The following is a 224,588-nucleotide window of genomic DNA, read 5'->3' as shown; positions in this document are numbered from 1 at the left end:
TTTTCCAATAGTTATTGCACTGGTCGGGGGCTATTTTTGACTGCAGATTTGGTGCACTAACAGGACCATGTATATGGGATAGACTCTGGGATAGTGCTCTCCTACTTTAATGCGCAATGACTGAAGAAAGTGGGGCTGGAATAACTCTTGCCATCCATCCCTTCCATTACACCGCAAGCTGTAGAAACTTGTGTAATTGTTATGTAAAGTGTTCCCGGATATTCCTAAGGACACGAGGGGGGGGGTCCTTGACACAAAAAAAAGAAAATTGACCTATGTGACACTGCGCCTGAGGAGCACCGCAATTTTATCACCGATTTCCTACCTGACAGCAGTTCAGCAAGAGTCTCTGTCCAATTCAAGCGAAGACTTTCCTCCAGAGGCCAAAAGCCTGTTTCATGGAAACCATGAAAGAGCTCTGGTGGAAAGAGAAATTAGGTTAGGTTAGGTTAGGTAAGAGTTTTTATTTTTTTTTAAAGAGATCCGGAGGCAAGTTTTTCTATTAGTGTTTTATGAGTTGATTTTCTTCCACTCATCACATATGACTGCCATCCTGGATCTCGTCTATAACCATTGACAGGTGTGGAAAGGCGCTGTGACTGTTTTTACTCCAGACCAGTGGTGGGTAATAGAAGTCAGCTGGCCTGTATACCCCGACATTACGATGGATATTAGAAGTTCAGTGTCTGCAGGAAATTGGAGGATTTTCCTGCAGACAGGCAGTGTCAATGTAACTAGCATCCCTATACCATATGCATATGAATCATCTTTAGTTAATAGAGCAGTCACATGAATGAGCAACAGTTGGTTGTGCAAGCAGTGATTTATTCTACTGACTGTGGCTGTAATTTCTGAGATTAGTAAAAACACCAAAAGAAGAATCCCTGAAGGGATATGATCATTTTATGTTATCCCTCTCTCGTTTCTATTTTTACAACAGGCCGCAAAATATGAACTTTGAAAATAGCACATGTATCCTGTCATGTCATGCTCTAGAGATCGAAATTCTTGTGTGATAAACACAGAGTCTTTTGTTTTACTCTCATGTCTTGGGGAATTGGGGCCAGCTGAATGCAGGAACCTTTGTCCAGGCACAGCTGGATCCAATAAGTGCATGCCCTGGTGCTGTGTTTACCCATTCCATACATTACAACAGGAAATTTAGAGAAAAGTTCTATTCATCCTTGTTAGGTAAGTCCAAATTAGTGATACTAGTTTCTCTCTGTTTCTAATATGTTGCCGCCTCAGGATGGAACCGTATAAGTTCTAATTAGGGCAATGTTTTGAATAGGTTTAATGGTTACACAACAGTTACTGATCTCAATTGACAAACCATGAGATCAAATGAATAAACACATTTGAGCTGAAACAGTAGTCAATTAAAATGAATAGAAAATGAATAGAAAATTAAGTGACAAATATTAACTGGTGCCAGGTTCTTTGTTTTCAGTGATTTAAAACTAAATATAAAGGGGATTTGGACTGTCGATTTGGATGCACAACATATATCAGGTAGGCCTTATGTTCAATGAAATTATTGGCTATCAGTGTCGACTGAAAAAAAACATACAAACATCCCTACTTCGGACAAAACAAGCAATTTACATATGTGAACTTTGGGACTCATTAGGGTCATTTTGGGTTGAGTTTGGTTCTTAAAGAGGTCACTATTTTCTGATGTTTAGAGGCCAAACAATTAATAAAGCAAATAATTGGGAGACTAATCAATAATCAAAATAATCATTAGTTCTTACCCGAAAATAAAGACAATATATGGAAAGTTAGTTAGTCAGTAAGTTAGTTAGTTTTTGTTTTAGGGAAATGTAGGATGTTGTTTGTCACATTTGCCCAAAAATAAATATATTACAAAATAAAATTAGTGTTGTAAACAAAAACAAAAACACTTGCAGTATTGCATACAGGAAATTTCTTCTTTAAAGCTTAGAAGACATTTACAAATAAATTGACTTACAAATGATATAATGTATAATGTGAAAGTGGTTGCTACTAATGACACAAACAGAATTATCACTTAACTCTACATTTGTCCTCTGTGTAGCATCTTAGCATCTAAAAGCTCATTGGTTTGGTTTTTGGCCCACATTTTTTTTTACAGTTTTGGTTCAGTCTCACCGCTCCCACCTTTATGAACACCTGCCCAACACCAAACACCAGGCTCACAAAGGTAGCAACTAGCTATTAACACAGTGGAGCATTTAACTGCTAAAAATCTAGATTTTTCCCTCAGGAGATGGTAGATATGAAAAAAGAGAGTGACTATTGAAATAAAATTCTTTGAGTTAACCAAAACATGACCCAAAATGAATCATAATGTCACCCTGTGTTTGCTCAATGTGTGAGTAGGCAAACACATTCCTGTATCAGCTTTACAAGGTGATGTCAGATCTGTGTTTACAGCTTATTCTGCTACCCCACATGTCCAACAAATCAATTAATGCTGGTGTTAAGACTTAAAATAAAAAAAATCTTATTTACATTATCTTCTACCAGGTCAGAGTCAGCCTTTACAGCACAAAGAGATAGCTTTTTACAGAAAAAGGAAAAGAGTGCTGCTTTGAAACTTCAAGTTTTACAGCTCAAATCAAGGTTTCACAAAGGGTTTTGTCCATACAAATAATGCATGATGAAATATCAGGAGCATTTAGGTTTTCATGAATGGCAGGTTGTTATTAAGGACATGTTTTGCTGTTTGGGTTAAGGTCAAGTTGTATTTAAATTAATGCATTTCCATGGCCACAGGTCTGTTACATCCATCTGAGGCACTATGTTAGACTGCAGCAGTTCACACATTTAATGCATTAGGCATCTTTACAGCTAAGAAGACATCATAAGTCAGACCATGGAGCACAATATTGCAGTGATGTGGTAAGCCAAGATTCTCATTTTCTTTCCTTACTTCTCAATAAAATGGTAATGATAATAATGAAAAGCAAAAGCGCTTGAACACAAAGTCTGAATCTTTCCGAAGGCCACATTAGATGTGGTAATTATTGCCAATTCCTTACCCCGCAGAGCTGCAGAAAGACAGACGCTGCTGCCAAGTTGGAGGCATTGTTGTGGTGACATTTGAGTGGAGGATCAAACCGCTGATGAATAATCCATATTGAAAAGCTGCTCTTTCTGCCAAATGTCAAACAGCAGCAGGAGCCATTGTTTGAGGAGCGGACTCTAAAACTTTTATTCACCATTGTCACAATGCTGTGTCACTTACTGTAGAGAATGTGGCATTGCAGGGCGCACTGAACATACAGTTATTTATAATCTGAAGACTTTAAGGACTGTTGGATTAGACCCACATATTGCTACTAATGTAATTCACTGTTATTTTTCCTTCGTAGATTGTTTAATTTTAATCATTTTTGGAAGCCTAGAGGGACAAAACAACCAAGTATCTCTCAAGAAAATAGCAATGTTTTAGAAAAATAAACATCATTTTATTCTTGACCTCTCAGTTTTATCTTGCCCTCGGCACCACTATGAGAATACAATTGTATTGTGTCTTTGCATGCATCATCATCATAGCAGTCTATAAATTCCCCTCCTGTTCTGGACAATGAAAGGGGGATCTGTAATGGAGAGGCCCCACTAAGAGATCTCACTGCAGTGCCTCATCTCACGAATCTAGAAACCTTCACTCTCATCCTCAGCCAGGCCTTTCCACATTCATCCTCTGCTAGTATGAGCCAACATCAACTTCCTGCTCCTTTCTGACTGTTTACTGCAACAGGTTAGAAAGATAGAGACAAAGATCTTAATGCTGCTGTTAATAAAGAACACATTATAGTATTTTGTGCGCGCTGTAACATACCTGATTAACTTTCCATCCACACATAAACTAGCAGAGTGATTCTATTTAGCAAGCCACAAAGCCAGGCCATGTTTCGGGGCTTGCAGCAAGTCTCCATGTGAAAAAATATTTTTGCATTAACCACAGACGGCCTTCAATTGGTCAAGCTGTACAAGTAACATCTGATTTGGACAGACTAGACAAAACAAATTAGTGAGTGCCTGCAGTCAGTACAGAGCGGACTTCAATGGATCCAACAGAGGGTGCGCTGTTCCGACAGAGGTCCACCGCCCCCAGGGCTTCCGTAAACACAAACACAGCACCTGGCTTTCTACATGCAGGCTGAAAACAGGCCCACTGTACACAAATATACACCCCTGCCCATCCATTTCCTCACGTCATACACTGACTCATGGCACAGATGCTGCAAGTGGATCCAGTCAGTCCCAGCAGGCTTTGGTGTTAATTTTGGTGGTGACGGAAATTAAGCAGGGTTTCAATGGACTGTGTTCTTGTCTACACTGTCTGACTAAAGGCTATTTTTTCCCAGATACCTTTTAGAGGTAGTTTTTTATTTTACATTTCATTCACGTATACAGATGTAACAAGACTGAAGCTGCTGTATGCATCTAGAAAGTGCTTGTCGGATGGTCAAAAAATCAAGTGACAGCACGAGATGAGAAGTCAGGACATCACCATAGTTATTCAAATTCATCCTTTTGGGACGTCTGTACAAAATGTATGGCAAGCCATCCAATAGTTGTTGATAATATCAATACATATAATAAAATGGTGAACCAACCTGACATCGCCATCCCTAGAGACACACTTTGAAGTTGAAAATGTTTTGCTTATCTGTGTGTATCCAGAGGTGCTCTTTTACAAAGACATCAAAAGTGAATGCCCTGCAAACTGCAAAGACACTGACCCTTCATATGCTGTAAGTGGAAATAAATTGCATCACCCTGCCCAGGAAACTTAAAGGAAGTCTGAATCACTGAACTTCCCTTGAGTAAGCATTGTTCACTTCATTTGTTTTGTTTTTCCCCTAAGTCACAGTCAAGAAACTCAATTCCCAAGACTTTCCACTCTCCAATTCCCCACAGCACTGGTTGTCTGAAACTAAACCCTTGTATACCATAGAAGATGTATATGCAACTTCCCAGCTGTAATTCACCTATTAGTCTTATAGATCAGTTCTTATCAACAAAATGTTGATGAATGATGTGTTTAGCCTGATTATTTCTGGGCTGTACAACAGTGGACACTTCACTAGCCAGGCCTCACGTGACTGTACAGCTAAAGCACCAAGAGATATGATACAGTAACCTACAAAGGCCTGAAAGGGGAAAACTGTTTCTCAAGCAAACCTGTAAATTCCTAACAGATTGAGCTTCTATGATTGAAGGCCTTGTTTTTGGAAGAGCGGTTGAAAGAAGCTTGTAACACTGCAGGATTTGTTTCAGGTGAAATACAGATAACATTAGCAGATGAACAATGGGGTCACTGATCTGAGATTTACTTGTAACGGAGAAGCACGAAGGCCTTATCGAAGGAGTCTGTGAATTACAGTGCGGCTCTTGTTTTCCAGCTTATGCTCAGCCAGGCATGATGGTGTAACACTTAGTTTTGTGCTCAATCTACAACAAATGTGGCTGTTGAGATCTTAGAAGATCTACAGTCAAAAAGAAAAGAAACTTGGGCTCTTTATAGTGCTGATAGCAAAATCTTACCTGGCTTATCTGTAAGACTTTAGATACCAACAATTGACCTTACAAAATAAGACACCCAGAACCAGACATCTTGTCTACAGAGTTTTAAATGTACACCACCACAACACAACAAATAAAGGCATTTTCAGTCTGATACGGCAGAGCAGAATGACTTTTGCAGATGTAATCTTCAGGTGCGCCAGTCTAATTTATCTGTCATCCTCTGGGGCTTCGGAGAGCGTCTTTATCGGGGTTCCGCAGAAAGGAATTCGCAAAGACTGCAGATGAAATATGGAGGGATTGGTTTCAGCAGAATCACTACTGGCAGCCCTGAGAGGAGGAGATAATTACCACTTTGACAAGCTTTGATCATAGGTTCAGTTATTCTCAGAACGTCAGTGTTGATAGAACAATGAGTTGACGGCCTCAAAATGCAGATGAATTTGCCCTAGTTTTTCTTCCCCCCCATCATACATTCTGAATAGTAGCTCTGTCTAGCACATGAAGAGACAAGAATGACAAAATGAGGGTAGTTGACGTGGCATAGATTAGCTGTCCATAACTCTCTTTTGATTTGTAGAAGTGGAGAAAGGAGATTGGCTACTGAAATGTTCTGAAGGTCCATGACCTGTAAATACCGTGGGTGGAATGAATCACTGTGGTTTTCGTCAGGAGGCAGCAAATTATTCAATAAAATGACAGAGGGATCAGTGAGCCTTGTGCTGGAGTCAGTTTTAGCAAAGTAGGAGGTACACAGTCATGAGGGGTAATGGTGGTGGGAAGAAGAAGAAAAAAAACTCAAGGTGAAGATGTAACCTCACCACAAAGAAGAAAAGTTCCGTTTATTGAGATCTCTTTGAAAACGCATCCAGACCACAGCGCAGCCCTAAAGCAAACATGCCTCCTACACTACCTGCCTGAGCTAAACTCAGATGCAGCATTTGTTAGCAGGGCCACCCAGTTATAGGAAGGAAGAGATCTGTGAGTGTGTGTGTGTGTGTGTGTGTGTGTGTGTGTGTGTGTGTGTGTGTGTGTGTGTGTGTGTGTGTGTTTGTGTGTTTGAAGATCAACCAAGCCAAATGAGTCAGGTTTTTTCCTCTCGAAACCTCAAAATGTAAACAAAGAATCTTATGAGTTCTCAAGTCAGTGCTGTGTATGCTATGTAGGTTCTCATGGTTTGGAATTGGGATCTCTCAGTCCTGCAGGATTCATTTACATTTAACCTGCTCCTGTATTCTACTCATTAGCCCTGCACTTATGATGTTCTCCTGAAGGCTCAGATGCCTCATCGGGAACTGCGTCCTGCATAACAAGGCCCCCATGATGTCGTTTCCACCCACATCACTGATGCCGTTTCTGTCCAGATCCACCTGCTGCAGACTCATGTTCTCTTTCAGCATATCGGCCAGCAGTCTGACCCCTGGGTCCCCCAAGTTGTTCTCGTCTAGGATGATCTGACTCAGCGAGCTGTTTCCTTTGAGGCTGTCGAAGAGTTCCTTCCATGCCGCCAGGTCGGCACCGCTGGTCTGCGCCAGCCCTAAATACTGAAGGTACGAGTGGTGCCTCATATATGATGCTATCACCTTTATCCCGTCGCTGCTCAAGCCATTTCCCCCAATATCCAGTTCTAAAAGCGCAAAACCCCTGAAAGAGCTCCATCCGGTGGGCAGCTGCAGAAGCGTGTTCTGCTCAGATGGGAAAAGCATGGCCTGTTGGATGGCAGCAGCAGCTCTCGCTGTTTGCTCCTGCAGCTCAGCTATTCCATTCAACAGGGTCAGCACTCCATGGTCACGCAGTTTGTTTCCAAACAAGCTGTAGAGAGAGAGAGAGAGAGAGAGAGAGAGAGAGAGAGAGAGAGAGAGAGAGAGAGAGAGAGAGAAAAAGTGGTAACCATGGAGATTCTGAATCCTCTGTGAAGTGCTCATTTCAAACCCTGATATTAAGTTTCCCCTTATTAAGCTACAAAAGGCTTTTTTCTTTCACCTTGTTTGACAGTGTCACATGAATGTTTTGTATCTGCTTGTTCTGCAGCTTCAAGACCATTATATCTAATATAAAAGTTCTGCATGTCTTATGGCTGATTTCACATTTCCCTGTTTTATTATTATTTGGAATTTTTATTCAAAAGAAGATCTAAGGATTTGTTTGAAATTATGCATCCAGGGCTACTGTCGAAATCTATGCATCTAAACATCATTTAGTTAAGACTTTAACTCTTACAGGGGCATTCTGCACTGTTCTGCACAATAAAGGAATAGTTCAACATTTATGGTTTGTTTAATTAATACAAAAACCAGTAGTAGTATAAAAGCGGAAATTCACAATTTTACAACTGGTATGTGAATGTTTCTTGGCTGACACCAGTAACTTCCTGTAGCCTCCGTTGGTTGCCTGACAACTGCTCAGAGCAGTTGGGCTGAGCTAAGCTAACCAGCTGCTGGCTGTAGCCTTATATGTAATGGAAAGAGATTGGTATCAATCTTCTCAAGTAACTCTCCGCCAGGAAGCAAAGAAATGTCAGACTATTCCTTTAAGCCCCACACTTCTTTTGAAATGTATGTGGTGAAGAGCTGCGCTTTCTCTGCATCTCGCATATGTCAGCATGCACTGTGAGTCTCTACATCCATCAGTACATCTCTGGAAAAATGGCACAAAGACAAGCTCTTGCACATTAACTGTATTTTGTGGGGGGGAAAAGGTGAGGCACTGGAGGCATTTCTTGTTCACATAAAAGAGATTAATTGTGTAATTCAACAGTGAAAGGCTAGGATTTTATGCAGCAATGACAAGGCTGTCCTTGGATTAGCTGCGTCTTTTTACTGTCTCTTTTATTATGTTCTTTTCTAAAGTCACACTTTTAAAAGGCCAGTGTTCCCAGATCTGCTTGTGATTCAGTGTTTTTTTTCCAAATTAAATTGTTCTTTATCTCAGATTTTGTCGTAATGCAGGCCAGTGGTGCCTGGGACTTACTGTAAGCCTTTGACCTGAGGCTTCACTCTCAGAACGTCCAGCAGGATGTGAGCACCATATGGGCCAATGAGGTTCAGGTTGAGGTTGAGCAGTGTGACCTCGGACAAGCTGCTCTTTAGGGATCCCGCCAGGCTCAGTAGAAGGTCGTCTGTTAGTTCCGTGTTCCTCAGAACCAGCTGCTCCACCTCATCGGATGTGCTCAGCACTGTCATCATGGCATCAAGCTACACTTACAAACCAAGAGAAAGTCATACTTTTGGATTTGTTTGGCTTAGTGTAAGAGATCAGAACAAATTTCAATTCCAAAAGTTAAGACATATCTCCAAAAGGTTTGTCACTAAAGAGATGAAAGAAATGATGGATATGGATTTTAGAGTTTACCCACTTGGCTTCGGAGAGATTTCTTAAGGCCAAGGATTGTAGAACAATGAAAACATGTTGCTGAAAGATTTTACAACAACAACAATATATTTATATGTTTTTTTTCTGTTCTATAATCCTGGTGGGAAATAGTCTCTCGCCGTACAAATAAATGATACTGATAGAAATATCTTATACAACTTCCAGTTCACTTCAATCACCAGACAGCAGGTTTTTGTGAAATACAGAAATCCCATTTTGTAGCACAGATAGATTAATTATTTCGCTCATGCAGAAACACATAAATTTACAATACAATACATTTTGCATCACTGCCCTGAGAGAAGAGTATTGTTAACGTTAAGTAGTCACTGTTTGTGTGCGAGAGCAGCATAGCTGGGCCGGGAATGAGACGTGAGCAGGACAGGTGCTGGAGGTTTTCTAAACACAGAGACGGGGTGAGAGTCCAGAAAGACATATGGTCTGGCTGTCGGCCACTTTGCTAGACCTTGAGGAATCTTTCGGGCACTGTTGGAGGCTCTTTCATCATTACGGGTACGACCAAGCCAAACGCCTGCCTGTCCCAGATAAAACTCAGTGACCATTTGTTACAACCGTTTGTGTATTAACCTCACGATAGTCCTTTAAGGAAGAAGAATTGATTTGTGAATTATTTGACTTTTTATCAAACAAATCGTACATACTGATAACATAATGCCCTTTTCCTGTTGTTGAAGTAGATTTTATGTTTTTGAGTTGTGTGAAATAGATACACACTGACACTGAAATATATTTTCACCCCTGCATCATCTTATTTAAATGCTAATGTCTGAACGGATGACAATTGCTTCTTGAATTTTCAAGATCGGGGGGGAAGGCTGAAAACTATTGCCTGGGTCCGAACCTTTGAATCTGCCCACTCGTGGAGTTGACTGATTCTGGTCTGGTACCATGACATGAAACAGCAATTTCTCAGTTTAAAAAGTATCCATCCAGTGAGGACTAACACATAGCCAATCAGAGCCACTGGCAGGACTAAGACCATTTTCAAGCTGTTATAAAGCATTGCCTAGCTCGGCTGAGGAGTAATAACAAAAATGGCGAACGCTATAGACAAGGTATGCATTGCTATAGAGCGTGTCTCCTCATTATTGCCAGATGTTGTAGTTTGCTTTTACATAGCACCACTCCTAAAACCCCTGTAAAACCAGTGTGTAGTATGGCTACGCACCAGTGTCAACTCAAAATAACTTCAGATTTAAGCAGATATGTTGTTCTCTAGTGATTGGTTAGGGAAAATCAAATACCTCTCACCCGCAAATTGGTTATAGTGGAGGTAATGTAAGAATGAAGATGGAAATTTGACAATCCGATATCAGGCAATAAAAACTACTTAACATTAATGGGTTATAAACCCCTTAAAGGACAAATTGTTTTTATATTAACACTTTATTATATTATTTGGCAATTCAATTCTATCACATAATGCAGGGATGTCGGTATTTCAAGGGCTTTTGGCAGGGATTTAATGCCAAGAGTGTTTCTGGCAGAAACACAGATTCACCACAGTAATTTGTGTTAGTACACACACCTGCGCCTGCAGGTCTTGTTCTTTAACCGGCTCTTCTTTGCCAGCACCCTGGCTGTCTGCGTCCTCTTCTTCCTCTGGCTCTCCATCAGGCTGTGGGACGGTGTCACTTTCTGCACTACGCTCCACATCTGAGCCTGGGGCTTGGGGTGGGCACGATGAGAGTTTCTTCTGGAGCCGGCACCTCTCCAATACTTGGCATACAAAGGGAAAAAAACAACAATTCAGGCGCAATAAAACTGTCTCTCCTAAAGCCAAGTGCACACAGTGATATTAATACCCACTGTTGATGTGAGAATGCAAGTAATGAAATCTAATATTCAGTCTGAGCATTCATGGTCAATAGACAAACAGAGCTGCCGCAGTGAGATGTATGCATGCATGTGTGTGTCTGTGCGAACAATGTCTGCATAACCTCTCTCACACGTCATCCATTTTCCTTCAAGCAGACACTGTTCGATGTATCACTTTATTGCAAATTCAACATTTTTTGCTAATGTGTATTATGTAAATCAGTTACAGCACTCCAGGGGGATTCCAGTTCGTTCCTACTGTGCTGCGGTTTCTTTACTCACTGTTTGCCTTGAACCAGTTGTGTTTGTTTGGGCCCTGCTCCAACGCAGCACTTATTTCCACACATTCTTCATAGAAGTCCTTCAGTCTTTCCCCATCTCTGTTTTTCTCATTTGATCCCAGGTCCTTCTGTTTCTCTCCATTCTGCTTAGTCAGAGCTTCCTCATCCTGCAATGAATCTTTAAAAAGAAACACTCTTGTTGTTTCCCATTTTTTTCTTCCACAAGGAATATTAAATGGAAATACCGCATGTAGATGGACTGAAGGTCATCTGTAGCTTCACTGGAAGATTTCATTCTGTTTTTCCGGCATCTCTTACAGGACTGAAACCAGCAAGGATGAGTAACAGTGCTCACCGAGAACTTTGCTTGTCTTGTTCGATCGCGGCTGCTCAGTCTGCAGCGCTGTGACACTTCTGGTTTCTTTCTGCTTTGGTCTGGCAGACGGTGCTTGGTCTTTATATTTTTCTGTCACTGTTGACCTCCGCGAGACCTCCGAGCCCTTACTGTCTCGTCCCTCTTCGCTCTTATTTCTGGCTGTCTTTCCTTTGCTCTCTCTCTGATTAGTTTGACCCTTGCGTCGTTTCTTCTTGGAGGTCTCTTTAATCCCTGCTACAGTGGGGTCTTCGCTGTCTGTAGATCCTCCGCCGCCTTCCTTGATGTGTTTTCTTGTCCTCCTCACTGACTTCCTCTCTGGTTTGGCTGGGATAAACAGAGGGGATGATGGACATGACTCGATGGTGCCTACATTGGAGACATTAGAGGCTAAATGAAAGACAGAATAAATGCTTTGTGGGACATTTTGTCTTTAAACTAGTCCATTAAAATCAAGGACTGGGCCTAATGTCAAAAAAATGTTGATGAATAAGCTTTAGGAAGAAATGGAAAATTGAGACACTCACTTCCAGGCTTTGTACCATTGCCAGGGCTCTGCTCTAGAGGGAGAATTAAGTTCTCCTTTGTGCCGTTGTTCAGCTGCTGGCAGGAGCTGTATTTGTTTCGGAGACTTGTACATCTGAAAAAATGAAAAATGTTCTTTTATCATGACTCATATTTCCTCCCCTGTACCACCACCAACATCATTCCCGATCATGTCATGCAATATGCATCCTTTTTCCTCCTCTGTCAATACAACAATACATTATATTTACAGAGCAATGGGTTTACCCAATCTGTTTTGACTGGAACTAATTTCTAATTTTCTACCAATGCTATGCTGTCCTTCTCCCAGAGGAAGAAATCTGACCTGTAACAGGGTATCCCACCAGCCAGCCAAGACAACCTGAAGCAGCTCTTCCTGCCCTGCTGGAAGCCGGGAGCATATCGGTACTCACAGCAGGAACTGATTCTGGCCACCATGATGCCATTAATGTACAAGGTAACACTGAAGGGGTAACCTCTGTGTCTCTGAGAGACAAACTGAAACTGCTCTGAAAGATACAAAGAGAAAACATTGCTTGAATATTGAAGATGATCATGTTTGACCTTTCTAACAGATTCAGCATGGTCATCTGCTGTCTTGTTTGGCTTATGTTGCTGTGAATGTCAGCAGGTTCAGGGATGGTTTCCCTTGGGTTAATATGCTCATGGTGCAAGAAGCATCCAGAAAATAGCATACAGCATTCCTAATGTATTTCACCTTGACCTTTGATAGCCTGTAGGGGTGGAATTATGTTCAGTTCACAACAAAATTATTAAGTTATCATTATCATTTTGACGAGGCATCAACATAGGCTACTGGATTTATCTGTTAAGCTGACAATGGCAATTATCACCAGTGAGGGGAGCTCCAATGCCAAAAGCTCAGTGACAATGATGATTCAGAATTGTCAGTTCAGCTTGTGGATCTCATATTATGCAAGAATTTTAACTTAAAACATTCAAAAATGAACTAAAATGATCACTTCTATGTATTTTGTTGCAGAGATATCTAATGAAGTTAGCATGCTAACCAGCCTGCTTCGGCCCATCCTGTCTTGTAATACCACTTTGCACCTCAAGAGCCAATAGTCAGTGTAGCGCTGCCCCAAAAACCATGTTTGGCTGCAAAGAAAGATGTGATAGAAACAGAAGGTCGCAGCATTTCTTCTACACTGGTAAGTAAATAGCTGTTAATGCTAACATAGCAATAGCTTATAAAGGTAGCTAATTGTATAATGTTACTGACAATTTTTATATGTTCCCTAAATTATAGTTTGTTGAAAGAAAGAAAGACCTATGGGAGGGAGTGTCCTTGTTTCTTATACTGTCAATGGTTTCTTATGGTGTGATATGCTGCCCCCAACTGGTCTGGAGTATGAATTTGACAGGTGCCAATTATTTTGTATAACTCCTTTAAAGATACGTTCATACTTGTACTGAAAACCTGTATTGCGTAATGTCTGGGAGCTATAAGCTTTTCAATCAAAGAGCGATGTCCTAGTTCTATTTCAATAGACAGCAGTCTGTAATTATGTGAGGTTTTATTTTTCTTGCAAGCCCCCAGTTGGGAAAAGTATGTCACACTAATTTAAAAATTAAACACCAAAATCAGACTTTATCAAGTCCCATTTAGGAACAATTGAGTGGAGTAAGACTGAAAGGAAGAGCAACATCTGAGATGTCCAATTCAAGAGGACTGTTATGTCGCTCTGACATCATGCTCAGTCTTTTGTAAACCACTATCAGACAGTCATTGTTATTGTCTAGAGAAGCTCTAAGAGAAAAATGAAAAAGAAACTAAAAAAAATCTGATATGCTTAGAGTTTAAAGGTCTCATTCACCTAAATTACTAAAGAAATATATTGCTTGTAGTGCTACTGTATCAATCTATACAGATAAGTTTGGTTTATTTCCCCAGGTTTTGAGATATCTATCTGCGTTCTGTTTCCACCCCAATACAATAAAGGTAAATTATATTTTGTTTTTTGGTGCTCGCAACATTGAGAAATTACATTTAAAAAATTCAATAGCAACAATTCTTTCCAGTGACCCTGTAATTCTGGGCAATCCCAGTGAGCCCACTGTCGAAATCTTTCAGACTATTTCTTCATTAAAGATTAATTCCAATAAAAACTGTTCACACCAAAGTCACATACCAGTGTAACCAATATATGTACATGGAATACAGTATACTGCATGTTTAACGTATATTAAAAGGTAAACATTTCCAAATTCTATATAGACTGTTTGGAATCGAGTTATGTGCATTGTCTTCTCCTTTGTTTTATTCCTTCATCTTACAGAAGATTTTGTAAACATATCACACACACAGTTCCAAGCAGAAATCCATATCTTCTTTCTTCGCCTGACATTGCGATTCCCTCCGTGCAGTGACGGCTGTACAGTGTGTATCAACATGTACCAGCTGAAAAGATGAAATAACTTGTCTTGTCCACTGACTTTTTTATGTGATGGTAGTCTATCAGGTCACACATCATCTTTCCATTCCTGCTTAGCTCAAATACTGCTTCAGGCCAACATCCTCATCATCATCTTTTTTACAATGTTGCTTTGAGGGCAGAAGAGTAATTAAATGTGTGAAAAGACGGGGAAACTAACACCTCTAATTTCACTCAATTATTCTGGGCTCGTTTTATGCGGGAGAACAACCTAAGGTCGCCTATAGATGGTTGAAAATTACTCTAATAACAAAGACATTTTGAAGACTTTAGATTTTTTTTCAATTGTATTTTTAAATTCTCTTTTGTGCACATTCTTGGCCATACTTAGCAACTGCTTTACATTTCACAGCTCCTACCTCCTGGAGTCAGCAGGCCTTTGAAGACACAGATATTCTCCCCTCCATTGACTTGCTGGAGGACCTTCAGTTCATCCTGAGTTGACCCCAACACTGAGCCCCGATGACCTTGTCCAAGGTAGATCATTGTCACAGTGACGTTGGATTTCTTTGCCTCTTTTTGTGCCCTTAGGTTACTCTGGTGTGGAGAGAGAGGAAAAGGTTTGCCTTCGAAAAGAAGCTTCTTGTGTGCATTTTTATGTCAGATTACCTGTTTTTGAGGGTGGCCTCCAGTTCTCTGAGAGGCTACTGAGGAGAAAGATCCTCTTCTTTTGTCGTACAGGTAAGGGCAGGACTGAGTTAGAGCCCCTTTGATGGAGTTTAGACTTGACGCCTTCGTTGTGATGGCTGGGAGGTAGACACCGTCCTTACCAGTTTTGCTAGAACGGGCTGTTGAATCATCCAGCTACATTGGGTACAATGCAAAAATTAAAGGGGTGAATTCATCTTACAACAGCATAAAAAGCCTACTTTTCCTCATTTGCACCTAACTGACCAAAAAACATAAGCAACGTCATTATGTAAGATAACATACTGTATATTTCTTTCTCTGTTAGTGACTTTTTGACAAAGGAATCAATATATGTAATGGGTAGCCTATATAAAATATCAACATGATGTATTTATTATTTGGAAGTCTTCAAACTCAATGTGTTGCAACAGGAAGGGTTACCCCTTCAATACTACAATACTACACCATATTGTGTTTTAGGTGAGGAAAAGTTTTTTATTATGATTTTTTACAAAACACAAACACACTGAGGCCGTGGCACAAACAGCATTGAAGAATTACATTTAAAAAATTCAATAGCAACTTTTCTTTCCAGTGACCCTGCTACTCTGGACAATCCTTCTTTAAAAATGTATTCCAATAAAAACTGATCCCAACTGTTCTTGTTGGCATTATGCTGATTTCTAACAATATTAAAAATATTGAAATTAAGATTAGTTAGTTACGTATTTTGAGTACCACATGTACAGAAAAAAAACGCAAAATCTGCTCCATCAGCCTCTCCATTATTCCTCATCATTTCTTTGTGTTTTAGTTTCAGTTAGAGCTCTCAACCTGTAACAAAGTGAAAGTGTCATAATAGTAATACGCTGTTCAAAAAGCCTGATGCTGACCTTGTAGATCTCCACAGTGTCAGGATTCTCGAGGAGGAGGAGTTTGCTCTTCGCTCTGATCAGACTGGCAATGGAGTGGATCATTTTAGCATCTCTACCAGGCTGAGCTGGAATCTGTAAAACATTGAAAAACCCCTTTCTTACTCTTTTAATCCATTAAAAAGGATGTTCTGTTACGTAACCAATAATAGTCACAGTAATATTATTACTTAGAAGAGTTAAACAATCATTAATAAAGCTGTGGAGTTGACAGTCAGGATTATGGATCAGACACAGACACTTACAGGAGTATCTCTGTCTCCTCCATGGACTCCTCGATAAAAGAGATCCTGAAGCAGAGTCTTGCTGTTTCTCCTGTTTCTTCTCATTGATTCTAACACAGGACAGGATACAGATACAACTGCCCATCGGCACAGACAGAAACAGCAACATACAGACTTTAACATGAAATATATTTTTATTTTAGAGTGAAAACAATGCTTCAATTTACATACTTATGTGGAACTAGAGGCAGTTGTGAGTGTTCTGCTGATATTTTTGTAACCATGATGATTAGCACCTTGCATTACACAAAGTAATAATGGGCTAATATCTTGTTAATAACATTTAATATAGGCATTGTATTGTGGTATTTACAGAGGTAATAACCAGGTATAATCCGAAGGAATAGATATTGCACTTATTCACTCTTTTAGCAAGGGTTAGCTTGGTTCTGACCAAAGTTTAAAAACACACCTACCAACACCTCTGAAACTCACTAATTAACACTTTGTATCCCAGTTGTTTAATACCCATTGAATTACGCTGAACTATTTTGGCCAAGCTTGCTGTTATCCGATGCATCTAGTCCTTATGCTAAGCTAGGCTAATTATCTCCTGCCTCTAAGCTTCGTTCTTAATGCACAGAAATCTTCTCACTTGCATTTACAAGCAGCTGGGCTTTGGCCCAGCCATCTTAATTATAACAATAAAAAAAGAGCAAAACAACATCAACATTCATGGTATATGAAGCAAAAACTAAAAAAATAGCAATATTATCCCTTGGATAATAATAATAATAATTGGGTAACAACAGGCTAACATATTGAAAATCATTCTATTGAAGAAATGCTTTTACATCTTTAATTTACAAAACAATACCTGCTGATTAGGAAAGAATCAGAGGTGTGGACTGTGATTCAGAGGTGGGAAATCAGATTAATATTACCCCATTATTAACTTATAACTGAGAATATGTAAATCTACCCATCAGAGTGAGTAGAGCATGTGGAATATAATTCAATCTGGTGAGAATGATAAAAAAAAAAGTAGTGAGATGACAGTTTACAGGTCACTGTGCTCAGTGAATAGAGTCAGGAACAAAATCTTCCCACCTGGGCCTCATGTGCAAAAAACAAGATAAATCGTCCTTGGGGAAGATGAATTAAGATGACATTGATCTTTTTTACTGTACGCCAACAAGTCTCCATTGTTTCCTTCACAGCCTGTCAGTGACTGTACAATATTTGTAACCTAATCGCTTCATCTGCGGCCATGTCATCTGCTGGGCTGAGTGCTTCTGGGACCAGAGGCAGCAGGCAGACAGCCATGTCCTGAGATTAGCAGCCTCTGTATGCATGAGTGCACCTCAGCTTCAGATGATTAGTAGCAAGAAAAAAAGCTTCTGTATTTCCAATGCAGCTCATTTTGAAGGTGGTCATAGCTCCTCAAAATTTTAATTTTAAGCACTTTAGAGCAGTTACCGTACCCTTTCTAGCACCCTTTAACATCTGGAATTGAACCAACTTTTGCAGCTGTAATCTAGTCTCTCTTCAGTTTTGAGGCTATTTAATAATTTAAATGTCTGTGTAGGAGTAACTAATGTCATTCCTCTGTGATCAGAATATAATGCGTCATTTATTCCCTGCCTTTTAAAATATCGATATATCACTGAAAAAAATCTCCAGTACAAGTAAACATCCAGCAATTAGGATGTGACTGAAGTAAAAAAAAATGTATCAAGGGTAAAAGTATTGATAAAGTACGGAGCATTTTGATGCTTTGATGCTTTTTATCTAGTTTAACAATGCATCTTATTTTATGAATGGCTTCCATGTTTCATTAGTACAATCTCAGTCTGCAGTAACTATAGCTTTCAAAGTAGCAGAAAATGAAAATACTCAAGTAAAGTAGAGTACAGTACAGTTACTACTGTACTAGTGTACAGTAGTAAATATACTTAATTACTTTCCACCACTGTGTAAAAATGTGTTGAATAAGTTACTTAACTATTCAATCTACCTAATAGAAAAGATATACGAAGGTATATCACGTTTACAGACATTTGTTCCTTGCTGCTTGTTATGCCTTGTCGATAATAACAGTGCTTTGTAATTATTTCTAATGACCATCTGTAATAAGGAGTTTAAACTCTTCTTTCGTTCTTCCTTGCTCGCTAATTTTCCATCAAAGTACATCACAGGAAAGAGATCTTACCTGTTGTCTCGTCCAGGTACGGAGCTGAATGTCTCTTTCCACCAGGTGATCTGATACATCCACAGCTGTTGATCTCCTGTTCTCTGCTCTCTCTTCACACAGCCAGCTAGTGACACCTGAGCAGTCAACACCTTTGGCACTGGGCCCCTGCCGCCTGACACTGGTTCCTCATCCATCTTTAATCCTCCCTGACCTTTGCTCTATATGCTCTGGCCACATGTAATGTCATTTATAAAGTCATTGCCCATCTTAAGAAACACTTTTGTCAACACCTCATTAGGAATTCATCTGCTGATTGATAGCTTGGAATATTTTTATGTCAGTACTTCGATTTCAGCTTTGTACATGCTGTCCTAAGTAGGGTTTGGCTGCTTTTTTCTTTTTTCTTTTTTTCGTTGACTGATGCTGATGCCGATATTTTAAATGGCTGAACTATCATTAAGTTGCCAAAAGTTGATACACTGTGGCAATTTTCTGCTGTTTAATGTTTGACCACTTCCATGCCAAAAACTTGGCATGACAGGAAAAGCCTGTCAGACAGAATTCAGACCACCATGGGATAATAACTCATTCCTTTTTGGACTTTTTCTGGTGTCTATCTATTAAGCAACTCCACTATAACAATGTGGAATTCATGAAATATATATATTTAAATCAATAATTTACAAAAAAAAAAGAAAATGTACAAAAAAAGGTTATAAAGCTATCTCAACTCAAGGTTTACCTACTAGCTTTTTTTGTGGAGCTTTCAATCATATCACATCCTCAGCAGATTTGATGGAGAGAGATCTGTTGACATGCAAGTTTAATAGCTAATATATAGCAATATTCTGACGTCTCAACCATGTTGGCTTAAGATTATGCATGAGTGCTATAAGCAAACTCCAGCCACTGATAATACAGTTGAAAAATCTAGTAAAGGGGCCTTAAATAAGAAATTGTTTTATCAAACTACTACTTCTAAGGTCAAGAATTAAATTTGATGCTTGAAAAAGGGTATTGCTGCAGTCAATAAAGGAACCTCGACCACCTTAGTGGTTAATGTAATTGACTGGCTAAAATCTGTATTTAACAGGCAGGTTCACCTTTAAATAAAACCTTTTTCAATCTTCATACGTGCATCTGGCTAGAAAAATGGTGAATCCTATCCTTTAAACAGTGAATTTGTAAAAAGCAAGCTCAAGGTCGACTCACTAGCTTTTCAGAGCTTTCAGCCATAGCACATATGGCATAGCACATGCTTAACCTTCAAACCAAAAAATTGCTATGGATAAAATCGTAAGAGATACAGAGCTTTCATGTCAACAGATCTATGATGGTGTTGACATGTCAACTACATCCACTGATGAAGACTGTGTGATGCAGATGATGCAGATGAAAACAGTAGTGTGACTGCTGTCACACTACTGTTTGACAAAACAACTATATCCAAGGTCAAAATTGAACTTTCATGGCAAAAAAAGAGGTTATATTGCTGCAGTCAGAAAGGACCTCAGTCATGTGGCTAAAATCTGATTCTTAGTCAGTCACATTGGCAAATTATTTCTATAATAAGTGCCATGATAGTTGAGACTGTACACAGCTGGTTGACAGACATACCGAGGAAAAATATATGAGAAGGAATCATCTCATTCATCTGAGGGATAAAGAAAAGTCGGACATGTTATTGCCATCATTTGTATCTCCACCAGTGGATATAAAACACATGAAAACAATTAGAATTGCATTATTTAAAAAAAAAAGAAGCTCATTTAAATGGAGACCATCAACATGTATCATGATCAGTTACCCAAGACTGTGCAGCCCTTGCCATCATGTGGTGTTATTGTTACATAACAGACGTTTTCCTGCTGTTGCCCCATAAAGACCTGCTCACTCTCTCTCCTCTGTGAGCTGTCTGAATGGTTGTACTGTGTGCACGCCTCAGTTCTCTCAAAAAGCCTGACCCTCCGTGCATGCACACATTGGCTCCATGCAGCTTCTTATGTGCCGTGGCACATCCAAAGGGCCAGTGGAGGCCAACGGGCTCCGTCTGCCTGCTGGATCCATTACATCTATAAACTGATAGGGGGTCTTTGGCTTGGCAGTCCAACATTTGCTTCCTGCCATGTTCACTAAAGCAATGTGTCAGTTTATTATGGGCTCGCCACACACCTCCACCCTCTGGTGTCCATGACGTGATGCATTATGTGAGACGTGCAATGCAGGAGGGGTGATTCGTCATTTTCCTCTGCTCAGCATCTTTTGAGGGCTCAGATTTGTAAAAGTAATCAATGGTCAATGTGGAACTACAAGTCACAGCAGTGAATATTTGGAAGTGAGGCCAAATTGATTGTTGACGCTGGAGTTTATAAGCTGTGTTAAAGCTATAGATCATTGTGTTTTATAGACAGATTATGTAATATCCTGCTCTGAGGGGACAGTTTAGATTACTGGCCATTCATCCTGCCATTGTGAGAACCAAAGACGCAGAATATATTTCATTTCCTCCTATTCTTCCTGTTGTATTTAATTTGTTACCAATATAAAGCAGCAGTGGCCTAAAGCGGTGACTCCCAAACTTTCCGGCAAATTAATCAGATGAGCTCAAGTCCTCCTTTATCCTCCCCCCCTCATTAGTTCGGGTTCATGGATGTGGTGGATTCATGTCTACACGTGTGAATACATGATCCAGTGATCCCGGAACATTAAAGCTTGGTCTTTTTTTCAATTTTTTGGGTGGCAGAAGCTGAACCTTTCAACCATTTCCATTACTTTTAGCTTTTTATTTAAAATTTTCTGCTAGATCGGGTGGATCAGGTTGGTGTCCTGAGCAGTCAGCCTAGAGCTGGTAGCTTAATGGTTATTGCAAAAATCAACCGACCAAAGATCACACCAATTTGTTATTCCTTTTATATGTTGATTTTCCTCCTAAACATGAAAATGTAAATATATATTCATCTTTATTTTTTAAACAAAACAAAATTTCTCTCTTTTTTCCATTTAGGTGAGCTACCCCACACTCTTTCCAGTATGCAATATATACAAGTGTGATGTAGAAACCTAAAGCCACCAGTGCACATATACTGAGAATGTACTTGAAGTGAAGTAGGAGACATCTTGTGTCCAGCAGGAAAACTACAGAAATGAACAAAATTTGCATATTCATAGATTCATAAATAGAATGTTTAATGAGGTAGAAAGAGTAGAACAGTGCCTTTTTTAAGGATTTTAATGTGGATTTTTTTTTTCAGAAACAACATATTAGACACACATTCTGTGTCTCGAGAGGATCTTTAATTAGTATTTACTAAAATTTCTCCAGTATTCCAAAGAAATCTTTTCCCAGTGAGTCATGAACATTGTTATTAACAATGAAGGTCTGAGGATTTGATTGTGAAAGTTAAACGAGTCAGATTTCTTTCGTAGTATTGTTTAAAATTTGCATACAACTCTTTTGATCTGGCTTATGTGAGGTTGTGGTGTCTTGTAAGCCAATGGACCAAGCTGCATAACTCACTCACTAATAAAAATTTAATTCATTCATTTAACGTAATGCTTTCTTGTGATCCAAAATCCTCTTGAAAACATTGCAGTCGAAGAATTTCTATTGGAGAATGCATTCATTAATCAGAATTAATAAGGCATTCAGTGATTATGGAGGATGTTCATCTTGATGCAGCTCTCAAATGTTTCTCATGCCATGTGGTGTTGGACATTGCACAATTTATTTTCCAAAAGTGAATCTCAATGTGTTATACTTAGGATATATCACAAGATACTGAACACACAGTGAATGCATAGCAGAGCCCTGCCATAATGAGCCAACATCAGCTGCCATGTCTTCTCTCACCCTGTCATGTCAGTGTAGCACCACTTGAGGGTGCAAGAAGACCAATCAGACCATCACATCATCTGACTCTGTCATCTAATTTCATTGCATATATGAGAGTGGGCTGGCAACTCTTGTCGAAGCTCTCCCGGTGGTCTGTTTTTCCTCTGTGGCTAATTACCTCTCTGTCTGAAGTGCTGCATCATCTGTTCCTGCTGTCAGAAACACTAACTCAAGGCTGCTTATTGTGGCCACTCAGACTTGTAACTGGCAGGTATAGTTAAGTTTCCACAAAATACTGGACCTGCAGCACACACTGCTGTTGTTGCCAGACAGTCTGGAAAGGAACAGTTTGATGCCTGGTTGCACCACTGTATTAAATTTCGCGTTATGGTTAAATTAATTTAATAACAAAACATCACCCTGGGGAACGATACTTTCTGAGACCTGGGAATTGGCCAATGGGAGAAGCAGTGCTTATTGCACACTGATTTCACACATTAGGAATTAATCTTAGCATGCCAGCACACACAAATACACACGTACAAATATGCTCTCTTAGCAACTTTTGCACTTTGTTAGGTTTAATTGTTTTATATTAGGAATCGTTGGTTAACAGTTGACCTTTACCCTGCTGCTGCAGCCTTTTATTTCCTTGTAGGACATGAATATGTAGTTGTAAGGTTGATATCAATGCATGAATGAGTTTATAAGGACTTGATTGTGCTGCTTTAGTATCAAAAAGGTTGGATTACTGACCAGGCAAAGTAGCTTAACTCTGGCCCAAGATGCCATTTTAACCACCATTTGGAAATACATGTTTATATTCTGGAAAATGCTGTATTCGATTAGTGGAAATTATTCTATTAATATATATAACCTACGTCTTATATTTAACACCAGGACATATCCGAATAAAACAAATAGTTTGCATAATTGCTGTAGTGTTGTAATTAGTAAAAAAAATCTATTTAGGGGCATCTTCAGCATTTAGTTTTGCTTGTAGAAGAAGACAGACGGTCTCTTCTCTAGGAGCATATTTTTCACATTTCTACTAATAACAATAGGGTTTGGGCCCACCATGCATTTGGTTTAACAATGGGACCTCATGTGATACCACCCATCTGGTATCTTAAGTTAACACAATATCCATGTACTGTGTCAGTGGATGGCCCTAGTGGCCTGTCCCATCTGCGCGGAGCAGCAGGGGTGCCGGAGCTGGTCCCAGCTGGAGACTGGCAGAGCCATGTGGCAAGTTGGCACCTCCTTGACCGGGACATAGTACAGACTGCATGTGAGACACCAGCTAAAAAAGGAAATAATGGAGCCTGAATGTTGCCCCGAAAATGATCTTCCATTGTTCATTAGACATAAGAAATGAAAGAAAACTTGAATAGGTGTGTATGTAGTAGTATGTATGTGAAGATAGTGTTTGAGAGCCTGCTATGATGGATACAGAAAACTTCATGTACCTACCTGCTGCCACTAATAATTGGGAGCAGGTAGAGATTTGAGGGTATTTCATATTGCAGACTGTATTTATTCAATGTAAAATATTGCCTTTCCATTTATTTTCAGTTTGACATTTTCCAACTGCCTCTTGATGACCTGCTGCTAGTATATACAAGGGGCAGCGCTCAGGGGTTAGCACTGCTGTCTCAATGCAATATTCTGGGTTTGAACCTGACTGTGTGGGTGAAATGTTGCATGTACTTTGCATGTTCTCCTTGTGCTTGGTTTGTTCTGATTTACTTTCACAGTTCAGGTGAATAATGATTTTCCTATATGTGAATGTGTCTGTCTGACTATGTACTAGCCCCACACAGACAACTGGTACAGTGTGTTTGTGTGGTTTTTGATTCTCACATGTAGGGATAGGCTCCTGTCCCGCAATGAGCCTGAACAAGAAACAAATATTTATATGATTATAATTTTATATGGATTAAATAAAACATCCTGTGTGGTCTCAAAAGCTCTGACTCAGGAGGTTGCGTTGTTCGCCTGGGGGTTGCTGGTCCAATCCTCAGCTCTTCCTGTCCACATGGCAAAGTGTCCTTGAACAAGACACTGACACTGAACCCCAACTGTCATTGATGGCCATGCCAGTGCCTCACAGTGTGTTCAATTGCACTTTTATTATAGTTTTACCATGTATTATTATGCTCAGACCTGTCTGCACGGTTGACATAATTACGTTTGTGATTTCAACATATTAGATTCTAAATCCGGGCTGGGGTTTGTAACACTATACTGTACAGTGCTGCTGAGAGAGAATGATTGATGTCCAAGCTGCGAGTAGAATAGAAGGGTGATTATGTTACCACTGTAACTTTGACCTTAGTTTCCAAGACACCTGAGAAACCACTATGGTAATAGTGTAGCTTACCATTCACTGGCCTATTAGACAACAGGACAACAATAAGAGTGCTAATTACAAGAGTTCAAAGAGGGACTACAAGTTGAATGATAAAATCAGCATTTCATGCCATTAAGTATCAGTGGGCAATTGTTACTCTCAACCCGTTTAACTTGGGCTATTAAAACAATGACATGAGGCTTTAGTCTATATACATTCTCTCTTTAAAAATATGCCTTTCCAAAAGATAAATAGCAACCCTTCACTGAAATCAAGATTCAAATCCTCTGTGAGCACTGAAATCGCAAATAAGATGGAAAAAATGGAGTAAGCCACAAAATAGGTAAAACCAGCACGGACACCCTCAGACTGTTTCCAGCTCTCAAATGATTTCTGCCTGATGGAAGGTGAAGTGGAGTCATCGGTAAATCCCTGCCAGGGTGTAACAGACAGGAGATTAGAGTGTCTGACATGAAGGGGTGCCTCCCCGGGTCTGTATCTCGATTTATCACACAGCAGTGTCCTTACCGAACAAATATCTTCCTTCTTTTCCCAAACAGGCTGAGTGGAAGGATCTGGTTATCATGGACACAAAAATCTACTCTAATAATGATAATAAATATGTGTAAAAGAAAAAAGCTACCAGCTTTTAAGTAGTTTAAGTAGCATTTCACTTTATTTTTGTGGCTTAAGCCTGCCTAGAAGTCCAGGTCACACATATCGAGGCCATAGCTGTGCAGTCAACATTAATATTTTCATCTTTTGACACATGATACCACAGTGTGACATACAGGATGAAACCCATCATACCATCTATGACGCAGAAATTCCAATTTCTCCACTGACAGCAGCTCTCATGCACCAGAATATTGAATTAGAAAATTGCAATGACTTTTCTGAACAGTAAAAACCCATTTATTCAAGATGTTATCTGTAGGAAAGCAAAAGTAATTTTAGTAATTGTAGGGAAATGCTTACTGAAGCATAAATAGGCTAAGGCTAAAACTTCATCATGCATTCAAAATAATATTTTCTTAAAAACAGTGTAAAAAAGTGTCAACAAGATACTTTTTTGTTCAATCTCTCATTATACTCCTAATGTAAGCTGATGGTAACACTTACACAGAGCCTTGTGTAGGCTTATAGTGGCGTGTGGGTTGCATAAAAAGGCTCTTCTGAGACTGTATAGGAAGTCAATTAAGATATGAATCTGATTACTAAGCCCCTGTGTTTCAGGACCACACTAATGGACTCCTGATCAGTATTAGGGCTGCCTACACTCGGCTGAAAACAGACTGTCTGTAATGGTTTTCCTTGGTGATTGGAGCAATGATGGGATTATAACCATAATAATAATTCCTCAGTGTTAATAATAGCAATCCATATCCACATGTAGAAAACAGCATTCAGGGTATTTATGGTCAGGTTTGGGGGTTGATAATATTTGCCTTCAAAATCCTGTATGATTTTGTGTGGTTAGTATCTTGATGGTCAAACTGTCCTTATTGCTGTTTTGTAGTTGCTCAGGCGAACAATGGACTGCTGTCAGTTATTTACTGTGACTGTCGTGTGACTTGGGAGGAAGGTTGGAGGTTATAATCTCCCTGCTAGCTGGAGATAATGCGACAACTACTGTCAAAACATTGTCAGAGCAAAATCTTGGATCTTAGATCTTTAGGGAAACATTGCACCACTCGTCTTTCGATTTTTTTAGTTTGTGAAAATGAAGGAAGAACTTCATCTGCAACTAATTCCCAAAGGCAACATATCATTAATCAAACAATGTATGAATGTGTTTTCTGCAATCAAATCCGACTTTGCTAGAAATAACAATAAACCATGTAATTTGTTATTAATGAAAGCGGGAAAGCAAGATACTATGGTGGCCATAAAAACAAGAATGTGATGCTAGAATATCTAGGCTTATGAACAATTTTAATTTTTGATGAAGCTATCTACAAATCTTTTTTGAGATTCTGTATTCCCTTTACTCCAACCCCCTAAAATATCCACATCATACCAGCTCAAAAGTATCACCAAGTGAAGCCTGACAGCTGTTAGCATTATAGTGTCCGGGGTCCTCTTCCTGCAGTCCATTTCAAAACCTCTATATCACTTTCCTCCCAACTGGTTTTTGTGTCAACTGCAGCACTTTTATTTTACAACTGCTTAAAACACGTGACATCTCCACCGCGTTTAAAGGTCATATAAGATCATATTTAACGCGACTGAGGACAAGTTACTGCTCATTTCAAAGAAAGACGCACAGAAACATGATAACTAAAAACATTTAATATTCCATAGCAACAAGAGGGAGGAATTTATATGGGATGATGATACATGATATTTCTGACTACCCTAGACTGACTTTTTGCATTTTCAGTGCAGGATAGCTTTTGTCTGCCTCTCCAACCACTTAAAATGGGAGGTTACATCAAGGAAGATATTTTTAGTACTCAAACGCTGACTTTATCTTAGTCAGCACTTACCCTACTTTTCAATATGTGCAGTTCATGGTGTGAGGCTTTCAGTCAAGGTGATCCAATGCTGCAACTGAATTTATACAAAACCTCGCTACACATGACTGAGACCTTACTGACTGAATGCTGATAGAGTGTAGTAATAATAATCTTTAAAATATAATAACTAATGACCATTCGAAACATTGCACACTACCTGGCCTGTAAACTGAATGTCTAGGATGCAAGATCCAGTTGTCAGATAACAGATGAAGTATGACAGAGGAAAAAATCACTTTAAGTTACCATAATTCATGTCCATAGTGGTCATGATAACAGTCAAATGTTTTTTTAGCTGTGCTATAGACTTAAATCAAAGCCTACTCCCTTTCTCTGCTTCCTCAACCCTTCCATTTTCTATTCAAAATCACCAAAACCTTACCTTGCAACACAAATACCCAATCAGCGTTCCAATGCCACCACCTCAGACACATTCCAGAGTATATCTTCTCACACTGTGAGGGGGGTGACGTGTTAAGGTCAAGGATCGCTTACACACCTTATTGTTATGACATGTGATTGGCAGGATGTCTCCAGAGACAGCTGCAGGCGGGCTAGTGTGTCATCGGGCGGCACACAAGCTCTCTGGCATGTGAGAAGGCCAAAGACTCAGGAGACACTCAGGACAGTCAGCTGCCTGGGGTCTTCCCTCACGCATGACCACCATACTGTACTGTAAACTACGTCATGTCTGACTGAAATGATGCAGGGTCACCTTCCTCAATGCCACATTCATATGATTCATCATTTACACACATTTTCTGAACTTTTCAGAGGTCTTTCGTGTGAATAAACCGACCTAATATGTCACTGTCATCAGATCCAGGATAAAAAAATCTCCCTTTTTATCCCCTCAACCAATAAACTGATGGTGAATACATTTGTTGCATTAACACCGATAAAAAAAGGTCCCAGGCTTATGATTAAATGGCAGGTCATCTTCCATTTATACATGTGCATTGGCAAACTTTCCAAGGTTGACTTAAAGGAACAGTCCGACATTCTGGGAATAATGCATGTTTGCCATCAAACCCACAATCAAATGAGAACGTTTGTGTTAATGTCGTCTGTCTGCATTTATCATAGTCGAGATGCGTTTGCATAGGAAAGTTGACAGTCGAGTGTTGTCACCAAAGCATTCAAGAGTCACCTGGCCTTTGTTCAGATTTATGAGTGCGAGTACAGGACTTTTGAAATGCTGCATGAATTGAGACCCAGCTGTTAGTCATGTGCATAAGCTACATAACTGCTTTACATCTTCTGTTTCTATGTGTTAAATATCCAAAGAAACAGATACAAATGAAAAAGACAAGCTGTTTTTCAAGTGGTGAGTGAGTCTAATTGTTTCCCTGGATATAGATGCTCTTATTACAATCTACATGTTGCGGTTTTCCTTAAAAGAGCATGTGTAGCCTGGGGCTTCATCTCATCAATACGGTGACACTGAAAAGACTGTGGAAAAATAATTCTGGCTCACCACCTGTTCCTCTGTAAATTGTCCATCAGTCACTTTCCACTGGCTCCTGTGCATAATAAACAGTTTAGTTTCCCCTCCATACTTTAGATGGCTTGCTCTCAGAATTAGCTATTATTCTTTATTTCGGTTCCTCATTTTAAATGTCATCCGCACCTGACCATGACAGCTCCCATTGCTTTTTTGTGTTTCTGAGTCAAGACCATTTAACTGAAAAAGGTAGAATTTTACATTTGAGGTTTTAAAACAAAAGGATATTGGACTTTGATTAACTATCAGATGTCAGCTGGTCATTGAAGTCCACCATAGATCATCATAATTTCTCTCTGAGAAAGCCTGTAACAGGCTTTGAAAAGAAATGTTTTATTCAGTAACCCACGTCCACTAATATTTCTCACTTTTTATTTTTCTGTGTTGATGCAGGTCAAGGAAGAAATGCAGACACTTAACATGAAGGAGCTTTTTATGGTCCAGAAGGTAGCCTGTCAGCAGTTTTTTTTATCCTCACAGACCCAAATAAACCCTTGACCTCCTGAAAAGTTTGGATTTTACAGCCGAATGGCTCAAGCCCCCGTAGACGGGCGGGTGTGACCAAGCTGCCAAGGTTACAAATGACAGCCAAGTGATTGGGTCTCACTGTGGATTCTGGATAGGTATAGTCAGGACCTTTCAGAGGATGAAAGTTTAAATCATCTCAGTAGGACCCTTGGGGAAGTCTCAGCTACTCATATCTGGATATTTAGAAGGATCTATTGTCTTTATACCTCAAGACCTCGGACTCATCTCTTGTTGGATTAACTCTGAAGGCCTTGTCGACAGGAGCACAGCAGCTGTCTCGCCTGGTGCGTCTATCTATCTATCTATCTATCTATCTATCTATCTATCTATCTATCTATCTATCTATCTATCTATCTATCTATCATCTATATCTATCTATCTATCTATCTATCTATCTATCTATCTATCTATCTATCTATCTAGTATCATGCAGAAAAAGTGAAATATGTTCATTACAGTTCAGCACCTCACAATTATGAGGAATGTTCTTTAAAAACCACACTTGTAAAGGGTGAAAAGGAGAAAAAATATAGGCACCACGAAAAAAAAAAGGTCCAGTCAAAAATTCCAATTCTTATTTGTGACTTTAAAACAGCTTTAACCAGTGGACAATTACTTATTAGGATCATTTATTTGATTTAAAGTAGCAATACCACACTGTTGAAGTACTCATTACATTATTCATGATTTACATTATTTATTATTCATTATATCATATACATTATGGTGCATTACCGTAATGCAGTTGGTTGAAGCGGAGATAATTTCAACTGCTCCATACACTGTTGAGCAGTATTTGTATATCTGAGTCATCTGTAGAATGCGACTGCGTCAAACACGATTTGTTAATCAGCCCGGTGGAAGCCATGTACTGACAGCAGAACAGCAGTGCATAGAATTTGCATTTTGACCTATCTTCCTTGACCTACATGAGATGAATCATTACACCATCTGAGGTGTTTCCACTGGACACAAATAAGCATTCAGGAGCATAGGTAGTCACGCAGACTTCAGAGAAACAAAAGATGTGATGGAGCGGGTGAGAGACGTGCAGGAGGGAGCTGACAGGAGGGAGGTCAGACAGTGACAGATATCTGGACCCCTGTGGTGAAAATGTGAAAGACTAATGTTGGTGCCAACGCCTACAGTGCATTCACATAAAAATGGAGGTGAAAACCTGCACAACATTAGTGCTGGTTAGGAAAACCTCAATCTTTTGACCCTCCACAACACATGGTTGCCTGTCTCTGGTCTAAATGAAACAGTAACTTACAGGACAGTGATGGACTCTCATCTGAACCTATAATTAAGATCATGTCAACAATTCCTTTGGCATGACAGTTGTTAAAAGGAAGCTCAAACCAGGGTGTGTAGAGGAGTCTTGGGTTTCAGGCTGCAGGGATGTGGGATGAATCACTTGGGGAAGTTGTGTGGGGGGTTGCTAAGGGGAGGAGGTTCTACTCCTTGGATCGGTCAAGTCCAATGTCCTTAAGAGCAGAAGGATGTGACAGCCAGTAGTTTAAGACCGCAGGGAACAGAACGGTGTGTTCTGATAGAGCACAGGAGGCCAGAGACCTGATTGACACGAAGGCTGCTTTGAGGCAGAAGCACTAATCTTGACTGCAGACTACTGAGGAGATAAACCATGGGAGTGTACAATGAACAAGGGTAAGGTTATTATTCCTTATTCAGAGCCTTTGCACTGGTAGATGTAAGAGGTCTAAAGTTAACTTTGAAGAGTGTTTTGCATCACTTAAATAAATTTATCATCCTTGTTGTTGTTGCAATGCAATTAGCACTTAGGGGAAACAATGCAAGGTGATGACAGTGCATCACATATTTTTACGGTAATCAATGAAATAAATTGTGGAAATCCTAGTTAGTTCTAAATCAGATGTGGTACCTTGTGAATACTGATAGGAACCTAAAAGTTTGTTTATAATGACAATTAAAAGAAAAAAACCTCTAAATTTGCTTAATTAATAAAATTTGCTTAAAGGTTACCCTTAAGAGAAAGTTCTGACCGTATAATAATGTTTACCTTGTCACTGTATGTTTTAGGGCTGTCCTGGACGAACCAGAGCCCCGCCATATGCTGGTCAAAGCGAACAAAGGAGGGTCCCACCGCAGTCGACGCATGGCAACCCCACTCTCCCTATGCAGACAGCTCAGCAAACTTCCCCCCAAAGATATCTTCAATAACATGATGGTTATGGGTCAGTTGCCACTGACTGTTTCTTATTTTGAACCTTTACTTTTCAAGTGCAGTGAGCTTTCCTAGAGCTGTGCTCAGAATGATGATATGACAGATAAAGTACAACATGTCAGCTAGAGTATCATGAGAACTTCAGATGAGATGAAAGACATTTAAAAACATTTTAAAGAATGATTTTAAAGGAGCACTGCACAAATTCTACACAAGAAGTTCAGTTTACTTGTGATAGGGGGTACTATTCAGCCTTTGCAGCTGTATAATGTCTTCTATGACGTGCAAGGTGTTTTCTACGGTGGCCGACAAGGGCAAACGCGCTGCAAACGGCAAAACGCTTCAAACACAGGAATGATGCAAATCCAAAAACACACCAACACATAAAAACAAATGCAACAGAAAAACGCAGCAACAGAAAAATCCTGCAATCACAGAAACGAAGCAGAAGCACAAACTTACAAACCCACAAAACAATGCAACAGAAAAATGCTGCAAATTTCAAAAACACACAAAACCCCAAAACAACTGCAAGATATAAACGCTGCAAATTCGCTCGACAAAACGGAAGTGCGCCAGGCCACTAGGGAGACCCGACCTGAGGGATGGACCAGTCCTCTGGGACCAGACCCGAAAGACATGAAGAAGTAGAGTAGTACTACAGACTGTGGGTCAGCCATGTTGAACCACCATGATCATTTAGTAGCCCAGAGGGGAAAAACCAAACACTGGCACTAGATAGGGGCAACTACACCACTAGATGCCACCAAATCCTGCACACTGGACCTTTAAATGTAGTTAAATGTAGGCGGGGTTGTTACCGGGGCTTCCGGGCAAACCAACTTCCCTTTCCAGTAGCTGGGAAACTATATAGTGTACATTTACTTCTAGACTGATAACTTACTGCTAAGCTTTTTCTCTGCTCTGCTTACATTCATCTTAAATCGCTAAAGCACTGGTGTTACTGATAGCATTAACAATGGCTCTGTTCAAGGGTCCCAGTAATCCAGGAAAGTAGAAATTTGATCTAGTTTTCCTTAAGCAACAATGGAGCTTTAAAAGAAGTATGCAATGCTCACTAAATAAATGCATCTGTTTCACCTTCTTACATCATGGTCTTAAAAGACCCATTTATACAGGATCTAATGGTCTCTGTATCGACAGCATCCTGTCACTAGAGACTACTGTGGTCACTTGTATTGTAATTGCTCCAGTCAGTTCTGGAGGGCTAAAGAGGATCTTCTGTTAATATTTAATGGAAAGCCAGTGGTGAAACTAACTATTTCTATTTTACGCAACTTTATACTTCTACTTCACGACATCCCAGAGGCAAATATTGTACTTTTCCATACAAACTGAAGGATTAAACATTTCTCTATGGGTAGAAAGAAACTTTGCCTCATTCTTAAGCTAAATAAGCTATTTCAAACCCCACTTGGATTAGCTGGAAAATGCTGGAAACACGGCTGTTTTTTCAACTCTTGAAAAGTCAACTTTTTAGAGATACAAAGTTCAACGACGTTACAAACATATGATGATCTTAGAATATGATGCATTTCTGTAGATTAAACTATACAACAGTATAAAGTAGTAGTAGTTAGAATTAGTTCAACTATAGCAGGAAAGTGCAACATACAAATTAATGCAAAAGTAATATTGATCTATAAACATCATCAACATCACCTTAATTTGTTACCATTCTTCATTTGCAGTCTTATAAATTACTCATAAATTTGCATTCACTATGGCGATTTTTTGACTTTGCTGGAGCACACCTCCTTTTGCCAAGGATCACCATGGTAACCAGTCAAAACAGCTCAATACTATTGGATTCCACGCCTAAATTTGTCTTGTTTACTTCTTCTACTTCTACTAAAAAGTGGGATATGATTAAAAAAAAGACGCTAGATAAGGAAGTTCTGTAAAAAACATATTTATTTTTACATGATACAATGTAAAAAAATAAATCCTGCTACTGTCTGTTGTGGGTTGATATTTATAACATTTATATTTGTAGTTTAAATATTCTGTTTTACTGAATGAGTACATTTTTATTCTAGGAGAAAAAATTCAGGTGCAAAAGAACACATTTATTTTCCTTTAATGGTAGCACAAGACAGAAGATATATTTTGCTTGAGAATTGCAATTAAATAATTAGTGCCTTGTTTTGATTTGGTAGTCGGGGGATGGACCCGGGACGACCCATCCTGTCTGGTAGAACAGTTCTGTCCTGAATACAACGAGTGGAGGACAGCAGCACGCATGGTCAACAATCGTGGCAATGTGGCTGTGGGCACAGTGGATGGCAACATCTACACAGTGGGTGGGGAAGATCACATCCGATGTTACAGCAGTGTGGAGAGGTGAGAGACAGTACAATTTCAAAATGTATTTGCTCTTTTAGTCAAATGATTTCTCACTGTAAGAAACTCTCGTCATCCTTTGAGCAGATTTAGTTTGTTTTGTCACACGCTCTGGTGAAGTTCATGTTCCAGTTGAATGCAAATATCAAACTGCTGACTTCATGTGAGGCTGTAATTGAACTTGTTTCTTTTGGTTTGCGTTGATTTACTGGTATAAGATGATTCAAACCGACATTTCACTACCTCACACCAGTTTTCACAGAGTGAGAAAGTGAAAGCAAGCATGATGGAGCTGATGAGGACAGTTTGAAATGACCAGTCATCTCTAAATGAGAGCTGCTAGTCCCTGGCTGATCTGTGGAGGATGAAGTCCTAAATGTGCTTTTGCATGAGATCATGTAGAGCAAGAGATGACCTAAGGTTATGGTCCAAACTAAGGAACTACTGTACATTAAAGGTCTCTGTCCTGACTGATTATATAACTTTTTTTTAACCGGGAAAGGGGCCTCACTGAGATTAAAAATCAATTTTTTATGAGAGTCCTGACCAAAATAGCAGCAGCACTGCAAAACATACAACACAGGGTGTACAAAACACAGATGTATGGCCATAAAGACTTGTGTGAAGCTTGGCTAAGTTCAAACATATTACTGAAAAGGAATACCCACATGTAAGATGTGGGTATTTTCCATGTTCCTGGCAGTGACGAATGATAGATGTGTCATTCAACCCAAAATGTGTCATGTAAAACATATTCTAATATGCAAATATGTTGCATAGGAGGAAAATAGGCTACTTTAAGTCTTAAGTTGTTTTTTTTTTTTTTTTTGTCATAATCAACCCTAATGCCAGCTTTAATCTTAACCCTCAATATGATGCATGTGATTAACCCCTTACCCCACTCATTTTAAAAGGGCTCTCTCGTTAAAAAAAAAAAAGAACTTGCATAACCATTGTGAAATGACGCATAAAGACTTGGTAAAGACTCACTATTCTCTTGAATTACTCTTTAATAACAATTCTGAACTCAATACTCGTGTACTTCCTCTCGAGATGTGGTGAGGGAAAGAAAGCTCTACATGTATTTGTTGTTGTTTACATCACTGAACAGTAGAGGTCAGCATTAAGGCAGAAATTAGATGTGGACCATTTCACATTAAACACAAACTGTAACCCAATCTAAATCCTCACTTTACATGTTAGGGTTTCCTCATCTTCTCATGTTGCCAGGGTATCTATTCCTCTTAGACAGAAAAACTCAAAAATAAACTCTCACTCCACACACACACACACACACACACACACACACTTACACATACTCCGCTTTTTGCTGTAGCGCATTTTCTCCCATTTCCTCTCCTCCTATTCCATCAGATGTGTCGGAGGAGCTGGCTCTGTTCCCAATTCCCACAGACAGCCACTCCTTAACTGAATGCCAGCTAGCTGACCCCATAATTATTCTCCCTGACTGGCTTCATACCAGTAGGGGAAAGACCTGCTCTAAATTGATCAGCTTTTAATGGCCAGAACCAGGGAGCTCGCATTTTGGCTACCTGATCTCTGAGGGGCAGTTATGATGCTGTTGTGACATTTCAAAGGGATTGATGACATCCCACTTGAGCAAAGATTCAAAAATTAGATTGAAGTAATGTTTTGGGGATGTGGGTTTTCATCTAATGGCCTTGAATGGAGAGAAAAAAAAAACATTTTTAATAGGCTTCTAGTGGAGAGGAAACACAGATATTTACATGGTTGCCCACACGACTCAAATACTGTCTCTCAGTGTGAATTTGTGTTCCTCAAAAGCACACAATTGCAAGCATACAAAAATGAGAGCTTGTGCCTGTGTTTGTTCTACCAGAACCTTATTTTATTTTCATACTTTGACATGCCCGTTGGTGACCTCCATCATGGCAGGTACAATCCAGACACAGACAGCTGGAGCACAGATGTAGCACCCTTGAGCAGCCCCCGCAGCGGAGTGTGTCTGGTGGCGATGGACGGATACCTGTACGCTATTGGAGGACACGACGGCATTGCTGCCATAAATACTGTGGAGAGGTACTGCAGCACGAGTGGTACAGAAGATCAATATCTTACAAAATGAACTGTGAATCCTCTTAATAAATATTGTAAACAAATAAGACCATGTTCGAGGCATCTCATCGACATTAAGTGGCTCTGCTGTTTATTATTTCCTGGGGAAGTTTTATAGGGGCATAAAATCCTCTTTGGCTTTTCAGAAAATAATGATGTTTAACGCATATTTTAGCTACCACCATTTGGTACAGCAGCAAAGCTTTAGCTAAGTTCTGTTCAAAGAAACATAGACATGCCTCTTTTTAAAAATTAACATTAAATGAAAGTGGAATGAGTAGGCTGTGCCTTATCACACAGAATGAAAGTACTAATGATCTTACTTACCTGACATCTCACATTACTTTGAAAGGAAAATCTGAAGAGTCTGACTCAGAGAAAGGAACAGAGAAATGATAAACTGAATTATGCAAAAACATCAGTGATTGACAGACCATTTGTTAAATTGGTCTTGCTTACCTTTGTTTCTTCGTTCTAGGTATGATCCAAATATGAACATGTGGAGCAAGCAGGCACCGATGCTGACCAGACGCACCAGAGCAGTGGCTGCTGTGCTGGAGGGTCACTTGTATGTGATCGGAGGGAATGATGGTGATATGGCTCTGAGCTCAGGTGAGGCCGTCTTTGACATCAAACCTCAGTCACTCACATATTTCAGCCAATGTTTCCTGGAAGGCTGTGACTAAAGATTATTTTTATTATCAATTAATCTGTCAATTTAATTTTAACTCTACTAATGTAAGAATAAAAATAAAAGTTTCCAGAGCCCAATTTAAGGCCTCAATTTGATTGTTTTGTTTGACTGACAGCAAATAACCAAAGGTTATTCGAAACATACTTTGTGCTTGGAGGCATTTTGTGAATTGACTTGTTCCCACCACTATTAAAAAAAAAAAAAAAAAGTTTGACAGCTTTTTGACGTGTGGCAGGACTTCAGCCACACATAACGACTAGCTTGACCTTTCATTTTCAGCAAGTAGCCCATATTCACACAACCACACACACACACACACACACACACACACACACACACACACACACACACACACACACAAAATTCTTAAGCCCCCTGACCTTGCCAAAGATAAACAAGGGTTATGTTGTGCTGCCACTTGTCACAGTCTATTTCAGTCTGTGAGAAGTGCACGTCAGTAAAATTCCCACAACTTATTTTGGTTCCCATCAAGTTCAGGGTCCTTTCTTTTAGAAAAAAGGTTGAAAATTAAATTATTTTTTAATAAATTATTTAAAAATAAAAAATGAAATCTTTAAAATATATTACATCTAATACATATATTATATTTATATAAAAATATATATATAATAAAATATATAGTACATCTAAAATTGCAATAGATCAATATAACCTATAGACATTTTTGTATATAAATATAGATATAAACATAACACTGCCACTAAACACTGCCTGTGTGTACTTGTACAGTGTGTGTGTGTGTGTGTGTGTGTGTGTGTGTGTGTGTGTGTGTGTGTGTGTGTGTGTGTGTGCATTATATGGTATATACAGCCTCTCCTGACTTCTGTTATCTTCTAACTGTCCCCCAGTGGAGCGATACAACCCTGTAGATGGTACTTGGTCGATATGCGCCCACATGCTGAGTCCCAGAGAGAATGCCGGCTGTGCTGTGTACCTAGGACACATCTATGTGGCTGGGGGCAAAGATGAGTTAAACCTGGAGCTCTGTGCTGCTGAGAGATTTAACCCAGTTACCATGAAGTGGACTCCTGTCAAACGCATGAGAAGCAAGAGGGACAACGTGAGTAATGGATCACCATGACACATCAGATGTTAGGCCTCCCCGCTGATTTAAGGTCCAGTTTATTTTTATGTCCAAATGCTAAGAAAAGAAAAGATGGAGAGAAGTAATACGACTGGCATGACTGAAGGTAGGACATATAATGTTTCTTATCAGATTACCCAAAATATTCAGTATAGGTTAAGGGTCTAAGTACTATTTTTGGATCCCTAGTCTAAATGTTTTTTTTTGCTTTTCACTTATTTCTCTTCACAAGAATATAATAGTGGAGGAAACACTGCTTGTAACTTCCTTTTTTTTAGATGAGGAAAGTTATTTATAGGTTTTTATATATATAGTTATAGGTATTCGGTCATAAATCCATTATTGTGGGGGTGGTCCTAGACCATTTGGTGCCCTAGGCGAGCTTTACGGATAGCGCCCCATCCCCATGAGAAAAGAACTCATGTCCAAAGAATTGCACATTTATTTAAACAATGATACTTATCTCTGTTCATCAGTATGTAACATCTGCTCATCTTTTGCACCTCTGTCTATAAAGTCCACATGTTGATATCCTCATCTGCATATGAGCCACTGACTCACTCAGCACTTTACTAGTTTGCACTCTGGTTCGATGTAAAACTGTATTTCAAGGTGCTTGAACTTGACAGTAAAGTTAAAACTAATCCAAAACTGAATCTAATCTAATTTTGCTATATGGACAGTAATAATAGACTTTTCACATCCACTCAATCTTTAATTTCGTAGCACACAATGAGATGCAAAGTGCTATATACTGTAGCTAGCATCACACAGCCGACTGACCAACTGCGCATCAGTGTGCGCGCTACCATGTTGTGACCGTGACGTGTAACAGCTAAAGGTCCCGTCAGAATTGTCATTTCTTTTACTTAAGTTTAATTCATTTTTTTATGTCAAAGTATTGTTGTAGATAGAGGGATGGCAAAAACTGTTGAAAAAATAAATAGACATTATAATTTTAATTATAATTTTTTTCTCGCCGCATATTTGGCGCCCTTCACTAGGTGGCGCCCTAGGCAAGCGCCTATGTCGCCTATAGGAAGGACCGCCACTGCATTATTGGACCATTCAATTATTGAACCATTCAAATTTCATTTCAATCCGTCCTACAGTTATCGAGACATTTCACTCCAACCTAGTGGTGGTGCTAGAGAACAGGTCAGGGGATAAGCAAAATCATGGTCTAGCCACCATGAATGTACTAAATCCATCTAGATTTTTCAGAGATGAATTGAAAACTTTGAGCTGCTGGTGGCATTATATTCAAAGTCAGGGGATCAAAATCATGAGGATTTGTCCTCTGGGTACCATCAATATCTGTACAACGTTTTATTTCAAACCGTCCAGTAGTTGTTGAGATCTTTCACTTTGGACCAAAATGGCGGACGATGGATGATAATGTAATTTGTGCATTGATACTAAAACTATTAAATTTATGTTACAAAAGTATATCATGGTGCAGCGTTGTTTTACTCTAAGGAAACCTCCCCGGGCGGGTTTGCCAGATTGGAAAAACACTCAAGAGACATGTCAGATCTAGTTCATTTAAACTAATTTGTTGATGTAATTTTATTTTATGTAATTTTCTCATATCCACTCTTGTTTATTGTGCCTCAGATGTCCCTTGTAGTGTTCAATGGTGCCTTGCTGGCTGTGGGAGGCTCTGATGGTGTCACCAATCTGAAAACAATAGAAGTTTACTGTCATAACACCAACACGTGGAGGTAAGAGGAAAACCAATGTTGTGACATCCTTGATGCTGTTAAGTGCTCATTGCTGTGGCTTTTAAAAAAAACTGGGCTTCCCAGAGGTTACTCATCATTCAAATAATTCCCAAAGCTCTAACATGTTTTTCCCCCACTCCCTGTTGATGTGATTTGCAGGAAACATAAAAGTCGTAATGTCTCTATGCTTTAAGAAACAGGCTATAAATTGAATCACCATTGTGCCATATCAATTATCAGTACTAGAAATTACATGGAAACAGTTGGTAGTTTAAATAGTGACACAACATGGTGCAGTGATAACCAAGACAAGCATACACTACATTGTATTCTCTTAAGGATAATACAATATATAACATAAGTAATTGTATATAACAGTGTGTGCAGCGCGGTGCAGACACTGTAAAAGGGAAAAAATGTCTCCCATGACTTTGGTCAAATTTCTAAAAAGTGATAGATGAATAAGAAAAAAGAGAATAGCCTTATCACCCAAAGTAATTACTTCCACTCATTGAAATTCAAATGTGCTCATTAAAATTTAAATGTATCATTACATTAATTAATGTTACAGATTGCTATCTGTCCATTATGATACAGTTGTCAAATTAATTCCAAGTTTTGAACAAAAATACTTTACATCTAGAAAGTCTGCCGCTTAAATCCAGACAAATACATAGAGTCACTTTGTGATTCATAGGCTTCTATATATTATATATGCCTCCAGGCTGCTTACTGAATCTGAGTGCTCCACTGTCTGAGTCTTTCCCTCTCCATCTGTTTTTAGACACTTTGGAAGCATGAAGTGCAAGCATCCAGGAGGGAGAGTGGCTGTGTTGTGCTGAGACTCGACAGCGCTCGCATTATATGAACAGGACAGAGGTGTTAGAGAGAACTAGCCTAATGGATGTACGTCAGCCTCCAGGACGCATTGTGATGTGGTTCAAGTAAGGCAGCATAATGACTGAATAATTGAAGAGTTCACTCCAAAATGAGACATTGCTGCATTAGTCAAAGCTGGCAACTGCTGTTATAAAATGACTGTGAGCATTAAATTAAAGCACATTATAGGCTACTGGGTTACCATTAGAGTTATGGGTCTTTTTATGTCTTACAAAACAGACCGATTTTATAGAGATGACTCAGCGGCAAATATATTTCAGATTGTATTTTTCCCCCAAAAGAGATGTACTGGATTTTGATACAATCTTAATACAATATGTTGAACAATGCTGATACGGCAACGGATTAGAAGAATTGGGACATATCTGCAATAAACAGATATTGGCTGATATATCCGCTCTAACCATAATATATTAGACAAAACCATTACAATGTCAAACATGATAAAGTGATCTAGTGTTAAAATAGTTCAAAAATCCCACTTGGAAATATTGTGATTATTGTACTGATTAATTATTGATGTGGAGTAACAGGTATGAGGCAAAAAGATGGAGGTAAACATGGAAATAATGCAGGTGTTGGGTTAAAGAGTGTGCAGGATTAGTAGGTGAATCTTTCTTTTTCTAAGTCAATCTTTTGTCACTTACTATTTTAAGATGAGAGTAATAACTTTAACCTTGACGTATTGTAAGGATGCTTTGAAGGGAAGAAACTCAGGTGGCTGTTGGAAGTGGAGAGAGTGTACTGAATGTTCACAGTAACATAGTAATATGGCTGGTAAAATAGCATAATGACATAGAGAAATAATGTGTTATATGTTCTGAGCCTTTCTGAAAGTCTTTAAATAGTTTTCTTTGAAATGTTAATCATACTAATCATAATCAAATGTTCATCATACGTATGTGTTTCTCATCATCAACGTCTGTGATCATGTTGTAAATGACTCATCGTTTTTGACTGTAAACACTGATTCGTCATATTTCAGAAATTGTTGTTCAAAATCCCCCTCCCCCCCCCCCAAAAAAAGAATAAAAATCGGTTGGATCAAGTTAGGGAAAAGAAATCTGTGGGAATCAAGATCCTGAGATAAGCGAGAGATTGAGTTCTGACTGCTGGCATGGGAAAGCATAAGAGGCTGTGTGGGCTTTAAAATGATGACGCTCAGAGCTCTTCCCCCTGGAGAATAATGGTCTGAAATGTGGAGAGGCTGAGCACACAGGAACGCACACAGAGCAACACGTCTTTTCCGGAGACACAAGCCAGCGGTGTCTCCCTGCCGTCCCTCTGTGCACACAGAATGAATATTTTTTTCAATTTGAGGGGGACCATGGTGAGGCAAATAGCAGAGGACAGACCTGTACCAGGTATGTTTTAACAGAAGAAATAACATTTGCAGTGTAGTAAGATGTTGTGAATTTCTAGAAGTTGCCAAGACTTTGCATGTACTGTGTATGCTCCATCACTGATGTTGGATATTGGGAAATTATGCATTAAAAAAAATAAGAATAAATAACTAATTTGAGGACTTGTGGTCTAATTCCAATGCAGTGTTGTTTGTTTGTTTGCCAAATGTCTATGCCGACCATTTAAAGCCCTGGTCTGACAAATGTACTTGTGTTTTTACTGTCTGATACGTAGGTTGTTATAGCTACACTGCTTCATTTCTTCATTCACAATCACAACAATACAGTAGCAAAGTTGCACTTTCCACCTTTTACCAGCAGATGACTCTAACTGATGAGGACACAGTGTGCATACACTGGATCAACACCAGCATTTCACACCATTACATTGCTTGTTAAACAGAAGAATCATATTTGTACTAGAGGTAAATCCACTGTCTTGTAGGCTATCTTCAAAACACAAGCATGACACGACTACTATCGTGACGACGCAGAATTACAGTTGCGTTATTACATTATTGTAAGGTTTATTCAATTCACTAAAAGCTTTTTTTTTTAATGAGAAGTTTCCTGCCAGCATCAAATGTATTAGTTTCCTCAGTAATCATTTTAAAGTTGTCCGGCAGATGGCGAGGCACCCGGAGGTGACTCCAGGTTGGAAAATGAGCGCCCTCCTCCTGCTGCTCTGTCCTGGGAGGAAAGGATGCTGATGCTGACAGGAAAGCATGGAAACCAGCAGAGATTAAGACGCGCTTCCAAGATGTCCTTATTATAGTTGCGTTTGCCAGCGTTATGTGGCAGAAGACAGACAGTCGTGAGAAGCGGTGCTTACAGTGGTTTTTTAGACCAGGGGTTGTGATGTAAGAGCATCTGAAAACCGTTAGGGGATTTGGCGCTAATTAGAAAGATGAAGGCACGAGGAAAATCAAGTTTACACTCGACAGCCTCGGACTAAAAATAACAATTCATCCTTCTTCCGCCAAGTAATGTAGTTCTTTCAGACTAGCAAAACAAAGTTGTTGCTAAGCGACAACGAAGTATCCCAGCATGGGTGCCGGTTCGGGGCTCGCGCATTGATATTTAAATTAACTGTCAGGTGTGCGAAAAATGACAACGGTTTCAAAGGCGTGTCAGCCAATCAGCGCTGAGGACCGGGACTCGTTTTTTTCTCATAAACCTAAATAACCCACCACGCGAGTGTACAGATGGCGAAGTAGTGGTAGAAAGCTAGCTTGTCCAGCTGCTGTGTTTGTAGCCAAGAGGAGCTACAGTGGATTGATTTGATTTACCTGAACGCTTAAGATAACTCTTGTTTTACCCCCTGGCCGCTGGAGTCCCCCCCCCCACCTTTTATATTATAAGTGCCATTTTTCAACGATGACAGAGTTTTCGCAGGGGCGCGTTGATGGGAAACATCCGCTGTCACACAGACAATGCTGTATGGGCAGTGTATGGAGGTTATCTAAAGCCAGCCTATGTTTACGATGATGGGACCTCGGTCAGACACGGGAAAACAGCCAGGTAAACGAAGTTAACAAGTTAACCTTTGTAGCCTATGTATGTTTCTGTAGGAAGTCTGACTTTACTCACAGTGACTGTGGTGCTCATTTGTAAGTTAATTTATCTTGTTGTTGTCTGTCTGTTACTGTATCTCTGTGCCATAATATTGCAGTTCAAGGTGTTCTAAAGGGAACTGTATTTGTGAAACTCTTCCTTGACTTAATGTTGTGAAACTTCAATGATACTAATAAGCTTATGGTACAATTGTGTCTTGTATAATATGTTTTATACAATATGATATTAGCTTACAATATGGGAGGAATTGTGTCCTTCCTATCCCTTAGCTAGCTATTTGTAGTGTAGTGTAATCTGTGGTGGACTTCGTGGCAGATATTTGGTTGAAACTCTCTCGACCATTGACGTTTTTGAATTTAATCTGAAATATTCTTTCTTAATATATCTTTAACTTTTTACATATAGAAGTAGTTTTTTAGGCTTTTTGTTGTCACTAACAAACTTTTTTTTTTTTATTGTGACCGTGTTTTAGAGATGAACCTTGTCCAAATGACACATTTCCTTTTCTGTAACCATAAGGAAAACTTACTGTTCAGATTAAAAGTTTAATATTCAGAATGTACATAAGGTTTAGATACGGCTGATAATCTTTGTATCTCATCTAGTAAGTGTGACATCTAACTTGAGTCTTTCGTAATAGATAGTTTTGAAGAAGATTGCGGATTGTCACAGACCTCATATGCCCGTTAGTTAGTTTTTTGTATTCTAACTCTGGGTCCTCTCATATGTTTTTTCTTGGGACCATTTTATCTCTGCCCTGCATGGATTTTTCCTCGGCCCATCTGCTTTCTTTGGTGGGAATCTGCAGTATTCTCTCCATTAAATGCAGACAGTCTCTTACCAGGAGCAACTCTTTTCCATTATTATTGTGGTCACTTTGCCTCATCCATTAAGTCGGCTCTCAATGGTTGCAGATTTCTTTAATAGAGGACAAGGAGCGTTTTACTCACATGGTTGACTTACAGCCATCATCTTTTTCATCCGGTTCTCCTTAATTTCTCCTTTCCCCTAAAGTAAAGTACACAATGAGGACAATGTGTTCTTTACTCTTCTTCTCCTCTCCTTTCCTCACTAGCACACACATTTTTTAAATTTCCCCACTCTCTCTCTCTCTCTCTCTCTCTCTCTCTCTCCTCTGTCTGTGCTTCTGAGGGTCGTTGCTTTCACTGTTAATCAGGGAGAGCATGTCTCTGGGTGCTATTAGCCCACTCAAGGCTGCCCACACTGTACTATGATGACCACACACACACACACACAAATACACAGCTCTGTATTACCCACTTATTTTTCCCTCTGTAGAAGCTCAAGAGGGAAATCAAAGCAATCTCAACATGATAGATAAACCATGTTTTTGAACATGTAAGCCATCTATGAAATAAGCTGAGCATTGATTCACTCAAGTAAAAACACACACACATGAATGGAGCCCACCATGTACAGCCAGGAAGAACATGCATTCATGTATTGTACATCCATTGGGTGCAGAAGGAAAATGTCAGTGTTCTATTTCTGAAATAATTTTCCTATCCCTTTGTTGCTTTCTGAGCAGAAAATGGGTTTAACACCACCTTGATAAGGGGTATCCCTCCTCAGCATGGCTGCACACATTAAAACCCGTACTAGAGGGTGCCTTCAATAAACACAGAGGTAGGTAATAGCTGACTGACCTGAAATGCTACTTAACACTTTATGAGAATATATGCTATGAATAATAAAACACACAAACATCAATTGGGTATGTGTGAGCACATTAATAATGAACTGCACACTTGCATTAAAGTGTGTCGGTGTAATCCCGTTCTGTTTTTAAAGAGCTGCGCATTTTAGGGGTCTTGCTGAACTGAGCAGAGTTAAGCTGCGACACAGGAAGCGAATGTAATCACATTACATCCTCGTTGAGTTTTAAAGAGGTGAATTTTAATAAGTTGCTCTTAAACTCTCCTGGTCTTTCTTCTGCCTCCCTCTGCCCTCACCTTTCTTTCTCTCGCTCTCTCATTCGTCACTCAAATCCCCCACAAGAGGCAGCCATGAGCCATCCACGCCGATCATCGAGTTCCCATGGTGACAGGTAATCTCCTGAAGCACTTCATTCCCCTACATGTGACATTGAGTGACACAGTGGGAACACAAATACACAGGCGCGCCAGTATGTAGCTAATACTGTATGCACAAGAAACACACATGCACACTGTTATGTTGAAGTAGCTGGGTTGTATTTTCATATTTGTTTCTACAGTAAACTATTCGTTTAGTGAAATGTCAGTTTTTCTCTTTGAATAATGCACGAGAATATGTTCATTTTATTTTGTTTCATAATACATGATGCGTGTAAAATAGGACAGTTGCATCAAATCATCTGGTTCAGACTTTAATGCATGACTTGATTTGACTCAGAATCAGGTCCACGTTTAGAATTCCCTTCCACAAATCAAATCATTTATGTTAAACCTAATGTAAATGTTTGCTCAGCAGTGTTTGACACTGTAGACAGAACAGCTTAGGAGTTAGGCTAGAATGTTCATTCAAGTGTTTGTAGTGCTGAGATATGACCCACAGTGGAAATTATCGTTTGCTCTCACTACATCATCCTCAGTAAAGGCATGCCATGTTTACTTGGAATCCGTATTCATAGAACAGATTTTAAAAATGGGCCTTTTTTTCCTTGCTGTAGTTTTACTGTTTTTCAATTTAGTCCCAAATGAATAAATTGGCATCTGTGGAACATACAGTCCCTCTGAACATTGATTGTTTTGATTGCGAACAGACTGTTTTTATAATACAGCACTGTTTCTTCCTACTGATTTCCCATAACAATAAATCTCCTCCCCAGTACTGGACTTCTCAATCACTGCCTTATGTTCACCGTACGCCTTATTGTATCTGTTAATGTGCACTGAAATGTCCCCACTGTAATGTGACAGGCTTTCTTAGCAGAATTGTGCTAAACCTTGATGAATGAATGCTGCTCTCCTACTTGCCCTGCAGGTCATCCACCGAGACCCTTCAGAAGAACAACAGCAGCAACTCTGGCGTTATTCTGGACATCTCGGCTCTCAAGATGGCGGAGGTGGATACGGAGGTGCCCCCTCTTCCACCTCGCTATCGCTTCAGGGATTTGCTGCTGGGGGACCAGACATTTCAGAATGATGACAGGTAGCATGAAAAACACTGGTAGTATATCTACCAAAGTATATAATAGGCTGCCCAGGGATATTCCTGGAGGGGTTTGTGTGTGTATGTGTGTGTGCCTACATCTACTTTATGTTCAAAATTACACTGTTTTTGACAGTTTGGTATTACACACATTTCAGGAGTTAGTTTGTGCTGAGTGTATATTGCTGTACCCTCTTTACCTCGAGCCACCTCATCTACTTCTGCTTCAGTTACTGTTTTCCTACATTTCCCAGCATGATTCCTCACGACAACCCCCTAGAGATGTGGCGGAACTTGTATTGGCTGCTGTTGGTTTTATGTGTAGGTGGATACAGAATTGAAATAGAAACAGTGGAGTGAGAGGTTTTGTAGTGAAAAAGTAAAGAGTCTTGCCACTTGCTCAGACCTTGTGGCTGCATGGCACTGGGCTATTTCAGTGACTGTCAGCAGAGAAATAATTGGTTTGTCTGCCTCTTTTAATGATGAATTTGACCTTGTTTAATTGTGACATAGGTGCAATTTAGAAAAAAAAGCCCCTGCACACACAATTTTAAGGGGTTGGCACCAGAACAGGTGCTGTATGTGGCCAGTTATCCACAGAAATAAGAAAAACACACAGAAGTATTAGAAAGTAGTTTAGAAATGCTTTGTTGCTTTATTAGATTTATTTTTTAATCAGATTATAGTTGGCTTGAGATAACTGAGCATGAAATAGCACGTCCCTTGGCCCTTGACTGGTGCCACAGTCACTAGAGCGCTGGAGTGTTTTGGAGTCTCCTAAGAGTTCAATTATTGCTGCGGTTGGAGAGGCAGACCAACAGATGCTGTTTGCTGCCCAAGAGGGGAGGAATTAGTCAAGCATCAGCCATGGCTGAGTACTGTGGCGCTCTCCATGGTCCTGAAATGAAGCCGTCTCACTAAAGTATCAGCAGTCACTTCACTATGGGCTTGCAAAGGGCAAATGGAAAGCTCTGCTTTATAGTTTTCCTGTGGCTTTGTCAGTAACTTCAAATCCAAAGTTAACATTAGGGCTTCAACTAACGATTATTTTCCTTATCGGTTAACCTGGCGATCATTTTCTCGATTCATCAATTAGTTGTTTGGTCCAAAAATGTCAGAACATGGTGAAAATTGTTAATCACTGTTTCCAAAAGCCAAATATGACATCTTCAAGTGTCTTGTTTTGTCCTCCACCCAAGGATATTTAGTATACTGTCACAGAGGACTAAAGAAACCAGAAAATATTCACATTTGAAAACTAAACTCCTTTTTTAAAAATGGCTCAAAATAATGAATCAGTTAGGAAAAAGGCTGGAGGGTTTTTTTTCATATCAGACACAATTTATTTATAATCAGACTGTTGTTCATTAACCAAGACAGTCGCCTCTAGGAGCGATGTTAGTTAGTTTCTTTTGAAAGAAACTGAAGAAAGATAAAGGGAAAGGCAGTGGTCTTGCCTCAACTGAAAGGGTCAGTTCACTCCCAAAAAAAGCTACAGTTGCCTCTAGTTTTATCTAACCATGCAGATACTGTAGTTGTTTCCATCCGGGAAACGTCCACCTCCCAAGCCGTCCTATTGTTTTCTTTGTATTGTTGAGAACCCTGATTCATGTAACACAGCCGTGATCCGACAGTATTACTACCCCTGTCTTTCGAACCTAGCTCAGTGTCTTACTCAGAAAATGAGGGTTACATTACTGAATAAATATTTTATTTCATTGTTTGTTTGCATAGTTGTTCCGGCCTATAACCGTATCGTTGATTTATAATTCGATCGATGATTGAATCTGACAGACGGCACATTGTCTGCATTATCTCTGGACACCAGGCTCTTGGTTGTCCTGAGCAACAGCCATGTTTCAGCAATGAGTCAATAACCTTCTGTGAATGGCTTTTGTGTTTTGCAATTAGCTCCCTTGATCTATATCTTGTACAAATGGACAGTAAATGTACCACTTGTGAAATTTTATTTTATTTTCAACACGAGTTTTCTATGAGAGTAAATGTATGACATTCAGTTTTACCACCATCCTCTCTTTAGCTACCTCTGTATTTCTGTTCACTCTCACTGTCTCTGGGGTCCCCTGCTGTATATTGCTGTCATTATGTTTTATATCAATGCAAGACCTTTTGTCCACACATAACATTTAGAACAGAGATCCAGTATTTGACCATCCCCCCAACACACTGGTCTCTGTGCTTTCCCAACGGATGCAGTGATTTCTCAGTATTTGATTACAAAGGTTTATGGCTTTGTGTTTTTTTTTAGCTGAATGCCACTTCAACTATGAGTATTATTGACATAAAAGATCATGAATGGTTTGAGCTGATTAAGACAAATAAAGCAACACTGGCTTATAGTATAGATTACACTAAATATTAATTACATGGAAATAACAGTCAACATGCAGTAACATGAAGTTTATCTTTTAACAGACTATTATGACTGAGAGGCTTTAATACAGCTCTCAGCTTGCTTGATAATGCCTTGCATGTATGTGTGCATGTAGTTGTGTGTGTTTGTGTGCATGTTTCATCCAGAATTTCCCCTGTGAATTGTTCTGCTGATCACTATTCAATTGCAAAGGGTAATTAGGGTTTGTTGCTGGGCTACCGACGTGTGCGTGCAAATGCTAGGTCTTGTCACAAACTCACAGATCCTAGCATTTAAAACACACCAGCTTTTGTTTCTTCAAAATAAATAACAGCTGTAAACGTCAGCTTCTCACACACCTCTGCACATTGTGCGTTAGGCAGTGAATGAAGATGCACAAGAAGAAAACGCCATTATTGTTAGCATTTTATGGCGCTGCTCTGTAATTGCTAGTTTCCGAGCTCTGGAGTGGAAACAGGAGCAGACTCTGTCACTGGGCTTCGGGGATGCTCCATTTCTCGGTTGATGATCTTGTATATGCTTATGGATTGTAATGTTCATTATTCCCTGTGCTTATGCCTTGTCAAGTGTAAAGCCTCTAAACAAATTAACCCCCTAGAGGGAGAGTCAAACCCCCCCCCCCTTCTACCCTGATGGCCTTTTGCATCTATTCTATCTGTCACAGTGGGCTATGAGAGTAAAAGGCAGTAGGGTTGAAGGACTCAGGCTGTGTTATCTCAGTCAATATCATACCATCACTAGAAGGGAGTCTTGTAAGGCAGCGACAAGATGCTGTGACAGGTTGTAACAAAGACAGTTTTATCAGGTTGACTAAAGCAAATTTACAATGGAGTGGCGTGTGCCCTGTTACCACTGTACACAAATTTGTTTGGAACGGAAAAGTCACATTTGAACTAGGAAGGAGCTCATTTACAGCAGCGCATCCTGACATCTTTTTTTTGTTTTCACTTCCACAAAGGAGTGGGTGATATGGATATCTAATTGTATATTGTAGTTTTGTAATATATTGGATTTAAAAAAAAAAAACAATTGATAAACTGTGTATAGATCAAACACATTGAGGTATTTCATGACCCTTATTTCCATTAAGTTGTCCTGCTCATTGACTTGCAACATCGCCCACAATGATCTATTACAGTGTCTCACAACTTTTTTACTTGTTTTCTGCTTGAGATAGTCCCACATCACAGGATGCAAGCAGTTTGATTGAAGGGTAATGTTCCGCTTTCTTGAGAGTTGTTCCGATACCGATACTAATACCTGTCTCAGAAAGCACTCTGATACTGCCTAAAATGTCTTTATCTAAGACCCTGTATTTTATTAACCACAAAACGGGACCCTGCAACTACCCAGCAGCATCCATTTCTGACTGTTCTTATGCCTGCATACTGGAATTAGGTTTTTGGGTTCTCCGTCTTATCCGTCCAATTCTTGACAAACAAGTTTTTGGTCATAACTCAAGAAATTAATGTGGTAATTATAACACAATTTCACACAGATGTTTAATGGGATAGAACAATTAAATTCTGATTGTTTACCCAAAAGGTCAAAGGTTAACGTCACTGTGACATCCTGATGTCCTGGAAAAACACTTTTTTGTCCATTCAACACCATAACTCAGGAACAGAAGGGGGGGTTGGGCCATATTTCACAGTTGGTTGGACACTGAATTGGTGACACTTGACTCAAAGGTCCCCATGACCTAAAAAATAGCTTTTTAGCCATAGTTTAAGAATGAATTGGGCGATTCCAGATTTCACACATATTTTGACTGGAATGACACAATGAGTAAACAACAAGTAGCACATTACAGGCTTTCATCTTTCCATCTTATCTATTCTTGCCATTCTGAATTTCAAGTGTCATCAGAATCACATGACTGCAAACAGCGTATTGCACCTATCTAATGCTGATCCTGTAAGTGAGTGAGTGAGTTTCACCAACAGTTCACAGAGAGCCTAAAAAAAGAGATCTAAAAATGCCAGGAGAAAATAAAAGCACCACAGTTTATATAGCTATTAACTATAAGAATCCATTTTTACATAGTAATCAAGTACATGTGTGATGTTTATTCACGGGAATCATACGTATCTATAGTGATAACTTCAATTTTGCTAAAAAATACACTTCTTTTTTAGTTCCTTCCAAGTATTCACCATCACCACATAGACCAGAGGACTTTAAATTTTGCAGTATTTCACAAGAAAGAAGCACAGATTAAAGTTCCTGCCATAGCAATGATCCGCTTTGAAGGGGAACTTGGCAACTCTAGCCATTTCTTCGCTGGTTTTCACTTTTGTCGTTGCATGTTTTCTCAACGAGCTCCCCTACAGCTCTGGGACGTATCTTTCAAAACACTGTCATAAAAAAACCACTTGCGGCACCCTCCTCTCCCTTTCTACCGCTGCTGATGTGCATTTGTTGCCGGGCAACTATTTCGTGTGGAGCAATGTCTACCGAGGTGGGTAATACATTCATCGTTGCTCATTCTCGCTTCTTACGATACTTCCTATTTCCAACTTAACGGGACGGTAGTCCCAAAGTTGCAAGGTTGGTTTTCTGCCTGGGGACGCTAGGGGGAGCGGGGAAAGTCACCATTTTCACCGGAACAGGCCATTTAACCATCCAAATGATTTCTAAACGGGTTTATCAAGTTGAAATAGTATATATTAAATATATATTCCCCTTTAATGAATGACAAACAGAGTTGGAAAATCTGTGCCAATTGACATATCTATAAAGTCTCACAGGATATGTTATATGTCATTATCACCCAATCCTACTTCCAGTTGGCTAAACTGAATTTGCTAGAAGTTAACCCTCCCTCGTGAAGTGATGTCTTAAGGTCTCCAAAACTCGATAAGTCCACGAAAATAAGATCCAGGTCATAAAAAGCACACACAAACAAATGCACCCATTCAAACAAATGCACCCATTCAGTGTGAAGGAGTGCGTGTCCCTGTGAATGTTCCTTGATGTGTTTTGATGTCTCTCAGCAAATGCACGATTCTCAATGTGTGTCACTCCAACAGTATTAAGGCAACAAGCCCTTCTGTGCTGTTGTGCTGAGTATGTGTGTCCTTGTATTTCCATTCCTCTCTTTGTGTCTATGGTGTGGATGTGGGTGTACTGTGTGGATGGGGGGGGGGGGGTCTCCCTCTTGAGCTGTCATTATCTCCAGGGTTGGGTGTCAGAGGGCTATAATGACTGCTTGGCTGTGTGGGTGCTGAAGAGGAGCAATCACACTGAAGTCATTGGTCTGACAAGCATTTGGTCTGTGTGTGAGTGGTTTGAGTATTGTCTGTGCAGTTGGGTGTGTGTGTGTGTTTGTGTGTGGGTGTGTGTGTGTGCACCTGTGAGTGTCTGATTATACATCCGAATGTGTGTACGTGGGTTTATTTCTCAGTCTGTCAACCAGCAGAGGGAGGGAGGGGGGGGGCAGCCTCAGTCAACGTCAGAAATAGAAACAAGCCAGCAAACACTTTTATACATGCCGGCATGCAGGGCTGAAAGCAGAAAGAGCAGCAGGGAGAAAATTGCTTTCATCTATCTTTTCCTCTGCGTGTCTAATCTTGTTGGGGGGGGTTTTCTCTTCCAATCAAGACAGGATGCTGATGGAAGTAATGGCGACGGAGTGAGGAGTGTTAATTAGTTCAACTGAATCAACTCTTAACTCTACTCATGAGTCAAGTAGTGCCTCTTGGAATGGAGACCTAACAGTGACGCATGTTCTGCTGTCAAGAAACAGCTAGCCTCAGACATTGATCATTCACCCGTGCTTTGCTGTGAAAATCTCAAATATGACAGCTTTATAGCAGCACAGAAGCCTTGTTTTTAAACTTAGTAATCTGCTATTTCTGAGTTGATCTCATATCAGGAGTTTTTTTTTTTTTTTTTTAGATCTTTTTTTTTTCTGTCCAGAATAGACATTACAGACCCAAACTCTAGGTGGAATAAAGCGTCCTGAGACGATAATTGTGCAGTGATATTGGCAGCAGCTGTTTGTTTGCACTGATTCTGTGGCAGAAGTAGTGACTGCTGGGATTTGATGCCTGGATGATTTCCATCTGAGCAAATTTTGGAGGCTGATGATAAGATAGGGCAGAGCAGAAGGAACACAGAAACCCGGAGGAAAAGGGATAGAGTAGGATGGAGTGGATGACAGATTGGAGAAAAGAAGAAGGGGGAGAGAGTGAAGGCAGACGGGTGATGGTTGACACTAATATGAAGACGATGAGGATGATTAGGTCCAATAAGTCACGGAGGACAAGCAGTCGGAGTGCTCTAAGGGTATGTTCCCACTGCAAGCTTAAGTCCAACTCCATTTAGGATGGCAATTCATATTTATCAGATACCTGTATAAATAGAGAGCAGCGTCACACATACACAGTTGATTTGGTTGCAGTGGTATGAGATTTATATCTATATATATATATATATATATATATACATATCAGTCATATATAAAACATTGTTGTAGTTTTTACTGTACAGTACCTTTTTTTTTTTTTTTAACACTAACATAGTAGAATTCAATACTATAAAACATACAAATTAAGGTGGTATGACTGCAACAGTTGTGCATGCAGGGATGTTGAGATTTTAACAGTACTGGTACACTGATACCGCTTAGTGATCTGGTACTTTTTGTTATTTTTTAAGAGAAAAAGTTAAGTGTGTGTATGTGCATAATATGTATTTCCTAACGTCATCTCACCTGAAAGTGTGACATGCTTGAAAGACTGAGTGTGGTTACTGGTGACATGCACAGTTTTGCTTAGCAACCAGAGCTTGCAATTTAGACCATAGGTGGCATTAGTCATCACCATCAGCATAGAGTGGGTGGGCGACACTTAAGGGCCGCTAGACTTGTTCCCATCAGCAGCAGAGAGGCTGTGTGTCTTTGACGTGCTGTCGGTTTAAAGATTATTGTTATCGTCACAATGAAGCAGAGGCCCCAAACATGTTGTCCACACTGTCTGTTTTGTCACATTCTATGTGGGCAAGTTTCTGTACGGATTTGTGCAGCCAGTGAGCAGAAACTGGAATGTGAACAAATAAAGGGTGAAAGTGATGGGAGAGCTGAAGCATTGCATTCCTGAAAAGCTCAATTTGGACAGGGCTCCATTTCAGCAATTTGCTCTCAGAATTATTTCCCCATAACGCCGTGGAGGTATTAGTGAAAGTGGCACAACATGCTTAAGCTGGAAAGAATGAGAGTGCAGCCCTCCTAGAGCGCTTTTATTGGTCTTCATATGAAATCATTTGGAACATTTCAGTAGCTGAACGCACAGCCTCAGAGAGATAGCTCAAATGGGACAGACATTTAAAGCTAGGCAGCATGGGAGAATTATCGAGGGGGGGGATTTCTTCTGAAGTATAAAAGTTTTATTTTACCCTTCAGAATTAGTTTTTCTCCCAGGCCGTTGCATTTTTGTGGCTAGAAATCTCTGGTGTATTTGCCATTTAGCCCCTATGCTCTGTCTTGCCAACTTAATTAGCATCGGTGGAGTTGGCTTGTCAGACTAATAAGCAGCTGTGATGATGGAGGCATTTGGATGAGCTTGTCAGCACTGAAGAGGGGGTTCCAGTGTTGTGGGTGTGTATGAGACATACAGCGTCACATAGAGGATTATTCAGGCATCCCTGAACAGACGTCCTCCCTCTATAAAAGATTCAATCAAATATGCAAGACCTAAATACCGAAGCTACATTTGAATAGTAAAATATTCACTTGGTGTTTTTGCCTTGATTATAATCAATTTAAATACTATTTAAGCTGATTTATAAATAGCAACTAATTATCACTCTCTCATGTCTCATTTGTATGGTCGTAAAAGCTGTGAGATGGTTTTGTATGTAGTGCTGCACTTGTTTGTCTGTTTGATCTTTTGCCTGGCCAAGGTAATCAGTAAATGTTTCATAATCAGTATAGCCGCTGTGGTTCACTAATCACGGATTTGCAGCATTATTTTAGTAAAGAGCCCAGCGGCAGCCTTTCACAATACTACAACTGACAGCCTCTCAAAGGATAGGTTGTTTTTTTTGTCACCTACTGTCTGTTTACTTTACAATGTAAACAGATTACCTTTATCAAAACATTACAGCTCTTGCGTTTTGCACTTGGCCATATTGCCAATTTCGTGAATAATTGTGCAGTTATTAACACACAAGAAAAGTTTGAGAAAAATCATTAGTAATGTGCTGGTTATAATGACCTTCATTCAACTCCAACAACTTGATAAGCTTTTGTACAGTGTTATACAGTTCATAAGACCAAGAAAAGCTAAAGAAGGATACCATAAGCAAAATCTCATGTCTTATGTCACAACATCGATATAACGTTACATCACAAACACTATACTGTATATAGCCCAGATCTACTTTTAAAAGGAATTTCAGGATTTGTAGAACTACACAAGAGCTATACTGTGTATATATACTGTACACCAATGTCTTAAAATTCATATATTACTCATATATACACATATATAATTTTAAGACATCTTTAGCTTAAAATTGTGTTTTCTTGGTCTTATGAACTGTATAACATACTGTACAAAAGCTTATCAAGTTGTTGGAGTTGAATGAAGGTCATTATAACCAGCACATTACTAATGATTTTTCTCAAACTTTTCTTGTGTGTTAATAACTGCACAATTATTCTAAATATTAGCGAAATTGGCAATATGGCCAAGTGCAAAACGCAAGAGCTGTAATGTTTTGATAAAGGTAAACTGTGTGACAAAACGGCATTATAATGAAGTACTGTAGTGCTGCAGAGGTGCCCTGGTCTACAAATCTTGTTTTTCCACATTTGAGAAAAGATGTTTGTTTGGTACAGACCCCCAAAAATTTCAATTCAATCAAAATTCAAATTTGAATAGTTTTTCTTTGGTGAATATTCAGTTTGGTCATGATCATTCCCACTTAATCGTGAATCGCAATCTCACTATCTGTCAGAATAATCACAAAAGTGCAGCCCTAGTGTTAATACTGTATCGAAGGCCCCAAATATATATTAAAGAAAAGGGTGCATGACCTTGAATCTTGATTTTTAATTAAAATGTAACACTGAAATTCAATACCCTGATTTACCTTCTTGTCAATACAAGACTGTGAGTCGAATCATAAAATATAGTGGCAAAGAAAATTGTATTTGATCCAAGGAAGCACTCCTTGATTTATTTAAGATAACCTCACCTTAGCTTTTTGGGAGATAGTGAATAAGGAGGCCATTATTTAAAATGTTCAGGTACAAGGATCAATACTGTACAGATTAGACTGAGTTATCACTGAAGATATGAAAAGTTCCTGCAGCCTACATAGTTTAAAAAAAAATACCAGCTGATTGTCCTATTTTTATGCAAATGAGGACAATAACACAACTGCTTTCTGGCACAGCATCACGCTGAGAGCAGTTGTTTTATTCATGAAACTGAACTTGGCTTGTTTGTCTTTAATGTGGCCTGTTAAAAGTGCCTGCATATTTTCAGACAAGTTTCAAAGGGACATGGAAGTTGTAACTGAAAACCCCAAAAAAGGCACATTCAGCCATTTGTTTGTAGGCATAGTGCATGAGTAAATGCTGCATATGTTTCTGCACAAGTAGTGTTTCATTATATTTCCTCACGCTTTAAGAGAGACTCTCTGATCTTTTCAGGGCACACATAAGAGATTGAAAGAAAGGATTTAATGGTCCCACAGACAATTTGAAGACTAGATGGTATTTTTTTTTAATTTTGAATGAACCATTGGCTCTGCCAAACTCACTTTACACAAGTGAACATTCCCCCAGACATTTTCAATTTTTGAAGAGAACATAAGGTTATGACCAGTAAATGGGTGGTTGAACCTTTTTACACGAAACAGCCTTTGGCAAAAAAGGAGTCGGCGAGCAAAAAGCATCCCTGTGTGTGTGTGTACGGCACTCTGGTGCGTGTGTACACTCCTGTGTGTAAGCCTGCCAGTGGCATTGGCTAGACTTCTTCCCCCTCTCTGGCTATGCTGCGCACAGACAGACAGCTCGCCCACAGCAGAGCCAACTCACTGCCTTAATATGTTTTGACAGAGGAAGTGTTATCACAGCTCTCGACGCCCATCTGCAGCATGGAACATGAAGCTGAGGCGCGCCCAATGATTGTGGAGCTTTAGAGGGGAAGCCTGGTTGCTCACCAAGGCTTTCTTAAATTATCTGACCCATCAACAGCTTTAGTTCATTCTCACAGGCAGAATGTAGCTTACATATTAATGACATAAATAAGTCCACTGTAAGTATATGTTGTCTCCTCTTATGTAACAACATATTTATCCAGCAATATGATCACATGTTTGTTAGCAAGCCCTCAAACACTGCATTTTTCTGCAACATTAAATGTAACAGCAGGGGCACTATGACACAGCCTGGTGTTGCATTTATCAGCTTTGTCCCCAAAACTCAGTTTCCTTTTTTTTTCTCTATTACATCTCAGAGGCTGGAAGTTTCTCATCTTGCAGAATCTGGAATTAATTTCATTTCAAGTTAATGTGCCAAGCATTTCTTGGAAGTCTTTACCAGCTATACCCAGTACTCTGCTAATGGACTTCACTGCAGCTCTCTGTGTTTTATATCCCTGGGTTTTTGCTGCCCCCTCAAACTCCAGCTTGAACCTAAAATAATGTATGTAAATATATGCAGTGTGAATCTAAAGTATCTCAGTTGGCTAATCATGCTGAAATAATTTAGAGCTCTGGCTACAGTAGAAATATACTGCATCCTGTAAGCGCATGACTCTGAGCAGGCCTGTAAGATCATCATAATTAACTGGAGATAAGAAATATCAACTAATCATTTTATAGATTAATGTATTCTGAATTCATGTCTGGCACAAACTACCACTCATTTTAAAATCATATGAATCCTTGATTTGGTCTTGTTTTTTATTTTTTTCAAGGGAAAAATTGGCATAAACAGATAATCGCCTAGGCTTTAGATTTGTTTTTCTACACTTATTATTTGCTTCATTAGAGCATAATCTTATTTTTCCTCTGGTTAGGGGGCAGGTTCCTCCCAGCTTTTGTGATGTACCAGGAGCATGTAATGGGTCTGAGCAGCTTGTTCAAGGCTGCTGTATTAGTATGACCTCACAGGAGATAAAACCCAGGGCTGTACTACCATCTGTGTCATTAGATTGACAGTACATTAGGTTGGCACTGGATGGTGTCTGTTTCTTGTAGCACACTGTGTTTTTGCCCTGCTGCTGTTGTCAGATCAGAGTCTGCAGTTCTCTACTTCTCCACAAAGTGTCTCTGTGCTCAAATCTGTGCGTCTACACCTGTTTCTGCGACTGATGAACCTGTCTGCATCCCGTTCTCTGTCATTCTCTTGCATTTTTTTTTCTTTTTTATACCTCCACGCTGGCAAAACACGTGACATGCCATAACTCGGGTACAGACAGGGGAGATTGTGACCTTAATTCACATTTGGTTGGATACTGAATTGGTGACACTATCTGTGCCCACCTTAAATTTGTGGTGATTGTATAGTTCTTCTGTGCTGCTGGGTTGAGGATGTGTGTGAAGCATCCACGTTTTAGTATTTGCTGCAGTAACGTCTGTATTTTAAGCTTTGTTTACTGTCATGGCATCAGAATCAGCTTTATTGGCTGAGCATATGCATAACATATACAAGGAATTTGATTCTGTGTTTTTTTTGTTTCTCTCAATGAACTTTCACACTAATGGAGAAAACAGAACACAGCTTAATAAAGTCAAGTCAAATAAATGCTTTTTATATATCCCCATACCCCTTAGAAAATGTCCCTTAATGGCATTCCATATCGGTACAGCAAACGACATCCTCTACCCTTAGACCCTCGACTTGGATGAGGAACAACTCCCGTTAATGGAGCGAAGCCTGCGAGCTAGTTCAGGCAGTCAACTTGAGCTGCGCTGCTATACACACATGACATGCCTCACCCTTCATAATCACTAACCAAGCGCTCCCTTTCAATCTGGCGGCCTATTTAAGCTGCAAAATTTCCCAGCCCTCCCTCTGCTCTGTCAATGCCGCTGCTGCCCTGCATCAGTATTGCTGCCTGCTGCGCTGTAAGACCCACCACCACCCCAGCATCCACCTGTAGGCTCCGGTTAGGGGGTTTTACTTCCCAATATCTCTATGTAAACATATCTGCGGGGATTGATGAGGTCGGAGCCTAGATGCCAAAATCTAACTATGCTATACTGCTTTAATAAAGATTTCAGATGTGAGTTGTCTGACTGAAATGGAAAAATGGAAGAAACCTCAGGAAAAGCAACAGAGGCAATACATGTTGCATGTACACAGTAGACCAGCATTATGGTATACAACCACATGGTACAATTACAGATTGTAAATATATGAATGAGGAATGAATGAGCCTCTACTCCACCATAAAAAACCTGGAAGAGGACAGACCACAAAGACTCACACGAGCAAAGTACATCATTCACATATAGTAAAACAGAATGCACAGAAGGAGAAAGAGACAAAGACAATATAGACACAAGGAGAACGAAGAGAACGAAACTGAAACTTGTTCACGGAAGCATACAACCACAGGGCTGTAATTTAAAGGTTTTTTTTACTTTGATTTCCTTGCACTCAACTGAAACTAGTCACACCCACAATCACTCACAGGGCAGACACAGTCTCCTCAAGAGGAGATTTGTTTGTTTTTTCACGTGATTAAATATCATGTTCATTGATCAGCATTTTTTCATTTCCCGTTAAAATGAATTACATTTTTAACTACTGAATAATGCTGTTTGGCAATTAGGATTGGAGTGGAGGTACAGAATAATCTCATTTATACAGAGGAAGTTGATTTGGTACAAACACTTAACCTTGTTGCCGATGCTTTTACAGTCCTACAGTAGTTCCACACACACACACTGACAACTTGGGGTCAACCAGAGTCTGTTTCATAAAATGTATAAAAATTATACATTTATATCAGCTTTTTTTTTTCTCTCTCTCTCACCTCCCACATTTTCCTGTCCAGTTTGGGGATTAAATATGCGACCATCTCTGCAAGTCCACCTCTCTCTCTAATCCCAAGGTTACTATCATCATAATTTAATGTGTTTCCTGAAGGCTGAACTCAAAATGCCATGTGCAATGAATGTAGATTGTATTATGTGTTCCCTAAATGCATTACTAATGAGAGCTCAACTCATGTGGCTGCTCTGGCTACATTAGAAATCAACCACACCCTGTAAGCACATGGCACAGAGGGCCCATAGATCATGATCTTGAACAGGAGATGAGGAATATGAATATTTACAAATAGCTGCTCTGAATTCATGTCTGGCACAGATTGATGTAAATTGGTAATTCATACTAACTGGAAAACAGAGGGAAACGTCTGTGTCACCCACGCAGTGTCTCCTGTCTTGTACACCTGACCCCGTGTCCCATGGCTAATGAATGACGAGTTAGCTGTAGACTGGCATCCTGTACAGGGCATCTTACAGCCCTCTGACACAGTGAATCAGCAAATCCCCAAAAAGCACTTTGTATGGCTTTAAAATGTAAAATTTAGAGAAGATTTTGTGTTTGAAAGAAGGATTGTCTGCATGTTTCGTTGTGTATCTTTGCCTTTACAGTTTTCATTCACTTTATAGTTATAAAGTCTACCAGTTGGTTTTGAAAACTGCAGCTCAGTACGGGTTGACCTACTGATAATATTTCTGTTGGGTTTATCAGTGTTTCCCAGGATTCTCCATAAAAGCCTATGAGTAGAGATGTCACCTGTCTCTAACTTTCTGAATGATTTCATTAGCCTATGTCTCATGTAGGTTGTACTCCAGGTGTCACGTGTGTTTTTCATGCAAACCAGTATGATCGTTGCCCTGGAGTGTTTGCCCAAGCCACCTGCTCATTTGTCTGTCTCATTATTCTGATGATTCGTGCTTGTGGTCGAATAATGGTTGAACAGAGCCGAATAGTGAGGACGGCTTGATTGACACACATACAATAAATATCTTCCATCCCCCCCCTTTTGAATTATCTACAAGAGATATGCGCTCTGAAGAAAATTGCAGAAACTTGAGATAATGAAGCCCAGGTGATGAGAAGATCAACAGGAAATCGCGGATCATTACGTTTGACCGTTTTGGTTATGTAACCGGTCGGGGAGCCCGTTGGGTTGGCCGAGCGGTTGACGTTACATCGTGACGACGCGTGAATCTCATAGACGCACGGGGACCACATCTCCATCAGGGATGGAGGAGCGCTCCACAACCGGGAGACAAGCTGGTGCTCGCCTCAGTGTGATGCGGCAGGGAGGAAGACTGTCCCCCTCCGCCTTCGTGCAAGCGCCAGTGAAAGGATGCGGTTTTCACTGAGTGAGCTGAGCCCGTTCTGACACCAGCAGGAGGAAACATATTGGCCGCTCTCTGCTGGAGGTAGCACTCGGGGAGGCAGAAGAGCCATGGCGGGCGCTAAGCTGACGCCGTCGCCCTCGGAGATCGACCCAGACGTCAAGACCGAGGTGCAGAAAACCCCAGAGCCCACCTGGGTCAACACCTCCAACCCTCTCCGGACCATGGGCTCTTTCGGGAGCGATGCCGGCCAAAGGTAGCTGCCGCAGATCCGCACCAAAAGTCGCATGTTTCCGAACGCAGCTCGCTTGCAACACATGCAGCATCCGCGACATGACGCGATGAGCGCAAGGTGCATAAAGTCTTCAAGATAACTTAGCTCGTTAATTATCCTTTGGCAAAAGTTGCGCTGCGATCAAGATTATCCACCCGCGAATGGGGACATTATCGTTAAAAACACGGGGTGGCACAGGCTGTATTTTGTCCATTGGGGTTAAACATAAACACAGCCTCTGTTATGAGTCAGTTTCATGTCAAATAGGTGAATGATTGCAATACGCTTCTGCCGTCAATCATTTGTCTCTCTGTGCATCACTGGATTTCATTTAATGGCTGCAGTGTATAGTGATTACATAATTCAGTGGATGCTGCATTCCCATTACAGTTTTATGAATCCTGATGTTTTTTTATAGGATAGGGAAATCTTATTATAGCTAACCACTGCATTCAAAGCTGAAAGCTGAAGTTATTTCTGACACGATACAACCAGATTGATGGGTGAAATAAAAATGCAAACCATGGGGGATTATGCTGACATGCCTTTCTTATATTTACATACAAAGACTACATGTTATATGTCAGCACATGTCTGAAATGTGCCCTGCAGATCTCCACCGCCAGGGCACTCTCCTACCATTTGGTAGACAAATTAGATTGTGGTTGGTGTGAGATGGGCTAAACCTGTAACAACTGAGGGAGACTAAATGCATTATTTTTTTCCTTTGAGGGAGACAAAAGAACTTGAGATCTGCAGGTTATATGAGGTTGGTTGGGCTGAAAACAGTTTGGCAGTGTTTCAGAGAACACTGCACAGCCAATGTGCCGCAGTGTTTTCTCACTCTCAGTATTTACAGCACACATTTTTCTTGTCAACATTTGTTTGAGTGCATTGGCATTTTTGGTATGATCAGAAATCTGACATCTGTTCACTGAAATATGGAGCATTTTCTGAAGATTTTTTTGTGTAATACATCTGTTTTTTTTGTTTGTTTGTTTGTTTATTTTCACATTTGATAACAAAAGCAAGAAGAGTGACCTGGGACAAATATTTAAACGCATTTATTGCATGAAGAATTTCACTGCTGTCAAAAATGGTAAACAACATTGAATTTTTGGCAAAAATGCTGTGAAATAATCTGGCAAATTATAAGGGGTTATCACTTAAACTATAACCACAAGGCTCTCGAAGTCTCTTTAAATATTAATTCAATGGTTGCTCTCCCTCTTTCACTAGGAATTTCCCCTACTCATTGAGAAATTTGCAAGGTTGCAAGTCCACCTCTGCAAATCTTTCCTCTGGGGCAAAATGTCTCTACTTTAGCTGCTATATTTTGGATGACAGACCTGGAAGGATGTTGATGATGTGTTACAGAGTCGGCAGAGTTATCCCATACTCAGAGAGTGGATATTTATTGGCCTTAAAGATGGGCAGGATTACTTACGGCTTGAGATGACACCAATTGAAGTCCCCTCCTTCTATTCATCTACTTGTTTTATATTCACCTCATGTAGCAAATACATTGCAGGCATGTTAATGGTCCAGTTTGAAAGACAGCTTTACACTTTTACCTTTATTAGCTTTCACCTAATTTAAACAATATATTTATTCTCCCACAGCTTAAGTATACAAAGTTGTCACTTCTTAAATGTTAATGTTAAACTTTCTGATGTTTTTTAGATTATAAAGATCACAGGTAGGTTCGAGATGACAGCATAGCTCACAGCGATCTCCTCTGTGTTTTTATAACACTAATAAGAACTGCGTATATTGTAGTGGTTAGGCTAAGGATGCAAAAAATGATGATGACTACAGTAAAGACGATATTGAGTTACATGTACTTGACTGCTGACTTTGATGTTTATGTCAACGCTAACGATGAATGTAGGTTTGAGCTTTAGATGACTGATTTCTAATATCAGCTGTCAACTAGTAAGATGTATAATACAGCAGATAACAAAACACTCAAGTCTATGAATAGTCTGAATAAGACAGGTTTAAAGGTTGACATGTTTTGAATGGGGCAGCTAGTCATTAATGCTGTACAGTATTAGCAAGAATTTAGACAGTTGTGAAAACAGTCCATAGGGATGCTACTGACATTAATGTAAGTGATAATGAGGATGACATTGGCAAATACAGCAGTGACATGTAGCCGCAGCTGCAATCATATTAAAAATGAGTAATAATGAGAATGAACTGTTATATATGCTGATGATGGAGGTGATGAAGCTTGTGGTGTTGCTGTAGGTGGTTGTAGTGATGACTAGGGATTTGTTAGAGCTTTATCAGCCCACAAATGTGGCCTGAGAACAGCTTGGCTGCCAATCAGTTTTGAGAGAGTTGAACAATATTGACTGTGGCTATATTGCAATGCCAGACTGTTTGTATGGGGATCTAATACACAATATCTGCAAATGACTGAGGCTGTAAAACCCTAATGCGTTAGTTGGCCAGTTGCCCTGGGCAACCAGATTTTGACCGCTGTCAACCATTTAGAAGGGTTAGGTTGCCACTCTTGGCAATAAGTTCTTATATCTATATGAATGAATAAACGCTAACCTTGGATCATCCTCCTGTCAGATTACTTTAAGTTCAGAAATGCTATAACCCTTTTATTTTATTTCTAGTCCATACACAGAGCCCGTACAATGTCCCCTGAAGGCTGACAGGATCTTGTCAGAAATCAGAGAGCCTTTTATGTTGTGAAATGTGATCAGCGTGGGATCTGTGTCCAGCTGGCTCAAGAATGAGAGGATGTGGTGGGAGGAGACCTAATCAATAATTTGGCCCATTATACGACAGCCTAGAATTTATCTATTTCTACATAATGTAGAAACGCCTGGGAATCCCTTTTTATGTGTGTGTGTATATGAGATTCGCTATACAGTATTGGCATCAAAATAATGTAGGCAGTAAAGAGACAAAATGAGACTTGGAGGATCTTCAAGAACAGAGGGATTGACCATCTTTTTAACACAGGATGTGGTCAAAACAGACTCACGCAGATATATGTTGGCTTCATCCAGCCTCGCCACCACATTGCCTCTCTGTGAAAAATCTGTTAGGAAAATGGGCATTTGGTTTGGCCTGTTGGTCTTTAATACATCTGAATATTAGAGCCCAGTGAGAACTGTTAGTCGTATTCTCATTAAGGCTAGTATATCACATAGGATGAGTTGAGTTGTTTGTTAGATATAGGTCAACAGAGTAGCAACTTAATACAACTTTGGACCTTTGATTGACTGATATGCAGCATAGACTTTATACAATTTGCTGACATTTCTGCATCACTCAGCCTTCTACAGAGCTTACATGTCTGTCAGTCTAAAGCACTTTTGCTTTTTATCAAGTCGCCATACTACTTACATTTTCAGTTTTTTATTATATAGTCTTGTGCAGTCAGCAACAATTAAACAACAATTCTCAATGTCAAAGCTACATGGGAGACTGTTATCGGCCATTTTGGGAACATTGACTGATTAATGATTTCATTCATTCATTTTTAAAGATTTTTCCATTTATCATTTAATTGACAGTTAAATGGATTAGGAAAATCTGGGACACAGAGAGGACATATCATCAAAGGCCTTCTGAAGGATATGAAGCCGAGCTATGATGGGTATATGATATGTGCTTAAGACAGTTAGCCACTAGATCAGGCAGGAGAATGGCTTAATGTCGGTTTTTAGGAGGAATCAGGAGCAATCTCAGCAATTTTGTCTGCTGAAAAATTGTCATATTTAAAAGCATATGTTGTCAGAACAGAATATCAGTTACTGGTACTTAAACCTCAATCATAGAAGAAGTTTGATTATCTTTTTAGTCAATACTGATTTATAGCCTGTGAACTGTGCAGATATGGGAACAATAACTGCAGTCCACTGAAACTTCTTTCGTTAATGTTAAAGACCTTTGGTATGAATTTCTCTTTTATTAAGTTGAGCTTCCAGACATATTTAATAAAAAACTCTCAACTCAGTTCCTTTGTGAATTCTTCTGTGCACCAAAGCCGTCTTACTTAGTTTCTACACCCACACACCTTTTGTTATCCCACTGCAGACACTTTGATGCAGTAATTCTCTAAAGGTGCAGTATATTATGCATCGTATACAATAATTTAGATGCACGTAAAGATGAAAAATTAACAAACATTGTAAAGCTGTACAAGCTGCCTTGAGTAATAGATCTTCATTCATCTGCGACAACTAAATGAGAATTCCTTTTGGCGTAAGCAGTAGTTGGCTTGGAAATAGCAGAAAGGTGAAGATGAATGTAGATGCAGTAAAAGAAAAGCTACTATTTCACCTTCTCCTCTAGTTGGATGTCGGCCTTATTGTGGTTGCTTGCTTAATGCACCATTTTTTATGTTTTATTGTTTTATCATTAGTACTTTATCATAAGATGTTTTATCTGTCTTCTTGCTGATTTCTTCTTCACATTATTTTCAGATTCATTGTTTCTTAATTATACCGTGGTTGTAAATGTACAGCATTTCAACAACTGCTAAAGTAAGTATCCTCCTCGCTTTTGTCTTATGTTTATTTATAGTGCCCCGCTTTCACGGAACAATTACGCTTTCATTTTGACTTGAGTACCCCGAGGATTAATGAGGGGTTTTAATGTGGTCCTTGGGGTAAATTACATGTTGTCCATCATTATTGTTCATTAAAACAGGAGTATGAAATCTCTCAGCAGTTGACTTGAGAGTTGAAATTCAAATATAACGAGTGGCCTGGTTGCCATGCATGCCCTTAAACAAAATTAACTTTTAAAAGATACCTTGGATATCAGAAGGATGCATCTACACAAATGCTAGTGGCTTTTAATTAACTCTCTGTAACCATGAGATACCGTGTGTGCCTGGCTGTGTGTCGTACATAACAAGTACGTTCACTCGCCTTCCCCTGCTTCTTGAGAGCATTAGTTAGAAGAGAATGAATTAGAAGGCCTGAAGAATGTGAGAATGAGGGATAATTTGAGCGAAAGCTGCGGAACTCGAAACCTCACACAGTCAGCTATCAGCGGGAGGAGCAGGGGATCAAACCACCAACCAAACTAATTCCATCAGTAACCTGCACATTGTTAGAAAATCAGCAGTATCATGAGCACCATTTCTGTTAGTATCATTTTTTGCTAATTCTTTTAAGTAACTGGATAACAATAAAAAAAATATAATCTTTTCAATGTAGAGAAGTAAAAGAAAGATAAATAAATGCATAAAATTCTCAAATGCAGGCACTAATAACCAGACAGGGAATGTGTTTTCTGCCCATCCAGTGAATTACATACCTGACAAATTGAGGTACATAATAACATTGATGCAAAAATCATTATAGGAGGTCCATGTTCAAATCATGATGCATATTTTTCCAATTCTTTTTCCATCCTTCCATTTTTTTCTTCATAGTCATTTTAACACCTGGTTAGGTCAAAAGTAGTTACTGACTGTAGCTGGTAGCGTAGCTCAAAGTTAGAGAGGTACTGTTGCTATGGTTACCTGCAGTTTCATATACCTGCTGACTGATTTAGAACTAGACAAGTTTAGCTGTTGACCAGAACTATGTGCAAGGTGTTCATTACAAGGTCTTCATATACACTTACCAGCCAGTCAGAAACAGGTATTTGCTGTGAGAATGGCACGACAGAGTCTGTCGGTGTTGATGATGTGTCCAGCAGTAACATAAGTTAACATATAGGTTATGGCCAGGAGAATTTAACCTCCATGGCAGCATCATGTTGTTGTGTTGTATTCTTGTTGTTGTACGTTAATGTTGTCACTTAGGAATGCTGCTGTTCCTTTACCAGGTATTAAGTTACTTTTCTAGAACCGACTAGTTATATTTTTGGAGAGGAGAACCCGAGCTGCCTCAGTGGCATGTGAGGAATTGTATGGGAACTGTAATATATAAGGAAATGTTGGCAAGCTTCCTGATGCAGGTTAACAGATTGAAAACTACAAATCCCATTTGTCCTTGAAATTGCTGCATCGAAGTATGGTAGGCCCTCCCACTTCACATCAGTCAGTCCTTGGGGCAGTTCTCAGTGAATGTAATTGAAAGCATACTTTGGAAGTGCTCGGCATTTTGCACTTGTTGTCTCAATAGCTTAGCTCATGCTTGTCTTTTGAGATTTGCTGCAAAGAGGTGAGATTCTATTTGCTTCTTCGTTGTATGTGTTATATCATCATATATTGAAGTGAGACGTGAAGGGCAGCATGGTGCTACCTGCATAAATATTTAGATTTTGATAATAGATTTTTGTGATGTAAAAGAAAGGAAGAGACAGTGTCAGTGTGTTGAGTATATCAGTTGTAAGCTAAGGGAGGCAGAAGGAGACTCTGTTTATTCTAGCCACTATAGTGCTAAAGCTCTTAGCAGCCAGATAGCATCTTTATTGCTCATTAAAGCTCTGTCAGATAGCCACCAAAGGGACAGTGAGATCACAACAGAGGAGTTGGTTTTGTTGTTATGTGCAGTATCCATGATAAGCAGACTAATCATCTCCTAATTGTTTTATTTTACCTCTCAACTAACTTTTTAAGGTACAGTTGGCACTTAGTCTAGTCTTTTGTATAGTATTGCCAATATTTGTACAATATCGCCAGTCAAGTAGTTGGAGTATTGCTCTGCCACATACAGTCACATTCAGTCTGTTGCATATCCTTCAGTGCAGTTCAACTTTGCTGTTATCAATACATTTCTAAAATGCCCAGAAGTACATCTTTTTTGTGTCTTATATCTCTCTATTATATGCACTACAGGTCTAATAAAGTAACATTGAATTAATAAGACTAATAACTAAAAACCTAATATGAAGTCAATTCAAGGGAAGAATGTCAATCAGGTAATGATTGTTGTCCTAACATTGTGCGTTTTGAAATCATCTTCACACTAGCATTACTAGAAGCTGAATGAACATTTGTCAGAAAGCTATTTGACCCCACAGCGGATCATTTCATTGGGTCATGACGACCATAATAATCGACTATGCTCTGTTGTTGAAGTGGCAAAAGGTTTTTGATTAATTACCGGAATTGTCCAGGTCCTCTCTTGTGTACTAGCTATTTCCTGGGTTTAATGGACACTCCATTAGTCCATTTAGAAAGGAGTAAATGGGATGACGATATTCAGTATCTGTCTTTTCAGCTACGCCTGAACTACCAAATAATGACCTTTTTACAACACATATATATATTATATTATATTTTTATCCTCCTACTTTTGTTGAAATTTATATTTTTAGATGTGCTTTGACATTGAAGGCATCTTACTGACCACACTTCACTCACACATATTTATAAATTAAAAGAATACAAAAATATACAGACATAATGCTTAATGAATTAATTATTCAGTTTACAACGGTTTTAAGTTAGACGTTACTGTAGCTTATTGAAAGTGAAATGCTCAATTTATGCATCTTTCAGTTATATTGCACAGCTACAGTACAATGTATTTTTTTCATTACTCAGACTAACTGGACTGTATAGGTGTGTAGATCATAGATGAAATAGACAACGTGAGTCGGGGCTGTCGGACAATATGGTATTCAGTCATATCAATATACATTTGAATGAATGGAGTTTCTCTTGTTAGTGATGCCAGACATACAGTTGATGGCAACTAATTATAAAACCCTGTTGTGAGGGCATTTACATTTTCAAATCTCAAACAAACCAGCCACATTTTCTGAGTGGCACAAGGTGATATTTGCAATCAAATGGGCTATAAATGACACTGGTCTAAATGTAAAATAAAATATATTCAAATATTTAAAATTAATGTGTGTACATTAATTTGATTTGACTATTTGATTATTTGTCACAGAACAAATTGCTCTGTGTTTTAGCCTCAGTAATTGGTCTCCAAAGGAAGCCATAGAGTGCACAAGTCAATTTGTGCTGCATCAAATCAAACTGTGTCTAACCTTTGACCTCTACGTCCATTTGTCAGTCATTAAAATCAATATCTGGGTATGTCTCTCTGTCTGTCAGTTCCCTCAGTGTTACACACTTCCCTTTTCTCCACAGTCATCCCAATATGGCAACCAATGAGATTGACCAAGAGGGTGTCTACTGATCTCCTGTGGTTTGCATTAAGTGTCCCATCTTTTCTTCAGTCAGCTGAAGTATTGTTTTTAAATTTACTAATGTGTGTTTTCCTTGCATGTGCCCTGTGAAATAATAGCTCAGAAATACATTTGTACATTCAATACATTGTATTTCCTATCAAGCTCCAATACGATCAATTTCCACTGTAAATGTATTATATTATATTTACTTGTATCAAGAGCCAATGAAACTTTGGTGGAAAACTCTAGACAGTAGGCCTTGACTGTGCAGTAAGAAGCAGCTGCTCATACATGGGATCTGATGCAACTTTTGGAAACATCCAAAATGGATTTAAGCAACATAACCGAGTATTTTGCATGTTCTTGGTTTTACTGATATTCCAAAAGAAATATCATCTAGCTAACATAGTGTCAGATCCCGTCATGGACCTTCTTGTTGCACAAACTATGTTGAGATTCTCCCTCAAAGTTAGAAAATGGATGAATTCTAACTCAAGATGCAAGCAGGTGGGGGGGAAATGCAGTGGCATCTTGAGTGGCATCCTTTTCTTACTCTTTCCCCTCTCCTTCCCTTTCCTGCTTTCTAAACCCCTCTCTCTCCTAACCTGTGCCTATCTGTGTCTATGTGTGCTGCGTCCAGGTATCAAGAGGAGTACAGTATGGATTCAACCAATGCCCAGTAAGTCCCTGGCAGCATCATGCTTGCATGGCATGGAATTTTTTTTTGCGAGCACCAAAGCACATAGGTAGCAGTGTTCACTTTGGATTTTGCATAGACTGGATGTGGAGATAATGCCTCGACAGTATTTAGAGGTTATATTACCATTACATGTGTCTATAAAGTGGGCAATGATTGTTGTGGTAATGGTGCTTAGGATAATCATTCATTGTGGCTACCTTTTCAACAATTGTTGTGGTAAAGACTCACGGGAAACATTTAGCTCAACACAGATTTTTCTCATATTCGATCACACCACAGGAAATGGTGAAAAGGCAGCTTGTGTGTTTTTTTTCATCAACTTGTTCCAGGTGTATTTTCTGTCCCCTGACTGAATGTCCACACCAGTTTCCCCTCTGTCAGTACTGTGTCAGGGCTTTAAGCATTAGTCATGTGGGGAGAGATGAGACACCAACTAAAATCTGCGCAGTTATATTGGTGAAAAAGGTGATAAAAACACCCACATGTAAATTGTTTGTGCTGTACTTAGTGTGTATTGTGCACGCTGCTGAGTCACTGACCATATGAATGTTTATAATGGAGTTTTGGCTGTTGTGATATGGATGGAGCATCAGGTTTTTATTACATTCATTGTGTGAGAATCCACTACAATACCCAAGCTGCACAGATGTGGTGATAAAAGGGGTGAATCAGTAAATCACAGTAAAATTTGTATATGTTTTGTTTGGAATTTGTCAAGATAATTCTTTAAAATTTAGTTTTGTTACCTTGTTGTCGCCTTTGCGTTAAATGTTTTGCCCAGCTACATGCAAGTGTGTATTTTATCTTGTTGGTGTTCCGCAATATGTTACTTGATTTGTGAAAGAAAATAAAAGGCACAGAAGGGGGTTTTTTGCTTTCAGTACCAAACATTTATATATTTATGACTTACAAATGAATTAATGACAGAATTGGGTATCCCCTTGGTGCTGTTGAGGTGAATTTGAGTTGTTGTTGAATGAGTTATTGTTTTGGGTTCATGGCTTGTAATGATTTGGTTTGTTAATAAACCCACAAAATCCCAAATGTGTGTTTAGCCAGCATGAGAAGTACAAACAGCCACAACCACAGTTGACTGCGATAGGCTGAAACACCTGTCAATCAAGCAAATCTAAAAATACTATTGAATCTGGGATAGAATAAAACATTAATCCTCAGAACTTATAAGAAGCTTTAAGATCCTTCTTTTTTCTAAACTGACATTCAGGTTATGCTGGTTGGTACCTTTTTATAGTCTACTACTTTTATACTGTATATGATTTTTTTTCAACCAGCATGTAGTCAATACATGCTGGTTGAAAAAAAATGTAGTCAATACATGCTGGAAGTTCTTTTATGTCAAAAGCTGGCCTGCTGCCGAGGTTTCAGCTTGAGTGTGATGTTTGCCGGGACTGGGCTGCTGTTAGAAAATGGATTGTGATCCTTTGGGATATGCGGGGTGTGGAGGGCTATAAACCATTGTTGGCATGCAAGTGTTCCCTGTTCAACTGTTGTCTTCTTTTGTATTGAATCTATAAGAAGAAATTCAGGCTGACAGACCACATTGTCTTTTGTGTTATATGCATAATGTAAATCCTGCGCGCACACACACACACACACACACACACACACACACACACACACACACACACACACACAACACACAACACACAACACACAAAAGCCGAGGGCCCTGCATCTCAACATAATGTTAAAGGAAATAAGGATCATAAACATTGTAATGCATATTTACCTACAAGTGATTGACCTTGTTTTTTTGGTACAGTCGTTTGCCCACAGCAGCCAAACACGCAGTGTCTGACATAACACTGAGGTGTTTCCTGTGGGTGCAAAAAAAAGTTAAAGCGAGCTTGTAATATCACAGGAAATGTGAAAAAAAACTTTTTTTTGGTTTCAGCTCATCAAAGAGCAACTTCATCATTGCACCTTCAGAAAACCACAACGATTGGTTTCAGCACATCAGCACGGTAAAGGGTGCTCGAGGGTGCTTTCTTAGTCGGTGCTTAAACCACTGTAGCTGGTTCCTCTAAATATGGAGAAGCTTAATGGTGAGACGTCCCTTAGTAGCTGCACTCGGTAGGTAGCAGGTTTTATAACAAAATAATTCCTGGAATGAATTGAACATCTGAACAATGTGACACAGCATGATCTTCATTTATAATCCTTGCTACCTGCTGTTCCTTTTCAAATGAGGCTAGTGTGATATGAGCACTTAACTTTTTCTGAAAGTGATACTGTGTGAAACAGTATTCTTAACTGTTTATGGAAAAGTAAAGTCAATTGAGCAGTTGTAGAACATTTCACATTCAAGTGTGCTCATTCATATTTTTGCTTTATCTTAATCGTCATGTTTCTCTACAGAGGTTTCTATTTATACAATTCTTCTAAAGCATCCAAATGACAAAACATTCCTCTGCATTCTATCTTTCTTACTTGTCTTTCCCAATTATTATTGACATTATACAGTTGTGCTTTACTTTTATATTGTTGAAGGTTTGGGGATAAAATACTGATAAAAGCTGATTCAGCTGTAGTAAAAATACGCCCGCAATATTAGAGTTGTAGCTTAGTTATATTAAAAATACCCTTTCTGTTAGTTTGTTAATGAAACATTCAAATTTCACTTTTAAGGGCAGAATCATGTCATAGTCATTTAGCTGCAAAGCAGAAGACTGCACTGTATGGAAAGGAGTAGTGAAATTCACAGGCGTCTATCCGTGTTATTACGTTGAGTTCCTATTAAGTTCTCTTAATGTCCTTGCTCATCTAAAGATTTTAGAGTCCTCTTACTTTTTTTTTTCTCAGCAAATTGCTGCATCTTAAAAAGCCAGACCATGTCCTGGAGCAGGAGCTTTCAGTTGACACTTTGTCATTTTTACTCTAGGAAAGGCCCTCTTGGGCATTATGAAGTTTCTTTCTTAGATATTATTTCTTTTCTTACTCAGTGTAATGTCCCATTTCTCAGACAGTTTATGTTTAACATCATTCTGTCATTCTCTGAGCTTTACTATTTATAGTTTGATGCCCGGTATGTTGCAAGTTTTCTTGAATAGAAGTTTCTGAGAAAGACAAATGCTAAGCAAGCAGATCTTATACAGAACCCTTAGTGGCCGTTTTACATGGCCCAAAGATGCCATCATCCAATCTGGCAGCATTGTCCTTTCAGGCCCCATTAAGGCACTGAGGTATCAGTACTGTTTACTGTGCTGAGCTTTAGCCACAACAAGACTCTATACATGATTTGGATCTGTTAAACAGTTTCTAATAGAAATTCTGATTCTTTCACAGAAAAAAAAAAAATAATAACTGCCCAACAATCCTGTGTAGAGTAGAGTTACTGAGGTTTCATACCAATCAACCAGGATCTTCCCGAAGCATCCAAGTTTTCAAGAGTTATCTGAGCCGGACATGTTGTTGGTTTTGTATCTGTTACGACCTCAGATGTAAAATCCAGGGGTGAGAGGAGCAACAATTAAAGAATAACCCGGGATAAAAGAGAGACAGAAAAACAGAATTATATGTACCAACAAAACTATTTTATTAAACATCTTAATCACAAATTAAAAGTTCCAACAAAAATCTACTTTGAAAATAACTCTATTATAACAAAAACATGAATTAAGTAAATAAACACTAATGTCCCCCTCCCTCCACTGAGAGAGTAATGGAATAAGACACGCACAAACGACGTACAGCACAACACTACTATTTTGCGGTTTGGCCCACTGGCCTCGTCTGCTTCTGTTGTCCTTGTTTTAAGGCCATTTGGACTGATTGATGAACTATTGCAGGTGCACCTGACCACAGAACAGGGCAGAGGCAAAACAAAACACCACACTATGCTTGTAACAGTATCTTTGGCATTTTGAGGAACAAGTTTTCTGGGTTGAACATGTGGGTTTGTCTTTGGCGTTTTGAGGAACGAGAACCATCTCCTTTATGTGAATTTGCCTTTCTCAGGTACTGCCTAGTATGTTATCCAACTGTTCAGCAATTTCATTTGGGTGCTCTTGAAATCTTCACAACAGAAACATGATTTTTTTTTGTACAAACAGTGTAGTCAACAATAAAGTGAGCAGCACTCTTATTATATTTGATATTATTGTGTCAGGGTTCTTTGACAGACCTTGAAAGACATCTGACAACTGCTTTGAATCAACGTCTTTGAGATGCTCATTTGAGGCTAAAGTATGGTAAATTCTGCTGCAGTGCTCTTATGCTAGCTGATAAAAGTGTTGCTTCAGGGTTTTCTAGGTCCTTGAACACATCATGTGCACAGACAGAAGTTAGGACCCTATCCACAAAGCAGCTTATAAAGTGTATAGATGCCTCAGAGGAGCAGAAATGACCTATACAATGACCACGTAAATCTTGTCAGTTCATAGGCCATCCAGCTCCATTACGGTGATTTTCCTCTTGCCGCCTGATAATAACTGAAACAGTTTAATTTCCCTGGTGAGGTTCATGCCTTCAGTATTCATTTGACAGAGTACTTTTACAGTTGCCATAGCCCCATCTCTGTGCTGAAGCTCTTTCAACATTTTTTGCAATGTAATGAGGCTATTAGACTAGAACCTTCACTATGAGAAGTTGTAAATGCAGCTTGGTGGAAGGGAAGCAGAGGATAACGAAGATGCCACAGCTTTTGCATATTCATGTCAAAGTAAAATATTTTTAGAATCCGTGCAGCTTTTATATCAGGCACATGGCTGAGGGTGGTGCATGGGAAAGGTTCTATTTTCATCTGTTTGCTTTGTCAGAGAGGGGGACAGAGCAAACCTGGGATCAGAAAATGCATGTGATGGGAAAGACTGCTGCCGTACTGTTTTTAAGACAATATATTATATTATTGGTGTGCTGATTCTATGCCCCAAAGCTTTGATCTTGTTGTAAACCACAAATACAACAAGTCTTTGAGCTCAAGCAACCTGATTGGTCAAAGATAACTGGGCTGTTAATTTCCACATCCGTTGCCATGGTAACTCTTGTGGTAATTTAGTTCTTTAGGCATGGGTACCATATCTTGATTTGGTTGTTGCCAAATGTACACTATATAATGGGTACTACACGTTTCTACAGGAAATGATTGCTGCTTTGATCAACATCTGCAGCAGCAGAGCATGCAGAAGCATCAGTGTACTATCTGTTGATTGACTTTTATTGCAACTTCCTCCCAGAGTTCCCATGATCATTTTATCCCCCAGGTGATATTGCACTTGGCTAACTGATACTGCTGTTCACGTATGCCTGCTGCAACATTCTAATATTCCATATGGCGCAGAGCATCTGGCAGTTGTTTGACAATATTTCTTTTTTTTACATCACTAGAATGAACGCAGGCGTTTGAACAGCTCTGTTCTGTCAACCAGATATCCCGAGGTCAACAAGCTGTTTGATGTTTATTTACAGAGTCTACAAAGCAGTTGTTCTCTCTCTGTGTTTCAGGCAAGGGTTCATCAAATCCTAATCCAATCACTGGCAATGGTCACGGTGTACTCTTTTTTTTTGTGTGTGTGTGTGTGTGTGTGTGTGTGTGTGTGTGTGTGTGTGTGTGTGTGTGTGTGTGTGTGTGTGTGTGTGTGTGTGTGTGTGTGTGTGTGTGTGTGTGTGTGTGTCTGTGTCTTTGTCTGTGTGTGTGTGCCACTTTAGCACTGCAAGCTTTATCAGAGGTCATTCCCACCAGACTCAATCGTTACACATTTAGTCTTCATCACTTTCATTATGATCACAAACTTGTTAATCACTCTCTTGTCACTTATTCTGAAGGGCTGTAATATATACAAAAGGTTCTAAATACCATGTAGACTTGTTAGTTGGGGACACAGAGTCATGTTCTATCTATTGTGACTATGTGCAAACATTCCTGGCTTATGCCTTGCTTACCATCTTTAAATATTAGGGAAGTAAAGGGTTAACCTAAGGCTGAGAAGTACCAACATGTGGTAGATTCTGTCTGGCTTCTTGGATATGCACACTGCTCATGTTTATATTTGACAGTCTGGCCAATGTCCATAGGTCGGTGGTGATGGTTTGCAGACTACAAAGATGGCAAAGAAGAGTAAGCGTAAGAACTTAAAAGGTATTGCTGTGGGTCTGGAGTTATTGGCAGTCGCCATGTGTCGAAGAAGCGCTATTTGTAGCCTTCGTCGGAGCTACTTAGGGACTTGTTGCGCCCGGCAGAGATTTTTATCCATGTTTATGTTGTGGTGCTTTTTAATTACCTGAACATAAATAAAAGGGATGCTAGTACAGTAAGAGTGCAACCTTACCTAGGTGGTTAAATAAACACTAATACTGTGGTCCATAGGTGTGGGACAGACACTTTGGCTCTGTACTTAAACTGGGAAAACTTGAAATCAACAACTATGAAATTATAGCACAGACTTACAGGTGTTTGAGTCTACGCACATATATACAAACAAAAATTTTAACCTGATGATGCAGTTAGATGGAAAGTCAAGCATCATCAGAGGTTTCATAAGGAGGACGGGAACATGAATCTTTATACCAGATTCCATGGCAGTCAAGAAAGTTTCAGTCAAATATGGTCAGGATCACCAAAGTTTTAAAGATTCATCCTCTGGGGATATCTGCTGGAAAACGGTCACATTGAAATATTATTAGACGCTATTGCATGGTTGTCACCCCTACCCATATAAACATGCATTGGGCTCAGCAGGCTTTTTTGTCTGGGTTGTTAAGCAAATGCCAATGCAATTCTCATGTAAAATAATACAGTACGAATCGTTTCACTGAGTTTATTTTGGAGTCACATTTCAGGTTTTGATGTGCTCGTGTTTCCAATTATAGACAAGCTGGGCAAACATGGAGCCTATATGCCTTTTATGACAGCTGTGTCAATGGACACCGTCTGAAGACTGACCTGCTGATTTGCTGCTATTAGTCTTTATGACAGTCTTTTACTGCTTCTCAGGTGATAGAGCAATCGATGCACTTGGTTTACTTGGTATAGTGTATTGTTTTTGGGTTGGATAGAGTGGGAGTGTGTGGTTGGGGCCTACAGACAAGAAAATGTCATTGTGTGTAAATGGGGCTTGTACTGGAAACCCATAACACACAGACACGTGAGTGAACATTTCCTGCCTTGGAAGCAGTCTCCATGGCGATACAGCTGGAAGACGGAGATAGGGGAATAGCTGGAAGATGGTGCATATCTTATGTTCTTTCCTCCACCTACACTCTTTATCTACACATATCTCCCTTAGGACTGGACTGCTGTAAGCTGTAATTGCCCCCCTGCTCTTTTCTCCTCTGTCTTTTTGCACCCTGTACTCATCTTGTCAGACAAGGTAGAAGGCTCTAAGGTTCCTTCCTGGAACCACAAGGCCATTATTCCTCCCCCGCCATGCTCATTAGTGGCAACATGCCCTCTACATTACAGAAACTGTTAATAGACTTGTCTCGCTACCTGCATTTATCCAACCTGGCTACAGTAGCTAGATCATCATTCGTTCTTAAACGATCGTTCGGTCAAGACCCCAAGCCTATTATGGTCCATTATGTCTGCTCAAACCTTTTATAGCTTCAATTATGTCATAAGTGAGAAAACATGGCTGTTTGATTTGAAGTAGTGTCATTTTTAAAAGGACATGCTTGTCAATTATTAATGGACGCTTTTGTGTTTTGTACACAATATAAACCAAGCTGTCTGTTCATGTCCTTATTTATTTATGTGCAGAAAATAGTCTATACCCAAGTGATACAGCCTGTCACACTAATTGTAAACAATTCTGCAAACTGTATGTATAATATTAAGAGGGAATATAATTTATTAAACCCTCCTGAGTGCTTGTTTCACGCATATATTGATCAATTCGGATTCTTGTCTCAGTAGAGCAATAAACCCTTACCTTAGATTAAACTCTGTATGTGTCATTTCTGCATATGCATCACAGCAACTGCACAGAATGTCTGTGTAGGAAAAGAAAGAGGGCTTTATTTATTTAATAATCTGCATTACAGCAAGTACCAGTGCTGCACTAGGATATAAGCTCATATGTATATGTGGTTGATTTTGTTGCATTGTGAGGGGGGACTGTATATAATGACTCATAGTAAATGGATGGTGTTGGAATTAGGGAGACTTAAACTGCTTTGTCGTCATTTTTACTGGAAAGCTTCAGAAAACACGATTTATTATAATGGTCTTTTGAAATCGCCACGATTTGCCATTGCAAAGAATAGCTGTACAATAACAGGATGCAAACTATAACTAGAAGTTAATACTTGTTGGATGCTGACCGACTTCTTTGGTGAGATATTTTCTGGTTTCTACTGAAGACGTTATTTTTTGGGAAATCTAAATAATTTCCTGAAACAGCTGGGGATGCTACTTTTTAGCAAATAATACTCAAACTGTAGTAAATGGGTTGGAGAATGCTTTCAGGTAAGCAGTAGTAGACATGTACTGAGGATGAACTCAAATAAACTGCAGTGCACATTTTCTTTCTTAAGGTAAACAAATGGCAGATGTTTTTTTTACACAGATCTATCTGGGATTTCATCATTGGAAACTGTTTGGAAAAGGGCAGGCACTTTCAAAAAACACTCGGCAGGTGATTGGATGGACCAACTGTCTATCACAGTCTATCACAAACAAACTTCAACCAATTAGATCAATGAACCACATAACTCATACCAAAGCCAGTTGGGAAAAGAGAAAAAAACATCCTTTCCATTGAGAAATCCCTTCAGTGCCATTCTTGCGTGAACTTGTGATTTTGCGAGTCCAGTTGCCTCGCAAGGTTAAAAAAACAGTGTGGCTGTGTGTTTTTAGTAGTTTTTCTAACAATGGAGTTCACAGCTAACTTAATTGTTGCTTTTTTTCAATGAATATCGCCAAAATATGCCCAGCCTCTCAGTCCTTTAGTATTCAATGGAAAGTACCTTTAACATATTATGTTGAAGGTAAAAAATGTTTCATTTTTGTATCAGTACTGAAACTCCAATATTGTCTTGGGACCTATAGTCTGAATGCAAACATGTATGAATGTGTCGTGACCTGTAGTTTTATTTACTGTAAGTGATGCAAATCCACTGCTTTGTGTCCCACCTGATTACATAGTACAGAGAAAAGATTGACATGGTTTGTTCAGATGTTTTTTGGTCATTTATGTGTGTATGTATGTTAGCTGGGGGTGCTGTATGCATGCCTACCTGTCAACATTATTACTGACATCATGTCACTGTTCCCCACAGGGTGCAGGTGGAGTTCTATGTGAATGAGAACACCTTCAAGGAGAGGCTGAAGCTTTTCTTCATCAAAAACCAAAGGTCAAGTAAGTACAGCCAACGGGGAGCATCACACCATTCTCCTCTGTTCCCATAATGCAAATTGTAACCGGGTTGCTGCCGATAGATATGTTCAGAGCTAAATGAGCATATAAAACCGTAAAGTAGGAAATTGCAGTCAGTGATGACGCATATCCAATTTCTATCTCAGTTGGGGTCTCATTATTACATTAGCTGCCTCATTGTAAAACATATTTGTGAGCAAGGATGGACGACTGTGGCTCATTTGCTGAGAAATGAGGTCGGGCTGCAGTATTTTTCTCAAAAGGAGATAAGATTGCCAATGCCACAACATCCCTAAAAGAGACATTGGTGCTGCTTAATGGATACACTGTGTATAGAAGCCATTCATTTGTAGCTAGTTGTTAAAAAAAAAAAAAAGTATACTATGGGAACTCTGTATCTCTGGTTGAACATGTTATTGACACATCCTCGGCACTGACACAGCTCTGCTGTCTTTCCCTCAACTTGTCATTGTCACTAAGCCACCACAGTCTTTGACATAAGACAACAGAGTCTAATGAAAATGTCACACTTGACTGCAGGGGCCTCTTGCTCTATCCAATTGCAGCACTGTTTGTGTGTCCAGTTTCAAATCATTTTAACATTGACGCTGGCTTCATGTGAAGAGGTTGTGTCACAAGAGATTAGGTAGCTACAAACTAAGGCTGATTGGAAATGTGAAATACATCTGGCACCACCCTCTGGCTAGCAAGCATGCCTGCAGCCAAGTTCCTGTTTTGCACATTTGATGGTGCGGGTCGTTAATGTGCTTATCGGCATATGCCTGCACTTATTCAAACAGCAAACTGTGATTCCACAAATATTATTATGCCCTATGGCTACTCCTGTGCAGTCCCACCAGTCGTGTATCTTGCAGTGTAGTCCTCCGTCATATTAGGAGCCCATAAAAGTGCTGGTGCTATTTTGTGTTATTCTTGGAGGATTTGAAAGTAATGCGTCAGAGGAAATAAGTTGTGACAGGGAGCCAGAGCAGCATGGAACTGCATCAGTCACGCTTCAGGGCTTCGACAGATAAAGTCACTTTAGGCCTTTTGTGAAAGACATTTTATAATGCACCTGAACCGCTGGTGCCCAAGCAGTTTCAACTTTCTAATAAGGAGCTTGGTATACAGACGTGGTCACAACACTGGAACATAAGAAAGGGTAGATAAGTGTGAAAAAGTGTGATAATAATCAGAAAGGGTGCAGAGCTTTTAAAGTAAAGCGTTTGACCAAGTTTCCAGAGACCTAAACAAACAAACAAAATTTCAGGGGATTATCACCAGTGAAGCCAGCCAACTAATTTTGAGTCAATTAGTCAAATGATATGAGTTTGTTGGTCCGCAGGCCTGAGAATCCGCCTGTTCAACTTCTCACTGAAGATCCTCACCTGTGCCCTCTACATACTGAGAGTCAGCCTGGATAACCCCCAGGTGGTCAACGGCAACTCATGGTGAGTCACACTCAGCAGTTGCCACCCCACTCATCAATTATTCTATTCCAGATAATTGCTTTTTATTACATGATTTATTGCAGTCTTTTGTTTAGTATTTTGGCAACATCTTTGATGTTAAGTAATGCCAATGTGACTTCTTTTGTTTCAGAAAAAGATGTTATTGTCTTTTTTTGTAGATGCAGCTTTTTGCTGTCTTCTGATCAATTTTAATGCCATCTATCATTTTCTCCTTCTACTGATTCCAAACAGACCAGATGATTTGCTTTAGGCCAGAGGATTGTTCCAGGAATATTTTCCCGTTGCCATGTGCAAAGAACAACAAATATGAAAGATATCATAAGAGGAGAGAGCAATAATTAAAAGGAAACTGATGATTTTTGATTTCTTTTGAGTGTGTCTAAGGGTTTTTTCTAATTGAGAATTACTCCTTAAACTAGACTTAAAATGTACACCCAATATTTAAGTCAAGACATTTTGTGCTTTTGATAACATTAAGATTGTCTGAGGATGAGGTTTTCTTTTATTTATTTTGAGGTAATTAAGTGTTTTTATTCATTTTGTGTGTGTTTTTTTTGTGTGTGTCTAAAATACATACATAAGTGCTTACTGCCAGCAGCTTTTAGAGGCACGTCAGGTTTGTTCTCTATGGCAAAATACCAGCTGATGGAAATGTTTCTCAGTGGGTATGTTTCCACTCATGCACACACATTGGCACACACCTTCATGCTCTTTTTGTGTTTCCTGTGTTACTGTTTTTCTCCACAGTGCAACATGTCGGAACAACAGTGGGACAAATACAACAGAGTCAGCAGAAATCAACTGGTATGTTTCAATCAAAATGGCACTTAATTGCGAACTGAGTCATGTTCAAATTTTCCGTGTTGCAATTATATGGTGATGCAGTAAAGGAAAACTTTCTCATGTTTCTTGACAGGGAGTTGATTTTCTGGGTTAACAGACCAGTTCCTTTATGGGCGATACAGGTGAGAGTAATAACATTGCAGTGAAAAGTGCACATAAATCAAATTCCACTGCGTGAACTGAATCTCAATGCACGAGTCAACCCAAACACACTAGCATCCATTTATTAGATAAAAGCATTTCGGAGAACAGTACTTCCTCAGTGAAGGTTGAGCAGCCAGAAGAGATGAGTTTGCAGTTACCAGGTTAATTTATCTCCCTCTCTCCCTCCGCTCCAGGTGACAGTGGCCTTAATCAGTTTTTTGGAGACCATGCTTATCACATATCTCAGCTACAAGGTAAGAGACTGGTCCACAGTGCACAGTTTCTCTATTTAATCCATGCTGATGTCTAACAGCTGTCTGATCAAAGTCCAGCACTGCACATTTGTTCTCTCTTGTGGGCCAACAGCTTTCAGTGTCTAGTCCAAGTGGCAGTGCCAAAGCACCTATCAAAGGAAACGGGGGCCTTTGACACTAATTTTAGACTCAGACATCACACACTGTGCCCCAGAAATAAGTTGCATATACAGGTTGCATGGCTGTCTGATTTTGTTTCTTCTATAAGAGCTGTCTAAAGTTCTTAGCTCATATGCACTTAAAGGGAGGATTATGTAAGTAGTGAGTGAAGATACCAGCTTTATGTATTCTATGAAAATTACTCAAGTAGAGAGGTTCAGCCTTTGTTTGAGCTTCCTGCACTGCTAATGAGAAAGGATAAGCAGAGGGATTTTATATATACAGTATGTAAAAGAGATGGGCAACATATTAAAAAACCTTACAATGTAATGCATTCCAGGTGTTTCTGTTTTCTGAATACTTACTCTATTTAAACATTAAAGAAAAGCCCAGTTTTATATGAAATATAATAAGGCAGTAATATGCAGAAGACACCTGTCGTATTTACACCACCCACAGCTTTTAAAGATCAATGCTGAAACTTGCAGGGGTCCAGGGTCCTTGAAGTACTACTAGTCTCAAAAGAAGCTTGTTTGGAATTATTAGTTTTAGGTTTAATAATTCCTGTCCCTTAGACATTTCACTTTCCTGTAGCGATCCTCTAAAGTTTGTTTTTTGTTGATCCTTTTATGTCTTGCCATATCTTTTTTTTTTCTTTTCTTTTCTTTGAATGTTGTTTAGGGACTACAACATTTATTGAGAGGAGGAGCAAATGCCCACATTTTATTACATTCTGTTTCTGATGACTCTAATCTCGTAAAATGTTTCTCTGTTTTCTTTATTAAGCTTTTTAATAGTTCCATCATAGATAGAATCCACCAACAAACTGTACCTTGTAAACTCTGCTGCACTCTATGTGTGAATAATAGTCTACTCTGTGATTGTGCAATTAGCTGCAAACATACTTTTACTGCATGTTTATACTGTATTATCTGGCCTTGAGGAGATACAGTCTAATACAGTAGCTTAGTTTTCCTTCATTCAAGGCCTTGTTGAATACATAATTCACCATGTTATATTGCAATTAAACTTCAACTTAATTTACAAAACACATTTCTTGTGCAGGAGCAAATAATGCAGTTTACAGTAGTTTACAAAGTTCAGGATGACGTAATATCTGGAAGATTATAGTTGTGATGAAGAGAGGTTGTGAGAAAGGGTTAGGGTTATAATAGTTATAATTCTTTGTCCGTATATAAAGTGTTACACAGTAACTAAGCATCATTAACAGGCTCCATAAACAAGGACATGCTGTGAATGCCTTAAGAACAAAAACAGGTCAATGTTCTGTTTCTTGATTCAACATAAATGACTGCACCACTCCATTCCAGCTTTGATAACCTCAGATCAATACCAAACAATTCTATACCAAAGAAAGACGCATTTTTAATTTTATTTAATTCATTCATTCATTTAAGTGTAACAAGGTCTTGCAACTCACAATACACAAAACTGCTGTTATGTTGCCTCTTATTCAGTAATGTTTTCTTGTTACAGCTGATATCCTTCAGTGCACATTATTACTAGAATTACACTTCTCTGTAAAAGCATCCATACTCTCACTGGTTTATTCAATAATTTCCTTTGTAGGGGAACATTTGGGAGCAGATATTCCAGATATCCTTTATATTGGAGATGATCAACACAGTGCCATTTATAATCACAGTGAGTAATTGACTTAATCAACTGATCAGTTTTTTTTTCTCTGTATTGAGGATAATGATTTCATGCCTCAGGTATGTGAACTGTTTAGTATTTGACTGATATGTTTCACCCTTTCTCTCTTCCGTCTTTCTTTCCTTTCTTAAGATCTTCTGGGATCCATTGAGAAACATATTTGTCCCTGTATTTCTTAACTGCTGGCTAGCCAAAGGTGCCCTGGAGAACATGATTGTAAGTATTTTTAATGATGTATTTATTGTACTGCACTAGCTGTATTGCATAAAAGAGTGCACACAAACAAACAAACGTGTGTTCACATGTTTGGTTGCTTTTTTTTACCACCGAGGGCTGTGAAGGTACATTATCCATCCTGTGGCAGCCATATTGGAGGTCCTCAGTTCATGAGTAACACTGGCAATGAGGCCAGACTGGCTTTATACAATTTAGTCTGAACAGAATTCAATTGAGCCAACCTATTTACTTATTTCTGATTAACTGATGCTGTGTTTTTGCAAATACATCTGATTTGTGCACTAGCTAATGTATCTTTGTGAAGCTATTGTTATTAGCTACATTAGTTTGTTGAACAGCACTAACGCTGGTTACTTTGATAAAGAAGCCTGCTGGCTAATTTGTTGAATGTCAAAGCTAACAGCAAGCACTTGACTTTTGCTTGGAGAAAAGATAGGAGGGGCTACATTTTTTGTATTTTAATTGCCTAAGAATTAAATTAATCCAACTCTGGCAAGACTCAGACTTGTATAGATGGTTACAGAGAAAAATAGCTATTACTTGCACTCATTCTGATGTCATTATTGCACTAGCTGCTGCTGGTTAACGATGAAGTGAAATTGATAAATTACATTTATTTGGGAAATGCAGCAAGGCAAGAGCAGACAAAACCAAACAGGACGAAAGCACAGCAGTGCAAAATATAAAGGATAAAAACGCTGCAGGACAGCATTCTGGTGTTGTAGTATCAATATTGTCCAGGATTTGCCATAGGTGCAAAATGAGTGGAACATGGAATTGAAAGCAATTAGAAGATATCCAGCTGGTATAGTGTTTGTGCTCGAGCTGTGATTCAGAGAAGACCATGACAGAGTCAGAGCCTCATGCCAAGGCGGTAGTTGGGCAGATGGTAGAATCTGAGGCCAGGCAGACCAGCACATGGAGAGAAATCAGTGACAGTTCGGAGAGGCGGTGAAGAGAGTCGGTGGCAGGCAGAACATGCTAACAAGGTGCTACTGAAAATGAGTCGTGAGCTCCTACATTTCAAGACTGCATGCTAATGTAGGAGAAAGTACTGTACAATATTATACTAAACTTTTCCACTAAAGAGGAGAGGACAGTGGAATTGGACATAGGGTTGATTTGTATCAAGACCATCCTTGTTTTCTCTACAAATATATGTACTAAGAAATAATCTATACAGGTAAAGACAACCAACAAAGTCAATACATATAAATACAGTAACTGACTTTTTCCTATTGTTTCACAAAGACAGTTTTTTATTGAGAACTACAAATGTTGTATTTAGTAATTCAGACTGGAAAGTGTATTTCAGTTTGAATTCAGTGGGAAGGACGTGGCAATAGAAACACAGTAGGCAAATAGATCCATCGCATGCCTGTCTCTAATAATCTCTTTCCCTGTGTTCAGAATGACTTCCATCGAGCCATCCAGAGGACCCACTCTGCCATGTTCAACCAGGTGTTCATCCTCATCTGCACCTTACTGTGTCTGGTTTTCACCGGGTGAGAGAACCTCTGTTCTTGTCAGACATGCATGTCTGGCCATTAAGGCTGTCATGCCTCTTTACTGAGCCTCGTTGCAAAATCTGTTTCTTGAACTGTGTACCTCACAACCCAGAAAAAAACACAGTTGGTAATGTGCATGTCTTGGACAAGGCGGATTATTTGGAATTAAGTTATTAAAACATTTCTTGTAAGTGGACGCAGTGAGCTGTGGGGCCAAAGGTGCACAAAGGTGTGCAAGTTAAATTTTGGCTGAAAGAGAGAGAAGCAACAAAATGTAAGAGTAGGAGTGAGCTAATATTATGAAGCCAGTTAGCTGCTAAAGCAGGGAACATTAACATGCAAAAGCACTTGGTGGATATCAGATCACATGCACCTGCTAAAATGCAGGTAATATGTGAAAACATGTTAAAATAACCATTCTTATTCACCCATTTCCTCTTGTCTCATTAATTTCCTCTTTTATAACACCAGTGCATTTTAATCAAAGCTGTCACTTTTTAAACACAAACTCTTTGGAAGCCTTTGTGTGCCTTGGCCACGACCCAGCACCAACCTCTTTCACTCCACTCTGTCCAGTCAGACATTTCTTCATTCCCTTCTGCCTCGGAGCTTCATTAAATCTCCAACTTACCAATAAAAAACTCAAATGAATTAGCACAAGCAGTGAGGTGAAACAGACAGAACAATCAATAGTGTCACTTTTAATGATATACTGAGCAGGACCCTAAGCTGTATTGACTCTAAGGCCCTTTGATCTTTGGCAAATTGTATTTGATATCCAGTCCCACCAGGCTCACATAACGCATAATACTGAAGCATCACCCTAGCAAATTATCTCTTCACATGTTCACATTTTAATTATCTTTACCCGTAGGAGAAGTGTGATGTAACACCATCAAGTCAACGTAGAATTCTTTTTGCAGAGCTTGTGGGATCCAGCATCTAGAGAGAGCCGGGAAGCACCTGTCTCTGTTCGACTCGTTCTATTTCTGCATCGTCACCTTCTCCACTGTGGGCTATGGCGACGTTACGCCACAAATCTGGCCCTCCAAGCTGCTGGTAGTCATTCTCATCTGTGTCGCCCTGGTAGTGCTTCCATTGCAGGTAATGACTACAGAGTAAACAAGTGTGTTTTTTGTGCAATGAGGCATTGCACACTTTAGTAAACCTTGTACAAGCTCTTGCCTTATTATTGAGAATTCTTTCATGTGCTGCATCTAGTGCTGGCCTCCATGGTGTTATCATTAAATATTAAATTACATTTTCTTGCAGCTATTGCAGGCCCGACAGCAAGTACAAATTTAATATGGTGCTCAGTTCCCTGACATACTTAGCTGCAGAAGAAGCTTGCAAATCTCACTCAAAATTCAGGCCAAGTCATGCTGGCTCACAATTGCTGCATGATAAATCCACCTATTCACAAACATGTTTATCACTACAATTGTTCTGATGTGTTACTGTCCTTGCAGAGCAAATTGGGTGAGAAATAGACGAACTCCTGCTGCTTGCAAACTAGTGTATCAGCAGTTTTCACTCCAGTACTTTCACCGTCTGTATTCAGAGAGAAAATCTATCTCTCTTCCATTATTTATGTCATTCTTGTTGCATTTGACATCAACGCCGATGTTGTTATCATTGTCAGTTTGAAGAACTAGCCTACCTGTGGATGGAGAGCCAGAAGTTAGGAGGAAACTACAGTCGTCACCGGGCGCAGACAGAGAAGCATGTGGTGTTGTGTGTCAGCTCACTGAAGATTGACCTGCTGATGGATTTCCTCAACGAGTTCTACGCTCATCCCAGACTACAGGTACCAAAGCAAAACACAAAACGTTTTTGATGTTCATCACAAAGTCAAGTATGTAGTTAGTATAAATACCCCACTATTAACTACATGCTTTGAATGTCTGCTGTCATTTTTACTGCTTTTTTCCAGCTGGATGACAATAAGTATACATGTGTTTCAGCGTTCACATTTTCTTCCAATTTATAACATTTAAGAGAGTATTTTGTGTAGTATTCCTGTGGAATAAATGTAGAATATGCAGTATAGATGCATGAAGGGGATTTTTTAAAGCTAATTTTATACATACAAGTAACATACTTAACCCACGTGTTATGTAAGACTTGTAGAATGATTTGGATAAAAGCATTCATATCCCTTGTTGTTTTACAGGACTACTATGTGGTGATCCTGTGTCCAACTGAAATAGACATTCAGGTTCGCCGTATCCTCCAAATCCCGCTGTGGTCGCAGAGGGTCATCTACCTTCAAGGATCTGCCCTCAAAGACCAGGACCTGATGAGGGCCAAGTGAGTGAAAGCATGGCATGCATTCGTTGGTTGATGTAGCCTGATTCTAGACCTCTGCATTGCTGCCCACATTTGTGAATTTTAATGAAGGAAATGAAACTAAATAGCAATTAAATCTGATTATCAGGCTTGTGCTAATGTCTGAGTGTTAATATTTGAGTCTCAGTGTAGCACATCATTTATATTTTATTCATTTTACAAAGTGGATAAGGATCTAGACATTATTTGAAATGTAACTGTAAAGTTGAAGTCCTCCACTGGCAAATCAGAGTCCTTGAAGTGCGGTTAGAGGATGAGATACTTACAAGTCCCCTTGGCTGCCCTCCGCTTGCACATCAGTGTAATGCGATTTCACTCTATAGTACATTGATCATCTACTCACATCAAAGGCCACATACATAGGCAGCAGTATAAACTGTGATGTATCCCATTGGAATGTGTTAATTTTGTCTCTGTTCCTACAAAATATATCCGCTCTGGTGTGTTCATTCATGGTCTTACTGCCTTCAGGGGATCTTGCTTCTTTTTAATGCTTGTCGTGTTATGATGAAATGGAAATGGAGTCTAACTACTTCTCAGTAGCACATGATGTATGAAATCAAAGTCATACATTTGTTCAGGAGCCCATTCCCTTTTTTTCCAAGTGCTCCTCTTTAGTGTACGAAGTGGTGCAGGTAGATGCTGTGACAATTTCACACACTAATATGTAATGGATAAAATCACCCAGCCAGGTAAGCCTTTTGCCTCTCTCTTTCAGCCCTGCTATGCTGAACGATTTTCTTTCATATTGTAGCTGTCTTCAAGTTCACAGAGTTTTCTGTCACAAGTGAACGATCTCTGCCCCTGATGTGACACCAGCACTGCGCTCTAATGTCAAACAACAGCAGATTATTTTCATGCTAGAATGCAGCTTTTAACATTTTCAGCCATTGTCACGGGACATTAGCACTCGTCCATGCCAACCTTTTTTTTAAAGCATTGATCTCCTTTAAATAATTTTACGTTTGGTTGAATGTCCTATTTGCAGTCATCACCCTGTGAACCTACTTTTCTGTGTTTCTTTCCTTCTCCTCAGGATGGACGACGCTGAGGCCTGCTTCATCCTCAGCAGCCGGAACGAGGTCGACCGAACCGCTGCTGTGAGTCACATCAGAGGGCATTTGACGAAGCATTGTAAAAATTCTGTTTCATTTCCAGTATAAACACTTAACAATAAGAATAATTTTAGTGGGGCAATTCCCCCTTCACAGTCTACTTCCTTTATAAATTAGAAGGGAGAGTCTGAGGTATTTAAATGATATCATGATTCAGTTGGAACTGCCTGTATTGAGAGCACTTTGAGTCGCTGAGGCCAACTTTATGGTCCATAAAATTCAGATTGCATTTACAAATGAGTAAAATAGAACAATTTCTCCCCCACAGGATCACCAGACTATTTTGAGGGCTTGGGCTGCGAAAGACTTTGCTCCAAATTGCCCTCTCTACGTCCAGATTCTCAAACCAGAAAATAAATTCCATGTTAAGTTTGCAGGTAAATGTGGGAAGACTACCCATCTACAGTTAGTTCGTCTTTGTTTTCTTACACATATACTTCTACGTCTAACATCCTGTGTTATTGCAATCTATCCATTTCAATCAGATCACGTAGTATGTGAAGAGGAGTTTAAATATGCCATGTTGGCGCTGAACTGTGTTTGTCCAGCCACGTCTACCTTAGTCACACTCCTGGTTCACACCTCCAGAGGACAGTGAGTACAGTCTACTATTTCATTATAATTAATATTAGCATTTATGGATTTACAGTGATTTCCACTGTCAGTATGTCCTTGTATCATTGTGTGTGATTTTGTCATTATGGTCCTGCACCTTTCTCACCAAAGTCATTGAAATGTATCAATTAGAGAAGCACATTTCCCAAAATGTCAAACTCTTCTTTTAAGGTTTTTCAGGCTGCTAATCAGTTACCAGTCAAACCCAACTGGAATTTACAGTGTTCTTAAAATGTCAGCTAAGCTATGTAGTGATCTAGTATATCTTCGGTCGGTCTAATACATATTTAAACAGTAGCAAGAGAACTTGACATCATCCTTCTCTTTTAACTTTCTCCTTCTCCATCTCAGTGATTATTATCTAAAATCGATGTCGCTGTCTGGTTCAGTTGAGATTTAACTGAACCAGAGACATTATTTGTGTTTCCAGAACAGCTCAACCTCCAAGAACTGTTTTTATTAAGTCAGCTTTCAGTCTTTCTAACTTTGAGTGCTCTGCTAATGTTAAATATCCCTTTTTCTCATTATTCATGTGGACAGATTCAATCCCATCTGATTAATATTAGAGTAAGATGACTGATTCTCCTGCCGCAGAGTTTTTACAGTTACACAGACTGTACCTGTTTTTTGTCTGCAGAGCCTGACTACTGTACTACTGCAGAAACTTGTCACTGTCAAGTCAGTAAACATTACCCAGCTTCTTGTTAGGCAATAAATCTCGCTGTGTTTCATACTTTGTGCAAGGTGACCACCATATATATCTTAACTGCTGTCCACAGCCGAGACACAGCACATCCATTTTAATATCCATTATGGGAACTTGTACTGGCCTGGGGCTGTGAAGGTGAAAGGAATGGGAATAGATTTCTTTGTGGAAGGTGTTAATTTAAACATCATCACATTGATTAAAAGTGATGAGAAGTACATGAACTGCTTAAATAAAGTGACCTCATAGCCTTTTCTCGTTTGTTTATAATCTTGTGACCAGAATTTAGATAGCTGCAGAATATAGGGTCGTGAAAGGTCATGAAAGGGTCAGACAGATTTATCAGCCTGGGGGAAAATGGGGGCCGTTCAGTTGCAAATAAAGTCAAATTATATTTCAAATTGTATTCTTCTATGAATTGAAATGACTCATGGCAACCTAGATATACTCTGACCCTAACCTTTTCATTCAACCAAACATTGCAAACTGATATTTGCCAGCAGTCCAGCAGTCCATTGTGGATCTGAAATGTCAATACTGGAATTTAAAGTGTATATTCTGACAATGCTGTTTCAGAGAGGGTCAGTTGTCACCAGAGCAGTGGCAGAGGACATATGGACGCTGCTCTGGAAACGAGGTCTACCACATCCGCTTGTGTGACAGCAAGTTTTTTGGGGAGTATGACGGAAAGAGTTTCACCTATGCCTCCTTCCACGCCCATAAGAAGTTAGTACACCTTCAACTAGCTCAATCTTGACACACTATGTTTTATCTCACTAGAGTAATTGTTAATGTCTCTTGGAGTTAAACATTTGCAGCTGAGACCCATTTTGAACTTTGCAGGTATGGTGTGTGTTTGATCGGAGTGAAGAAGGAGGACAACAAGAGCATCCTCCTGAACCCCGGCCCCCGCCACATCATGGCCGCCCCTGACACCTGCTACTACATCAACATCACCAAGGAGGAGAACTCGGCCTTTATCTTCAAACAGGAAGAGAAGCACAACAAGGGCCTGCCCGTCACTGGCCTTTACGACGCCCCCTCCAGGTTGCCCGTGCACAGCATCATCGCCAGCATGGGTGAGACTTGAGAGCCAGAGGCAGAAAAAAAAGATTGTTTGGAAGTTGGTAAAGAAAGAATGAGTGTAAAGATTCAAGTCCAGACAGCCTCACAAAGGTTGTTTGGCTGAAAGCGTTTCCATGTAAGAAGAGAAAATGGATGCTTTGATATTTATTTACTCTAAAAATTGCTCTCACACTGATCATTTCTGAATGGTGGCTGCCTTGGTGACGCTGGATGCTTTCGCTGACTGTTACGCATGTTTTTTTTCTTACATGCCTTTTTTCTTTCTTGGCTGACATCATTGTGTTGTGCTTTTTCTTTGACCTGTGAAAGTTGATCAGGCCACTGCATATGGTAAGTTTGTGCATGATACACTTATTTACTAGTCCTGTAATTTCAGTACAATTTTTACAAATGATAGTATGATATATATTGTACAACACACAGTGATATTGTATTATAAAACTAATGCTTGTATAATTCTATTGTGATTTAAAAAAAAATTAGAATTTCTGTTTCAGCAACTTCAGATTAATTTTGCTTAAAAGATGATATATGTATTGTACATACAGTATATCATGTTTCTGATACGTCTGATATATGTATAGTGCATATATCACATACATCATATTACATACGGCTAATATGATGTATGTTAGGGACATATTTATTGACAAACACACAGTGTCAATACTGTTTGCATGTTTGTTGTAGCTTGAGAAAGCCATACATTTTCTCCCCAAGGTCAAACTAAGCTGAACTAAAGAAGGTGGTAGGACTGTTGGTGGCTCAGATGCTGAACAAGCTAAACATGGACCTTATTACTGTATGTCCAGTATGAAAAAGTGTTCTCCAGTGTTTCCTGAGATAATGGCATTTTTGTTCAAACATGCATTGTTGACTTGACAACACATTACAGTAAAAGTGCTGCGCATGCTATTTCTAAATAGCACATAGTTTGCTGTTCAAACAGTAAACTCATGTAATTTCCAGGTACTGTAGCGATAGATCTCCAGAACCCTGATCCTCCCGAAGAAAGCAGCAAACTGACCTTGCCGACAGAGAACGGCGCGGGCAGCCGCAGGCCAAGCATCGCACCTGTCCTTGAGATTGCCGACTCCTCCGCCATTCTGCCCTGCGACCTCCTCAGCGACCAATCAGAGGATGAGACCAACCAATCGGATGAGGAGGGCTCTGTAGGATCTGAGTAAGTGGCTCAGTTGTGGTTAAAACATGAGAAAAAAGGGCCTTAATTCACCCGAATAGTAGTGTGCAGTATGTCTTGTCTTGCGGCAGTAAAAAAGTGAAATGTCCTCACATTGTGGGCGTCCAGTGCGCTATACTTGATTGATCTCACTTGTCCTCCTCTGCTTCATGTGTCAGTGGTTGTAGGAGGAGATGGATGGGTTTGGAATAGGCGTGTAATCTGTATGTCATAATGCAGTAAGACGCGGACATGGCAGTGATAGATGTGTATGTCATGACAGGAAGGTCAGCACTTTTCCTCTTGAGTGAAGCTCATGTCATGTGTCCTTACCTCGATCCTCTCCCCTCAAGACCATCTATCAGTTGTCCAGACAGATAGATGCCATGACAGCAGCTCAGCACATCAGAGGAATCAGTTTATCTCAGCATTTTGTTCTTCTCCTTTCTCTGTCTGTATGTGGTTTCATTAGAGATAGAGGTATCTCAGCACCACACAAGTCTTTTTTGAACATCAACTGTGAGACCCAGACATCAGTGGTTCTCATAAAGATGGCCATAACATAGGTCCTCCTAACCTCTGAGCCTCTATTACTGCGCCCCATGACACTTGGGTAGTTTTTCTTCTTTAACAGTTGTCGTGGCACAGTAGTCAGGGAGATGGAGTCTGCAGGAAACACACAGAGTAGCTCAAGGTCCCACAGTGCCATCATGTGGTGATCAGGTTGTAAATCTTAACAAAATCAGAATCTTTTTTAGGGGCAAACTAGAGGGCACCAAGAAACGGATTAGGGTAATTGCAGCTGACACATTACAAATCAGGGGGCACAGAACCAAATTGACAAAATGAAAACAGGCTATGAAAACGTTGTAATTATTCATGTAGCTGGTATTGAACAGGAATGAGTCTTTCAGGCTAATAAACGTCAGTAATTTGAGCAGCTGCAGAATATAATAATGCATTGAAAAGTAGAAACATTTTGGCAGTCATTCATGGTGATGATAACAACATGATGATAACATAATAATGAGAATAAATGACTCCCGTAGACCGTGATACTCCCATAACTCTTTGTGAGGTGAAAACATTTATACAGTTGTGTATCAGTACATTTTTCACACTATTTGCGGGTTCCTTCAGAGAAAATATGAAAAGAAAACATGTTTAACAGTTTAATACTTTTTAAGTAACTGAAGAGGAAGTAAATCTCCCTGTTCAGAGATGGACATCATTACTGGTAGATATCTGATAATTAATAAAAAAAAACAATGTTTGCATAATATGTCCCTCAAGGTTTTTACTCCAAACAATGGCAGTGTAATGGCATTTTTTCTTCAGAGACATTTCTTGTTTCTTTTCCATCAGTTTTGTGAAGGGCTATCCTCCAAACTCACCGTACATTGGCAGCTCTCCAACTCTGTGCCATCTCCTACCACAGAAAGCTCCATTCTGCTGCCTTCGCCTCGACAAGGTGAGTTCACATGCAGGAAAAGACTGAAACAGCACAGAACTAAACCACAAAAAACACTTAAACGTACACCATGTTTGTTTTTTTTTTTGCTGTCTTTTTTATATTAAGATAAAAAAAACAACTGTTATGTGATGCATCTCCTAAGTACACAGTACAACTACAACCTGACTGACTTCCTGTCTCCATCCAGGGCTGCACACATAGCAGCTTTGAGGATGCCAAGGCATACGGCTTCAAGAATAAGCTGATTATAGTGTCCGCAGAGACAGCGGGAAATGGTCTGTACAACTTCATTGTCCCTCTCCGTGCTTACTATCGACCCAGGAAGGAGCTCAACCCCATAGTGCTGCTGCTGGACAACCCGTAAGATTTCCTACCATCCTTTTCAACCCACTGTTTGTTTATTTTTACTACTACAGTGATGTTAAACTACTTCGAAACCTAAAAAATAAAAGAGTAATGTCTTTATATTTTATATAGAGGCATTTAGTACATGTCTGCCTACACCCATAATTATGTTCATACAATATTACACTGTGAAGATGTGATAGTATGATAAATCACTACCTGGTTACCATAGGCGTTGGCATAGCAACTAATAAATCTTTTATCTGGACTTCCTTTGTTGCTGTGGATGTCAACACTGCTGTACATTAATGTTGGTAAAGGTTTAGTAGTTTTTAACAGTTATCTGTTAGTTATTTATTCAAATAATTTCAATAGTTTGCCAAAGATGAAAATCACCTGGTACTTTAATAACAGCACATTTTCAGAGAGCAGTAACTTAATTATAGTATATGTGGTGACCTCAAGGTATAGAAGAAGAATAGTTTTACATTGTTAATAAAAAGCAGTTTTCCATGCAGAAAATCAAATTCAAGTTCAGAAGATGTAAAGAAATACATGTTTACCCGTTTGTGTGTATATTTGCATTCATTTGTGGGTGCATGTGAGCTTGAAATAGATTTTTAAAAATGCACCAGAGTTTTATATGTTCGCAATTTGAAATAGCCAAATTGCTTTCAGTATAGATTTGATAATGACTGCTGGAGCTGTGGGTTAGTTTTGCTTCAATATAAAGAGAAAAAATTGCTTTTGCATTATTCATAAACAACACTTTTAGGCAAGAAGAAAGCCTATTTGTGTGTGTGTGTGTGTGTGTGTGTGTGTGTGTGTGTGTGTGTGTGTGTGTGTGTGTGTGTGTGTGTTGCAGTGATCCACAAATTTTTCTGCTCTAACTCACTAGGGGTTTCATTAACTTCGGCCAGATCTCTGCAGTTGCTGAAACAGACACTACGCAGGCAGACAGCCAAAAAAAAAAAAAAAAACACTCACTGGCTAACCACTGGGGGGTTTCCATAGCAACCAGTTAATTCCTCCCATTGCATTGAGGAATTAAATATCTATTTCCCTCTGGTTGCTGAGTTCAAACTGTGTCTCCCCAGCCCCAACAAGCACATTTCAGGAAGTTACAATAACAATGTCATAATCTGTCACTGGGGTTTTACAAAGATAATTAGTCTGGGATGCTCATGCATGATTTTCCTTGTTTCCCGCAGGCCAGACAACCACTTCTTAGAGGCCATTTGCTGCTTTCCAATGGTTTACTTCATGGCTGGCACTATTGATAAGTATGCCTTTGGATTATTAAAAACCTGCTCATTCGATTTACTTATTTAATGATCTTGTTTATCTCAGTGGTAGTTTTATCAATTTTTAATACAGCTACCAACAATACAACAACACATGTATCATGAATAAAACACAATGTAATCCTTTGTGGGTGATGGCAATTTCAGGCTCCGATAAAGGAAACATTTACCATAAAACACCATTAAACAATACATTATAGACTTTATTGTGGTCAGTCTCAATACTGTCAAGAATATATAAGGCTTCTTTCTCGACCAAGGTTTGCAGTTATGTTCAAAAATCATACAGCATGAAAGCCACTGCCAACCACAGAGACACTAATTTCCACAGATTGTTTTGATTGAATGTAATGAGTGCACACCTGGATTAGGTTGCACCAGCTGTTCTAAAATCCATCACTGAATGTGTGACCTTCCTAAGGCGCACCTTCAAATCTTAAGAGAGCTTAATTATTGAAAACGTAATGTGCTGTGTAATTCGGTTGCAAGGAAACATTGGTTATGCTGTCCCATCAAAAGTAATTGGCTATGTAAACAGGAAGTTGCTGTAACATACTGTATATAACTGTCAAAGAATAAGGGGGGAAATTATGTATTGTCAATTTTCTGCAAATGTTGGTATGATGTTTTTAGAGTTAATAGTGTTAATGTAATCTAAATGAATGGAAATTCAGAGCAGCTTTAGGAAATGTTGGAAAGTATATAAAGTACGAATGATCCGGTTTTGTGGGACGTATGTACACTTGAATAATTGATGGAATGCATTGGAAATTACAGATTGATGTACGATTGTTTTGATATTTCCCGACATGTCATGTAATAGTAAGTAATAAACTCTGTTGTTTTGTGAATGGACCAGCCTGGACAACCTGCTACAGTGTGGCATAATCTACGCCGACAACTTGGTGGTTGTGGACAAGGAGAGCACCATGAGCGCTGAGGAGGACTACATGGCAGACGCCAAGACCATCGTCAATGTCCAGACTATGTTCAGGTGACACATAGAGAGTATTTCATTGTGTAGAAACATGCAGTATATTGTTGCCACTGTCAGGGGTTGTTTATGTATGAGCTGGACTTGGATCAAAAGTGCCCCAGACTCCATTTGATTAACTTCTGCATCTGTTCTTAGTCAGATGCTGGAGAGTAAATTTGTTTTTTTAAGTTTTCCAGAATGGTGGATGAGTTCATCTCAAAGATGAACTCCAGTTGCCAAAGCTCTGACTACCACCATTCTTTTATATAACAACCAAAATTAAAAGCATTTATCACTGCCACACTGAGTCGCGCAAAGCATTTCATCTCTCTAACATCGGTCTCTGTTATCCCCCGCCCCCGCTCAGGTTGTTCCCCAGCCTCAGCATCATCACAGAGCTCACACACCCGTCCAACATGAGGTTCATGCAGTTCAGAGCCAAGGACTGCTACTCACTCGCACTCTCCAAACTGGAAAAGGTGAGCTGTTGAGAAGGGAGAACCATGTAGAGACTCCCTGACTTTGACTTTGATGTTGTCTTCTTTTCTGTCTTAAGTGCCTGAACTCTGTGAGCCTTCCATGATTTACGAAGACAGATCATAGCTCGATTATTGAACGCAATCTGCAATATTTTGATGTTTAAAATGAAGCTAATCTTTGTGCAAAACATCCAAATACTTTTGATTTGTCTTCGTCAGTTGCTCTTGTGGTCTGTGGGTGGGGATGGAGGGAATACTGGTGTATTCTTCCTCCAACACCTGAGTCTCATTGCAATGTTGATCATTATGTTTTACATATTTAGTGTTCAACCTACTAGCTTTAACCTTTCAAATTGAAAGTCTTTTCAGTGGTGAAAACCAATAGGGAATAGAGAGCAATAGTTCAGCAAACATACAGGAGAAAGTGAGGTTTTAATATCTTGTTGCTCTATTCTTCAGATCTTTTTTTTTGTGATTCCCTCTGCAGATAGAGCGTGATAAGGGCTCCAACTTGGCCTTCATGTTCCGGCTGCCTTTTGCTGCAGGCAGGGTGTTCAGTATCAGCATGTTGGATACACTGCTTTACCAGGTGGGGTAGCAAACAATAGACATGTCAAGATTAATACAGCTATACATCATACATCAAGTGATAATTTCATCAATCTACTTCAAAGAAAGTTATGGAATAAACTGAAAAGTTATTCGATTGCAACTAAGTCAGTATTTTCTAGTAATGTTCAGTATCTTTAAATTGTATTGAAAGTTTCATGTCAGTAAAAGCAGTTGTTTCACCTAAAAGTGAATCATAGATGAAAGAACATTAACACTCACTGCAACATTAGAAGTTTCTACAGACCCATTAACTGGTGAAAGAGAAAAATCTTCAAAATAGGTACGCATTAAAAAGAAATTGGGGTTGTCACAAAGTAATTCCTAACTTACAATGAACAATGCAGATTTATGTAATAAAGCAGTGTGGGAACATCTGATTGTTTTTTAAATAATTAATTAAGATTGATTTGCCCAATATGTAGGAAAGTGCATTTATATAACTGTCTAACCCTAATTTTAAAGTTGTAGTTTAAAATGTGCACATCTCAGTATATATGTTCATTTTACAACCTGTTTATCCATCACCGTATACAGATATCTACTTATGTCTATCACCTGTCTGCCACAGCACTACATTATATTTTATTTTATATTATCTTTCATTCCTATATTTTAGCTCTGTGATTCAAATTAGATTTTAGTTACATAACTGTTTTATACATATTTGTATTGTTTTGACAGTCGTTTGTTAAGGACTATATGATCGCTATTGCGAGGCTTCTTCTTGGTCTGGACACCACGCCTGGCTCTGGATACCTGTGTGCTGTAAGTATGAATGTTCATACCACTAAGAATGATGATGATGAGTGATTTGTCAGTTTCAGTACCTGACTGTCAGTCTCCCTCCTCAGATGAAGATCACAGAGGAGGACTTGTGGATCAGGACTTACGGCAGACTCTTCCAGAAGCTTTGTTCCTCCAGCGCTGAGATCCCCATAGGGATCTACCGCACGGAGTCGCACATGTTCTCAACATCAGAGGCAAGTTCACTTTGATCAGATACCTAATATCTGAGACCTCTCTTTGGGTTCGTTTCCAGCTTTGGCTTCTGGTTTGGCTTCTGGTTTGGCTTCAACTGAGGCACTACTGCGGCTTTCACTTCCTTCCATTATTCATTCCCCTTTTTTGTGTTTTTGTCATTCCTCCTCTTTCCTCACTTACCTTCTTCAAATTTCCATGATGTCCCTCCTTGCTTTGCTTTTTCTTCTGCTTTCATTTATCTCCTCCTAAAATGTCTTTCCTTTGTCCATCTTTCATCTTCCCATTTTTCTCAATTTTTCTTCATTCTCTCGTCCTCCTTTCATTTTTTAATCCTATTAACTATATCAAGGTCAAATTTATTTATATAGCACATTTAAAACAACCACAGTTGACCAATGTGCCAAATAGGATTAAAATACCAAAAAAAAAGCAAATAACAAGCTGCTTCCAATGCAGAGCACTCTATCTTTCTTGTTCTTTTAATTATTTTTTTGCTCCTTTATACATTTCTCTCCTATTTGTTTCATGCCAAGCAGGAAAAGGAGAATATTAACCATCTTCCCCTGAGTGTGTTTCCGGTTTGTGATGATTCCCAACAAAAAGTCCCCAATTACCTTTACTATTTTATTAGCCAGGCTGATTATTAAAATAGAATTCAGGCAAGTTATGTAAGATAAACGTACGATTGCTAGCTCGTGCTAATTTCCCTGCAATTAAACAGTGAATGATAAAATAGTAAATATGCCATATTTACTATTTCATGTGCTGACTTTTGAGGCTTTGGATGATTTTTGGTTTGCTTTGGATGCCCCCATCTTTCATTGCATCTCTTTTTGTTTGGATGTCTGTTTGTCCTTCTCTTGTTTCAGTGCAAGGACAGTTACGCACAGGTAAGATCCAAATGTGCAAGTTTTTAATTTGGATATTTCACGCGGCTGCCGCCTTTTTGCTGAAAAATAAGATGAAAAGTCATTTATCAATATGTATCAATACATTCATAACCATCACAGCTTGGTGATGTAGCTTTTCTGGAAATAGCATTTAGTAAGGCATTATAGATTTGCTTTCATTTTCACAGACAGGTATTTCTGAAAGATATTGAACAAAAATAGTGTACAAACACACACACACACACACATACACACACACAGTATCCAGCGTTAACACTGCCACCCTGCTCTCCCAGTCTCAGGTGTCCATCAACGTCGAGCAGGGCATGGAGCATCGCGAGCGCGGAGAGTCCTGGAAGGAGAAGACGGCCCACAGAAACTCCACAACGAGTGACCAATCAGAGCACCCGCTGCTGAGGAAGAAGAGCATGCAGTGGGCACGGCGGCTGAGCAGGAAGGCCAACAAACCGTCTAGCAGAGCGGAGCGTATCTCGCAGCAGAGACTCAACCTGTACCGGCGGTCTGAGCGTCAGGAGTTGTCTGAGCTGGTCAAGAATCGCATGAAGCACCTGGGTCTGCCCACCGTGGGATATGGTGAGTGACACAGCTGATGATATATAGAGAAGTGAGAGACAGTCCATGTATTTGCTTTGTTATGTTAAGTGCAGTAGTTTTCAATATATTACTTATTGTATATCAAGACAAGACCAGATTAACAATGATTTAATTTAGGATGTTTCATGTAGTTTATAATTATTTAATCATAATTAGTCTTAATTTACCTGAAAATAATAATAATGCAAATTATAATGTTTGTTGCAGATTGGATTCTCACTTCTATAAACATTTCTTTAAGGTCACAACAGCTCTGAAGGCAGAAATAATGTAATTGGTTGAGTTAAACTTCAGTGGGTGGAGCCGGGAATCTCCAAGAAAAACTAAAATAAAAATCGTGGTGGCTTTTTTTAATTCATGATCACAGTCTTCCTTAACTGGTCAGCGTTACCTGTGTGGCTGTGGGCTTGTATATCTAGCTAGAATCTAGCTCAGCTCAGATAAAACTAACATAAAACTTGAATTAAAATCACGTTCCCAGTCAGACGCAGGTCCCATTTATTAGCCTGGCGCGGCTACATGTTTTGACAAATAAACTCAGTTCAGTGATTGAAGCAAATAAAAGCCCAGGCTATTAATTGCAGTTTTACGGATAACATAACTAATCTACAGTTATTAAGTTAATTTAAGTTATTCTGGCTTGATTTGAATTTTCTCTTTGAGTCCTCTTAGTTGAAGCCAGAAGTAAAAGCTGAATGGAATCGTAGAGTTGAAACTATTTGTTGGTTAATCAATTTGTTAATAGAACATTTCTGAGAAACCATTTGAATAATCAGTTCATCATTGAAGTATGAAAAGCCAAACAAATAACTGCTTTACAAATATGAATACTTGCTTGTTTTATGTTTTTGTCTTTTGTAAACAGATATTTAAATGTGTCAGCTTAGGCTTTTTCTGATATTTTATAGACCAAACCATTTATTAATGAAGATAATAATAATAATAATAATAATAATAATAAACTGTAACTGAAGCTGTTGACAAAATGAAATCACAGAAGTAAGAATGCATTAAAATCGAGAATAGAAAAAAGCATGAAGTTCAGGTGATTCTTTTTCTCCACCCACTCTCAACCAATGAAATTATTTCCGCCATGATAAAAGCTGCCTTTAAAAAAACTGTGTTCCAGTCATTTTATCTCATCTCATTACCTATTAAGACGTGGCGCTGTGGGTCCTAATAGTGCCGACCATTAACATCACACCACATCATCATTAACCTTCAGAAAACCTCAGTTATCACCCATCAAACTCTTCCTCCATGTACCACACGCACACGCTCCACTACATAGTCATGATCATACCAACATGTGGATGTGAACACCTCATGCATGAAGATGGAGGAGCACCAAACCTCAATTGCCTGCATATCTGCTCACTTCTCTACTTTTTGTTACTTAGTTCTTTCTCTCCTCCCAGCTTCACGCTTCAAAACAAAAGCAGAATCATGCTCCAGATGTGTTGCACTTGCTAAATATTATGTAACGTGTCGATTGAATACGTTTCAGGAAGAACCCCAAAAGCTCAAGATCTTCTTAAGAACCATGAAAGTCAGTGAGGATTACTGCAGCAGGATCATAACATGTGACAGATGAAATATTTGGAAGTGATTCTGTGCACACACTAATGCATGGCTTCTTTGCATTGCTCTCACCTTTTTTTTAAAAAAAAAGTTATTTTTGAAACTGCAAATGCATTCGCTGCCTGCCTGATTTTTTTCTTTTTTCTTGTTCCCCCCCCTCCCCTCTCCTCCTCTGGTCCTCTCCTCTTCTTTCTCTCTCTGACTCTTCTGTCTTCCTTCCTTTTGGCTTGTAGAGGATGTTTCTAATCTCACTGCGAGCGATGTCATGAATCGAGTAAATCTAGGATATTTGCAAGGTAAATTGTGTGCCGTTTATAACTCATCTACAAATGTGAGTGGTTACGTTCCATCTTGTAGAGAAAGGAATTTGTCCTTTCACCAGCATCCATTGAAGATTAGTGCACTGAATTTATCCACAGAGATAAATACATCCATTTTTAGTTTTTTTTTTCTCCACTCTTTGTTTGATCCTTTTTTTTTTTTTTTGGTTAATATAAAATTTGTAGTTAATTATAAATGAACAAATTAGGCCATTAACAGTGAATGCCGTTCCTTAGAGTTGCAGGACATTTCAGAGCATCCGTATACAGAGGGGACCAGGCCGTCAGGTTAGCTGGTTGATCACAGTACTGCAACTTTACTGCATGAATGTGTGTGTGTGTGTGTGTGTGTGTGTGTGTGTGTGTGTGTGTGTGTGTAAGTGTGCGCGTGTGTGTATCCTGCCAGAATGAGTGGTAGATCAGCAGCCAATCTCTCACTATCTCGCTCTACTATCTCACTCTATCTATCCGGTCTTTTTCTGCATTGTGTTCCCGTGAGGTGACGTCCCAAATGGCTAGAGTACTGCAGGGCATCAGAGTATGGCTTTGAGAGTGGAGCGGAACGCATTATGTCTGTGGATGGAAGGTTAGATGTAGAATTAAAATGTTACACCTTTTTTAGATCTATAAAGAATATTTTGTATCAGAGTTGGTGTAAAAAAAAAAACACAACAAAAAAAACAACCCAGTGGAGGAAATGTGTTCGCCTCCGCTTTGTCTGTTCTTTCCAAATATCAGGACACCTCAAAGTGTTTTTTGATACTTATACCATGGCCACTTAACCACAGGCAAAAAGAGAAGCAGTGTTTAAACTGTCATTCTGATTTAAAGGGGTGTCCGTAAATTAATAAGACGACATTGACGCCATTGTTACGTTTAATTTCAAATCCAGTATGCTGGAGTAAAGAGCTGAAGTGCTGACTTTCAGATTGAAAATTAAAGATTGAAGATTTTGCTGACCTCCAGTGGTTTGACTTACTTAGCTGCTATGATAGAACAGTGCACTCTAGGACAGGAATCCCCCACCAGGAGCACTTATACAAGGGCTATGTATTGGCAAGAATCTGGCAACGGACAACTGTCATAGTATAAAGAAAACGCTACAAGCCCTCAAAAGAATCAATAGTCTAGACCATATTTCTTGCTTGTTTGGGGTTTTTTTTAGCCTTCAGTCTGATCTTCAGCAAGTGATGCAGTGATGCAAGTCTGGAAAAGACAACTGACCTCCATCCAACTGTGTAATTAGGATCAACAGTCCGTAAAAAGCACCCTCAAACACTCAAAGTTGACTCAAAGTTGCTGTTGCATTGTCGTGGACTACAAAGCCACAACAATAAAAAACACCACTGACACAATACTGCTGGTGTCACTGCACTGTAAATATGAGGTTTCTTCTTTTTCCGACTGCTAATCAGAAATTAGTTTCTATGACTTTTCTGTGGCCATGGTATAATCCATATTTCATATTTCTACAACAGTTTGAATTAGAGGGGGAAACAAATTGGTACGGTCCTTAACATCACTCATATAAGTCCTACATCTTTTCTCTCCACTTACAAGGGACTTCTTTTACTATTATAGAGTAAATCTAACTTCCAGCAGCAGCATCAGGTTGACCTCTTCCACTCTCACACTCCCAATGCGTTCTGCTTCACTCTATGTTTGGTTTGAGTCGCTCTGCGTTTGGTCCAGTCTGACGGATGCTGGAGCATGTCCCCGTGTGTCTGTGGGGTGTGTCACACGTCACTCTTGGTGGGTTGTGTGTGTGTGTGTGTGTGTGTGTGTGTGGGAGGGGGGGCTGAGTGTTGTACGTTGGCATGGCAACCTGCCGCCTTACCAAGCCTGCTGGTCCGGTGTGGAATGCGCAGGAGAAAAAAAAAAAGGAATGCGATGGAGATCGATTTGCTGCGTAGCCGCGGACGCTGTCTGCATGCTGGCTCCGTTCTGAAGCTGCGCATGGGGGGTCGCTGTTTCAGTCAGCAGGCAGCATGGGCCTCCCCTTGTTCCACAAAGTGCCCTGTCAGTAACAGTTAGCCCTTCTCTCTCTTCCACCCCGCCTGGCTTTATAAAGGGCCACAAGCAGGTGGGTTATCATGGAGACACATGTGCCCTCCTTTCCCTTCCTCTGTCCATCACGCAAGTAGGAGCCACCACCAGAGAGCACTCAACACACACACACAAACACACACACACACACACACACACACACATATACACACACACATACATACATACAGATGTAAATAACACACACACACTCACTCACTCACTCACTCACTCACTCACTCACTCACAGTGATATGACTATGACTCTAATAATATAAATCAAATATAAGACCTCCATATTGCAAAACTGTTTCCATGGTTATCTTAATTGTATTGTGGACGCAGCAAAAGAGTATTGTTACAACTGTTAATGTTTACTGTTTATATAATAACTTTTTATGTGGAAATTATTTACAGCTAAATGTGTATAGAAGGCCAAAATAGTCACATTAAGTAAATTAATTATGTATTTTGTATTAAATAATAATAAAAAATAAATCAATTTGGTGTATATGTCTGATTATAAGTAAGACATTTCAGTACAGAAATGCCAAACTAGGTTGGAGGTAATGTAGAAACTGTTGCCATCACATAGTCTGTCCAGCAGAGAGCGCTGGCTGTACAAGGTCCTGCTTAGTATGTATCTTGGTAACAATTTATAAAAAGAAAGAAAATATATATATATTACAGTGATCTGTGTCAGGGTTTGTTGTTCATGTTTAAAAAATCTGATAACACATCAGCAGATAGTAGTGTTTGTTTTTTAACTAACAAATATTGATGTCAATATTGGGCTGTAGTCAAATTATGTACATTCAGCTGTTTACTTGCCACTAAAACTGTATTGGCAGCTTGATTTATAAATTCCTCTACTAATATAGGTTAATGTAATTTTTAAGAATGTTAAATTGTTGTTAACAGTTGTAACAAGCAGTGGTAAAAGAGCGTCCCCACAACTATTTGTCTCAGATTTTCCCACCGCTTGCTCTGATACTGTACGTGGGTTACTTTGCCTTTGTCCTCACTGAAAGGTTGAAAACGAGGGAGGCTCATATTTTCAGTGGTTAGAGGGCTCATTTCGTGGCTGATGTACTGTATAATGGGGGAGGACGAGGGAGGGCTCCAGAGCAGCTCTGAAGGTCTCTTCTGTCTCTTTTTCCAGACGAGATGAACGACCACCAGAACACACTGTCCTACGTCCTCATCAATCCTCCTCCTGACACCATGCTGGAGCTCAACGACATTGTGTAAGGATCAGAGGATACATCCCGCTTTTTCTTTTCCTCTTACGTCCAGGATACTTTGGTAACAGCAGGTGCATGGTGCCATAGGTGTCAGTGTGTAGCCTGATAATGAGAACATTTAACCATTTTGTTTCACTTCATTTTGCACTATTTTATTACATTTTTGGAAGCAGAGTGTACAAAACAAAGGCACATTTTTTACAGTTCAATCGTTATTTATAGACCAAAATCCAGAATATTGTTTATGAGCACTATTAATTTCTCTCTACATATATATCTGAAACTTATATATATATATCTGATGGTATTATAGATCCTTCTATAAGGAAATATATTTGATTAACTAGGGATGCACGATATGGCTTTAATTTTTTTTTTACAGATATAGATAACCGATAATTTTGCATATTTGAATTTGAGAAATAAGTTCATAACCTGTAGTTAATACAGCAAAGATGGATGATTTATTATCCAATAGCTCTGTTCTAACCACATCTAACTGACATCACATTTGTTAACATAACAAAAAACAACAACAGTTCTGACCTTTCAAATGTTCATTTATTCATTTTTTTTGTAAAGTTAATAAAAAAAACTTCACAAACGTACTTTGGTTTTCATTGAACATAGTCTATCAATCATTTTGCATAAGAATTTCAAATGAATGATTAATGATAACAACCAATAAATTATCGGTCGATAAGTATCTATCTCGATAATTATCGTGCATCCCTGTTATTTTGCAGTAAAATAATAGCGTAACTACAGATGTGAAGATGAAATGAAAAATGTAAAGTGTTCAATTCCATCCATTTTTGTCTTGACCATGAGGAGTTATTCAACGCAACTATCACACTTGGTTGCCTTCAGTAATACAGAAGAAGAGCACAGTAGCCAAAATGTTCCAAATCAGGGCTGTAAACGGACAAATATTCCTGAATTATTGATACACAGTGACGCTAGGAAATGAAGTATTCTGACGCCACGATGCATATCGCAAGTAAGATGACTGAAATCTCGTAGTTTCGTGTGTGTGTGTGTGTGTGTGTGTGTGTGTGTGTGTGTGTGTGTGTGTGTGTGTGTGTGTGTGTGTGTGAGTGTGAGTATGTGTGTGAGTGAGATCAGGCTGGAACTAACACCCAAAATCACATTGTCGTCACACGTTAAAACTGAGAGCAACTAATTATCCTGTGATTTCGGGGGAGAACACTTCTTTTTCCTTTTTGTTGTATTTTTATGCAATATCGTAGTACTACTGTCCTTATTACTGCCCTTCACAGCCTGCTGCTTTCTCTATTCAAAGTACTATTTGAACACTACTCACACTAACTGTAACTACTACACTATAGTACTGTTAAAGAAGTGACTTGGTGAGTAGTTGCTACTAGCAATTACAGTAACGTTGATTTTGTGTTTGCAGATACATTATCCGGTCCGATCCGCTGGCACACATGCCAGAGGACTCGCAGGGGGGTCAGGCCCGCCCCACCACCAAGAACCAGCAGGAGTTTGGCACAGAGACGAGGGACGAGACTCACCTCTGAACCCCCCCTCGACACCCTGACCCTTAACGTCTAAGCCCCACCTGGGCCGACAGAGCTCGTTTGTCTCACAAAGATGAAGGCTTGTCTCGGGCCAAGAACAGCAGTCCATAGTGAATGTGCATTATGTGTCTCTCAGCGTCCGACCAGAATTAGTCAACATTTAAACAGACAGCCCTGAGAGAGAGCTGCTGATCCCCATTGAGCTGCTACAGGAGGACGCATGAAGAGTGCCTCGTCATCGACTCCGACTCCGACTCCTCTCACGCGTCTACTGTACCCTAACACACCTCAACCCTCAAAACCTTCTGAAACCAAGAACCCGGCACTGGAAACGGCTCCCTCCCTCCAACCAAAGGACTGAGAGATTTGATCAATGTGAGAGGTCAGCGACGGCCAGGAGAGGGGTTTTTTCGTGCACATACTGTACAGGATATCACATCACCATTTCACTCAGGAGTGAAGTTGCCCTCGTGCCACGACTCAGACCGACTTCCTCTATGCCTGTTTCTACCTAAACCCACGAAAAAAAAAAGAATCTTGGGGCAACTACACCATCCTTCGCTACGAATCTCAAGCAATCAAAGCATTTACCACGAAATTCCAGTACATGTGCACTTTTCTTAATTTATTACAAATGTTGTCTCTTTCTAATCAGACAGGAGTTTAAGTTTCTTTATGAGCACAAACTTTTTTACGACATCTGTGAATATGCACACCGTAGTGGCACTTTTATCAGCCGTATTAGAATAATCCGCATTTCTCTCTCAATTATGTTGTGTCGAAAACTGATTTTCGTTGTGTTTATATTTAAAGGTTGAATATTTTTTATTTATTTCTCCATTTTAAGTGTACCAAATAATGTCTGCTACAATGTGTGCCATTCTTTTGTTTACTCTCTTGCTTTGTAAATACCTTTGAAAATTATTTGTGCATCATGTGCCATTTTGCATCTATTTTATGATATCAGTGTTATTTTTATTTTATTATGTTATTTTAGAGCCTGACAGGGACATTGGCTGGGCCAACATTATCATTAGCTCATCAAAGATGTGTCAGCCAATATGTAACAAGACATTTTCGTTCGCTCACTAAAAAAAAGAGTGTCAGTAAATGAAGACTACATTAATCATCGTCAAAGTATCAAAAATGAATTTAGTTTAAGTAATGTCTTATAATTCAGTATAGTTTACAGTATTTCTCAAGTGTTATAACATTTTTATGGAAACAGGAGCAAACGGCTAGTAATTAACATCGTTTGCTTAATCCATACAAAAACCTGTAAATCACAGAATGACGTGTTTGTATCAGTGGATTAAATAAACTATAAAGTGTTGCTTAGTGACCGTCAGAGGGGCTCCTCGCTGCGGCTTCATTTGACAGAAATGAGAGCGGTATCGATCATCTCATCTAACTTTTAGGAAGTAGAAGTGTTTATTCCAAATTGTCAAACTATTACTTTGAGGTATCCTTATCAGGAATATTGTTTTCACTCAAATATCCGTATTGGCCCCAAAAGTCAGGCTCTAGTAACTTTAATTCCTTTGAAGCTGATGGTAAATATTTATTGTGACGCTCCACTTTCATAACTCTTTTAGGAGTTGCAGTATTACTGGTTACAGAACCGTTTTGCACAGGCTGCCACCGTACAGTCAATTTCTAAATCAATTTGGAACGTACTTGAGCTGAAGACGAAGTGCTCTCCTCTTTAAATTGTACCGGCCACACCTTGTGTATAAGGCAGAGTCAGAGTGCAGTATTATTTCCTCTTGGTTTATCATTCCTCAGCAGCGTGTTCAGTTCAATCACTGTAAATAGTAACTTCTCTTTGTTCTTTTGTTTCGGTCTCTTCTGTGTGAAGAAAGAGGACTTGAACTATTTTTGCACTAAGCTCTGCGAGGATGACGAGAGCATAACAGCATGACCCTTTAATCTGAATCTGTACAACGCGGTGGACAGAATTCAGCTATTCTTGTGAAGCAAATACAGTCAAATGTGCAGTAACATGTCATGCATTTTGTCGTTTTGATTTATTCAGGTGTCTGAAAAGCTTATTTTGGTGAGTGCCATTCTTGTTAAAGAAATATGAAGTGATAGTAACGATGATGTAATCTCAGATGGATTGTTTCCTGTTTGAGATCTTTTGTTTTTTTGTTATAAAGAATCAGCATAAGCTTTTTTTTTTTTGCACAGATTCCCATTTGAAATGTACTGTTGATCTTTGCTCAGCGGGCCCCTCAGAGGTGTCAGTTTACAGGGCAGGAGAGCCGAGGAGGGAAAGTGTGAGCGACCACAATGAGGGTACGATCGGTGTTCAGATCCATTCATTTAACATCGTCCTCACTTTCTGACCAATCACACTCCGAGGAGTTCACTTCAAACCTCCTACTGTCCATACTTACAATAACACAAGGGGCATGTAAACACTAAACAGCATGTTTTGATATACAAGCTTGCCAAGAATGATAATTTTGTACATTTAGCAGGACATTTTAGTGACACTTAGTCCCGTGGCTAGAGAACCCATAATCAAGTCAACTGCTTGCAAGTTGGAGCCATTATTTGATACTGTGTATTTATATGAATGGAACATGCATGTTGTCTAGGTGTTATCAACAGCCTACGTATTCTGTTTACCTCCACTTTATGTTTTTAAGGCATTGTCTCAAAAGGGTTGATCCATTTTGTACTATTTCTTATGAGATGCGAGTGTACTTCTCGACATAAAAAATATGAACAAATAAATGCTGCATGCAGCCAGATAAAACGACTTGGAAGACCTTTTTTTATTTGATCTCAGATCTTCAAATGATGACTTGATGAATATGGCGACAATCACGTATAGATAAATATGTAATTGAACTATTTAATCACAGTTTTCATTTCATTAGAGTGGCATTATTATATCATAGTGAAGTATCTCACAATTACAGTGTTATTACGTTTAAAAAATCATTTTCTTGAGGATATAGTTTCAGGAAATACTTATTTACTTTCTTGCTGAGAGACGGGAAACATAGATACCAGTCTTATCTGTATGCTGTATATGTGTGAACAGACGTGTAGCATAAAGAGCCAGCCTGGCACTACAGTATGTTACCATGGAATAAAAACAAGTTGAACCATCTTAAAATTCAACAATGGAATGAATTAATGTGTTTGGAGCTTGACCAAAACTAGAGAAGAGGTCAGGATATCTCGACAGGTTTTGACCATCTTTTTGTCATCTGTCTTTTGTGAGTCTCCCAACTTAATGGAAGTGTCATGGACAAAAAAGTGAATAAGTGTATTTCCCAAAATGTCAAACAGTTCCTTTTAGTGTTGACTTTATCTTACACAAACACCTTTAACTGCAGCAGCAGCAGGTCAAACACATCAGACAGAATGAAACTACAGTGTTGTTAGTGCCTCTTTAAACTCTCCGTCCTAACGGCGCTGCTTGTTGATGTGTATCTGCCTCCACCTGTCTCTGGTCCAGCGGCCGTTGTTCTGTGAGACTTCATGCAGCAGGTCCATGAAGGCGTACTCGTTGCCAGACAGCAGTGTTTCGTCATCAGGCGAGGCCCCACCGGAAGGAGCCTTTGAGACGGCGCTTCTGTCCTCTGCCCTCTGTCTGATGGTCACAGCTCGCTGTGGTTCGTTCTTCTGCTCCGCCTTGCTGCTGCTCTTGTTGGAGTTCTTTTCTGTGGGTTTCAGGTCTTGGTTCCGACCAGGTTTTTCCTGATGCTGATTGTGGGTTTCACCGATTGTCTGTCTCGCAGTGGCGGGGTCCTGGATCAGCTCTTCTGCGTGGGCTCGAGCCTCACTGAAAGAAGTGATCTTTGCATTTGGTTCTGAGGACTGAGAGTGTTTCATGTGAGCTACATTCCTTTTTAGGGGATCATCTATTGAATTTTTCTCTCTGTCCTCGTCCTGTTTGTCACGGTCAGAACCAGATGGTTGCTCCACTTTCTTTACCTCACTTGCAAACTTTGGTTTCCAAACAGTAAAGACATCAGACCCCTCATACTCTTTCTCCTCCTCCTTCATCATTTTACATCTTGCCAGCCATTGAACTGCAGTCGGAGGCCAGCTGGAGATCCTCCCCATAACTTTTACTGTCTGTGACCTTTGACCTGGGCCGTCAGTGGACTGTTTGTTTAAATCATCAGGATTATTCTGGTTTGTACCAATGCTCAGATAAGGTACAGTGTCAGTGTTGGCAGAAACACCGTGGGGCTCTTCATGTAGATTTCTACCAGAAGCAGCCTGTTTAACATTTACATCGGTGGTGTTTGTTAGATTTTCTGTCCCAAAAGCTCCTTCCTCTTCACTTTCATTCCCCAGTTTCTGCTTTCCTTCAGCTTGGTCTTTTGATTGAGCCTCCGTCTCACTTTGTAAAGTCACTGGAGGTGCACAAACAGGAGACGTAAAGAGAATGGCGTTAGCTGACTTAGCTCTGACTCCAGTAAAGGATCTCCTCCATCCCATCTCTGAGTCCCAGTCATCGTCTTCTCTTTTCTCAGAGTGTCCTGAACACTGATCATGATTCAACCTGCTGCCGTCTCCTTTCACCTCCTCTCTGTTTTCTTTTGGACATCCAGGCTTCACAATCTTGTTGCTGCGTTTCCTCCTGTGCAGCACCACCAGCAAACACACCACGAACAGGAGGAAAGACAGGATCACTGCAGACAGAAAGTTGTCAGAGAGAATTATCTTTAAGTATCTTTTTTCTTCAGTACAATCAAACAGAAAGCTGCAAAAGAGAAACTGAACGTACCTATCACAACGACGAGAGTGCACACAAGAGTGTCTGACGATGGTTGAGACGTCACACTGGTTTCTGGAATGAACAACAGACATGTAAAGCACAAGTTATATAAGGTTTAAATATGAAAGGATGAGAAGAACCAGGCATACCATTCAGTCCAGTAGGTGCAGAGATAGTTATGGACAGGTCGGAGGGTGTGGGATGGAAAGAGATCTCTGTTACTGACGGAGGTGATGTCACATAAGTTTCTGAAGGAAGGAAAGCTGCTGAGGCTCAGCATCAACATACATTCAGTTAGTGAGAGCTTTGAACATGGATGAATTGTATAACATTTCACAGAGTTAGACCACTGGGCTATTGTTAATTATGTTGTGGCGCCATCTGCAGGTGAAATACAATCAAACTTTTAGGGGGTGACTGTGTGTACCAGTCATCTATATTATTTATTTATATATATATATATATATATATATATATATATATATATAGTGTTAAGGAGTTATGGTAGCTTATCTCAGAAATGCTGGGCCTGCAAAAACATGGCCACCAGTCATAGGAAAACAGTCTGGCATAAAAATAAAGGTGTAATTTCTATTAAAAAAAGAAGAAATTGAACCAAATATTGTGAGAACAAGGACTGCTTAGCTTTACAAGGTAAAAAAAAGTTTGATGAGAAAGAAAGTCATAGTATTAAGAGAAGAAAGCTGCAATTTTATGGGAAAAGTAATATGACAAGAAAATAACATTAAATATTGTTTATGAAATAAGAATATTAAAAATGACATTTTACTACTGTACAGTTTAAATTTTGTACCAACTTCGGTGAAGACTGGATGGAATTTAGGAGAGTTCAAAATAAATATAATAGAGAGTACAAATAAATAGTGTTTTGCATAAAATTCTAAATGGTGGACAACTGTGGAGAATGTTGAGTAAGAAATGGGCAGACACTGTACGAACAGATTTGTCTTCAATAAATGGATAATAATCATAAATGAATCCAAAATAAACACAATTTGCTCTCTGAATATAACAGCTGAGCTCTATAAATGTTGGGTACTTTTTGTAATGTCATGCAGTATATTGTAGGAACACACGATTCATTAAAAATACATGTATGTAATAAATTATCAGTATTCTAGTATTAAATCACAGAAAATACAAAATGGAGATTTCAAGAATACAGTTGAAATAGTTTGAGAAGAAAGAAGATTTCATGAATTTTACTATTATATTGTAATGAACAGTTGAGATTTGTACGTCAAATGGGGACATGGGTGACCTGAATAAGCTCTTCATTATCAGAAGTTTAATGATATTAAAATGTGTGAGAACGCAACTGGACATGTTATGAAGCAGCAGGGAATCCTCTAGATAACCAAAGGAGTGCAGAGGTCAACATACAAGTTTTTTTATCTCTTAATTTGTCCCTAATAATCGATAAATAAATCAAAATATAAACAAAACTGAGACAAGCAACACCCAGTGTACCAGTTTCTGAAGTAGGTGTAGTGACGGTTGTGAGGCTATCGGTGGGTTTGGGTTGGACTGAGGTTTCTGTCTCTGATGTTGGTCCTGCAGGAGGTGTTGCTAGAGAAAAAGATGAATGTACTAAACACAGACTGAATATAACTAACGGTGAAGAACATCAGACATGTAGAAGTCAAACCACATGTACCCATGTGTGAAGAGTTTACAAAAGGTGCTGCAGTGGGTTTGGGTTGGATGGAGGATTCTGCCTCTGAAGTCAGTCCTGATGGAGGTGTTGTTGTTGCAACTTTTGCGAGAAGGAACAACAGATATTAAACACAAATTACACACAAGGAGTGGAAGATATCCTGATGGTAATGGTGAAGAAACTGAAAATAGGAGAACCAGATGTACCATGTCTCGGTGGAGGAGACGTCACACACACCGACACGTTCCACACAGGTCGACCCCTCAGAGATGGAGGACTCTCACAGGTCACCTCCGTCTGTCTGTCTAGCAGAGATCTGCTCTGTAGATCTGAGAAGAGAAAAGGCATTAAAGTTTCTAAAAGTTCTTCAAATTAAAATAAGAATTGTTGAATTCATTCCATTTTTATGTTTGGAAACGCAGGGTAAAACAAGTTAGTTGTAATCTGCAACTACACCACTAGATGCCACTAAATCCCACATACACACTGGTCCTTTAAGAACTGTTTCACTCCAATGCAAAGTATGAGAGATATATGCAGGAAGGTTCTATGTTGGTTTTGTTGTTACAACATGATCAATACAAATGTTTACCAAAAACACATTTAAACTTTATAAAAGTAACGTCAAGTTCAATAATCCAATCAATTCAAGACCTGTCAAAATCAAATTTAAGACATTATAAATTCTAAACCTCAGATTACTGGGTTTTAGACTGTTTAAAAGTCCTGTATTTTCTTATATTCCACAAACCTTTTACAGAGTCAATAAAGTCTTCAGCTCCACAGGAACAGTCCCAGGGGTTCCCATGTAGTCTGATCCTGGTGGACCTGAGAGACCTAAAGACCTGAGGTGACACCCGAGTCAGCCTGTTCTCAGACAGGTCCAACTCCGCCAAGAGGGCCTGGGAGCTGAAAGTATTTGGATCAATTGCCCCGATCCTGTTCTTATTCAGCCTGAGACTCGTGAGGTTGGCAAGCCCACTGAGCGTGAACTCATTCAGAGCTTCAATCTGGTTTTCTGTGAGGCTGAGCTCACTGAGGGTCCCGGGCCAGCTGAACCACTTTGGGTTAATCTCTCTGAGCAAGTTCTGGTTTAAACTGAGATTTGTGAGGTCTTGGAAAGAACTGAAGGCCCCTCCAGCAATCCCTGTGACACCAGCACTGTCGATCCTGAGCCTGGTTACAGAGGCAAGGCTGTCGCTGCGTAACACAGTGGAGTTTATCTCCCCGACATCCTTCAGAATCATCACCAGAGATGAGTAACCAGGCCTAAAAGCTAAGAGAACAGTATTACAATTACATTCAGGTGTTATTGGATATGTAACCTGAAACAGAAAAAGTCAGCTGCAACACAAGTCTTACATGAACTGTTCTGGTGTTTGTAGACCCTTTCTTAAAAAGCATTTTGGTTTTATTTTGGTAAAATGTCAGCAGTAATGCAGCTGATGTAAGATGAGGACATTAAAGGGGACATCAGTGTCTCAACCTATTGTATATGAGCAGGTTTCTGAAATCAAAAACATACATAGGTATTGTGTTTATGTGGCAATTCATTTTTTCATTCATTCAGTCCTTTTTGCACTGCCATCTAGTGGTAGTGTTGTGCAACGTAACATCACCAGACTGTAACAACAAATTAATTTGAGGATGAGAGTTAATTCACATTTTTTATTAGTACCTGACAGATACGAGATTTGAGACAAATTCCAATTTTAGAGGGGAATTCACAGATTTTTCCCCTTTAAATACTGTGAATCTTTGAGCTGGAATGGAAAATAGACATTTTCTAAGTGGATTGTGCACCAATATGACTCTGCAAAGGGACTCGGACGGCAGCTTTCTCAAACAGTAACTTTATTGAAGAATAATTAAACATATTCATTGTCAATCAACACATTACTTAGAGCTGCTTCTTCTCTCTCACTCTGGATTACACTGCATATGACACTCTGCATCATCTACTGGAAAAACACTTCATATCAATATCAATAAGTGATAGGCCAATATCGGCCGATAATAGACTGATATATCGATCGGGCTCCAATTTTTCAAAAGGAAGACATTTATTTCAGAAGACATTAAATTGTCTTTGAAATTCTACTTTAAAGTGGATCATTAAACATTTTCCATCAAACTTTAAGTCCTCACCTGTTGGTATGTTCAGGCAGAATAAAATGTGTCCCTCACCATAACAAGAATAGCTCAAATGCACATTTACCAGCAACAAAGCGAGACCAGCAACAACTGTGGAGATACAGAGGAATCAGATTAGCTTCAACATTTCATCTCTTCCTACGGTTGAGCATTTAAGACGAGAACTTACCCTTCATGGTGACCGAGCCGATCGACGCAGGATGCAGGTTTACAGCCTGGACTCTAACCTGGGGTGAGTTTGAAGGTCCGGCGATCCCCTGAACTAGCAGGTGTGAAAGAGAAACATGGTTGCCATGGCAGACCAGAGTTTGCCATGGTTATGAGCTCTGGCGTTAAAGGCACTGGAGCCGCTGTTCCAGTTGGGTGGTAGAGTGTGAGGCAGTTAGCGCCAGGGGAGGCTGAAGATGTTTTGACTACTTAGATTGCTCAAATTAGAAACACCAGTGTCATGTTGGATGACACATTCGCTTCTTTGCTTTGAGAAGATTCACCCAACCCTGTAATTTTATCTCATAAATGAAAAGAAAATATTACATTCCAGTGAAAAGATGCAGCATCTTGGTTAAAAATGAAAAAAACTGAAAACTACATTAGTGACTAGCTGTTAGAGATTAAAATCAGTGTGGCGTCTAAAACCGTCAAAGGAAAACAAACAGTGAGTCTCACAAATGGACAAATTCAAGCCATGAGAAAAGAATAAAAATGAAAAATGTGACTTTTATTCACTTGAAAATTTATTCAGTTTCAGTGCTTCCATTTTCAAAATAAATAGATGGCATGGGATTGAAGATAAAATCAACAAGGATGAAAAGTACACTAGTGTAACAAAAATGGTGACCAAATGCCAGTACAATCTTTTAGTTAACATAAAAATACACTCGCATACAATTTAAAGGTCCGCCACCTCCCCCGCCCCCAATGCCCCAAAAACAAATCAAAATGCAGCAAATGAGGAATCAAGTATTCTGTTGTTTTTGGAGACAGCAGTAGTATCATATCAGCGGAGGCCCTTCAGCTTTACATGTCAGTATTAAATCTTAGTGTTTGGTTTAGTTCTCACAATTTACAACACCAGTGTCATTAATTAGTTCTTAGTTTTTTATGCCCATTCGGAAGGTAAAATTCCCCAACAAACAGAAAGTAAAGTGCTCGTGCAACACTTCTGGTTGTTCTTGAGGCCAACAAACGGTTTCTAGAAAAGCACTTTTGATGATTTTTGAAAAGACAGAGAGAAGAGAGAGAGACGATGTGGCAGTGTTTGTCAACACTTTGGAGGAATGTTCTTTAATGTTGGTACATAACTGAACCACAGTCCCCTACCCGCCCACACACAGAAACCCCTTTGTGAATATATCAAATACTGTCATTCGAACTGGTTACAGAGCAGCACAAAAACACTCTTCACAAGAGTGTGTGTGTGTGTGTGTGTGTGTGTGTGTGTGTGTGTGTGTGTGTGAGAGAGAGAGTGTGTGTGAGTGTGTGTGTGCCGCTCTCGTGCGTTAAAGATGGGACAGGCCGACAAACACACTCAGGGAGGGGAGGAGGGGGGAGTTACATTGCATGAAAGAAGCCGTCGACAAGTGTTCATGAGTGCACCTTTATACAGGACAATTCAAGAGTGCCCAGTGGAGAGAGAAAACACAACTAAGCTCTAAACATCAGAGAATTCCCGTTATGATGAAAACACATAACATCAGCTCAAACTCTATACCACGTTGCTTTAATCATTAAAAAAAGCTAAAAACAAAACAGAGCGTCATTTTCTGTACCAAAACCTACCGTTCACCCTCGAGAAAAAGGATGTTTAGACAAATAAAAGTATTTAAAATGACAGTCATTAACTTTTTTTTTCTTTTTCTTTTTTGCTATACACGTATCCAGTGCTACACGATCAGCGTCTAGTTTAAAAAGCGGTTGAATAAATAGACGATAGTACCACTATGCGTGAAAGGCCAACGGATGTCTGAGGGAGACCCGAGGAACTCCCCCGTGACAAAAGAAGAAGACAGTTCAGAGCAGCAGGTTTTTTTTGGAGATCCCTGGTGAGGCAAAATCGGCAATGCCAGCCTGATTTGACAGATTCGACAGTCCACACAGGAAGAGACTGTTGCTTTTGTTGGGACAGGAGAGTAAGTCCAAAGTCCTAAAGGGTTGTAGAAAGGTCCTTTGCTTTGGAGTTTCTGAAAAGAGAGACAGAAATCCCCCAAAGTCCCCCTTCCTGTTGCCTGAAATCGTCCAAAAGGAAGAGGCGTTTCCAGACAGAAGGAAGGACTGTAGTGCTGCAGCTGAGCTCTCGACCATGACAGTGCTGACCTAACAAATAAATACATCCACCACATATGAGAGAGACAGAGAAACAAAAGATGCCACATGCTTGAGTCGTGGCCGTCGTAGAAAAACGGAACCGGACCAAAAGAAACCTGAACAGATCGCACTGAGATCACAGGTAGAAGAAGCAAATTCAGCCGGCATTCCTCTTTACGTTGCAAGCACCGGTTCCTCAGACTACCTGTGACACACACACGGACACACACATCCACGCACACATCCCCTTTTCACTCGTTTTTTTTTTAAACTGTGGTCCACCTACAGGCGACCAACATGTCCATAAATGCAGGTGGATTCTCCCGAGCAGGTTTCCAGACCAGGCATGGCGGTGAGCTTGGCTGTGGGCGTCAATGCAGTCTATTCAGGAAACAAGCAAGATGGGGATACGATGATTTGGGTGATAGAGGGTTTAAAACAGGCCCGCTATTTTCCGCTTTTCTTTGGCACAGCACCTCTCTTGGCCTGCCACAGGTGGTTGTGGATGGTCAGTGCATCCACGCTGACTGACACAGTCTTGGCAGGGATGACGGTGAACTGCTTTCGGTCCGAGCTGTACTTGTACAGCTTGTCGATCATCTTCTTGCTGATGCTCTTAGGTCCTGTGCCCGTCAGCTTCTGTATCTCCTCTGTGTCAGGGAAGTACGTGTAGAGCGCCCGGAACTGGCAGCCGCCATCGCGAAACAGGATCATCATGTGGTTGGACTCGCACTTCTCCAACTCCTAATGGGGAAGGATGTTAGAAAGTTAAAAATGTTTTATTAATATGGCACTGATATTACATTGAGGTATATTACAGTAAAACACTGCTGGTTTAAAACCCTAGAAAGGCTCTTTTTGGCCTGAAAGAGAGACCTTTTTACATCAAAAATTAAGTTATTTGTTTTTAGTCTTGATGCTGAGAATTTCTCCCTCTCTGTCAATATTCTGTTAGTCAATCCCAAAAGTATCCAGTAAGCCTAGTCTAACCGAGGCTCACGTTACAGGTTTTGCTGTTAGGGAGGTAATGAAAGTGTTCCCCACATCTGTACTACAGAAATGGACCAGAGAAAATAATCTGCCAAGCTGCAGAGATAGCAGTGTCACAGAACTTCATGTTAGAAGATGGTCAAAATCTGGAAAAATCCAGACAAATATCTATCTTTAATTTACAGCAGGGTTTTTTTTTTTTTTCATAAAGCAGATTGGTGCATGTCTGGCAGAGAAATGACCTCTAGGATCTGGTTCTTCTGTGGCTCGTTGACTTTGCCAGCCAGGCAGCAGTGGGAGATTGCATTGTGGATGATTGGCTTATTCGACTTGGCGCTGGGCTCCTTGAATAGTTTGGGTCCTAAAAGGAGAAAAAAAGACCAAGTCAGATTAGATAGAAATTATTATAACTACATAAAACAGTGACATTGACTGACCATGTTTATTGTGTCACGTTTAAAGCAGGCCTGACACATTGACATCACTGATCAATGAAAACACAACCACAGGTCTGATATCATAGTAATATATCTGATAGCTGTGCACTTACCAGTATATTCAGCCATGGAAGTGATGGAAGAGGCAGTGGAGCCGTTGTCCCAGTCTCTTTCTGCTGTCCGACTGTTGTTACGACTGCCTGGAAATGACTCCACAGAGTCACAGCTAGATGACATAATGAAAGGAGGCGCACATGTTGAAGGAGGACATTTTTGTCAACAAAAATTCTGAAAAATAAATACTGTAAATCCTAAACATTAACAATGGACAGAATGTTTTTAAGCACAAGCTGACAAGAAAATAATAAAAAAAAGCATTGAGTACCGCTGGGAACCAGCCCCTCCAGAGTTGACGCTGTCAGCTTCGTTGGTCGCAGCAGAGGCCAGAGACAGACTGGAGCCTGATTGGGCGTTGCTCAGGTTGTCAGCTATGTGAAACACAGAAGACCCATTTTTTGTAAAAATGTCATGTACAGTGTCACTTAAGAAGCAACTCTTACATTCACAGTTAAGAATTTACCCACTGGACCTAAACATGCAACAGCCTGAACAAACAATTAAACACATGGCATTTGCTGTGTGAAATACTGTCTCTTCTTTCTCTACAAGTTTGTTTTATTTCATATAATTATTTTTTTTCATGCATTTATATGATATCAGACGAGGTTGCCCACCTTTACTATAAAACAATGCAGGAAACCCTGAATCAAATCTTCAACAACCAATAATATTACTCAATGAGTGCACCAAGCTGAGACATGTAACGAATAAAGTGACAGCTAAATGTCAAATTAGTGATGTAACAATCTTACGTGTGGAAGAGCCCTTGGAGAAATTATCGCTGGAGGATTCCTCTCTGAAGACGGACTTGGGTCTGTGTTTCTGCTTCGGTTTGGGGGTTTTGGGCTTGACGAGGCCTTGTTCCTCAAACATCTCCTGCTGCTTCCTCCGCAGATACTCCTGCTTAATCAGCTCCCGCCGTGTCTTCTCCTCTTCTTTACGCAAGCGGTCCTCCTCGGCCTTCCGTCTAAAACAAACCAAACACCTGAATTTTTAGCTTTTTTTTTTTTTTTTGGAAGAACAACATCTAAATCTAATGCTAATGTAGAATAAATTACCTGGCTTCATCTCGTTTGAGCTCGGAATCTGCTTCTAGTTGTTGTTTACGGAGTCGAGCCTCCTCAGCTTTCTTCTGTTGCTTCAGCAAGAATGCTGCTCTCTTCTTAGCAAGCTCATCTTCGGCCTTCTGCTCGTCCTAGGACATGCAAAAACAAATAACGGAACATTATTTGTGTATTAAAGAATTTAATCAATATTTAATTTAGTGCTGAAATTAATAATTAAATAGGTGAATCAGAAAACAGATCAGAAAACATAATCAATTAAGATTTTTCAAAGGTGGCTTTTGTTGTATTTAGTTAGTTCGCCAGACAACAAAAGGCAATTTCAATACATAGGCCAATATTTATTTGTTTCTTAATTTTTTAATTTGAAATTTTAAATAGTAGAAGCACTAACTAGTGTTCCATCAGATAATTACTAGACGATGGACCACAGAATTTCATATAATAATCACCAGTGTAATAAAAATTAAAATTGAATAAATCAATATTTGCATTTTCATGACAATGCATTACCTTGAAGAAGAAACCCATGACTGATTTCTGCTCTCCGTCACCTTCTTCTGTTGTTCTGTCCACAGAAGCCTCTTCCTCAGGGTCTTTCAGCTCTGACAGATCGACCTCAATCAGGTGGGCTTTGCTGCGCTGCACCTCCTCTGATGGTATGTTCTCTTTCCCTGAACCATCTGAAGAATTGAGCTCAGACTCACTCATGGTGCTGGTCAGGCACCCGTCAAAGGACACTTCTGGGGCAGGCAGCGCTGTCAGGTCCACTCGGGTAGGGAGGCGCAGGTTCGCCTCGTCGCGAAGCCGGAAGGTGGCGCTCCGAACGTGGCCAGAGCCTGGCCTGTCGATTGTCTCTCCCGCTGTGGGGTTTCTGGGGCTGTCGGGCTGCTCGGCCCTGGGGGACCTGCCCCCAGCAAACTGCCTTGGGTGTGGTAATGTCTCTGACCCACTCTGTGTGGGGGTGAGTGTCCTAGAGGCCTGTCGGCTCTGTTCCTTGGCTATCTTCAGCTCTGACGGCTTTGACCTGGAGCTCCGGCCTGAGCTCAGCTTGGGGGGTTTCCTGGTGGGGGCGGTGCCGGTGCCGGTGGCAGCGCCAGAGAGGTGCTCCACAAAGTGAAAGCTCACCCCTGCCTTAGGGTCACCGTTTTTGTCGCTGGTGACAGGAGGAGGTGGAGCTGCAGTAGGGGGAGACTGTACATTCTGTTTCATCAGCATCTCCTGCTGCAGTGACAGCTGCATCATCTGCTGCTGGATGCTGCCGATGGCGTCGTTCAACAGCTCGATGGAGCGGCTGCACTCATTCAGGTCCAACTCTTCGTCTAGATAGAAGCTTCCGCTGTTACCTTTCTTGTCTGCATCTAAGGCACCTGGTGGGGTGGTTCCCTCCAGCTCTTTGTCCCCCCTCAGGGCATCCACACACATATCATCTTTACTTGATTGTACTTTCTCCCCACTGAGCTCGTCTTTAGAGATGTCAGTTTTAGGAGGGTTGGGTAATGTGTCACTCTTGCCTCCCCCTTTCTTTACAATGTGCAGGAAGGCTGCCTTTCCCAGCTTCTGCCTCTGCCTTGCCGACAGCACTTCCATCTTCTTCTTCTGGTGCTCAATGGCACGTCGCTTCTCCTCCAGCTGCATTCGGAGCTGGACGATTTCAGAAGCCAGTACATTAGCACCACCACTACCGTCGCCTATACGAGAGCATCCTCCCAAGGGTGAGGAGGGGCTCTGGTCTCTTTTAAGCCTCCAGGAGGAAGCCAGGGGCCCGCTGCTCTCTGACCCATCTGGAGTGGTCCTTTGGGAGCTGGAGGCACTGGAGCGTAGGTCATGGTTGCTGCCAAAGCGCTGCTGCTGGGCTTTGCGCTCTGCAAAGGAGGTCATGCGCACACTGCCACTGGCCATGCTGCTGGCCTGGGAGTGAGCGCTGAGACAGGGGCTGGAGCGACCGCTGCCACCGTTCATGTCTTTGTCGTCATGCTCTTTCACATTCATGTCCTCTTGTAGTTTGGCTGATTCTTCTTCTTCATCTTCCTCAATAAAGGCTTTACTGGACCATTTGGGCTCTTTAGTGGCAAGAGCTTCCTCCAGATCCTCTTCCTCTTCATCCAGGTCTTCCAGCTCAGCGTCCACGACCTGGCCAGACTTTAGTTCTTCAGCATCTGAATGCAGGTAAAAACCCCCGGCTGGCTCTCTGGACGAGGGGTCCATGCTGCTGGTAACGATGGGCTTAAAACCTGCCTGAGCCTGTGGAGGCTCCTCTGACAAGTCTTCCTCCTCACCCGGAGGGGTAAAGGTTTGGTTCAGGCTGCAGGGAGCTTTCCTACGAACAGCTGATGTCGAGTCATCTCCTCGACGTAGAGATCCCCTTCCTGAAGAGCGGGGGCCCTCACCACTCTCCTCCTCCTTGTTTAGGCATACAGACTTCTCTTTAGCCGTTTTGAGCATGGCAGGCATCAGTGGTTCTAGGTAAAAGCTATCTGGTTCAGGTTTGGACTCAGTAGAAGGTTTGGGTGCCGCTGTGGCAGTTGCTTGGGTCCCGTCAACCTGGAGAGGGATGACGGAACCATCAGTCCTGGCAACTGCCGCCAGAGTTTCTTCCTCATCCTCAATGTTGACATTACCCAGGAGGCTGTGGCCGTTGACCCTGCGCATTCCCGCCTGTGACGGCTGGAGGGCAGAAGTCTGGTGTTTGGGCGTGATGACATTGGACGCCAGGCTGTCCTTGCTTATGGAGCGAGCCAGACTCACACTGTCACCAGAAGCAATGTCTGCATCACTGTCTGTGGCTGAATGGAACATGTATGGGCTCAGTGTTGACAGTGGTCTGCGGAGGGAGAGCATGGGAAGGGAAGTCAGTACGATATACAGCTTACAATAAATGTAATTCTTAAACCAAATTTACTGCATATGATATCTGGTCAGAAACTGCCACATAAAAATAAAGCATGAAGCAAAGAAGGTGTAAAGTGTGCACATCCAAGCCAAGTTGGATACAGATGCAGGACAAAACCAACATACAAAAATAAGAGTAATCCGTGTATTATTCGTTCTTTTCATATTCAATTGAGATTCCAAAATCAGAAAATGAAAAAACGGTTTGTTATTTCCTTATTCGTTTATGAATCTGATACCAAAAAACAAATAACGGTTCATTTTTTGTACTTTCGATTTATTGCTCAGATCAAAAATAGGAAATGAAATAACGGGCCAGGGATCAATTTTGATTTTGATATTTAATTTCTCCGATTTGTGTCTTCGTGTGTTGCACTTGGAAGTTTGCCACAATTTCGCAAAGCCTGAAAAAACTAAATCATGCAGTGATTGTACTTTTTGAGTAAATTTGTATTGACACCATGGCCGCACTGGAACCACATGCTGATTTAATAAAAAACTTATTTGAAACTGGCAAGACACATGTAGAGATTTCTACTACGCTGCAGCAGATGGGTATCCAGCGATGTTCTGAAATGAGTATGAGAAGATTCTGTGTTCAGCATGACCTTAAGCGAAAAGACGTGTATCTGACACAGAACTAGAGAGGGCTGTGTCACCCGTTTAGTTCCTCTGAACAAGATGAAACTCTCCATGATTATTGATCCTCAGTTTTGAAGGCTAACGTTAGTTAAACTGAAGATGTGAACCAAGCTAACGAGACAATAACTTCCAGTTCATAGATAGCGAAAAATTTAAATATCAAAATCGATCCATGGCCCGTTATTTCATTTCCTATTTTTGATCTGAGCAATAAATCGAAAGTACAAAAAATGAACCGTTATTTGTTTTTTGGTATCAGATTCATAAACGAATAAGGAAAGAAAAAAAACGTTTTTTCATTTTCCAATTTTGGAATTGAATTGAATTGCAATTGAATATGAAAAGAACGAATGATACATGGATTAAAAGTAATTTCGTTATTCATACATCAAATGTTAAGAATGTTGAAAAATGACTAAAATATTAACATCTTTATCAATTAACATACCAGTTGCCAATTAACCTGCAACCCCCATAATAAAAGTCCTCTGATCTGTAAAAATATGTCATCTTCTCATCTTCACAGCACTATATGGACTGCAATATAGGGAAAAAAGAAAGTTTTCCAAATCAACCACACTAGTACAAAAATTGTTTTTTCATGAGAACCCATTTGGAAAGTGTCATTTGTGTAAGTTTTTTACAACGTTACGTACCTCTGCCTCTTGTCAGGCCATGCGACCACAGAGCCACGGGGTTGTCCGTCCATCTGAGTCAGGGAGTTGGAGCGGTTTCTGAGACCTAACCAGAAACACACACAAACAATGTATAAGTACAAAGGCAGCTGCTGGTCACAGACATACAATGACAAGCTGAACATTCAGGGGTGTAAGCTTCTTACATGCACCATCTTCTCCTTGCTGCTTTTGTTGCCTCTGTCGCAGTGGAAGGAGTGGGTGGGAAGGGCTGAAGGTTGGTCCCCCTTTACTAAAAGTCACAAAAAAACAAAACATTAATACATTTTTTTAGCAGGGATGCAAAAAGTTTACAAAAAGTCTTCACTGGATGAAACAGGTCCAAAACAATACAACAAAAATATTTTTTTCCCCAACCAAATACATTCAGTTATCTTTTGACACAGACAGAGTAAAAGCCAAATATTTCACCAGACAAGTGACATGAAAAACAAGACAACTGACAGCTCTGTACCCTTTAAGAATTTTTGTTTCCCACACAAGCACTTACAATGCATACAGAGACAAAGAGAAAATTCAATAATTAGCTTATCTTTGTGAAACTCATTATTAAATTTAGTGATGGAGACGACAAAGGGTTAGAGGTGGAAGGCACATGAGAATGAAGACACCGCTGCATAACTACCCATCCTTGTAGGGTTACTGTAACTGGTTAGGAGACAGGATCATGATGACGTGGAATGAGAAGGAAAGCGAGAGAAGACTTACAGGGGGTCAGAGTCTTCAGGGTGCAGGAAGTACCTGTTACAGACTTCTGGGCTGCTCTGGTTATCGGCCGCACCAGGGCTGACTAGGAAGCTGCGCTTGGTGGCGTTGGAGATAGGCACTGATGGGCGGGCACTCTTGGGCTGAGCTATGGCTCGAGCTGAGGAGAGAGGGAAGAGAGAGGTGTTGATCATCTTAATACTTAGTGTCTATTGCAATTTAAAATCGGACATTTTAAATACAACTTCCAATGCAAAACATGTTTCTCCCTTAGTAACAACACCAAAAGAAATTCTCAATGAATGGTAAACCTAATAAGTACAGTAAAGTGTGACTTAAAGCTACTTCTCTGTATCTACAGAGTAGGTTATTAGATCCATGTTGAAGGACTGGGCAAAAACAAAAAGTTATACTTATTTGCAGTTATGAGTATTACTTAAGTTGACTGGTGAGTTTATGTTTTGGGTAACTTTCATAATGCTAAAACAATGAGGTTTAATTTTATTACGTATTGTGTAACATTAAAAGCAGCTAAGTTGGCAGTCTTTTACCAATGTGATATTTTAATTTTGCATTGATAGTGTAATAATCACGACATAGTAATCAATACTTACCATCTTTGAACTCTTGAAGATCTCTAGGCTGGACAAAGTCTGGCTTGACAGTCTCAAACCACCAGAAGAGTTCAGCAATAAACACCATCACATTGTGCTACACAGAGAGTACAGGAAACACATTATAAAGACTTGAAGACAGATTCTTGATCATCATAAAGCTTAGAAATAGCCCCACAGTGTCTGTTGCTGCCAAATATAATGGCTTCAATACAAGGTTAAATGTACATTTTATTGCAAATGTGTATGAAAACACAGTATGTCAGTGTTTGTACCTTGAGCACGAGTGGTGAGTAGAGCATGTCCTCCGTCGTCAGATAGAAACTTTTATTCAGATACTCGTTGGCGAACTCTCTCAGTAGCTGTATGTTGTACAGGCTATCAGCGATGGATGGTACTTCCTTCAGGCAAATATCTGATCAGACAGAGAGCGGGTCACCCTGGGACACAACTCAATGACCTGATGGCTATAAATGTCATACTGACTGGACTGGGACAGTAAGCCATGTGTAAGTGCCAAAAATAGTATCACACATGGATATCAAATTCAATATGTTAGCAGAGAAAAATTCTTTGAGGGTAACTGATAAACCCATGTTCAATAGCTTCATTTAATTGTGTGAAAGGTCATGTATGCACAACATACCCTCCAGCTTCATGAGGTCTGGGCAGTAGCAGTGGACCACGGTGAGCAGTGCAGCTCCGTCGCTAACATCCCTCATCAGGTCTTCCAGCAGTGGGAAGAAGGGCAGCTGTCGGCCTGAAGCATGCTCCCGACGATACCGTACCTAACCACCAGGGGGAGAGGATGAGGGTTTTATGAGAAGCCATAGTAACAGCTCCCACCACCATGGGAACAACAAAGGATGCATCATAAAACATCCTAAATGCAATGACTAAGTACAAATCTCTTTTGTGGTGAGATTCATGTCTGAACTAGTCAAGGCATATATTAAGTACAGATGTTTTTGGAAGCAGTTAATGTTCTACACTATCCATTTAAGCATCATATCAAGGTTCTCCCCAGCAGTTTTAAATCCGTAGGTAACTTCTATTTGTTTTTGTTGTTTTTTTTTGTTTTTTTTTATTATTTAAGCTGATACTCCTCTTGTACTGATCAACAGTAGGTTTTGTGTAATTTCCAAAAGAAAGTTGACGCTGAATGACAAAATCTTGCAGCACCATGATCACGCAGTTTAGGGAGAACCCTGAAGACCTATGAGGAGGATGGAGGTGGAGGTGTTAGAGCAGTGATATGAATAACACAGAGTGGATGGTCAGCCTTCCTCAGGCCTTAGTGGGAAGGCAACTAGCGGAGGAGCCCAGTCGAACTAGGCTACGTGAGCCAGCTGACTGGGAGGGAAACTGGGGTAATCACTGGCCCACTTATGGGAAATGAGCGTGTTAGTACAGAAACTCACTCACCCCAGGTGCATTAGTTTTGGATAAATACTCTATAAAGCTGGTAAGAATTAGTATTTTCAGTTTATATTTCAGTTTGCAGAATTAATAAAAAAGCACAAATTATCTAAATACAACAGACATGCACACCCATTATAGAAACTGAAAATGGATATTAGAGACCTACATATGATTTGGAGCAACATAAATATAGCCCACACAGGATGCCAACACAGACTATACCGACTGGTGCTGTTGCTTCTAACTCCAAATGCTTCTGCATGACTTACAAATATTCACCTAACACTGGGAACACCACTCCCTATGTAATGACTAATCAATCTTACATTCTCTGTGTCACTTGTGAATAAGGCATTAAGAAAAGTTATTTGGAAATGCAGACTGGCCGGCTTGCAGTCTCTCCGCAAGACGCACAAGGTATTTGCGTCACATGATGCAGAAGTGGGAATGACTCCAATAGAGCCTATTAGCTTGCTGCAGATATATAATTATCTACATATATATTGGTCAGTAAGCCGTAGAGAAATACCAAACCAGGTTTGAGGTCATTTAGAAACCGTGTCAGCTATACATAGTCTGTCCAACAGATAGTACTGACAAGTTCAACTGTAAATGTCATCAGTTCTTAAAAAAAAAAAAAAAATCCATATTGTTTGTTTATACAATGTTTCTATATATATATATATATATATATATATATATATATATATATATATATATATATATATATATATATATACACACTATCCGACACCATGCAATACCAGCTACTGCATTGATTTTAACTGAGCTACTCACAGTGCTGACACACTGGTCTGCAGTCTCCACACACGGCCGTGTGACTCTGACTCGACTGCAGACATAATGGCAGACATTCACAAGAGCATGTACATCTCTGTTATCTAATTTAGCCATGCAGGTATAGCAGTCCTAATAGCTAACACTTCCCAGACTGAGAGCTCAAGGAGCACCAAGGGAGTGTTGGTATCGCTAGCACAATCATTATACAGGAAACCTAACACACTGTTTGCACCAGGAACCAATAAGTAAATTTTTTTATGGGAACCCGATTCTTGGCATTTTGGATTTGGTTCTAACTTGGAACTGCATTTTGGTTCCCAATCCTACAGCTGACATATCGTTAATATTTTAAACTCTCAAATATTAATATGAGTATCTGCCACAAAATATATGCAGGCTATTGACCAAGAAGCCAATGTGTTTTTCAGTAATAACTAAACCCTTATAAAATAATAACTGATCAAACATGGCAACAGGGCTGGTGACGACCATGCACGATTTAAAACTATCACAAACAGCACAACACAACTGAGCAGCTAGAGTATATTTATCTAAATACAACATTTGCTCTGATGCATCTATAGTGTTGGGAGATCATTCCACAAAATTATACCAACTGTACTGAGGCAGCTTCTGTCACAAGCTACAGGTGAAACTACCAACCCAACTTAAGGAGCTCTACTACAAAATTAGTTCTACATAAGTGAGTCTACTCCTAACTGAGAGGCAACATTGTACCGCTTCAGAGAAGTCCCCTGGCTCCAGCATGCAGTGGGCCAGGTCGTGCATGACATCAGGCTGACACACACACAAGAGAGAAGAAATACTGTCAGAGGAGACCGTGGACACAGAGGAAACAGCGTGTGAGAGCATAAGAGAGGGACTGGAGAGGGAATGACAAAGCAGATCAGTGAGTGGAGGTAGCCAGGGATGGGACTGCAAAGCAAAGGAGAGGTGTAGGCATGGATTTGCTCTTTTTTTCACTGGGCAAGCAAATACCACACACACGCACAGCCAATCCACATGGCCTTCTTGAGCTTGAAATGAGGTAGCACACATTGCGTAGCTAAAAGAATATCTTTTGAACACTTCAAAAAGGTCAGAATAACTTTACACCTGTGTGGTATATTTGCCACAAGGTTAAAAAAAAAAAAATAGAAACCAAAAAAAAAAAAAAAAAAAAATGTCAGCTTTCTCCCCCTTGCTAACACACATTGGCTACAAGCAGCACAGAATGAGCTTGAATGAGCCGTGGTGGAGTGTGCGCGCACATCAACACAGAACTATGCGTGCAAGGGGGAGAGGGCGAAGAAAATGGGGTTATGGGAGGGGACTGGCATCCAACTTACAGGGACTAGCTTCCAATACCATTTGGAGGGAGACTATCCAGTTTGCAGGGACAAGAGAGGGGAGGGAGGCACAGATGAGGAACAGGAGCAAAAAGATTAACAGGTCAGAGGTCACAGACAAAGGATTGGATCTGCTTCCGGTTTAAACAGAGAAAAGGAAAGCAGGGTCAGAACAACTCCAAAACGCCATCTGGGTTTTCTTGAGCCAAGTTTTTGCTTGATAAAGATTTTGTGGTGATGAAGTGAGGAAATGTCTTTAATAAAAAGGAGTTACTTCTAATAGTTCCCAAAAGCCAGAAATATGGAGCTACTGGCAGAAACTTATTGGACATTTTGGTTCTGGTATTTAGATTTTTTCCTGGTATACTATTTTTGGGATTTCTCTCCTGTAAAAGAAGTAACTGGTAGACGCTATGAGTGGCTTTACCTTTTGGTGGCTCGGGGACTCCAGGGGGTGGTGCTTGACTTTGTGCTCCCTTTCTGTAATTTCCCTCATCTTCATGTTCACCTGCAGAAGAAATAATGATATATTTAGTACATTTACATGCACAAAAAAAAAATCTGCTTACTAGGGTTAGGTACCAAACTTTGTACTTTTTAAGGGTACTGACCAAATTACGTCAGTACTACAGAGTACCGATTCAGGTTAAATTAATCTGTGGCAAAAGTTGGTACCTTTTAAGTCAGGCCTGGACAACTTTTTCGAAATCTTCAGGTAATTAATTAGCTAGCTGGGTAACTTGTTGCTGGAGATAATGGGGCTTTTATTTAATAATTTAAAATACCCTGGTTAGGTCTGCGCTCTTGATTTATGCTCTGATGTCTGGAGGCTGGAAAGTGTGCTAATAAACTTAACATGAATTTTAATGATTATTATGGAGCATTATGTGAGAAATAGTAAATATTACAGTATACAAGCACTGCAGTAGTAAGAGGAGAGTGGACTAAATTATATTTTTGTTATTACAGAGAGTTTAAAGTACCAAAAAAAAGGTACAGTTGGGTGGCAGTACCAGTATCAACCTACAGGTTACCCAGACAAACCTGGTTATGCAGAGAATTGAATAATGCGTCTGTAGTACCCTCACCTTGTTACTGTAAATCTGCATATACCTGCAGAGTGCTCAGTGAGAGGACAGTCAGAGAAATTGTCTTTCTACAGGAGAACTCTACCTGGGGAAATAATTTTTGTCTAATGTCCTAGCCTGATTACAGTAACAAGGGTTTTTTTCTTTGCATGAAATGTAAGAAACCTTCAGCTCAAATGACAGAAAATGAAACTAAAATTCTGATAACATTTACTGATTCCATCTTCTGAATTCCGAGGATTTATGGCTTTTCTCAGCTCTACATTAGAGTAAATAGAATATAACTCTCCTCGGTGGGCATAGGGTCACAGCACCCACAGGAATACCACCTCAATATATCATCTCAAGCTTCGCAGCACTGCATTAGCTGGTTCACCCTCCTCTGCCTGTTACCCCCCTCTCTCCCTTTCCTCATCCTCTGTTCAATTTTTAGTCTTATCCGTATACTCCGGCTCAAATAAATACGGGCGGGCATCACATTCAAAAGCCTCATCAATATAAGCTAAATATTTATCCATGACATTGAAAATCTTTTACATAACACTAAATTACGCTTTCTGCTCTCACGGAGTAACCTCACAACTCCCGAGATTTCAGAACAAGACTTTTCCTTGAGCGAGGCTTGGTTAGAAACACAGCGCAACAAGCTAAAGAAACAGAAAACGTTTAATTCATCTGTAGGATTGTGTTAAATACCGTCTAACATCAAGAAACACTTTCCATTTCGACCCAGACAGTGGTGGTGTGATCTTTGTTGTAATTTTAATGGACACACTGAGTCATGCTTTCGCTGCCTCAGGCCTTCAACCTATTGAAAGATGAGTACAACTTGAGCCTAAGCCGCTTGTGTGTGCACCAGATTCACATTTCCTATCTGCTCTCCCGTCTCTGAGCACCATACAGGCCTCAAGAAAATAAGTCACCTATAATGCAAGTGTGAAAATTATAGGAAGCCTAGACATTAAGGGAATAAATGCTGCACTTCTTTTATTGTATCTGCACTGCTTATGTCTGTGCTGGGTGTTCAACCTTGTTGATCCAGAAGACCATAGCGTCCTCCAGGTCAAAGGGCAGCTCCTTGGAGGCACTGAAGGTGGAGAAGCGCTTGACCGAAGCCACCACTTTCTCGATGCTGATCATCTCCACTGTGTAGGCCATCATCAGGGCATCGATCATAGGCATGTGAGCACTCTGGGTGAGGGAGAAAGAGAAACACAGGACAATTGAATTTCATTGGATTTTCCCCACAGTTTCCAGTGCAATTAAGATCAAAGCTGGAGGCGAAAAATCTGAGATAAATCATCTAATGCAGATTTACCCAAACAACATAAAACGCTGTGGAGCTTATTAGTGTGCAATATGATCTCAAGTATGTGTTTACACTGTAATTTTAACTAGCAATGTGAACTATGCTAAATAAGTTTATTTAAAGTGAATTTTATGTGTTTGAAGTATACCATTCCTGATAAATCTACCCAGTAAAAAATTACCACAAACTGGAGACATCACTTAAAGCAGTTTATCAGATTTTGTGTAGCTTAGCTCCCTCCAGAGCCACAAAAGGCTTCATACAACTTTCTTTACATATGCATATATACTCCCCAAGACAAAGTAAAATTGGTAGGTGTTTGTTATAAACATCCTTCAGAAATGTTTGGACGACACTTTGTAAGAACTAGTTTGTTCAAAGCATATATCGCAGTCATTACTTTTGCAGGTAATGGACCATCATTTATGGACGGACGTGGATTCTGGGACAATCTGCCCCTCTGGTGTGTGGATAAATGGATAAGATTAATGGATGAGGGGACTGTCTAATTCAGAACTCTAATAGGACAATCCTGAGGTTCCTTAACAAGTGGATAACTTTAAATAACCTACCAAGGTTTAATCAAAAAGTGAAACCTCTCATTCAGCACAATGGGTGTCCACTTTTAAACCCGCTCTCTACATCATCATGCAATCAAGAAGCCCAGCAGGGGTATCCCTACTCCAAGTGTCCCAACACCTGGTGCCTACCAGTAAAAATATTGCTTCTTGATCGCCAGAGTGGGAATTGACAGCAACCAAATACTAATAAATCTGCTGGCAACACTCCAGCTGGCAATATCCAAATTTGGTTGCCAACCTCTTTTTCTAAATCTCATTCTATGTAAAAGTCTGTTACTAAAGGTTATTTCCTGTCCACAACATCAGAGTCAATAATGCAGCACTTGAATCCATTACAGAACAAATATGGATGTGCCATTGTTTCAGTCCGTGCTTTGTGTAACATGCTGCTAGCTTAATCCAATTGGTGATGGAAATAAACAGAGATTAGGCTCGTTAACATAACGAATGAGAGCTATGCAGAGCTTTCACAACAGCACAACCTACATGGACACAGACAATAATAACGATGAGAATCTACTTTCCAGTCAAACATAAGACGGGGGACAAGTTAGTACATGAAGAAAGGATGAAAAAGGTGCGTAGAGGAAGCTAACATGGTGACGCTGTTTGTACAAAAGGGCAAGAAACAGACTATCAAAAGGGTCATAACAACCCAGAACTTAAACCTAATACTAACAGACAGTAATAACTGTATCATTCATTTAGTTTTCTCTTCCAAATAAGTTTATTAGCAATATTTTGGTCAAATATTGTAATAACTTAGACATATTGGATAAGGACCGCTCAGATTGATTTTGTTTTTTGAAAGCAGCAATTGAAAATAATGAATGACTCAACAAAAGCTACACTGCATTTACCACCTCAGTGTCAATAAGCAGTGCTCAATAAATAAACAAAGGGGCAAATATAACAGCATGATATGCTGTTCAATCTTTTTGTTTCTCAAACATCCACTCTGCCCTTCATCAGCTCAGTATGGAGCCCCACGGGGAGCAGTTGCCCTGAGCTGTGTGTGTGCACGCTGACAGATACACAGCGTGCACACACACATACAAAAGTTTAAGTGGACTCAAGAGGACGGCTAGCTTCTCGAGGCTTTACAAGCTCCAGCTGTTGCCCCAACAAGAGTCAGACAAGGTGCAGAGGAACTGTCTGCAAGTGCAGGTTTCATTCACACACACATGCAGAAAAATGCAGGTTTCTATGGAAACGCCTTGTCAAGTCAGCAAACTGGGAGGCAGGGGGTTCCAACAGTCAATCAGAGATAAGCGATGTCCTACTCAGGATTTTCCATCTCCTCACAGGGCTTTGTGTCTGGTTGCTTACACACAGGCCTGCGTATATTATTTTGTCAGGCTGCTAGCAGGAAAAGAAAAAGCAGACATCCCTGACTAGCCAGCCTGCAGAGAGGAAGCTCAGCACTATTGCTGGTTTCCATGGTAACAAAAGGGTAGGAAGATGGCTGAGAGCAAGTGAGGTAGTTGGTGTTCATTCTATCCTGTGTGAAGGATGTCATTGCCACAGAGGGCCGCGGCTGCTCCGGACTTCATTCATTGTGCTGTGATGTGGTGCTGTTGATTCAGGTGATGACCCAGCGGATGTTGGTTACACACCGAGGACATTTAACCTGTTTAGGAGCTGATCTATGAAAATATTATAAACATTACACTGGTATGATGACCACACAAAGGGTCAGTAGGGCTAAGCCACCAGTTTTCTGCATAGACAGACAGAACTTTCCCCCTGAAACAAACTTATGAATGGCAAGGCAGGATAAAAGGCATTTAAGCCAGGCATTCGAGGACAAAAGGGGAAGATTTTGCCAGCATTCAGTAAATGCTCTTAACAGATTTGCAAAAATGTAGGTGAGAAAAATATCACAGACAATAAAATCCATTTTAGTATTAGCACAAGAGTAACCCTCTTAACACTGATGTAACCGATTAAACCGCCTAAGAGGGCACAAGCTTTCATTTCTTTTATTAGGATTTGTGCATTATTTTTTCTTTATAAATTAGATAAGAAGGTGATATCTTTGACAAATTGATAGGGTATCAGTTAGTTCCAACTGGGAAAACTGCAGCAGAGAAGATTTGTATTGACACAGGGGTTAAAGCCATATCATCCGATTAAAATGGAATCAATACAGCTGTGTGTTATAGGCAAAATTAATGAATAGAAAATAATTATACTATGCAAAATCTATGCAGAAATTGTACAATATAAATACGTAGGTAGTCCTATTTTATTAGACTTAAAAGTGCCTTTTCTCATTTATTCAGTCAAGGATTCAAAGTTATTGTATTTTCATTTACAAAGCAGGATCTTTTTTTTTAATCCGTTTTCAGCAAAAACATCAGATGGTTTTTCAGACCAAACAATCAATAATACAAATAATAGCAGATTAATCAATAACAAAAACAACCGTTAGTTGCAGCTCTAAATGAAATGCAATAATCAGTAATACATTGTGGTCCACCCCAACCTCCTGCCCACGGTGCAGTAATAATGAGATACTGTCTTTTAACTTAGGACAAAATGGTTCATTGCAAATGTTAACTGATAACATTACAAAAGACCAGCTTTACTATAAAACTGCCAATAGAAAATGAGAACAGGCTCTAATATTTGGCTAACGACAAGAGAAAGAACAGATGTGGAAAACCTTAAGTGTTTTAAGAATGAAAATAAGTCTGGCCAAAAACCAACATTGCCATAGCACTTTTACAAACACAACACAATCACAGCCCTATCTTGCATTAAAGTCCTCACACAACTAGCATGAGTAACAGTCAAATTCCACCTCTTAATTTGAATGAAACATGATAAGGGTGCAGCCTAATCATCTGGAGACTGTTACACTAAGTCAGGCAGCAAAACATGTCTGAAAATCACTTCTACGCAGTCTAAGATGGGAAACAACTGCAAACAACTTTTATGCCTATTCACACAGTTTTAAAGTTACTGTACACAGTAGATAGAAGCTTCCCAGTGTCTCAAATGCCTGTGACTGAGATTGATTGTCCTACTGAAAAAGAATAAAAGCACAGACTCTCCCACTGATTTAACTGCGGTAAGATAACACATCAGAAGCAGGAAGAGCTGCAGATGCTACATGTAATGTGCAAAGTTGTTATAGCTGCTGACCTAGTTTCCTTCTTCTCTGATAGGCAATCAGGGCTACAAGTTATATTTTGCAAAAGCTACTGCTACATCAAGGCCTGCCCAAGAGCAACAGCTAAGTGGAAAACATTCAATTTGTGTACACTGAGATTGTACATTTTCAAATTACAACTCAAGATATCATTTGGGATACCCACCATTTTTTTTAGGTGATTACCAATATGTCCGTTCCAACCAGGCTATTTGTGATGCTGTTGGAATTGTATTGTGTTGTATTGAGAAGTGTTATAGAAATACATCATATATGTCCAGTGTGTAGAATTTAGTGGCATCCAGTGGTGAAGTTGCAGATTGCTATAAACTGAATACTACTCGCCTTCTGAGTGTATAGTGGCGGTGGCCAGAAAATTCAAAAAAGGCCCCAACTACAGCCAGTGTTTGGTTTATCCGTTCTGGGCTACAATAGAAAATGGCAGTTTAATATGGCGGACTCCACGGAAGAGGACCCGCTCCCTTTGTGGATAGAAACATCTCCTTCCAATTCTAAGTTTCAGGTGATTATAAACTATTGAAAACATGCCTGGTAATGCTTTATTCCATTTCTGCCAACAGATCCTCCTAAATGTTACACACCAGACCTTTAAGTCCAACCACTCACCATTTTGATGGGCATACAGGCCAGGTCCCCATCTGTGACAGGTGTATCATCACTTTCCACAACATATATGCCCTTCCTGGACAGAGCCTGGATAACGGACAGGTGGGACTGAAGAGACGCTGCCTGCTCCGTCTTGAGGATGAGGGCACAGACACGACAGTAAAGCTCGCAGGAAAGCAGCAAGTGGATGACAGGCGGCTTGATGTGTTCCTGGTCATACTGGTCTGTGTAGAACGGGTCCCTTAAGTCCTCTGGAATATGGTCTGCAATGGAGAGAATGGTCAGGTGAACCATGTGGCATTGCTATGTGCTCCTATGTGTGGTTCAGCTTTCAAGACAGACATAAAGGTTAGCTGATAACAATATAATAGGATACTGTAAGATGAAGCATCTTTAACGCCAACATCTCTGCCTGCTTCAGCCTACACCCATCAAACTTCTACAGCGTCAACAAGCTACAGGAATGTGACAAAGCGAAATGCTTCCCATGTAATATTTGCTCTATGCTGGCTTCAGTTTACTTGGAGCAAACATGGCCATTTGTAATTTTAAGTCACAGCGTATTGCCTCAGGAGTACATTGGGAAATAGATCCTTGCTAAGCCGACTCCTCAGTGAGAACAGGCTTCTCAGGTGACACGGTGGGCTTTGCCAGCACTAATTTAACAATACCGGAGCCATCAAAAACAAAAAGAAAACAATGACCTACAAAAGAGATTCTGCTGCTTTGGATGTGAAGTCACCCTCAAAACCAGAAACCACAACCATATAAGGGAAAGGGATGAAGCACTTGACTTCAGGCATGCACAAACCAAATATATACTGCAAGTTAAAACACACATTGAGGCTTAAAATAGGTCTAAAATGATGCACAAAACCTATCCGAAATCCTGCACTGCACAAAACGGTGCAGCAATAGAAAATAACTCTGTTCCGTTACATCTGCTCTGAACTCTGCCTGAGCTCCAGTAACACAGCATAAGCCGCACGTGTGTATGTGATGAGTTCTTAGTGTCTTCTCTGACTGACGGGATAAAGGGAGCCACTCATCAGCAATCTCCTGCTCACAAAAACAGGAAGGGAGGCAGCTTCTTCTTCCAGCAGCTGCTTTTGTGGCTGATAATACAATAAGCACAAATGTTGAACTGCACAAGTGAGGAGGGCAACGGACTAGGTTTTGAGAAATATCTTTGTGATTTCTTTTGATATAGATTTGTGTTGCTCTCTGCCTGTGCACAGTTCATCACATGGTGTATCAGTGTTGTTGTATGCTGAGGCAACATGACAGTAGGGATGTCCCGATCAAATTTATTGGCCCTGCAGATACAGAGTCGAATACTTATATATACCTTGATGTTGATAAAAATATGTATCCAACACATTAAAATGAACAACTGTAAACTACTAAATATTTTCACAAGCTACTACTACTAATACTACTACTAAAATACAAGAAGATGCCCTGTCATCAATCACTAATCACTTATGGAATTAATGTTAATTAGCATCAGCTGGTATGACCTACCACCTGCAATGGCTGTTTTGTTACACATTTTACTTTTATCAAAAAAATTGCAGCTTCTGCGATTTGGATATTGCAATATTACACAGCCCTAGTGCTTTGCTAATTATAAATACAGTCAGAGGTTAGTAAATCCCTTCATTTTTGGCTGACTGGAGTCTATCATACCGGTGTGCCCAAACAATTTTTCATGTTCACATATGCATTGAAATGCTGAATTGCAGAGCCGAGTTGTGGTAAAAGCAAGCAGCAAAGCAATACTAGCAGGCTAAAGTGGACAAAACACAGTAAAGTTCAGCAAAGACAGGATCAGACTTTGAAAGGCTTTACTTTAGCCAATATTGATCCATTTAAAGGAGGTAATTAGGAAGAAATTAGGAGCCTTTGTGTGGTTGCATCAAATCTCCAAAATGCATCTTAGATTTACTGAACTGAAAATGGTGATTTTAACATGAATGACCATGTAGCCCTTATGTCAGTAGCTGCGTTGATCCTGTTTACTGCATTCCACATGCATTACAACACAGGCCTCACCGATACGCTGTCTGCCACCGTACATATGGTGCAAATAAGGATGTAATTGTACTACAGCATTAATCTATTTTACATAACACTCAGCAGTGTGGGTCATTCCTGGAGAGCTGCATCTGAGTATATAAACACATTAGAACAGTGGGAATGATTGTGTATAAAAACAAAAGGGGTTGGCTGGGGCGAGACTTCACGTTTGACTTCATTCCACAGACGCTGATGTCGCGTGGCAGCTTCCCCCCATCCTCCTGCCACTAGGAACCAGGCTAAAACACTTACTAACTAGGAAGGGGTGGAGCACGAGGACAGAGTCTATCAACAAGACCCAGGATGTGCTACAGCAGAGTCAGCCAACCATGATCAGCACCACATCATGATCGACACAAGCAGGGAAGAGCCTGGTAAGGACCAGTAATGGGCCTGCGACCATGACAGGTGCTCACTCTTGCTGGTGTTGTGTCTAGCTGTCGGTCGCGCAGGGTGGGAGCAGCTGTGGCGCATGCACAGGGGCGGTAGCATGAGAAAGCATGTACACAAACATAGACAGACATTCACGATCAAAGCCATAACAGGGAACCTGATGAATAACAGGGAACCTGATGAATACACACCAGAACCACCACATCACGACACTGCTGCACGTATTTTAAAATGGAATCACCTCAACTGCCTACAAGTGTCTGTCAGTTATCGTCCGAGCCAAGCAAACAACTGAGCAGCATTAGCAATGCAGCAGACACCATATGAGCCAAAAGGTGAAAATACAAACGGGCCTAGTATATTCGGTTCCCATGGGAGGAAGATAACTGCGGCTGCACCTGAGAGTCGCCTCCCTCTGGGCCACCAAAGCTCTGGGGCTAATTTATGCTTTCTATTCTAACTGAACAGCATCTCCACCCAAGCTCATCTGTGATGTATCATTTTTGTTTGTTTAGAGATGTTGTTATGCTCCATATTTCGGCCTGCATCGTTATCCAGGGCCCATGATGACAGACTGAATTGAGCAAGAAAATACCTACAAGCATTGGTATGAACTCTATAGGTAATTAACCTTAGAGCAAATAAGGTTTAGAGCAAAGCCCTGGGCTAAAAAAGAAAAAAAAACAGACAAAAGAGACAATAGCTTTCTATCCTCATACTCAGTGGCATTAGGAAATCTTTGTAATGACCACAGATATATAAGGTACTATAGAATACAAAGGAAAGCTTGTATGAGGCCTTGAAATAATGATGGATGATTTGACCAGAGACCTCACTGACATGCAAAGCTATTGGACTTGTGCATCAGATAGCTCAGCCTCACACTGACTAAGCTTAACTGCTGGTACGATAAGGAAACACCGTGTAGTAAATCAAAAGTGAAATAGCAGCACTGTAGTAAAACAATAGCAGTATGCTGTGATGTTAATCTTGTAACATTTTTTTCAGCCAAACAGTCAGTTTCTGTTGCCATCTCTGAGTTTACAGGTAACAAAAATGTATTCTGTAAGCAAAGGCTCTCTGAGACAAATCAGGCCAACATTCTCACACATGGTTAATATATAGGTGTGCACAAAGAAACACTGGACTACAGGGCCTATAATAATTCATAGTGTATCTGAGAACATGCCAACACTTTACTGCCTGATGATATGAAGGGTCTCTCAACTGGATTTTCACCAACCACAATCACTATTTCACCAATGAATTTGTTTTCACTGGAGCTCCTAATGATAACTGGGCTACCTGCAAGTGGAAAAATCGCCCACATTTGACTGTTAACCTTTAACTGATTAATAAAGTAACAACCAACCACGAGTCCACGACTAGTTTCAAAACCTATCCATCTAGGTCAGAACCATCAATTACAGTGGTGTTAATATTTCTATAACACTTTTCACTATAATGTAGCTAAATGTACCTAATAAACTGGTGACTGAGCAGAACTGGCTTTGATTATTCCTTAACACAACAGATTTATGACCTTACAAGGCAGCTGGACTCAAAATCACGCAAGAATCCATCTTTCCAGACTCCAATCTATGAGTTTGTGGCTGGTGCAGTGGTACCAATCAGCACCCTCTGAGGATGTACGGGCAGCTAACAATGCTGGTTAGCGTAGATGCTACCAGCATCTAAACTTTCATTATAAGGACGTCAAGGCGTTCTGATGGAGAAATGTTTCGCCTCTCGACTGGCTTTGGTATGAGTTTGACTATGTTATATGGTTCATTGATCTGAGTGGTTTAAGTTCACCCATGATGATAGATGATTCATCCAAACACCTGCCGAGTATTTTTAATTGCCTGCCTCTTTTCCAAACAGACAACTTCCCAGATGGTTCTGTGTAACAAGCCATTTAGCAAAGTCAGGTTAGTAAATTCATCTACACAAAAAAAAGGTAAATGGCCCTCTCCATCAAGCACTTGACCAGCTGTGCCCAATGAAAGAAAGTGGACTTGTATCGACCATCAGTTCTACAGCCACAAGGAAACACATCATGCAACTCAACCCAACCCTAAAATGTATTCAAATCTTGACTGTTGCAACCATATAAAAAACAGGAAAATCTGGCCTAAAGGCCCAGTTACTAATCTGATACCATCTTAACAGGGGGTGAATGACTGGCAGTGCAGATCAGTATTTTCCATGCTCTGAGTAGTCTAACAAATATAGCCTAATCCTCAGTGCCTGTCACTCAGCCTGATTTGGGTTCAATCTCACTGGCCACCCTACAAGAATGGAAGGATCTGGTGAGTCAGTGAGGGAGGCTTCGGTTGCCAAGTGTCATGGGGGAATTAGTGCTGGCTAGAGTGCACGTAACATACACAAATATTTCTCCCTCTTTCTCTTTCCTGTCAGTGTTTTGCCACTGACTCTCCACACAATCTGCTGACAAGAGTTAACACATCCTTGTAACAATAACATCTGAAATAACTATGAGAATATGAGGAAAATATGCTGCAGATAGCGCAAACGCAGGTTCTAAACTGTGCTCACCAATGTGCTGCCTATTAGGTCCATAACAGTAGATAAATAGATATTATTTATCAAGTAAGTCATATAGCCAACTGGAAATCTAAAAAAAGATACCTACAAAGCATTTGTGAAATGTGAATGTAAATTAAATTACTCACCAATGCCATAGGCTTTGGCAAACAGCCACCGCAGGTTGGCAGCTATTTTTGCTCTGGCGGAGTCGTACATCTCCAGTGGTACGACATCCATTGTGCCTTCTGCAACCCCAGTCAAATCCACTTTTCTCCTGGTACTGTCCCCGCCAGCACGCAAATCAACATCCATCCTTAAAAAAATAGAAATAAACATGTTGCAGTCACAATTATACTGAACATACTGCTGTGCTGAGTAAGGGACACAACCAAATAACAGGACATTAGCCATCCACAGTCTGCCAAGTGGCAACTCTCACAGAGATGGCTTGTGTGAGTGGCTGAATGTTCTATTAAGACTGATTCTTCAATAAATAATGGAATAAAATCCTCATCTGGAGTTATTTGATTATTAAGGAAAATATTGTTTTGGGTGGTGCTGTTAATCATCCCTTTAGTGGTCGATTAGGCATAAATCTGGTGGTTGAGACATAAGCACCAAAGTAGCATCCTCACAGGCATGATCACATTCATTATGTCAAATGCTTGATAACAGAGTGGAGACAGTGTCTTTGCAGTATCTAGTACTTAAATTAACCTACAGTAAGGCCATGGTGACTGAAAACAGTGTTCAATACAAGAAAAAAAACTTCCTGGTCATTATTATGTACATTGTGGCAAGCACATTAGGTACTCTACTAGTCCACTACTGCAGAGCGATACATATCTGATGTTGGTCAATGACTTTTTCCTACTCCCAATAAATTATCACATAAGTCGCTTAAACCAAAACAGCTTGCAGATAGTCGTTTTGACTCTAGTAGCACTAGCACTAGTTGATAAAGATAACTACTCACACGGCCCATTGATAGAAAGACCTCACATTCTGCAACAAAAAAAAGCTTCCCAGTCTAGACTCACAACTAAAGAAGATTGCATTTTATTTCTCTGCTGTCTCAGTGAGTCCTGTGCCCTGTCTCTTCCAACTCTTTTGATGAATTTAGGTCATTTATTGTTCTTTATCAGTTCTCTTCTGAACCCTTTTGTAACTTTGTTTTGAAAAAGTGCTAGGAAATTAAAAACGATTATTACTACTTAGGGCCGTCTCCACTGAGCTAAGCAGACTTATGTTTCTAATCAGTGACCACATCAAATCCATAGCACTTTCACTTTCAATGGCCCATTCAGCCCGAGGTCTTGCTTACAAGTTTCCATTTCTGTGGCCACTCTCTTTTTTTTTTGTTGCTATAATTCAACACTGGACATACATTTTCTACTGAAATTTACAATAACCAAAGGACTAATAACATTTCTAATTTAAAGATAGGATGGCGATTTTGAGCAACAACAACAAAAAAACAAGTGCTAACACCTGCTTACACATACTATCATACCAAAGCCCTAAGGAATGTAAACGTTGCCTTTATTTCACCAGACAACTAAAGTTAACCTCGCTCGGTAAAGTTAATGGTTACCTGTGGCATGAACTCAACGTTACATTATCTTACGGTTAACGGCCCAATGCTGGCTTATCGAACAAGCTAGGTAATTGCTAATTAACTAGGTAAACTCTAATTATAATGCAAGTATGCTGACGTTATAATAACCCGGTTAACGAGCGAAAATCCCGTTAGATTACACGGTACACATTTGCCTAACATTATGTTAAATTAGCTAGCGGTTAAGTGGCCATGCATGTAAATGTAAAGCAGCTAAGCGTTAGCCTGCTAGTGTGTACTGTAACGTTACAGGAGCAGTACGGCCCCGTGAATGACGTTAGCTAGCTGGCAACACATTACCTTGAAAGGTGTGGTGTGTTTCCAAGTCACCCAGCAGTTCCGTCGGCTTAAACAATTAACCAAGGACCTGCCTCGCTTTACAGTGGCCTGCTGTATAGAAAATACACCAGCAGCAGCGACGCATCGTAGCCAGCTAATAATGCTAGCAGGGAGGCGAGTTTGAATGGTCTCCTCCCAGCAACAAGACCCGATTCGCGGCCTGTGTGCCAACAGCTCCACGGCAGTCTTTCAGCTGAAACAAACAGCCAGGGGGAAAAGGGAGGGCTCTCCAAAGGAAGAAACACGACGTACAGACGCTCTTCTGTTTTAAAAATCTATCTCTGTACTAAACGCCTCATGTTAGTTGACAGACACACACATATCTTGGCGGCTCGGGCTATGCAGCGAGAACCGGTGGTGTGTTCGCGCTCTGCCCATAGAAATGTAATTATCGTCCCAGTCTTCGTCTAAGCAACGACTGCGCATGCGTGATTACCTTCCAGACTGTTACTAGCAATACTGGTAATGATCTGTCACGTCGATAATAAACCAACAGTAACGCACTCTCCTACTTGAATTTAATTCATTTTTTAAGCTCAAACACAGACCTGGCTCAGTTTCTGTAATCTTCTGAATCTGCTTAGTTTTGATTTACCTCCACTTGTTTTAACCACTAGGCTCTGGCCAAGATAATTAGTTTGACAAGTTGTCTGAAACCACGATGCCCAGCTGTTACTTCCTAAATGATTTCAATATTAACTTATCACAATACATGCAGTGCACGTTTTAATTATGATAGTCCTGTTCTCCTTATGACATTGAACAATGATGACATCTAGTGGTGAAATGTGGTATCAGAATTTGAACCATTTCTGTGGTTTCGCAAAGCAATATTAATTTCTATGCAATCAACAAACAAAATAGCTGTTAATAACTTTAATAATGGTGTTGAATGACCACTGATAAAAGTCTGTGACTGAAATAAAATTACAATACTCAGAATGTAAATTATAATGTGGTCTGCCAATCTGAAGACATTGAGTTGCTATAGTCATATAGACATAACAGCAATAGAATAATAATATCAATAAAAATAACAACAACAACAATAATAATACTTGTGATAATAATAATAATAATAATAATAATAATAATAAAATAATAATAATAATAAAATATACATCAGAAAATCAAGCCACAGATGGGAATACTTCTACTATCCAATGTGCAGTTGGCACTTGACATGAGGTCCCTAAGTTTGGTTGGATTTGTAAGATGACAACAAGCTGATCTTGTTACTGCTTTCATGTGGCTATTAAGATTAAGATCAGAGTAAAATATAACGCCAAGGGGATCACCACAGGTCATAGGAGTCCAATTCATTTTTGGGAAGTTTAATTTAGGTAATTTTTTTTAAATATAACATGCATACAGATAAAGAAATCCATTTATCACATAAAGCAGTATATACATTTTCATCAAGTGCAACGGCCACATTGTGTAATATATTGTATAATGTATTTTGTATAATAAATTATTACAAAAGACGGGGAAATGTATTACATATTGCACTCATGCTGTTTATTACTAAATGTGGCAGATTGTTACAAAATGTAGGTGTAATTACATAATGAAGTCAAAATTGTTTTTGTCGAGTAATGTGGTATTATATATTTATTACATTGTGTTGAGTTATTACATATTCACACACCTGATTTTGGTATCTAGTCATTTAGGATTTTATGTAACCAGCCAAATAACAACAAAACTATACGCATGGCCATATTAAACAACGAGGAGAGGTAAAGAATACTTTTTTATTATTTGGGTGAAATGGCCTTTTGAGGTGGAATGTAGAGGGCACCCAGATAGCTCACCTGGTAGAGCTGCAGCAGCCCAGACACCTGTCGCCCTTTGCTGCGTGTCATCCCCTCTCTTTCTCCCCCTTTCCTGTCACTCTTCAGCTGTCGCTATCAATTCAAGGCAATACAATCCCCAAAAAATGGAATGTAGAACGTGTCAACAGAATGCCCTTATTATAATGTCACTCCATTGTCCTGCACACTACTTGTTAGATACACACAGACACTATTGGTACACTTATCCAAGCTACATTGAAGCCAAACTACCAGGAAGGTGCAGTCACTTCTTCAGGACAATAAAATGGACAAAGACAGATCACCTTTCTCCATGCCTGTCCTGGAATCTGTGTGGTCCCAAAGGATTCGTGTTGTTGAGAACCTTTCTGATGAAGAGGAGATTGATGATATTAAAGAGGAGATTGAGGAGATTGAAGAGAAAATTGAGGAGGTTGAAGAGAAAATTGAGGAGGACACCTTGGATGAGGTTCAGGACCTTGAAGAGCAACCTCAGGAGAGCATCATTGAGGAAGTTCAGAAGAACTCCTCTAGCAGAGTAGAAGACTGCAACAGTCCCCACGAAGAGGTACGGCATAAACACATGCTTACGCACACATCGGTGCAGATTTTTATTTTATTTTAATGCTGTGCTGAAATAAATGTAAACCAAAGGCACACTGAAGGTTGTAAAAATGCAGACTGATAGAGAGTGTTACCCAATCTAGACTTGTTGATGAAACAGATTTAATGCATTGGATCTTTGGTGATGTTCACCATATATTATTGAACACAATTTAATTTCATGATTATTATCCCATAATTTTGCTAATTTTGTACAGCTGCACAAGCATCTGAGTAAAATAAACATGATATAAACATAGTGGATAACCTCCTGATCATCTTCTTGTTACACACATTGTTCAGTTACTGCACATGGACAACAAACTAATAATGTTTTATGTTTCACAGACAGAGGAATCTGAGAGATCTGAGAAATCTGCTGGTCTTCAGGAAGCTCTAAATGAGGTGAGAAGAGATAAAGCTGCTCTAGAAGAGGCCTTGAAAAAGGAAAAAAGAGCTAAATCTGCCCTTGAAGAGGCCTTGAAGAAGAAGGAAAGAGCTAAAGCTGCTCTTGCAGAGGCCTTAAAAAAGGAAAAAGGAGTTAAAGCTCAAAAGAAAGAGGCTCTTGAGCTGGAACAAAAAGAAAAAGACGCTCTTGCAAAGACTCTGCAGAAGGAGCAAGCTGAAAAGGACATCCTGAGTGTTGAAATGAAGCTCATGAAGGTACAAGTGGCTGATCTCAAGAAGTCACAGAAGGAGCTCCAGCGGGAAAAAGCAAAGCTCAAAGCCACAATCGATAAAATGACAGCTGAGCTTGAAGAGAACAAGAAGCTGTGTGGGAAGTTCCAAAATGATCTGGAGGCATCCTCTCGTCAACATGAAGAGCATGAGAGGGTGACTTGTGCTGAAATAAATGCACTGAAGGAACGTTTAACTGAGCAGCTGGAAGAAAATGTAAAGAAAGACAGCAAAATTCAATCCCTGCACTTAAATATTCAGGATCGTCTCAGTGATATTGAAGACAAGGACAACACTGTTTCCTCACTGCAGGAGACAGTTAACCAGTGGACCTCAGACCTTGAAGAAGAGAGAAAAAAAACCTGTAAACTCCGGAGGGACTATGAGGCAGATGTCTCCCAGCAGCAAAAGGAAGCAGACCGCCTGACTCAACAAAACCAGCAACTGGATTTGGAGAGCAAAAGTCTGCAACGTGAATTGGATGTTGCCCTAAACAAGTGGCAGCTTGATCAAAAAAAGTTTCTGGAAAACAGGGAAGCTAACTGCAGACTTGAAAAAGCCATTAAGATAGAGAAGGCTCGGTTGTCGAGGGCTTGTAAAAAGATACAATTGCAAAAGGAAGAGCTTTCTGAGAGGACACTGGCTTTAGAAAAGAGTCTGACCACAGAGAAATATCTAAGGTCATCTCTCAAAAATGAGAAGAGGCACTTCGAGCAGATGGTTTTCCAAAAGCAGGCTGCAGTCGATCCTCTAACAATACTCAGTAACCAGCTGAGAGAAGCATCTGCGTCCTCAGAGCGGCTGATGTACGACATGCAGACATTGAGGATGGCGAACGCAGACATCACAGTTAAATTCAAGGCCATGGAGACAGAAAATGACAGAATGAAATCCAAACACCGCTCCCTCTCTGAGCGCCATGAAGAGACAATGTCAAAGAAAAATGAAACCATCTCTGAGAATAAATGTACCATTGCTCAGCTCCAGTGCATGGTAGAAGGACTCAAAGCACAACAGTCAGAGAGCAGGAGAACACAGCCAGAACTGGAAGACAGCCTAAAACAGGAAAAGACAAAGAACTCTGAGTTGCAGCAGAGAGTGGATCAAATTTCCTCTGCTCTTGAAAAACTAAGGGCAACGTGTGAGAATCAGTGTGTCGAGCTCAAAGAAGCTTTGACCAAACAGATTGAAACTCTGGAGGAAAGGCAGAAACTTGCCGTGGTTCTACAGAAAGCAGAGGACAGCTACTCCAGGCTTCAGGGACAACAGCTGGCAGAGTCAAACTTTCAACTGAGACACATCAGTGACACTGAGATCAGGCTCAATGAGCAGAAAACTGCCCTGCATGTGAGCACAAAGGCTCTACACCACCTGCAACAGGAATACACTGATCTCGGCAAGAGACACGGTAACATAAATTCTGAGTATCGCGAGCTGCTTAAAAGTCACACTGCCCTCCAGGTCAGATATGAGAGGCTCAGCTATGCACAAGGAAAACCCCGACCTGAGTTCAGTCCACCTCAGTTCAATGCAACTAATTTCTAAAGATCCTCTATCGTCAAGTGACAGGACCGTGGAGTCCAAGTAAATTTAACGTGGCGAGGAAGCTACCCTTCGAATGCCCCATTTTGTTTGTTTGTTATTGTGTGTAATACTTGTGTGTGGCAATGTGTGTGGCAGTGTCAAAATAGAATATGCATACATAAACAAATATGTATTTATTATGCTCATTGGACACAGTGGCACCATACAGGGCAGCAAGAAAATTGTGAAAACAAGAAAGGTGTAGTTGAGAGAAACTTCTGAGTGCAAGGTCTTTTTATAGCATATCACATGAGAAGTAAGATGATGATAAGTAAGAAGAGCTGGAGAAGATGGGAAAAATCAATCAATTAATTAGTATGAATGGGGCTGAAAAGTTGAATAAATCACATATGTATAAAATTAAGTTGCTTTCTGAAAGTATGAATGAGCAGATACGACTTGAAACTTCAAACTGCTCTAATAACCAGCTGTATGGCCCAGTCAGAGGTTGCCACGGTGATGTTAACTGCTATTTCAGCTGGCTCAGAGAGTGAAAATAGTGAAGAGTCTACAATAATATAATAAATAACAGACAAATAACAGATAAATAATACATATTGAAGATTTAAACACTGCCTTTCAAGGATATGGAACATAAAATATAATATTTTCAGCAAACATTCATGCATAGTTATGTTTTATGTCATAAACTGAAAATAAATAAATACATCACTGTGGCAAAAGTGGGCGCCCTACACTGTCAGTACACTCTCTGTCATAGCTTGTAAATGCTGTTTGTAGCCAGTCTATCAATTCTTGTATTTGGGATTTATTTCCTTGCAAAATACTTTTAGCTCTGCAAAATTCTTGGGCCATCTTGTATGCACAGCTCTTTTAAGATCCACTCACAGATTTTGAAAGATATTTAAGTCAGGGGACTGTAAGGGTCATTCCAAAACCTCCAGCTTGCATCTGTGGTGGATTTCAGGGTGTCAACAATCCTCTTTTCAGCTTCAGCTTTTTTCAAGATGGTGCAATGTTAGCTTCCAGAATTTGATGGTATTTAGTTTTTCTTTCCACACAACCCCACAGCCTCATAGCTCCACACCTAGCAGTTGTAAAGGTGTTTTTTTCATGAAATGGTGCACCTTTTTTTGTCAAAATCTAACTTTGCTGATCGAGTTCTATTTTACCTTCATCAGTTCACAGAACTTTTCCCAAAACGCATCAGGGTCCTGTAAATGTAGTAATGCATACTTCTGATGTTGAATTTTCTGATGCAAGTAAGGTTTTCTTCTACTGACTCTTCCATGAAGGTCTTGTTTGTGCAAGCATTGCTGGGTAGTAAAACTCTGCAGTCTGCTAAATCTTCCTGCAGGTTTTCTGCTGCATTGTGGCCATCAATAACTTTATAATTTACAGTCTTACACAGCTGCTCAGAGGAACCCATGGTTGCTGAGTGCTCGCTCAAGATTTAAAAATAAAGAAAGTATTTGTAAAGCTATGCACATGTGCAAACACACACACACACACATTTTGACACTGTAGGAAATGTAAGGTGCTGAAAATGAAGCAGCTATGCAGAATTCCACCATTATTCATTTTGTAATTTACACCTAAGCTATGTGACATGTCGAAATGTCTCCTGGGAGTCTTTGTGGGCTTCAAAATGACCTCCCTCTAAACGTGGAACCTGTCCTTGCTGATAGTTTACCCATCATTCATTTAAAGAAAAACACAGAATCCAGAGAATACAGCCACAAAAAATAACTTTAATGCAATAGTGATTTAGATGCCAGTCGACATGAGGCTGTTTGAGTGAACAGACTGTGAGAGTATATTGCATAGGTTGTTAATCTGGGACAGTCCTGCATGAAAGCTGAGTGAAAATAATAACCTGTGACTCCAACAATTCTTCAGTGTCCCTAAGCAATATAGTTCATTTTGTTCTTTTCAGTTCCTGTTGACCATTTGCAAAGACAAGATGTCTGCATTTTCTGTGGACCTATTTTCTTTACATGTACATGTATCTCCCAATGTTTGTTTCGAGATGTAACAGGACAGCTTTGTATGTGTGCCAATGCAAAGCATGGAGGTGGTGGGACAGCTGGTCACCGTGGCCATGATGAAGGTCCACTGCAGTGCAGAAAGTGTGCTGAGAGGTTTCCAGAGACATGTAGAAATCCTCCTTCATTCAAGCATGTTGCACTACTTTAAACCACACTGTGACCTACCAGTCCATGAGCACATTTCTATAATGGTTTGTAAAAACAACATTTGAATCATTTTTTTTTTTTTCACATTTGTAGATTAGCTTTGAGGTTTGCTAAAAATGTTATAAATAAAAACAAGTTACTAGTTTGGCTTTGATATAAATAATGTAATAATACAGAGTTCAAACAGACACTTCTCTCTAAAAACATTTAAATATTTTCAAATATTGCATTTACGAAACCATGTCTTGTGGTGCTCTATTCATAAGTAAAGTTCTAGACAGATTAGTTAAAGCCATTTTCAAATGCCAGACTAGAAGGGGGTGAGCAGAGGTTTGCCATGACGACAGGTTTAGAAAAACAATCTCAGCCTCCCTGAGCAGAAAGTCACATCAATACCACATTTTTAAAATATTGAATAAAAACACTCAAAAGCTTGGCAAAACACACCACCCTCCATTTTAACTCTCGGCACAACCGGGAGAGGCTACGCTCACCTTCTTGTAGCTGGAGAATTTAAGTACTCAATGCAAAGGCTAATATTGTGTAACACACTACCCATTGCAGTTCACACATCTCTAACACTCAAACCAAATATAATTCTTTACAGGTCAACAGAAGTCCTTGCTATTGCACAGAAATACGGGGTATTTTTTCAATGGGTACATCTAAAGACAAGGCAGGTTATATAGTGACATTTTGGTTTGGTTTGACAGCATAAATGTTCATTGCTCTCAAAAGAAAAAAGTAAACCAAAAGACCAACACTGGTTGCATCTCAAATTCCATTATCTCTTAAAATGTATGAAGATGCTTGCACCTTCGCAGCAAGAAGTGAGCTTGCATCTTCATCACTCAAATTAAAGGGTTCAAAGGAAACCCCTTTTGATTAGGCTCAGCTTCATTTAACATCCCAGTACAGCCTTTTGAGACAAAACAAGAACCCTTTTAACTTCCTCAGTGCTGCAGTGAGTGATATTCATAGGAGGTGAACAAGTGCTAAATGAGCGCAACATGACATTCAATAGCACATTGACAAGTAACACACAGGCCTAATATATAATTTTCTTGTAAAAACATAACTTAGACAAACAGTTTAGTGTACAGCTTTCGTCTAAAAGGCAAGAAAGTCAAATAAATATTCTTGAAGACACTCAAGGACAAATGTTCTCCTCTTTAAACTGAGAGGCGGGTGACTTACAGTGACCTCACAGGCATGAATGAGAGAGAGGTAATGTGTCTGAAAGCCGAATTTTCAATTAGCTAAACACTCAACTTTGACCACCAGCCTCTCAATTACAAGCAGTTTTTTTTGATAAAGACAAGACAAAGGGAAAAGAAAAACAAAACATGATACTGACGGAAGTCTTCCACACATTCACCACTGATGACAGATGACAGACACAACTGTAATTGATATTTAAATATTGCAAAACATACAAAACTTTCTTTTCTTTGAAGTGTAAACATTAAATTGATGCTTGATGTCATTTTTGCGCATGGAGAAATTATATAAAATAAATCATGTCTGTCCATAACTATAAATTGTTCTCATTAAAATGTAAAAACAACATACTAAATCTCATTTTTTTACTGTAATAATGTTTATGTTAACATTTGTTTTGTATAAGTGTATTTACTGTACTGTTATAAATAGTTATATGTAGAACATCTTAATTCATACTTTGACTCCTCCGGCTTTGTCTTTACAAGGCAAAAACAATACTTGTGTCTCTGCCACCCACCCACCCACACCCACACACACACACCCACACACACACACCCACCCACCCACACACACACACACACACACACATATCCCAATATGGTCAAACATACACACAAGCTGCCACAGTCACACAGGGGGTCACCGGGAGGCTCTATGTGCGATTGAGGGTCTGGAAGATTCTGGATATTTGGAGCATGACAGGGCCAGTCTCAGGGTCATTCATCCATTGGGTGCTGTTCAGAGGATTCTCCAACATGTCTTCAAATGCTGCACACAAACACAGGGCACAAGGGTAAGAAATATATTCAACATAACCAGCAGCCTTTAAAAAGTCTTTTGAATTACATCTAAAAACATTGTCTCTCCTATTCTGTTGAGATACTTTATTTGTACTGAGGCCACACTCTCAGGGTACTTTCCACCTCACCTGTTTACTTCAGTTCAAACCAACTGTGGTACGTTTGGCTGTTGTTTAGGCTGTCAATCAAACTGGTACAGACCACAAAAAATGGAGGTAAAAAAAAATAAAGTGCAACATAGCGAATATTACAATCCAAAAGGCCTCTCTTTTTGGCCCTGTGTCTATCTGCTCATCACCATTTATGATACAAGAAGTCTAGTTACAGTGTTGACTGATGATGCTCATAATCAGTTACTTATTCATGCTATCTTCTCTAGATTTGTTTGTAAAAAGCCGGAGTGAACACAGATCAGACCAGAACTACAATACAACAATGTATGGTTATGGTCCCTTGGTCTGGACCAAATGAACTGTACTACAGGTATGAAAGTGCCCTCAGATGTCACAGAGTTAAATATACACTGATCAGCCATAACATTATGACCACCTGGGCACCCTGGTTTTCCTTCGCTTCACATGCACATCATTGAGCCTTGGCCACCCATGACCCTGTCTCTGGTTAACCGCTTTTCCTTCCTTGGACCACTTTTAAAAAGGTACTGACCACTGCAGACCGGGAACACCCCACAAGAGCTGCAGTTTTGGAGATGCTCTGATCCAGTCATCTAGCCATCACAATTTGAAGAAAAAATGTTCAATTGCTGCCTAATATATCCCACCAACTGACAGGTGCCATGATAACCAGATAATCAGTCTTATTCAATTTACCTCTCAGTGGTCATAATGTTGTGGCTAATCGGTGTATGCAATCTGTAAAGTTCATTGCATTTACTAAATTAGTTTCTTTTTTCCCGTCAGCCTGCCTCAGCTAGGTCTGCTACAGAATGAGAGTGTAGCTGTGCACAACCACACAAAATAGGCAAAAATGTGAAAGACAGTTGTGACCGTGCTGGTTTTTCTTGTCTATGATCCTGGCCTTTCTACTTTATGCGACTAGACTGTACCTAGCAGAGTCTTGGGGTTGGTTAGGCCCAACTGGACCACTGGATTCTCCAGAATGGCCTGGAACAGCGGGCTGTTGGTATCGATGCCTTTGTCCATATCTTCTGGAGAAGGTTTCCTGTCTCCCAGCAGCCACTCACACTGCAGGACGGAGAGACACAGTGTGAAACCCACTTCCCTTTCTGGTTTTGAACATACATCAATATCTTTATGGAGGTTAGAGTGCAGGACCAGCTACAAAACAGTGTCCAAATTTTTTTTTAAACCATAGCAGAGCAGTTAATTTGGATTATTACTCTTAAAAACAATAAAGTAGGTCCATATTGTTTAGTCTAGAATTGATTTAGTGACAGTGGTAGCAATTGGCCAAACATGATCTGTATAAATTGCTGTAAGCAGCATAGCTTGAAGGTGAAAGACAGTATCAATATCAAGTCAAGTCAATATGATTTATATAGCCCAAAAATCACAAATTTGCCTTAAAGGGCTTTCCAATCTGATAATTCAGTAGCAGCACTAACAGTTGGCCAAAATAGAAAACCATTTCTTAAATCATGTATTTTTTCAGTAGCATCTCTGCTTGCAAACATAAACCTACCGCAGCATCCTGTTGGTTGTTATTCACCCTCAGAGCATCAATTACTTCCTTTTCATCAAACCCCATCTCCATCAATGCAATGACAGCCTGCAGAAACCAAGAAAAAGACAGCGAGTTTAGTTTGTCTTCTCAGTCTAATTGCAACAACATACACAGTCAGAGTCCTACAGAGCCTGGCAGCTGTCTTGGGAGAAAGACAGTTCATTTGTGGTGGAAGAAGTAGCTGGGAACAAATGGCAACTACAGTGGAAGTGTTTTGTTGGAAGACGGGGTTTTAATCAATTTTCTGTTTCTGGAGATACTGGGGAGCAGTGTTCCTCAGGAAATTGAGGTACATCAAGATCTACGATTATGGAAATGAGAGGACTGTGAACACATGCAGAGTAATATAAAACTCTACAACTAAAGCCACTGACACACACTGACACAAGGGTCCAATATACACAAAGGCCTAGCAGGATGTGAGCTCCAAGATGAGTTCTTATAAATGTATGTAATAGTCAAAGTACTGTATGAAGGCTCCCACTGGATAAAGCCACTCACTCTTGAGTCCGGTCTGAACTCCCGTTTCCTGCGGATCCTCTTGAAGATCTCTGTGAGCTCATCCTGTCTGCTGCTCTCGTCTGTGCTTGACTGGCTTGAGAGACTGCGGAGAAGGTTTGGACCGGAGGCTGAGGCTGAGGCTGAGGCTGAGGCTGAGGCTGAGGGGCCTGGTGTGGCAGCAGCTGTGGCTCCCGCTGCCCCAGAAGAGTCCTGGCCTGGTATTGGTGCGTCTACAGAGGGATCATCTACATGCTCGATAAGCCACTCCATTGCCTGGGTCACCGACATGCTGCAGAAAGACAGGACGATGTGAGAAAAAAAGATTGCTAGGATGATTATACCATAGTTGAGCTACACAAAGAATAAGAATTGTCCTCTGCAACAGGACAGTGATTCATTTGAACACACTCTCAACTTCCAGAGCTGATATGATAATAGATAAATGCTGACATATTACAAATAGTTTCACTCATGTGGTGAGTGAATTGTTATTAAAACAATTCAGACTTACTGGTTCAATCTAAGAGCTTTGATAGCTCTGCTCTCAGGGAAACCCATCTCAGTGAGCTGCTGAAGGGCTGTTTCATCCACCCGATCCTCTTCATCTTCATCCAACATCGCTACAAACAAAAAGAGATCCGAGGGCAGAAACTAAGGGCTGGGCAATGTGTGTGAAATGTCATCATCGTAATCAATTTTTCCTACAACAACACTTCAAACACAAAATACATGTAAAAGATATGTAAAACAAATACTTTGAATGAGGTTTACTTCATTGACCTAGATAGCAAAAACAAAAAAAACATCTTATACCTGTCAGAGTTTTACAATAGTGACTGTAGGATTATTGATATAGACTAGTACGTAGTTTTAAGGGACTGTAAGCTTTACCATTGGCCTTTTTGAAGAGTTCAACAGCATCAGGGTTCAAGGCAAGAAGCTTCTGAGCGACTTCAATAAGAGAGACCAGGATTTTTCTTAGCTCTGTCTGAAACTGGAACACAAACACGTACACATAAATGCAACAAAAAAACAGCAAAACACAATTTTGCATGTTCAAAACTGGAAGAAACATTCTTATTTACAGAATCTGCATTTTAGATGTAATGTTTTCTTTACATCCCATAAGGTAAATTAATTCCACCAAGTCCTTACATCTCTAATATTATGCTGGGTAACAGTGCGGTCAGTATGGCGTGTGGACATGTTGGCGGTAGCTTTCAGAATTGCTTCCTTGTCTGGAGCCTTGTTATCTTGTTTCTTCTGCGACGACCAGGATAAACAACAGAGAAAGATGATTAAAAACAGGCGAAATAAAAACACCACATTCCTGATGCCGGTTGTGCAAAATTTTATTTAAACATAAGGATGGTTTGTTTTGTTTTAATGACACCAAAATGTGATTAAGCTTACCTTTTCATCTGAACTAACGTCTGCCATCTTTGGAGGGGTTGGTGGTGGTCTTTTCTTTATGAGCAGCAATACGTCTACAACATATATGAAACATGGTCAGTTCACAGAAAATAGTGTAAGACTGTCATTATCCCAAAACGTATCAAATAGGGTATTACATACCTTTATCTTTGAGATTTTCATCAGCGACAGTTTTAGTGTCGGTGAGGACTCTCTCTGTAGCAGCATGTATGAGTTTATGGTGGGTAAGTGTTTTGGGGTCTTCTAGACTTCCATGCACGTACTATAAACCAAGCACAATGTAAAGTTTCATAAAAATAAACAGTGTAAGGTGGGATGCAGCTGTCGGTTCTTTTCATCATCATCATCATCATCATCATGTAATCATTGACAAAAGTGACTTCTTCAAATTGTGTTTTTTGTCTGAACAGCAGTGCAAGTATTCAATTAAATAAAAAATAAATAAATAAAACTGACAAGTAGCAAATTCTCACATGAAATAAGCCGATACCCTGGGTATTTCTGGCATTTTTTACTTAATAAATAGCCTACATGATTAATCAATTATCAGAATTGTTGTTGACTGATTTTCTGTCAGTCAACTAGAGCTGAAACAATAGGTCGATTAATTAGTTGTCAATTAGTTGATTGACAGAAAGGTCATCTGCAACAATAGTGATACTCTATTCAAATATCACACTAAAGATCATTCTCCACTGTGAGAGTTTTCAATATTTTATCTTATGATGTCTTATAAACTAAACTATTACTTTAAGATGCAATTAATCAACTAGATGTTTTGGCACAAAGCCTATAAAAGTAACTGTTCATAAAATCCTGGAATCTAATATTAAATTCAAGCTTTTATCATGATGTGGTGTCCATATGTTGATGTCACACAAAATATGCCACCGAAACTACATTCCCCATGTTGTCATGAGAAAGAACTGTTTATGCTATAGGCCATAGAAGGACAAGTAAGATGAGCTGTGTAATAATAGACAGCCAGGAAAGCAGAATGCCTCTACGGCGAGACACAAGGAAAACAGAAAAGGGGCAGAGTCGGACTGGTAGCTAGCTTAAGAGGGATAGCCAACCTGCTAAATTATAAATAGCAAAGTCTACCCAGTTGCTATAAATACAAAGCCAGTGACACTGACACTGACAGTTTACACAGAGGGTACGGTGGAGTGCAAACACCCCAGGCAGAGGAGTGACAGCACAAAAAAAAAAAGCAACCAGGGAGACACAAACAACCCCTAAAACCTACATGTTTCAAACACTTCTCCTTCAGTTTCTCAACAGTGGTGTCTTCCGTGACCTCCTCCAACCACTCCGTGCCGTCCATGGTGCAGATATGTATTTTCAACACTTTCCCGGCGAATATCTTCTCCTCCTGGACGAACATAGCTGCAGCCTTGAGAGTAAAGAGTACCAGTCCAGTGACGTTAGCTAGCAGCAGTTGCTATGTGCTCCTGGCAAGCTAGCGTGCTAACGTTAGCACCCAGCTAGCCGTCGTTCTGTAAATCCGCCGACAACAGGGCAACAGCAGGCGCCGATTAGCTGAGGGCCATTTTCGGTTTCCTCTGTATGTTTTCGGTGCGGTGGCCACCGATTATTTCCACCAAGTTGTATGTTATTCCCAGCGAACACACAGGCAGCCAGCCAGCGAGTACCCTATTTTTACTGTAATGTTTGAACTCTGAACTCCTACGGTGCTACTGCCGGTGCATCATGGGAGCCGTAGTTCTTTTGAGTCACAGGTTATTCCGTGGATAAAAATCAGCCAGACTGTTGAAAGCACACGCCAGCTTTAAAAACACACTTACCGGGAAAAAAAACCCCTCAACTTGCCATAAGAAAGGATGATTTACCATCCAGGCAAAGCCAACCTAAATATCAACAAACACAATAAAGACCATTATCTATTAATTTATAATTATTCTTTCACCCCAAAAATGTCAGAAAACAGTGAAGGATTATTTTAAAAAAATGTCCTAAAGCCAAAGAAAATGTGTTGAAATGGCTTGTTTGATCCCAGCAACAATCCGAAACCCACAGATATTCAGTTTACACATATAAAAAAGAGATAAGGAGAAAATCCTCACAACTATGACTTAGGAACCAGAGATTTTTGGCCCCTTTGCAAGTAAAATGGACAAATATGGGCTTTAAGGTAGAGGTCCTCATATTTTTATCTGACCTTGAAGCCATATGTTGAGGAGGGCCCGTGTGTCAAAATGTAATTTACACAACTTCAATTTATATTTAAATTTATACCCAATTCTGTGCTTACATGTTGCATATGTGTTTATTTAAATTAACGCACCGAAAACATTGGGCCAGATAGTATTCTTATTTAGGAAACACACTGTAAACAGGAATTGCGGATTAATTGGGACCCAGTACCTAATTTTCTGCCGTGGGCACCCTAACAGGTTAATCCAGCCAAGGCAATAGATTATGCAAACATTTCTTTATTTAGTTTTGGCTTTATCTGTTTCCACAATATACACGTTTCAGAAAGAGAGCAGCTGGACCTTTCATGAAGGTAAATGAATTGTGATATTCAAAGCTAATAGTTACCACCACTAGAGGGAGACATACTACGTAAAATATAGTTAGCAAATATAAAAGATTCAATTGTTGCAGTGCCCAATGTATGAAGAGAAACGTTGCTTAATAATAATTGAATGACACATTATTATTTGTTAGCCAGAACTATCAAAGGCATGTGCTTATTATGTGTTTATTGTAGTAGATATATAATTATTTAGCTAATCACTTGTTTCACAGTGTTTAAAGAATATATTGATATTTAGAGATCTTGTACAGGAATATAGTAAGTAAAAAAAGTAAATAAAAGACAGTTCTCATAAGTTTAAGACACACAAGTGTCCTTTATTATAACAAGAAACATTTTTACAGATTGAAAATGAAAAAGGGAAATACATTTCTTGCAAATTATAACTTTATAAGAGCAAAGAAACATATTGCAGATATTACAATTTTACTACAACCTAATATTTTTTTTAAATTATAACATTTTGCAAACTATACGAGGGAGCGTCTCACAAAGCATTGAAGTGGACACAACTGAGAACTTAGCCAACAGTTTTTTACCAAAATGTAACAAAAAAATTATAATATGCACAAATGGTTGCCTCACTTGATTTTTATGTGTTACAGAACAGTAAATAAATATGAATTTATAAAACCTCAATATTTATGTATTTTCCCTTTTTATGAGAAAAAAGTCTCCTAACAATATATTGTATCTATTTGTATATAGTTCAAATTTATTTATGCATAAGGGACAGTAAAATACAAAATATATATTCTGTTCTGTTTGACATTTTAGAGGCTGTTGACTGGTGCGAGACCTATCAAAATTGCATGCTTAAGACATCAGATTTCTTAAACAAAATCTTGCTTACAAGGGAAATGCATAACATATTTACAAAAGGAAAAACACAGCCATAGGCTCAAACTAATAGGAGGGAGAGGGGAAATGAAGTTTCCTTTTCCCTCTGGACAACAACATACACTGTGGCCAACGGGCCAGTTCTCCAACACCACAGGACTAACAGATACTCAAGCCTGTCTTAACTGCCAATCTCCAAGATGGCTGTATACTGTACAACATATCACATCTCCACCACATCTCTACATACATATGAAGGCAATCAAATCTAGAGGCACAACATAATGTTGTTCAATTGATTCAAGACATGTACACAACTCTAGAGAGTGTAACTAATGATCTTTTAAAAGGGGGGAAATTGTGGAAAACGGCTCTGTTAACATTCGCAACTTGTTTATCACCGACTGACTAAGAATATTTCCCACACTTACAACAAACTGAAATAACACTGAAACTTAAAATGTGCTCTATAAAATGCCCCTTAATCACAAGTTTATTTATAAACAAGATTATACAAAAGAAAAAAACAAAATATAAACAAAGGTTGAGAAATCATATGAAAAAAAGGCAAATACTAGAAGTCCTTAAGGAAATAAATACCCAGTGTGTATGCTGAGGCTTCACTGCAGAAAAGAAATACTAAAGGAAAAGAGTCTCTCTAAAGGACTTTCTCGGTCCTGCATATGACCCAGCACCATGGATCCCCGAAATTTCTGTAAGCAGGCAATGCGTATAAATAAGGCATTAATAAATAAAAAGAATGAATGAAACACAGGAGTTGCTGTTAGTATAAAAGCGTATAAAATGTCCTACTAAATCATGTTTACAGCTTTGCCCTTTTTCAATTTTTTTTTCACAAAGAGTGCCTTTTTTTATAAAAAAATATACAGCAGCTCATCTGGGCATAAAGATACAAGCTTTTTATTTGAACTGTTCAGGTATATGTCCAATCTGCGACTGCATGCTTGTCGGTGGACTTGAAATGCCCTCTGACCAGTCGGACATGTTGGAATGAGGAGATGAACTTGACCACTGATCGGGGGAGCCAGGGGAGGGGGTCAGAAAGGGGTGGTCAGGCACCTGGACCTGATGGTTTGGGGTGTTGTCCATGGGGCCTGAATAGCTATGCTGGGAGGGTGGGGTGAGGAACTGAGTGCTGGGCATTGACTGGTTGATGGAGGAGGTCATAATCTGGGTCTCTTGCGGCAGGATGGTGTGGATGGGCATGCTGGAGCTGCCTGTGCCCTGCTGGAGCTCCGGGGAACTGAGCTCCCCGCTGATGAAGTTCTGGCTGTTGGTTGTGTTTGAGTTCTGGTGCTGCAGCTGGATGCTCTGTTGTTGTTGTTGTTGTTGTTGTTGCTGCTGCTGCTGCTGCTGCTGTTGGAGCTGCTGCAGGTTCTGTATCTGCTGCATCTGCTGAGCTTGCTGCTGCATGATGTGGGGCTGTGGACCCAGTCTGGTGCTCTGGATCCCCTGGTAGTTCATCATCTGAGATAGGCTGGTGGTGGGGTGGCCGTTGTGAAGGGAGGCCATCATCCCGTGCTGCCCTCCCTGATGCAGACCTCCCTGACCACCAGGAGTTCCTCTCATGGGGTTGAACTGGCCCGGCTGGCTCATGCTGCCGTGCATCCTGGACAGCCAATCGCACTGGCCGTTTATTGCACTCTGGCCACCAGAGCCAGATACAGGCAGATGGGTCAGTCGGGGAGGCAATGGGTCAAACTGCATTCGAGCCAGCTCCTGCTTGTTGGGCATCACCATGTGGTTAACAGCCAAGTGTGGGTCGGACATACCCTGCAGATGGTTCAGGGATACAGATGGTGACTGCTGGAAAGGTGAGGTCATCATGGGCGGCGAGGCCACATCGGACACATAACCGTGTGGAGACTCTAAGGAATCGACTGGTGACAAAACGGCTGAGCTGTCCAGGAGGTTCCCGGACTTCCCGTCCTGCGAATTCTTCTTCTTCACCTTCATGTCTTTGCCCTCCTTGCAGCCGATGCCCTTGGCGCTGGGCTTGCGTGCCTTTTTGCCCTGGCCTTGACCTTGAGGCTGAGGCTGCTTCATGCCACCCAGGTAGCCGTTGGGCGAACAGAGAGGGGGTGACAACGTGGTGCTGAGTGACCCCCCATGCATGTGAGGACTCCGTACCAGGTTGTACTCATCCATCAGGCGCACAATGTCGTGATGCATCCTCTCCTGCGCAATGTCTCTAGGTAGCCGGTCCATGTGATCAGTTATTTCTCTGTTGGCGAAGTGATCCAGTAAGACCTTGGCAGTCTCGTAGCTTCCTTCCCTGGCAGCCAAGAATAGAGGGGTTTCCTCCTGAGGCAGACAGAAAAGAGATAACACGTTAAGACGAGCTCCAGGTTTCGGAAAGATGTTCCATTCTTGCTTTACGGAACTAAGAGGAGGACGAGAGTTTTGTTTTTACCTTGTTGTTTTGCATGTCCTTGTTGGCACCGTTCTTGAGAAGCACAATGGCAGCCTCCACGTTATTTACTGCTGCAGCCCAATGCAGAGCTGATTTACCTGAAGAGACAAAAACAGGGTGATTAGATCTAAAGTGCTCTTTTGATGCAATTGAGGCTGTACGTTGGACTTCACTAAATTAAAATGATTTTTGGACTCATAAGACCCATAAAACAGAGAATCTTTACCGAAATCATCAATTGCATTGACATCAGCATGACAGTTAATGAGTTCCTCCACCATGCCTTCCACTGCCAGCCTGGCAGCCAAGATAAGGGGTGTAGTGCCATCATGCATGCGACTATCCAAGTCTGTGGCGCGGTTCCTTATCAGAATCTACAGAGACATACAATAGGTTACTCTTTCTGAGCTAAACACGATTCAATAGTCATAATCAAAATTTCATACTTCAAAGGCTGACTCAGATATTTTAATAAATGCACAAATTACCCTGTGAGTAAGTAATTCTAACCTCCAGTAACTCTGGTCTGCAATAGTGTAGAGATTGTTTGACAGCTTTTAGGGCTGCAACTAACGACTGAATGTGAATTCACCAATTTATTGTTTAGTTCAGAAAATGTCAGAAAATAGTAAAAATCTTTTTAATTTCTTAGTTCAAGGTGGTATCATTAAATGTTTTGTCGGACTAACAATCTTAAACAATGTTCAATTATCAGAAACATAAAACAAAGAAAAGCAGCAAATCCTCACATTTGAGAAGCAGCTGATGTTTGGCATTTTTGCTTGATAAATTACTTAATTAAACTGTGATTGATTATGTGAATTGACTAATTCCTATTTTCAGCACTAATACTTTAACTATACCACCTAGGAAACACATTTGGTATATGAGAACCCACCTGGAACACCCCCTGGGCGTCAGCTGCCACAGCAGCATGCAGTGGCGTCCTGCCCATGTTGTCCTGGATGTTGGCGTCAGCGCTGGCCTCCAGCAGGCGTTTGGCGGCGTCAGAACGAGCGTAGCGGGCAGCCAGGTGAAGTGCGGTTTCACCTGTACGGTCAGTCTGGTTGTGAAGGTTAGCGCCCTGGTAGATGAAATCGTTGATCACGTTGGCAGAGGCATCCTCCTCTTCCTCGCTGTTGCCCGTTTCTAAACCTCCCCCGCTGCAGGATGCAATCATCAGCGGTGTGAATCCATCTGGACACAGAGTGGAGAAAGGAGACGTGTTTATGAAAAAAAAGGTAACTGCATGGTCAGCACAGCACAAGCCCGGTAACTGCTGCAAAAAAGTCAGGAGCCTGCACTTCAAAGCAGCAGGCGGATCAAAACAAAGCAACAAACAAATCGAATGTGGATTTGACACTTTTGCCTGGGTTGAATCATTACAGCTCTCTCCTTTCGATAATGGATTCTGATCAAGGCCCCGGCACAGGAGAAGCTTCAGAAGGAAAGTGAAGCTAGGGGGATAGAGGCCGGGGCTTGCTAAAGCTAGGCTGCTGCAAAAACGAAGCATTAATATCTAACTGTGAGAGGCAGCTCAGTCAGTCGACTTGAATGGGTTTTCTCCTCTTCAAAAGGATAGCGAGCCCCAGATCTCGCAGATTTGGTCGATTCAAGTGCATCGATCCGCGGCGGGGAAAAAAAGTGTCCTCTCAAGTTGTTAACCCTGGTACTTTGATTTTTCATAGCTTTTCTTCTGGGAATTTGGCACTTACTACAAAATTGGGTTTTTGCATTTGATGCCTTCATTGGTTTTTATAATGTGGAATAGAAAAAAACAGAGGCCCATTACTGGTCAAATGATTAATCTGATCAGGAATCAGTGTTTCCCCCCAGGCGCCTGGCTTCCAGCCGGCTGCTTTGAAGAAGATCCTTTACCCTGAGGACATGGGGCTTTAGCAACTCCTACATGCGCGATTGCACACACATACACACACACACACACACACACACACACACACACACACAGATACACAGACACACACACACACACACACACACAAACGCATACATGCACACACTAGAAAAGTGAAATGTTCACTTAGAAAAGGCATGAATCAATCCACACACACATACATTCATGCACACAGAACCACACGAAAGAGATATTTTACTCAGAAAATGTGTGAATCAAGTCTCACACACGCAGACATCCACTACTAGAAATGTTCTTTCAAAAAGCTAAGAGTCAATCTGTCAACCTTTATAGCTTGTGACACCTAAAGACAAATCACTGTCTTCTTGCAACCCCTTCTCTCATGGCTTTACTGTGCACTTAAGTTATGAGCAGTTCTACCAAAGCGTAATTTTTATTTTCCAAATTCATTCATTTTAAGTATTTTTAGAGATATGAAGATAGGAAACTATTCAGTACTTCACAAAAATAAATAAATAAATAAATAAATTAAAGGAAAGTCAGAAATAATAGAGCTAATTTTGTCACAAAGTCAATTTTGTCATTAAGTCACCAAAAACTGATTCCATACATCATTTCCATACAGTGGATTATTTTTTGTCCACATCCACTGATTCTGCCCACATACATCGGCTAAGAGCCCTCATGATTTCCTTAATAGTAAGAGAGTGGTCAGTCACCCACCTGGTCCCCGGACATTGACGTCCATGCAGTCATTCTCAATTTCACCCTGAGGGGGAGTGGGAGCAATGGATGGGATGCGCAGGTCAGCAGCGTCCAGGTGCTGCTGCGTCCACTGGCGGTGGTCTGTCTGGCCATCCACCTCCAGTATAGCCTGTTCGTCAAACTGCTAAAACAAAAACAGCAAGAGGTTAGGCGGCTGAAGTGAGCATGGATAAAATCAAATCCTAACAAAAACAGCATTTAAACTTGATTTTAAATAAATGATACAATTTTCAAAAACAGCCTTCAGAAAATTTTTAAATGCACGATAAAATCATTTTCAAATCTCTTATAGGCTATTTCAAAAGTGCAATCTTTAAAAGCTGCCTTGATATATGTAATATTCCTGTTTCCTTACCCTAAAGCGTTTGGCATCCGAAGCTTCATCTTCTTCCCAATCATTTTGGGTGTCATCCATGAGTGAAATGTCTGAGGTGTTTTTCAGTGGCCTGTGAAGATGCAGAAAACCCAGTAAAAATCCTCGTACTCTATTGCTTCCATCTCATCCGAATCACTCACCATTAATGGTGCAGCAATGCCGAAAAACAAAAGCATTGATTAATTCCATACCCCACCCCTTTGCCCCAACAAGTCAATTAATGCTCACCTAAACCTGCTATATCATTATCATTAATGATCCAGGCAAAACCCCCCTTCCCCAAATTTGACTGATCACCAGTTACACTCATTTTGTCCCTCAGAACTAGCTCTTCAACTGACCCGCAAAGAAACAGGTACACCGATGACACCGAGCGCCACTGGTGAATAGACGGAAACTTACTTTAATCCCACTGAATCCTCTCCGACAGGTTCACGTCTCTTCTTCTTGCTGGTCTCTGTGGTCTTGAAGCCATCGGGGAGCCAGAGGCGCCCATGCTCATGGCGGCGCTTTCGGGCAGCCACCATCCCCACGCCGAGGAAGGCCAGTATCCCTACGCCGCCCAGGACCAAGTAGATTGGGTAGAGTTCCTGTGAGGTTTGGGGGTCCACTCCGCCTGGTAGGAAAGGGGATAACATGGTCAAAATAGGCTGAGGAGCAAACGTGGACCGTCAGAAGATAGACCAGGACACCCAGGATCAGCCTGAGTGTTTCGAGCAGAGCTAGTCCGGCTCTGATTCGCCCAACGGTTCCCACTCCAAAAACACACCGCAACCGGCAGCGAACGCCAGGAACTGACTGACAATCCTCACCGCTTGTAAAGCTAGCTTCTACTATCTATTCAGTAATAATCAGAATTGCTAACCACTTTTCATCAAAAAAGGAAAAAAAGGGATGGGGCGTGATAAAAAAAAAAGAAAAAAAGGGAGAAAAAAAAAAAGAACACCACCACCTCCTCTCTCCCTTTTCAACCCAGGGTACCAAGAGACAACTTTACCATTTCTTCTTTAAGAGAAAAAAAGGAGGGGGATTAATGAACTTCAAATTACTGCACGCGCTTTAAGCTGTAAAGACGAAGGATTTATTAGGATTTTCAAGATAACAAAGACTCCCAACTTCTAGCACACTCCCGATCAATTTTTCCCCTTCTCTTTTTTTCCACTAACGATTTTGAAATGATAAACTCCCCCAACCTAAACCCTTAGAGATGCATTAAGTCCTGGTATTACATTCGGCGAGGTGAAGGTTGCAGCAGCCCCTCACACTGTGGGATGAAGTGCGTGTGCGTGCATGTGTGTGTGTGTGTGTGTGAGAGTGTGTTATCTGTGGACTTATATGTGTACATGTCTGTGAAAGGAGGAGAGACAGAGGTAGAGATAGAGTGTTATATTGTGTGAGTAGGGGGTTGGATGAGTTGATTTGCAGCAATTAACCATTTTGGAGCCTGAAGCCAGTGGATTTACACACTGAAGGAAGGATTGATTGTTTAGGCCATGAGATTCACAATTGCATTTGTTCACCGCTGCATAACAAATACACAATCAAAGAGTGCTAGGGTTAGGACCCGACCAGAGGGCGCTTTCAGTTTGACTGTGCGCAGAAGAGCACGTGTCGTATCCACTAGTGCATGAGTGTGCATGTTTGGACACTAAAGCGAGGCCTTCAAGGATCATATTAGTGGTTTTACCCTATTTACAACAAATCGCATTTATTTAACATCACAACTAATCATTATGCAAACCTTTCAGTTGTGGTTTAGATTCTTGGTTGTTTTTTCCAAACATTCCTGGCAGCTTTCCTCTCATGTGAAAGTCAATTACCAGACTCTTGGAAGTTATTTGAGTTGTGTAACTGTCACAGAGAACATCAAATCTGTATCAAAGTTACATCATTGTTGGGTGGTGATGCAGTCTAAAGAATGAGGCTGGCTTTTTTGTTGTTTTAATTAAGGGGCAGCTGTGACTCAGGAGGTACAGCGGTTCGTCCACTTATCAGAAGGTTGGCGGTTCAATCCCAAGATATCTGCACGTCGGCAGATATCTTGGAAAAGATATTAAACCCCAAATTGCTCCTGATGCTGTGCCGTCAGTGTGTGAGGGTGTGTGAATGGGAGTAGTTAATTTCTGATGAGCAGTTGGCACCTTGTATAGCAGCATCTGCCTTTAGTGTGTGAATGTGCGTGAATGGGTGAATGAGACATGTAGTGTAAAGCACTTTGTGTGGTCTGTGTAGTGTACAGTGTAAGTTTAGTCCATTTACCATTTAAAACAATTTCCTTAAACAGCTAAGAACTTTCAGCAAATATTACTCAAACGTAAGTAAAATTGCAATTGGTGGGGACTAGTTTGACTGGCGGATTAATACACATTTGGTGCTCTAGTGAGCAGCGGGATGCATTTTAATGTTCAGTAATTTAATGTTTGGATCTCTATGGCACAGAAGAATAAGATGTGCCAGGTTTTGAGTACACAGAGAGTACTTGTTCATACGATCAATTCATTCAATTCACAAGAGAAAAAAGACAAAATATCCCCAGACCTACTGTTTGAGTGTAAATTGATTTGAAAAGTCTGCACTCTATAACCACACAATAACATGACATCCCCTATAATAGATTACACAACTCTCAAGTCTCACAAATCTGCTATTGGATTTTAATACATAGAAGAAACCAATGGATGACTGGAATTGTAGAGAAAATACATGCAGGAGTTAAAACCTGGAGATCTCATGTAGAAAATGATAAGACTGAACAGTTTGTAACTTGCGGGCCGGAATAATGTGTATAGATATTTTCTCTGATTCATGCAAACTTGTATAAGATGTACTCACTAAAAACAGCTTCAATGGTATAGGGAACATCCAGTTTGCCACTGGAGGCCAAAGCCCCGAGGAAAGCTGCGGCATCATTGGTGCTCTGGAAACACTCAGTGGACTGCTGGAAGCACTGACGGTTGTCCACCTCCAAGTGCACCACTGAACTGTAGAGAGACGAGAGACCACATACAGACGCCATGTTGGATCAAAAGAAGTACGGTCCACGGTGAAACCTATTGTGTACACTGAATCCTTAAAATTGCACTATAGCTAAGGGGTGAAAAGGTTTTGAATATTCTTGCTCACCCTTTGATCTGCAAGTGATCCAGCTCCCTCCTCGTTCTCCTGCTCCCGTCTGCCTCATCATACAGGCTCCTCTTCACCACGTTCAGTACCTTGCCGGGAACCTCTGACCACGAATCCACTGAGCGCTTAACGTTGTACTTCTTCAGCTCGTGTTCGTTCCCGTAGTACGGGTAGACCATCATCTCGCCCTTGGCGTCCTTCCTGAATATCACGTTGGTGCGGAGGACGCGGCTCAACTCGCGCAGGAAGCCGAAGGAGTTGTTGAGGAGCTGCTCGGGGGTGATGTGAACCACCAGGACCAACTGGCCCACGGCGAGCTTCTCGGGCATGTTGTTGGCACAGTCCAAGCCGTCCCACTCGCACTCAGCATTGTTGCAGCCCTGGTCGCAGTGGCCGTCAGCGTAGTGGTCCTTGCAGTACTGGTCGTACAGAGGACTGAAGAAAAAAGGTTATGTTAGGGGTATGGTCATTTGGATGTGTACTTTATTATGTTATGTTGGGTATCTTGACCGCTTATACACTATGTTCTACCAAGCACTACTACATGAAGAAACACAAATAGAGACCTTAGAGAAGTCACAAATTAACAGAATTTCAATAGTGTCCTGCTCTCACAATACATATTACATTATTTAGGCTGAAAAAGAAGCAGGTCATGAAACATATTTCTTGTGTGTGTGTATATATAAACACTGTATGTATACACAATATAACTACAGGTATATAACGGGGTTTTTTTTCCTCGATTTTTTTCCTTCAGTTCTGCTTTCTATATCCCGCTTCATTCTATTTTATTGTTTTGTTCTATTGTAATTCAACATATTTGACCTATTTATACATTTACTGTCTGTAGCTTGAACGGGGACGCAACCCTGTATTTTATTATTAAAATAAAGCTGAGCCTTGAACATTGATTGTAAGCATTATAGTCAAAAGGTTCAGATATGTTATACCAAATACCTAAATTCTGGATCCTTCAAAGTAAGTAAAATTCTGGCCCGGGAAAATATAACCATGGTGCTTTAGATAAAAAATTAAAGTTTTCAGGACGTAAATATCCAAAAATGTTTCAGAAAATGTAATATTTTTTCATCTAAATTATAAGTGAGGTTTGTTTTTATCTGCTCTCTGGGACAAAATGCTGTTCTTAACATCAACTTATTTGAATCTTCTCAATTTTTATAGATACGAACACCACTTACTTGCACTGTCCTTCCAGATTTTGGCAGTCGAACCCGTCGTAGAGACATCCAGCATTGTCACACTGTGAATCACACTTTCCATCGTTGAAGTATCTCCAGCACTGCAGTGAGGCAGAGCAGTTTTTCCACGGGTCGTTGAAGTTGAGCGAGCAGTCACCGTTGTCCCAGCCGCACTCGTGGTTGTTACACAGCACATCGCAAAATTTGTTGTGCTTAGCCTCCTTGCACTGTGGGATACTGCAGGTGACCTCCACGTCCGACGGCGGCGGCAAGATGTCATGGCCGAACCCTCCCTGGAAGCTGTAATCCAGGATGTGGCACCGGAGACCGTTAAAGTTAGTGGGGCAGACGCAGTGGTAGAACGGTGCCTCAGAGGTGTATTCACATGTACCACCATTGTAGCACGGGTTTGAATTACAGGGGCTGTCTGTGGGATACTGGCACTCGGGCCCAGTGAAGGATGGGGTGCACAGACACTTGGGGGTCTTGTTGCCGGAGATGCAGGTACCTCCATTGCGGCAGTGGAGGCTGCCGCAGGCCTGGGCGTCATATTCACATGTGGAGCCGGTAAAGCCCTATAAGAAGAGGACAAAATGATTAAGAAAAAAACATCTGAATAAGGATTAAAATTTTATTTTAGCCTTACTTTAGTAATCCTTTGGAAAATGCATGTGATTTAAAGGTCCAGTGTGTCGGATTTAGTGGCATAAATGTGTGTGTGTGTGTGTGTGTGTGTGTGTGTGTGTGTGTGTGTGTGTGTGTGTGTGTGTGCGCAGGAGTGTGCAGGTACTCACAGGGGGACATTTGCAGATGAAGCCGTGTGGGGTGTTACTTGCGACAGCACAGGTGCCTCCATTGCGACACGGTTTTCCTTTACATCCATCAAACACTGTGTCACAGCGTTGACCTACACAGTCAGACACAAAAAACAGAATCACATTATATAATTGTTGCAAAAATATCCTCACATTTTCCACTATGTGTTCAATTTAGGGTGACAACTTATTATTTTTATTGTTGATCAATCTGTTGTGTGATGTGCCTGTTTCCTAAAGTTGTTTCGTCTGACCAACAGTTTAAAACCCAAAGAACCATTACAACTACTATCACATAAGACAAAGAAAACATCTGGAACAAGAGAATGTTGGCAATTTTAAAATTGATACATTTTCTGTAAATCCTAATTGATCAATTGACTAATTTAACTGTACAGTTCAATATCACATAGGCCCATAAAAACAATATTTCATGAAAAACAAAGTACTTTTTTTTTTTTAAATGGACAAAACCTTAAAAAATAAATAAACAAAAACTGTAAAGCCACAGTAGGGTTACATAGACTCAGCTCTTGTTGAGTAGGGAATCACATGTGAAAACTGAAAATCTAAACAGCAGCCACACACATAATCAAACTTCTCCCTCATTCTCTGAGCTGCGTCACAATGAAAGGCCCCCCTGACCAACTGTTTACCTGTGTATCCGGTGCGACACTCGCAGCGGTAGTTGTTGGTGAGCTGAATGCAGCTGTGCGTTCCCCGCGGGTCACAGGGGTTGGACAGACACTCGTTGACATCTCCCTCGCAGCGCTCCCCTACATATCCCGCAGGGCAGGTGCAGTGGTAGCCTCCGACTCGATCCACACACTTCCCTTTGTTGAAACACTTGGGCTCTTTGGTGACTGGGTCGGTAAACGGGTTGCAGTCGTCGATGTTGATCTCACAGTGCACGCCTGAGGGAGGTATGGCAGGGGGAGAGGGATAAGTAATGTGAGCTTTAGATACAGAATAGTTTCTGCAGGATTCAATCTGATCTGTAGTGTTCAATGCATTACAGGATCTCCTTTGTGATAATGTGACATAATCTACTTTAGTGGTAGAATCATTCTCTCTAAATCTACCTCATCTGCTCTTGCCTCAGTAAGTGATTGCTACATTTCCCTCAATTACATTTAACATGGAGACCTTACCATTACCTTATAGCATGAAGCGCTATTTATTATATTGCCAGAAGTTAAAGACAAAAAATTGAGTCCAGATATGAAATACTGAAATACCAACAGCAACATAAAAAAAATCAAAAACAAACAAAAGTATTATAATAAGAAACTTCAAAAATCAAATAAAAAACTACATGATAAAAAATCTGGTAAATCTGAAATAAAAAAATAAAAAAGTAACTTTATTTCAAAGCCTTTGACATTTTTTTGTGTCTTGATCAAAATACCTCCGACAACATGTTGTTTTTTTTGGGATACGCCCAACTCTGCTGGCACTTTGGGCTGACCTACAACACACATTCCCTTCATGTCTGAGAGAAAAATCAATGGCATATTTGACAAGCAGAGGAAGGGATGGAGGGAAGACGTGAGGAGGAGTTTTCAGACATGCCCTGGCTGCTGTTAAGCCCTAATTAATGAAGCGTGGAGACAAGGAGGAGAGGATGGAGAGGCAGAGTGGTGTGGAGGAGTGTGCGTGGGGTCTGCTGACCTTGGGTTCCCCGGGGACAGGAGCATTTGTAGGTATTGATCAGGTCAATGCAGGTGCCCCCGTTCTGGCACGGATGGGAGGAACATTCATTGATCTCGTCAGAGCAGTTGGTCCCTGTGTATCCTGGCATGCACTGAGAGGGAGAAGGAACAAGAGAGAGAAGAAGAAGAAGCCAAGAAAGAGGAGAGGCAGAGGGTGAAGAGAGGGAGAAGAGAGGGAGAAGAGAATCAATGTCTGACATGAAACAAAGATGGTTTTTGTTTACCTGGCTGTTTTTCTGGACTCTATCCTGCCAAGGCCGGCAGATCCTTTATTCCAGGGGAGATTAACATAACCAATCTGTTTGTCTTCTATTTATAAACAGGCCTCTTCATTAGGACTGCACCATGTTGTTTCAGCTTGACATTTAAAAACGAGGTTTGATGAAGTTAGATAATGTAATAAGACTTTTGAAATACCAAGTAGCGTGGCATTTAAGGCTCAATTTGCAATTAAAATCAACATTAAATTAAAAGAAACGCAAAATTATGTTTAATTTAATCAATATAATCTAAAATAGCAACTAACTGTATACAAATCTTTAAAATGCACTGAGTTTAAACAGGTTGCAATTTTATTTAGACCTGACGGACTCTGATATGTATACCATAAAAAAAAGGATTGTAATGACATGATTTTTTAAATTCACATTTCAATTCCATGTTACAGTAGTTTTCTTCCGTGCTGTTACCTTGCAGGTGTATCCTCCTAAAAAGTCAGTACAGGTCGCTCCGTTTTGGCATGGGTTTGGGGTGCATTCGTCCACCTGCTCCTCACAGTAACTTCCAGTATATCCGACCTGGCAGTGGCAGTAGTGAACATTTCCTGCATCCAGACACTGACCCGAGTTACGGCACAGATGGGCAACATCGACTCCTACGCAGAGAGGACGAGACAGTGGGCTTTAGTGTTTTCTTTTTTTTTTAAATTTAAGTTGACCAAGAGAGGTTTGCCGAGCCTACATACATTTTCACCAACAAATACTTAATATATGATATATGAAGAACACCTGTACACATATTAGCGTAAGTCACACACACACATAAAGGAACACAAAGGCTTTTTAAACCTAGGTAACTATCTTACCTCTCTGTTTGGCCGCCACCTCACAGGAGACACTCGGGACGTCACAATAAAGTCCTGTCCAGCCAGTCTCGCACTCGCAGCTGTAGGTGGTTCCCCTCTGCCAGCAAGTTCCCCCGTTCTTACAGGGTGACGAGTCGCACCAACGCACCAAGTTCTGAAAGGTGCAAACACACAGCATCAACCTTAATTCATTAATCAATTTACATATGCCTGTACGCCTTGATTTGGTCATTTGCTGGGTTGCTAGGTTAAAACCGAGCTGAACTTGGTTCAAAGGTTTTGGTATTACAGTGTTAAGCAGGGCGTAACTACACAATGAAATATACAGAAGGAATCAAAGGCTATAGAAACACATACAGTAAATAAAACCACTCTACGCCCCCCTACCTGACAGTTGAGTCCGGTGTACCCTTGTGGACAGGTACACTTGTAGGTGCCGTAGCTGTCCTGGCAGGTGCCGCCATTTAGACAGGGTTTGGAGTCACACTCGTTAATGTCATGCTGGCAGTAGCTCCCAGTGAAGCCCGGCGGGCATAAACATGTGAAGGTGTTGATTCCATCCATACAGGTGCCGCCATTGAAGCAGGAGCTGCAGAGAAAAAAAAAGATAAGAATATGTTGTATGAAATTTATCAAGATAAAGGAGGAGAGTAAATCAATAAAACTCATATTAGCTGAACTGCAGGCAAATTCACATCTGATCCGTCAACAACAATAACCTAGTTCTTTTTTCCAGACACCAGTCTTGGCATCTTAACAATCAACTCAGTTACACTTACAAGGCACAGGCTACTTAACCTACGTTTATGGGGACAGCTACAATATAAGAGATGTTGAGATCAGCTGGTGTACGTCAATACTCCACCAGAGGGGGCAGTGGTGGACAAGAAAATGGAGTCTACATTAACAAGTGAACCTGTTGATCTGAACAGATGTCCTTATTCACCAACCTGTGTAAATACGCCCACTGGCCATCTCTGTCTTATGTCATACGACAAAAGCTGCGGGTGTTGAATATGATACTCTGAGCTCTTGATACTTTGTGATACTAATATGACACTTTGTGGTCTGTGAACTCTGTACCTCTCAGTGCAGTCGGGGGTGTTATTTTCACAGTGGATTCCACTGAAGCCAGGCGGGCAGGTACAGGTGTAGCTGTTGACACAGTCGGTGCAGTTGGCTCCGTTCTTACACGGGTTGCTCTCACACTCGTTGATGTCCTCCTCGCACTTTGTGCCCCTAAAGCCGGGCAGGCAGGTACACAGGAAGCCGTGCACCTCATCCTTACAGAGGCCTCCGTTGCTGCAGGGGTCTGTGGGAGCAGGGAGATAAAGAAATTCGACTTAGCTTGTGGCTTTTTGGTTTGTCTACAGTATATTAATTAAGCAAAATAGGCTGAGAGAGAGAGAGACCGGAGAACGTACTGGGCTTGCAGTCATCGATGTTGGTTTCACAGTTGCGTCCAGTGAAGCCCGGTTTGCAGCCACAGCGGTAACTGCCCAAAGTGTTCTGGCAGGTCGCTCCATTGCGGCAGGGATTCTTCACACACTCTTTGATGTCTACCTCACATGTTTGGCCTTGGAGGGGTGGGAAGAGGAAGATAAAGTAAATTTCACCTCCTCTTTGAATGCGGGCACAAAACAACTACATATGGGTAACAGGATAAGAGGAGATGAGAGACAAGGAGTGAGAATAAGTATGTAATGTCCAAATTCTAACCCATATAAATACATAAAGAAAAGTACAAATCTTCTGCACTGCAGTATAATTCAGTCAGGTGTCCAAGTAACCAAAAATAGAAAAGGGTGTACAGAATTTTTATTATTTAAATCTAACATTTAGAAACTGGAGCTTGGTACTCTGAAATGGGCTTTCCTCTATGGGGGTACGACCTTTCCGCTGACAATTACAAATATGCACACATTAATGTTTACCTTGCCATCCTTCAGGACAGACGCAGGAGAAGCTCTGATAGTCCTCCGACTCCTGACACACGCCTCCATGCTTGCACGGTTTGGAGCTGCAGGGCGCCATCAAGTTTTCACAGTTCTCTCCTGCAACAGATAAACACTTGTATATAAAACACACCTTTAATCAAAATAAATTACAAACTGTGTTTAACTTTTACTGGGTGATATCATGCAGGAGTCATGAACTTGGAGATAACCCAACCCAAATGGACACAGAATCATCTTTCAATCAGTGCTATCAGAAGATTTTAGCCAGGTTCTGTCAGTATCAGAGGCCTGCGGAGACATTTCCCTATCTGTTTCCACAACACATGGCTCTTACAGGAAGCCAGCTCCAGTTTCCGGCCATTGTGAAGCCATTTGCTGTTCTGTGAGACAGGAAGCAGGCAAACAGGAAATGTGTCAAGCAACCCGTTCCCACCCCGGTACAAGCAAGAGCCCTTTATTATTCAAAGTCTTGTGGATTTTTCCAAAAAGACGACTCAACAAATACAAGAAAATTTGCCCTTAGCCTTTCCATCATTATCTGCTTTGTCAAATAATAAGTGAGATGACTTGAAAATATTTTCCAGCTATCTTATCTTGGATGCTTGTGTATCACAGAGGAGCAGAGTGAGTCAGAGGTTTGGTGTTTTTGAGACCTGAGGAAGTCTTGTTGTTGAACTTTACTCAACAGCTATTTCATCCTCTGCACGTTTTTCCTCTTTGCCCAATAACTTAAAGTACACAGGCTGTGGAAATTGCCCCCCTCCCAGGAAGGAAATGCCAGAACACCAGGCATATCAAATATTTTCAATAATATTTCCATACCAGTGTAAGGCAGTATACAGTTGCACTTGTAGCCTGCGACGTCGTCAATGCACGTCCCCTGGTTGAGGCAAGGGTTGGAGGCACATTCATTGATGTTGGTCTGGCAGTTTGGGCCTGCGGTTAGAGCGGACAATGTATTACACACACTACAGTTTAAGTTGAAGGTCAACAGTCAAGTGGAGCGGAGGGAAGCATGGTTTGGAAGACAAACACACTCTATATGAGCCAAAACATCAATACACACTCATCCACACAAATACTGACCAGTGAAGCCCATGCGACAGGTGCAAACATATCCGCTGGTCATGTCCTTGCAGGTGCCTCCATTCATACATGGGTTGGATTCACACTCATTGTTGTTGATGTCACAGTTTTTACCACTCCAGCCGGAATCGCACAGGCATTTATAGCTGACGGGGAGAAAAGGTTGGAAAATCTCAGTGATAAATCTTTCACTGAGTCTGACACAGTTTTGTTACATAATTTGCTTCCCACAGACATTTTGCTATTATTTGTTTAAATCAACATTTTGCCACTTTTATACTATATTATTTGGACAAAGTTCCTCACCCATTGATCTTGTCTTCGCAGTGACCGTGGATGCAGGGGTTGCTGAGGCACTCGTTGACCTGGGAGAAGCAGGTGGCATCATGGTAGCCTTCCGGACACACGCAGGTGAAGCTGTTGATGCCATCGATACAGGTGCCACCATTGTGGCAGGGGTTGATGGCACATTCATCGATATTGATGTTACACATGGTACCTAAAAGAAAGGAGAGGATCTAAGTCTTCATATCTTAAAGCAATAGGGAAATACGCTTATTTGCTTTCTTGCCAAGAGTTCGACAAGAAAATTGAGAAGGCCTCGTGTCTGTGTACTAAATATGTAGCTGGAGACAGCAGCTGATTATCTTAGCTTAGCATAAAGATTGAATAAAGAATACATACTTTTTTTTAATCCACATAAAAATCTAAGTGTAAAAACAACAAGGCTTGTTTTTTTTATGGGGGATAGGACTATTTCTTGGCTGGATGCAGTGCCTTCCTGAAGTCCTGCCTTCATTGTGAGTTCATTGCTCCCACCAAAGAAATAGCCCTGAAACGAGTCAGGCTGTTTCCCCCTGTATCCAGTCTTTATGCTAAGGTAAGCTAACCACCTCCTGGCTGTAGCCTCATATTAGATGAAAGTACTAATCTTCTCATCTAACTCCCTGCAAGAAATTAATAAATGTGTACCCTAAAATGTCACTATTCCTTTAAATTATGTACACAAATTAAATACACCGCCAACTCACAGAGTAACAAACAAAGCCACCACACAATGAAGTCTATATCTCAGTGCGGTGAATGTATCAATTTCCAGAAACATGAGGGCTTTTAAGTCCCCCTTTGTCGGCCACTTGAAGCGTTGACGCCATTCAGCCTGGTGCCACGCATAACATAAAGGCAGCCCATTTAGCTTTAAAGCAGGGACCAGCTTCCAAGCTTTTAAAAGCTCAACTTTCAGGAATCTTTCAGGGAATCTTTTCTCCTGCTCAAATCCCAGGTGACTGTGTGTGTCCGTGTGTGTGTCCTCTCTTTGTATGCAAGGGCAGCTTGCGTGTCCTAACAGCAGCAGGTTGGGGACAGGGTGGAGCTGGAAAGTGACACCGGTCGAGCCTCAGAATAGTGTGCTCACTCGCTCGCCATCTGTCACCCTCCCCATCAAGACTCCTCCGTCCATACGTTCGATCCTCCAATCCTGCATTTTCAACACTAATTTTCTCTACTGGTCACCTGTGATAGCAGCCACGTTTAACCAGTCTTAAAATTGACTTTACAGTCGCAGAGAGCCTTTCTGCATCACTGAAGGTCTGCAGTGATTCAACATTTAGAGAAAAAGAGAGAACAGTGCTGGGGAGAAACTTCCCTATATCTTGGGAGAAAGCAATAAAATAGCTAACTTGGCTACAAAATATGCATATGCTTACACGTACTGTTTGAAGTACTTGTTGTCCGGCAATAATAAAACATTCATGCCAGTAATGATTGCCTTTTTGAGTTATCTCATCATTCAGAGCTCACTTGTGTTTGTATGTATGTAAGTTTCTTCTCTTTAATCTTAGTTTTGTAGGGAGATGGCAAATAAGTTGAGCTGAATCCTCTGAGCTGTCTGAGCAATAACATATAGAATGACTTAGAATAGAATGGCTCTCTGTGTACAGGTTGCTTACCTGTGTAGCCGGGTTTACAGGCACACTCATAGCCATTGATCTTGTCGATGCAGGTCCCATAGTCACAGGGATTGCTTTTGCAGTCATCAATGTTGATTTCACAGTTGATTCCTGTTAGAAAATAGTTTTCAGTAACCTGAATGTCAGAAAAAAAAATATGTTTGCATCTCTATTTGTACGTGTGCGCTTACCTGTGGTGCCCTTGGGGCAGCTGCAGATGTAGCCGTTCTCTCGGTCCTGGCAGGTGCCTCTGTTCCTGCACGGCTGGCTCAGACACTCGTTGATGTTGGTCTCGCACAGCCGGCCGGTGTATCCAGGGTTGCAGTGGCAGCTGAAGGAGGCCAGGCCATCGATGCAGGTACCGTAGTGGCACGGGTTCGAGGAACACTCGTTGATGTCTGTCTCACAGTGTCTTCCGGAGTAACCTGGAAAACCAGTTGTTTTCTTTTAAACTGATGTACTCATTTCTATTTTTAATAAATATTTTTATTCTGTTCTCTTTCTACAATTTCTACAATCTTTCCACTCCCTTTGGAGGGCTTTTAAAGTGTCTACTCTGTAATTTGAGCTTTTGTTAAAGCTTTTCAGCTTTTGTTAAGACTTGTATACCTTCAGTACACTCGCAGGTGTACTTGTTGGGTCCGTCTGTGCACTTGGCGCCATTTTTGCACGGCGTGCTGGCACACTCATCAATGTCTATCTGGCAATGGCTCCCAGTGAAGCCTGGAAAAACAACAAGAGGGTGTTACTGTGTGCATGTGGGCATGAAGGAGTTTGTGTGTGTGTGTGTGTGTGTGTGTGTGTGTGTGTGTGTGTGTGTGTGTACAGACATGGCTACTGTGTTCTCACCATTTCAAACCAGTCTCTCTCATAATCCTGAGCCCATACTAGACCTCTCAACCAATCAGAAATCTGCATGTTAATTAACAACTGTGCAACACTACAAACTCTCTTTTCCCTTTCACTTCTTTTCAGCACGACTCCAAAGGGAGAAGGGAGAGTAGGGGAACCAATTCGTTTAAAGCGGGGGGAGGGATGGAGGGAGGGAGGGAGGGAAAGAAATGAGGGAAGAATGAAAGTTGCGAGGCCTCCTGACCAAGGGGTGAGAGACAAAGGAGAGACTGTCTGCTCAACGCAACGCCAAACTGAGCCCGTTGCCTCCTTTGTCCCACAAAACTTTTCCATCACAATGCGCATTCTCCTGTCTTGCTTTCACCCCTTCACCGCTACCCCCTCCACTCCATGCCCGCTTCTGAGGAACCAGCTTGACCTTTGACCCTCCACTATTCAAACTCCTTGTCATTCAAAATCAACCAGCAGGCTTTCTCTGTTTTCCTGCAGTTATTCTCATCTCAGATATTTTCTTCTTGTCTCCCTCTCTGTCACATGATGGTACAGTCCAAGAAGTAGTGGGAAGTTGGCTGATGAAGAGATAAAGTTCCCCACCCCCACCCCGACACCCCTCCCAACCACACCACCGCAGGAACACACAGGTGGGGTTAAGCTAAAAAGAGTCAGTTGCAGCTAATCCGGCAAGGAAGTATTTGTGTGACTGGCGGCGAGTTGATTTCTCCCAGTGGACTTTGCTAGAACCATTCACTGTTTTCTGACTTGGCTGCAAGCAGATGCATAATGTGAGGTCAGGCTTTGACACAGTGGAGACACGCATACGTGTGTTAACAGTTACACACATGAACATATGGCTACATATTAATATAAACTGTGGTGAGAAAATATCAGGGGCTCAGAAAAATAAATATTTGCTACTGGCTACTAATGGCTTTAATTATATTATACTTTCAGGCTATTATAGCAACTTTAGGGTTGCAATGCTGTTAAATACTGATTAATGAACTATTACCAATGTTGCCACTTTTAATAAAATACTGTTAATAAAGGGTTTATAAGTCATAACTGATGACTTATTCATTGTAAATAAAAAATCTCTATATAATAACAGATCAGTTATAAGATTTTAGATGAACTGGGTTGTGAATTTTGGTCCAAATCCTCCTGCAGCCCTTTTCCAAAAGCGCTTGTATGAGTACATACATATTTTAATATGTACAGTTAAAAGCTGTTAGTTACAACTTATAAACTTGTATTTTGTCATTAATTAATTCTTTTCAGTGTGTTTTTATTGACTTAGATCAGCAGCAGCTGCAATAGGTGAGCTTTGGACTCGCCATGAAGAATGCAGCCTGAGACAGCATTAGATTTTGGGACTACACGGCCAGCATGGCCATAGAAATGAAATGCTAACCATACATAAACTACTGAACCAACAATAAACAAAACAATATATAAGAAGAAACGTCAATAATCAAAAAAAATGGAAGACCAGCTGTTTGCAAACGAGAGGAGAAAACAATACTATTCTCTTCTGTAAGCAAAGCTGCCAGTTTCCAGCAGTGGGAAAGCAGTCGGAACAAATCTCAGCGGTTTAAACTGAGAGTTTTGAGATGTGATGCAAAAGTTAAGTTTCTTCACAGCTCAGTTACAGTGCCCCACAATGCACTCCTGACTGAAATCAAAGAGGCTAGAGACCTCTACGAAAGAATTTCTCACCCAGATACACACATATGCATATACGCACAAAAGGTGAAGCAGAAATGCAAGCATGCACAGGAGCGCGCACACACACACACACACACACACACACACATACACACATCATGCACCTCAGTAGCCAAAGAGGGATTTATCCCCAGACTGCTGGAATCAGACATTTCAATGGCTCTCAGTGGGGTTTCCATGGCTATTCCATGTACAGAAATAATAAGAGGGGACCCTCGCCTCAGGCCTGGCTTGCAACGGGGACAAATTTACATCTCAAGCAGGGCGGTTAAGACCCCCTTCCCCTTCTTTACCCCTCCCTTCCTGCTTCAGCATAACGGTCTGTGCGTCTCAGCCCCCCCACCCCCCAATACCAAACCCTCCAAAATAAAAAAAAAACCCTCTCTCACTGTCACACACAGAGTTTTCTTAGGCGTTAAGCTCTTGTGTTCACTCTTGTGCCCCCTCTCTATTAATTCTAAAGCTTCCTTGTTGGGGTGTCTCTCTCTCTTTCTTTCTTTCTTTCCATCTCTCCTTCTTCCTTTCTTTTTTCTCTCAACAGGAGGAATCCTGCTTCTCCCAGGCCGCCTTTGATCCACCCGACTCAGAACTTCGCTATTTTCCTCCCCGAAAAGAAAGAAAACTGGAAAAAAATCACTTCCACCTCAATGATCCCGCTGAAAGAATGCAAAACAAAAAAACACATTCCTTCACTTTCTTCTTTTCACTTTTTTTTCTACCCAAGATTCAATAGTTGCATTCCTTCCTTCCTGAACAAAACATCAATACCTCTTGTCCAAATAGTGTAACTCCAATGGTATTTCTGGGGAAAAAAAGACTGCAGCAAAACAACTAGCTACCCTCAAAATAGACCGAACCACTACCTCACTTGCCACCACAACACAGAAAATGTCATTTTATGGAGCATAGTAGTAGCTCTGCCTGCTATTGTTGTTGTACCGCAATTTTGTGCTCACTCATCAGACTTTGTAAGAGGGATGAGAAACTTGTTCAAAAAGTTCAAACTTTCCCTCAAGCCTCTCCCTATAGATTTTTTACCCCTCTCCTCCTCAACTGCTGTGTTCGTTCTGGGCTACCCGGGCTTGTGTAAGCCTGCCTCAGGGCTGGGATTAGTGCCCGTCCAGAAAGGTGTTTGTGTGTGTGTTTGTGTTTGAGTGAAACAGAGATAGTGAGCGAGGTACAGAGAGGGAGAGAGATCGACCTCTTTGCCCCCCCGGCCCCATGCCTCCTCCCCCTCCCTTCCTTCCTCTCCTCCTCTGCAGCAGTACAGCAGCCTCACCTGTGGGGCACTGGCAGTGGAAGGTGTTGATCTTGTCGATACACTTGCCGCTGTTCAGACAGGGGCTGCTGGCGCACTCGTCCGTATCGATCTCGCAGAACTCCCCCTTGTAACCTGGCCAATTAGCAAGGGAGGACCAGGAGGGAGATGGATTGGTTAGAGAGAGACACATTGAGAAACCTTTTTACACTGCTGTTATATACTGCTGTAGCACATTTAAATCATACACAGTGGCTATATAAAAACGACGGTAAATTATTTTCCTAATCGATTAATCATTGTGAAAAGTGGCCGTCATAATTTATGTTACGATTAAGGTGACGTCATTAAATTGCCTGTTTTGTCCAACCAACACTCCTCAAAAGTTTACTATCACATAAGACAACGAAAAGCAGAAAATTCCTCAAAATAGAGAAACTAGAACTTTTTGGTTGAAAAATTACTCCAACAATTGATCGAATATGAAAATATGCCGGTTATTTTCTGTCGATTGACTAATCCATTTATTGACTAATCGTTTCATCTCTATTTTTAAGAGTTATCAATTAATTGTTTTGGAAGAAAACAGAGGCAATGACTGAACACTTTAGTCATGTTTGGAGCTGTTGGAGTATTTAGTACTGTTGATCGATAGATGGGCCTATAACAAACAGGTTATAGCTCATTATCAACACAACGAAGCATATTACATAACAAACTAGAAAGGAGTAGTAGTACAGTTGCAGGGACTGAAACTGGACAGATTCAACTTGGAAGGATAAGCTGCTATAAGTTACTTCTAAGTCCATGTGACAAATAGTTTAAACAAATAGTTTAATAAAGTGAAATTCCCACTATATTTGAGGGTCACAGTAACACATTTTAGGATTGATCATGCCCTGGTCAAACTGTGATGTAATACCTCTCTCAAAATGCCTTACCTGGCATGCAGATACATTGGAATTTTCCTATTTGATCCAGGCAGGTGGCTTCATTCAAACACGGGTTGGACATGCACTCATTGATGTCCAGCTCACAGCGCGGTCCGATGTAACCCGACTGGCACTTACAATGGAAAGAACCCTTCGTGTTTATACACTGTCCTGCATGCTCACATGGGTTGGAACCTGTTTAAACAGATAATTACTTTGACTTCAATTTATATTAACAGGCTGTCATGTACATACAGGACCTAACAAGGAGCAATTTGACATGACAATGAGATGATTTAGGTGGTTTAGTGTTGTTTGACGAAGCCAAACCAAAACCTCCACTCGGTGTGATTTCGGTAATAATACCCCTGAGGGTGTTATTTACTGTGATTGTGGGCACAATTATGGGTACCAAAGTACCCATAATAACAGGAAAGAATGAGCTCGTTTTATGGCTTGTATAAAAGAGTTCTGAATGCATGTGTGATGGTTGAAAACTTTTCTTGACAGTAGTTCAGTTAAACAGCTCCAAAAATTTGAAATGTGTCCTCAATCATTCAGATTTTGGGACTGAAAATGGAGACCCGAGTTTTCAGGTCAGGTAGAGTGTGTTTTACCCAGTGAGCACTCGTTAATGTCCCAGTCGCAGGAAGCTCCGACGTATCCAGATGGGCAGGTACAGAAGTGATTTCCGGTGACGGGGTTGGTGTCACAGTTGGAGCCTTTCTGACACGGGTTGCTGATGCAGGCGTCATCCAGCTGGCACAGTAGTCCTGGTATACAATACAGAAGATAGACTTTATAATCCTGGACCGAACATCCTCTCATCACTTCTATCAGTTATAATGCCACAGATTTTCTCTTTACAGGTCTTGGGGAGTATTACTGTATGTGTGAAAAAAGTTGTATAACATCTTAAGGGATATCAATGTAGGCCAAAGGATAAAAACTCTCTCATTTTTAGTATTTTTATATCGAACCCCAACATTTTGTCTTCTTCAAAAACAAAATATGATGAAACCTATACCCAACCTAAACAGCTTCTCGACTGTAGACACACAGTGCTATTAGCTACCGCAAGAAAGTCTCTCCCTAGCTGCCTGTTTTCACAAGAAATACATAAATATGCGGAAGCAAATAGCACTCTGATTTCCTTTTCATGTGGACTTTGAGGGCGGTGACCGCTTTGAGTGGCAGGTGGGTGCCGATTCAGTAACTGGGCTTCATTCAGCCTGCCTCAGTTACACCCATGCTCTCTGTCTTTTGCCCATTTTTGGTTTCGGCAGAATCTACTACAACTGCCAAGATGGTGACGGTCAGCGCCGCCCACACTGAGCTTCACAACGTCTCTTTAGAAACCTATGGGTGTCGTGACGCAGACTAGGTCCATTTTTATTCATACAGTCTATGTTTTAAACTTTACTAGGCTTTTATGAACTGCAACTCTTCTAAACCTACAAAAAGAATCAATCACTTTTAGACTACTGTATTTGTCAGTACTTTTCATGTTGAGATTAGCACACTTAAACTGCAAGAGAAGTTGATGAAGTACAGTATACAGTGTTCAACAGATGTACAACAGATGTAAATATGTAAATATAATGTATTTACTCTGAAACAGCACAGAATTTACGTCAAATATTTAATTTCAAAAGGATGTTAGAAAGACATCCCTGCAGTAAAACAAACTCATAGACGTCATCACAAAAGCGTCCTCAAATGGCAGTGAGAAGTTAGCTGAAATTTTATAAACTAATATAAAAAAACACTCACACGCATTAAGAGCTATCAAAATAAACATGTAAATACCTGTGCGGCCATGTGGGCATTCGCAGTAGAAAGAAGCTACACGGTCATGACAGGTGGATCCTTGGTGGCACGCGGCACTGGCACAGTCATCAATGTTCTCACTGCAGTCGTCCCCAGTCCAGCCGTTCACACACACGCACTGGTAGCTGCCATAGGTGTTGTGGCACGTGCCGCCATTTTGGCAGGCGTTGGGCATCAGCTGGCACTCATCAACGTCCTCTCTGCAGAGCTGACCTGTGGGGGAACCAGAGGTCAGAGGATTAAAGTGGGCCCAAATACTCAAGTGATAATAACTTAAATTTCTGAACTAAGACAGAGCATTGACACATATACTGGAACATTGCTATACACACCTGTAAATTCTGGTTTACACTGGCAGTTGTATGTGTTGACCCCATCTACACACGTCCCTTCATTCTTACAACCGTGACCTGGACAATCATCAATGTTGTGGTTGCAGTTTTTTCCTGTAAAACCTGAAACAAACAGAGAAATATACGTAACATGTATTTGTTTGCGTTTCCACTAGTGGAGGCTTCAGTTTTTCTCATTTCTCCTCTCTCTTAAACTCCCATCCCAACAAAGGGGAGTGAAACTTCTCTACAGTTAAATGTGGTCAACTGTCTTTTTCCTCCCAAGAAAGAAGGCAGCTGTACCATTTTGAGGTCTGTGGCAACCTCGCCATGTAATAACATCCACTCTGCTATACAGTTACACAACAGGCAACCACCGGACTGTACATGTGGCATGATGGGTAATAAAAAGTGACAATTAAAATGGTAATGGTTTCATAAACAACATTTCCTGTTTGTTTACTTCTGACTTAAAGGCACACAGCTAAAAAAGGTAGTCGGTGTGAAAGGTGATGAGGTGGTGGGCAGGACTAGAATCCCAGCAAGCCTTGCTTCACTCCACTATGTGAAAAGGATGTTGTCCTTTGACCATTTCCTTATGATAAGCCCCAATGCCTTCCTGCTCTGCCTTGTTCACACACTGTACAAGCAGAAACACACCAAAGCAGAAACCCACATACATACACACACAGGACACAACATAAGCAGGAACAACCCTGCCCTGAATGACATCATTGCTTAACCAGCAACTAGCAGGCGCTGACATTTAAATTCAGCATGAGAGACTTCAGGAACACAGTGCATTTAGGAATGAATAACCTGAACTCAATTCAAGAGGATATGATTCATGTCACCTTACAAATGATCTGACCAATTTGACTGATATTTAGCACTTTTTCTAAAACTTAGACTTCAAGACAAGAAGCTATGTAAAAAGCCCTGGTACCACCTGAAAGTGGAAGAAATATTTTGGTCTAACTAGTTTGGTGAAGTAGTGACTCCTTGCAGGTCTAGCTCGAGCTAACTGCTAAAATGCTACACACATGCCAGTCATTTCCTCCCGGTCCCTACCTGGCACACAGGAGCATTCATAGCTGGTCTCTCCCTTCTGGATGCAGGTGCCTCCATTAAGACAGGGTGACGGGTTGCAGGGCAGGTAGCGGCTCTCGCAGTGCTTGCCCGTGTACTCCTGCGGGCACTGGCATCGATAGCCACCGACTTCATTGATGCACACCCCGCCGTTCTTGCACGGCGACGGGTTCACATCACACTCGTTGACGTCCTGTTTGCAGGTCTTTCCGGAGAAGAAGGGCGTGCAGGTACAGATGTAGTGGGACTCAATGGCAGAGCACTGGCCGCCGTTGGCACACGGGTTTGAGGCACAGGGGTCGGCTTGTTGGCACAGTTTACCTGTGGGCACAGGGAAATTCAAAACTCTTCAAAACTAGTGGTTTATTACTTACTTTCTCCTATTTTTCTATCCTGTTGATCGTCTTGCGATCCCTAAGATACCTCTCATGACCAACACTCAAGTTAAATACCACTTCTCTACTGTCTTACCTGACCATCCAGGTGGGCAGCGGCACTTGTACTTCTCAAGACTCTCAAGCTCGCAGGTGCCTCCATTGAGACACGGTGAGCCGATACAGACATTGTTGATGGGCGTCAGGCAGAAGCGGTCACTGAAGCCCAGCTTGCAGGTGCAGCTGAAGTCCACCCCGGTGTTCCCCCTGGACACGGTGTGACAAGTGGCTCCGTTCTTGCATGGCAAGTTGGTGCACGGGTCACGAAACTGGCACTTGTTTCCTGCGTATCCATCCCGGCACCTGAGAAAACACAGGTAGAAAGGTCAGCAACTTTTTCTGCAGCCATTGACAGGTGAGGAACGGAGAAGGTCACATCTATGAGGAAGATCTGTAACATTTAGGAGGATCTATTGGCAGAAATGGAACATAATATCCCTAGGTACATTTCCTTTCTAATGCTGGCTTACTTTTAATAGGTTTATCTGGATTAATTAAAGTATGACTGGTCAAACTAAACTAAACTTGGGGCTGACTGGTTGGTTGAATGTCTAGTTAGATATAAACAACGAAGAAACCTAGATCAGAAAGAAAATCACATTGTGGGTGATTTGATTAACTCAATTACTCTGAGTAGGTGGGAAAAATATTATCTAAAAAATCTAACTGCCCCTTTAACTAAAGATTAAATAGGGCCATCGTCATATCATCTAGATCTAATATAAACCTTCTATTTACGAGATATATATTGGCCTACAAATAAATGTCCTTTCATTGTTTATTTTCCCCATTAAATATTAGCATTACAAAGAGTGGAATTGGTCAAAGGGGAATTCCCAAACACTATTTTCAGCCATACAATCTTTTTCAGCTCAGAACTGGTTGAAGAGTTCACAAGGGAGACAACATTTAAGCCAGCGAGGGTCATCCCTTTGTGCACTACTGTGCTTATAAATCAGCTTCTTGGGTAACAGCCTTTACCAACAGGACTAACTATCTATTCCTCTTAAAAGATGGTCCTGTCCTGCTGTGTTTACAACACAGCAACACGGCCATGAGAAACTATGCTTTAAACGGGACATTCGTCTTTCTACTGTCACCCCCCCCGTGAACAATGTGTTGTAGGCTGTAAAACAGAGTGGTCTGAACAGAGGGAGGAGGGGGGGGACAAACTCTTCTGAAGTTTCTCACAGGTTGTGTCTGAGTCATAAACGCCGCTCGGACCCCAGCGAGCGAGTTCCCAGAGAGGGAGAGAGAGCAGCAGAGACACATTCACACATTTACAATTACAATGAGAGGAGCTGAAGGGTGTCCCCTGAGGATACGCACGGCTCAACAAAGGGGCCACACACACAGAGCATGCAAACACTCATACCTACACACACAGGAAGATTACGCACAGGACCTCATGAAATGAATGTTACTGACAACAATTTTAAAACCTGATCAATCATTTAAGCTATTTATTTCGAAAAAATACCAAACATTTCCTTGTCCCAGCTCCTTTATATAATGATATGAAATTTTCTTCTGGATTTTGTCTGTCATTGTAATTTTTTATCAAGTCTGTGGTTTTTGGACACCAAAATGATTTCCTTATTTATAAAATGTCTTAGTTATAAAATTGAGAGCAATTTTATGTCTATTATGCATTAAATATGAAGCTACAGGAAGCTTAGATAAGCATACAGACAGAGGGAAACAGCTAGCCTAGTTCTGTTAAAACGTTACAAAATCCAACTACCAGCACCTCTAAAGAACTCTATAACACACTTTTTAATTTGTACAAAAATTGAAGTGTAAAACATTTTTTGGGCCGTTGTGAGGGACTATTACAGAGAGTACTTAACACACATTTCGGTCAGTGCCAAAAAGTACTGAGGTCCATTACACAGCCCTTTATACAGCGCTATTTGACTCCAAAACTAACCACCCCAAACCTGCTATATTAGACCCCCCCTACTGCCACATTCCCATATTCATCACCTTCAGAGATTCAATACCGTTGTCAACAAAGCTGGGTGGGCCAGGGAGGCTTGGTCATTACAAAAACAAAGCATCTACTCAATAGCACAGTAGACAAGAACAAAAAAAATCTGCAGTATTTGGAATTCTTGTTCCTAATCTGTTCTTTCCAAAAGTTGAGACACAAGAAAAGCCGCCATCACGGCACCCTTCAGCCTAAAATGTGCTCACTTTGACCCTTTTGTCAGCACTCATTCATCCTGAGGACAAGGCAGCATCTATGCCACAGTGTTTGAGCTGCAAGCCAACATTATGGGAACTTCAAAGCACCATGCCACCACCTCAATGCTTGTTATTCTTCCCTCCCCAGAGAGGATTTGCTCCAGCATCAGACAAGGAATGGGAAGAGGATGAATCGGAAGACACTGCGGCACAAGATTTCAGAAAAGTGAATTCCTACGCAGAGGAAAATTACATGGAGAATGTGCAGAAATCTACATTTCTTAGGCTTTGTTGTATTTTTTTCGATAAACAACAGTTCTCTTTGAATATTGTTGTGTTTAACTCTCACACAGAAACAATATTCTCCATAAAACATCCTGCCGACATCAAAGCAGCCTTCCCACAACATTAAAACCCGCCGTCACTCTCAAATACCTGACCAGAGCCAGCAAGTCTGTTAGCCCCGAGGGGCTGGCAGGACCATGTCCCCAAACATTCCCAGGGGGTCCAATGTGTGTGTAAATGGGGACGGAGCCGTGGCCCCTCTGTAGGGACAGGCGTGTGTTTAGACAGGGTCTCCCTCTCAGGGGATTAGGCAGCCTTAGGACTGTGGCAAGGAAAAGAAAACATCACATGCTAGGCTGCCCGCTGCACAAACAGTAGTGGTGAGTGGTGGCATGTCACCACGTAGAGAGCGGAGCCTGTGCTACCTTGGCTGAGTGTCATTTAGCCTGGGATCACTGTAGCATTAAGGTCCAACAGGCAGTTGTGTCAGAAGCTGAAAGTCAAATCAGTTCCATGCTAATAAAACATCTCAGGCTTGTTTTCTTTATAAGTTATTAGTTGAGTAATTATGAAGCCCAAAATCCTCAAAGGGCTTTACATTCTGCAACATATGACATCGTCTATCAGTAGACCCTTTAATAGTAATGTAGATACAGTAGGTGCTCTCTGAAAAGAAAAGATAAGTAAGTAGAAAGCTAAGACCTTTTAATCTGATGAAACATTGTAATACACTCAATTACCGGGCTGTCTTTGTATGCAATCACAAATGACCGGATCGGGTATTGATAGACATGACCGATGCACATTTTCACATTAATTTATAATAGTGGTCTTATAGTGTCATCTTAATGAGCTTCATACAGTGCAGTAGCTGTAACGCAATGGCTTCAGTTTGGTACTAAGTATTAATATATACCCTGAGCTGAGGTATCAAAATTTGCATAGGGAGAGAGAGAAAGTTGGATCTTTTCATCTGAACTGTAACTGAAATCATGTAACTTGACTTCAATAAACGACACACAGCATATTGATGTTGACCAACTCAGCTGATCTGTGCTGATTTGTAGAGGGAACTTCATTTCACTCAGCCAAATAGGATTAATCAACAATAACATCTAACATATTTTTCAAATATGATCGATGACAAACATGGTTACAAAGTCCATCAGACATCCTCTCTGTTGCAGTTCCACTTAATCTGATCAGACACACAAATCTTAACATTAAAAGCTGTGGTGAAGCTGGAAATTCTTCCACATAATTTCAGACTATCCAGTCCCTTAGGCGACAGTAGAAAAGGATGTGTGTGTGTGGTGCGGGGAGGAATGGGGGGGGGGGGGGGTCAGTTGAAAGAAGCAGCAGATCTGGCTGCTAGAAGGCCAGTCCAGTTTAATCCCAGCGGTGGCGGGTGCTGAGGTCGTGAGGCACCACACGAGCTCGCTGGAAAAAGGCCGCAGGGAGCAGGTGCGCATGCTAATGAGGAGACAGCAGCTGCTGCCCCGGCCATTCATTCCCTCCTCCTCCTCCTCCCCCTCACCTCCCACATCCCTCATCCCACCACTCTGCCTTCTTCCTCCCCATGGCACCCCATCCTTCTACTGTCCTCAAGCCTAGACAGATACAGGGGCCGCGCACTTGAAACAAAATAAGCGGAGTATCTTGTGAATCGGTCTGCATTAGTCATGTTAAGGAATTTTTTTTAATGCAATTGAGTTCATCTGTGGTGAGGGAGGATGATATATCCACAAAGGAACACATAGTACATTTAAAATCTATTTAAAAAAAATAATTATTAAAAGTGGGAATTTATTTCTAGAAGATCTTTTAATTTAGACTAATTTAAAGGACATCTTGTGTTGGACATTTCTTACAGTGTTGGAATCTGAATGCCCCCCCCACCCTCCCTTTCCCTCACTACTTAGCAGAGAAATGAAGAGCGAGCGGGGAGAAAAGCGAGGGAGAGAGAGGGAGCGAAGGATGAGTGGGCCCATTGTTTTTCCTCCCCATTCAGAGCTGACCACAGGCCAGGGCGTATTCAACTGTTGCACCTCCTCTTCCCTCTCCTTCCCCTACTCTTTCTCCCTCCCCGTCTCAAAAAAAAAAAAAATCTTTCTCTGAATCTTCTTTCATTACATATGGCTCATCCCTGAATTTTCTCCCTTTTTTCTCATTATTGGTTTCACTTCCTCTGTTCAAAGCCGTATGGTTGCTGGCATCCTCTGGCTCCCCACTGTGCACCTTCTTTCCCTCCAAACCCCAAACACCCCCTCGCCTCCTATACCCCCTTTTCTTTTTATTTGTAAAACACCACATTAGGATTTATAAGTCTCAACTGACTACTGCTCCCCCAAAAACTTTCTTCCAAAACTTTACTCCAGGCTGCAACTTTTTAGTGGTCTGCGAGGTTCCAAAACACACACACACACACACACACACACACAAGCAGTGGGACAAACAAAAGGAGTCTGAAAGAAAGTAAATTGGAACTGGTTTGGTTGGGTTTTTCGAGGGGAGAAAGACAGACAGGGGTTGTCAGTTCAGAAGGAATTTTGGTGTTTACTCTAAAGACTCCACTGTCATGATTCTTTACCCGGCGCTTGCTGGCAGCCTCACTTTATGGTTCCTCGGAAAAAAAACTTGCACCAGCTTTGATAGCTGGCATCTGCCCTCGCAAAAACAGCCCAGCGTCTCACACCGAGGCCTAAAAGACAAACAGACAGAGCCCCTGCGCCCTCACCTCGGTGCACGTGGACTATCCAAACACACTCTGGCTGAGGTGCTAGCAGTAAGTCAACTGTAGCACACGCAAGGCAAAGAGGGGTAACAGTTTGCTCTTTAACTTGGCAGCAGCATGTCAAATACACGCTCAGCACAAAACAACTTTTACAGGCATCAAGCTTAACTGCCTCAATGAGAGCACAAACGTATAAAAGGGGGGGGGTGTAAGACAACAGATATTCAACGACTCTTTTATGGAGTCTTGGCTGTATTCAAAACAAACAGAGTAAAGCAGCTGCTTCAACAAGAGAAATCTGCTGGCCTGGCGAGCGGGATAATCTCAACAGCAGCAGGTAAACTGGGCTGCTGGAAAGGTAAATAAAGAAGACATGAAAAGAGGGGCACAAATCAGAAGCTGAGCAAATATCAGGTGTTAGGGAGGTATCGTATAACTGCAGGACAGCAGTGGAATTATCTCTGCGGTAAGGCCGATACTGTTATTATCTTTTCTGTCATCCCTGCCCAGTAGCCCTCATTGTTCTCCTCTGCACTCACTTCTGGGCTGTCTCTTCTTCTATTGCTGCCGCAGTAGCCCGTGGCAACAGGTCTGCGACACTGATGGGATGCATAACAGGGCCGGGCGGCGGCTCGAGCCTGCAGCAGATGTTGTGGTGACATATGACCCTTGGCCAGGCGTCACTCTAAAAGGGGCTTTCCTCAGTGTCGAGCCAATCTGCCATCTGCCATCTCTCTGAGGTCACACACAGATGGGGACAGAGGCTTTGAACGTAATATGTAGGCTACACATGTGCACTGTATACAAATAAAAACCTAGAGTGAGTACACAGATTTTGGCAGCTGTACGGGCGCAAATCTATATCCATTTTAAGAAGCTTAGTGAATTAGGTTGTGCATTTATTCAATTATTGTGCCATGTAAAGCTCTGTGAGAGACAGAGTCAGTGTCTGGTTCCATTTTCTAAATGGCATAATTAAGATTATTGTAGAATAATTCTGTGTTTATCTATCCTTTCATAGATTTTAGCAAAAATATAAAAACAAAAATAAAATATAACTCAAATTTAGATTGTTAGTAAAGGATAAATCTGGTTTATTACAATTTGGATTATATTTCATAATTGGAAGCGTCATTGGCTAATCGCTTTGGTCCGCAAACATGTGACTGATACGGCAACAAACCCTGACAGCTACAAGACCTCCAGACACTTAACCTGGTTAAATTCAATTCAATTCAATTTTATTTGTATAGCGCCAATTCATAACAGAAGTTATCTCAGGACACTTTTCAAATGGAGCAGGTCTAGACCGAACTCCTTATAACATTAGTAAATAATAATAAAGTGGTTTATACTTTGAATATGTTAGGTTTTTAAAATCAACCCATATCATATTGTCATATTGTCATATTGAGCTTTAGGAAATTGTAATGGGAATTTTTCACTATTTTAATAACACAACAATTAATTGATGGGATGAAATACACACATGTTAATTGATAATGAAAATAATCATTAGCTCAAGTCCTACTAGGAGTTCAGTCAGTAAACTGTGATGGATTCTTACAACAGGCGGTTTTGGTAATCCTTTTTTATTCACTTTCTCAGTCTCTCGGCTCTCTCAGAGAGGCTCGGCTAAAAAGATCTAAGGACACAAGTTGTAATAAACCAGAGTTATGCTTAAAGACTGTTATTTAAAAGGGTTTCTGCCTCTCTCAGGTGACAAAGAGCTTTCAGCCAGGAGTCAAACTGTGTTAGTAGAGCATGTTTGTACCTCTGGTCTGTACCCCTCACTCATCCCTCCAGTCTCCCCACCACCCGTTTTCATTTCCTGGCTGTTTGGTTCTGTGCCTGGGCTAAGTCCCCTTTAGTCTTGTCTGATCTGTTTTAAAAGCATTGCCCAAGGGGGCCTCTCTCCTCTCCTTTCCTGCACACTTCCCTCTCTTTTTTTTTTGCCCTCTCTTGTATTTTCCCATCAGCATAGTTGCTAACCACAGTGACAACTGTGCCACCACTGGCAGAGAAAATCAACACTATAAAACGCACACTTACATTCAGCTTCAATCATACAAATCAAGTCTATTGAAATAAAAATAGCTCTTCCACTGAAACCAAAGCTGGCACAAAAAACGGGGTTGTTGTTTGTTGTGCAACTGAAACCAAAGTTACCACTAAATCCCCACTGGCTACAGAAATTACAGGGGAAACACTGCCCCTCTCTCTCTCTCTCTCTCTCTCTCTCTCTCTCTCTCTCTCTCTCTCTTCTCCTTACATCAATCCTTCTTTTCCTTCCTCTGTAATCGTACAGGAGAGCTGACCTGGCCAGCCCACATCTGGCAGACTTCATTAGAGACCCTGTTTATTTGGGAGCATTATTATTATGGACACAGCCCATGGGAAAGAGCCAGCTCCCCCAGGGACCAACCACTCAGTGTGTTTGTGTGTGTGTGTGTGTGTGTGTGTGTGTGTGTGTGTGTGTGTGTGTGTGTGTGTGTGTGTGTGTGTGTGTGTGTGTGTGTGTGTGCGAGCGTCTTAGGAGTCATAGCAGCTCTAATGACTCCTGCCACTTCCTACTTTACGAGGCTGGGAACCACTTAAAGGCTTTACGGGTGTCTGAAGGTGTAGCTGGCAGTGGAACCGGACACTAAGGTTGTTACTGTACACGGCGACATCAAGGGTTGAGCCAAAATGTCCCATCACTGCTACATTGCTACAACCTGAGCCCTGTTATTTAGCCCACATTTGTTCAAATTTTGAATTAAAAGCCATTCCAGTCATTCCTCTGGAAGGGTAAATTACACTATCCATCACAAACCTCTGCTTTAGTATAATCAAAAACAATACTAGATATCCAATATATACGTTTAATCTGAATTCTAGCACAGTTTTCACAGTATCGCCCCTCTTGAATGGAGTGACCCTCTTGAAAAGTACGGAGGGGACCATTTGTCCCCTCCCAGACAATCCTGGCTCAAACACTGCGACTTGTCATGTGTGGACTCTCTTATATGCCTTGAGGAAACTGTCATTTCTCTCCCTCTGTAACAGACGCTGTGATTGGTATCAGTCTTACAATCTGCATCACTGCTTAACTGAACAAACTGCTCTGTTTCACTACAAAGGCATCACGCTCCATTCTCCTAAATATCCTGTGAGTGAGTGCGTATCAGGCAGTGAGAGTGACTGAAAGCTAAAAGCACACCTGGCAGCAGACAAAGTCGATCTGTTCCTGTGTGGAGCTGAATGGGCAAAACCACAAGTAATCATGGGTATTATGGAGCATGCTGCTGTATGGGTGAGTGCACGTAGTTGTTATACTATAACCCACAGACAGGTGGTCTGGCTGAAAGAAAAAAAAAGAAATGAGGAAGTGTGGTTTAGAGTATGCCCAGTGTCTTTGTCTCTCTCACACACACATGCTGTCAGTCCTCTTGGATCAAAGTTTATGCGATTTGTCTTGGCATATGCCAACCAGGGAGGCTCAAATATCACTAATCCTCGGCGCTGAGGTTCCCCACCACCAAGAACACTCTAATGATCAGCCCTCTCACCAGCCGGACTCTCGCCAAAGGGAACCCAACACCGGCGGCAGCGGCAATAATAAAAGCCTTGCGCTGTGTGTTTCTCGTTGTGTGATGATATGATCAGATACGGCACCTTTTCTTCCCTCAGGCCACTCCGAGGCTGTTTCCTGACTCTGAATGGAGGTGTAGGAGGGGAGGGGGAGTGCAGTGTGTGTGGGGGAGGTTAAGATAGACTCATCTGACCGGAGCAAACAGAGGTGCCATTAAGGAATCCCTAGAACCGGAGAGACAAGGGCTCACTTTCATTGAAGTGGATGTGTACTGTAGCTGTCGCTGCACACACCAGGAATCAAAGACTCTGTTTGTTATCTAATGCAAACACAGAAAAATCTTGATGAAGGGATTAAAAGTTCTCACATTTTTAGATCTTAAAAGTTTGCCATCCTCCAATAATGCCTGTGGCAATGAGTATCAAACTTTGATTAATATTATTATTATTATTATTATTAGAGTATTGAAGTATTGAAAGCATCAAATGTCACTGATTAATGTGTGGCCAGGTCTCAGGTTTGGTTATTATCCTAAGAAAATCAGGCTAATTTTAGGGATCCGATTGGAACTAACATAACCTGAGTATAGGAAACACCAGCTTATTGAGAAACAGAATACAAGCAAATCAAGAACTTATAAATACCCCTGTACATCTTACAAGCAGCTCAGAGCTTTGTATCCAACAGGACAGGAACCAAATTATTTCCCTTCATTGACAAATTAGAGACATTTCTGTGGTATGCTTGCATACCTCCAGTCTAACTTCATCAGTACAAACTCCAGGCCTAAATCCTCAAAACTCCTTATCATGCTGTCAGAAATCCGTTGTACATTTTCATCACTCTGACTAACTGATGATGAAGGTATGTGATCTCTCTGCCGCGTCCTTCCTCGGCCCCGTGAGCCAGCCCAACATCTCTCATCTCTCTGGGCAGGGTGAATCGTCTGCTACGAGCTGCTCTGATTCTGCCCATTGTGCCACTGGAATTTGGGAGTTATTTTTCCTGGTCTGGATTGGCTCGGCTCTGTCACTGCTCTCTCCTGCTGCCAAGCCTCTGCAGTAAATGAGAGGCCTCCTCGAAGCTCTTTGTAGATAAACTTCAGTCCGGATCTGACTGAGCTGGGCAGCTCAGATATGAGGAGGAGATGGTATTTATGGTATGGCATGTCAAGTAGGCATCTGTGTTAAGACTATATAAAACCGAAGCATCCAACGCCACTTACTTGACCTCGAACATAACACTTGAGTTGAAGAGCGGCAGCTTTTCGATTCAGTAGAAACCAAATCGTAATTCTGTCAAGAACAAAGTGAGACTCTCTCTGCATGCTTGCATCAGGAAACATGAAAATATTGTTTATCCTTCACCAGACCAAGCAGCACCACGGTTAACCAATAGTAAATATATCAATTAACCATTTACTGCATTAGTCAAATAATACACTTGACACTACTGTTCACGCCTTTCTTTGAAGAGTTACTGCAACAAGAACCTTTCACTAAGCTTCAAACAGAATCCACCTGGTTGTGTATATATATATATATATATATATATATATATATATAGAGAGAGAGAGAGAGAGAGAGAGAGAGAGAGAGATTTGTATAAATATAAACACATATCAGTACCTCATACAGAGATGCAGCATTGACTCATCAATCTTGGAGAAAGATCACAGGAAGTTCACGTAAAAGAAGTGACGTCAGTAGTTAGTAATAGAGTATTCAGCCTGTGGAAACAATTGTACAGTGTGGTTCTCACAAAAGAATCCTGGGGCTGTCATTACTGTTATCTTGGTTTGGGTTGGCTTTAACGTGTTGTTCCCTTTGTAAATTTGGTTCAGTATCACTTTGAATAATTCTGACTTTTTGAGAGTAAACTCCTATATCTTGGTATTTTATCATTACTTTTGTTTTATAAATTATCTAATTGATTAATCAATTATCAAAATAGTTGCAGATCATTTTTCTGTCTACTAATCGTTTCTGCGAGAATATTTTCATGCCTTACACTTGATGAACCTAAACCTTTTCTCAATAGTTCCCAGCCCTCTGGCGGCACAGTCACACAATAAGAGAGCAATGTTTTAAACACACACACACACACACACACACACACACACTGAGCCTGGTGTGCCCGCTCAAACCTTTTCAAAACTGCAACGATGTCCATCTCCATGTTTAATTGGAGAAGTCTGAGGAGGAGGACAGTGCAGGGGCACAATGGTGGCTTTGTGGCCCAGTGAGGAGGTGGAGAAGGTGGGGTGGGGAGGGGGTTGAGTGTGCGATTGAGGGGTGAATAACACAACCAGACCAAATTAAGATGTGGCAGGGGGCCAAGATGGCTGCCTGGGTCTTGCAAGTCCCGAAGTTGTGACCTGGTCAGCCCAATCATTTGCCCGGTCACTGAGCTGTGCGACAGTAAGATGACACTGGCCGCTGCTGCTCATGCCAGGATGGAAATAGAGCCAAGCGCAAAGTAGGCTATTGTTGTAAAAAACGAGTTCTGAGCAGAGCTGCAGCTTATTGGTTTACATGAGTGCTGAAAACAATCTCTAAAGACAAAACTCAGAAGACAAAATTCAAGACCATGTGTCCACTTTTTAGCAGGTTAAAAAACATCTACCCTACACCATCTGTCCAGGGGAATGAGAGAGAGAGAGAGAGAGAGAGAGAGAGAGAGCACTGAGGGCCATTGAGGAGGGGACAAAATCCCAGGAGAGAGGAGGGGGGGAGAGGACAGGGTCTGAGGGTCTCTCTGGGAAGCCTCACCCAGATTAGTCACACAGAATTAATCGCAGCAGAGAACAATGGTCGCCGAGCTTCTGGCAACCCCAGCTGTCGCTCCATGAAAGAAAAGAAAAGCAAGATTTAGGGCTGCGAGAGTTCGGCTGCAGAGGGGAGAGTGTGTGGTGGCAGTAACACACACACACACACACACACACACACACACACACACACGCACACACACACACTCTTTCACAGTGACCCCTGTCCTCATCAATGTCCACTCATTTCTGTCTCAGTCCTCTGACCATTTGCCTCCCAGAAATAGCAATACTGGTGTGAGCGCTCACATGCCAACCAAAGATCTGAGTCATCTCAAACCTCACATTCACACATTCCTCTCAAATCTTCTCTGCAGGTATTCCTCATCATGTATTGGTTAAAGAGAGAGAGGCGCAGGCATTAGAACTTACCTGCACTCTTCATTTCCATCTGGACTTGCCTCACACCTCCCCTGGTTTAAACACAACGTGGGCGTGGAGCATCTTAGACCTGCGAATGGAAAGTTTTAATACACCTGCACTTTGCTGAAGAACTTTTAAGCAAGTCTGGAAGCAGCAGTTATTACAAATAAAAACACTCATTTCAGGCAATGCAGCACTTTCCTCGGGAGGATCATAAATAGCGCAGGTAATGCTCCATAAATGTGAGGACTAGGTGTGACTCTTTCCACCTCAAAGTGCACTTTTTGTGGTGAACAGAGACTTGACACTGGTTTGGCAGATCTGCAGCTGTCCCAAAAAGAATGTGCCATTTGGGGAGTAACACAGCTTTGCAATAATGTAAAAAAAAAAAACTGCTCTGAATCCAAACTGCAAAGGCATGCGTTTACATACTAGTGAGGAAAAGTTGAGTGTTTGCTGGACAGGCGCGCAACAGCTGCCTGGGCTTAGTAAAAAATAAAAAAACATAAAATGAGCAGTGGGCTGGTGAAAAGACACGTTAAAGGATAATGCCAACAGGTGCATGGAGTCATATAAATGAACTGTTAAATGTAAATTAACAGCCAAGTTTGGAAACCTGCAGGATGAGTTCAAAAAGTTGGGGGGAAACTGGTGTAGGGTTAAGGCTGCTCAAGTCCATCAGCGAATGCAACAAGTTAAAATCGAACCATGAGCTTTAAAGAGTAAATAAATATAAAACTACATTTTCTTGAGGCAGAAAATTACACACAGAGAGAATCCCTAAGCGCCACTCACCTCGTGTTAGTGCTATCAGCGACAACAAGAAAGTTAGTTTCACAAAGAAAATATGCATTCCTTCTGGTTTAAAATGGTTGTACAAATCCACGTGGGTTTTTTCATAGATCCGATATTGTGTCTTCCTCTCCGTCAGATAAAAAAAAACACAACAAACACAAACAACTTTCAGTTCATCCTCGAGTAGATCCACACAGAGAAAGTACAGCGCGGCTGTGAACTCCGAGCATGGGATGTTGTCACTTCAGATCCAGGGTTGGAAATGACTTGAGGGACGCACTTCTCCATCCGCTGCTCTGCACCGAGGGGCGTTATACTTACACACACACACACACACACACACACACACACACACAGAGAGAGAGAGAGACACACACACACACGCACGCAGACACGCACACACTTGAACAATCACACAGTTGGAAACCCAGACAGGCACAAGCTGTACAAGCTGATGAAGAGATAGTGCGAAAGTTCCCGGGCGTTTTCCCACACTATGGTGATTGGTTAATTAACAAGTCCGAATCATTAGTCCAGCAATTAGTCGGGGACATGTCATCACTTATAATGTGATGTCTTATAAAGTTGGCTTTTAGTGTTAGCTTCTTTATGTTAAGACTGCAAACAGTTACATATCTGAGCTTAGACATTTATTCTTGAACTATTCTTGAAAAACTTTAGGCATGCTGCTAAAGTACACTTATAGGTACTTTGAGTGTGTTTGTATGCTAGACCGACTTTATACTTTCACTTAACTACATTTTGAAGGATTAATAATACAAAACATAAATAATCTAATACATTCTATATATTATTCTATAGTAATTTAAACTAGCTCCACCTTTACACATTCATGTTTCAATAATTATAATCCAGTAATATAATATATATTATTATAGGGCCAATCTGCATAATGAGTACTTTTACTTTTGGTACTTTAAGTATATTTTGTTGCTAATACTTTTGTACTTTCACATGAATAAGATTTTGAATACTGAACTTTTACTTGTAGCAGAGTGTGTGTTTTTTTAAAGATCTGAATCCCTCTTATGCTTTTTTTTTTAACAAAAAAGAAACTTTTAGAACACATAAAGAAGGTACATGAACCCCAGTTAAGAACAAAATGATACATTTTGAATTAAGACAGTCAAAAGTTGCCCTCTAATGGTTTTTTAAATACATTTGTCACATTTTGTGATGGACACCCTTCTACCACCCTGAAATAGTCCCACATTATGCACAAAAATAACTACCAATCAAAACCTAACAACCAATAATAATGGTCATTTTGATATTGACACCAGTATTTTTCATTTCACACAGTCCAGTACTTTCTCACTGTAAAGCAGTACAATAACATGTGTCTTATTGCAGTTTAAGATGGTTTTCTTCCATCTTCCATTCCATAGAGAAACTGAATTGGCCAAGTGTGAGTTTTGGTTTTTTAAAAGCCCACATGAGTCAAACCCTGTCCTGCATCTGTTCATCACAACCAGACAAAGCCTGGGAACAGGCATGTTAGCATTTAGGATCTTCTACACTGATAAATAAACGCTGACAGCAACTCACATACGTTTTCACTCAGTCAGCAGAAGCATGAGTAGATTTCCATCAGGTGGTTTGTGAACAGAATCTGAGCAGCTTCACACAGGTAACGGCTGTACCTACAGGTAGACAGGACAGACTGATAACACTGGTGTTTTCCTTTTCTTACTGGGGTCAGTAGTTAAGGGGTGCCTATTACCTTTCATTATTCAGCCAACAAGTCCTAAAAGTGCTCAGACTAATGTAAAGTTTAAACATAAGTTACATAATAACTGAAGAAACTTCATCTGTTCATGAAGAACATGTGCTATGGCCGAAAGTTCAAGAATAAACAAGTAGTGGAGATTGTTTAGTGAACAAGAAGGTTTATTGTCATTCCTGGAAACAATCCAGTATTCCATCACTTATGAACGGGGTGAATACTTACGCAAACATGTATTTTGTATTTATATATGTACTGAATTTCAATCACTTTTTCTGTTGATCAGCATCAAAAAAGCCACATTAAATCTACTTTGATTCATTGCTATAAAACAATAAAACATGAAAACTTCCAAAGGGGTTGAATACTTTTTATGAACAATGTATTTATAAGTACTTACTGAGCCATTTTATAACCACATAGTTATAGATTAGTGTTGGATAACTGACAAACCAATTAAACCGTTATGAGGCAGTCATTCAGGATTGTGAAGGGTGTGGTCTTTCAACACCGTCAGGCCCTCATTTTTTGCTAAACCACAGAGTGACACACAGAGACACCGCCAAGTACATAACAGGTGAAACAACTGCCAGAGAGCAAGAAAAAAAAACATCAAGCAGACGTTTAAAGCCTGAGGGCAGACAGAGTGTAGGAGTGCCAAAAGAGGAGATGATGGAGTGAAAATGTTAAACAGGAGGTGGAGGTCACAATGAAAAGATGGTTTCTGACTGTGTAACCTAAATGTGAATCAGTCTCATGCACGCTAATAACATGATTATAGTCAGATTAGGGCAATACTATATAGGTATTGTCATGTAAATGCCTCAGTCTGGTTATCTCATAATCAGCTTTGGCTGTTTGACTATCAAACCACCTAGATTTTTTCAATTAATCTAAGCATTTAAAAGGGTGAAGCCTGATTTAATTTGTTGTTTTGAATCTACACAATCTTTTGCAAGTACATAAGTATGGCTAATGGTGGTGGAAAAACTACATTAAACATCAAATTAAACATGCGATATGATCAAAAGCTCTGGAACTGGCTAAACATGGATAAAAAGACCTTAAACTGCAAAAAAGAGGAAATCTGAACTTTGTGCATGTCTGAATGTGCAATTTTTATAATAGAGAAAACTCCACCTGCTGATGAAGACCATGTGATATCATGGAAATCATCAGAACAGCTAATCAATCAACTTTGGGGTGAGACTGTTTTGTCGACTAAATTCAACCAAATCCAGTCACAAAAACAGTAATTGCCACTAATGAAATTTTTTATTGGAAAAACCTCTCATTACTATGAGAGGAAGAAAACATCATGGATGTTAAGTTTTGTTACTGTGAACCATGTAACTTGAATTTCTCCTAAAGGCGATCAATAAAGGAACATCTTATCTTGTCTTGTTTTATCTAAACATTTAAATAGCCTATGGAACTATAATATGTACACACTTATCCACAGTGTTTGGGTTATGATCATACAAAACAGGTCTAATACAGTCTAGTCAGAACAACAACGACTTACATTTAACCAAATAACCAAAAATTTTAATTTATTCTAAGCCTCCAAAACAGGAATACCCACACACCCTTAACTGTCATCTCTACCAGGACACAATAGAAAACAAGTTTACACTTTTATTTTTATATTATTTTAGAGGGAATGTTTTGTTTTGTTTATTAACAAAACAGAAAAGATACAATCTGAATGTTTACAGTTTGGGTTTAATAAAGTGGCTGATGAGAGGATTTTCCCAACATCAGACCTTTCTCTGAACGCTGTTTGTATATTGATCTTCACCTGGAAACACCAGCTTTAGATATGCCGCTAGAAAAATGAACAGATGGTGCGTGGCCCCACTTGACATATTAAAAACTAGACTTTCATGCTGACTAGGCCGGAGTTTGACCTGAGTCAACCCTGATCTTTGTCGAGGTTCATTCTGTGGTATCAATTTACACTTATTGACCACCTTCAACATGCTGCACCACAGCCAGATCACAGCACTCTGGTTGGCAAACTGACAAACAACAACAAAAAATCTGTCATCCCTCCTGCAAGTTTTATGACATTTTCAAACATACAAACAGCTACAGAATTTAAATACCCTATTGTGCTCACTATCATTGTTGGCAAGGGGGGAAATGTGTTTATTGTATCACATTGTGAGGTGAGAGTAAACAGGATTTGTGTTGATTTCCTTCTCATTGTGTTGACCTGGGGGTTGGGGTTTGACCCCTCGAACGGCGCGGCACAGATGGAGAGACCTGTTCCTCTTTGTCAACCTCAAAAAACAAAGACAGCTGCTGCTCAGGGTTTGATCGAATCAGAAAACTACTGTACAGTGTGTCTGTGAATCCACTCGCCCTCATACTTTAGTGATGCAGGGATAGGTATAATTATTTGTAAGACATTGTAGTCTATCATGGTGGTTTAAAGCCCTGATCTTTGGAATTCTAGCCATCTAATGAGAGATAACAAAATACCCAGAATGCTCAATATGATCCGTTCAACAGATATATCATGCATTTTATTCTCCAACTCCACACACAGTTGCGTTTTCCTTACTCTTACATCACTTTGATGTTTGAGCTTCAGTGTGCAGAATGATTTCAGAGTTTGAATGAGGAAAACTTTTTCACCTTTAAATTTGAGTTTAAGACGTGTTAGTACGAGCATGAATTTGTGATATCCCAACTAGTTTGGAAGTCAGTCATTGTCCAGTACACAAATTACACAATCGTGTTTTGGAAACGTGAAACATCCAGTGCACATACATTGAGAATGGACATTTCATCAGAGAGACTTCTTGTATCCTGTGTCAAATGAAATTTATTTGTATGTTCATAGATTCTAATTTTTTTCTAAATGGAGATAAAGATTAGATATGCTTTTAAGAATTAACTTTGTTTTGGGCTTATTACACCTTTATTTAATAGGGACAGCTGAAGATAGGCAGGAATGCGGTAAGGACTCACTTAGTACATGTGGTCTTAGTACAAGCTCTACCAAGTGAGCTCCCGGGCTGCCTCAGTTTAACGAACTTCTTTATAGGAAAAGAAACATTACATACATTTTTATTCAAAACAAAGCATTGTATGGAGAAAACCTTGAGCTTGATTTTAGTTAGTCTCTAGTTAGTAGTTTATTTGTGAAGTGCAATGCCTATAATGATGATAAATAATGATAATAATTTGTTATCATTACATTACTCAAAAGAGAGGAGAACTGATTTAAAGATTGACAGCAACAACATAATTGAATGGAGGAGATTGTGGCAAAGTCTGACTGCTTTAACTGAAAGAGTGAACACCCGTTTAGTCAGCTGATTAAAAAGGATAGTGAAAATTGTAAATGAAAGAGACAAAAGATAGTTTTTCTTTGTGTGAATGATTTTCTTAACTTTCTAGCAATTATCCAGGCACTTCTGTAGCTTATCTTGAATTAAATGTTCACAGGAATCCGGCATATCCACTCTGATGACCGTCTACTTTTGGCTGCTTGTTATGTCGGTGACATAAACTTGGTTGACTGCTGCAGTCACTGTATTTCATGAATCAGCCTTCTGCCAAGAATGTGCAATGTTAATACCACTTTGCATAAAAGATCTTCTGTTCGCTCCTTTCAGAAAAAGTGTGGGTGGGCGCCGGGCAGCCTGCAGCGGCAGATGTGGTGTGTAAGGGACAAGTCATGACATGTTTATGTAACTCACTGTCATGCAAAGTACTTGGCTGGTGGTAGGACTAAAGGGATGGTTGTGGACAAATTGTAATCTCAAAGATTAATAATTCTTTCTCACAACTGTATATGAAGTAAAATGCAGAAAGAAAACTTAACATCTTGATGTTATTGGATTTTCTTTCAGCTTGAGAGGTTAAATGCAATATTTTTATAACAAATTGGTTCATGATTTTTGACCATTATTCCAGAACACTTGTTGACACTCAACTGTGAACTTGCCACATCCAGTTTATATGTGTAATGAGTAACAGTGGAACCAGTTCCTCATCCTTTCTCAGAGCCTGCATTTCTAATGGCTGCAAATCTCTAAAAACAGGTTGCAAATTTATAATTTCATTTTTTGTAAAAAGCTTCACCAGGCTTTAGCTAAGCAGACAATACTTGTTAGTGGACTTGTAGGTTAAACACTTGTTGGATTTTTGACAATAAGTAAAATATAAAAGGTCCCAAGGGGTCCTAAAATTAATCTGAAGGATCACAAGATGATTAAAGCAATCACAAAGACCCTTATTTGGCCTCTAAAATCTTCCAAAGGTCACAAACCACAAAGGTAGGGAACCACTGCACTGAGTCTGAACATAAAAACTTCTTCTTTGACAGAAAGAACTCAAAATGTTTTATTGTTTAGGGAAAACATTTTGGTGCCTGCTTTGGCACCACAAAACAATCAAAATACATCTGGAACTGTGAGGTAAATCTCTACAAGATGTCAGCATTTAAGACTTTTTCTTCAAAAGGGAATAAAAACAGCCTCTAGAAGTGTCAGCACTCTCTTACGGATTATCAGTAAGATTATCATTGTGACTTCAAGTGACTCAAGCAGATCATATACCCATTAGCAGAAGTGTGAACAACTGATCCTCTTCAAAGTCGTGCTTGACATCACACACACACACACACACACTCACACACTCACACACACACACACACACACACACACACACACACACACAGTGAGATGTGTTTATTGTCGATACTTCATCTTGAAAGGGTGTGACAATTTTCCCGCCGACACTTACAGTAAATGACCCCTGAAAACTGAGCTGCACTAATCCCCTGATCCATCAACAGACTAGCTTCCACTGTTTGGCCCTGAGTGCTGATTCCTTCTCTACAACTAAGTGTTGACGTCTCCAAATGTCTAAAACTCTCCCACAGATGTGGGAGTGAGAGTTTGAGTTTTTGAAGGACCCATGTAGAATCCAAGAAGTCCCAAACAAGTAGCCTCTTCAGAGCCCTGTGGTTGTTTCTTTTCCTGAGAATTACTACAACCAAGACATTTCTAATTATACAGTCTTGTTTACTACTTACAAATTCACAGGCCTGTAACAAGCTTTATGGATGGGGAAAGAAATGACCCTCGTACCCTCAGATCCCCCAGGGGGGACTCTCATTAGTTGGACAAGACTACTTGGGCCCTCTTTGGCTAAAGGTCTGTAAAAGGCAAGTGTGGCCCACGCTACGCAATTAAAATGATGTGCTGCATCAAATTTCCAGTGAATCAATTCCAAATAATTGCTTGTAGAGTCTTTAGGTCAATCCAGCAGGTCAGCGGAACATGCAAAAATAGTGAAATTTGTTTATGCAAGCGTAAAATTCAACATATATGGACAATAAAGAATAAGAATATTTACTTGGGCTTAAATGGAACTATTTTTTCTCAACAACACTGCTATTTTACTTACAATTAGTATCAAACTATGTGGTTATTTTCAGGAAATATTTAAAAGTAGGACTGCAACTTTTTTATTTGACCAACAGCCCAAAACCCAAAGACATTAAATGTATTCATATATGACAAAAAAAAGCATAAAATCCTCACATTTGAGAACTAGAACCAGAAAATCTATGAAATTGTTTCTTGGAAAATTACTGAATATGAAAATACTTACTTTTATAAAGACTTAATACTTACTTACTTTTGGTTTTGTAGAAATTGTAACATCCTCTGAAAGGTCATCATTCAGTTAAATAATTCAGCTATAAATGGGCTTTTTCTAAATTTGTTTCTGGAAAGGAAATCATCAGCCATGTTGCGCAGGGATCATTTGAATTTCAAATATTTGACAGATCGCGATTGATCCTTTCAACTTTTTTTTAATTTCCTCTGATTAGTTGTTCCAGGAAAGGGATCCCATTATTGCAGAAGAATCATACACAAAAGCTAGATCAGCTCTTTTGTCTGCATTTCCTCTTCCCAGCTAACAGAACTAGTTGGTTCAGGGCCATACCTTTAACACCAAGCGTTTGATTTATTGTTAAATCTACATCACATCCACCACTGAGACAATTCTTACAAGCGTGGTGTCCACTACGATACAAAGCATACCTGAGGGAAGGAAAATAGGCCATTGTATTGCAGTCGTATTATTTCCTTAGTGTTTCAAGCACGGATTAATGTATCCTGGTGTTGCTGTATTGTTCTTATCGGGGAGGATGGTTTACTGACTTTATTGTTTAATTGAAGACTATGTTCGCCAATGTGAGGAAATGCAGGCAAGGGTCTTTGGCTCCTGCTTTCCTGCAGTAACAAGGTTAAGGGAAGGAGGTGGCTGCTGAGAGACTCAGTAACAAATGTATTCTTGGTTTGGAAAACTCTGCTCCAAAGTCTTAATTTCTAGAAAACTGTGGCTATGTTATGTTGAACCAATAGGTGAAAAAATAAAGATTAGAACCAACAAAACGATTTTAAGCTTACTCTGGATGACTGAAGTTATTAAAAATATGAGTTTCCGACTTGCAAAATTGCTCCAATGTCCAAGTCGTGTACAGCTGGGAGAGTTCTGTTACATCTGACTTGGCACTTAATAATAATACGGATGTGACTGAAAATGAAGAAGACATGCCTCATGTCAGCTTAAGTCCATCGTTCAGTGTAAGTAAACCCAAATTAACTGGGTCATATATACTGTCACTGGACACTATTTTTAACACTTGTGTCAAACTATTTTGAAACAGTCATTCTCAATCACTCTTGGACGTTCAGTAGAAAAACTGGGTTTCAGTGGCATCATTCAGTGCTTTTTTTGTATAACCATGAAAATGTGTCTCGTGCCTCTCATGTGCTAAAAGTGCAGTGTAACTGTTGAGTAGTATTCCCAGTATCCCAGCTGATTTCCATGTTGCATTTTTCTTTTTTTGCGGTAATGATGAAATAATCTTAATAGCCGTGTCCGAAATCACTCCCTTGTACACCATTCCCCATTTGATAAGCACAGTGTTTTACTCTACAGCGAGCGGTAAATTGAGACATCACACACTTACGAGTCATCAGTATACCTTATTGTTTACATTATACTGCTACAGATTAAACTGCCCAACAGTATATAAAGAAGAGTTTATTTTGGCTCCACCTCCACCAGATACAACATTAAAATGCTACCACCTATTTTGTATCTAGGACGTCATTTTTACCGTACTGCTACTTTTACTTCCCCCGCTGGCACTTTAAAGGCATACATTCATGAATACTCTGACATAAATGTGATACATTAGGTTGAATATAGGGAGTGATTTTAGACCGAGCAAATTTGCCCAGTATGCATCTCAGACTAAGAATTGGGCAAATCTTAACTTTTAGCCGTTAATAAAAAAGAAACTCTCAACTCACCTAATTTTTTTCTACCTAATGGGACAACTTTTGAGAACTACTGACCCAGCAAGTTAAAATGCCATTACGACTGTTTCCTGTGCTACTACACATGCTAATTACACCAATGATTGCTGATGTGTTGCATGCCATTAACAACATACATGTCTACTGCAGCTGCTTCCCAGTATTGTGGCGCACTGGCTACGTAAGCACAATGTGCGGACAGCCGTGGACACAGCGGGTCAGTGGTTCTCCGGCCCTGAGTGAAACAGAGTCGTGGGAGGTCCAGTGACCCTGGTTCTGTTTTTGGACATATAATCACAAACAGGAAGTCCCTGCAAGCCAGTCACACAGGGCCACTTCCTCCTTTTGTTTACAAGGGGGTTGGGTTTAACTCCCAAAGACAAAGTTGTACCAATGTTTGCTCCAGCATCCATTTTGCCCCCTTTTACTCCAGCTCTTTATGCTTCTCAGTCTGCTTTCTTTGTATCTTCTTTCATGGTGTTTCTTCACCTGAGCGTCTCGTTCCAAAGCCTCATTGAAAATAATTGGATTGTGGATTATCCCATTTTAAAGAAACAAATAAGAACTATATATTCGCTATAATAATAATGTCACACAGAGTATTTTTGACTTGTAGGGGAATTCAGAGATAGACAAAAGAAACTTTCCTCCCTTTCATTCCTTTCTACAGTGAAATTATTCAACTTCAGCTTCTTGTCAATACTGGAATGACATTGGACCTCTTGGAGTTCAGCATGTTTGGGGTTAAGTTGCAATGTAACTCAGCAGCAGTAATCAGTAGCTTTTTGCCATGCTGCACTTGCACATTTGGTGTGTAAAAATTAGGTTATCATATATCTTGCTTTGAACAGTGAAATTTTAAGCAGTGGGAGGAGGGGTTGAGAGGTCTTAAGTAGAGACAACAGTTGCATCTGCAGCTGAAATAACTTAAACATTTTTTTTTAATGAATAATGTGGCTCAATCATTCCAGAAACTACAGAAACACAATGATATAAAGCCCAGTTCACTTGTGAATAGCTACCACAGTGCAGAATTCCCTTTCAAAGGAATGCATTTAGATTGTTGTGGCTTAAGACGTAGTGTGACACACCTCCACTGTTCCCATGCAGAGAACACCAATCCTTTGTTCCTTAAATATTTGATAATTACTCCCTCTGCATACCACCCTTTATGTGCTCCGTCTACTGTGAAAAATATTCCACTCCTTGCATCGTGTTAAGTCCATGCAAAAGTCTATTTCTGTCAGAACATGCAGTTTAATGGAAATGGAAAAAGTTAATACCAGAGGCTGTGTTTTGAGGATGCAAAAGTTTCTCAAGGGGATTATGTGTTACTTTAAAATGTTAGCTTCCCAACGTTACACTGAGGGTACTACAGCCAGGAAAAAAAAGGCTGTGTTTGGGAACTATGTGGCCTTTCTCTTATTAGGATTTCCCATGGGATTCTGTAATTCCACTTCTCCTTCGTCCATCCCTTGTTCCATCATTCATACTGGATTTCTTCTTCTCACTTATAATTTATTTTACCTCTGCACCATCTTGATGTCATTCGCTCTCTGCTGCCATACATCCTTTCCTCTCTTTCAGTCTTTCATTCTCTGTAATATTCCAGCTGCCAGTCAGGAGTATTTCCCTCCCACACACCCAGTGGCTTTGCCATGTGTCAGAAGTCCAGGCATGCTTAATTCCCAGGGGAGATTTTAACAACTTTAATCTACTTTTTCCTGCAGTTTTAAATTGAAACACTAAACTTCCAGTGAAATATAAAAATAGACACACATTACATGCCATTAAAGGCCTGTAATGTTACCTCAAATATAGACTAAGCCAAGCACAAGTCTCCAACAAGGTAATCTTGATGCCACACAAAAACACATTTAGTGATGCCAAATTTTGCACGATGATGTCAGTGACGGGCACCATATTCTCCAACATTGAATCACTTCCTGCAGAATAATGGCCACCACCTAACATTATAGTTAGGTGCGTCACCTTTTCCCAGTCACAAAGTATTTTGCTCCAGTTTCGGCATTCCTACTTTCCTTTTTTTCATGGCGTTACAGAGCCCAGCCCCTCTTTTGCACACATTTTCTGAGACATTACACTGTGGACAGAGACAGGAAATGGAGCAGAGAGAGGTAAAAGTAAAACATGAGCTGCTACTGAAACCTGTCTGCTCGAAAGTATGGGTGTGGTTCATTACTGTAACTTGAGGACAAATCTTTTCTGAATGTTCTTTTTTTTTCAGGTATGTTCATTTTCTTACTTACCTACTGACATGTTATTTCTTGGCCAAAACATTTTATTTTTTTCCTGCAGTGACAGAGACCTCTGCAGTAGTGTTCTCAAGAGGGCAAGAATTTCTGGTACCCTGAGTGTGGTAGCGCCTAACTTGTGTTTATGTATAACTAATGTGCTACAGCAACTGAACCACAGTTCTTTCTTGCCCTAAACCTAACCATACGCCAGACTCAGGATACGAATCTTCACTCATTCAAAAAAACAAAACATAAACCAGGCAGCCATAATTAAATAGTTTGATGGAGATGTGATTGTAAATAAGTCTAGCGGGAATCAGTGCTAATGTTTGCAAGCTATACAACACAAACATAACAATTTACAACCACGGTGGTATTGGAAAATTATGCATGCATATTTGATGGCTAAATCAAATTTAGGGAGGTCTAAGCAAGTTAAATAAGGAAATTAAGATTAAAAAAAGAAAAACAGTTTCAGCTTTCCGGGTAGAACTTAATTTGCCAAACTTACTGGATTTTCCTCCCAAATGTTGAATGTTTTAAAGGGATTATGTCTTGAATCACAAGTGTTGCACAATCAGTTCTGTGTGGACATGCCAAAGACACAAATACTGTATCGCATAAAAAGTGCAGACAGTTCAATTCCTTTAAATTTACCTCTCCCGCTTGTCCTTGACAGTGAGTGTTAGCACCTGCAGTCCACACACTGAATGATGTTTGATATAATATCTGCTCTCCTCTGATGTAGCAGTGATCAGGGAGACATGATGTGAAAGGCCAAAGTATCACTGTGCTGCTGGGACAGACTGGCTCCATGACCCTGTGGGATTGTGGGTAAATATCTGCAGCCCAGTCATGGGAATGAAATGGCTCCATGTCAAGTCTTTGAGCTGGGGGTTACTGATATGGACTTAACTGGTGCTGCTCGGACCGAGAAGGACTTTCTGCCTTACTCTCATAAGGGACTTTCTCTTTTTTGTCCATTTGCTTTTTTGTCTCTGCAAAAGACACACACTGTCTCCCCTTCACTCCTTTTCCCACTGTATTTAAGAAAAATATTTGCAGGAAAATAACTGTTTACCCGAGCTTTTGATGCCTTCCAGTTTATTTAATGTCTCCTCAAGTCCTCAAAGTTTGGACAATATGACTACAAGCCCTAATAATGTGTGTGTGAGTGTGTATGTGTGTTCTGCTTGTTTGTGAAAGTAATCTCATAATTGTAGTTTGGGTGAGGGAAGGAAGGGTGAGGATTAGTGCTCCTCTGTTTGTTAATGTGTGTAATGTCTGAAGGTGAACAGCGTGGGAGCTCATGACACGGTGCCACACAAAGAGCGAGGAAACCCGGAGTTTTGTGGGACAATCGAGCACCTGAGGGGATTAGCTCGACGCTCGACACTATAGAGGATGTGACGGAAAGAAAAAAATTCACACACCTCTCATTTATTTACAACTGTCAGTCTTCACTTTTGAGCTGAGTGGGGGGCCTTTGTTGGAGGTTTTCTGTAATTCACGTTACAGGGTTATGAACTATGATTAGAGTTTAGCTCATTTATTCTGAATGTGTGTGGGACCATGTGAAGTTAAGTAAACACAATACATTTCCGTTTTTCCATCATGATTCATTCATTAACCCTTTATAGGGCACTCATTGAAATACTTGGAAATTTAAAATTTCAACCCTGGAGTGTTATTGGTGGATATAAGAAGACATTTTTTCTGTTTTGATTTTTTTGAAAAAGTCAGTTTTAGTCTGAAAATCAAAGTCAATGATGTCTACGTGGGCTGGCACAACAACAATCTGTGGCACAGCAGGCCTCCTCTTCCCAGAGAAGGACTGAGCAGACAGCTGCTGCAAAAGAAATATGCCACATCAATATACCATGAAAATATGTAATAAATAAGCCATAAGCAAATCAAGATCAAGCCCACTTTGAATTATTTGTGAAAGAAAGCCATAACATTGAAGTGTATATTAGTATATCACCCATAAAAACACCAAAATATGCCATAGAAGTGTAATTAAAACCATCATAATGAAGTGACCATATATGGTTCCTCGCCCGATAAAGGGTTAAAAAATGAATCAACATTTTATCACCATATAGCAGGTTAGTTACTCCTGTGAAATCCCGGGGCCCTCAAAGCTCCAGGCCCTTCTTTAATTTCATATTTGCTTCAAACATTTTAAACTTGTGAAACCAGTTTTACTCTTTTAATCCCGCTTGAGTAGCTTTAAAGTTAGAATTTGTCTTATTTAACATAGTCTGACAATATCAAATATATATGTGTTCTGCATCAACTTGTTCTTAACTCTTTAATCTACCATATATGATGTAAACTTAATATTAAATATTCAAACAAGGCTGCATTCCATCTATACATCTTATGTATCTAGTGCCTTAATATTCAGTAGACATACTTCTACACTACATTAATGATTTTCCACAATATTTCACACTAAATAAAACATAATACAATGTACTGAATGCAGCTGACTGATGGAAACCTGGACACAGCTTGAGAACCATAAAACAATGGCTCAGACAAAATGGACGATAAGTGGCAGCGTGCACGAACAGGGAGTGCATACTTCCTCCTCAGCGGTACCCAGCCGTCAGAATCACCTACTGTGCTGCTTTTCCCAGCAGCACGTACACAGTTCAGAGGAAGTAAATGTTTTGTTTTCTGCAATTAAGCCCTTTAGCTTCTTATTTTTTAAAAAAAGTCTCTCTGTTCCAGGTCTCACCTATAGGTCTGAGGGATCAAAGATATCTCAGACTTTTGTTCAGAATTCCCCTTTCACTTCCAAACATTCAGAAGAACTTACATGAATTATAGACCTGGTAACTACTTGCTTATGTACTTAATCCTGTTCTTAAAAGAAAACAGCTATTTGTGGCTCCAGCTCCCATGCAGTTCACAGGGTACTTGAATATCCCCTCTGTCTAAACAGAGACAAATACAGTAGTCTGCATATAGAGCTGTTTGTCCCTGGCTGTCTCTCATGACAAGACAATCTAACAACGGTGGGAAATTTATAATGCGGCTGGGCTACATAATTGACCAGCATTAATCCCTAAACAGCAGTTGTGAGAACGTTCAGGAGAAATAAAAGGATTATTACACCTTTTGACTGCTAATAACTGTGAATTACTTATCACTTTCAACCAAACAAGGACTACTGAAAAACCAAACAATGCATCATTGAAAAGGAAGTATTTTCCCAACACTGTTGACTGACAGGTGTTCAGATTGAACGTTCTCATTCTTCACTTATTGCTTTTAGAAGGATTATCAAACACATCAGTAATTGTTTCCTGAGATGTTTGTTCTATTGTTTTTCTACTGACTGTAATGGAGGCCTCAGAAGGGCCATTTTTAATGCCTTAAAAAAAGAGAGAAAAAAATATGACTCAGTGATTACTTAAACATGTGCTGAGACTCTCTGGTGTTCAGAGCTCACCTTACAGTCAATATTTTGTTTTGGAACAGAAAATAACCACCACAACGGCAACTGCAAAACTTTATGAAATCCATAATGGATTTATTCGGGCGAAACACATAGTTGAAAACACATTGTTCTTGACACGTCTGTTGTTTTGCTGTTTGATAAAGAATGTTTGTGTAATTTATTAGGGTGCCCGGATAGCTCACCTGGTAGAGCTAGTGCCCCATGGTGGCCCTTTGCTGCATCCCCTCTTTCCTGTCACTCCTCAGCTGTCATTATCAATTAAAGGCAATAAAAGCCTCCCCCCAAAAAATATTTTAAAAAAGATTGTTTGTGTAATTTGTAATTAAATTATAGTCTTTACGTTTCTACTGGATGCTGATAATTACCAACAAAGCCATAATTTAGTCATTATCTTCTCTACAACCCAGATCCACAATGATCTTTACAATACTACAATATAGATTGACTGAAATAATTGTAATGTACTTTCTGCTTTGAAATGAGCAATGAGCAACAATCAAACACGCAGTAACATCTTTTTGAGGATATCTCCCTCTATTGTAACTCATCCACTCACTGGTCTTCATTAAATGGCTCTAATCACGTTGGCATGCACAAACACATTCGTTTCAAGTCTCTTGCTGATTCACTTCATCGCTGTCCAACATCTGCAGAAGGCTGGAGGTGGAAATCAGATGTCTCGAGTGGGCTACATGACAGGAAATGGCCTGTTATTCCCAGCGCTGAACAGTGATCAGTACAGCACAATACAGTAGCGTATAGAGTTCAGCGGACGTTGACTGTGAGTATAGATACTGCAGAACCAGTTAATAATAAGCTTATAATAATGAATCGTTAATGAGTAGTTAATGAATAACTCTGAATAGAGGACTATGTAGTAGAGAATGATGATTTACTTGAGAACTGACTGGGAGGTACTATATTAATGAATCATCAGGTAATGATTACTTCATAAATATCGACATGCTGACCACTTTCTTCATGAGTCGCTCCTGATTAACTCTCAACCAACCAGCTGCCGAGCAACTATTAACGACTAATTACCTAAACATTAGTTACTGTTTTTGTGCGCCATCCAATAAAGTGATACATCATAGTAAGTAGTTACTAAATTATCCCAGATTACTTCGTGATTATGACAAGTAGCTACAGCCACGTGCCCCCTGGGAACTACCAGAGTAAGAAGGTGATAGGTAGTTGGCTTGTTGGTATCAGAACCTTTGTATGAAGTGACCACAAATTGATGCAAAATGACAACAAAGATATGCAAAATGACTAAGAAGCGACATAAAACGACCACAACATGACGTAAAATGGCCGTAGTCAAAAAACAACTACACAGTTATGCAAAATGACCGCAAAGAGGCCACACCGTTTGTCATTGTTTGTCTGTCAGTCTGAGTGTCTTTTATAGAATGGCTTTCTACGTGTCACTATCCAGCCCTCATCACCTATCCTCATAATCTGTGCATGGTACTAAGTTATTTGGAGCAATAAATATCAGCTATTTATTGCTATCTATGGCTATTTATCATTTCATATTAGAATATTTGATGTAATTTATTTGGTATACTTTATTACAATGAATAAACAATGTAACTATTGATAATGTACAGTTTATACCAGGACTTTAAATTCCAGTCCTAATTTTTACCCATTTCCCAAATGCGCAGACCTTGAATCTGTTCCCAAAACACCACTCCCTGAATTCAAAAGTTTCTAAACCTTGGTGTGTGTTGTCTTCTAAAACTAAGTGCTGTCTTCAAACAACTTCCAGGTCCAGGAAAAGGCGAGCGTGAGATTCACACCTACAGTGGCCTCACAAACTCTTATCAAATTTTCCATCAGTTTCCCACACTGTGTCACATGAAACTCCCTGTCTGTTTTTGATTGTTTTGTAAATTCTGACACTGTGTGATGGAGTTTTTTGCAGCCTGCATGAGACGAGAAATTCTTTCTCTTGGCCCAGGAACCCTGCTGCCACCAAGTACTGTATCTCTGAGAGCATCAGACTCCCGTTTCGTTCATCTGACACCTGTCATCCAGTTTCATCTCAGCCAACGGTTTGTTTCCCCTCTCTACTCCAGCAGGACAAAGGATAAAGCCTGAGGGTAACTGGCTATTGTTTACCAACCAGCCTCATATCTTTTTCTTTCCCTGCACACAATAATTTTCTTTTTTTTTTAAAGCAGGAACAAAATTCCTTTGGAGCCTGGGAAAAACTCCAGGAAATCATATTGATGTTTGTATTCACACAGTGCTTCGCTGCAGCCTTATGGAGGTGTAGGTTACACTGTGTTTTGAGTCAAATTGTTCTCCTCCAGAAATAGATTTGAGTGTTTATATTATGCAACAAACAGATATTAAGCAGCAATATCTCTCAAGGGGACTGGAAAAGATCATATCAAGGTAGCAACAGTGGGGAATGTTGCACTGGATGGTGGTAAGAAAAAGGAACAGTTGACAAACCCATCATGGAGCTGGTACCATTTTGCATGAACCTGTTTATTCTTTAAACTGCTAACAGAATAATCAGTCAGGCTTTGCATAACAGACTTTTATAAAAAAAAAAATGTTCAGCTGTGTATGTAAATGTTTTTGTCTTTGTGTGTTTGTGTGGCAACAGAGAAAAAAGTCAGTGCCAAATACTCTTTCACATCTCTCCTTTTCAGATTTAGTCAGCCCTGTAACTGCAGGCAAACACATTCATAAACCAAGAGGGCTATTTTTACTCATAATGAGCCCACTGCTGTCTGTACCTCCAACCTCTCCGTGGCCTCTGTCCGTCGATTCAGAGTCTCTGAGCTGGAACTGGAATGTCACACGGGGACAAATCATTCCTGCAGGTTGTTTGGGTTGTTGAAGGCTGATATTTTAAATCAAAGTCTCTGTGTAAATGTTGTCATTTTAATTTCAGATTACAACTGATTAAAATACCATACTGATCAATGTGCTAAAACACATTTACCAATGGTGGAATGTAACCAAGTACATTTACTCTGTGCTGTACTTGAGTACTGCAGGCAAACACATTCATAAAGAGCATTTTCAGTGTGGTATTAGTATGCTTCAGAATCACTATCCAGGAGATACTGAAAGCTTTTCAAAGCTAAGATTCATCAGTTTGAAAAGTTTATCAGACACCAAAACATTGGAAAGTTATATGTGGTGAAGTAAACAGCAGAAACAGCAGAAACAGCATTCACGTTACAAAGTTATCTACAACGAATGTGTGCTGCCACTGCTGCTGGATGATGTCGTATTGTGGTTCCTCAAATGTTGAATCTGGTTTGACTCTTTTGGCCCTTCATTTTTTTTGTTGAAGCCCTCTTTGTTGGCACCCTTGCTGCTTTGATGGACTGGCCTCATTCAAATGATTGAGGGCAAGGCTAATGTCGTTTTAATGCAGCCTAAGAGTTTAGATACAATTCTGACCTTCCACACAGCCTTTGATGGTGGTTCATGACATTGTAAAGATGCAAAGATGTAAAGACTTGAAACTTGCTTGAAATAAATAATCAGCAAGTGGTAATGCAGTTGTGCGCAGGGACCCGAAACAGTTTAAAAAACTCTTTCTTGTTGGTGCATGAAAAATCTTTAACACTGATATCTGAGAGTCTGAAAGTATGCACAAGTGTGTACATTTTAGTATTTTAGTATCAATGTATTGTCGTATGGTGGAACTCCATCAGCCTCACGTCTCCTTAAATAACTGTGTAGACTTCTGCTGGGCAGGTCTCCTCTTGGTCTGGGTGCTCTGGTCACCGCCTCTCTCTATCTGGTCTCCTCTGGGAACAAAGGCTTTTACTGTGCGCCGATGAATATTGTTGAAAACAACAAGGCGTCTGGCTCTGACACAGTCAAGCCGACGGCAACTCAGGCCACACAGGCTCTCGTCCTTTCAGCGCAATTATGTTTGGTCCTTCTCCTAATTGCAGAAAGCTGGCTGGAGTGAGGCGAGGAGAGGCTGGAGGTTTGGACTGAGGGGGTTTACTGAACTGAGGGATGGAGGGAGGAAGAGAGGGATGTGGCAGGGTCAGGGAGATGGTCGCTCATTAGGGATTGAACAGCTGCCAATCTCCCAGCTGCCTCTGCTCAACACAGGGATTACTGAGGAGGCAGGAACAGAGAACATGCTCCTCTGTGGTTCACTCTTTCCACCAGCCTTTCCTTATTTTCCTTTCTCATTCTCCTTCTTGTTGTTTTCTTTCTTTGTCTTGATCTCTATTCTACTTCGCAATCTCTCTTTCTCTGATTCTTTCTGTAAATCTCTGTTTCGCAGTCTCTCTTTGCTTCCTGTCGTGTTTTTTATCCCTCTTATCAATTAGCATCACCTTTCCTCCTGTGTGTGGGCAAAGAGCAGGAGAGTGCACGTGACTGAGATCAACACCATCTCCTGTAACAGTCATCAGTGATATCAACACAAGGCCCATCTGCGGCATCATGCCAATTAACCAGGCTGTGTCGTTAAAGGGGCATTCAGTCAATTTTCATCTCCATGTGCTTGTCATTGATTCCTAGCAGATTTGATAGGGCAGCGGGAGGAAAAGTCGTTCAGCTGCGGTGTCTCCCATGAAAGCTCAGGAAAGTACCAGACTTTTACAAGGTGTTGGATACATTTTGTAACAAATGAGAGGTCTATTATCATTAATGTGGCGAGTTAATGAAAGCCACAGATCCCCAGAGGACGGGCGGTGACAGATGGAGAGAAACAATGGGTAAGCCCGGGCTTTCATCTTATATTATCAGAATGGAAACTCAGATCTTGAAAGTTTAATTTTACATTAACCTATATATAATGTATAAGCAGGTATAGCTAATGGATGAATGGCATCCTGGTCAATCTGCTCAATCTAATTCTCTCATGTAAACTAAATGCATTGTGCTTTTATTATTAACGGCATACTTAAATGGTTTGTGATTACAGTGTATTCTGTTGCACTCTTCTAAAGCTAGAGGAGACGGTCTACACATGGACTTAAATGTGAAATACAAGCGACTTCTTACTTCTATTTTATTTTATGATTTCTTTGTAAAACCAGTTACTTTGTCTCACTAAATACATAAAAATCAAAAGGAAACCACAAATTTGAAACATTATCAGAGTTGGCACAGTGACACAGAAAACTAGCCAGAATGATATTTTTGTTATCAAAAAAATGTTTTCAATGAACGCTTCTGCCAAGTTGCAAAATGTTGATATAGAACATATGTGCAAAATTTTATTTGATGATGTATTTAGTGATAATCTGTTTTCCCTACAAAATCTACTCTCGCAAAATAATAGCTGCTCAGCTGCTTTTTATGTTTATGTTGAGGCACTCACAACACTGGTGTCTGGGTCTGGGTTCAGCAGTGAAAAAGTCAAACGTTATTTGGAGTACAAGACATAACATGTTTATTTTATTATTATTAAACAGCAACCACAGTCTTTTCTAACCAAAGGGCTTTAGTTACCTAAACCTAAACACATGCGGGACTTAGAATGGAAACCTTGGTCTCTGGTTTAACAGTCCTGTTCTTCCTCCAAGCAAATTCTGTGTGGCATAAAAATGAGCCACTTCATCACTCCTAAAATGTTGCCAATAAACATAATCAGGGCAGCAATTATGTTTATTTCAAAAGAACTGACAAAACAAAACTGTATATGAAGGTAACACAAGGTTATACATGTACCACATGGGAACATATAACCCTTTAGAGCCAGAAAGTCAGTCATCAATGATACAACAAGAAAGTGAAGAATCAGAGTATCATTATATTTCACATATTTTATACTTTTCACTCACATGAAGGCCCTATCATCATATCTGAGATTTCTTAAGTGACAGACACTGTGTGTGTGTTGGGGGGATTTGTGTGTATGTGTGGGTGTAGGTGTGTGGATGGCAGGGTGTGTCACACAAAAAATCTGTTCACAGTATCACATGTAAAGACCTGTCTGACTTGGATAGCAAAAGGTTTCAAACATTGGAGTTACGCATGTAGAGGTGATAGTTGAAGTCAAGTTAAGCCTCTAAGGAATTTGTATAAGTCAATCCAATGTCCTCACAAGTATATTAGAACAGCTGTGTGTGTGTGTGTGTGTGTGTGTGTGTGTGTGTGTGTGTGTGTGTGTGTGTGTGTGTGTGTGTGTAGGTGTTCGTGTGTGTGTGTGCCTGCTTGTTGTTGCTGGACCAGTTCCTTGTATGTCGGTGGACCTGAATGAGGACATTGTTCCTGTGGTGATAAGGTGTAATTCAGGCTTGATTGTGTACAACAGTAAGAATCTCCGGAAAGTATATAGTTTGTTCCCTCCATTCAGTTCCCGCCTGTCAGGAGGAAGTTAAAGTTGATTTCACTGCAAAACGGCGGACGACAAATAACTAACACTGAGGGCAAATAGCTACGGCTAAGTTGTCTGCATTAGGTTGCTTTTATGTGAAGTTATGAGAGAATTCTGTTCCTTTATTATTCAATCAAATAGAAATAGAATAGAATTTGAAACCAAAAAAGAGATTTGAGAGCAAAAAAGAGTAAGTGGCAATCAAAAAAAATTTTTTTGAGATCGAAACAGAACAAGTTTCAATTGAAAAAAAAAATATGAGAGAACATATTTCTTCAACTTCAATCAAAACTAATGTTTGTAAGTAAAAACATGCGACCATTTTGCGTCCTCTTTGTGTGTTTGTTGACATTAGAACAGCTGTAGCAAGAACGGGAGCCGGGAGGAGTAGCGGCAGCCCGCTACACAGTGGAAACTGGCACCGCGTTCAGCGGTAGTTTAGTAATCCACGGTAGTACTGTTGTGTAGGAACCGTGACGTTTTGGCACCGCGAGTACCATGCAACACAAAATGTTTAAATCACAGCCCTACGTTGTATACGCCTCCCTGTAATTCACTCACTCATTAGGCTACTCTGCTCAGGCCGTGACTAACACAGACAACCATGTTGCTGCTAATCAGTGTGCTAGCAGCAGCAGGGCATTATAATTCATTACTTGTGTTTTTGTTGTTGTTGTTGTGAATGTACGGCAGGCTGTAGCCAACGATATATAGTGCAATTCATTACTTATAGGAAACGTTTCAAGAGCAACAGGCTACCTCCAAGCAGCACAGCACAGGGAGAAGTGGGTGTAATGCGGAAGACGTAGCCAGTCAAACCAACCAACAGAAACTCTTCTCTCGTCCACCAGCGTAGGCCCCGCCCATCAAGTGCAGTTGAATTTGCAAGCAAAACTTTTGAATTTGCAAGCAAAGAGGACGCAAAATGGTCGCATGTTTTTACTTACAAACATTAGTTTTGATTGAAGTTGAAGAAATATGTTCTCTCATATTTTCTTTTCAATTGCAACTTGTTCTGTTTTGATCTCAAAAAAATTTTTTTTGATTGCCACTCACTCTTTTTTGCTCTCAAATCTCTTTTTTGGTTTCAAATCTATTCTATTTGATTGAATAATAAAGGAACAGAATTCTCTCCATAGTGAGTTACCTCTAGTTTTTCTTTGTGATTTACTTCAGAAGTATGGGAATGAAATGGATTACATAATATTTGATTTACAGAAGATTTTGAACCATAAACAGGATTTTAAAACATACTGAAGAAAAATCAGTAAAAGGTTTTAATTTCTTAAAATTTCCAGCTGTTATGTTACATTTTTATGCATCTTTTATTTGATTGGAGCAGCTTCTTGTCTGGTGGCGATACTCAATCCCCAGTTTATTTATTCATTATGTTGGGCAAAAAGTAGTAAAATTTCCATCTACTAAGACTAAGGATGATCTCTGTTTTTGTCCCTGGGTTTTACACATGTGGTCAAGCCAACAGACACAGAAACAAACACATTTGAAACAAAAGGAACATCAACACAAAATTACCCTTACCAGAATAAGTATAAATTAGGATGGGAGAGGAAAATTTGAAAGTATCTTGTGTCAAGATACTGTAAAACAGTGTAATTGTATGTAAACTTAAATATATAGGCGATATAGGTGACATGACCTCAGTGTATTCAGCCCTGGATCTACTGTATATACTATGGTACTATGGTCCATCATACAACAACCCTCGATAAGTGACTTCAGGTCAGATGTGTCAAGAGTGCTAAGACTTGGCTTAATATCACTCTCAACACATTATCTGTCTGTCTCAGACAGAATACCATGAATGGCTGCCATGGCAGACATAAAAGGGACCAGAGAGACCACATGTCCGTCCACTGACAGACTCCGCTGACAGACTCCACTGCTTTCCTTGAGCTAAACATAGAGGTATAAATCTGAGCTTATGTCTGACGCCTTAGACATTTCAGGTTGTTTTGGGGAAAGAGAGAGAAACTTACTTTGACAATAAAGTTCTCAAAGTTAGTTTTTAAGGTCAAGCAAGTTTCAAGAGTCTTAATATTGATTTACAGTACAGAAAGGAATAGAAACCTACTAAAGCCTGGAGTGACAGGAAAACCACATTCAAAAATCATTTGAGATTTGATTCAGTCAAGAATATAAAAGAATATATATATATATTTATTTTTATTTTATGAAAGGGGGGGGGCTGCTTATTGAGACAGGCCCCTGGTTTACCTATTTTACTTATCCCCAGATGGCTGGGACAGGTTGACAAAATTCAAAAAACAGAAAACAGTCAGTTTAGCCCACTTTGCCTGTGACTCCATGAATCTGAGACTACATGTCAAAACAAACAGTAAGCTTTATTTGCACATTATTTAGGTTTGACAGCAAGTCAGAGGAGACTGCACCACACTCAGACTGCACCACACTCAGACATGTGTTGACTGTGACAAACCACACTTGTGAGGCATGTGAGGCACTGCTTGTTTATTCCCTTGACTGTGACACAGGGCGGTTTTGTGAAACCCGAGCAGAGAGAAGTATGTGTCGTCTTTTTGATGTTAATTTGTTGTGGATCCAAGAAGTAACATTATACTTTTATGAAATATCAGCTGTTGCCAAGCTGGCTTTGCAGAAGGAGGAGGGAGTCTAGGAGGTACACCTCAGATGTTTTGACCTTAGCTCGTTCACACGACCCCCACTCAGAAAATAACAAAGACAAGTGACAACTCCAGTGGGCTTTGGGCCTTTTTCAAGAATAGTAGGTCTTCATTTTTGCATTTCACAGATGTTTTAAATTCACTTCTACAGACATATTTGTCTGTTTTTAGCTACAGTACGCTAGCTGCATGATTTATGGCAATGTCGGTCAGTTGGTCCATCCACCACTTTGGTCCAGACTATCTAACAACTATCAGATAGACTGACATGGCACCATGAGGTAGGCTATTCCCTTCATCCTCCACTGTACTTTGTGTTTAGTGCTAATAAGCAAATGTAAACTATCATGGTAAACATTATACCTGCTCAACATCAGCATGTTAGCATTGTTTCTGGGAGCAAGTTAGCGTGCCCCAAAGCAGCATTGCTTTAAGCTTAATGTTAAGGATCATGAGGATGGCTGTAGAACTGACTGAAAGACTGTGTTCAGACTGCAGGCCAAACTGACCCAAATAAAATTTTTCTGCTCATATGTGACTCACTTTCATATGTGTTCCAGATCTGATACAGGTCTTTTTTTTTTTGCAACGTGACCTCAGTGTCATATCAGAATCCATGTGACTTTTAAGTCACTCTAGATTGACATTTGTCATGCAGGTCAATTCAGGATCGGGACCTGTTCCCACAGGAACCTGCTATGGGTCACATTTAACACATAATGTGAACAGCCAAACAAGAAAAATCAGATCTGAGCAAAGATCTGACCTTATCATTATTCTTTCTCATAACGTTAATATGCCCTCCCCCACTTCTATTCCATGCTGAACCCACTCTGAGATGTAGATATAGATAAAAGACAGATTAAAAGCATTGCATTTGTAATAGAAATGATTCACCTAATCCAGCCCACATTATATTCAGAGATATCTTTGGCCAAAGTGTGAAGTCTGGAGCGTGTATTGTAGTAATAATATTGACACGGTCTAAAAGCAGGGCAGCAGTTGCCTGTACACGTGTGAAGTTGGCTGTGCTGCTTTGAGTTTTGGGAGCAGCCGGACGCTGTGTTTGGGCCACTGGCTGGAAGACACACATGCTGCCGACAGCTGCTACACATGTATGTGCGCACATGCTCAAGCACAGTCTTCACAGAGGTCTTTACGCACACAGCATGCCATTGTTAACAGCTGGCAGGGGTTTTACTGCTGTATTACTCTAGACACGCAAAGGGAGGGGAAATAATGCGGCATGACAACCTTGACTGTCAAAATTGGGATGAAAATGCAACAATGAGACACGAATAGCTATTTTGTTTGCAACTGATATATATGAATCTTGTGTAACCGTGTAATCCCTGTGTAACTGTGAAGGGGTGTTGGAGCAAATTCACACCAAGCATCTTTGTAGCAGTGTATGAAAGTTGAGAGAATGTATTCTTTTTTTTTTTGGTTAATTTGGACAGAGACCGTTGGAGCAAAATGTTAATCTCTAAAAAATTCTTTTCCAGCTTGTTAGCAGTGTGAGTGTACGGCAATAAAACAATGTACATCCTGAAAAACATATTTTTATGTATCCAAGGACAATGGCACAGTGAAAGTATATGATAGCTACAGTTACACGTAAGTTATAATAGCATTGCATAATGATAGGTGGAATTGTTATGGTAGCCATGAACAAAGTGAGGTTATATTCAGGTTATATTCAAC

General features: G+C 40.3%; 7 protein-coding genes and 1 long non-coding RNA gene across 34 annotated transcripts; 3 read left to right on the top strand and 5 right to left on the bottom strand.

Annotated features, from left to right (window-relative positions):
* Positions 1–4,682: 4,682 nt before the first annotated feature.
* Positions 4,683–16,310, bottom strand: LOC127376141 (uncharacterized). Its single transcript, XM_051422779.1, has 11 exons — positions 16,198–16,310; positions 15,914–16,027; positions 15,000–15,194; positions 14,750–14,927; positions 12,257–12,440; positions 11,913–12,025; positions 11,368–11,754; positions 11,014–11,190; positions 10,442–10,632; positions 8,491–8,714; positions 4,683–7,332 (listed from the first exon to the last, which is right to left on the bottom strand). The coding sequence occupies exons 1-11, from the start codon at positions 16,279–16,281 to the stop codon at positions 6,729–6,731; spliced, it is 2,451 nt and encodes an 816-aa protein (XP_051278739.1). The 5' UTR covers positions 16,282–16,310; the 3' UTR covers positions 4,683–6,728.
* LOC127376152 (uncharacterized) lies at positions 13,849–28,989 on the top strand. The gene is made up of 3 exons (XR_007887489.1): positions 13,849–13,897; positions 14,743–14,867; positions 28,972–28,989. It is a non-coding gene; the product is annotated as an uncharacterized LOC127376152 (long non-coding RNA).
* A 215-nt stretch (positions 28,990–29,204) lies between these two features.
* Positions 29,205–41,721, top strand: si:ch73-29c22.1 (kelch-like protein 20). 2 transcript variants are annotated; one of them, XM_051422789.1, is made up of 8 exons: positions 29,205–29,390; positions 31,168–31,322; positions 33,493–33,676; positions 35,594–35,737; positions 36,252–36,385; positions 37,337–37,548; positions 39,190–39,296; positions 40,081–41,721. In XM_051422789.1, the coding sequence occupies exons 2-8, from the start codon at positions 31,199–31,201 to the stop codon at positions 40,136–40,138; spliced, it is 963 nt and encodes a 320-aa protein (XP_051278749.1). In that variant the 5' UTR covers positions 29,205–29,390; positions 31,168–31,198; the 3' UTR covers positions 40,139–41,721. The 2 variants fall into 2 exon arrangements, with proteins under 2 accessions (XP_051278749.1, XP_051278748.1); XM_051422788.1 differs by lacking the exon at positions 29,205–29,390 and adding an exon at positions 30,541–30,774.
* Positions 40,184–109,972, top strand: kcnt1b (potassium sodium-activated channel subfamily T member 1b). 23 transcript variants are annotated; one of them, XM_051422754.1, is made up of 38 exons: positions 40,185–41,560; positions 42,226–43,120; positions 45,194–45,242; positions 46,160–46,327; positions 70,055–70,093; positions 79,352–79,431; positions 80,795–80,900; positions 81,669–81,725; positions 81,838–81,886; positions 82,103–82,162; positions 83,912–83,986; positions 84,131–84,214; positions 85,646–85,740; positions 86,667–86,847; positions 87,386–87,550; positions 87,917–88,053; positions 89,129–89,192; positions 89,476–89,584; positions 89,693–89,801; positions 91,105–91,254; positions 91,372–91,607; positions 91,924–91,944; positions 92,584–92,797; positions 94,160–94,265; positions 94,456–94,628; positions 95,825–95,896; positions 96,777–96,911; positions 97,261–97,372; positions 97,860–97,961; positions 98,666–98,749; positions 98,836–98,964; positions 99,835–99,855; positions 100,152–100,449; positions 101,978–102,019; positions 102,285–102,347; positions 102,609–102,659; positions 105,580–105,664; positions 107,082–109,972. In XM_051422754.1, exons 2-38 carry the CDS (start codon positions 43,075–43,077, stop codon positions 107,203–107,205), a joined length of 3,891 nt encoding a protein of 1,296 aa, XP_051278714.1. In that variant the 5' UTR covers positions 40,185–41,560; positions 42,226–43,074; the 3' UTR covers positions 107,206–109,972. The 23 variants fall into 23 exon arrangements, with proteins under 23 accessions (XP_051278715.1, XP_051278714.1, XP_051278712.1 ...); XM_051422764.1 differs by lacking the exon at positions 42,226–43,120 and adding an exon at positions 44,724–44,821 and having other exon boundaries at positions 40,186–41,560; XM_051422752.1 differs by lacking the exon at positions 42,226–43,120.
* A 63-nt stretch (positions 109,973–110,035) lies between these two features.
* Positions 110,036–116,398, bottom strand: LOC127376143 (uncharacterized). The gene is made up of 9 exons (XM_051422784.1): positions 115,954–116,398; positions 115,779–115,874; positions 114,382–114,906; positions 113,837–113,959; positions 113,631–113,729; positions 113,444–113,542; positions 112,102–112,218; positions 111,962–112,024; positions 110,036–111,866 (listed from the first exon to the last, which is right to left on the bottom strand). The coding sequence occupies exons 1-9, from the start codon at positions 115,958–115,960 to the stop codon at positions 110,629–110,631; spliced, it is 2,367 nt and encodes a 788-aa protein (XP_051278744.1). The 5' UTR covers positions 115,961–116,398; the 3' UTR covers positions 110,036–110,628.
* Positions 116,399–116,481: 83 nt separating this feature from the next.
* On the bottom strand, positions 116,482–143,967 carry camsap1b (calmodulin regulated spectrin-associated protein 1b). Of its 3 annotated transcripts, none has more exons than XM_051422748.1 (19): positions 143,522–143,967; positions 141,750–141,916; positions 136,582–136,844; positions 131,937–132,098; positions 130,247–130,327; positions 129,820–129,852; positions 126,894–127,035; positions 126,523–126,662; positions 126,248–126,344; positions 125,637–125,793; positions 125,075–125,160; positions 124,890–124,974; positions 121,213–123,523; positions 120,694–120,830; positions 120,388–120,602; positions 119,901–120,003; positions 119,629–119,741; positions 119,321–119,439; positions 116,482–118,832 (listed from the first exon to the last, which is right to left on the bottom strand). In XM_051422748.1, the coding sequence occupies exons 2-19, from the start codon at positions 141,913–141,915 to the stop codon at positions 118,536–118,538; spliced, it is 4,707 nt and encodes a 1,568-aa protein (XP_051278708.1). In that variant the 5' UTR covers position 141,916; positions 143,522–143,967; the 3' UTR covers positions 116,482–118,535. The 3 variants fall into 3 exon arrangements, with proteins under 3 accessions (XP_051278708.1, XP_051278709.1, XP_051278711.1); XM_051422749.1 differs by having other exon boundaries at positions 125,670–125,793; XM_051422751.1 differs by lacking the exon at positions 129,820–129,852.
* A 5,967-nt stretch (positions 143,968–149,934) lies between these two features.
* Positions 149,935–157,748, bottom strand: ubac1 (UBA domain containing 1). Its single transcript, XM_051422787.1, has 10 exons — positions 157,311–157,748; positions 156,203–156,323; positions 156,041–156,114; positions 155,783–155,890; positions 155,519–155,621; positions 155,139–155,247; positions 154,628–154,916; positions 154,085–154,171; positions 153,489–153,627; positions 149,935–152,390 (listed from the first exon to the last, which is right to left on the bottom strand). Exons 1-10 carry the CDS (start codon positions 157,446–157,448, stop codon positions 152,275–152,277), a joined length of 1,284 nt encoding a protein of 427 aa, XP_051278747.1. The 5' UTR covers positions 157,449–157,748; the 3' UTR covers positions 149,935–152,274.
* Positions 157,749–158,916: 1,168 nt separating this feature from the next.
* On the bottom strand, positions 158,917–199,350 carry LOC127376136 (neurogenic locus notch homolog protein 1). Of its 2 annotated transcripts, none has more exons than XM_051422745.1 (34): positions 199,062–199,350; positions 198,276–198,354; positions 186,334–186,599; positions 185,845–186,183; positions 184,774–184,896; positions 184,421–184,654; positions 183,229–183,384; positions 182,621–182,806; positions 181,701–181,814; positions 178,454–178,567; positions 178,036–178,269; positions 177,845–177,955; positions 176,202–176,394; positions 175,896–176,041; positions 175,632–175,745; positions 174,786–174,905; positions 174,276–174,428; positions 173,935–174,163; positions 173,239–173,440; positions 172,852–173,005; positions 172,457–172,641; positions 171,727–171,859; positions 170,712–170,969; positions 170,035–170,147; positions 169,241–169,815; positions 168,039–168,473; positions 167,748–167,896; positions 165,318–165,531; positions 164,895–164,985; positions 164,498–164,663; positions 162,797–163,095; positions 162,125–162,272; positions 161,899–161,996; positions 158,917–161,789 (listed from the first exon to the last, which is right to left on the bottom strand). In XM_051422745.1, exons 1-34 carry the CDS (start codon positions 199,117–199,119, stop codon positions 160,386–160,388), a joined length of 7,593 nt encoding a protein of 2,530 aa, XP_051278705.1. In that variant the 5' UTR covers positions 199,120–199,350; the 3' UTR covers positions 158,917–160,385. The 2 variants fall into 2 exon arrangements, with proteins under 2 accessions (XP_051278705.1, XP_051278706.1); XM_051422746.1 differs by having other exon boundaries at positions 164,498–164,660.
* Positions 199,351–224,588: the final 25,238 nt, after the last annotated feature.

Source organism: Dicentrarchus labrax, unplaced genomic scaffold (genome assembly GCF_905237075.1).
Source record: "Dicentrarchus labrax unplaced genomic scaffold, dlabrax2021, whole genome shotgun sequence".
Taxonomy (NCBI): Eukaryota; Metazoa; Chordata; class Actinopteri; family Moronidae; genus Dicentrarchus; species Dicentrarchus labrax.
The sequence above is the reverse complement of the archived record's forward strand: the minus strand, read 5'-3'. Positions and strand labels throughout refer to the sequence as shown.

What these genes read in the sequence shown, in the direction of transcription:
- LOC127376141 (XM_051422779.1), bottom strand. Translation starts at nt 16,281, where the DNA reads ATGAGAAGAAACAGGAGAAACAGCAAGACTCTGCTTCAGGATCTCTTT. An exon ending in ACACTGTGGAGATCTACAAG is followed by an intron (nt 15,195 to 15,913) that starts GTCAGCATCAGG and finishes TACCCAATGTAG; the next exon opens with CTGGATGATTCAACAGCCCG. An exon ending in GAGGCCACCCTCAAAAACAG is followed by an intron (nt 14,928 to 14,999) that starts GTAATCTGACAT and finishes TCTCCACACCAG; the next exon opens with AGTAACCTAAGGGCACAAAA.
- si:ch73-29c22.1 (XM_051422788.1), top strand. Translation starts at nt 30,752, where the DNA reads ATGGGAGTGTACAATGAACAAGG. An exon ending in GGAGTGTACAATGAACAAGG is followed by an intron (nt 30,775 to 31,167) that starts GTAAGGTTATTA and finishes TGTATGTTTTAG; the next exon opens with GGCTGTCCTGGACGAACCAG. An exon ending in CATAACACCAACACGTGGAG is followed by an intron (nt 39,297 to 40,080) that starts GTAAGAGGAAAA and finishes ATCTGTTTTTAG; the next exon opens with ACACTTTGGAAGCATGAAGT.
- kcnt1b (XM_051422752.1), top strand. Translation starts at nt 41,494, where the DNA reads ATGAATATTTTTTTCAATTTGAGGGGGACCATGGTGAGGCAAATAGCA. An exon ending in GTTCACACCTCCAGAGGACA is followed by an intron (nt 89,802 to 91,104) that starts GTGAGTACAGTC and finishes ATGCTGTTTCAG; the next exon opens with AGAGGGTCAGTTGTCACCAG. An exon ending in GAGGGCTCTGTAGGATCTGA is followed by an intron (nt 92,798 to 94,159) that starts GTAAGTGGCTCA and finishes CTTTTCCATCAG; the next exon opens with TTTTGTGAAGGGCTATCCTC.
- LOC127376143 (XM_051422784.1), bottom strand. An exon ending in GTCTCCTCCACCGAGACATG is followed by an intron (nt 113,730 to 113,836) that starts GTACATCTGGTT and finishes TTCTCGCAAAAG; the next exon opens with TTGCAACAACAACACCTCCA. An exon ending in TACACCTACTTCAGAAACTG is followed by an intron (nt 112,219 to 113,443) that starts GTACACTGGGTG and finishes GCTGAGCCTCAG; the next exon opens with CAGCTTTCCTTCCTTCAGAA.
- camsap1b (XM_051422748.1), bottom strand. Translation starts at nt 141,915, where the DNA reads ATGGATGTTGATTTGCGTGCTGGCGGGGACAGTACCAGGAGAAAAGTG. An exon ending in CCTGAAGACTCTGACCCCCT is followed by an intron (nt 125,161 to 125,636) that starts GTAAGTCTTCTC and finishes TGTGACTTTTAG; the next exon opens with TAAAGGGGGACCAACCTTCA. An exon ending in AGAAGAACCAGATCCTAGAG is followed by an intron (nt 118,833 to 119,320) that starts GTCATTTCTCTG and finishes CTTCCCCATTAG; the next exon opens with GAGTTGGAGAAGTGCGAGTC.
- ubac1 (XM_051422787.1), bottom strand. Translation starts at nt 157,448, where the DNA reads ATGTTCGTCCAGGAGGAGAAGATATTCGCCGGGAAAGTGTTGAAAATA. An exon ending in TGAAAATCTCAAAGATAAAG is followed by an intron (nt 156,115 to 156,202) that starts GTATGTAATACC and finishes TATATGTTGTAG; the next exon opens with ACGTATTGCTGCTCATAAAG. An exon ending in ACAACCAACAGGATGCTGCG is followed by an intron (nt 153,628 to 154,084) that starts GTAGGTTTATGT and finishes TCCGTCCTGCAG; the next exon opens with TGTGAGTGGCTGCTGGGAGA.
- LOC127376136 (XM_051422745.1), bottom strand. Translation starts at nt 199,119, where the DNA reads ATGCATATTTTCTTTGTGAAACTAACTTTCTTGTTGTCGCTGATAGCA. An exon ending in CATTAACGAGTGCTCACTGG is followed by an intron (nt 182,807 to 183,228) that starts GTAAAACACACT and finishes CTGTTTAAACAG; the next exon opens with GTTCCAACCCATGTGAGCAT. An exon ending in CTGTATACTGCCTTACACTG is followed by an intron (nt 174,906 to 175,631) that starts GTATGGAAATAT and finishes TATCTGTTGCAG; the next exon opens with GAGAGAACTGTGAAAACTTG.